Consider the following 288358-nt stretch of genomic DNA (forward strand, 5'->3'; position numbering starts at 1 on the left):
CCAATTTATTAGGGTCAGTAAAATAGTGAGTGAGCCTGGGGTGTGTGAGACACGGAAGATCCAGTTGGCACAAAAATTCAGGATGAGGGGATATCCAGAGGAAACTCTGCATACCTCTACCTCCACACGTCGGGTCAAACCAAAAAATGTTTCGCGCGTTCCATTTGTATCTACTTATAATACGTGCAGTGATGTGATAACAAGAAGTTTACGTAAACACTGGCACATTTTACGCGACGGGTTACCTCGAGTACCGGAGTTCCGTTATCCCCCTTTAATGTCATTTCGGAGAGCACCTACAGTTAGGGACAAATTACGTGTGCGACCGGCTCCCACCCCCCAGACACTTACTGGTAGAACAGGTATGTTCCCTTGCATGTCATGTCACATGTGTGGCAATGTGACAAAGGGCAATACCTTCCAGCACCCAACCTCTGGCGCGACTTATTACATCAGGGGAAGATATACATGTGACTCTACATTTGTTGTTTATTTATTAAAATGCCCCTGTAGCAGCATATATGTAGGCATGACTACACAGAGTCTAAAAAGCCGTATATCGGCTCACAAACAGCTATAAGACACTCTACTGAGGGACAGGCGGTGGCTGAACATTTTTCTGCATGTGGCCACGGTGTCTCCCAGTTGAGGGTCACAGTAATAGATGGAGTTCCCCCGGGTTGGAAGGGAGGTGACAAAACTAAGGAACTATTACGCAGGGAGGCGGGATGGATCAGGCGCCTGGATGCAATGGGTAGGGCGGGTTTGAACAGGGAATATGACTTAGGTTTTTGCATATGAAACATATTAGTTGTTATTTTTAATAGGAATTATATTCAGTGTCAGCTTGTGCTTTGTCTGGTACTTCTTATTGATTAATGCTGGTATTCTCTATTACGCTATTTCTGGCTCTGTTTTTAACTTTTATATGTCTGTTTTTATCTTACAGTAGATACCTGGCAGCATTGCAAGTTAAATGTGCAGCGATGGCCTTTGATCCAGCGGGCGGTGTTGGCGTGAGTATGTGCGGTTTATATACAGTGAAATGTTGATGGTAACTATGGTGATATTGTTATGCCGCACCTCCCACCGCTACTACGCTGGAGCGGCTCTCCGTGTCCATTGGGTGACAGATGGGCGCTGTGATTGGTGTAGCGCGGTCATGTGCCTCTTGGCACGTGACCGCGTCATGTGGCCAGGCACTTCCGGGTATCGGAGGCGGTGGCTTCGCACTATTGAGCGTCATGCCGCCATACGGATTAACGGTAGAGCGGCGGTTTCATCGCAGCACGCCTGATTGGTGAGTTTATATTTGATACTTTTCAATTCTATTGGTCTACTTTGACCTTTTTCAGTCTCCCATCAGGTCCGTTTTTCTTCTGCTGCCAGGATTGGTTAATACACATCCCCAAAGGGGGTGTGTATATTGGTATATGTTTGTGACATGTATTGTATCTTGTGTGACTGAGCAACTTGAGAAAGGCCCTGTGGCCGAAACAGCGTCTGTTGTTGCTGTCTTTATGGGAATAAAGTAATTGAGTTTACTTTGCCTTGTGTGGTGCCGGTCCGTGAGTTGGAAACTGTTGTGACCCCTTGAGTACTGGGGTGGGACCGTGGCACACCATTTTCGATTATTCACATTGGTGCTCCTGATTCTCTGTGGCTTCTATATAAATAAAAAATAATAATACAGTATTTGCATTATCTACAGTGCTGCCCATAATTATTCATACCCCTGGCAAATTTTGACTTAACGTTACTTTTATTCAACCATCAAGTAATTTTTTGATGGGAAATGACATATTGTCTCCCAAAAGATAATAAGCTGTATACAAGAGGAATTATTGTGGAAAAAAACATTTCCCAGCTTTTATTTATATTTGAGCAAAAAGTGTCCAGTCCAAAATTATTCATACTCTTCTCAATAATCAATAGAAAAGTCTTTATTGGCTATTACAGCAATCAATCACTTCCTATAATTGCAGACCAGCTTTCGCATGTCTCCATAGGTATTTTAGCCCATTCATCTTTAGCAATGAGCTCCAAATCTTTCAGGTTGGAGGGTCTTCTTGCCACCACCCTGATCTTTAACTCCCTCCACAGATTCTCAATTGAATTCAAGTCAGGACACTGGCTAGGCCACTCCAAAACTTTTATGCTGTTGTCTGCTAACCATTTCATCACCATTTTTGCTGTGTGTTTTGGGTCATTGTCATGCTGAAATGTCCACTGGTGCCCAAGGTAAAGTTCCCCTACAGACAGCCTGATGTTGTCATTGAAAATCCTCATGTATTGCTCTTTTTTCATGGTGCCATTTACTGTGATTTGGTTCCCTGGTCCATTGGCTGAAAAACACCCCCCAAAGCATTAGGTTTCCACCATCTTGTTTGACAGTGGGGACGGTGTTCTTTGGGTTGAAAGCTTCTCCTTTTTTACACCAAATCAAGGAAATATCATTGTGACCAAACAATTACATTTTTGTTTCATCTGACCATAACGTCACAGAAGACTTCTTTGTCCAGATGCGTTTGTGTGCCTTATCTGGAGAAGTGATGTCCTCCTTGCTCTGCATCTGTAGAACCCAGCAGTGTGCAGTGTCCGTTGGATTGTCTGCCTTGAGACATTGCCACCAGCAGAGCCCAGATTTATCAGGATGACCTTGGTGGTGATCCTTGGATTCTTTTTCACCTCTCTCACTATCCTCCTTTCCAGCACAGGTGTCACTTTTGGCTTCCGACCATGTCCTCTGAGAGTTGCCACGGTGCGGAACATCTTGTATTTTTATAATACTTTGCACTGCAGCCATTGGAACTTCAAAACTTTTAGAAACGTCCTTGTAGCCCTTTCCTGACTTGTGAGCAGCCACAAAGTGCAGCCGGAGGTCCTCACTAAGCTTCCTTGTCTTAGCCATGATGGTCCACAAACAAACTCCAGAGAGCTGCTGTTACATAGTTATTTGGGTTGAAAAAAGACATGTCAATACGAGTTCAACCATAAAACAAAGTACAACACCAGCCTGCTCCCTCACTATCCCTGTTGATCCAGAGGAAGGCGAAAAACCCTTACAAGGCATGGTCCAATTAGCCCCAAAAGGGAGAAAAAATCCTTCCCAACTCCAGATGGCAATCAGATAAAATCCCTGGATCAACATCACTGGGCATTACCTAGTAATTATAGCCATGGATGTCTTTTAATGCAAGGAAAGCATCTAAGCCCCCTTTAAATGCAGGTATAGAGTTTGCCATAACGACTTCCTGTGGCAATGTATTCCACATCTTAATCACTCTTACTGTAAAGAATCCTTTCCTAAATAAATGGCTGAAACATTTTTCCTCCATGCGCAGACCATGTCCTCTAGTCCTTTGTGAAGGCCTAGGGACAAAAAGCTCATCTGCCAAGCTATTATATTGCCCTCTGATGTATTTATACAGTACACATGTTAATTAGATCCCCTCTAAGGCGTCTTTTCTCTAAACTAAATAAACCCAGTTTATCTAACCTGTCTTGGTAAGTGAGACCTTCCATCCCTCATAACAATTTAGTTTCTCGTCTCTGCACCTGCTCTAAAACTGCAATATCTTTCCTGTAATGTGGTGCCCAGAACTGAATTCCATATTCCAGATGTAGCCTTACTAGAGAGTTAAACAGGTTGTCACCTGTTGAGTTGATTTAAACAGCTGTTCCCATTTAATCCGGGTAATTAGGATTCTTTAGAACAGCTTGGGCTACTTGGAATGGTATAGAACTTTGAATTTTCCCACAGAGTGTGAAAATTTGTGAAGGGTATGAATTATTTTGGACTGGACACTATTTGCTCAAATGTCAATAAAAGCTGAGAAATTTTTTTTTCCCACAATAATTCCTCTTGTACAACGTCTTATTATGTTTTGGGAGACACCTATGTCATTTCCTGTCCAAAAATTACTTGTTGGTTGAATAAAAGTCACTTTAGTAACTAAGTAAGTCAAAATGTGCCAGGGGTATGAATAATTATGGGCAGCACTGTATGTGCCATTTACTGTATACGGTATATTTTGTTGTGACTGTCTATGTATGTTTTTGTGGAGGATCAAGACCTTTATCAGAGGGGGTGAGTAGTAGTTGTTGTCCCCTTACAGCTCTGGGCTTCTCCCCAGTAGTTACGCCCCCTGCTTGTGGTACCCATTATTATTATATTATATAGCAATAATACTTCAAGATTTATTTCTTAAAAGATCTGGAGAAGGTAGAAATAAACAATGAAAAATACGTGTAAGGGGTTTAAAACAAACCTGAACTTAAAATTAAGTGAAAATAAACATACACAGCTCATACTTACCTCCTGTGTATTCTACTCCTCAATCTCTTTCTCCTCTCCCGCCTCCTGTTTGTCCACTGTGATCAATGAAATTCTCCATCCTCCTTTTTGAAAATGACCATTACCCCATAACAGCTTCCTGGTCAGCACACTGTTAAACTGTAATATCACCCACTTGAGCCATAGGGAAACATGAACATTACCTTGCTCATCAGTTGTCCTTTCAGTTATAACTGACAGCAACCAATATATAACTGAGAGCAACTGATATATTTCAGTTCTGACACAATCTTGTCAGAATTGGAAGGGGTCATTGTAAGAAGAAAATGGCGAGTTTCTGAGAGGAACTGACGGTGAGGTTAGTATGTAATATTCATTTGCAGGTGCATCATGTGTTTATTTTACATAATTTTACTCGGTTCAGGTTCAGAGACCGGATATACATTTATGTAACTTTTGGCTCCTGGTCTCTCTTCTATTCAAACAAAAACATGTGTTTTGTCTGGTTTTTGGACTTCAAAGGTGGACTCTATGTAACCACTTCACCTCGAAGGGTTTTTGCCCTTAAAAAAACAGAGCAATTTTCACCTGTCAGCTCTCCTTCCATTCATTCACCTTTAACATTATTACTACTTATCACAACAAAACAATCTATATCTTGTTTTTTTCGCCACTGATTAGGCTTGCTTTGGGGGGTACTTTTTGCTAAGAATTATTTTATTCTAACTCGTTTTTAACAGGAATAATAAGAAAAAAATTGAAAAAAATCATTATTTCTCAGTTTTCAGCCATTATAGTTTTAAAATATAACATGCTACCGTAATTAAAACCCACACATTTTATTTGCACATTGGTCCCGGTTATTGCAACATTAAATTTTTTTCCCTAGTACAATGTATGGCGCCAATATTTTATTTGGAAATAAAGGTGCATTTTTTCAGTTTTGAGTCTATTCCTAATTACAAGCCCATAATTTATAAAGTAATTGTAGTTGCTCCATCAATATATGCTTTAAATAGCAAGCCTTTTGTGTGCCGCCTCTTCACTGTTTGCATGATTCTACCCTCAGGTGGGTGACCTGAGTGAGGCGTAGCACCGGCAGTTCAAGGATTAATTTTCCTGAAGGGGTTCCAGGACCGTGGCCAAGTTCACAGTGAATTGTAGTAAACAGTCTGTATATACATATTAAAAAAGTTCAGTCCCTAAGGTAACTATTTATGTATTTTTTTTTTATTTGTAATTTTTTTTTAATTTAAAAAAATGTTTTAAATAAAAATTTGGTAACTTTAGGGGAGTGTGGGAGATCAGGGGTTAATTTAGAATGTTAAAACATGTAACTAGGGATCACTAACTGAAAAAGAAAAAGGTATGTAATATTACAATTTGGCAACAAGATGTCCTCAGTGGTGACTTCAGCTCTGTACTATTAGTACAGAAACGGAAGCACTACGTGGATGGGATTCATGGATGGCAGAGCCGTCTGAATAGACGGCTGCGCCATTCACAGGGGAACTTAGATCAATGAATGGGATTTGTTTTCCCATTCATTGATCTAGCGGCGGGCAATCGGCGGTAATGAACGGTGCTACCGAGCGCGGGGGGGGGGGGGGCGCAGCAGGGAGGGATGTAGTAGCTACGCCCCTGCACAGAGTTATGGCATTTAGTAGGGACGTAGTTACTCGTCCCGGGGAGGGGAAATGGTTAAAGGGACTCCGAGCACCTCTCATGGGCATGCCTTTAAGCCAGACGACTTCCCTCAAAGTCGTGCTATGACCCCTCTGGAGGAGCCTCTTGCAATGGCCATACATGCCACTTCCTCTTCCTGCTACATTCAGTGATGCACTTCTCTAACAGAGAAGACAGGGGTGACCCAGAAGTTATAACATAGCCAAGATGGCAGCCATGGTTTTTAAATTGAAATTGAACAAAAACTAATTTGTGTAGAATGGCGATTCAGGCATTAAATGAAAGAGGTGAGCACAATCTACAGAAAGGTATGCAACTTTATGTACTTTGCAGTACTGCTCGGAGTCTCTTTAAAGACATACCCATGAGAGGTGCTCGGAGTTCCTTTAAAACAATAAAGTCACCCCTAGGTGTGTTCTGTATAAGAGAAGGGCTGCGCGGTTCCAGATGGCGGGTTTGAGGTGCTGTTTTGCATTTGCTCTCCTGAGCATCCTATGAGTGACATTTGCAGTGTGCACACCCCGGTGATCACAGGAAACTGTTTTCTTAGCCTTTTCCATTCCTCGCAATGCTTCACCAAATCACATGGCTTTGTTTGCACATGTAACCTACAAAACAGAAATCACAGAGCCAGAACCCATCTGTTGTTAGGTGGGAGAGCAGGGTCGAGGTTACAGGAGTCATTCGCTGCTTTTTCAATAACAAAGCAAAACAAAACAAAGAAAATCCCATACTGGGTTATGTACTCCTTTTTATAGGATAGTAAAGGTACTCTTACTTTTGTATCCACAGAGAAGATAAGACGTGAGTGCCTCTGTAGTGTTATTAACCATAACCTGTAATCTGAGTGCTGTATCTGTGTATATACATTTCTGGTAGCCGCCTGTCACAGCTGGAAAAAGTCATTTAAAAACCTCAGGCTTTTGCGTACCTAAAGCAGGAAAAAAAAAAGAAGAAAACAGATCCTTGCCTCGGTAAAGCCTCTGGATCAGAAAAGGATTAAAGGACCACTGTCGCGAAAAACTGTAAAATTTTAAATACCAAACACGTACAAATAAGAAGTACGTTTCTTGCAGAGTAAAATGAGCTATAAATTACTTTTCTCCTATGTTGTAGTCACTTACTGTACATTCGTTTGTAGAAATTTGACAAATCTGTCAAGTTTTTTACGAGTCCATCTCCTCAAGGGGGATTCTCAGCATTCAATTTATTCTTTACAAAAGCACTCACTGGAAAGGATCTATACAAAGATGCAGGCCACCCTCCTGTACTATTTTGACAGTTGGACTGAGCAACTGCCATTCACTAAGTGCTTTGTGGCTGAACGATTTAATAGTGGCTGGATGATGTAATGGTTAAGGGCTCTGCCTCTGACACAGGAGACCAGGATTCCAATCTCGGCTCTGCCTGTTCAGTAAGCCACCACCTATTCAGTAGGAGACCTTAGGCAAGTCTCCCCAACACTGCTACTGCCTATAGAGCGCGCCCTAGTGGCTGCAGCTCTGGTGCTTTGAGTCCGCCAGGAGAAAAGCGCAATATAAATGTTATTTGTCTTGCTTTAGAAACTTAAGGAAACCATGAGAACCCCCTTTAAAGAGATGGACTAGTCCCAAAGCTGAGTTCTGTCAGATTTATACTACCTACTGTAAGTGACAGCAACATAGGAGAAAAACTATTTATAGCCCTCAGGGAGAAATTTACTTTTTATTTATTTGCTTTCATGTATTTAAAATTTTAATATTTTTATTGATAGTTGTCCTTGAAATGAAATGAAATGAAATGGGCCCTAGGAAAGACAGCAGTTTCTGCCCACTGCTGAGGATCTAAGCAGCAGTCAAGTGTGCTGGAGTAGCCATAACCGGGCTTCACACCCCTCGTCCCCCGCTGCACGATCCCTCTGTTGGTCACCAATCTACGTAAAAAGCACAATGTAGGTACAAAGGAGGCACTTAAAGAGAATCTGTACTCTAAAATTCTTACAATAAAAAGCATACCATTCTCTTCATGATGTTCTCCTGGGCCCCTCTGTGCTGTTTCTGCCACTCCCTGCTGCAATCCTGGCTTGTAATTGCCATTTTTATGCACTGTTTACAAACAAAATACATAGCAAGTGATAGGCTGAGAGTAGCAAAGTGTGTGAGTCATACAGAGTGTGCAGGGGGCCTGGAGAGGGTGTGTATAGCTTCTATCCAATCACAAGCAGCACAGCACATTCCAGCCTGAATGCCTCAGCCAGACAAAGGAGAGGAGATTAGATCATATAACAGAGATAACACAGCCACTGTGCAAGTAGGAAAGGCTGCAGTTAGACAGAGCACATTAGAACAGGTATAGGAATTTATAGGATAGAAGAAATAAGGATGACAATTTTGTTACAGAGTCTCTTTAAAAGGCATCAATAAACTTCATTTATAACAATTGCAAACACATGTTTTTGGGAAAGAGGGAGACCCCAAAACATGTTGTGTTTGCAGCCGGAAAAATAAACGCAAGTTTATTGACGCCTTTTGAGTGTTGCTGCTGATGATCACCTGGCTTTTATTTTTTTTCATAAAATTTGGTGGGGGCTAGCATCCACTAGTGATGGTCAAGTAGATGCAAATAACTTTCGAGTTGATGCAAATGTGTATGCAAATGTATGCATCTTGAAAATGAACCAATCAAATTTTACCTCAGCAGGATTTGATTGGTCAATTTTTCTAGCTGCATACATTTGCATCAACTTGAAGTTATTTGCATCTACTTGACCATCACATGCATCCACCAGACCCCTACACTCTCTACAAGCCCTAGGCAACTGCCGTGGTTTGCCTAGTGGATGATCCAGCTCTGAGAGACTTTCCCGATTGTCCTTTTGCCCACTGTTCCAGTGCAGGGTTCATATTTGACAAGGGCTTATAGAATATATAGTGGAGAACGAGAAAGACCGGCGCTCGTATGTATACTGGAAAGTTGCACCTTGTATTCTGAGGTTCAAGTTTAGAGAAGAAAAGAAGGCCGGGCACAAGTTAATGCTTCAGTGCAATTATAATCCAAGAAGGTACAATAAATCACATCAAAGGGGGTGAACAGGATGGTCTGACAGCCGTTTCGCAGGTCTCCCTGCTTCGTCAGAGGCCTTTACTGGCCTCTGACGAAGCAGGGAGACCTGCGAAACGGCTGTCAGGCCGTTCTGTTCACTCCTTTTGATGTGATTTATTGTACCTTCTAGGAATATAATTGCACTGAAGCATTAACTGGTGCCCGGCCTGCTTTTGTTCTCTAAACGGCTTGTAGAATATGCTTTCATGGCCGCGCACCGGTTTGTGTCCGGGCATGGTTTTGCCGAGCATGCACCAGTATGGACTGCACCTGCTTAGTAGCATGCAGCTGCTTGTGCATAGGGATGCCCATTCGAATTCCGCAGAGATTACATTTCTGAATTTCTGATCGGAAATAGGCGCAATCACAGAACTCGGAAGCATTGGACCAGTCAGAGACTGCAGAGTGAACTCGGAAGTATTGAGAGAATGCAAAAAATGGAAAAAAGAAATCCGCAGAATCGGTAATCTGTATTGGCAGAAATTGAAATTTCATTTTTCCAAAACTTCTGTGTAATGATCGCTGCTGCAGCAGGTGTTGCTGGAAGTAGTAGTGCTGCAGCTCAGGCAGTTCTGATCTCTTTCCATGCAAGCTGCATAGCTTTGTCTGCCTTTCCCTGCTGTCAGCTTGTGACTGATTATTATTCACCTGTGTGGGAATCTGCATGTCTGCTCCCACTGGATGACCTCAGTATAAAGATCTGCTTCCTGCAGGACTCCTCGGGTTTTCATAGCTTCAGTTTTAGCCTGTCTTGCTGTCGCTTCAGCCCCCGATCGTGTTTCTTGTTCTAAAAGATACTTTGCTGGTTTTGCATCATATATTGGTTCATTGCCCATATATATGCATACCAGCACGTTTATTATTTTCCTTGTATTCGTGTTACGTTGATACATCAGTGTCGCTGATGTATACGTACACGAACTGTTTATATCCTGTGTGCAGTTAGTCAGCTTTCCAGCACGTTTTGGTAGTTTGCGCGTATCGTGAGCACCCGTGCTGAGCTAGTATCCTGCTCCTGGTCCTGTTCGTGGATTGCGTTCATCTCTGCGAGGAGATAACGAATCCTTCTGAATCCTGTCCTGTTACCGTTTGTGGATTGCGTTCATCTCTGCGAAGAGATAACGAATCCTTCTGAATCCTGTTCTGTTACTGTTTGTGGATTGCGTTCATCTCTGCGAAGAGATAACGAATCCTTCTGAATCCTGTTCTGTTACCGTTTGTGGATTGCGTTCATCTCTGCGAAGAGATAGCGAATCCTTCTGAGTCCTGTTCCCTGTATTACTCCAGTCCTAGTCAGCGTTCCTGCTTATGTCATATATCGGTTCATTGCCGATATATACATATGTTAGTCAGACGTTACAAATAGTTTCATTGATAGCTGTAATTGTAATACGCTAGGAATACATACTTATTGTATATTTGTCTGTGTTACGTTCATCTATCTTGATCCTGCTATTTCCTGACTATCCTGTCCTGTCTTTGTGAGGCACGCCATCGCTGCAATCGCATTGGCTGTCTCATTCCAGTCTGTCTTGTTTTGGACGCTTGCTGTCGCTAAGTAGCCACTAGCTAGCAAGCGTTCATTCTGTCTACCTGTCCTGATCTCCTCAGTTCTGGTTTATGCGCTCAGCGCTACTTTGCGCTGAGACGTTATTACGAAAGTATTGTTTGTGGCTGTCAGATCTGCACCGGCTCTGTGCGCCACAATCTCCTATTGGAGTCAGTCCTCCCCTCCACTATACTAGGGATAGCCTGTTTCCTTGTGCTGGTGTGTGTACCTCCTCCACGCCAGCTCATGTGTTGCATGCTGACTGTGGAGAATACACCACCAAGCCTTACATTATGAAAACCCCATTACCAATCCCCATTGTGGGGGGGATTCCCAGAAAGTATGACACTGTTAATTATGGTTCCTGTTCCTTTAAGAAATTTGAAGAACTTAGCTCTGAAACAGAAAATGAGTTTTTCTCTGAATGTGCCAGGTTCCTGGCCAATCCTGATCTCCAAGCGACTCCTGTTTCAACCTGGGCACTCCAACTAAGTTATATTTTGTTTAAAGGGGAATTATTCCAGTGGGCATTTGATGTTCTCAATCATTCCGATTTGAAAGAGAGACCGCTGGAATTTCTAGCGTTTGTGATCCATAACTGGTTGCGCATAGATCCATTGCCTTTTCCTCTTAATGAACTCCTGGCAGCAGGCCAATCAGCTACTCCTTCAATTGCTTGCAAAAATGTTCAGCAAGCAGAAAGTGTTACTGATAATTTTCCTGCAGCCTTGAATAAATCACCAAAAACAGCAGGGTCTAAGGCAAAACGCAAACGTTCTAAGAAACGTGTCCGATCTGCAGAGTCGTTATCCTTAGCGACTGAGACCTATAATGAGATTCTGCCATTAACAGATAATGAAATGCAATTGTCTTTCAGGGGAGTTAAATGGACTTATGAAACTACTAATGAACTTTCCTCCCTGGCTAGGGAAAATAAAGATTTTTGTTTAAAAGAATTATCTGAGTATGATTATGAGGAGATATTACAGAGTATTGAACAAATCAACTTATTTGTGAAGCAAGGAAAGTTTGCATACACTACAGTTCAGCACTTGCTACAGGTATTGGAGATTCTTAGGAATAAGGAATCTGCCAATCACCTGCTAATTAACCCAATATATGTCCCTGCTACAATCATATCTGCAAACCATGATCTGCCTGTTAAGTATGCTTGGAATCCTCCATTTGAGAAAGGAGAGATGGAAGCTCTGGTCAATGAATGGAAGAATGATTCAAGTTCATTTTGTCAATTTTACAGTGCAAAAAGTGAATTAGTATTGAATGCATGCATTAAGTCTGCCTATAACCTAATAAAAACTGGTGTGTGTGGGTATGACTTTGTGGCTCCATTGATTGATGTGTGGGAACTGATTTTGGATGATTTTTATGTGACTCCGAATTCGCAAATTTGGCGTTCTGACCCGCCTGCTTCAGCACCTTTGGCTGATTCAGCAGGTGATTCGGAGCTCTTTTTGTGTGAAATTGAAGTTCCTGCAATTCCACCCTGTACCATGGATAACTCAGTGTTACTTACCAGTAAAACAGAAGCCACTGATACATTCTTAACCTTGTCCTGCGCAAATTTCTCAGCAGAGAATCCAGAGGTCCTGCTGACTTCCGAGTCCAGCCTAGCCAGTACTCATGACTCTTTGTTCAGTGAAACAGACACCAGAAAAATCTTGCCTGCCTCTGCAAACACTTCTGCAGAAATTACCTGTGTTAATAAAGTTCAACTCCTGTCTGATCCAGCAGATGCCAATAGATGCACTACATCAGTTTCCGTGTCCCAGCAATCCTGTCTAGAAACCTCAGAACCCCAGCATCTGAATTTTCCAATTTTACAAATGAATGGTGATTCAGATGCGCAAACATTGTGTCTTGATCTTCCTGTTTCTACACCTCGCTCTAGTTTCTTGAATAGCTCAGAGCATCTGCTATGTGAACCTGAAATCGCAGAATTATTACCTTGTTCAGAAAATATTCCAGTAAATTTGCCCTGTATCGTGAATAGCTCAGAGCATCTGCTATGTGAACCTGAAATCGCAGAATTATTACCTTGTTCAGAAAATGTTCCAGTAAATTTGCCCTGTACCATGAATTGTGCAGTAGATCTCTCCAATGAAACTCAGGTCACAGAATCATTATGCTGTCCAGCAGGTGCTTCCATGGTTTTGCCCTGCAATATGGACTGTTCAGTGATCCTGTCCAGTGAAGCTGTGGTCGCAGAGTCTTATGCTTCACCCAGTACTTTGGATACTTCAAACAATCTAGCAGAAGACTCTGAGGCACTGCTTACCTCAGTTGGTGTTGCAGTAATATTCACTTGTCTAGCAGCTGTTTTGGAATTACAGTCTGCTCTAATAAAACTTGATGAATTTCTGCCCAGCAAAGCAGAAGCCATTGAAATATTGTCCTCGTCAGCAAGTGTGTTAGATACCTTGCCCTGTACACAGTCTGATTTAACCAATGTTGTTGAGTCCCTCTCCAGTGTTGTAACAGCCGAGGAACTCCAGCCCTGTCCTCTGAATGTTTCAGAAGTCTTGCCCTGTAACATGGATAATTCTGATTCTCTGGTCAAAATAATAGAAATCTCAGAATTTCAGTCCGGTCTGATGAGTGTTCCTGAAACCCAGCCCTGTATCCTGAAAGATTCTGGTTCTCTGGCCGCTGTGGCAGAGGTTCCAGAGTCCCCTTCCTGTCCAGGGAATTCCTCAGTTTTGCCTAGTCCAGTGGGGGCTGCTGCAATACTGACTTGTTCTGCAGCGCCTCATGAGCTCCAATCCAGTGTATTAGATGAGTCTCTGTCCAGTCCAGAGGTAGTTGTGGAGTCCCTATCTGGTTCAGTGCATACATCAGAAGATTTGTCCTGTCTTGTTAGTGCCCCTGAATCTGATTTGTTACTGACTTTGCTGGAATCAGCGACATCTAAGTCTGATCCTGCATTCTCGTGTAAAAGTCCAGTAGTTGCGAAGTCTAGTCATGATGATTTTTTTTTGGCCAGTCCTGGTTTTGGTCCTGTCTTGGCTGACCCTGAGGCTCACAGTTCCTTGACATGCCCAGAGATTTCTCTTGTGCCAGTGTGCCCAGATGTTCTTTGTGTGCCAGAATGCCCAAGTGTGTCTAAGGTGTTAGCGTGCTCTGATGCTTCCTTAGTGGGAACACGTTCTGATGTTGCCAGTCTGCCTGCATGCCCAGAGATGGTTCTGGTCCCTGAAAGCCCTGATCTTGATGTTTGTCCTTGTGGCCCTGACGGGCCAGCTCACAGTCAGCTCATGCGTTGCATGCTGACTGTGGAGAATACACCACCAAGCCTTACATTCTGTAGGCATAATTCATTTTACATAAATGAATATGAAACAAAATTTTACTGAACTGAGGTTTTAAAGCTAATGTAACCCCGTTTTTTTTTTTTAAAAAGGCAGATACTCACCTAAGGAGAGGGAAGGCTCGGTCCTAATGAGCATTCCCTCTCCTCTCCTCATGCCCCCAGGGCTGCGCTGGCTCCCCCGTTCTCATCCCCCGCCGAGGGGACTTCAGCCCCTGATGAGTCATTCTCATGACGAAATGCATAGGGCGGAGCTACGTCACGTGACCAGGAGTATCAGGAAGTCCAGGACGAGGATCTGAGGCAGCGTGTGTGTGAGCGGCTACCCGGGACTGCTATCACTCATGTGATTACATGCCTTTTGACTACCTTCGCTTGTGAGTTTGATACTTTTTTACCTTTACTATATTAAATGATTTTACACTATATGGCGCTTCCTTGAGTTATAGAAACTGATCGTGGTGGATTGAATTGATCCCTATCCCCTTGACTACGCTGTATATCCATACCTCCGGATTTGTTGGAGGCTGTTCGGGTGAGTGCGGGCACATAGGGGGGAGTGTGTCCCGGCACAAGGTGGTCCTTTCACTCTGGATGTGGTGACGGGCATTTTCTGTACAATACAGGATTACGCTATGTGCTTTTTTTGTCTCCTCTCTTTTTGACATGTCGGCTGAGCACTGAGGAAACTTATTGAGACTCTGGGACAGTCTACTTGACGCTTGCCAGACTACTGGATGGTGATTTTAAGTGCCTCTGTTTGTTTCAAGCCACTGAGCGCTGCTAATTTCTTTAAGTGATGTTCTGATGTTGCCAGTCTGCCTGCATGCCCAGAGATGGTTCTGGTCCCTGAAAGCCCTGATCTTGATGTTTGTCCTTGTGGCCCTGACGGGCCAGCTCACAGTCAGCTCATGCGTTGCATGCTGACTGTGGAGAATACACCACCAAGCCTTACATTCTGTAGGCATAATTCATTTTACATAAATGAATATGAAACAAAATTTTACTGAACTGAGGTTTTAAAGCTAATGTAACCCCGTTTTTTTTTTTAAAAAAAGGCAGATACTCACCTAAGGAGAGGGAAGGCTCAGTCCTAATGAGCATTCCCTCTCCTCTCCTCATGCCCCCAGGGCTGCGCTGGCTCCCCCGTTCTCTTCCCCCGCCGAGGGGACTTCAGAAGTCTTCGGGAGCCGAGTCCTCCCGAAGACAGGCGGCGCACACGCGAGTACGTCACAGAGGGCGCGTGCGCAGTGTAGAGTGGCCCTTCTTCGGGAGCACTCGGGCTCCTGAAGCATTCCCGAAGCCTCCCTTCGGCCGGGAGACAGCGGTATTTGACCGAAACGGTCGAATACCTCTACGGGGGAGCCAGGACAACAGCGGGCACCGGGAGAGGAGAGGGAGTGCTCTATGGGATCCAGAGCCTCCCTCTCCTTAGGTGAGTATCTGACTTTTTTTTAAAAAACAACGTGTTCCCATTAGCTTTAAAGAAAACTTGTAACAAAAAAAAACAAAAAACCCTTCTGTGGGATACTTACCTCGGGAGGGGGAAGCCTCTGGATCCTAGCGAGGCTTCCCCCCTCCTCCTCCGTCCCGGCAATCCAGCGCGTTCGACCCCCCCCCCCGAAAACGGGCGAGGTAAATATTTACCTACCGCCATCCTGCGCAGTAGCGGCTCTTCGTTGGGGCTAAGGTCGAAAAATAGCCGAGCCCGATCGATCTGCTCTATTGCGCAGGCGCAAAGGACTCGCGCCTGCGCATTAGAGCGAATTCATCGGGCTCGGCTATATCCTCCTTAGCTCGAGTGAAAAGCCCCTAATGCGCCTGCGCAGGATCGCGGTAGGTAATTGTCAGGCTTTGTGGAGGAACTTTTGGGAGAGCCAGCGCTGCATTCCTCCAGGCTACAGAGGACGGGGAAGCCTGACCGGGACCCTGAGGCTTCCCCCTCCGGAGTTCAAGGGAACCAGAGAGGAATACAATTTAAAAATAGAAAAAGGCTTTTATACATACCTGGGGCTTCTTCCAGCTCCATAAGCCTGGATCGCTCCCACGTCGCCATCCTCCGCTTCCTGGAACCGCCGGTACCGGGCCCGTCACTTCCGGCGGACGCGGCCAATTGTCCGCATCACAGGGGCTCCCTCCATACCCGTACGCATGCGGCTGCGCAGTAGGCAGCATCATGCGTACTTGTATAGAGGGAGCGCCGTGTGATGCGGAGAATCGGCCGCGTCCGCCGGCCGACTGGCAGCAATGACGGGACCCGGTACCGGCGGATCCAGGCAGCAGAGGGCGGCGGCGTGGGAGCGATCCGTGCGTATGGGGCTGGAGTAAGCCCCAGGTATGTATAAAAGCTTTTTTTTAATCATCTCTGGTTCTCTTTAAGTATCTTCCAGAGGGAGATTTTTTTTGTTACAGGTTCTCTTTAAGATACAATGGAAAATTACATATTATAATAATAATAATAATATTAATAATCAACACATGACATTGTTTTTTTTTTTTTTACATAACTTTATTGTTTTTTTTTTAGAAAAATAAAAATTTGAAAAACAGACATACAAAAGCAATTTGTCTGTACAACAAGAAAACATTATGGCAATTGTCAGTGGCAGCTTTCACTGAAAGCAAATACATCAGATACCAAATGTACCTTTCTTTTTAAATATTACTATTTTCAGCACCATCGAGGATCAAGTAGTTATTGTGGAAGAAGAACCATCATCAAAACCCAGATAACTGTTTTATAAAATTAAATATAATCGGCCAGAGATCATGGGGCCCCATAGCAAAACTTCTAGGGGGCCCTCAGATGCAGGAACTCTTAAGCAATACTCCATCTGCCCCTACCCTTTAGAAATGAGTTACTTGGGCAATTTACATTCTCATGCAATCAACGCTGCACATAGTTCAAGGGCACCACTGGCGTAACAATAGGGCCTGCAGCCCCTGCACCCGCGGGTGGGGTGGGGGGGGGGGGGGGGGGGTTGGCGCTTGGGCCGTTTTGTAGGGGCTGGAGGGGTGGCAGCATGAGGGGAAAGCGTTGGCCACAGTAAGCGGGGAGAGGGGAAGTTCCCCCCCTCTCCCTCACCTCGGGGCTCTCCCCTCCAGCTGGTTACAGTGTGGGCAGCGGTGGGCAGATACATACCTTCCATGCGTTCCACCGCATACTCCTCGCTCTAGCGTCTGTTGTCACTTCCGGAAGTGACGTCAGCCGCAGTGGAACGCACGGAAGAAGGTATGTATCTGCCCGCCACTGCCCACACTGTAACTTAAGCTGGAGGGGAGCGCAGAGGGGAGGGCCCCAAGGTGAGGGAGAGGGGGGGGGGGGAACTTCCCCTCTCCCCGCCGACTGTGGCCAAGGCTTTCCACTCATGCTGCCACCCCTCCAGCCCCCACAGAACGGCCCCGAGCGGGCCCCAGGGAGGGAGGGGGGCCGCTCTGAAATTCTGCAGGGGGGCCCAGTGGGGCCTAGTTACACCCCTGATGGGCACTGAGACAAAGTCAGAGGATGAAGGAACACAAGAAAGTTCATGGTGAGTACATCAAGTACCACCTGAGCCCCCTCTCCTCCAGGGCCCCATAGCAGCTGCTATGGCTATTGCTATGCTCCTCAAATCGGCCATGGCAGCACCATTTTATCTATCTTACCTTTTACTTTAAAGCTGGGAGCACACTAGGCAGTGTAGTGTGGTTTAACATTTTTCAGCCCATTTTTGCTTTCTTCGTATGTTTTTGGTGCGTTTGCATTTTTTCAATATTTTGCCATCGTCATTGGAGTAAAATACAGCATCATATTTTAAGAACCACTATCATGAAACTTTAAAAATGTAAAATACATGTAAACACAATTCTTTCTGAGTAAAATGAGCTAAAAATCACTTTTCTCCTATGTTGCTGTCACTTTCAGTAGGTAGTAAAACATTGACAGCAATGGCAGATTTTGGGCTAGCCCATCTCCTCAAAGGGGAATCTCAGGGTTTTCTTTATTTTCAAAAGTACTTAGTGAATGGCAGTTGCTCCGTTCAACTGCCAAAAAAGTGTGCAGCGAGAGCTTTGTATAAATCCTTTTCAGGGAGTGTCTTTATGAAGAATAAAGGCCATGTTGAGAATGCCTCATGAAGAGATGGACTACTCTTGTTGGTTCTGTTTTCTATTATTTACTGTAAGTGACAGCAACATAGGAGAAAGGTAATTTATAGCTAATTTTACTCTGGAGGAATCGTACGTCTTATTTCTATGTGTTTGCAGGTATGTTACAATTTTTCAAGATAGTAGTCCTCTATAAAAAATAAAAAACGCAGTCCTCTGTGTTTCCATCGAGTTACGTGCGTTCTACATGCATTTTTGGAAACTATGCAGCAAATTGTGCGTTTCCAAAAACACACACTGTAAAATGCGTTTTTACATGCGGCCCATAGACTTTCATTGTTGGCAAAAATGCTAGCGTTTCTGCCTAGTGTGTTCCTAGCCTCCATGAGATGCAAATAATGATATAACATGATGAAAAACAACAACATATCTTTTTTTGAATTTAAAAATGTACAGACTTCAATTATGCTTAATTTTATACAACAAAATAAGTATTTTGATGGCAGTTTTAACGTCAGGCGAGAGATACACTTATGAAGGGATGCTTTCACCATATGGAGTATCCACTGAGAACAGACGCCTTGGGGGAGGAGCTATCAGCGGCATCTGACTCGCATAATATTGGCACGAACTCGAAACTGGCATTACTTTAGGAGATTTGCATGGTAGGCAAATTCTCTGTTGCAGAATATAGGAATTCCCTGTAATTTACGAATAGCATATTTAGTTCTTTTCCACATGGAAAGCGCAACACTCCATAAGTGTAAACATACTCATAACCACTCGATCGTCACTTTTACATTTTCACATCAAGTAGGTAGCACAGAAACAGGCATAAGATAGGCAGGGCCGGATTTAAAACTCAGAGGTCCATGGGCATTGGCGTTCTGGTTCCCTAAACTCCGCCCCTGAACAAAGGCCACACCCCAAAGTAAAAACAGTCTTAATTCTAATCCCTTCCTTAGGTTACTAACTGTCCTTAGAATCTTACACTCTGATCACCATCTCACATTATCCTTCGTGACATGAGACAAGGCTTAGGGTGTAAGTGCCTGAGGTCAGTGATCTGAGGAGAGGGCCGCCTCTCCCACATAAGGCGCCTCTAGGCATGTGCCTACAGTGTCTTATGCAAAATCCGGCCCTGACTATAGGCTAGCCAAATACACGCAGGCCAAATACAACCGCTTACTTTTACTAAAAACTTAGCGGGTGCCCATGTAGACTCCCATCTTCCATATGAAATTATTATTATTATCTAACATTCCTCAGACTCTTGTAGGAAAACTTGTGTGTGGAGCCATTGGATTTAGTCACTGAATAGGAAAACCATTTGTAAAGTTTATACCTTTTTATAAATACTTTTGAGCATCAGGGTAAGTGATGAGCTGTCGGGGCTCCACTAAAGGCCTGCAAATCTTTTATTTTATATGTATAGGTACATGTAATATATTTGGTTTAACGGTTAAATAATCTAATTTGTGTGTTTTTTTGGTACATTACAACTTTTTTGATTTTTTTTTATAGCATGAGGTGCCACCAGACAAACTGACCAGACAGCCGAAGACCGATACTGGTGCAGCTATCAACAATGAAAACTTTGGTAGGAGAAGTAAAGTTATCCTGAAAACCCGATAGAAATCTTTGCGCAGTCAGCCATGTTTGCACCACAAATCTTTAAAGTAAACTTAAATTAAAAATGTACTTAGTAATATAAAGCATGTACAGATATGAGTGATAAAGATTTTCTTTTCTTTCTTTCTTTTTATGGAGAGAATATTGGGGTGATCTGTAAAATATGAATTTATGTTTAAAATTTCTGACTTCTGTGGTCTGGTCACAGGAAGTGTTGTCTCTGCATTTGCCTCCAGGGTATCTGAGAATAACTGTTGGTTCCTTTGAATTTTGGTTCCTGGGAAATTCTGTGTATTTTTTGCTGTTACAAAATTTTAATGGCGCAGTAAATGGACCAGAGGGGTAAGAGAAGGAACGACAACCTTGGTTGGCATTCTGGAACTCTGAGCATTGCATCCAGGAAGGTTGAAGGTGATTGTACACACATTCTTGGACAAAACGGACCTCGTTGGCCACATCTAGCTTGTGTACAAGATTTTACAACCTTCGTTTCTGCATGTAAACCACAATATAACAGGTTATAATAGTTTTCCAAGTAACCCAGTAGAACTGTTCTCAGAAGCAAAGATAACTGTTGCCTCTAACCAGGAACTTGTCTGTGTAAACTAATTGTGCTTGCTACCAAGTCTGTGGAGTCGGAGTCAGAGCAATTTTTGTATACCTGGAGTTGGGAGTTGCATAAACTGAGGAGTCAGAGTCAGATGATTTTTGTACCGATTCCATAGGAGTTGGAGTCAAGGATCCATATACAATTCACTTTTTCACCTAAGTTTTCTCATAGGAGATAATTTTTCATCTCTGATTTAAAATAACTTTCCAACACCTTTCAACTAAAAAAGTACCAAAAAGTAGGTGAAAACTGATATCAAAATTATTTTGAGGATTTTCTTGCTTTCTGGTGGCTTAAAAGGCATTTTATTAACAAGTTTAAAAATATCACCTAGGAGACAACTCAGGAGAAAAAGGGAATTGCATATGGCCCAATGAGTCTGAGTAATTTTTGGGTACCTGGAGTCAGAGTCTGTGGTTTGATAAACTGAGGAGTTGGAGTCCGAGGATCTTTGTACCGATTCCACAGCCCTGCCTGTTACCCCAAGTAACCAAACAGTCCTTGCTTTAATTTTTAAGTAGGAAAAACATTCAATGGGAACCAACAATCATTCTCTCTTACACTGAGTAAGGCAAATACAGAGGCCAACCTTATTTCCATCTTCTATGAGCTTCAGAATTTCGTTATTGCAAACATGAATCCGAAAGTTTACGGATCCCAAACCAAGAAAACAAAACATGGTAAGGCTTATTATAGATCTGTTTGTGCATTCGCCTCACTAGGCACACATTTTGACACAGAGTCACTTTAAGGCCCATTTTCACTATTGCAAAATATCAGGCCACCCCCACCCTATTGGTATGTATTGATTTGGCACTGATTATAATGGCGTTGCAGCTGCTAATTTGGCTGCACTGTTCAATATCTGTTAATTTCTCAGAATTTCTAGACTGTTTCTTGCCATAAATCCTTCTCCTGAGGTCCAACCTCAACCTCCCTCTTCACGATGAAACCCCCTTCTGCCAAAAACTCCCTTCCTGTTGCCTAATCTTATTCTCCCTACAAAAACCCTTTCTGAACACCTAATCTTAATCTCCTCCTCCAAAATAAACCCTAATTAGTAATGCTAACTCCCCAACTCTATCACCAGACCAAGACCCACCTAATGTACTCCTAACTCTAATTAAACTGAAAGAGGCACACCACAAGCTTGAACGTTCGTTTAGTTCAATGCGCACACACTACATGTTTCGGGTCCTGCCCTTCATCAGGTGTGTGATCTGATGAAGGGCGGGGCCAAAAACATGTCGTGTGTGCTGACATTGCATTGAACTGAAGTGTGGTGCAGGAGTGGTGAACCTGCTGGGAGGATTGCACTGGCATCACCTCTACTGTGAGGAATAGAGCAAGCAGGAGCTTACAACCATCGTACTCCTAATGCTAACCTTTATGCTAGTCACCACCTCCAAACCCTGTGTGATACTTCTATTTAATCATCTTCATCCGTGGCATTTGCTGCCTTCCCTAGCAACAGGAAACTACTGTATAAATGAAAACTGCCTGACATTTTTCTGTCACTGAGGTTTTTCTCTTCAGCCCAGACCATGGGGTATTACTCCGCACCCCCTAAGAAACTAATGATTTCCCACAGTCCCTCCCACAGTCTTCTATTGGAGGGGAGGGTGACTGGCTGTCTAGGCCATGCCCCCTCCCATGTGTCATCAATTTGAGATGTAGCAATTTTCCACTGTTATAGGGGAAAGAACCGTAAACAAGATCTGGCAAACATGTTATTTTTCTATAAAAATAGCATCCTCCCTGTTTTTAAGGGGTGTAGGAAGGGTGGGCCAATTTTAACAATAGTGGACAATGGCTTTAAAAATGGCTGCAAAGCTTTCTATAAATAAATAAATCTAAAATTGTAGAAGCTATAATAATTTGGTAAGATTCACTTCAACAAGCACAACACTGAAATTTCCTTCATATGGTTTTCTATGAAGAACAATATCAATATAACGACTTGACAATTAAATACTTCCTTATCCCTGTAGACAATATACCGGTACCTCTTCTGACCAGTCCAGTGATTGTACTGCCGCTGACTGTCCACTGACATTGGTATAACGTCCAAGCACTGCACAATTCAAAGACACCATTTCTTCATTACATCCATCTCTAACAGTGTATCACAATCTTTTTTGTTTTTCTTTTAAGTCACTTTAAGAAATGGCTGAATTATTGCACATCCACCCTGGCAATTTCGCACTCTAGAAATTAGAATGATTATTAGTGCATTTTTTTTTCACGCAAATCCACTTCGTACGTTGCCAGCCCCGTCCATCTGATAAATAGATAAACTGACGTCAATGTGAGGTCTTCAGGTATGTGATTTTGTTTTGGTCTGGGAACAAATTTCCTGAGCCGGTCTTGAAGTAGACAAGCTGTCGACCTAAGGATGCACAAAAATAGAGATGAGATAAATGAATGAGATGGTATAAGTGGAAATACAATTGTGAATAGACAAAGAACCAGCAAGAGTGCTGATGGTTAATCAATTCCGGACCTTGATTGACTGAATCACTTCCGGACCTTGATTGACTGAATCACTTCCGGACCTTGATTTATTTAAGTATTTATATGCCGCCGACCTATTACTCAGTGCTGTACAGAGTATATTGTCTTGTCACTAACTGTCCCTCAGAGGGGCTCACAATCTAGTCCCTACCATAGTCATATGTATGTACCGTATAGTGCATGTATGGTCTAGGGCCAATTTTTTGGGGGGAATCCAATTAAATTATCTGTATGTTTTTGGGATGTGGGAGGAAACCGGAGTGCCCAGAGGAAACCCACGCAGACACGGGGAGAACATACAAACTCCTTGCAGATGTTGACCTGGCTGGGATTCGAACCGGGGACCCAGCGCTTGCAAGGCGAGAGCGCTAAAATCTATGCCCTGTTTTCATCCTGTTATATGTGCGGCAATTTGTCGTGAGGTGACGTTCTTTGCTACCGGTAGTCTCTAGTCCTTAAGGGGGCAGAGACTGCTGGTACGGAAGTGGTTAAAGTGGACCTGAACTCTTGCACAGAACACAAAGAAAACCGCGAGAAATGCACCCTGTGTATTTTTAGAGAGAAGAGCCTGTCTAATTCACCCTCCTCTGTAAGCAACCACAAGTGTAATTTGATCTCTCAGCTGTGTCAGAACAGAAATTTGTCAGACTCTGCAGACACAGCTAATATGTAAAGACAGAATGTTAACTTTTTATCTGCTTCCATGAAAGCGGGAAGGATACACACTGCAGATTTATTGCAGGAGTTCAATAAGCTGTAACAAAGAAATATTTTTCTTTAAATGTTATGATGCTGTTGATTATCTTTTAGAGCAGAGAGGAAGTTCTGAGTACAGGTCCACTTTAAAAGGACACTGTAGTGCGTCTGGGTTAATGAATTCACTTAACTGTACAAGTTTTTATCTTCCTAATCCAACCAGCTGAAAATTGTTTTAAAAAACTGCTGCAGAATGGTGGCATCTGCAGCTCTGCCCAATCTCTCTGCTGGCCCCCTCCTCCACTCCTCCCTTCTGATGAGTCATGCTGTCTGCTCTGGTGTGTGTGTAGACATGTAGCTGCTGTGTGTGTTCAATTGCTAGAGTTGTTACACAAAAGTAACCCTGAACTGAAAATATGAGATAAATAATCATTGAAGCAAGTTTCATATTTTAATTTTAAATTCTTAATTTTTAAGATTGAATTCTAAAGAGCACCCATGACAGTCTGATCTAAAAATCTGCTTCATTCAGCTGCAAAGCAAACAGAATGAATGACCCTTTGAACTTTTCAGCACTAAAACATCATCAGTGTTGTTTGCTCAGCCAGATAAAAGTGTTCCGCCTTCTATTTACTTTTCAGGAAATTCACCTTGTACATTGTGTGAATGCTTCCCATGCATATAGAACAACATTTCATTTTTAACATCGGAAAACAGAATGGTACTCCAGACACTTTCTAAGGGCTATTTCACATCTGGGATGGCATTGGTGAAAGGTCAAAGCATACGTTTTGATGTATGCGTTTTAATGCGTTTGCAATCCGTAACGCAGGTGATGTTATCATTTTTTTGATTTTCAACTGTAACTGTGAATGTTGAAACATTTTAAAAATGCATGCTCTGCTTCGAGCTTGCGTTTTACATTGATTTACATTGTAACACATAACGCAAGCGTCAGACAATTAGAAGCTCCAGGGAGCGTTGAAACGCAATGCACAAAAGCGCAGCATTAGATGTGAAAGGTAAAATGAAAGTCTATGGACTTTTATTTTACCCTGGAAAACGCACACAATGGCCGTTGCGTCAAAACGCACAAAATCAGCTCAGATGTGAAAGAGCGCTTAGCAGGACTAGTACTATATGTACCTAGGTTTACCTCATCATGTCACATGTCACATCAGGTATGCTTTAAGTGAAGTTAAAATGTTGCAAAGAAACATATTTTGAATTGTTTGCCATATCAGGAAAATCATAGCTGGCTGCAGATTGGAATGTACAGGTCTTTTTTAATAACACTTAAAATGTCTTGTGTCAAAGATGGCTCGCCCCATCCACAAGCCCACCGTTCCTGCATGGGGTCCCTGACAATATATATCAAGAGCGTTATTGGATGTGGTCTTGTGGCCGTGCTCCCCTTCGTATACGAGCGTGACTGTACTGCGCATGCGCAAGTATGTGCACAGCTTTTTCCTCTGTACATGAGTAACTTCATGCTGCTGAGCAGGCTTGGACTGTACTCACGATTGTACAAGTATGTGTACGGTTATTTTTCCCATACATGAGCAGCTCTGTGTTGCTGGGCAGGCTTGGACCATACTCGTACATGCGCCATACGGGTGTGTAGCCATGGAGCTTGGACCATACTCGTACATGCGCCATACGGGTGTGTAGCCATGGAGCTTGGACCATACTCGTACATGCGCCATACGGGTGTGTAGCCATGGAGCTTGGACCATACTCGTACATGCGCCATACGAGTGTGTAGCCATGGAGCTTGGACCATACTCGTACATGCGCCATACGGGTGTGTAGCCATGGAGCTTGGACCATACTCGTACATGCGCCATACAAGTGTAAAGCCATGGAGCTTGGACCATACTCGTACATGCGCCATACGGGTGTAAAGCCATGGAGCTTGGACCATACTCGTACATGCGCCATACGGGTGTGTAGCCATGGAGCTTGGACCATACTCGTACATGCGCCATACGGGTGTGTAGCCATGGAGCTTGGACCATACTCGTACATGCGCCATACGGGTGTGTAGCCATGGAGAAGAAGAGGGTCCCAGCCAGCAGCGGGGAGGGTGAGAAGGACATGAAGGCTTACCACTACTTAAGTAAGTAGCTAACTTTTACTTTGTTTCTCCCCACAGATTTGCTTTAAAGAGGAACTGTAACCCAGGATTGAACTTCATCCCAATCAGTGGCTGATACCCCCTTTCCCATGAGAAATCTTTACCTTTTCTCAAATAGATTATCAGGGGGGTCTGTATGGCTGTTATTGTGGTGAAACCCCTCCCACAGTGTGATGTCAGGACCTGGGTCCTAACAGTTTCCTGTCTGTGAGCCTTGTTGCATTGTGGGGAATAACCTTTGCTTCCAACAGCCAAGCAACCAATATCTCTCTCTGTGCATATGTATAGCTATAAGAAACAGGCCCGGATTTACATCACAGGATCCTATAGGCACAGATGTCCTGGCACCCTAGACTCCGCCCTCCATGAATCTAGAAACACCCACCAAACTGCACCGCAAGTGGGCTGGCTGGCCCAGCTGTCACTTCTCCCTTACTTCCCTTGCCTGTCATAGGTAACTACAGGTACCCCTTAGTATGAGGTAGCCAGAGGTAGCCTCAGTATTAAGTTGTTAGTGGTAACCCCAACTGAAGGGAGATCTTGTCAGTGGAATCCTGAGTGCTGGATGAGTAACTCATTTACGCTCTGCTTGGGACTCTGCGTAGGGAAGGAGAGAGGCACTCGGGGAGGGGAGAGAGACGCCTTTCCATCAACAGACGCCTGCAGGCATGTGCCTACAGTGCCTTATGAGAAATCCAGCACTGATAAGAAAACAACCTTTTAGCCTATGGCAATGTTAGTGGGTGGGGTTATAAATAATGGCATTTGGTGCTGTCTAGTTTTTTTTCTTGTCTGCCAGTAGTAAAGATGATGACCTGCAGACTGATTGTGGATCAAACAATATGAACAAATTACATGGCAGATATCAATCATTTCTTGATCTCTCTTCTATTTTCTAACTTCTCTCTTTGCAATGTATTCATTTGTTTTTCCCCCTTTTTTCGCTTGAGTACCTCTTTAACCCTCCTGGCGGTTCGTTTATTATGCCAAATAGGCATTTTTTTTACATTTTTTTTTTGTTTCATGTAAAGCTACCAGAGTGGTAGCTACATGAAACACCACTAGAGGGCACATGTGTCCCTCTAGTGCGATCATCGCCGGCATCAATAGCAAACAGGGGAACGCGTATATAACGCGTTCCCCTGTTTGGCTTCTCCTGTCGCCATGGCGACAATCGGAATGACGTCATGAACGTCAGCTGACGTCCTGACGTCAGACGCCTCCAATCCAGCCCAAAGTGCTGCCTGGAACTCATTGGTCCGGGCAGCGCAGGGCTCTGGCGGGGGGGGCCTCTTCCGCCGCTGCGTGCGGGCGATCGCCGCAGAGCGGCGGCGATCAAGCTGTACGTGCGGCTAGCAAAGTGCTAGCTGTGCGTACAGCACTTCAAATGGGGCGATTCGCCCCACCAGGGGCAGAGATATCCTCCTTCGCGGCATAGCCCGAGCTCAGCTCGGGCTTACCGCCAGGAAGGTTAAAGGGCAGGGCCTTTTTTTTCCAAGCAGAGGTCTGATCTTTTCAATATCTGAATAAGATCAAAATCTTATGAATAACCCCCATTCAATTTCCATTTTCCCTCGCATGTTTAGTATTATTGGCGTTTGCCAGGCGGGTTTGCACAGAGCCCAGCAGCAGAGATAATCACTCTCTTGTAGGGAGTAGCTGAGAACCGCTGGCTGTCTGCTAAGCCTCAATTACACCATCCATCCTTCTTCACATCCACATTCATTTCAGGGATCTCTCACTGGACAGCTGTGCGTTTCTCTTCCCCAGATCCTTGTGTCCGATCTAATGACTGCTGGTGAACTGGGCACGTCTGCAGTGCTGCCTCCACGACTCTTGTGCTGCGAAAGGAATTCTGGCCTTTCTTTTTTTTTCCTTCTCTGTCGGCAGATATTTTCCATCTGCTCTCTCTTTTGTATGTTAGGAATATGGGGTACCTAACTAAGTTACAGAGACGCAGAACCAGCAGGATTTTCCGTATGAAGGAACCTACAAATCCTGTGTGAAAAAAAAACACTGAAAAGTGCAAAATTGCCTCCTGAATGGCGTACGTTAAAAAGGGGCGCTGGGAAAAAAGGGCGCGGGGTTTTAAACGATAAACATGGATAACGGTTAAAAATATAATGTACTATATTTCGTTTAAAAATAATGTTTTATAAAGTTATAAATCATTAAATAATGTGCATGAAATTGGCAATTGTGAAAACGTTAATCTTCCGTTTAAAAAGTGAAACGTATAATAACGTTTTAAAAAAAATAGTAAGTAACCCTCCCTGTACCTACCCCTAACCCCTACACCCCCGTGTTGGTGCCTAAACCTAAGACCCCCCTGTTGGTGCCTAAACCTAAGACCCCCCTGTTGGTGCCTAAACCTAAGACCCCCCTGGTGGTGCCTAAACCTAAGACTCCCCTGATGGTGCCTAAACCTAAGAATCCCCTGGTGGTGCCTAAACCTAAGACCCCCTGGTGGTGCCTAAACCTAAGACCCCCCTGGTGGTGCCTAAACCTAAGACCCCCCTGTTGGTGCCTAAACCTAAGACCCCCCTGTTGGTGCCTAAACCTAAGACCCCCCTGTGATAAGCATTAATAACGTGTGAAAAAAATATTGTACTGTTTTTCGTTTAAAAATAATGTTTAAAAAATTATAAATCATAAAATAATGTGTAATCATGAGAAGCAGTTATAAAACAGTAAAAGTCTCCGGGCGCCGCTTATAAAACGTTATTTTTCTCCGGCGCCCTTTTTTCCTGTCGGGCGCCCATTAAACGATATATATTATGGGAGTGAATGGCGGCGCCCGATTTGTCCACTTGCCTCAGGCGCCCGAATTTACTGTTACCCCTGAAAGTGTATCCAAGGGGAACCTCGGGTACAAAAAAACATGCTTATCTAAGAAGAGGGAAGACTCTGGATCTTACAGGAGCATCCCACACCATCCTCCAATCCCCCTTTACTGAGCACAGACCCCCCCCCCCCCCGCAATCGTGCACACTCCCTCCCAGCATGCCCCTCCCAGGGGCAAACCCAGGTTTTTAAAGGTAGGGATTCCTGAAAGGTCTCCCTCAGCTACGCACAATACAGTATAATAATACGGTAGGACATCATGCTGGCTGCACATAATGCAATTTCCAGTCCAACTGACAGGATTTGAAAATTATTTCCTAAATGTCTGATCTGCTCCCGATCGACAACGAGAGCGATCAGGAGCAGTTTGGATACAGATAATAATGAGGACAGGGGCACAGGGCTGTGCTCATACCTGACTCTGTTATGTGCCCCAGAGCTGCTCCATGCTCTGTACACACGCTGCTGCTCCATCCAAGGTCATCTGTAGCAGGGAAAGAAAGGGAGCGGTGCTGTGAGCTGTAGGATGCCTGCAGATATTCCGGTGTCTCCGCTTGTGCCTGTCCACAGACACTGCACAGGCCCTGGTCTGAGGGGGATTCTGGGCATCTGTAATCCCCCCCTGCGTTTGCCTATGCCTCTCCCCAGCACCCACAATCGTGTGCTTGCTCCCTCAGCCCCCTCCCCCCTCCAGCTAGGGCTGGTTCTAGCTACAATGAGGCCCAGGCGAAAAAGTAACTTGGGGGGGGGGCCCTTAGCAATGCCCCCCCCCCCCCTGCAGCCTCAGAGACAACTCCTAGGACCCATCCAACCTCACTTCAACTCACACACAATCATGAGTTGTCCATCATGTGTCCCCAAAAGCATTGTTGGGGACCCCATGATTCCCCTCCTCCTTCCTCTTACAAATCCAAAGTGTACACACAGCGGGGTCTTACTTAATCCAGGCAGGACATAGAAGGCAGCACCATGCTCTACACTCCGGACTTCTCCCCATGGCGCCTCTCTTCCTCATTCCCTGCAGGCATGTATGGAGTCACCATAGCTGGAGGGGCGGGGACACAGGAGGCAGCATCATGCTCTACACTCTGGACTTCTTCCTACGCCGCCACTCTTCCTCATTCCCTGCAGGCATGTATGGGGTCACCATAGCTGGAGGGGCGGGGACACAGGAGGCAGCATCATGCTCTACACTCTGGACTTCTCCCCATGGCGCCTCTCTTCCTCATTCCCTGCAGGCATGTATGGAGTCACCATAGCTGGAGGGGCGGGGACACAGGAGGCAGCACCATGCTCTACACTCCGGACTTCTCCCCATGGCGCCTGTCTTCCTCATTCCCTGCAGGCATGTATGGAGTCACCATAGCTGGAGGGGCGGGGACACAGGAGGCAGCATCATGCTCTACACTCCGGACTTCTCCCACAGCGCCTCTCTTCCTCATTCCCTGCAGGCATGTATGGGGTCACCATAGCTGGAGGGGCGGGGACACAGGAGGCAGCACCATGCTCTACACTCCGGACTTCTCCCCATGGCGCCTCTCTTCCTCATTCCCTGCAGGCATGTATGGAGTCACCATAGCTGGAGGGGCGGGGACACAGGAGGCAGCATCATGCTCTACACTCTGGACTTCTCCCCATGGCGCCTCTCTTCCTCATTCCCTGCAGGCATGTATGGAGTCACCATAGCTGGAGGGGCAGGGGCACAGGAGGCAGCATCATGCTCTACACTCTGGACTTCTCCCCATGGCGCCTCTCTTCCTCATTCCCTACAGGCATGTATGGGGTCACCATAGCTGGAGGGACGGGGACACAGGAGGCAGCATCATGCTCTACACTCTGGACTTCTCCCCATGGTGCCTCTCTTCCTCATTCCCTGCAGGCATGTATGGGGTCACCATTGCTGGAGGGGCAGGGACACAGAAGGCAGCACCATGCTCTACACTCCGGACTTCTCCCCATGGCGCCTCTCTTCCTCATTCCCTGCAGGCATGTATGGGGTCACCATTGCTGGAGGGGCAGGGACACAGAAGGCAGCACCATGCTCTACACTCCGGACTTCTCCCCATGGCGCCTCTCTTCCTCATTCCCTGCAGGCATGTATGGAGTCACCATAGCTGGAGGGGCGGGGACACAGGAGGCAGCATCATGCTCTACACTCTGGACTTCTTCCTACGCCGCCACTCTTCCTCATTCCCTGCAGGCATGTATGGGGTCACCATAGCTGGAGGGGCGGGGACACAGGAGGCAGCATCATGCTCTACACTCTGGACTTCTCCCCATGGCGCCTCTCTTCCTCATTCCCTGCAGGCATGTATGGAGTCACCATAGCTGGAGGGGCGGGGACACAGGAGGCAGCACCATGCTCTACACTCCGGACTTCTCCCCATGGCGCCTGTCTTCCTCATTCCCTGCAGGCATGTATGGAGTCACCATAGCTGGAGGGGCGGGGACACAGGAGGCAGCATCATGCTCTACACTCCGGACTTCTCCCACAGCGCCTCTCTTCCTCATTCCCTGCAGGCATGTATGGGGTCACCATAGCTGGAGGGGCGGGGACACAGGAGGCAGCACCATGCTCTACACTCCGGACTTCTCCCCATGGCGCCTCTCTTCCTCATTCCCTGCAGGCATGTATGGAGTCACCATAGCAGGAGGGGCGGGGACACAGGAGGCAGCATCATGCTCTACACTCTGGACTTCTCCCCATGGCGCCTCTCTTCCTCATTCCCTGCAGGCATGTATGGAGTCACCATAGCTGGAGGGGCAGGGGCACAGGAGGCAGCATCATGCTCTACACTCTGGACTTCTCCCCATGGCGCCTCTCTTCCTCATTCCCTACAGGCATGTATGGGGTCACCATAGCTGGAGGGACGGGGACACAGGAGGCAGCATCATGCTCTACACTCTGGACTTCTCCCCATGGCGCCTCTCTTCCTCATTCCCTGCAGGCATGTATGGGGTCACCATAGCTGGAGGGGCGGGGACACAGGAGGCAGCACCATGCTCTACACTCCGGACTTCTCCCCATGGCGCCTCTCTTCCTCATTCCCTGCAGGCATGTATGGAGTCACCATAGCTGGAGGGGCGGGGACACAGGGGGCAGCATCATGCTCTACACTCTGGACTTCTCCCCATGGCGCCTCTCTTCCTCATTCCCTGCAGGCATGTATGGAGTCACCATAGCTGGAGGGGCGGGGACACAGGTGGCAGCATCATGCTCTACACTCTGGACTCCTCCCCATGGCGCCTCTCTTCCTCATTCCCTGCAGGCATGTATGGAGTCACCATAGCTGGAGGGGCGGGGACACAGGAGGCAGCACCATGCTCTGCACCCCGGACTCCTCCCCATGGCGCCTCTCTTCCTCATTCCCTGCAGGCATGTATGGGGTCACCATAGCTGGAGGGGCGGGGACACAGGAGGCAGCACCATGCTCTACACTCCGGACTTCTCCCTATGGCGCCTCTCTTCCTCATTCCCTGCAGGAAGGTATGGGGTCACCATAGCTGGAGGGGCGGGTACACAGGAGGCAGCATCATGCTCTACACTCTGGACTTCTCCCCATGGCGCCTCTCTTGCTCATTCCCTGCAGGCATGTATGGGGTCTCCATAGCTGGAGGGGCGGGGACACAGGAGGCAGCACCATGCTCTACACTCCAGACTTCTCCCCATGGCGCCCTTTCTTCCTCATTCCCTGCAGGCATGTATGGGGTCACCATAGCTGGAGGGGCGGGGACACAGGAGGCAGCATCATGCTCTACACTCTGGACTTCTCCCCACTGCGCCTCTCTTCCTCATTCCCTACAGGCATGTATGGGGTCACCATAGCTGGAGGGGCGGGGACACAGGAGGCAGCACCATGCTCTACACTCCGAACTTCTCCCACAGCGCCTCTCTTACTCATTCCCTGCAGGCATGTATGGGGTCACCATAGCTGGAGGGGCGGGGACACAGGAGGCAGCACCATGCTCTACAATCTGGACTTCTCCCCATGGCGCCTCTCTTCCTCATTCCCTGCAGGCATGTATGGGGTCACTATTGCTGGAGGGGCGGGGACACAGGAGGCAGCATCATGCTCTACACTCCAGACTTCTCCCCATGGCGCCTCTCTTCCTCATTCCCTGCAGGAAGGTATGGGGTCACCATACCTGGAGGGGTGGGGACACAGGAGGCAGCACCATGCTCTACACTGTGGACTTCTCCCCATGGCGCCTCTCTTCCTCATTCCCTGCAGTCATGTATGGAGTCACCATAGCTGGAGGGGCGGGGACACAGGAGGCAGCACCATGCTCTACACTCCGGACTTCTCCCCATGGTGCCTCTCTTCCTCATTCCCTGCAGGCATGTATGGGGTCACCATTGCTGGAGGGGCAGGGACACAGAAGGCAGCACCATGCTCTACACTCCGGACTTCTCCCCATGGCGCCTCTCTTCCTCATTCCCTGCAGGCATGTATGGAGTCACCACAGCTGGAGGGGCGGGGACACAGCAGGCAGCACCATGCTCTACACTCCGGACTTCTCCCCATGGCGCCTCTCTTCCTCATTCCCTGCAGGCATGTATGGGGGTCACCATAGCTGGAGGGGCGGGGACACAGGAGGCAGCACTGTGCTCTACACTCTGGACTTATCCCCATGGCGCCTCTCTTCCTCGTTTCCTGCAGGCATGTATGGGGTCACCATAGCTGGAGGGGCGGGGACACAAGAGAATGCACCATGCTCTACACTCCGGACTTCTCCCCATGGCGCCTCTCTTCCTCATTACCTGCAGGCATGTATGGAGTCACCATAGCTGGAGGGGCGGGGACACAGGAGGCAGCACCATGCTCTACACTCCGGACTTCTCCCCATGGCGCCTCTCTTCCTCATTCCCTGCAGGCATGTATGGGGTCACCATAGCTGGAGGGGCGGGGACACAGGAGAAAGCACCATGCTCTACACTCCGGACTTCTCCCCATGGCGCCTCTCTTCCTCATTCCCTGCAGGCATGTATGGGGTCCCGATCTCCATAGCTGGAGGGGAGGGTACACACCTTGGGGGCTCCCACAGGCTCCAAGCCCCCCCTCCCCCCTCGCCTCTATGGAATCGCCGGCCCTGCCCCCAGCACCACCAATCATGTGCACACTCCCTCCCAGCACCCCCATTTATGTGCCCTCTCCCTCCCAGCACCCACAATCATGTGCTTACTCCCTCCGCAGCCCCCTAACACTCCCAATCATGTATTCAATTGCTCCCCAGGTACCTCTAGCTATCTCATACTGGGTGTCTCTCAGGCTACCAAATGGGAGGGGGACACTACCCCATACTGGTTGAAACATCTGGCTACCACACCGTCATGGTATGGGTTGGGGGAGCAAAAATGGTCCTGAGAGCTATTTTTCCTAGAAACTGCACTGGTTGACGGCTCCCCCCTGCTGCCACTCAAATTCCCATTCTCGGTGGCGCAGGGCTGAGCGGATCAAGTAGCCGCAAAAAACGCCGCTCCCGTGGGCCACAACTTTCTTGACCTCTGGGTCACAATGCTGCACTGGGAGACTGTGTGTCTCTCATAGCGTGTAGGGAGGCGGGGGAATGGCAGGAGGCGTGGCCAGAGAGAGCTGCCCAATGGTAGCTCAGGAAACCCTGCAGGAACACCCCTGGCGGGTGTTTTGAACAAGGAATTCCTCTCCCTTGTGTTTGCCTCTGACTTAGTGACAAATCTTGTCCATAATGTCGGGGGGCTATAGCGTGGTAGTGGTGGGGGGCAGAGAGTGGTGGTTGGGGGACACAGAGCCATGTCATTACGGAGACAACATGCCTCTGTGTACCATCTGCCCCCCGAAGATCCACCTCGGGATCTCTTTAAGGGACTTGGAGTCAATCCCTCAAATGGTAGTTCGGGACTAAGTGCTCTGCAAACAACTAGCTAGCCTACAGGTTAGCAATGCTTTCTATTGCTTTGGAGGTGGAAGAAGGGAAGTGGATGATGCACAATGATCCTTACAGGCCACATTTAGTGAAGGTGTGAATCTAGACTGAATTCAAGAGTATTACGATAAACACCAAGTGAAAATGGGCATTACCTGTCCACGTTGTCTGATTTGTCCATACAAAGGCCTTGCACTGGGAATGACCTTCACAAATGTCTATTGCTTCGTTTAGGTCAAACACAGACAGGAGGCATCCATCGTGATGGTAGGATGGCCAGCACCTGTAATCTTCATCTAGTACAGAAGCATCTTCTACGGGGGTGTACTCTGCAAGAGATAAAGTCACAGAGCTGAAACATTTCCTTAAAGAGAATCTGTATTGTTAAAATCGCATAAAAGTAAACATACCAGTGCGTTAGGGGACATCTCCTATTACCCTCAGTCACAATTTTGCCGCTCCCCGCCGCATTAAAAGTGGTTAAAAACAGTTTTAAAAAGTTTGTTTATAAACAAACAAAATGGCCACCAAAACAGGAAGTAGGTTGATGTACAGTATGTCCACACATAGAAAATACATCCATACACAAGCAGGCTGTATACACCCTTCCTTTTTAATCTCAAGAGATCATTTGAGTGAAGCTGCCATAATCTAAATAATACACAGGCAGTGTGCAGAGAGGGGCCTGCATCACAGAACCACAACACTGAAGAACTTGGCAGCCTTCCAGACACAGCCTGACAAGTCTGACAAGAGAGAGATAAGTTGATTTATTACAGAGATGGTGATAGTAGAACGTGCTGCAGTAAGCCAGAACACATTAGAATAGCTTTTGGAACTTGTAGGATGATAAAAAACAGGGTGCAATTTTTGTTACGGAGTCTCTTTAACCGAAACTGAATATGGAGGCTGCAGGGGATGACTTCCGTGTTTATAAATACCACAGTCAAGGCAGAGGTGGTGATGTTAGAACTACTTCAGCTGTGCAGACCAACCTCAGAATATTTTTAGGAGAGCCCCCTTCAGCCTGATCGTACCCTCGGCGCCTCATGGGTCCTCCGTAAAAGGTCCTAGTAACTTCGGGAGTCAGGCTTGCTGCGCATGCATTGCCCACCATGCGCACGTCCCACCTTGTTGCCGTCCCTGGGAGCGTTCTGAGCAGAACTCTCCTGGCCATGGGAGCATGGTGGGGGAGCATGCACGGCCGCACTGTGGATGCGCCGACTGGCCCCGACTGTCTGAAGTTACCGGGAGCCCTTACGGAGGACCCAGGAGGTGGAGGATGGCGCTTCAAGCCAAAGGGGGTTGGAGGAAGCCCCAAGTATGTATGATTTTTTTTTCATTTAATCTCAGGTACACTTTAAAGAGGAACATAAGCCTGAACAAACATACCATCATTAAGTTACATTAGTTATGTTAATTAAAATAGATAGGTAATATAATCTCTTACCCACCCTGTTTTAAAAGAACAGGCAAATGTTTGTGATTTCATGAGGGCAGCAATCTTTTGGGGTGACAGGAAGCATGAGACACAGTCCCAACTGTCCTGTGTCCTGATCACCCCTCCCAGCTGGGCAACGAGAACAACATCGGAAATCCCATCATGCTTTGCGCAACATCAGGGGAAAAATGCCCGGGCAGATTTCTTTGATGGGGCGGAGCTTAGCTTCTGTGCAGCTAAAAATGAGGCTTGGGTAAGAAAAACAAAGTTCTGATGCTGTGAAACTCCTAAAGAAACACCAAGCCTTTTCAGTGCTGCTGAGTAGATTTTTAGTCTGGAGGTTCACTTTAAGGTTAGGCATCAAGAAAAGGGGTATTTGGCGGGAAGGGTTTCTTGTTTTTTGTGGAGCTAACAGAATCCGTCGACACGCCCGGCTTGTCTCTATTCTGGAAAACAGTCTGCTTTTAGGGGTAGTGCGAGCCTAGCCTTCAGATGAACTGAATCAATCCTGCCTTACCTCTGCGCCATAGCTAAGGGATCGATTTGGAATGGATCCAGTATATTTAACGGTAAACGTTACGCGATTGCTTCAAATCCTACCTATCCTCTACCTTACGGCTGATGCAAAATGACAGCTGAGCATTAGGGGTGCTTCCAGATAATCTGTTCATTATGCGAAGTGTGGTTAATTTGCAATCGCTTAATAAATTTGTACAGGAACTGAACACGCGATAAAACAATTGCTTTACATTAAACAGGGTCTCCCCTGAGTAATCCCTGAGCAACTGTGAGAGAAAGCAGGCAGGAAGTTATGCAATGATCTGTGCTGAGGTTGAGATGGGGTTTACAGTACGAATCGGTCAGACACGAGCCAAAGACTCAGCGTGAGCAGAGAAAGCTGAGACACTTTCCAAAGAATGCATCTTTTTTTTTTTTTTTTTTTTTAAAGGTGTAGAAATAAGATTCCATAACTTGCATAGTTCTGAAGGAACACAAAAAAAAAAATAGGTTAAAGTTTGCAAACATTTTCTGAAGTTTTTCTCCCTCTGCTTCTCTCATGTTGTGATTAAAGCGGAACGTTCTCTCTGCTTTAAAAGAACAGCATAATAACCTTTAAAAAAAAGAAACCCTGCAATATGCCGATGATACCCAAATCTATCTCCACACCCCCAATCTCTCCCCCTCCACTATGGACAAGGTCTCCTCCTGCCTATCATCCATCTCCTCCTGGATGTCAGCTAGGTTCCTGAAGCTTAACCTGGATAAAACTGAACTCATAATTTTCCCGCCCCGCTCTGCACCACCCCTCCCAGATATTCACATCACTATCAACAGCACTACCATCCGCCCTACCTCCCAGGCCCGCTGCCTGGGAGTCACCCTACACTCTGCCCTCTCCTTCAGCCAACACATCCAAAATGTTACCAGAACCTGCAACTTCCACCTTCGAAACATCCGCCCTTTTCTGACCCCAGACACTACCAAGCTTCTCATCCATGCCCTCATCATCTCCCGCCTTGACTACTGCAATGCCGTACTATCTGGCCTCCCCTTAAAACGCATTGCACCCCTTTAATCAGTCATGAATGCAGCAGCTAGACTCATCAGACTTTCCCACTACTATGCTTCCACGTCTCCCCTCTGCGAAGCCCTACACTGGCTTACTATCAGCTTCAGGATCAGTTTTAAGGTTTTGTGCCTTACCTACAAATCTGTGCACAAGACCAGCCCAACCTACATTTCTGAGCTCGTCAACAGATATATACCTGCCCGTCCCCTCCGGTCCTCCAATGATCTCCGCCTGACCTCCCCACGCATTTCTCATTCCCATGCATGCTTACAAGACTTCTCAAGAGCTGCCCCCACCCTATGGAACTCTCTTCCACTCCCCCTCAGACTCGCTCCTTCCTTCAACACCTTCAAGCAAGCCCTCAAAACACACTTCTTTAAAATAGCCTACCCCACATCTACCACACTCTAACTCTCTGTCAATCACCCTTTCCACAGTCACACCCATTCCTTATGAAAAGATATCACACCGTATGAAAAGATATTACACCTGATCAAAGATATCACACCTGAGGAAGGGGATTTCCCCGAAACATGTCGTGTTTGCTACTAATTTGATAAACGCAAGATTATACGCCATTTGAGTGCCTCCTTCATCCAATATAGTATATTTCCATTTGTGAAGTGGTGACTCACAGAGGGATTGTGCACCGGCAAACCAGGTGTCATACCTGGTGTAGGAGCTCAGCTCAGCAACCCCCTTGCTGTCGTCTATCACACCTTATCAAAGTTAACACACTTTATCAGAGTAGCATAGCGAGTGCAACGAACCCGCATCGGCTCAGGGCAGGACGAGTGCCATTGCCAATTAGCAGGCATAAGTTTGTAGCGCTCGCTATGCTACTTTGATAAGGCGTGTTAACTTTGATAAGGTGTGATATCTTTTCATAAGATGTGATATTTGATAAGGTGTGATATTTGATAAGGTGTGATATTTTTGATAAGGTGTGATATCTTTTCATAAGATGTGATATTTGATAAGGTGTGATATTTGATAAGGTGTGATATTTTTGATAAGGTGTGATATCTTTTCATAAGATGTGATATTTGATAAGGCGTGATATTTGAGTTATCACGGTTTAGTGAATCCAGCCCATATTGTTAACATCCTGTGTTGACCTATGAGCTCTCTGCCGTGGCAGTCAGCTGACACAGCTAAGGGATCAAATTACAACTTGTGCTTAGTCACAGATAAGGGAGAATTAGACAGGCTAAACCCCCCAAATACATACAGGGTGATTTTTGTTCTGCTTTTCTTCTGTCCTGTGCAAGAGTTCAGGTCCACTTTAAAGTGGAAATGTCATCAAAATAACATAATGAATAGAACTGCTTATTTTTTTATACAATATTCATGTAGTACGAGTTATTTAATCAGTGTTTGCACATTTTAAAATCTTTCCTCTACTTGATTTACATTCTGACATTTATGACATGGTGGTGACATCTTTAGTTCTGTCAGGTGATCTGTACGGAATGTTCATTACTGTGTTACCTCTATGCACAGAGGGAGATATTGCTTTCTTGGCAGCTGGAAAAAAGCCGCTATTTCCCACAATGCAACGAGGTTCACAGACGGAGCAACAGTTAAGTTTGGGGGGCCACATCTTGGGGCCCCCTACAGGCTCTGGGGCATTTGCCCCCTTTGCCTCTATGGTAGCGCCGGCCCTGCTCAGTGGTGAACTAGTTAAGCTATCAGACGGGACATTTCCATCTGTGCTTGCAGTTAAACTGTAAAAGTAGTTATCTATAGAAAAAGCAACATATTTCTCTGCACAGGGATTGATTTTCTTTTTTTCTTTCCTGAAGGTTTCCATGTTTGCGGATCAGTCCTGTCTGTGCCTTTGTAACCCGCAGGCAGAAAGTCGCCGGCCAATGACCGCATCTTTGCTGGGAGGCCTACTAATTCCTCAGACACGCATAATAAGTTAACACATGCTGTAAATTAGGCAAACTGCTGACATTTGCACAAGATATCGCAGTGCCTGATAAAAGCAGCCCCTGGGCAACAAAACGCTGTACTTTGTTTTAACTAGTCGATAAGCGTGTTCCTTATAACACGTGATGAGAAGGATGAAAAGATGAAGGCATCAGACAGTGTCCAAGTGGAGCTATCAAAGTCCTCTGAGCCCTGTTCTTATTGTAGAAACCTACTTAAAGAGGAACTCCAGCCTAAACAAACATACTGTCATTAGTTATGTTAATTAAAATAGATAGGTAATATAATCTATTACCCATCCTGTTTTAAAAGAACAGGCAAATGTTTGATTTCCTGATGGCAGACATCTTTTTGGTTGAAAGGAGGTGACAGGGAGCATGAGACACAGTTCCAACTGTCCTGTGTCCTGAGCACCTCTCCCAGTTGCTAGGCAACGTGAATAACAACATAGCAAATCCCATCATGCTCTGCACAGCATCAGGGAAAAAAAGCCCGGGCTTTTTTTTCTTTGATGGGTGGAACTTAGCTAAAAATGCAGCTAAAAATGATGCTTTGGTAAGAAAAACAAAGTTCTGATGCTGTGAAACTGTTAAAGAAACACCAAGCCTTTTCAGTGCTGCTGAGTAGATTTTTAGTCCGGAGGTTCACTTTAAAGTGGACCTGAACTCTTGCACAGGACAGAAGAAAAACAGAGAAATGCACCCTGTATGTATTTAGAGAGTTTAGCCTGACTAATTCCCCCTCATCTTTGACTAAGCACAAGTTGTAATTTGACCCCTCATCTGTGTCAGCTGCCAGCCATGGCCGAGAGCTAATTGAATAACACAGGATGTTAATAATAGGCCTGCTTCCATGAAAGCAGGAAGTAGACACACTGCAGATGTATTGCAGGATTTGTATCAGCTGTAACAAAGAAATGTTTTTTCTTTAAAGGTTATTATGCTGCTGCTTATCGTTTAGAGCAGAGAGGAAGTTCTGAGTTCAGGTCTGCTTTAACTTCTGACTTAATGGGACCCAGAACAGCAGAACTGCAGCATTTTAAGTAGACAAATATGAAAGGAATAGATTTAGAGAGAAGCTGTAGTGAAAATGACATAATGAATACAATTTTTTATTGTTCACAATATTTATTTATAGATTATGTAGTCGGTGTTTCCCCATTGTAAAATCTTTCCTCTCCCTGATTTACATTCTGACATTTATCACTGGTGGTGACATCTTTAGTGCTGCCAGGTGATCTGTACAGAATGTGCGTTACTGAGAGCTCTATGCACAGAGGGAGATACTGCTTGCTTGGCAGTTGGAAGAAGCTGTTATTTCCCACAATGCAAGGACCATGGTCATGACATCACGTTGTGGGAGGGGTTTCACCACAATATCAGCCATACAGACCCCCTGATGATCTATTAGAGAAAAGGTAAAGATTTCTGGTGGGAAAAGTGGGTATCTGCTACTGATTGGGAAGAAGTTCAATCCTTGGTTGAAGTTGCTCTTTAACTGCTTGCTGACCGTGTCACTCCGATGGGCGTGGCCACAGCGGCAGCCACAGGACCGCCTGACGCCGATCGGCGTAAAGTCCTAGGGCAGCAGTTTGCAGGAGATCACACGCATCTCCTGCTTGGTGGGCGGAGCGGAGCTCCGCCTTCAGTCTCCGAGCGGCGACTGTTACACGGCGAAATCGCAGTGTATTTACATGTACAGCGCTACGAACAGCAGCAGAGCTGCACTGGGGACAGCGGTGTGACACGGCTGTCCGCCTGGGGGACAAGAGAGCGATCGGCTCTCATAGGCAGAAGCCGTGATTGGCTGGCTGAGGGGAGGGAGTGGTTGTAAAAAAAATAAAAATAATAATAAATATTAAAAACAAAACAAATAAATATTTATTAAAAAATAAAATAAACACAGAGGGGGGCGATCAGACCCCACCAACAGAGAGCTCTGTTGGTGGGGGGAAAAGGGGGTGGGGAAATCACTTGTGTGCTGTGTTGTGCGGCCCTGCAGCTTGGCCTTAAAGCTGCAGTGGCCAATTACTGTAAGTAGAAAATAGCCTAGTCACTAGGGGGGTTTAACACCGCGGTCCTCAAGAGGTTATCTCCTGACTTAGGCCAGAAACCCACTAGGAGCGATTTCTAAGAGCTAGTTATTTGAAAAAGCTCTTGCTAATGCAATGCTATGGGGGATTTTGATAAAATCACATCGCTCAAGTGGGATCACACCCATAGCATTACATTAGCAAGAGTTTTCAAATCACAAAGCGCTCAGAAAATCGCTCCTAGTGGGTTTCTGGCCTTAATAGGACCCAGAATGCATAGCAGAACTGTAGTATTTAAATAGAAAAATATGAAAGAGATAGATTTATTGTAGTTAATACAACCAATGTGTGCTGTAAACTCTCAGGTAGATTAGAAGGATGATTTTAGTAGATATGAGTTAAGTTTCATAAACTGCTAGAACTTGGCGTTTTCTAAAATTATTTTAAAAAAAATGGGTCAGCTAATGTGATTTTTGTCGTATCTTTATTACTTACAGTACATGTACAAAGGAGAATCCTTCATCTGTACTACAATTTACCAATCAACCAATTACTGGTCTGAGCCATGCTTATACTAGAGGGGGAAAGCGCTTTATTTATTGTATTTATAAAGCGCCAACATATTACGCAGCGCTGGACATTAGTTTAGGTTACAGACAATATTTAGGGGTGACATACAGCAATATGACAACACAGGAATACAAGAAAACCAGATCACGCAGCACAGTACAAGGTAATGCTTAGTCACTGGATGGAGCATGGAGATTAGCAAAGTCGAGTTTACTCAAATGCATAGCATGGGTGTATGGTAATGGAGGTGCATGAACAGGTAGGACACAAAAGGAGGAGGACCCTGCCCAAAGGCTTACACTCTAGAGGGACAGGTAAGGACATGAAAGGTAGGGGACCAGAGTTCAGCTGTGAGTTTAGAGCACTTGTGAGGGGTAATAGGCCAGAGTGAAAAGGTGAGTTTTGAGGGCCTTCTTGAAGATGTTGAAGGAGGGGGCTGCCCTTATAGGTGGAGGTAGGGAGTTCCATAGTGTTGGAGCAGCTCTTGAGAAGCCCTGGAGGCGTGCATGGGACTGGGTGATGCGGGGGGCAGTCAGGCGAAGTTCATTGGAAGAGCGGAGTGAGCGGCTAGGTGTGTACCTCTGAGTAAGATCGGAAATGTGGGTTGGACAGGTTTTGTGGACAGATTTGTAGGTCAGACACAGTATCTTGAATCTGATTCTGGACTGGATAGGAAGCCAGTGGAGGGATTCACAGAGGGGAGCCGCCCTGGTGGAGTGATGGGAGCAGTGGATAATTCTGGCTGACGCATTCATGATGGACTGCAGTGGGGCAATTCGGGTCAAAGGCAGGGCCAGATTAGTACTCTTTACCGCCCAAGGCCACTGTCACCAGCCGCCCCCCTTCAGTATAGGTAGCAAGTTGACCCTATCCCCCCCCCCCCCAGTATAGGTAGCCAGATGACTCCTTTAATCCTTCCCCAACCCCCCCCCCCCCTTTCAGTATAGGTAGCCAGCTCGCCTTCACACCGCAGCAGCCATCAGTGTCACTCATTTCTCCGCTCGTCTCCAGTGCAGAAGCTTCCTCTTCCTTTCCGTCTCTAATGCTGCCCAAGTCCATAGCCACCGGCCATAATGTAAACGTGCACAGAGGGCAAGATGGCTGCTGCACAGGCGGCTAGCAGCAGAGTACCGCGGTCAGGCACTAGCCTGATCTCCCTGCATGGTAGCATTTTCAAGCTTTCAAATGCTGCATCAGTTTAGTCTGCTGCTTTGGTGCCCTTGTTGCTGTGGTGCCCTAGGCCTAAATCCGGCCCTGGTCATAGGGAGATCAGACAGAAGGGCATTGCAGTAGTCAAATGTTTACAAATGTTATTCGTTGTTGGTGTTGTTGTACTGTAAGTGACAGCAGGCCAGCAGCATAGGAGAAAAGTAATTTATAGCTTATTATACTAGGAATAAACATACTTCTTATTTGTATGTGTTTACATCTATTTAAATTTTTCCACAATAGTGGTCCTTTAAAGTGTACTTGAGGTGACAAGTAACACATGAGATAAACATGTGTATGTACAGTGCAAAACATATCAATAACCAGGCTGCTTTGCTCTTTTTATTACTTCCTGAAAGAGTTAATTTTCAGGCATGCAAGTGTCAGCTTCTGCCTTGCTGTACCTTGTCGGGAATATAGTACACCTCACTGATAAGCAAATTACAGCCATAAGAGTTTCGGAGGGCAGGGGAGAGATAGAAAAAGAAAAGGCCACTAGTTCATGTATTTAATGCTGGGAATACACAATGAGATTGTTCAGCAGATTTACTGTCTGATCGATTTTCCGATCGTTTTTTCGGATAGATTTCCATTCACTTCTATGAGAAATCGATCAGAAAAACAAGCGAAAATTATCGGAAAAAGTGTCGGAAATTATCTATCGAACCATCTATCTGCCAAAAAATCTAATGGGGTATTCCCAGCATTACTCTGGGACTCTGAATAGGCTGGCATTGAGCAGAGACAATAAAACATTCAATCTACTTTATAAATGTTTAAATATAAAATAAAGCCATGGGATATCCTAAAAAGTCATTTTTAGGAGTAGGAGGACAGATCCAATTGTTTATCTCATCGGTTTATTTTCACATCGGGTTCACTTTAAAGCACCACTCCAGCAAAAAAATTAAGCAGTTAAAATCTGACAGAACTGACATTTATTGGACCAGTTCATCTCCTCATGGGGCATTCACAGGGTTTTCTTTGTTTTCAACAGCATTTCCTGAACAGCAGTTGCAAAATCTAGCGGACAAAATAGTGTGCAAGCAAGAAGGGAGGCTGGCTGGTATCTTACGATTTTGGAAATTAAACTGCTGTTCAGGAAATGCTGATGAAAACAAAGGAAACCCTGAGAATCCCTCATCAGGAGATGGATTACTCCTAAATCTGTCGGTTCTGTTAGATTTTATTTGCCTACTTTTTTTGCAATAGTGGTCCTTTAAAGAGACTCTATAACAAAATGTTCAGCCTTATAAGTTCCTATACCTGTTCTAATGTGCTCTGGATTACTGCAGCCTTTTCGATTTGCACTGTCTCTGTAATATATCTAATCTTATTTTCTTTGTCATCCTTTGTCGACCCAGAGAGGAAGTGGCTGCCTCTGCTGTGATAGGGACAAGTTATGCATACTGTGTGTGTGCTTTGTTTATCCCTGCTCTCAGTTTGTGAGTTTGTGAGGCTGAGGGGGGAGGGAGCTGCCTGTCATATGCTGCTGAGAAACTGTGAGAATCCCAGACTGGAGTGCAGATAATTCATTATGTAATAAAAACTTGTAGTACTGTAGTAACATGATAGATAGACAGACAGACAGACAGATATATATATATATATATATATATATATATATATATATATATATATACACACACACACACACACATACATCACTTCCTGGTTAGCCACCATGTTTTTTGTTTGTAATCACTGCCTAAAACTGGCAATTAAAAGCCAGGACCGCGATGAGGAGCGGCAGAAACGGCAAAGAGGGACCCAGGAGATCACAGTGACTCGACTGGTATGTTTTTTTATTGTACAAATCGGACAGTACAGATTCTCTTTAAAGCCAATGGGAATCCGTACTTAAATAAAAAAACTCAGATACTCACCTAAGGAGAGGGAAGGCTCGGTCCTAATGAGCCGTCCCTCTCCTCTCCCGGTGCCCTCGGTTCTGCACTGGCTCCCCCGTACAAATCCCCCGCTGCGGGGACTTCGTAAGTCTTCGGGAGGCGAGTCCTTCCGAAGACAGGCAGCTCCATACTGCGCACGTGCGAGTGCGTCATAGAGGGCGCTTGCGCGTGTGCGCAGTGTAGAGCGGCCAATCTTCGGGAGCACTCGGGCTCCCGAAGCATTTCCGAGGCCTCCCTTTGGCGGGGAAACAGCGGTATTTAAACAAAACGGTCAAATATCGCTACAGGAGAGCCAGTGCAACAGCGGGGACCGGGAGAGGAGAGGGAATGATCTATGGGACCCAGAGCCTCCCTCTCCTTAGGTGAGTATCTGACTTTTTTTTTATTTCAGTATGGGTTCCAGTGATGAGCGAATATGCAAATATTCTTTTCCCTGAATTGTCGCCAAAAAAAGCACTAATTTCTTTTCGATATGCGAATTTTCAATCAAATTTTTTCACGTTAATTTTCGCCTAATGCCCGTTATTTTCGTGTTAAATACATAGTTTATCGCATACGTATTTCTGCGTAGTCGTAGTACCGCTATGCGAAGCTTCACCCGCTACGTGTAGTTGACGTATGTATTGCGTAGTCAACTACGTGTGCGGTAACTGCGTCTATACGGATCATGCGCAGAAATATTATTGCCCTTCTATACGTATACAATTCAGCATTGTAAGGTGGAATGTACGCATGTATTAGTTCACCCATGCGCATATTTAACGGGTTATTGCGGACATTTTTCCGCATAAGGGCATAAGCGTCCGCATACAGCGAAGTTCCTTTAATTTTCGCTGCTGGTCGAAAACGCGAATATTTCTGAAGATTTTCGCGAAAATTCGCAAGCAACACTGATGGGTTCCCATTTACTTTAAGAAAAAAAAAGCAGGACTCACAAGCTCTCCCCACCTCTAAATTAACCTAAATTTCCTGCCGCTCCCTCTAATAGAGGATGAGAAGAAGGACATGGAAAGTGTCACTTACTTCTTCAGCCCTCTCTAATATATTAGCAGGCTGCCTTGGCTGCCGTTCAGTCTCTAGTGGCTTTGAAAGCCCCGCTCTTGTTCTCTGTTCGCAGCTCCTCCGAGTTCCACCAGCCATCACTGAGCTCCTTTTACAGCTGAAGCCATCGCTGAATTAATCACTTTTAAATATTACAACTTAGCTGATTTATAAACATGCCTTTAGCTGTAATAAGTCAGCAGATTCCTATTTTGCACTTGTATGTAGTATGCGATATGTAATCCACGCAGCCATGCTTATGCGAGGCTTAAAGAGAAACGCCAACCAAGAATTAAACTTTATCCCAATCAGTAGCTCATCCCCCTTTTACATGAGAAATGTATTCCTTTTCACAAACAGACCATCAGGGGGCGCTGTGTGACTGATATTGTGGTGAAACTCTGAGGACCGTGGTACTCCTGGCAATTTCCTGTCTGTGAACCATGTTGCATTGTGGGAAATAGCTGTTTACAAAAAAGCATGCAGCAGCTACATCACCTGCCAGCAGTAAAAATGTCGCCATGTGATAAATGTCAGAATGTAAATCAGGGATTTAAAAGATTTTACAATGGGCAAACACTGACCAAATAACGATTGCTGGCAGTTATATAGGGCATGTGTTTGTGATGAGCCGGATCACTCCTGTTCCCTCCTCTCTTTATGGCTTCCATCCTCTTTAATTTCTCTCTTTTTCTTCATTCTATACCCCTTCTCTCCTTCTCGATAGATATCCCTCCAGAAACCCTCAGCTACACCCTCATCTTCTGTGCCACCCTCCCTCTTCTCTCCTTCTTTCCCGCTTTTAATTTATTCTGGAGCAAAAGTACAAATCTTGCCTTTCCCCCCCACGCAAAACTATGTTAGCAACCCTCCCTTGTCCTATCTTATTTGGTGTCTCCTCTTTTCTTCTCTATTCACTCTCCTCTCCCACTCTACCTGCTTCCCTACCTTCTCTCCTCTTTTCCACCATCCTCTATTCTATCTCATCTCCCCTTCCATGCTGCATTCTCTCTCCCCCCCTCTGGTCCTCTATTCTCTCACCTCTACCTACTCTAGTTTATCCTCTCCATCTCCCTTCTCCGCTCTTTCCCAATTCCATCCTCTATTCTCTCCTCTACTCTTCTCTCCTCTATTCTCTCTCCCCTTTCTCCTCTATTCTCTCTCCCCTCTCTCCTCTATTCTCTCTCCTCTATTCTCTCTTCCCCTCCCTCCTCTATTCTCTCTCCCTTCTCTCATATATTCTCTCTAGTCTCTACCCCTCTATCCTCTTCTCTTCCAACCCCCCTCCTCTACTCTCCCAACCCCCCCCCCCCTCCTCTCTTTGCTCTATTATTGCTCCCCACTCCCTCCCCTATTCTCTCTCCTGTACCCCTCTCTCCTCTACTCCCCCCCCTCCTCTATTCTCTCTGCTCTATTATTGCTCCCCACTCCCTTCCCTATTCTCTCTCCTGTACCCCTCTCTACTCTATTCTCTCTCCTTACCCCTCCATCCTGTATACTCTCTCTCCCTCCTCTGTTCTCTCTCCACGTCCCTCCTCTATTCTCTCCCCCCTCCCTCCTCTATTCCCCCCCCCCCCCCTCTATTCTCTCCCCTCCCTTGTTCTCTATTTCCCTCCCTCTGTATCTCTTCCTCCCCCACCTCCTCTGCCTTTCTTCTCTCTGTCCCCCAGCTCCCTTTCTCTCATTCTCCCCCTCTTGCTCTTTTCCTCCCTCCCTCCTCTCTCTCTTTCCCTCTGTCTCTCATCTCTCCCCCTCCTCTCTCTTTCTCCTTTAAAGCCCTCCTGACACCGAGCAAATTCTGCGCATTTTTCAGGGGTCACCATGAACTCGAAAAGCCTCTTATGGAGCAACGTGACAAAATAGTTAAAGACCGCCATTTGCGAATGTTATTATTTTGATGCCAAAAGCGCCTCCTCCCTACTGCCGATTACTATCGGGGATTAGCTGACTAATAAGTGTTTACTAATGAGTATTCTGTTACCTGATGAATTATTCCAAAACAATCATACGGAAAAACTTTGTATACTTTATCTTCTTGTTTACTTCTCTAAGTACTTTTGGAATCTTTTTTTGAGACTTGATGCCGACTATCTACACAAGCTAAGGAAAGCACGAGAGATCACTCCATGACATCGGCACGAGACCGTGGCTCCGGATCAAGGCGGAGAGCGGTCTAATTCCTCCTGAGCCTGGTTTGGGACGTCTGTTTCTGCTTGTTGTTTTCTGCTGGAGGAGAAGCATCTAGGAAATGGCTGGAGATTAGAACAATATTTACCTTATAATTTGGCCCTCAAGGCGTTCCAAATACCATGTAATTGACTGATGCCAATTGAAGACTAATTGAAAACAAAAGTTCTGGTAGGCCAAGTCCCTGAGAGTCTAGGCACTGCTTTCGAGTAAGCTTAACCAAAACTCGCCACACACGCTTCCTCTTCGTTTTTAACGTGTAAATAATCATAACAAAATATCGGTATACATTAACGATATTTTACTACAACTTAACCCTACTCTCACACAGAACCCTCCCTCTCTGATGCCTAACCCTAAAACCCCCCTTCCTGACGCCTAACCCTAAAATCGGTAGCAGGAAAAAGGGTGCCGTCTGAGGATTGACGAAAAAGGGTGCTGCCATAGACTCTAATGCAATTATCATTAATACGGCGAAGAAAGCAGAAAAAAGGGCGCCGCGATAAATGTCATTAACAACATTAGAACATTACAGTTTTTGAAGTATGTTATCATTTTAGAAGCTTGCAACGTTATAGTTTTTGTCATATTATTTCGTCTGTATGTACAGATTTTATGTTATCAAAGATATTATTGTTTCTATGTGTAAAAAGGTGTTTCTGCAGAGGGAGTGGTTAGGGTTAGGCACCACCACGGGGAGTGGTTAGGGTTAGGCACCATCCGGGGTGTAGTTAGGGTTAGCCACCATCCGGGGGAGTGGTTAGTTTTAGGCACCACCAGGGGGAGTGGTTAGGGTTAGGCACCATCCGGGGTGTAGTTAGGGTTAGGCTCCACCAGGGGGTGGTTAGTTTTAGGCACCACCAGGAGAGGGTTCTGTGTGAGAGTAGGGTTGGGTTAAGCTGTATTGTTGAATTACTTTTTTAATGTTAATATCTTTTCGTTATTATTTCCCGTCTGTTTTTACAACGGTATTTATCGTTAACCAAGTTTGACAACGATGTTTATCATTATCAGATTTCGTTATCCACTGGTGCCATTTCGTTATCCAGCTGGGTTCTTTTTTCACGGCGCCCTTTTTCATGCACGCCTAAAATCACCCTTTTTGACGCCTAACCCTAAAACCCGCCTTCTTGAAGAGAACCAGAGCACCCTCATGTATTTTACTACATTTATCAGTGGGAACATGACAGTAAACACCTACTCTGCTTTTAGTTTCATTCTTATCTGCTTAATTAGTCTGTTATCAGCTGTGATAAGAATCCCCGACTGGCTCAGTCTAGGTTTGACCTGGAATCATTATAGCTGAGTCACTCTTCTGTGGAGTCTTTTCAAGCCCAAACCTGCCACCTCCTGGCTCAGATTTCCTGCTTTGCATACTGAGAGCTGTGATGACATGGGAGGGGCTGCTCCTGCTGAGAGAGAAGCTCTGAAACAGACAAGTGTGGCTGCAAAAGCCTGCAATATGATCTGTGTGCACTCTGTCTGCATAGATACTGATGATGACTGCAGTTTCATTCCTATGAGAGACACTTCCTACAGGCAGCTGCACATCATACCAAAATGAAAGCACACAGATTAAAGGCAGCAGCAGCCTTTCTCATATAGCCTAGACAGCAGCCTAGTCTCATATAGCCTATACAGCACATCCAGAACAACTCATAACCCGGAAGCAGAAGGGATATGAGCTTGCGGCTGCGCGGCCGTGGCATTGGATCAGATGACAGTTGGATCAAGAAAACTTCGTACTGCGCCTGCGTAGTAAGCTCCCAATGACGCGCACGGGAGCGAGCACTATTCGTCTTGCTAGACGAATATCAGAACGGGACCGGCGGCGGGGAAGTGAGGATTGTAGGAGGATGGAGCGGGACATTACAGCTGCAGGGGGCCGGTAGAAGCTGCAGGTAAGTGTCCGTTTTTATTTTCAAACCCCCCACAGAACCCCTTTAAGAAAGCAAAACACACTTGCGTTGCTTTTTAGTAGGAGAGGTTTTCAGTCTCTTTTAATCCCCTATACTTTTCTAGTGGTTTTGGGTCACCCCGAGCTGCTTGGTTACTCTTTTGTAAAATCAGAGTTCTAACACAAATGAAAAACAAACAAAAAAACACAATAAAAGACAACAGTACATAAACGTTCAAAATGAATGAATAAAGTTGATTGAAAAGCAGCGTTGTTTCCCGGTAAGTAAACGCCACCACGGTTTGGCTCAGGACAAGTCTCTCACACTATCTCCGGACTAATGATCTGGGGGGGCTTTTGTCTCCCTCCGAGGGGGAAACCTATTCAAATGAAGTCAATGGAATTTGAAGTCTCCCAGCAGTAAATCACATCATCAGAAAGGTCAAAGTTCTGGTCAATTTCCAGACTAATGAGGTTTAAAACAAATAAATACTTGCCTAATACAAGAAAGGTAGTCATAAATTTGGAAGCTGCATGTATCATACTGGGAGAGGCGGTCTAGCAAAGAATAACACCGGGATCATGGAAAGAAACAGTGTAACACTAACAAGAGTTCTGTGAGCAATGCAAACTCATGCTTAGTTCACTCTAGAAGTGCAGGAGTGATATTGAAAAGGAAAGTGCAGGATAATATCGTCCCCCCTAGCTGTTTATTTACCGACAGAGTGGAACTCCTGGAATAATGAAACATGTCATATTCCTCCGACTGCTTGAATTTCATAATCGTTATTACCTTAAAGGGACTCCGAGCAGTGCAGAAACTATGGAAAGATGCACATCATTTTAAAGCTCTCTTTCTCCTCTTTCCAATGATATATAAACCGCCACCCTGCGCCTTTTAGTTTTCGCTATTTTCGCGATTGAAATTGCCGCGGCCGCGATTTCGATCGCAAAAAATAGAGAAAACTAAAAGGCGTAGGGCAACGATTTAGGTGTCACCAGAAAGAGGAGAAAGAGAGCTTTAAAATGATATCCATCTTTCCATAGTTATATTGTATTACACAGGGCGACTTTTTGTCAAAGTCAGCAGCTGCATTCAGCAGAATGGAGCTGCTGACACTGGGGAAAGTGTCGTCCTGTGTAATACAATATAACTATGGCTTGATGGATATCATTTTAAAGCTCTCTTTCTCCTCTTTCTGACGACACCTAAATCGTTGCCCTACTCCTTTTCGTTTTCTCTATTTTCGCGATCGAAATCGCGGCCGCGGCAATTTCAATCGCGAAAATAGCGAAAACTAAAAGCCGTAGGGTGGTGGTTTATATATCATTGGAAAGAGGAGAAAGAGAGCTTTAAAATGATATGCATCTTTCCATAGTTTCTGCACTGCTCGGAGTCCCTTTAAGGCTGCTTTCACAGTGGGACGTTACAGGCACACGTTAGTGCAGCCTGTAACGCAGCCCAACTCACATTAATGAAAAATCAATGGACTGTTCACAGTGCCCATGTTGCGTTACATTGTAACGCAAGACGTCAAGACAACGTACTGCATGCAGTACTTTATACGCGGCTAAGCCGCATTAGACTGCTTGCACATGCTCAGTAATGTTGGGGAGGAGGGGAGAGCGGCCAGGCACATGGCTAATTAATATTCATTGAATTTTGTGACATGTGCAGTGTTTACTTCCTGGAGCGGCCGCTCTGTGCGGCGATTGGCTGGCGGGACCACGTACTGCCGCGAGTACGCATCACGGCATCACGGACGCCAGAGTGAGCTGCACAACGCGGCTCGCTCTGACGTCCACATCCAACACCACCAGGCGTTGCGTTAGGGGCACGTTATGCGACCATAACCTCCCCTAAAACGCAACGTCCTGGTGGGAAAGTAGCCTAAAGCGAACCCGAGGTGGTTTTTTGGGGGGGGCAGATGGAACACAGAGGCTTGATCTCTGTCTCATGACATGCTCTGTGTCCCCACACCACTGCTCTCTGCCCCCCCCCCCCCTCTCACGCTATAGTTCCCCGAGTTTAGCGACAATATTTGTCTCTAGCTCCGAGGTAAACATAGGGAGGAGGGATATCCCGTTTAAAACGCCCACCAGGGGTGTTCATGCAGGCTTTCCAGAGATGCTATTGGACAGCTCTCTCTCCCTGGCCGCACCTCCTGGCTCTTCCCCGCCTCCCTGCACGCTATGAATGAGAGAATGAATCTCTCATTCCAGCGTCATGACCCAACTTGTCCAAAAAGGAAATAAATATGGCAGCCTCCATATTCTTCTCACTTCAGTTGTTCTTTAAACTGTAGCAGTAGGGTATTGTACCGTGTTAGCCATCAGTAAAAGCAAGAAGTTTTAAATCAGGATGATACCATTTATTGGCTAACTACAAATGAATAAGAATAAACAAGCTTTCGGCCTTGCAGCCTTCGTCAGGTTTATATCCTGTTAGTTTGCAAGCTGGTGGTACAGACAGCTTATATACATGCAACATCAAAAGGAAAAACAGATATTTTTTTCAAGCATAAATACATCATTAAGATGCCTTAATACAAACAGACCATCTAAATGGGGTAAGATAAGGATCCTTGTTTACTTTATTGCTCACAGACCTGGTATTAGGATTGACCCAGAGGTTAAACTGTGCATGAGCAGAGCACGCCTGACCATAGGAGTGTGAACAAGGAGATGCATGGTCGAGGCTGCGCATGTGCAGTTGCCGATTTTTAACAGGTGGACAAGGACACAACAAAGCAAATGGCGAGGAAAAGGAGGGACCTGTACGGCTATGGGGAGCTGGGAGAAAACCCCAAGTAAGTAAAATAGAACTTGTTCCCCCATCTCAATAAATTGGCCTGGAGCACGTGCAAGCCTCTAAATAAATTGGCTGCTAAAGGGTTAAACAGAGGTATATATAAATGTATGAAATGTTTGACTCTGACCCCATGAACACCATCAAGAAGCACATTTCCTTTCTGAAAAGCACAAGCTTCGTACAGACCTGTAGTCTAATAAGGATTTGTCTCCGGCCCAAGAAAGCCTTGTGACTAGATTTTCATTGTTTGAAATGGCTGGAATTACCTTCAGTCTGATTTTAATCACTCTTAATGACCAGTTATTTCAGGCTGACCTGCATTTACTACCAACTTCAGCTACCAGTTGGAGCTGTGCCGAGAACTCGTCAGCAACTGTCACCTGCCGTTGCCCTCTGGGTCAGCGACCTCAAAGCTGCACTGCACGTCTCTATGGGGCCGCTCACACCACTCCCTGCTAGGATATGTGCCGGTCTGGAGAAACGCCTGAACCTGATTAATCATATACTTTTACTGTAAATTCAAGATTGCACACTGATAGTGCTCTCACGCCTCAGTTCATCAGCCTTATAGCTCACCTGAACTGAGACGGATGTAGAGGCTGACATATTTATTTTCTTTAAAGAAAACCTGTAACTAAAAAAAGTTCCCCTGGGGGGTACTCACCTCGGGTGGGGGAAGCCTCCGTCTCCGATCGAGGCTTCCCCCGTCCTCCTGTGTCCCATGGCGGTCTCGCTGTGCCCCTCCGAACAGCGGGGATGTAAATATTTACCTTCCCAGCTCCAGCGCAGGCGCAGTATCGGCTTTCCGCTCGGAGATAGGCGGAAATAGCAGATCGCTGTCGGTCCACTCTACTGCGCAGGCGCAAGTCTCCTGCACCTACGTTATAGAGCCTCCCCGACAGAGATCGGCTATTTTCTTGCTGAGAGCCGCAACAGCGCCCCCGCTGGATCCAGGGAAGGTAAATAAATCAGCGCTTGTCAGGCTTGTCTGGGGAGGATTCCGGGACACTTCGGGGGAGCCAGCGCTGGACTGTCTGCAGCTACAGGGGAGAGGGAAGCCTCATTGGGATCCTGAGGCTTCCCCTTCTCGAGATTGCCTGGCTGTCCTGCTGATCCTCTGCCTCTAATACTTTTAATCATAGACCCTGAACAAGCATGCAGCAGATCAGGTGTTTCTGACTAAAGGGTGACTGGATAAGCCACATGCTTATTTCAGGTGTGTAAATTAAATCAGGCACTAATGCCAAAAAGGAGAGGAAGCCAGACAATTTGAATTGTTTATCCTCTTGCGTGCACGAGAGCGGGCGTGCTGCACCAGCGCAAGCAGCGTGACGGCTCTGGCTTACCGCGCAGACAGGCCAGACTCTCAAAATCTACGTCTTTTTGAAAAATTCTGGGTCGGCTCCATGACCGTGCTCCCCTCTCGTCAGGGTCAATGAGCAAACCCTGATGTGCCCCTGTGATTGTGATGAGAGGGGAGCGTGGTCACAGAGCCGACCCAGCATGCAGCGCATGCGTGGCGACTGCGTCAAAGGGCACCGCCCATGTTAGGATACCGGAGCCATTTACAGGTGAACGGAGGGGGGCGCAATAGGAGACTGCACACATTCCCATATACTAACAGTGTCGGATTTCATACTTCTCAAAAATATAAGCCCTCCCGGAAAGTAAGCCCTACCACATTTTTTGGGAGTTAAAATTAATATAAGACGGTGTCTTATTTTCAGGGAAACACGGTACCAGTTGGAGAATTTACATCTGGGTGTTTTTCACAGCCACAACAAAAATGTGTTCATTTTTACCAACTGTCCATAATTCACGGCAAGTTGGCAATACTCTTTCGAACAGGTTCCTTTTAAATTTTTAAATGGTCATTTCCCCTTTATCTGGCTAGTTCCAGTGTTTGTGGAGGGTGGGTCGTTCCACTCGCTGGCTGCAAGGGGGGGGGGGGGGGGAAGAGAACTGTGCAGGCCTTTCTGTACATTGCTCTGGGGCTACCCAGACAAAGCACGGAGTACATTACAATTTAAAGCGCAATAAATGTTTTACAACTCAAACATTTTTAAAGCTTAAGACCTACAGTTTTTTGTAACCCGATCAGGGTTCACCTTGTTAAACCTGGTTTTATGTGAACGCTGGGTTTCACGTCGCGTTTCACTGGATTTGCAGAGCAATTGTTAATATCACTTTTCACACTTGGTGCTGTTCAAAGGAGACCCTTTTTTCCTCTCCTGTATCGAAAACGGTGGGGCGATACGTGAAGGGCAAACGCTCCATATGTTAGCATGGCTGGCCCCTCTCCCTCCCCCTCGGGGGAACAAGCATAGCATTAAGGCTTTGAAACGCTGCAGAAGGGATAAATCAGAGGTTTAAACAGGTCTGAGTTCTGCTTTGCTGCAAACACGTCTATTTCCTACTCACGCAATTACTGCGCTGCACTGATGCATTCTGGTTTATACACAATAAACATACAACAGAGGAAGTTCTCTTCCTGGTTTGGGAAAAAAAAACATTATTTTGGTAAAGAGAAACCGCAAGCCGCCCCAAACATAAAGACACAAACCAAGGGATACACTGTGTAAAAAAGAAAATGTGTGTTTCTAAATTCTATTTGTTCTCCCTGCCAATCTCGTAGCACTCTATAAACTAAATGGGACACAGCTGGGTACATCAGACTTGCGAATGCTGGAGGGTAATAAGTGAAGCGACCGTATTCAATGCCAAGCAGCAGCAGCTAAAGCATAGCAAATTCTGGGATGAGTAAAAAAGGAAATAAAAACATGACACTTGTATACTAGTATACTACTGTTATTGTGTAAATCACTTGTGAAGCCGCATATGGGTCATGGATGGAATACAATCTGGGCACCACATTGCAAGAAAGACATTGAAGATTTTGAATGGGTATAAAAATGGGGCTACTAAAGGGAGGGTCCACTGAGTTAGTTAAAACATAAAATGCTAATCCCCACTTACCTGGGGCTTCCTCCAGCCCGTGGCAGGCAGGACGTGCCCTCGACACCGCTCCGGAGGCTCCCGGTCTTCTCTGGTGGCTCACCCGACCTGGCCAGGCCGGCTTTCAGGTCGGGCTCTTGTGCGCTCCAACGTGTATCTCACGCAGTCGCGCTGAAGTCATCGGACGTCCTCCAGGCTGTACTGCGCAGGCGCTGTAGTTCTGCACCTGCGCAGTACAGTCCGTAGGACGTCCGATGACGTCAGCGCGACCGCGTGAGACGCACGTTGGAGCGCAAGGAGAAGCCCGACCAGGAGGCCGGCCTGGCCAGTTCGGTTGATCCCCCGGAGAAGACCGGGTGCCTCCGGAGCAGGGTCGAGGGCACGTCCTGCCTGCCACGGGCTGGAGGAAGCCCCAGGTAAGTGGATTAAGCAACTCCATGGACCCTCCCTTTAATTGTATGGCTGGATGGTCTCTCCCACCCAATAAAGCAGAATACCCAAGTAAACCACTAAGTATAGGGGACTAAAAGAGACTGAAAAGCCGCCTACTAAAAAGCAATGCTAAGTGTGCCTTGCCTTCTTAAAACAGAAGGTATAGCAAGCGTATAGCTTGTTTTGGATCTTTTAGTCCCCCACACTTTCCTTGTGGTTTTGGGTCCCCCCGAGCTGCTCGGTTACTCTGTTGTACTGGTCCAAGCCCCTATCCCATAAAGCCATATCAATAGTGATGTCGCGAACCTCCGATTTTCGGTTTGCGAACCCCGCTCGTGAACTTCCGCGGAAGGTTCGGTTCGCGTAAAAGTTCGCGAACCGCAATGGACTTCAATGGGGAGGCGAACTTTGAAAAATAGAAAAAATTATGCTGGCCAGAAAAGTGATGGAAAACAGGTTTCAAGGGGTCTAACACCTGGACCCCCAGGTGGCGGAGTGGTATAGACACCAAAAGCCCCGGGGAAAAATCTGGATTTGACGCAAAGCAGCGTTTTAAGGGCAGAAATCACATTGAATGCTAAATTGCAGGCCTAAAGTGCTTTTAAACATCTTGCATGTGTATACATCAATCAGGGAGTGTAATTAGAGTTCTGCTTTACATTGACAGACCAAACTCACTGTGTAACGCACCGCAAACAGCTGTTTGCGTAGTGACGGCCGTGCTGGACTGGTGCGCACCGTGGCGAGAGTATAGGCCGTGGCGGTTTTCCAGCCCATATGGTCGCCGGGCTGTGGTAGCTCAATGATAGAACAGTGACTGTCCAGCTGATCAAATTTGGTCTGTCCACAATGAAGCAACGACCTTATTATCTTCTTGTATGTAGGTAGGCATAGGTAGGAGTCCCAGTATAGGTAGGTAGGCATAGGTAGGAGTCCCAGTATAGGTAGGTAGGCCCCTCAGTAGTTAGCTAGGCATAGGTAGGAGACCCAGTATAGGTAGGTAGGCATAGGTAGGTGCCTCAGTAGTTAGCTAGGCATAGGTAGGAGTCCCAGTATAGGTAGGTAGGCATAAGTAGGTGTCCTAGTATAGGTAGGTAGGTGTCCCCGTATAGGTAAGTAGGTGCCCCAGTAGTTAGGTAGGCATAGGTAGGAGTCCCAGTATAGGTAGGTAGGCGCCTCAGTAGTTAGCTAGGCATAGGTAGGAGACCCAGTATAGGTAGGTAGGCATAGGTAGGTGCCTCAGTAGTTAGCGAGGCATAGGTAGGAGACCCAGTATAGGTAGGTAGGTAGGCATAGGTAGGAGTCCCAGTATAGGTAGGTGGGCATAGGTAGGTCCCCTAGTATAGGTATGTAGGTAGGTGTCCCCGTATAGGTAAGTAGGTGCCCTAGTAGTTAGGTAGGCATAGGTAGGTGTCCCAGTATAGGTAGTTAGGCAGGGCCTGGCTGGCACAGTAATAACAATTACCAAGGTCCAGCTGCAACAGATAGGGCTGTATAATGTCAGTGTCAGTGAGCAAGACACAAAAAACAACAACACATCAGGGGAACATTAGCTCTCAAAAGAGCTGTTGAGGGGTGCTATTTTAGCAATAACAATCAGCCAGGAGCAAGCCATGAGCCTAACTCATCTTTCCCTAGGAGAAAAAATCTGCAGCAGCTTTCCCTAGTCTGTCTATTTGCAGCAGGCAGATGAGTGAGTTTCATGGCCAGCGAGCCTGCCTTATATAAGGGGGGTGGGGCTCCAGGGCTTAGTGTAGCCTGAATGGCTACAATCTGCCTGCTGACTGTGATGCAGAGGGTCAAAGTTGACCCTCATAGTGCATTATGGGGCGAATCGAACTTCCGCAAAAGTTTGCCTGGTCCAGGCGAACGCGAACCACCAAAGTTCGCCTGGAACCGTTCGCGACATCTCTACATATCAATCCCTGCCATGCACTGAGGAAGACCAACAGTCCGAAACAGGCTGTCTGCATCTGGGGTTGGTGTGGTTCTGTAACATGTATAAACTATAGGCTTGCTATACACCAGCAGTTCTGGATGCAAGCCTGGCTTCAGGGGAATGAAGACATCATTTGCATATTCAGTAGTGATGCATTGTGGGTTAAAGCGGACCTGAACTCTAACACAGTAGAGAAAACACAGAGAAATTCACCCTGTACGTGTTTATAGAGAACAGCCTTCTCAGCAAATAATTAGCTAGTATACGTTGATCTCTCAGCCGAGTTGAGAGCTAATATGTAAACGCTGGAGGTTAACCCTTTCTGTGCCCCCAGCAAACTAGGAAGTAACTACACTGCAGCATCTCTGAAGGAGCTCGATAAGCTGTAACAAGGAAATGTTTTTCTTTTGTTGTATTTATCTCAAGTTTTCTTTAAAGGAACAGAGGTTTCACTCGCACCTGATTCTCGACAAAGACTAGACTTAGTCAATGGACCTCTTAGAATGTAGAGAGCCACGTCCTGCCGTTGCGTATTCCTGTAGTGAACAGGCCGGTGTAAGCAGAGGTATCAGCACTGGCAGAGGTCACTGTTCCTCTGCACAATGGACTGTTTGTATTATGTATTGCTCCATGAGACATAATTACTCAGTGATTACATCTATCACTCACCGGACAGTTAAATGAACATCAGCTAAAGTGAATACTTACCAGCTTTGGGTACCTTTGTAGCGTTGGAAAGATACAAGCCGCTCTTGTATAAGTAAAGCACCTTTTCAAACTGTGTCGCAGTCTCGTCTATTCCCCATCGCAGCTCACCTAAACATCAATAGTAAGAGTGTTAGACTGAGTACCCAAAGACGGGCACAGAATAGCAATAACAACTTATTCAAGGTTCTAACCCCTCATCATGCTACCATTCCTAGAATAGAACTTAAAAGGTGCTAAATTTTCATACCAAAATGATTACTTAAAGTGGCCATACATCATTCATACATGGATGTTACACAGAGAAAAAAGGGCTGCACATGGAATGGGGCTGCAGTACATGTATGTCACACATAGAAGAGGGGCTGTACATAGATGTTACACGTGGAAGAGGGGGCTGCACATGGAATGGGAGAGGCTGCTGTACTTGGATCTTACGCATGGAAGAGGGAGGGGGTTGCAGTACATGGATGCTACACAGGAAAGAGGGGGCTGCACATGGAATGGGAGAAGGATGCAGTACATGGATGATACAAATGGAAAAGGGGGCTGCACATGGAATGGGAGAGGGCTGAAGTACATGAATGATACAAATGGAAGAGGGGGCTGCACATGGAATGGGAGGGGACTGCTGTACATGGATGTTACACATGGAAGAGGGGGCTGCACATGGAATGGGAGGGGTTGCTGTACATGGATGTTACACATGGAAGAGGGAGCTGCACATGGAATGGGAGGGGACTGCTGTACATGGATGATACACCTGGAAGAGGGGGCTGCACATGGAATGGGAGGGGACTGCGGTACATGGATGATACACCTGGAAGAGGGGGCTGCACATGGAATGGGAGGGGACTGCTGTACATGGATGATACACATGGAAGAGGGGGCTGCACATGGAATGGGAGGGGACTGCTGTACATGGATGATACACATGGAAGAGGGGGCTGCACATGGAATGGGAGGGGCTGCTGTACATGGATGCTACACATGGACGAGGGGGCTACACATGGAATGGGAGGGGGTTGTTGCACATGGATGCTACACATAGAAGAGGGGGCAGCACATGGAATGGGAGGGGGCTGCTGTACATGGATGGCACACATGGAAGAGGGGGCTGCACATGGAATGGGAGGGGCTGCTGTACATGGATGCTACACATGGACGAGGGGGCTACACATGGAATGGGAGGGGGTTGTTGTACATGGATGCTACACATAGAAGAGGGGGCTGCACATGGAATGGGAGGGGGCTGCTGTACATGGATGGCACACATGGAAGAGGGGGCTGCACATGGAATGGGAGGGGGCTGCTGTACATGCCTGTTACACATGGAAGAGGGGGCTGCTGTACATGGATGATACACATGGAAGAGGGGGCTGCACATGGAATGGGAGGGGCTGCTGTACATGGATGTTATACATGGAAGAGGGGGCTGCACATGGAATGGGAGGGGACTGCTGTACATGGATGTTACACATGGAAGAGGGGGCTGCACATGGAATGGGAGGGGTTGCTGTACATGGATGTTACACATGGAAGAGGGAGCTGCACATGGAATGGGAGGGGACTGCTGTACATGGATGATACACCTGGAAGAGGGGGCTGCACATGGAATGGGAGGGGACTGCGGTACATGGATGATACACCTGGAAGAGGGAGCTGCACATGGAATGGGAGGGGACTGCTGTACATGGATGATACACATGGAAGAGGGGGCTGCACATGGAATGGGAGGGGACTGCTGTACATGGATGATACACATGGAAGAGGGGGCTGCACATGGAATGGGAGCGGCTGCTGTACATGGATGCTACACATGGACGAGGGGGCTACACATGGAATGGGAGGGGGTTGTTGTACATGGATGCTACACATAGAAGAGGGGGCAGCACATGGAATGGGAGGGGGCTGCTGTACATGGATGGCACACATGGAAGAGGGGGCTGCACATGGAATGGGAGGGGCTGCTGTACATGGATGCTACACATGGACGAGGGGGCTACACATGGAATGGGAGCGGGTTGTTGTACATGGATGCTACACATAGAAGAGGGGGCTGCACATGGAATGGGAGGGGGCTGCTGTACATGGATGGCACACATGGAAGAGGGGGCTGCACATGGAATGGGAGGGGGCTGCTGTACATGCCTGTTACACATGGAAGAGGGGGCTGCTGTACATGGATGATACACATGGAAGAGGGGGCTGCACATGGAATGGGAGGGGCTGCTGTACATGGATGTTATACATGGAAGAGGGGGCTGCACACGGAGTGGGAGGGGGCTGTTGTACATGGATGCTACACATAGAAGAGGGGGCTGCACACGGAATGGGAGGGTACTACTACTGCACATTTCAGGGGAGCCACAAGAAAGTTGGCCTAGGCGTGGAAAACGTACAAATCCGGCCTTGTGTACCTGTAGCATTGACTATAGCATCCAGCAGGGATCTCAGAGAAGTCGGCGCGCTGTGCGGCAGGAGATACGTGAAAAAAAATCTGCAGAAAGAAAAAAAACAGAGAAATCCACAACATTAAACAAACTGCGCGTTCTTCAAATCTCCAGTCCTATAATTACGCTCTTTAAAAATACATTTCCAGAGAGCACCCTGTTCAGGAAGCACAACCATATATCATAATAAAAAATACATAAGTGACCCCCAAGCCGAGGGTCTGGCGGAGCAGAGACAAGGGCCCCCGCTAGACACAGGGCTGCCTTGTAATCACCAGTAAATGCCCCATTAACATGGCCCCATCGCGGCTATGTGCGGGGACGTCTGGCACTCGCGATTTATGGCACTTATGTAGCCAATGGAAGAAATGTTCAATTCCGGGTGTGTTCCGCCACTAGCGGCCCAGGACTTGGAAGGGAACGCTGAAATAATAATATAGAAAACAAGGCCAGGAAAGTGGAAACTCAAAGTGATACATTCAAGTGATGAATTCAAGTTGCCAGCATTGGAGACAGTTCATGTGGCTTCAGCTACAGACCCTCTCTGTCCATAGCAGTAACTGCACTTGTCATATTTTATTTATTTTTTTAAATACGGAAATCAGAGGATTATTCCTACAGAGCTCACAATCTAGTGCTACCATAGGCATAGTCTAATGTCCTACCATATTATTATTATGTTTTTATATAGCACTGACATCTTCTGCAGCACTGTACAGAGTACATAGTCATGTCACTGACTGTCCTCAGAGGAGCTCACAATCTAATCCCTACCATAGGCATAGTCTAATGTCCTACCATATTATTATTATGTTTTTATATAGCACTGACATCTTCTACAGCACTGTACAGAGTACATAGTCATGTCACTGACTGTCCTCAGAGGAGCTCACAATCTAATCCTGCCATAGTCATAGTCTAACTTCCTACTATATTATTATTATGTAGTATTTCTATAGCTCTGACAACTTCCACAGCACATTACAGAGTACAGAGTCATGTCACTGACTGTCCTCAGAGAAGCTCACACTCGAATCCTCCCATAGTCATAGACTAATGTCCTACCATACTATCAGTATGTATTTATATAGCACTGACATCTTCTGCAGCACTGTACAGAGTATATAGTCATGTCACTGAGTGTCCTCAGAGGAGCTCACACTCTAATCCCTACCATAGTCATAGTCTAATGTCCTACCATATTATTATTATGTATTTATATATCAGTGACATCTTCTGCAGCACTGTACAGAGTATATAGTCATGTCACTGACTGTCCTCAGAGGGGCTCACAATCTAATCCTACCATAGTCATAGTCTAATGTCCCACCATATTATTATTATGTAGTATTTCTATAGCTCTGACAACTTCCACAGCACATTACACAGTACAGAGTCATGTCACTGACTGTCCTCAGAGGAGCTCACAATGCAATTCCCACCATAGTCATAGTCCTACCATATTATTATAAACTAGCCGACCTGGGGCGTAGCATAAGGGGGTAGCGGGCAGGAGGGGGTATTGGGCCCAGTGGCGGGGAGGGGGGTCAGAACCCTCCTCCCTCACCTGGGTCCCCCATCAGCGGGGAGGTGGGTCGGACCCCCCCCCCCCCCTCCCTCACCTGGGTCCCCCATGTGCGCTCCCCCTCCAGCTTAGAGGCAGTGGGCGGGGATGATTCACCTCTTCAGCAGGGAGGGGGGGTCAGACCCCCCCCCCCTCGCCTCCCTTCTTCTACTTGCCGGTCTGTGCCCAGGGTAGTCGCCCTGCCCGGCCCGCAGTGCCCAAGAAACGGCCCTGCTCCTGACACACTAGACTTGCCCGCCATGAGCCTACAAACCTCTACCGAACCACAGTGCAAGTGTGCTGGTGGGCCCAGCTGTCACTTCTCCCTTACTTCCCTTTCCTGGCATAGGTAGCTACAGGTACCCCTTAGTATTAGGTAGCCAGAGGTTCTCTCAGCATTAAGTAGCTAAAGGTGACCCAAAGTATTAGGTAGCTAGAGGTTCCCCCGATTGCAGGTAGATCTCATCAGTGAAATGCTGAGAGTCAGGTGAGTAGCCTCTCATTTAAACTCGACTTGGACCCACTGCACAGGGAAGGAGAGAGGGGAATGAGCCACCTTTCCATCATCAGGCGCCTGTAGGCACATGCCTACGGTGCCTTGTGGTAAATCTGGCCCTGGTGTGTGCGCTCACGCATGTGCAGTATCTTCAGACGCACTCAGGGACACGAGTGCTTTCCGAAGCCTCCCAAGGGCTCACAGACATGTATTCAACCAGTTGGTCGAGCACACACAGCGGGGGTGACAACGCTGGAACGAGGGGAACAAGAGACGACAGGGATAGCAGCATAGATGGCACTATTGTGGCCAGGAACGCGAAGAATCACTCGCGTCCCCAGCCTGTCAGCTCCTGTCACCGAAACAGGAAGTGGCTGCCGGCGGGGCAAGGAGGATCGGAGGGAGACGGCGAGGGCACCGGACAGCTGCAGTGGGCTATTGGAAGCCCCGGGTGAGTAAAACTCATTTTTTTTTTACTTAAGTGTCCCTTTAAATGCAAAAATAATAAAAAAATGGGGGAGCAGCGTGCGTCCTTTGATTGTGCGCTCATGGCCGGGAGCACTCTGGGCATTCACTCTATGTCACAGCTTCGTAGAGCGGATGCGCAGAGCACTCCCAGCTGCATGCATGCAATCAAAGGATGAGCACCGCTCGGCAGCGCCTGGCAGTCAGCCGGTGACCACCCCCGACCAGGAAGTAAGTTCCGGGGTCGGTAGGCAGTAACGGAAGGGGATGTAGGAGAATGGGGGAGCGATGGGCATGAGGAGAGCCCACCAAGCATGCCTGCTCCCCCCTGTTATGAAATTCTTTTTGCGCTAAGGTATTCTTTAACTGTGTGCCCCTTTCTACTTTTTACTAAAGACCTTATTATTTTATGAAAATCCATTTGTACTTTCAACCCTCATTGTCTTTGTACCAACTTTATCTGTCGGCCTGAAGTTTTGACACGTCATGGTTTGCCAAGTACCCCTATAATCTATTTACGAGCGGTCGGCTTGAGATGAATGCAGAGTTTCCGCCAGAAGTCAGTTTAACGCGGTTCATTCTCATCACGGCCTTTCGGTTTAGCTGGAATCATCGGCCGCAGATTAATGCGACGTGTCATGAATCAGCCCACGCTGTCTGCGCCCTGAAAGGAAGAGAGGCCCGGCCTGGGCTGGGACGGGACGCTGAGCTCTTAGGCCTTTGTGGACACACAGATTTAGGGCAACAAGGAAAGCTTCTGTTAGTTCAAAGGGGATTGTGAAAACAAGGCAGATTAAGAGAAGGAGAAAAGAAAAGTTCACAAGGTCGAACTTAAATCATGAGGACTTGAGTTCTACGCTGGTCACAGCTTTAAAGGGCCATTAGACCTATCATAAAAAGCCAATATGCACTCAAATCAAATCAAATAATCAAGCCAATGCATAAATGCTGGGGCCCTGTTTTCTGCCTGAAGCCCCTGAAGGGCCCAAGGTTCTATTTAACAGCATACAGTTTTATGAGATCATAAAAACAAGGAACACCAAGAGGCCCAATAGTGTAATATGTACTGGTAAATGGTTACTAGATAGAGTAAATATTAATACTCACAAACCAGGGTTACCATTAGGCAACCACTGTAAAGGCAGGTGGGGAGATTTTCCTGACCCCACTCAGGAATAAGAAGTCGCTCTCTGTAGATGAGAAAAAAGGGGGTTCAACCCTCCACCCAGGGTGGACTCAATATTATGCAGGAGAACAGAGGCGCCAAGAGGATAAAAGGAAGCTAAATGAGCTTAAAGACCAAATTCTTGGTAAATAGAGGAGGTAGTGGTGGACTTACCTCCTCCAAGTAGACACACAATGACTGTAGTAAAGACAGTCAATATATTTTATTTATGAACTCCAAATAGGCAACGCGTTTCGCAGGTTTGATCCCGATTCATCAGGCAATAACAACGGAGCAATAGCATATGTGGTCAGTAGAAGAGCCAGGCACCTCTGTCCATCTTAGGAAGCCTGGCTCTTCTACTGACCACATATGCTATTGCTCCGTTGTTATTGCCTGATGAAGCGGGATCAAACCTGCAAAACGTGTTGCATATTTGGAGTTCATAAATAAAATATATTGACTGTCTTTACTATTGAGATCATGGATGCTAATAATTCCCGAATTGATACACATGTTCTTTTTTGGCCATTTTCAGCCATGGGCCCCTATTCAAATTTTACACTGGGGACCCCATTACTGTCTGTCTAATAATCTCATGTTACAGACTAACAGAACCAGGTTTGTAAAGAACAGCTACTGTGTGACAGACGTGTAAGCAGAGGAAAAGGATAAAGATTACCCCTATTCAAGGCCGGAGATGGATTGAGATGTAATAGGGCCCTAGGCAAAGTAGAAGATTTGGGCCCCCACTTGTGGTCCTTTTGGTAAATTGAAGTGGATAGAGGTCAAAGAAGGTGGCAGGCGGGCCCCATTGATACCCACTAAGCCCCAAGCACCTGCTTAGGCTAACTGGTGGATGATTTTTCTCTGTTCATGGCACATACACAGCAGCACGTAGTGGGCAGCAGGGTGGTGTAGCGGTTAGCACTCTTGCCTTGCTGCGCTGGGGCGCTGGTTTGAATCCCAGCCAGGGCACTATCTGTATGGAGTTTGTTTGTTCCCCCTGTGTTTGTGTGGGTTTCCTCCAGACACTCCAGTGTTCTCCCCAGGCTCTTTTAGCCGGGTGCTCCACCCGGCTAGTTTTGGTGAGCACCCGGCTGTCATCGGCTCAACTCCACCTTTGCTGTAAGCAGAAATGTGCAGAAAAGCATTGGCCCTGCATTCTTTCTTCACGCCCCACCCAGCTACATTTTCATGCCACCCGGCTGGAAAAAAATTCTGGGGAGAACACTGCACTCCATTTTCCTCCCACATCCCAAAAACATACAGATAAGTTAATTGTCTTCCCCCAAAATTGGCCTTAGACTACGATACATACACTACACGATACATACATAGACATAGTGGCTATGGTAGGGATTATATTGTGAGCTCCTTTGAGGGACAGTTAAGTGACACTCTGTACTTTGTACAGCGCTGCGGAAGATGTCCGCGCTATATAAATACTAAATAATATTAATACAGACGTACCCCATTCACCCTATACTTGAGAAAAGGCCTCAATGTGAAACAATCATTACCTTAAATCAGGGCTGTGGAGTCGGAGTTGGAGTCGAGGCAATTTTGGGCACTCGAAGTTCGGAGTTGGAGTCGGACATTTCATAAACTGAGGAGTCGGAGTCGGATGATTTTTGTGCAAAGTCCACATCCCTGTTAAGTATTAGACTAAGGAGTCGGAGTCGAGGAGTCGGAGTCAGAGCCATTTTGGGCACCTGGAGTCGGAGTTGGAGTCGGAAGATTTTTGTACCGACTCCACAGCCCTGCCCTAAAGGGTACGTATACTAAAAGGAATATGGAGGCTGCAATCTTTAATTCCTTCTATAAAAATACCAGTTGCCTGGCTGTCAGGATGATCTTTCGGCTTCAGTGGTACTGGAGTCACACACCTGGAACAAGCATGCAGCAGGTGGACTTCGCTTGAGTGGGAATACGCTACCTGCATACTTGTTTTAAGTTGGAAATTAAAAAAAAAATGAGGCGCACAGTCAGCAAAATGGCTAGGCAAGTGGCTTTTTTGAAAAAAATAAATCACTTAACCTGCCTGGCGTTCTGATTCCCGCGGCCCTGCGGCCGCGGGAACAATTTTTTTGCAATTTGTTTTTTAAATATATCATGTAGCTAGCCTAGCGTTAGCTACATGATTCCCCCCTCCCTGCGGCGTCCCTCCTACCCCTCCGATCCCCGCCGACGCAATCTCCCATCCGGAAATCCCGTTCTGAACGGGATTTCCAGGAGGGCTTCCCCCGTCACCATGACGACGCACGTCGTGACGTCATCGACGTCGTGACGTCACAGGGAGACCCGATCCGCCCCTCAGCGCTGCCTGGCACTGATTGGCCAGGCAGCGCACGGGGTCTCGCCTGGGGGGGCCCTGCATCGCGGCGGATAGCGGCGGATCTGCGGCGGGCGGCGGCGATCGGACACAACCCGCAGCAAGCAAAGTGTTTGCTGCGTGTTTTAAAAAAAAATTATTCAAATCGGCCCAGCGGGGCCTGAGCGGTGACCTCCGGCGTCTCTGGACGAGCCTAGCTCGTCGAAAACGCTAGGGAGGTTAAGCCCAAAGTGAAAATAAACTGGTGAGATCCACAACTGTATATATCCTCCTACTTAAAAAAATGCCCTTTTTTTTTAGATATTGCATTTTTTATTATTTTATGTTTAAACATTTACAAAGTAGATGTATATGCTTGGAGTGCACTGCCCCATATGCATATGAGACCTGGGCCCTTATGCAATTAACTTTTTCTGCTAGGTGATATTTTTACATATTATCAATGTAGTGCCTTTTAAGCCACCAGCAAGCAAGAAAATACTTGGCAAAACTTTTTTTTTTTTTACCAACTTTTTGTATTTTTGGGGAAAACCCAGAAGGAGGATGTAGTGGAGTTATGTAGACCGCGAGTGGAGCACATTGGATATAGGCGGCAGCATAGGTAAGTTAGATATCTAATTTAAATTTCGATTACAAGTATCTACATACTCGTAGCTAACATCATTAGTGGTGGGCATTTTGAGTGTGAGTAGTTTGAAATTAGGGTTTTCAGGGATAATTTCACTATTTTACGGCTCTATTGTGAAGAGCAATTTTTCCTGGCTGCTGGACTCTTATGCTGTTGCATTGATTTTTCTATTAAAGCAGACTTAGAGTGTAAATTTCAAAGCGAAAAATGGTCAGAGTGACACTTTTTTTAAGACATTTCTGCCTCGTTTTACCCTTTGCAGTAACAGGTGATTTCTGTATTAAGCAGGGACGTCGCTAGTCCCAAAGATCAGTGGCATGTGCCCCGGATCAATTCTGGGGTGTCTTGGATGTCCCCCAGGCAGAATCAACTGCGGTGCCTTAGTGGCCAGGTAACTCTGCCTAGTTATGTGTAAGTAACACTGACTATTTATGTGATATGCTGCATTTTTTTATTTAGTTATTTTTGTATTACTAGAGAGTGGGCTTCATCCAACTTTTTGCAGGGCAGGCCTACTTGGACTGCTGTTAAATTCATGTAAATCTGGCTCCACCCATGACCACACCCACATTATGGTGCATGGCCACACCCATTCTCCGACTGCAGAGCTCAAAAGTGCCCCGGATTGCTGAGGATCCTGGTATTAAGCAGGAGAGAAACACTGTGGTAGTTCTGGTAGATGCCATAGTGTGTCACTGTGAGCTACCTCCCTCCCTCCTATGGTGAGATCTCTTAGAAGCCTTTGCAATGGTAGGAAACTGCCATGGCAGCTTTTCAGGAGGGGGCATGGCTAAACAACAACCTGTATTTTCTGGGACAAAAGGCCAGTTTTTAAACATTGATACATGCTACGCTAGTATACCTTCTACGGACTATGCTGACTGCATGGAATTTATTTTTACCCTTTAGGTCCACTCTAGGTTTAGCAAACCTGCAGTTTGCTTTTAGATGACTCTAGAGTGCGCTGTCTTGGAGAGATTTCTCATATCGTCCCACAGTAGGTATGGCCAGCCCCACGAAGGTCTCTCTTTCACATTTTGTAACTTTTTCGGTCTAGGTTTAATAGCCCTTTAAGGCATACCTGTAGGCATTGTAGAGGTTCCTCTTCTCGTTCATGTTTTGACATCTGCCTTCCACAGAGCACGGCAGCGTGAAGTTTCTGGCCGGGAACTCCATGAAGCAGTTATCATTGCCGCTGCACGGTGTTTCATCCATGCTGGCATCGTCCAAGTCCGTTACTTTCAGTTCACCGTCAATGATTACGAACTGGCGAGGGCGAAAATCCAAAAGGGTGATGGAGCCAAGAGGGGAGTGTGCCAAGTAATGTAACAGCCGCACTAAGCTCAGGCAGATCTGCAAAGTACAAGGGAGGAACGATCAGTTCTCTCGTTATGTTCATAAGTACTAAATTATGTTGCCTTACAGCAAAACCGAGAGCAGTAGGGTCGGCAAAACCATCCTCCGGGGCGTCCTTAGGACAAGAGATCTGCAAAGTCCACATAGTCTAGGACATTGAGGTCAGTTATAGGAGTGGAGGTTGAGGGACAGGCACCAGGGTGAGATTAGGGTTACGCACAAAGGGGAGATTAGAGATAAGCACAGGAAGTGGTTAGAATTATGCAGTAGGGGGGACAAAATCATCCTTTAGGGCGTCCTTAGGACAAGAGATCTAAGTCCACATAATCTGTGGTCAAAGGGGTGGTGCACATAGAAACATAGAAGCCATAGATCCACCACCTGTTCTTGGTAAGGAGGCTACTCCATTAGAATGAATAGAGCACCTGACCCCCATGCTGAAAAGTTTCTGTTTTAGATTATGCAGTGAGAGGTTGGTCAAGGCTGAGCACAAGGGAAATGTTAAGGTTAGGCACCAAGGGGAGGTTAGAATTGAACACTGGAATTGGTTAGGGTAAGATGACAGCAGGAAGGCAGTTAGGTAGTTAGGGTTAGGCATTGCAGAGTGCATTAGGGTCATTTACAGGAGTAGAGGTTGGGGTCAGGCACCAGGGAGAGGTTAAGGTGTGAGATTAAGGTTACACATCAAGGGGCAGTCAGGGTAAGGCCCTGGAGAGGACATTAGGCTCAGTCTCTGGAGTGAATCTTGGGGTCAGGGACGAGGAAGAGGTTAAGGTGTAAGAGTATGGGTATGCACCAAGGGGAGATTAGAGATAAGCACTGGAGTTGGTTAGAATTATGCAACAGGGTGGAAATAAGGGACAGGCACAGGAGGGGTTTATTAAAGGACACCTGAAGCGAAAACAAACTAATGAAATAAATGATTTTATCTATCTTCCTTCACATAAAAGGGACTTAAGATATTCCACAGTTTTATTTTATGTTTAAATCTACTTTTTAAGTTTTAACTGATTTATTGTTTTTGCTCAATGACACATTCATTTAAGTATGCCAGAGCTAAAATTTATGAACTACTGTCCCTTTGTATCTCTTTCCTGCTCTCAGAATCTATTTTCTGCTAGGAAAGAGTTTTTTATTTGGAATTTCTTATCAGTGAGGCTCACATTGTAATCACTTCCTGTCTGAGTCAGGACTGACTCAGCCACTTACATACCTGATAATTAACTCTTTCAAGCAGAGAAAAAAAAAAAGGAACACAGCATAGTTATTAGTGTGCTGGGCACTGTACATACCCATGTCTATCTCATCATGTCACATGTCACTTCGGGTATCCTTTAAGGTTACGCAGTAGAGGGGATGTTGGGTTAGGGTCCAGGTACAAATTAAGTTTAGGCACTTGATGGTAGGTTTAGGGTTAGACACCAGATGCAAGGTTAGGGGTGGGCATCAGGAAAAAGTTAGAAATTTTAATTTCATCTATGTGGAGGTTACAAGTGTGACTGTTGGCTTTTGCTGCCAGTTGCATTACGTAGAAAGCAGCTGACAGTTCTGATAAGACACAGAGGGTCAGAGACTCTGTACACATGGAGGAAAGTCAATACTGCAAATGGAACAGAAAGTCTACATATCAGGGGCTGCTGTGTGTGGAAGAGACAGCAGAATAAGTAAAATGTACTAATGACAAGTACTATGTTCGTAATCTATGTTTGTAATCTATGCGATTATGCAAAATTTCACATACATTTTCGCAAATATGGCTATACAAAACTGATTTTGTGTAATCCGTTCATAATTTCACGTAATTTTTGTGTCATTTGCTCCATACATGTATGTTAAAGCAGACCCAAACCAAACATTGTATTCATTCAAAATATTTAGTTGCACGACTCTGACATATACATAGATAAATAAACACTCCTTCAAGCCTATGAGCATTTCAGTGCATGCTTTTCACCCTTCTCTTTTCATAACTAGGGTTATACAGGTGGCAGCCATTAGCAATTCCTCCTTTGCCAGACACCACCTACTCCACCAGTCTGCCGGATTCTGTCCCGGCAATATGAAAGGAAGGGAGGGGTTCCTCCAATAAATGTCAAATATTTTAGATTTGTCATCATGCAGCTGAAAAAAGGCTGCTATTTATTATTACAATTTAGAAAATAGATTTTATTTCTGAAATCTTGTATTTTTAATATGGGTCCACTTTAAGTTGAAGGGTGGGAACAAGGCAAAATGTTTTCAAAAATACCTTGTAGTTTTTGAGAAAATTTATTTTAAAAACTCAAAGGAAACATGTTTTTTAAGCTCAGAAGAAAGACATTTTAAAAACCATTCTCTTTTGCATTTCTTAAAATCGATTTTCTCAAAAGGTCTTCAGTGTTCTCCCCAGGATCTTTTAGCCGGGTGCTCCACCCGGCTAGTTTTAATGAGCACCCGGCTGTCATCCGCTCACCTCCTCCTCTGCTGTAAGCAGAGTTGCGCACAGAAGCACCTTGTCTGCATTCTCTAATCACGTCCCACCCGGGTAATTTTTCATGCCACCCAGCTGGAAAAAAATTCTGGGGAAAACACTGTACTTCCTAATTCCTAATTTTGATGCACAATTACGATTATACGAAATTTGCGCTCATCACTGCTAAAAACTATTACTTACTCGGAATCTGTCTTCCCAGGAAGACTGCAGCAGTTGTATCATCTCCAGAGGGGAGCCCAGCTCCGTGATGGTGGTCAGGGTGTCAGCTATGTCATTGCTGTCCTGATAGCAGTAGCCATGGAGCTGAAACAAGACAAACATGGTGATAAGAACATATAAATACGCAGAACTAAAACTTAAAGAGAACCTATAGTTAAAATTATGCAATGAATTAAATTATTTTTTTACATAATTATTTAGTCAGTGTTTGCCCATTGTAAAATCTTTCCTCACCCTGATTTACATTCTGACATTTGTCACAACAACTTTAGTCCCGTCAGGTGATCTCTGTGGAATGTTTGGTTACTGAGAGTTCTGAAGCCAGTACAAATAATACAAGTTCTATTACCTACTGTGGTACTTGTATCAACATAGTAATGTAGCAACATAGGAAAAACATGGGGAAAAAAACAGAAAATTGTATACTTACCTATCGGTAATTTTCCTTTCCTTTCAAGATCCATGGCAGCATTACTACGGGGGTTAGTCCCTCCTTCTAATCCCTACAGGACCTGTCAGTATAAATCTTTAGGCCTGCAAGGTGCTTTTTTTGATAGTCCCACCAATTAACTGAACTATGTAGGGTGGGAGCTCTGTATGCTGCCGGGATTGAAAAGGAAAGGAAAATTACTGATAGGTAAGTATATAATTTTCTGTTTTCCTTTCCGTTTCCATGGCAGCATTACTATGGGGATCTAACTATATCATACACAAAGAGGGAGGGACACAATTTCTTCCAGGCGAGTGTGTTAGGGAAGCTGTCCGGCATCCTCTGTGTAAACTGCGCCACTGCGCCGTTCCCCGGAAGTTTATATCCCGTGGTATCCTCCTCCGGAAGTTCCGTGCGTGCCAACGTGGAGCGCACTCCGGCTTCACTGCTGCCCACTCAATTCCGCGCTGATTTACAGCGGGCTCCGCTCCGAGCACACTAAACGAAAAGGACCCCCAGAAAGACCAACGAGAAAGAGGGGGAAACCTTCTGCTTAGATCTAGTTAAAATCAAACAGAGGGGCTTCGCGCAGTGAGGAAAATGTGTGATGGCTGCAAAATACAGCAGGTAGGCAAAAAAAAAAGAAAACGCAAAAAGAAAAAAATGAAGTCTGTAAACCAAAAAGAAAAAAAATGATATTAAACTTAATCTAAAATTAAAAAAAGTGTCAGTTCTGTAGGACTGGGAAAAAAAAGGGGGGGGGGGCGGGCCTAAAGATTTATACTGACAGGCCCTGTAGGGGTTAGGAGGCAGGACTAACACCCCTAGTAATGCTGCTATGGAAATGGAAAGGAAAGTAATTTATAGTTCATTTTACTCTGGAAGAAACATACGTCTTATTTGTATGTGTTTACACGTATTTTACATTTTACAGGTTTTCAAGACAGAGGTCCCATTGGGAGTGCGGCCACAGTGTTTTGCGATATGTGATAATGTCCGCTGTTCTGACCAAGAGTGAATCCTGCCTTACAGACCACAATAAACCTCTTACCATCAGAGCTCGTCTCTCACTCTCACCTGCTTCCACATAAAACTTTATTCAGGAATTTAAATGGTACTTCTGCTCCATTATCACCATGGTGGTGCGATGCATTGCAAGTCATGCGTTTAATGATAGTTACACTAATAACAGTCACACGGCGATGCAAATGGTGTTGACAGAAAGTAATAGCATTGCATTTGCACTTCACACTTTTGGATAGAGTAAATAGAAAGTACATTAGCCAGAGGACAGCGCCATTAAGCCTCAGTTTACTAAGTAACGAGTAAATCAACTCAGATGCCAGCTCTTAACCACTTGCCGACCGCACACTCATAACGTGCGTCGGCAAAGTGGCAGCTGCAGGACCAGCGACGCAGTACTGCGTCGCCAGCTGCAGCCTAATTAATCAGGAAGCAGCCGCTCGTACGAGCGGCTGCTTCCTGTCACATCACGGCGGGGGGCTCCGTGAATAGCCTGCGGGCCGCCGATGGCGGCTCGCAGGCTAGATGTAAACACAAGCGGAAATAATCCGCTTTGTTTACATTTGTACGGCACTGCTACGCAGCAGCGCCGTAAGGCAGATCGGCGATCCCCGGCCAATCAGCGGCCGGGGATCGCCGCCATGTGACAGGAGACAGCCTGTCACTGGCTGCACAGGACGGATAGCGTCCTGTGCAGCCGGATCTCCAGGAGGGGGCCAGGTAGGAGAGGGAGGGGGAGGATTTCGCCGCGGAGGGGGGCTTTGAGGTGCCCCCCCCCCCGCCACCCACAGCAGGCAGGAGAGATCAGACCCCCCCAGCACATCATCCCCATAGGGGGGAAAAAAGGGGGGCAATCTGATCTCCCTGCCTGCACCCTGATCTGTGCTGGGGGCTGCAGAGCCCACCCAGCACAGATCACTCAAACCAGCGCTGGTCCTTAAGGGGGGGTAAAGGGTGGGTCCTCAAGTGGTTAAAAGAGGAACGGTCGCAAAAATCTTAAAATGTAAAACACATACAAATAAGAAGTACATTTCTTTCAGAGTAAAATGAGCCATAAATTACTTTTCTCCTATGTTGCTGTCACTTACAGCAGGTAGTAGAAATCTGACATAAAAGACAGATTTTGGGTAAGTCCATCTCTCCATAGGGGATTCTCAGCATGGCCTTTATTCTTTATAAAGACATTCCCTGAAAAAGATTTAAACAAAGATGCTGGCCAGCCTCCCTGCTCACCGTACACTATTTTGGCAGTTGGACGGAGAAACTGCCATTCACTAAGTGCTTTTAAAAATAAAGAAAACCCTGAGACCCCCCCCCATTAAAAGATGGGCTAGACCAAAATCTGTTGGTAATGTCAGATTTCCACTACTTACTGTAAAGGGGCCCATACACTGAGATGATTAGTGGCCGATCGATCGAAATCGATCTATCGCAAATCGATTGATCGATCGATTTGCAACCGATTTTGATCGATCTGACATACTGAAAAATCTAGGTCGATCTGTAGAGATTGCTTATCGTTTTGCATTAGACCTAATGGAAATCTGATGGCAAAAAAGTACCATCAGATCGATTTTCAATAGATTTCATACTGAAATCTAGTGGAAATCTGTTTGTAAAAAATGTTCCTAAAACCCATACACTTATACTATTTCCCGCCGATATACAGCAGATTCGATCACTGTGATCCAATCTGCTGTGAAATCGTTGTGCAAACGCCGACCGAACGATCGATTTCCATCCGAAATTGATCGTTTCCGTCGATCCGTCCGCGCGCAAGATTTTACTCGAACGCCTGCAGGTTGTGAGTGCGTCAATAGTGGCGTTCCAATGTCTGACGACCGACCCTAGCGGCAATACATTACCTGATCCGGCCGGCGCGTATTGCCTCTGTCACCGCTACTCCTTCTCCGCTGGGCTCCGGCAGGCTTCACTTCTTCCTGTCCCGACAGGAAGTTTAAACAGTAGAGCGCCCTCTACTGTTTAAACTTCCTCGGACAGGAAGTAAAGTAAAGCTAGAGCCCTGGAGCCGAGAAGAAGACAGTGGAGACCGGGGGACACGTGCCGGCCGGATCAGGTAATGTATGCAGGGGGGCGGGGGCAGCGGCAGCACCACCACCACAGATTGTGATCGGTTTCAGGCTGATATCGGTTCACAATCTGTTTGCAGTAAAGGTGGCCATACGATCCCTCTCTGATCAGATTCGATCAGAGAGGGATCTATCTGTTGGTCGAATCTGATGGCAAATCGACCAGTGTATGGCCACCTTAAACACATCAGATAGATCAGAAATCTATCTGATGATCTATCTGCTGATAATCTAATGAGTGTATGGCCACCTTTAGTGACACCTACATAGGAGAAAAGTAATTTATGGCTCATTTTACTCTGGTATTTGTATATGTTTACATGTATTTTAAATTTTAAGATTTTCGCAACAGAGGTCCTTTAAAGAGAGTCTGAAGCGAGAATAAATCTCGCTTCAGACCTCATAGATAGCAGGGGCTTAACGGGGGTCCCTGATCCCCCAAATCCCCTCCGTAATGCGGGGGAGCGCTTCCTGGTTGGGGCAGGGCTAACCGCCGCAGCCCTGCCCCACGCGCGTACGTCAGCACGTATCTCCGCCTCTCCCCCACCCTTCTCAGTCTTCCTTCACTGAGAGGGGTGGGGGAAAGGCGGCGATGCGCCGCTGATAGACGCGACTGGAGGCAGGGCTGCAGCCGTTAGCCCTGCCTCCAGGAGTGACCAAGTCTGCGACCAAGTGTCGCAGCGGGGGGTTTGGGGTCAAGGGACCCCCGTTTAGCGGCGCTATTGCGGCGGTTTAGCAGGGGCACACATGCCCCTGCTAACTATGAGCTCTGAAGCGAGATTTATTCTCGCTTCAGAGTCTCTTCAAAGAGACTCCGTAACAAAAATTGCATCCTGTTTTTTATCATCCTACAAGTTCCAAAAGCTATTCTAATGTGTTCTGGCTTACTGCAGCACTTTGTACTATCACAGTCTCTGTAATAAATCAATGTATCTTTCCCTTGTCAGACTTGTCAGCCTGTGTCTGGAAGGCTGCCAAGTTCTTCAGTGTTGTGGTTCTGCTATGAACTCCCCCCTCAGGGGGGAAAGAAACACACAAATGATCTCTTGAGATTCAAAAGGAAGGGTGTATACAGCCTGCTTGTGTATGAATGTATTTTCTATGTGTGGACATGCTGTACATCAACCTACTTCCTGTTTTGGTGGCCATTTTGTTTGTTTATAAACAAACTTTTTAAAACAGTTTTTAACCACTTTTAATGCGGCGGGGAGCGGTGAAATTGTGATAGAGGGGAATAGGTAGAGTGACCATACGTCCCAGATTACCTGGGACGGGTCCCAGATTCGGGGTCCCCTGTCCCAGGCTGGCTTGGGTCCCAGGAAAAGTCCCACTTTTAGATGCAGGACGTCCCAGCTGCGGGAGTATGTGACATCAGTGTTCCGTCCTCGGCCCCCCGCCGCCCTGCTCTGCCCTGCTGCTACTGCTCCCCTCCCTCCCTGTCTTCTGCCTGCATTGAATTGGCTAACAACTGGATTCCCGCCGCAGTCTGCCCCGCCCCCCGCTGTTTAAAGGGAACCTAAACTGTTTAAAGTAGAGTGACCAGACGTCCCGGATTGCCCGGGACACGTCCCGGATTCGGGGTCCGCTGTCCCAGGCTTAATGAGGTCCCGGGAAACGTCCCGCTTTGAGCAGCGGGACGTCCCGGCCTCGGGACTCTGGCCACTCTCTCCTCAATGAACTGGCAGTGGCGTCTATAGACGCCGTGCCAGTTCATTGCCCGCAGCCCCGCTCCAGCCTCCTCTTCCGGTGTCTGTTTCCGACACCAGCAGGCGAGCAGGGCTACGGCAAGATGGCTGCCGGAGCCCTGTACTGGAGACTTATTTGTGTCACTAGTACAGGGCTTCGGGCGCCATCTTGCCGTAGCCCTGTCAGCGCGGGAGACCAGAGCAGGAGGAACAAGACGGTCCCGGGACGGAGCAGCGCGCCAGAGGCCGGACACTTCTGCCAGGTGAGTAAATGCTTTCTTTTCCAGGTGAAATGTTTGCCCGCATTGTTTCTTTTCTGGTGAAATGTTTGCCCGCATTGTTTCTTTTCCAGGTGAAATGTTTGCCCGCATTGTTTCTTTTCCAGGTGAAATGTTTGCCCGCATTGTTTCTTTTCCAGGTGAAATGTTTGCCCGCATTGTTTCTTTTCTGGTGAAATGTTTGCCCGCATTGTTTCTTTTCCAGGTGAAATGTTTGCCCGCATTGTTTCTTTTCCAGGTGAAATGTTTGCCCGCATTGTTTCTTTTCCGGTGAAATGTTTGCCCGCATTGTTTCTTTTCTGGCGAAATGTTTGCCCGCAGTGCGTTTCTTTTCTGGCGAAATGTTTGCCCGCATTGCGTTTCTTTTCTGGTGAAATGTTTGGCCGCAGTGCGTTTCTTTTCTGGTGAAATGTTTGCCCGCAGTGCGTTTCTTTTCTGGCGAAATGTTTACCCGCATTGCGTTTCTTTTCTGGCGAAATGTTTGCCCGCAGTGCGTTTCTTTTCTGGCGAAATGTTTGCCCGCATTGCGTTTCTTTTCTGGTGAAATGTTTGGCCGCAGTGCGTTTCTTTTCTGGTGAAATGTTTGCCCGCATTGCGTTTATTTTGTACTGACATGTTGCCCGCATTGCGTTTATTTTATACTGACATGTTTGCCCGCATTGCATTTATTTTATACTGACATGTTGCCTATTGCGTTTATTTTCTGGTGTCCGGGGTAACTGTTACTGCATTTATTATTTAATGGTCATAGATGGCTATGTTTGCTGCTTTGTGGTTACGGTATACTATTAGCATCACACAGTTTCTGCACACCCATGATACAAAGTCTCATTTGTCCACATCATGGCGTAAACACTGCTTTCTTATGCCTCGCTGTTACATCATTACGTTAGCTCCGCCCATACAATGTCATGGCCACGCCCATTTTTCGGCGCGCCGCGCTGCGCGCGCCGCAGCCCCCCTCCCCCAGTCTTCGCCACTGCACGCTCCTCACTCCTTCCCACTTTTCGCCGCGGCGCGCTGCGCGCGCCGCTCCCCCTCCCCGTCCCAGGTTGGACCCACAAAAATATGGTCACTCTAGAATAGGAGATGTCCCCTAACACACTGGTATGTTTACTTTTGTGCGATTTTAACAATACAGATTCTCTTTAAAGAGGAACTGAAACCAAGGATTGAATCCCAATCAGTAGCCAATACCCCCTTTCCCATGAGAAATCTTTACCTTTTCTCACATAGATCATCAGGGACATCTGTATGGCTGATATTATGAGGTAACCCCTTCCACAGTGTGATGTCAAGACCAAGGTCCTGACAGTTTCCTGTCTCTAAGCCTTTGTTGCATTGTGGGAAATAACAGCTGTTTCCAACTGCCAAGCACCCAGAATCTCCCTTTTAGCCTATCACATTATTAGTGGTATGTTAGTAGTATGTTGGCCTAGTGGTGGAAAAAGTATAAATCTGGCCTTGCTGGTGTGTGGTAACTCAGTAAAAAGACAGATTGCATTTAGCAGAATGAAGAAAAAAACAATATGACAACTTTACAGGGATATGCATGTGAGCACAAGTATGCTTTTATATGATTTGCCTTAAGTTCTATACATTTTATATTATTTCTCTCACAGTTAAAAGAAGATAGGAAAGTTCAACGTCCTGCCAGATATTCTCCACACAGGAAGTGGATGGTGTGAGAACTCCGCTTATCAGCGGGCCCTGTGCCCATAAAACCGCACACAGCAACGTATAAAGGGTGTAAACACAGAGGAAGATAAATATCCTGTGAGACAGTATAAATATAAGGACAATAACCGCACTGAGATAATGAGCAGAGCACCCTGACAGACACACACTACAGTATTTACTTCATCATTCTCTGGCATCGCTGCTGTAAACTCCACATTCACATGGAATGACAGCAATAAAGAAAAGCGGCCTTCTTATCACAGTTATTAAGTTTGCTTAATCTCAGGGTGTCCGGGAGCTTGTGATCATCAATAAAATGTTACCATATAAACATTTACACAGGACTGGGCCTGTTGTGGAGAGACTGTGCTCTGCTCTGCGACCAATAACAATAATTGTATGCTGGGCTGATTGTTCTCTGTGTATTGAGAAACCCATACCATACCTCCCAACTTTTTGAGATGAGAAAGAGGGACACTTAAGCCACGCCCCTGACCACGCCACACCACACGCCACACCCCTGTTCACGCATACCATAATGATTTTATAAGAAAAATATGGTGTTTTATAATTCAAACCACACTGGTCCTTTCTATCCTGGTTCATTTTCTTTCATATTAACATTTTAAAATTAGTTGTATATCAATTTAAAGGATGGGAATAAAGTTAAGAGTCAATCAAACACATTTTTTAGTAGAGAAATATATATATATTTACATAAAAAGAGGGACAAATGAGGAGAAAAGAGGGACAGAGGGACAGGGCTCCAAAAGAGGGACTGTCCCTCCGAAAGAGGGACAGTTGGGAGCTATGGAAACCTAGCCCTGCCTATAGTTCAAATCCCCCCCTTACATTTTCATACTGTATGGACAGTAAACTTGTAACCTAAACAGTCCCTGACTTGTGGGGCCTCTAGGAGCTTGATGCCCTGGGCAATTGCCAATTTTGACCCTATGCAAGCATCAGCCCTGCTGACTCAACTCAGTAATTGGGTCCAGTCAAGCATGCGAACAAGTGTGGCATGACGCAAAATGGCTGTTGTGCCGTACTGGACTCGCACCTACCCAAAGACCCACCAGCCACCCTTGTATAATTCTTTTATTATTATTATTTATATAGCGCCAACATCTGCCGAAGCACTGTACAGAATATATAGTCTTGTCACTTAAAGGGAATCTGAAGTAAAAATAAACTTATGATATGATGATTTGTATGTGTAGTACAACTAAGAAATAAAACATTAGCAGCAAAGATACAAGTCTAATATTGTTTCCAGTACAGGAAGAGTTAAGAAACTCCAGTTGTTACGTATGCAAAAGAGCCATTGAGCTCCATGACTTTCAAAGGTGCAGAGAGCTCTGTCTTCTGAAGTTTATTATCTCAACTGTCTGTCACTGTGTTTTTTTTTTTCTTCTGCAGAATAAAGTTCAAATGTTCATAAGCCTGCTCTGTGAAATCATTTAGAATGCTGAGTGTAGTGTTTAAATTGCAAATATTAGAGAGCAATGTAATGTTATAAAAAATATATATATAACTGAAAATAAAAATGAGACTATTTTCTTTTCACTACTAATGTTCTACTAATTATCCGTACTACACATACAGTTCATTATATCGTAACTTTTTTTTCACTTTTTTCACTTCAGTGTCACTTTAACTGTCCCTCAGAGGAGCTCACAATCTTATAACTACCATAGTCACATGTTTTATGTATGTATAGAGTATGTATTGTAGTCTAGGGACAATTTAGGGGGAAGCCAATTAACTTATCTGTATGTTTTTGGATGTGGGTGGAAACCAGGGTGCCCGGAGGAAACCCACACAGACACACAGGAAACATACAAACTCTGTGCTGATAGTGTCTCAGCTGGGATTTGAACCGGGGACACAGTGCTGCAAGGTGAGAGAGCTAACCACTACGCCGCTTGTTTCTGGTGTGTGATTCAGACACTACTGTAGCCAAATACATCAGCAGGGCTGCCAGGCAAGTGGTATAGCTTAAAAGGAAATAAATATGGCAGCCTCCATATTCTTTTCACTACAGTTGTCCTTTAAACTAACCCAGAACTTACTCTCTGCGCTAAAAGATAAGCAACAGCATAATAACCTTTAAAGAAAAACCAGCGCGCAGGTAATCGCTGGGAATCGGATATTAAAAAGCCACAAAAAACGCCCAACGTGGACGGAAAAGCGAACGGAACGCAATGTGAACAAGACCCAAATGCATACAGGGTGCGGTTTTCCTTCTGTCCTGCGCAAGAGTTCAGCTCCACTGGAAACTTGCTCCACAGAGGCACAGCGAGTGTCAGCCGGCTGCCTGTGGCTCTTGTGTCGTCTATCCTGCTTGTCTCAGTGTTTGCCGTGCGTTTGGCCTTCCCTCCATTGTGCGCGAGGTTGCTTCAGACATTGTGCGTTCCTCTATAGTCTAAAGGTTGAGTCTATTTTCCCGGTGACAGATAATACAAATTAGCGATCTGCTTTGATTTTCCAGGCAGTGAGATATTGTTGCACGAGTCTCTCAGCCCCCACGGCTTGTCATTTCGGCATTCCACATCACCGCAAATTAAAGTGACATAGCTGCCCTTTCCTGACAACGCAATGCAGAGGTCAGCCTCAACACAAAGGCCGACAAGCCTCCCGAACAAAACACAAAATAGACTCTATTATTAGGCTGTCATCGCTGTCTAAGTATATGTAAACTACAGAATCCCTGACTAAAGCACGGCCGCTAAAAAGAGACCGGCGGGCTTCATCAGTCTTATTGACTTAGCCGTGCGCATCGCCAAAATGGAAGGAGTGGCGGTAACACCGCTGGTATCGGGACTAGGCAAAAAAATGAATAAATAATAAACCAACAGCAATCCTTATTTAGTCAGAAAACGCAGCGATGTTAATGTAAAAATGTGTCCACGGTAGTCTATAAATGTCCGTTTGCCTTGGACCACTCATAGGCCGAGGATGACTCACATATTTATGTATCGTCAGAATAAATGGACAAGCTATAGCAACAAATGCCTTATGAAAACAAAGAAAGGAACTGAAGATATTATCGTCATCACATCACGGCTGGACTACTGCAATGTTCTCTATGCAGGCCTCCCGAACAAGGACCTGTACTGCCTGCAATTAGTACAGAATGCTGCTGCCAGATTACTAACAAACAACCTCGCCACTGTCACATGATACCGAGTCTTCGCTCACTGCACTGGCTGCCTGTAAAATGGAGAATACTCTTCAAGACTGGACTGTTGACATTCAAATCCCTAGACAATTTAGGCCCTGGATATGTGAAGGACGTGCTAAAACTGCACCACACCTCTCATAACCTCACATCAGCAGGATCCATAAACTTGGTCACTCCTAGAGTGCACCTCAAAACCTTTCTGTCATGCTGCCCCTACCCTTTGGAATTCCCTACCACACCCAGTAAAGACAGCTGGAGTTATTCAAATCCAGACTGAAAAGCCACCTGTTTATACTGATATTTGTGGACTTGTAGAATTCTTCCTCTGTACCACAATTTACCAATCAACCATTTACTGGACCAAGCCAGGCTTATACACTATGGCCCATATGCAATTCTCTTTTTCACCTGAGTTTTCTCCTAGGAGATAATTTTTCATTTTCAATTTAAAATAACTTTCCAGCACTTTTCAACTTAAAAAGTACCAAAAAGTAGGTGAGAAAGTACTATTAAAATTATTTTGAGTATTTTCTTGCTTGCTGGTGGCTTAAAAGAAATTTTATTGGCAAGTTTAAAATTATCACCTAGGAGAAAACTGAAAAAGTGAATTGCATATGGGCCTATGAGTCCTACAGGAGAAAAGCACTTTACAAACGTTATTTGTTGATATGTCAAGATAATCTCTTCCCAGTGAAAAGTACCGTAATTCACATGTCATTTAGGGCCCTTTTCCACTGACAAACATAGTAGAAAGACAAGATACTGGTCTTCAGTGGCATAGCTAAGGAGCTGTGGGCCCCGATGCAAGTTTTACATTGGGCCCCCCATGCACTCTATACATAACAATTGATATGACGCACCAACACCTGCCAATGGCAACTACAGTGTCAGAGGTGCAAGAAGGGGATGGGGAACAGTTTGTTAATGATTACCACTATTCAAAGTATCTAAAGAAGTGATTATTATGAGCACAGGACCAATAGAAAGCTAATACTGCAGTTGAGGGCCCCGATGCGGTCGCAACCTCTGCACCTCCTATTGCTACGCCCCTGCTGGTCTTGTCTTACTGCAATGTACAGTCACTGTGTTGTGACCAGCAATATATGGGATATAACCAGGGCCACATTCAAAAAATAGTGCCGCAAAAAAAAATGGCGCAGGTTGATGCCGAAAATGGTATCTTGCTACTAAGGCGATGTACCGTTTCAGAATTGTCCTAGAACGTTAAAGAAACGTATTAACAAGATGTCATTACCAGCATCTGTGATACATTACCTGGTCCCAGTGATCGCCTCTCCTCCACTTCCATGTATAGTGTGCAGGAGTCCTGCAGCCAGCCAATCACCATGCGGGAACTGAAGCCGCATAGTGATTGGCTGGCTGCAGAACAGCTGCAAAATAACAAGGAAGTGAAGGAGACATGATTGCCCGGGACCAAGTAATGTACACTAAAGCCCCTGTCTACTCTCCCACTGAACCCTCCCTCTGCCTACGCCAAAACCTTACCACTCCACCCACTGCCTTAACCTAATCATTCTACCCCCTGCTGAGCTGCCTAACACTAACCCCCCCTGCCTGTACCTCACTCCATGCCGCCATAGGCCGCAATAGTACAAGCCGTGATTAGCAGTAAGAAGGTTAAATGATGGTGCCTGATAAAAAGTGGGCGTTAGGCGCCTGCTATTTATCAGGTGCCATAATTTACAGGGACCCTGAACAATGCCAGCAAAAGAACATTTGGACTTACCTGGGGCCTATTTCAGTCCCCCGTAGCCCACGAGGTCTCCCGGCATCCTCTTGGTCCCTTCCATGGTCCCGTTGGTGGGACCATGGAAGGGAAGAGGAGGAAGCTGGGGGACCTCGGGTGCTACGGGGGACTGGAGGAGGCCCCAGGTAAGTCCAAATTTTCTTTTGCTGGCACTGCTCACTGCCCTTTAACCTTCTTGCCCCTAATCGCAGCTGGTACTATTGCTATCTACGGCGGTGCCATTTTTATAGGCACTCGCCCTGTGCCAGTTTTATTTGCTCCCATAACCAGGGGTGTTGGGTCGGAGTCCTGGAGTCAGAAGTGATTTTTGCTTACTGGAATCAGTAAAAATATCCATAATAAATTTAAACTGTAAATAATGCATTTTTGAAAATAAGCCGATTTGGGTATAAACCAAGCCAACTCCCCCATTTTTGTGCTTTATTTAAAGGACACCTGAATAAGCGGGATATGGAGGCTGCCAAATTTCTTTCCTTTTAAACAATGCAGATTGCCTGGCTCTAATACTCTTTGCCATAGACCCTGAGCAAGCATATGCAGATCATATGTTTGTGACTGAAGTCTGGCAAGATTAGCTGCATGCTAGTTTCAAGGGCGTGTTCTGTGACATCACACAGTATTTTCCAGCCTGGTACCCGGGTTTTGCGGAGGAGGTTAATAAAACTGCCTTAAATATAGATGGAAGCCACGCACGTCTGCTTGTAATTTAACATTAATATAATTTACTTTTCCATTTCAATTTGTAGCCATCTCAGTGCCAAGAAAACTTTATTAAAACATGTGCAAGTTGCAAACAAAAAATATAGAGAGAATAACTGTTGCAGCAGTTCATTCATACTGATTTCCTGTTCACTTGCTCTCCCCTCCCCTTCCTGTGTCGGGACTCTGACGAGGACATGAAGAGCAGGAGAAAGGTGGAGACGGCTCTTACCACTGATGCCACACCTTCGTACTGGCTGAAAACCACGGCACAGGCTGTCAGTCAGTAGAGGTGTGGCTTCAGTGGGAACAACAGTCACCCCTTTACCTCTATTAACCTCTTTAGGACCGCGGTCTTAACCCATAGTGACCAGGCCATTTTTTTTCAAAATAGGCCACTGCAGCTTTAAGACTACTTTCCCACCAGGACGTTGCGTTTTAGGGGACGTTATGGTCGCATAACCTGCCCCTAACGCAACGCCTGGTGGTGTTGGATGTGGACGTCAGAGCGAGCCGCGTTGTGCAGCTCACTCTGGCGTCCGTGATGCCGTGATGCGTACTCTTGGACGCATGCGGCATCACGTGGTCCCGCCAGCCGCACAGAGCGGCCGCTCCAAGAAGTAAACACTGCACACGTCACAAAGTGCAGTGAATATTAATTAGCCATGTGCTTGGCCGCTCTCCCCTCCTCCCCAACATTACTGAGCATGTGCAAGCAGTCTAACGTGGCTTAGCCGTGTATAAAGTACAGCATGCAGTACGTTGTCTTGACGTCTTGCGTTACACTGTAACGCAACGTGGGCACTGTGAACAGCCCATTGATTTTTCATTACTGGTAGAGTTGGGCTGCGTTACAGGCTGCTCTAACGTGCGCCTGTAACGTCCCACTGTGAAAGCAGCCTTAAGGCTCGCTGCAGGGCCGTATAACTCAGCACACAAGTGCCCCCCCCCCTTGTCTGCCCACCAACAGAGCTTTCTGTTGGTGGGCAAGGATCGCTCCCCCAATGTTTATTTTTTATTTAAATATTTGTTTATTTATTTTTTTTATAAATGTTGGTGTTTTTTATTTTTTGTAATCCTCCCTCCCTCCCCCCGCCAGTCAATCATAGGCTGTCATAGGCTTCAGCTGCCTTAGATCGCAACGCTGTACAGTGTTATTTCGCCGCCTACCAGTACCTCGCGGCGATTGCCACTAGGAGGCTGATGACGGAGCGGGGATGCGCTTGCATCGGCGTGTGATCCCCTGCAATTTCCCCCTGGTCCTGGGGCTGCCGCGTTTCTCATGCCAACTGGCGTTGAGCAGTCGTTAGGCAGTTAATCACATTACTGCAGGGGGGGCTGGGCTCCAACTACTGCAGGAAGAAGTGAGCGGTAAACTACACTTCTGCATTGAGGAGACCAACACCAATGAACTGCTGCACCAGGTACTGTACATTTTTCCTGTATAAACTAAAAGGTTTATAACATTTATATACATTCAAAATATAAAATACATTGCCAATAAACGAATTCTAAAATATGCTCCCTCAATTGAGGCTTTAATGTTGATGGATATTATAAACGCACAGATGTGAATCGAGCCTACGCAAGCCTGGAAAAAAAGCAAAGTTTTATCCGCCCGCGGACCGAAAGTAAGATGACATGAACTGTGAAAGCTGTTAAATATTTTATAGCTGTTACCGTTCCGTCTCTATTTTCAGGAGTATTTACACAGAACACAGAAAATATATAGAAATGTAAAGAAAGTGCAAGACCAACATGGAACCCATAAAAATTTACTAGATAGCTAATGGATTTCCATGTCTATAGGTTAAACCCGCCAGCGTCATAAAAGAACAAAAAACACATGCGCAATAAAAATATGTCCAAACACGCGAAAATCTGACGAAATAGGAAAAGAAACACACACTGCAGATTAGGAGCCGACACCAGAATCTGACATTTAATGCCAGGTAAGATGTGATTTTTACCAGAGATGTTACAGGTTGAAAACCGATGGTTTGCGTTAGGAATCAGCAATAGGAACAAACTAAAAGTTTTGTCAAAGTGATTTTTTTTTTTTTGCGCTGGAATTTGCAGTTTCAACAGGCTAGAAATGTTCACAACATTTTGAAATAATTTTTGCAAGACACACTTTTTGGCGTAAATAAAAAAACTTTCTTGAAAATCTGTTTATCAATGAAATTGAGGAAATTATTCTCATCTCCAAAGACAAAGTGGACGGGTTCTTCCTTATTTAGATGGGCTGGTACGAGTTTTAAGTGGAGTTGTCAGCCACAAAATCTAATTCCATTTACCCACTGCTCTGTGTTTATTATGCAGTCTACAGCCTGACCCTGCATTGCAAGCATTCCGATATAATCATAAATGTTTCTGCTGTAACTAATATTATCTCGGTCAGCCTGCCTCTATTCTGGTACATTGCCGAGGAGAGGGAAGCTTGTTATCTCCCCTCCCACATTTCTGCTTCTCACTGATTGGCTGAGGGCAGTTCAGTGTGACACGAGGCTGACCTCAATCCACTGCAGAAGCTGCTGAAATATGATCTATGCAGCGCCCACTTGTTTATAAAGCAATGTAGACATGACAGTGCAGTTTCTAGGCGAAGAAAAAAAGAGTAAGGGGGGAAATGACAACAAGAAAGGCTTCAGTCAGAGGCAGTCAAGATGGAAAGTGCCTGGAACAGTTTTCTCTTCTATTACTATATAAAATTCACTGAAAACAAAACATGGACAGTACAATACGTATGATATGTAAGTAGAACAATTATTTATCTACTTATATACAATATGTTTTTTTTCCTGGTATAGTATGGTTGTCCCTGCTGCTTTAAAAATACTGACCTTTATAAGCATTACAAACCTTGAGATTCTGAGCGGCCTACTGTCCTGTACCTGATCGTCTTTAAAGAGACTCTGTATAAAAAAAACCCTCCCTTGGGGGGTGCTTACCTCGGGAGGGGGAAGCCTCAGGGTCCCAATAAGACTTCTCCCATCCCTGTAGCTGCAGGAAATCCAGCGCTGGCTCCCTCGAATCCTCCCCGACAAGCCTGACAAGGGATGATTTATTTACCTATCCAGCGCAGGCGCAGTAGCAGTTCTTCATTCGGGCTAGGCGGAAATATCGAGTGGATCGATCGGGTTTGGCTATTTGCACCTTAACCTCAAGAAAGAGCAGCTAGTGCGCCTGGGTAGGGTCGTGGAAGGTAAATATTTAGAGGAGATTGCCAACACACCGGAGGATGGGGTAAACCTCATTAGGATCCATAGGCTCCCCCCTCCTGAGGTAAGTACCCCCCAGGGGACGTTTTTCTTAATACAGGTTTTCTTTAATACTTTATTTCTTTTTCTGACCTTTTTTTTTAACACGTTCCCCTTTTTATTAGCTTTTTGGGTGATATTTTAATATTATGGTTGCAGCAATTCTGCTTTGTTGTTTGTCTCTCTTCTCTAGGTATTTATATAAATAATCTTACCTAATAGTCTATTTGTAGTCTAGGGCATGCCACAATCCTTGACCATTAAAGAGAATCTGTACTCTAAAATTCTTACAATAAAAAGCATACCATTCTATTCATGATGTTCCCCTGGGCCCCTCTGTGCTGTTTCTGTCACTCCCTGCTGCAATCTTGGCTTGTAATTGCCAGTTTTAGGCAGTGTTTACAAACAAAAGACATGGCACGTGATAGGCTGAGAGGAGCTCAGTCTGTGACTCACACAGAGCCTGCAGGGGGAGTGGGGCCTGAGAGGGTGTGTATAGCTTCTATCCTATCACAAGCAGAACAGCACATTCCTGCCTGAGTGCCTGAGCATAACAAAGCCGTCAGAGGAAAGATCATTAGATGATATAACAGAGATAACACAGCCACTGTGCAACTAGGAAAGGCTGCAGTAAGCCAGAGCACATTAGAACAGGTATAGGAAATTATAGGATAGAAGAAATAAGGATGAAAAAATTGTTACAGAGTCTCTGTAAGGTAGCCATACATCTAGCAATTCTGATTCAATTGACTAAGCAATCAACTTTATTAGGGAATCGACTTCAGTATGGTTCATCGAAATTAGATCGAGCCCACACACTACAAGCGATATGCTATGCGATTCACCTTCACCAATCAATCTGACCGACGTTGTGTCTCCATGCCCTGAATGCAAAAATCAATTCAGAGTCGATCGAATGGTACATAAACAGTAGCCGATTCCTGTGCGATTGACCGATATCTTGCATCCTGCTCGATGGACTAAGCTGGTTGATTTGACATCGGCCACTTTTCATACATTGGGCAAACTAGAACACACTTGGTTCTCTATTGAATGGTCGATTGCACCGCAAAATCTCTAGATCTATGGTCACCTTTAGCCAGTGGCGGACAAAGCCAATGATGGGCCCCTGTGCAGAATAAATGAAGCGGGCCCCATGTGATGGAAAGTGCCTGGAACAGTTTTCTCTTCTATTACTATATAAAATTCACTGAAAACAAAACATGGACAGTACAATACGTATGATATGTAAGTAGAACAATTATTTATCTACTTATATACAATATGTTTTTTTTCCTGGTATAGTATGGTTGTCCCTGCTGCTTTAAAAATACTGACCTTTATAAGCATTACAAACCTTGAGATTCTGAGCGGCCTACTGTCCTGTACCTGATCGTCTTTAAAGAGACTCTGTATAAAAAAAACCCTCCCTTGGGGGGTGCTTACCTCGGGATGGGGAAGCCTCAGGGTCCCAATAAGACTTCTCCCATCCCTGTAGCTGCAGGAAATCCAGCGCTGGCTCCCTCGAATCCTCCCCGACAAGCCTGACAAGGGATGATTTATTTACCTATCCAGCGCAGGCGCAGTAGCAGTTCTTCATTCGGGCTAGGCGGAAATATCGAGTGGATCGATCGGGTTTGGCTATTTGCACCTTAACCTCAAGAAAGAGCAGCTAGTGCGCCTGGGTAGGGTCGTGGAAGGTAAATATTTAGAGGAGATTGCCAACACACCGGAGGATGGGGTAAACCTCATTAGGATCCATAGGCTCCCCCCTCCTGAGGTAAGTACCCCCCAGGGGACGTTTTTCTTAATACAGGTTTTCTTTAATACTTTATTTCTTTTTCTGACCTTTTTTTTTAACACGTTCCCCTTTTTATTAGCTTTTTGGGTGATATTTTAATATTATGGTTGCAGCAATTCTGCTTTGTTGTTTGTCTCTCTTCTCTAGGTATTTATATAAATAATCTTACCTAATAGTCTATTTGTAGTCTAGGGCATGCCACAATCCTTGACCATTAAAGAGAATCTGTACTCTAAAATTCTTACAATAAAAAGCATACCATTCTATTCATGATGTTCCCCTGGGCCCCTCTGTGCTGTTTCTGTCACTCCCTGCTGCAATCTTGGCTTGTAATTGCCAGTTTTAGGCAGTGTTTACAAACAAAAGACATGGCACGTGATAGGCTGAGAGGAGCTCAGTCTGTGACTCACACAGAGCCTGCAGGGGGAGTGGGGCCTGAGAGGGTGTGTATAGCTTCTATCCTATCACAAGCAGAACAGCACATTCCTGCCTGAGTGCCTGAGCATAACAAAGCCGTCAGAGGAAAGATCATTAGATGATATAACAGAGATAACACAGCCACTGTGCAACTAGGAAAGGCTGCAGTAAGCCAGAGCACATTAGAACAGGTATAGGAAATTATAGGATAGAAGAAATAAGGATGAAAAAATTGTTACAGAGTCTCTGTAAGGTAGCCATACATCTAGCAATTCTGATTCAATTGACTAAGCAATCAACTTTATTAGGGAATCGACTTCAGTATGGTTCATCGAAATTAGATCGAGCCCACACACTACAAGCGATATGCTATGCGATTCACCTTCACCAATCAATCTGACCGACGTTGTGTCTCCATGCCCTGAATGCAAAAATCAATTCAGAGTCGATCGAATGGTACATAAACAGTAGCCGATTCCTGTGCGATTGACCGATATCTTGCATCCTGCTCGATGGACTAAGCTGGTTGATTTGACATCGGCCACTTCATACATTGGGCAAACTAGAACACACTTGGTTCTCTATTGAATGGTCGATTGCACCGCAAAATCTCTAGATCTATGGTCACCTTTAGCCAGTGGCGGACAAAGCCAATGATGGGCCCCTGTGCAGAATAAATGAAGCGGGCCCCATGTGATGGAAAGTGCCTGGAACAGTTTTCTCTTCTATTACTATATAAAATTCACTGAAAACAAAACATGGACAGTACAATACGTATGATATGTAAGTAGAACAATTATTGATCTACTTATATACAATATGTTTTTTTTCCTGGTATAGTATGGTTGTCCCTGCTGCTTTAAAAATACTGACCTTTATAAGCATTACAAACCTTGAGATTCTGAGCGGCCTACTGTCCTGTACCTGATCGTCTTTAAAGAGACTCTGTATAAAAAAAACCCTCCCTTGGGGGGTGCTTACCTCGGGATGGGGAAGCCTCAGGGTCCCAATAAGACTTCTCCCATCCCTGTAGCTGCAGGAAATCCAGCGCTGGCTCCCTCGAATCCTCCCCGACAAGCCTGACAAGGGATGATTTATTTACCTATCCAGCGCAGGCGCAGTAGCAGTTCTTCATTCGGGCTAGGCGGAAATATCGAGTGGATCGATCGGGTTTGGCTATTTGCACCTTAACCTCAAGAAAGAGCAGCTAGTGCGCCTGGGTAGGGTCGTGGAAGGTAAATATTTAGAGGAGATTGCCAACACACCGGAGGATGGGGTAAACCTCATTAGGATCCATAGGCTCCCCCCTCCTGAGGTAAGTACCCCCCAGGGGACGTTTTTCTTAATACAGGTTTTCTTTAATACTTTATTTCTTTTTCTGACCTTTTTTTTTAACACGTTCCCCTTTTTATTAGCTTTTTGGGTGATATTTTAATATTATGGTTGCAGCAATTCTGCTTTGTTGTTTGTCTCTCTTCTCTAGGTATTTATATAAATAATCTTACCTAATAGTCTATTTGTAGTCTAGGGCATGCCACAATCCTTGACCATTAAAGAGAATCTGTACTCTAAAATTCTTACAATAAAAAGCATACCATTCTATTCATGATGTTCCCCTGGGCCCCTCTGTGCTGTTTCTGTCACTCCCTGCTGCAATCTTGGCTTGTAATTGCCAGTTTTAGGCAGTGTTTACAAACAAAAGACATGGCACGTGATAGGCTGAGAGGAGCTCAGTCTGTGACTCACACAGAGCCTGCAGGGGGAGTGGGGCCTGAGAGGGTGTGTATAGCTTCTATCCTATCACAAGCAGAACAGCACATTCCTGCCTGAGTGCCTGAGCATAACAAAGCCGTCAGAGGAAAGATCATTAGATGATATAACAGAGATAACACAGCCACTGTGCAACTAGGAAAGGCTGCAGTAAGCCAGAGCACATTAGAACAGGTATAGGAAATTATAGGATAGAAGAAATAAGGATGAAAAAATTGTTACAGAGTCTCTGTAAGGTAGCCATACATCTAGCAATTCTGATTCAATTGACTAAGCAATCAACTTTATTAGGGAATCGACTTCAGTATGGTTCATCGAAATTAGATCGAGCCCACACACTACAAGCGATATGCTATGCGATTCACCTTCACCAATCAATCTGACCGACGTTGTGTCTCCATGCCCTGAATGCAAAAATCAATTCAGAGTCGATCGAATGGTACATAAACAGTAGCCGATTCCTGTGCGATTGACCGATATCTTGCATCCTGCTCGATGGACTAAGCTGGTTGATTTGACATCGGCCACTTCATACATTGGGCAAACTAGAACACACTTGGTTCTCTATTGAATGGTCGATTGCACCGCAAAATCTCTAGATCTATGGTCACCTTTAGCCAGTGGCGGACAAAGCCAATGATGGGCCCCTGTGCAGAATAAATGAAGCGGGCCCCATGTGATGGAAAGTGCCTGGAACAGTTTTCTCTTCTATTACTATATAAAATTCACTGAAAACAAAACATGGACAGTACAATACGTATGATATGTAAGTAGAACAATTATTGATCTACTTATATACAATATGTTTTTTTTCCTGGTATAGTATGGTTGTCCCTGCTGCTTTAAAAATACTGACCTTTATAAGCATTACAAACCTTGAGATTCTGAGCGGCCTACTGTCCTGTACCTGATCGTCTTTAAAGAGACTCTGTATAAAAAAAACCCTCCCTTGGGGGGTGCTTACCTCGGGATGGGGAAGCCTCAGGGTCCCAATAAGACTTCTCCCATCCCTGTAGCTGCAGGAAATCCAGCGCTGGCTCCCTCGAATCCTCCCCGACAAGCCTGACAAGGGATGATTTATTTACCTATCCAGCGCAGGCGCAGTAGCAGTTCTTCATTCGGGCTAGGCGGAAATATCGAGTGGATCGATCGGGTTTGGCTATTTGCACCTTAACCTCAAGAAAGAGCAGCTAGTGCGCCTGGGTAGGGTCGTGGAAGGTAAATATTTAGAGGAGATTGCCAACACACCGGAGGATGGGGTAAACCTCATTAGGATCCATAGGCTCCCCCCTCCTGAGGTAAGTACCCCCCAGGGGACGTTTTTCTTAATACAGGTTTTCTTTAATACTTTATTTCTTTTTCTGACCTTTTTTTTTAACACGTTCCCCTTTTTATTAGCTTTTTGGGTGATATTTTAATATTATGGTTGCAGCAATTCTGCTTTGTTGTTTGTCTCTCTTCTCTAGGTATTTATATAAATAATCTTACCTAATAGTCTATTTGTAGTCTAGGGCATGCCACAATCCTTGACCATTAAAGAGAATCTGTACTCTAAAATTCTTACAATAAAAAGCATACCATTCTATTCATGATGTTCCCCTGGGCCCCTCTGTGCTGTTTCTGTCACTCCCTGCTGCAATCTTGGCTTGTAATTGCCAGTTTTAGGCAGTGTTTACAAACAAAAGACATGGCACGTGATAGGCTGAGAGGAGCTCAGTCTGTGACTCACACAGAGCCTGCAGGGGGAGTGGGGCCTGAGAGGGTGTGTATAGCTTCTATCCTATCACAAGCAGAACAGCACATTCCTGCCTGAGTGCCTGAGCATGACAAAGCCGTCAGAGGAAAGATCATTAGATGATATAACAGAGATAACACAGCCACTGTGCAACTAGGAAAGGCTGCAGTAAGCCAGAGCACATTAGAACAGGTATAGGAAATTATAGGATAGAAGAAATAAGGATGAAAAAATTGTTACAGAGTCTCTGTAAGGTAGCCATACATCTAGCAATTCTGATTCAATTGACTAAGCAATCAACTTTATTAGGGAATCGACTTCAGTATGGTTCATCGAAATTAGATCGAGCCCACACACTACAAGCGATATGCTATGCGATTCACCTTCACCAATCAATCTGACCGACGTTGTGTCTCCATGCCCTGAATGCAAAAATCAATTCAGAGTCGATCGAATGGTACATAAACAGTAGCCGATTCCTGTGCGATTGACCGATATCTTGCATCCTGCTCGATGGACTAAGCTGGTTGATTTGACATCGGCCACTTCATACATTGGGCAAACTAGAACACACTTGGTTCTCTATTGAATGGTCGATTGCACCGCAAAATCTCTAGATCTATGGTCACCTTTAGCCAGTGGCGGACAAAGCCAATGATGGGCCCCTGTGCAGAATAAATGAAGCGGGCCCCATGTGAGTGGGCGTGGTCATGACAGATCATGGTTGGATCCAAACAATGCCGATAAGATAAAAGTACATGAACCTAGGTCACATCCTGTAGGCACTGTGTTAATGTAGCACACATTTGAAGCTTGTATATGGCTGGGGCACAAGTTATTATCACTGTTTCTCTTGAGGTTCAGAGAGAAATATGTGGAGAAAAGCCTAGAGAATAATCAGGCTGTAGCTGGTGCAATTGCATGGGCCCTTGTGCAGCTGCACGGGCGCATGTCCGCCTCTGCCTTTAGCGTGTGTGACACCTATTGACTATTGTTCTTTGCCTTTTATTTTAGTGTTATTTGGCTTAAAGAACAAGCGACACCCATGCTAACCTAGAAATAAAAAACACATATAAGTAGATAAATACTTCCTCTACTTACATAACAGATGTATTGCGCTATCCACGTAATGATTCCTGTGAATTTTATAAAGGAAAAGCAGAAAATCCTATTCTAGGCAGTGGCCATCTTGCCAAGCTAATGCTGACATCATATTCTCCCTGACTCTTGTTTCCCCCCCTCCCTTCTCTTGCTCATTGTGTATTCATTAGCTGCCCTCCTCACACAGAGTCTTTTTTTTTATTTACACATCCAATCACTGAGTCACTTCAGCCTTACTGGCAAACACAAGTAATTAGAGGGTGTTTCAGATAAGCAACTAGGCAGGGAAATAAATGGAAGAGGAGGAATGTATTATAGATAAAAAGAACTCCCAGCATTCATCTCTTTGGCACGGTTTGCCACTAGGGCCAGTGCTCCTAAAGTATGTGATAACTCCAAAGCATAACAGCAGAAAAAGTTTTGCAAGTTTTGAATGCAGGATTAGCATCTTTATCACTTAATACACTCAGACCAGTGGCTGGTGAAATTAGATTTTTATGGTGACAATACCGCTTTAAGTTGCCAATACTTCACTCAGCTTGGCGGCCGACTGACCATCCGATGTAATATTTATTATCACATCAGATGCCAAGAGCATACCCGCTAATAAAAGACCCAGGCCCAGAGCCAGATTTACCATAAGGCACTGTAGGCACGATGCTACCTCCCCTCCCCTAGTGCCTCCCTCCCTCCTTCCCTTTGCAGAGTCCTGAGCAGAGTGTAAATGAGAGGTTACTCACCCTGCTCTCTGCATTCCATTGATGAGATCTCCCTTCAGTAATGGGCACGTAATACTGAGGGTACCTCTGGCTACCTAATACTAAGGGGCACCTGTAGCTACCTACACCTGGCAGGGTAAGTAGGGGGAGAGGTGACAGCCGGGGCAGTCAACACACTTGTGGCATAGTACGGCCAGGGTTTGTAGGTCCATGGAGGACAAAGTCTAGGGTGCCAGAACATCTGTGCCTATAGGCTCCTGTGATGTAAATCCAGGCCTGCACAGACCACTGTGCCCTTTCCAGATATGTAACTCACACACAGTTCCATATTGCCACAAGCAGTATGATGCTAGCCGGGCAGTAGTAGGACAGATTTTTGAACAGATTGGAGTGAGACAACGCGGTACAAATTTTCGATCAATCACTTGCTAGTTCTGACCATTACTGATCCATGTGCAGCAAGCTAATGTCCAGAACGTTCTAACAGCGGTAGTGGTAGCGTTCCTCCTTCTTGCTAACGTCCAGAACATTAGTATTCCCTGGCTGGATGTCTGGAGTCCCTCACAGGAGGTCACCCATCCACCCAATCTGTCCCTTCAGTCAGCTGGCTCTATATTTGTTCAGAAGATAAACAGTTGGCTTATCTCTGTGTCCATTTTCTGTTATCTCTGGACAATACTTCTCAGTGTTGGCTCCATCCTTGTTGAGCCCCATCTCCTTGATGTCCCCTTCCTGTCACATCCTCCTTCCTGGCTCTCAGCTCAATAACTTGGCCTGCTCCTTCCGGGACCTGTGTATCTGTCAGTGTTTTTATCAGTAATCACAGACACCACTGGCATCCTATGCTCTCCTCCCACCTCCGGATAGTTCCCAGAGCTGCCAATAGCCAGAGACCCGGTCCGTGGTGCCAGCTCCTTACACATGCCACACATTGCCGGCCTCGCTAGTCTATTTATAGGCCCGCTGCATGTGACAGGAGATCGCTGTGATGGCTACGATATAAAGAGTGACCTTTTCCTATCTCTGCTAAAGAAACACCTTTACTCCCAGCCACATTGGCTTTCCAGGAATACTGCTTAGTAAGTAAACAAATAAACACTTTTACCCAGGTTACAATGGATTTCCGGAAATATTCTACTGTACTAATTGCATAAATGTATTTAACATATAAGTTTCCTTTAAAGGGAACCTAAACTGAGAGGGATATGGATGTTTCCTTTTTAAACAATACCAGTTGCCTGGCTGTCCTGCTGATCTCTTTGGCTGCAGTAGTGGCTGAATCACACACCTGAAACAAGCATGCAGCTAATCCAGTCGGACTTCAGTCAGAGCATCTGATCTGCATGCTAATTCAGGGGCTGTGGCTAAAAGTATTAGAGACACAGGATCAGCAGGAGAGTCAGGCAACTGGTATTATTTTAAAGGGAAAATCCATATCCTTCTCAGTTTAGGTTCCCTTTAAAGAAAAACATTTCTTTGTTACAGCTGATACATATCCTGCAATAAATCTGCAGTGTGTCTACTTCCTGCTTTCATGAAAGCAGACATAGGGTTAACATCCTGTGCTTACCTATCAGCTGCTCTGCTGTGGCAGCCAGCTGACATAGATGAGAGATCAAACTAGAACTTGTGATTACAATAATCACAGATGAGGGGGATTATAGAGGCTAAACTCTCTAAATACACACAGGGTGCATTTCTCTACGTTTTCCTTCAGTCCTGTGCAAGAGTTCAGGTCCAGTTTAAGAGTCACACAAAAGTTAACATCATAAAGCGAAACAGAAAAATCGCAAACTCAAATTTGTGCGCATGAGATAAAATTGCATGCAGAATTCCCAATGGCGAGCGTGAATGCCCCTAATATAACTCTATGACTGAGCACGAAGGTTGTATATATTGGATTAATATAGTTAAAGGGGCACTATTGCGAAAAATTGTAAAATTTAAAATATGTGCATAGACAAAAAAGAAGTACATTTTTTTCCAGTGTAAAACGAGCCATAAATTACTTTTCTCCTATGTTGCTGTCACTTACAGTAGGTAGTAGAAATCTGACAGAACCGACAGGTTTTGAACTAGTCCATCTCTTCATAGGAGATTCTCAGCAAGGCTTTCATTCTTTATAAAGATATTCTCTAAGAAGGATGTAAGCAATGATGCTGGCCAGCTTCCCTGCTCGCTACACAGTTTTTTGCCAATTGGACAGAGCAACTGCCATTCAATAAGTGCTTTTGAAAATAAATACGGTAAATCCCTGAGAATTCCCCCATGAAGAGATGGACTAGTCCAAAACCTGTCGCTTCTGTACTGATTTGTATACCTACTGTAAGTGACAGCAACAGAGGAGAAAAGTAATTTATGGCTCAATTTACTCTGGAAAAAAACATTTCTTATTTGTCTGTTTGCACATATTTTAAATTTTACAATTTTTTTCCCCATAGTGCCCCTTTAATAAAAGTAGGAATTGCTTAAAGAGAACCTGTACTGAGTACAAATATTTAAAATAAACACATGAGGTAACTTCAAATGAACATTACATAGTTACCTTGCCATCAGTTCCTCTCAGAAGCTCCCCATTTTCTTCCGACAATAATCCCTTCCAGTTCTGACAATATTTTGTCAGATCTGAAATATATCAGTTGCTGGCAGTAAAATATCAATTGCTGTCAGTTACAGCTGAGAGGAAAGCTGATGTACCAGGTAATGTCCATGTTTCCCTATGGCTCAAGTGGGCGATGTTACAGTTTAACTGTGTGCTGACCAGAAAGCTGTTATGGGTAATGGCCATTTTCAAAAGGAAAATTCCCTTGATCACAGTGAACAAACAGGACGCGGGACAGGAGGAAGACACTGAGGAGTAGACTACATGGAAGGTAAGTATGACTTGTTTATGCTTATTTTGACTTTTAATTTTCAGTTCAGGTTTTCTTTAACAGATGCCCAAAGGAGTTTAGTAGAATTGTACACTATCCAACTGTAAATCATACGTTTTCTAGAACACTCAAATTCTGTTGACCAAAACCCCACCTAACTTCCCTGCCTGGCCAGTAACCGGCTCTCCTGAAAGCTCAGAGAGGCAGCCAGTTTCCAAGCTGTAAACTGAATGGCTGAAGGACTTTTGCTAACAAACACTTTGCAGATCTGAATGTGGGAATGTTTAGCTTTATAAGCGTGTCATAACATTTGATGGGCAATTACTGCAAAACACAGACATCATTTTATGAGGATAATCATTCTGCTGGCTTGTATACAGATGCAGTGAGTGCAACAAGACAAGTGCAGGTTGTGTGTGTGTGTAAATGCACGCGTATGCCTGCAGGTGCTGTAACACCCAGCGTGTGAGCAAGTCTCTGTCCCGCATAATAAGCCTGTTACTTCCATATGTCCAACAACAGCTCACAGGTGGAGCTGGCTGAAAAGAAGGAGTTAGGCCTGGAACCCACTGAAATCAGCAAACGCAAAACGCAACCGCTAGCGTTTTGTATGAGCGGTTTGCAAGCGGATTCATGCGCGTTTTTGGTCGTGTTTTGCAACATTGTATTTTTTTGCCCAGCGGGTGCGTAGCGTTTTGCGTTTTTATCCTGATTGGTCCTGTGAATTATTTTTAATTTTGTTACAGTGTGCTGAACCGCAAAACGCTAGCAAAACCGCTCAGTTTAGGTTTTGCTGAGCGTTTCCGCTAGCGGTTCAATACTTTACATTGAAGCGCTAACGCTCCCAAAATGCTGCAGGTCCTGCGTTTGCGTTTCTGGGAAACGCAAACGCTCCTGTGGAAGTTGCCCCATCCATTAACATTAGCCCAGCGTTTTGGCAAACTGCTAGCGTATCGCAGTGCTGCCAAAACGCTGCCAAAAGCGCTCCTGTGGGTTCCAGCCCTTTGAGTTAAAGTGAACCGAGTACCGAGTATTAGGGCATCTCAATAGCACATTCAAAATGTACGCCAACAATGTGGCTCATCATAAAAAAACCTTACATTTGTCCTCTTCTTTTTACATTTAGAAGTTTAGCAGAGGCTTTTTATTATCCTGCTTCCGAAGCCTGCACGACCGCAGAAATTTCAGGCAGATGAGGAATGATGTAATTATTTTATTGCATTCATTAGCAGTGAGCAAACAAAAGCTTTCAGTTTAGAGAAGCCACATATGCTATATTCACACCTTCCCCTGGATAAATGGGGGCTAAAAAGGGAGGGGGAACATGGCAGCTCCTATAGCTATTTGAAAGCAGGACAAACTGCCGAGAAAAAAGTGGCACTTTGCTCCCTTCAAAAAAGAACCAAAAATAACACAAATGAATAAAACTGCTTTTTTTTTTATTTTTATTTTTTTTTTATTACAATATTACTTTATAAATGATTTAGTCAGTGTTTGCCGACTGTGAATTATTTCCTCACCCTGATTTACATTCTCAAATTTATTATGGGTGGCAACACGTTTACTGCTGGCAGGTGCAGCACAGTGGAACGCTTGTTTACTCTGCGTTCCATAGACAGTAGAAATAACACCTATGCCCTTATTCAATTCACTTTTTTCTAATGAGTTTTCTCCTGGAAGATCATTTTTCGTCATCTGTTTAAAATTACTTTTCAGCACTCTGCAATTGAAAAAGTACCAAAAAACTGGATGAAAAAAATACTGTCAAAATTATTGACAGTATTTGCTTGGAGGTGGTATAAAGGCATTTTATAGATTAGGTTTGAGAATATCACCTAGAAGAAAACATGAATTGAATAAGGGCCCTGGGCTCGTATGCAACAAAGTTTTTCTCCTGAGTGTTGTCCTACGAGGTACTTTTTTAACTTTTAAAAAAAAAATAACTTCAGCACTTTGCTATTAAAAAAGTGCCAAAAATAGATGAAAATGTACTCATAAAATTATATTGAGTATTTTTTTTTGCCTGTTGTAGTTTAAAAAGTGTGAACATATCACCTAGGGGAAAAAAGTGAAGAAAAAGTCAATTGCATATGGGCCCTGGTCTCCCAAAATGCACTGGGAAGAGAATTCCACATAGCTAAACAGCCTAGGCTAAGCATCCCGGCAGGGCGGGGCTTCACATCAATAGAAAGCAATATACAGATATAGGAAGTGTTTCTGATAGAAGAGGTCAAGCAGAGACCTCCATTAGACTTCATGATAATGAAATACCCCCACATTTTGTGAACTGGTAAGGGGCATGTGTAGAGCAGGGCATTTAGTAGCTATAGTACCCTCTAGCTTGCTGTCCGTAGGGAAAGGCAGATCGGATTCAGAAAAGCAGAGATCAGAGACCTGTAGCGATCATTCTCCTGGATAGGGTGTCTGTCATTCCATATCTAGGGGTACTTTCACCTGCAGATAAAGCATGCCAGGTAGCGATATTAGCAGGGATGAACAGACCGGCTTACTCAACCAAAGCGGAGTCAAACCCAACCACCCGGAGCGAATTTATGTTTTCTGATACAGAAAAGCCCCCAGCCTCTCATACAATAGTCTTTTAGTATATACGAAACGCTACAGAGCACTCATGAATAAGGAAAATTGTTGAATCGGTCAAAGGAGTCTCCCGTCATGCCAAAAAAAATAGATTTATTAAAATGTGTTGAAAAGCCTCCATGCCGGAGCAGCGGCCTGACGAACCTCTCCCCTACCCAAATGAAAGATGTCAATTACTCGCACAAAGCCGACATTTATCCCCAAAATAGGAGGGGTCCTTTATAGATGGGCTAGACAGATGCCTGATCTAATCCGGGACACCCACACAAGATGGAGACCACAGTTCAATATGGCTGCCTGGCTGGGTTATGGAAATATAACCAGACAATAGAAGCCAATCAAAAAATACGATTTAGGCTCTGTTCACATCTAAAATCGAAATTGCTGGCGCCAGCGATTTTTGAGTTTTTGCACTTTTTTTTCCCCTCCCAGCGCTCCACTGCACGCTACGATTTTGTACAAATTGCTTTTGTGCTCGCTTTTGCAGAGCGATTCTGTTTTTTCACTTCCTGACATCAGTCCTGACTGTCCCATAAGGAATCATTGCACAAACGCTTTTAAGGCGATTTTAGAAATTGCCTGCGCTCAAAAAAAACAAAACGCAAAACGTCCTAGGTGTGAACAAGTCCTTAGGCCCTTATTAATAATGTTCACTTTTTCTCTTCAGTTTTCTCTTGGTGAAATTTTCACACTTTATCAATAAAATGCCTTTTAAAGGCCATCCGAGGTGAGAAAAACATTTGTATCTGTCCTCCCATTCCTAAAAATGGCTTTTTTTTTTTAGATATTCCACAGTTTTATATTTAAATCTAGTTTTTACTGTTTCATTGTCTTTGCTCAATAACACCTTCATTGAAGTATGCCAGAGCTGAAATCTATAAATTATTGACCCTTCTATCCCTTTCCTGCTTACAAAAGCCATTTACTGACAGGAAAGCGTTTTATGGCTGTAACAACAACAATAACAATAATATTTATATAGCGCTTTTCTCCCTGGGGACTCAAAGCGCTGTGACTCTGCATTATGCAGTCTCAAAGGCTCGGGAAAAGAGGTGAGTTTTTAGCCTTTTTTTAAAGCCTCTCGTACTGATTGTGGAAGTGAGTTCCATAGAGTAGGGGCTGCATAGGAAAAGGCCTGATCCCCAAATGTTAGGTGTATCCTGGGAATAACCAGCTTCATCTTGTTGGCAGAGCGGAGGGTGCGTGGCGGGCATAAAGTTCCAATAGATCCGCTATGTATTTGGGTCCCATGTGGTTTAGAGACTTGAATGTCAGCAGGCAGATCTTAAAATTGATTCTCCATTTTACTGGCAACCAGTGAAGAGTTTGCAGTACTAGGGTGATGTGTGAGCTGCGGGGGTGGTTGTGCAGTCTGACCCAGTTTAGACCCGGTCCCGACCCGGACAGAAACTGTCACTTGCATACCTGATATTTAACTCTTTCAGGAAGAGAAAGAAAAAAAGGAACACAGCATAGTTATTTGTGTGCTTGGCACTGTACATACACATGTCTATCTCATCATGTCACATGTCACACCGGATGTCCTTTAAGCCACCTGCAAGCAATACAATACTCTGACAGTACTTTTTCACCTACTATTGGTACTTTTTAAATAGCACAGTGCAGAAAAGTTATTTTAAACAGAAGATGAAAAATTATCTCCTAGGAGAAAACGTAGTGGAAAAAGTGAATTTAATAAGGCCCTTAGGCCCGAGTCATATATGACTATAGTAATGCCTGCTGAAAGGTTGGTGATTAAGGAGGATGCGTTCACAATATGTGCATTGCAGTGTTCGAACTAGACCCATTCACATTGAGGTACCTGCTCCGCGGTGTGTCGGGTTCCATCATAATAACGTGAGCCGAACTGTGTGCTACCGGACAAAATGCGAGTTTCACCTGCATTTTATTTATTTTTATTTTTTTTAACAGATACTACCGTATATTCCAGCGTATAAGATGACTGGGCGTATAAGACGACCCCCCAACTATTCCAGTTAAAATATGGAGTTTGGGATATACTCGCCGTATAAGACTACCCCTCTTCCAACGCACACCAAATAAAAATTCAAAAACATCATATACTAGTGCTGTACTGTATGTGGTACACAGTATATAACAGTATATAGACGATTGACTGGTTGGATTGGTCAACTCTCCCTAAAGCTGGCCACTAATGGTCCAATTTCTAGCCAAAAATCGTTAGAGCGATCAGAAATTCTGATCGGATTGGTTGTAAATAATCTCAGTTGATGGGCACAATCGATAATGAACGATTATAAAAACAATCGTTCAATTGAATTTTCGTCGAACCAAATTTTGGATTTTCTTGTTGGTCGTGATAGAAGCAATGATTGGTTATTTGATGGTGTAGTGAACGATTTTTCATCCGATCAGAAGTTCTGATCGCTCAAACGATTTTTCGCTAGAAATTGGATCGTTAGTGGCCACCTTAAGTGGATTGGTCAGCTCTCCTTGTCTCCCTGTTTATCAGAGTGGTATGGAAGATCACACTGTGTCCATAAAACACGCCTCTTTCACCCTTCTGGCCCCACCCTTGTATCCTATTTACCTCCTCCTCTGCCTCTCAGATCCCGCACATGTGCACCTGCGCCGCTTCACTGCAGTCCTCAGCAGCGAGATCTGAAAGGCGGTAACAGGACAGGGCGGGCCAGACGGGTGGAAGAGGCGTGTTTTATGGGCACAGCGAGATCTCTTTCTTCCATGCCCTGGGCGTCCCAGACCTAGCAGTGTATGTGATGAGCTCCGCCCCAGCATATGCGACCACTGAATCTCCATCGCTCGGTAATTAATCGTCAGCATGTTGCGAATGCGCATCACGTATCAGCATCACTTAAACATCAGCATGTCCCATATGCGCATCGCGTATCAGCATCATCTATCACCCGGCATGAGACACCCAGCGTATAAGACGACCCCCGACTTTTCAGAAGATTTTCAAGGGTTAAAAAGTAGTCTTATACGCTAGAATATACAGTATTTATTAAAATTCAAAAAAGTATTTAGGATACAAATACCAGTCGCAGACCGGGAACAACATCAAAACACCAAAATGAATGGCAATGTTCGTTGCAACGCGCCCATTACTGGAAGACACCAACTCTGACATCAGTTGCGATGTGCCACACGTGCAATGCAACAGATTCAATGTGAACTTAGCCGTAGTATCTGATAGGTTAGAGAGGGCACCTCAGGGTGTATATGGCTCTTGTAGGCTATTTGAAACAATAAGTGGTCTAACCTCAGGCGAGGAATGGAATTTTAAAAAGATATTTATTGGCCACAAATGAGGATGTATTTCATGGGCCTTACCCACTACTTTAGACCAATATGACAGTGTTGTTTCAGAAAAACACAGTGGACTATGAGTGCCCCGAATACAGGCGCTCTCTGTCCACGGGCCTGTGCAGCTAATATCTGTTTTTTATTACGGTAATTGTAAGGAAATTATTTTGCAGGATGGGTGCAAGTTTGAATTTTTTTTTTTATTGTAAACAATTTCAAAGTGGGCCTAAACTCTTGCATAGGACAGAAGAAAACAGAGAAATGCACCCTGTATGTATTTAGAGAGTTTTAGCCTGTCTATTTCCCCCTCATCTTTGACTAATCACCACTGTAATTTGATCTCTCAGCTGTGTCAGCTGGCGGCCTCAGCAGAGCAGCTAAGTGGTAAACACAGGATGTTAACCATAAGTCTGCCTTAATGAAAGCAGGAAGTAGACACACTGCAGATTTATTGGATTTGTATCAGCTGTAACAAAGATGTTTTTTTCTTTAGAGGTTCTTATGCTGTTGCTTATCTTTTAGAGCAGGGGGGAAGTTCTGAGTTCTGGTCTGCTTTAAATGTGCACAATTCTGTTCTGTCTTCTGGTGCCATACTGAGTAGATCACTGACACATCAACTTGAATGTTTAACCACTTAAAGAGAGTCTGAAGCGAGAATAAATCTTGCTTCAGACCTCATAGATAGCAGGGGCATGTGTGCCCATGCTAAACCGCCGCTATCCCGCTGCTTACCGGGGGTCCCCCAAACCCACCCCGTACAGAGCGGAATCTCTTCCGCATTGAGGCAGGGCTAACCGCCACAGCCCTGCCTCATGCGCGTCTATCAGACGCGTACCTCCGCCTCTCCCCCGCCCCTTTCAGTCTTCCTTCACTGAGAGGGGCAGGGGAGAGGCGGCTGGAGGCAGGGCTGCAGCCGTTAGCCCTGCCTCATTTCACGACCAACTTTGCGACCAAGTCTTGCGGGGGTGGGTTTGCGGGTGAAGGGACCCCCGTTTAGCGGCGCGATAGCGGCACACGTGCCCCTGCTAACTATGAGCTCTGAAGCGAGAATTATTCTCGCTTCAGAGTCCCTTTAACGACCGCCTAACGCCGATAGGCGGTGGCAGGTCGTAAGTGGTTTTACATGGAAACGGCCGCTCGTTCGAGCGGCCTTTCCATGTCAGTTCATGGAGGGAGTCTCCGTGAACAGCCTGCGAGCCTCCGGTCGTGGCTAGCAGGCTAAATGTAAACACGTGGGGAAGAAATCCCCAGTTTACATCATACGGCGATGCTGCGCAGCAGCGCTTTAAAGGGGATCGGCGATCCCCGGCCTCTGATTGGCCGGGGATCGCCGGCATCTGATAGGCTAAAGCCTATCAGAGGCGGCGCAGGACGAATCGCTGTTCTGTGCCGCCCACAGCAAGGAGGGGAGTGAGGGAAGGAGAGGGAGGCGGAAAATCGCTGCGGAGGGGGGCCTTGAGGAGCCTCCCCCGCTTGGCTACACAGAGCGGGGGGGCTCTGTGTGGCCGAGCTGATCTGTGCTGTGGGCTGGAAAGCCCGCGCAGCACAGTTAAACAAAAAATAGCCCGGTCCTTAAGTGGTTAATACTCTCCGAAACAAGAAGTCCCAAACCTTTTTGTCCCTTTCGATCTCTGTAGAGATGACCTGGCATGTTTGGCCACGCCCAGGTTCTTGTTCAGTTCACAATGTTGGATTGTTGTGCCAGTCACTGCCTGGAGCCTGCACTGGGCTTTCACTGTTCCAATATTTCAAATCTTTATATTACAAGGGGAAGCTATGCACTTATAAAAACAATGTCTGCTTCTGATTGTCTTTGCTACTGTTTAAGTGAGCTATTAGCATGATTTTAGCAGGGCTTAAATATTTAGACAAGCTGTTTTTTTTTTCTTTCTCTCTTTTTAAACGTCTGCAGTTATTTACTGTTTACTTGTGGAAAAGTACTGAGGATTTCCTTGCAAATTTAGCCCATCAGTTGGTAGCAGATTTATGGGTTCATCTCATACTTGTCTCCTACTAACAATAATAAAGGTCATAAATCAACAGGCCTATGATTAAATAGTGCAAACAGCAATGATGTGCGGGAACCAACCAGTAAGCATCTTTCAGTGAAAGGTAATTTGTGGTTGGCTGTTATGCTTCTGCTCATAACTGCTTTGTAAAGTTGATTTATGGGTTAATAATCTGCAGACACACTAGTAAAACTTGCAGTAATCTAGAATACATATTATAACAGTGTGGGAAGCAAACTGCTCACTGCTCTTTTTCTCCCCCAGAAGCATTTGGTTAAACAAAATGTAGTTACTTGTTATTTTTTAACTTTAAAAGGTTTTTTTTATGATACTTTTGGTATATTTTTTTCACCAGAAAAATATTAAATATTAACAATAAATATTTTATTTTTAAGGAGCTAAACCTATTGATTTGATCGCCATTCTTGTTCACTGCTAAGTAGTGAGAATATTCCCATATGGTCCTAATTCAATTCAATTTTTCTCCTAGGAGAAACATTTTTCATCGTCTGTTTAAAATCTATTTTCAGCACTCTGCAATTGAAAAAAGTACCAAAAACTAGGTGAAAATTACTGTCAAGAGTATTCTGAGTATTTCTTGCTTGTTGGAGGCTTCAAAGGCATTTTATTGATAAGGGCCCATATGCAGTTAACCTTTTCCCCTGAGTTTTCTCCTAGGTGATATTTTTAAACTTGTTGTCAATAAAAGGGATTTTTTAATAATACTTTTGATATATTTTTTCACCAGAAAAATATTAAATATTAACAATAAATGTTTTCTTTTTAAGGAGCTAAACCTATTGATTTCATTGTCATTCTGGTTCACTGCTGAGTAGTGAGAATATACTCATGGTCCTAATTCAATTCAATTTTTCTCATCTCAGAAGAACATTTTTCATCGTCTGTTTAACATATATTTTTAGCTCTCTGCAATTTTTAAAAAGTACCAAAAAAGTAGGTGAGAAATCACTGTCACAATTATTTTGATTATTTTCTTGATTGCTGGGGGCTTAAAAAAGCACTTTATTGATAAGGGCCCATATGCCATTAGCTTTTTCGCCTGTGTTTTCTCCTTGGTGATATTTTTAAACTTGTCAATAAAATGCCTTTTAAACAACCAGAAATCAAGAAAATACTAAAAACAAAAATTGATAGCTACCTTCGTTTACTTTTCAGTACTTTTTAAGTTGATAGGTGCCAAAATGTTATTTTAAATAGAAAATTACAAAAAAATTATACTAGGAGGAAACTCAGGATAAAAAGTTAATTGCATATGGGCCAAGGTATATAAATAAATATCACCTAGCAGAAAAAGTGGAAAAATAAAATAAGATTGTAAGCTCCTATGGGCAGAGTCCACGTCTCGTGGCATAGATCCGACTTATGTATGCAGGTTTACATCTGCACCACGTTTATTGTTTATTGCTGCTTTACATTTTGCTATTTTAAAAATAAAAAAACTGTAAAAAATGTATTATATGTACCTGAATAGAAAGTAAAAATCAAATCTATTTTTCATACTAAGCATAGTAGAAAAAAGAAGTCCATTAAATACATATATTTGCGACAAAGACAAAAGTATTGCAGTCAAGTAAATTTTAAAAACAATGAGCCAAATCCTATTAACTTTTTCTCCAAGTTTTCTCCTAGGATATAATTTTGCATCTTCTGTATAAAATAACTTTTCAACACTCTGCAACTGAAAAATTATCATAAAGTAGGTGAATGTCAATTGAATAAGGGTCAATATTGGGTATACCCGCAGGGTTGCAGGGACGGACCTAGACCAAGTTGCGCCTGGGGCAAGGTCAGGTTTTGGCGCCTAAAGGTCAGGTTTCGGCGCCTAAACTGCCATTCATTTTGCCGCCTTTTTAAGAATTCAACAAACTGCGCCTGGGGCAAGATACCCGCCTCCCCCCCCCCCCCCCCCTAGATCAGTCCCTGCAGGGTTGTTCACTTCTACATTTTATTTCAGTTAAGGGTCCAATAATTTAAAAATAAGTACAATTTTTAACATGTTGCACTACCAAGGCTTATTCCACATAGACAAGATGATTTAATATATAAGGATCATGCTAATACCTACTACTACAACAAACAGTCTTTATGCTAGTCTTTCAAGTTTTCTGTATACCGGTAAATATATTTTTTCAATGTCACAAAGACATAATCAGAATTACATACACATTTCTTGCTAGACCTGTGAACGTTACATTTCTCTTTTGTTACACCACATAACCTTTCTACACGAGTTTTCTCATAGGAGAGACATTTTTCTTCTACTCTAAAAAACTAAAAGAAAAAACGAAACAATTATTATATATATATATTTTATTTGTATTTGTTTTGCTTAAAAGTTTGACTTGAGTTATCACTGCATGTTACAGAGCTATTTGTATCTTCAAACTTTTATTTTACTGCTTTGTAGGAATAGATAATATCATTTGGGTACTTTTAGAGCTTGTAGAACTTAAATTGTAATTTTATTTCAAATAGAGATTACATTTTTAGATGATAAATAGACCTACTACGATATATTGTAATGATAACAAATACTTAGTTTCTAACCTGAAATTGATTATTTTTGTGTCCCATAGTTTTAGGTCAACCAAGTACTAAAAAACTAAAGATTTTTTTTTACCCCAGACATGAGATTGAAAATGACCGTTTAACTCTCAAGTGGAGAGACAAAAGTCCTGCCTGACAGAGGAGGCCATCAAGACTATTTGATACAGAGCAACTGGGAGGCAATTAGTGAACGGCTCAGCCTTGTGTTAAAATAAATCAGTGACCCAAATCCCCCTTTTTCCAAATGCCCCTTCATTATTAAATCTGCTTTAATGAACAACCCTCCAGACCAAATACATTTCCATGTTAATGGGAGCGCACCTGCCCATCTCAAAAGCTTTTCACATAAGGAATGTAAGTAACTTGAGCAGCGGCAAAAAGTTGCACCCAAAAATGCATGAAAAAAAAGCACAGAAAAAAATAGGAGGTTTTCAATCTTCTGAAAATTAATTAGGTACAAATTCAGAGACCTTTTTCCTTTTATTTTCAAGAGTGTAAAAGTAATTGAAATGTTTCACATCTCCAGGAAGTCTAGTTTCTCTAATTCATTTTACAGTACAGAACTTAAGTAGATGACATGATAATACACTCTAATCCATCCTATTGTGCCAGAGGAACGTACAGGACATGCTGTGTTAGCTAAAATATTGAGGCCAGAATTTTCCTTTGTCCAAATGCAGCACTCTGTATTTTGTAATTAGTGTCTAGTGAATTTTTTATTTTTATTTTTTTTCTGTGTGACTTTATTTTTTTGTAAAGATCACATAAACACAATCTTGAAGTATCTCCCGAGTAAGGTGTTTAGAACTTTTAAATACTTCAACAAATGCTCCCAACTCATAGATGTTATTATTTTTTAGTATTTACCGTATATTCCGGCGTATAAGACGACTGGGTGTATAAGACGACCCCCAACTTTTTCAGTTAAAATTATAGAGTTTGTGATATACTCACCATATAAGACTACCCCTCTTCCAACGTACACCAAATTACAAAAAAAAAAATCATATACTGGTGCTGTACTGTATGTGGTACCCAGTATATAACAGTATATAGTCAATTGACTGGTTGGATTGGTCAGCTCTCCCTCTCCCTAGGTGGATTGGTCAGCTCTCCTTGTCTACCTGTTTATCAGAGCGGTATGGAAGAATAGATCGCGCTGTGCCCATAAAATACGCCTCTTTCACCCGTCCGGCCCACCCTTATATCCTATTTACCTCTCTCTCTGATCTCAAACATATGCGCCTGCGCCGCTTCACTACAGTCCTCAGCAGCGAGATCTGAGAGGCGGTAACAGGATAGGGGGTATCACCCAGCATTAATGATACCCGGCGTATAAGACGACCACCAACTTTTCAGAAGAATTTCAAGGGTTAAAAAGTAGTCTTATACGCAGGAATATACAGTATATAGCTATTTATATAGCACCAACATTTTCTGCAGTGCTGTACAGAGCACAATGTTTTAACTTAACTGTTCTTCAGAGGAGCTCACAATCTAATCTCTATCATAGTCTTATGCTAGGTAAACACGATACATTTTTTCCGCTCGATTTTCCGCTAGATCGATTCTCCACGCGATTCTCCGTTCGACCCGCCTGTTGCTTCCGCTTGTTTTTATCTTTTTTTTCCATTCACTTCTATACGGAATCGAGCGGTAAAACGATTGAGTGGAAAATCGAACATGACGGAATTTATCAATCAAACGCATCTATCGAGCGGGATAACAAAACGTGTGTTCCCAGCATTACGTACATTGTAGTCTAGTGCCAATTTATGGAGAAGCCAATTAACTTATCTGTCTGTTTTGGGATGCGGGAGGAAACTAGAGTGCCCGGGGGAAACCCACGCAGATGCAGGGAGTACATACAAACTCTGTACAGATAGTGCTCTGGCCGGGATTTGATCCAGGGACCCAGAGCTTCAGGGCACTATTGAGGGCATATATAATTTTTTAGCTAGCTACTGTCCAACATAAGGCATAGATGTATACAAACCAACAAGTTTGTGCAAAGAAATTTCACCAATTTCTAAAAAAAAAAAAGTGCAGCTGCTAAAAACATGAAGATGCCAGCATGTTGATACACTGGCCTTTACCATACTAGTGAGCCTGAGTGAACTTTTGACCTTGATAAAAACATGAATATCTCAAAAACTATAAAAGATAGAAAGATGATTTTTGCAGCACAAATGAGCACATGCACAGCACTACCCACCCATACCAGCTTCATGTCTGTTGGTTGTTGGGTGATGGTTTTGGAAATAATAAGTGCTTTTATCTTCAAAATGAAAGCAACACAAATCTTAATTTTAGCAGCACAAATGGGCACAAACGCAGCACTAACCAAGCATGATGGAATTTTTATTTGTGCTGATTGTAGAAGGGCCAGCTTCATGGAGCTACAATACCATAGTGAGATCCATTAGCTTCTGCACCATCAAGCGATTTTGGCGATCTGATCGGAGAGAGATCTGTTGGTTACCATAAACCGTAGGCCAGTGATGGCTAACCTTGGCACTCCAGCCGTGACAAAACTACAAATCCCACCATGACTCTGCCTCCCCGAGTTATGCTTAGAGCTGTCAGAGTATTGCAATGCCTCATGGGACTTGTAGCTCCACCACAGCTGGAGTGCCAAGGTTGGCTATCACTGCCGTAGGCCGATTCATGATTGATTTCAGCATGAAATCTTGCGAGAATCGGCCTTGATGCCCCCCCCCCCCCTCTGGCCGCTGTCCCTCCTGGTGCCCCATGCAGTTATAATGTATACCTGTCACATCACTAGCTAGTGTCCACAGCTGTGTCTGCTGCACTTCTGCATTTGCCCCCGAACCCCCCCCCCCCCCCCCCCGCAGACAAGTGTCCCACGTGCTATATGCCGGTAGTCACATGGGGCTAGCATGCGGAAATATGGTGAAGCCAACGGCGCACACCAACAGGCGGCACATTTATTGTAATTTTCCTGGTTTCAGTTTCAGAGACACTTTCTATATCTATATATTGCTGTATATGTATATATATATATATTACCCCTCCCCCCATTCTTTCAGATTGTAAGCTCACAAGGGCAGGGTTCTCTCACCCTTTTGTGTCTTGGAATGTGTTATACATTTATTCATATTAATTTTCTCACTCTAATTACCAATTCTGTATCTTGTATTCTGTGTTTTGCAACATTTCTGTAGTTTGTACCAACTCTGTATTTTGTACATTGGTGTACACCATTGTCTGTATTATGATGTAACCTATGCTTGTTTTTGTACTTAGTACAGTGCCACGGAATATGTTGGAGATTTATAAATCAATAATAATAGTATATTGGTATGTAGCCCTGTCCTCCCAGTGATGTTAAGCCTAAATTCTCTCCCCCAGAGCATCCTGGGAGACCAGGTATATTTTGTACTGGCTTAAAAACTCTCACTAAACAAACACCACGCAGAACTGCACCTGACAATTTTAAAGATGTCGCCACCTATGATAAATGTCAGAATGTAAATCAGGGAGAGGAAAGATTTTACAATGAGCAAACACTGACTAAATCATTTATAACTGAATAGTTTTAAAAATAAAGTGATTTTATCCATTATGTTTTTTTTCATTACAGTTCCTCTTTAGGTGATTAAAGAAAACGGCTATGGATGAATGTAGGGTATATGACAATTGTACACAATTTATTTAGAGACTTGCAAGTGCTCCAGGCCAATTTATTTTGGATTTTTTTTTTTATTTGTTACATTTCTATGCTTCTAATTAGTACTGCTGTAATGTGTATTTATGGCTACTTGCCACTAGATGGCAGTGAGAGACGTTAACAGGGGACTTCTGCTTTCAGCTTCTATATTTTCTGCTAGCAGAGGGAGATCAAAGCATTCCAAGAATTTACAGCACAACGAGTTCTGCCAACTGAGGCCAAAAGCAGTGCACTTATCTCAAACGAGATAACTCTATCAAAGCTGCTAAAGGGTTAAATACATCTCTTATCCAGGCCACATATGAACAATAACTATTTTTACAGCGACCTCAGGAGAACCTTATTAACTACTTAATGACAACCAGATTTATAAAAACGTCCTGCTAGAGCCTCTTAACGGCTCTAGGACGTTTTTTCTAAGTCAAACAGCGCTGCTGCCGCACGCCTGAATGTGAGATTAGTGAAAACCCTTTATTTCCAAATACCATATTGTCACCATACTTTATACTAGGGACACAATCAAAATATTGTAATAACCAGGACAAATAGGCAGATACAATGTGGGGGTTTTATGTACAGTAGCAGGGTTTATATTAAAACTATAGGGGATGAAATTGGAGAAATAGTGTGTTTTCTCATTTTTTCTTTGTTTTTCCCTTTAAAATGCATAGAAACTAAAGTAATTGCTGAAAACAAATATCAACACCAAAAAGCCCAATTGGTGTTGAAAAAAAACAAGATATAGATCATTTCATTGTGATTAGTAGTGATTAAGCTATTGGCTAAAGAAAGGGATATGCACTGAAAGGTAAAAATCGCTCTTGTCCGTTAAGGCCCATACACACGTCGGATTTTTGCGAACGACCCGTCGTTTGAACGTTCCGTCGTCCGCACGTCAAATCTGGCGTGTGTGGATTTGACGTGCGAACGACGGAACGACAGAACGTTCAAACGACAGGTCGTTCGCAAAAATCCGACGTGTGTATGGGCCTTAAAGGGACTCCGAGCTCTGAAAAAAAAGTAAAGTTGTACTCACCAGGGGCTTTTTCCAGCCCAGTGCTGGTCGGGAGGTCCCACGCCGGCGTCCTGGCTCCTCTCCTTCTCCCCGCTCCGGAATGGCTGGCAGGCCGCAGCCCGGGCGACACTCTCCCGAGTGTCGGGCTGCTCTTCCGCATATGACGCGGATTACGTCACACGCCGGCCGCCTCGCGTCAGCACGGCGGCCTGCGTGAAAGTACTGCGCATGCGTGAACAAAGCGCGCATGCGCAGTACTTTCACGCCAGCCGCCGTGATGACGCGAGGCGGCCGGCGTGTGACGTAATCCGCGTCATATGCGGAAGAAGCAGCCCGACACTCGGGAGAGTGTCGCCCGGGCTGCGGCCTGCCAGCCATTCCGGAGCGGGGAGAAGGAGAGGAGCTAGGACGCCGGCGTGGGACCTCCCGACCAGCACTGGGCTGGAAAAAGCCCCTGGTGAGTACAACTTTACTTTTTTTTCAGAGCTCGGAGTCCCTTTAAGGGTAAAAACCGCTTTGGGGTGAAGTGGTTAAATCAGAAGTATGGCATATAATGAGGACTTGGTCATCCCAAAAGACAAGAGATAGCAAGAAATAAATTGTTTTGCTCCTTAGCATTATAACATAAAAAAACGACATAAACGTTATCAATAAGCAACTATTTATTTTATTTATTTATTTTGGGAGGATAAGGGGAGAGTTTTCCATGAATACATCATAATCGGCAGTGCATTCTCCTGAAAAGCAAATTTTCACTGACCCGGGAAGGTAAATAAATTGAGCCAGGCTAAGCCAGTAGCTGCTGATGAATTAGCTGGCAGCTGGTTAAGTAACTGGCAGCCAGAGGCTTTGATTGGCTCAGTTTAATTCCCTCTTTGGGTCAGCTGGTATTTGCCTGTTCAGAGTATTTTTTGTTCCTCATTATTCACAGTGCCTGGCAGTCATTCTATCACACGCTTTCTGATGATGAAAAACAGACAGAAACGTGAACAAGGCTGATTGCTTTTATCTGCATTAGAAACAGCTGATTGGCAGGCGCTTCACATGACAACTGGTCTGGATTGTAACAAATGGAAAACCCCTTTAATAGCAGATTTCTCACCAGCAATGGGAACCTGTGGTCACGTCAAACATCCAGTCGTGCTCTGAGAATTCTCATTTTGTAGGTCTTATGTTGTATCCTCATTAAAGTGAACCCGATGTGAGAGTGATGGAGGCTGCCATATTTATTTCCTTTTAAAGCAATACCAGTTGCCGGGCAGCCATGCTGATCCTTTGCCTCTAATACGTTCAGCCATAGACCCTGAACCAGCATGCAGCAGATCAGGCGTTTCTGACATTGTCAGATACAATACAATATACAATAACATTTCTATAGCGCTTTTCTCCCATAGGACTCAAAGCGCTTAGGCTCTCTCAGATTCAGTAATTAGTAGGATGAAGTATTCACACAACAAAAGTTATATTTCTGCAAATGCCAAACTGAACAGGTAGGTTTTCAGTCTGGATTTAAACACGTCCAGGGATGGAGCTGTCCTGATCTGTTGAGGTAAGGAGTTCCAAAACGTAGGGGCAGCATGACAGAAGGCTCTGGGACCAAACGTTTCCAAGTGGACTCTGGGTATGACTAGATCTGACCAGATTAGCTGCATGCTTGTTTCTGGTGTTATTCAGACACTGCTGCAGCCAAATAGATCAGCTGGAATGCCAGGCAACTGGTATTGTTTAAATGGAAATTAATATGGCAGCCTCCATATACCTCTCACTTTGGGTTCCGTTTAAAACAACTCTTTTAACAATGCAAATCCTGTAGATCTGTTTGGCCTGAGAATCATAACGTGGCTACACCCTCTGTTGGGTGTTCCAGACAATGATAAATTTAAACATAAACTGTTTATACGACACAATACACAAACCATATATCAACATTGTTACTCAGTGCTCACTGTACTATAATTAGAAGTGGCAGAAGATGTTAATAAAAAAATAAAACAAAATGTACTGTATACCCCCGCAGCCAAAGCTGTTTAATACGGCGCATAGGTTTAGTTGCAGACTCAGGTGTTCAGTAAGCCAGCACCTATTCAGTAAAGAGTCCTTGGGCTAGACTCCCTAACACTGCCATTGCCTACTGAGCGCACCCTAGTGGCTTCAGCTCTGCCGCTTTGAGTCCGCCAGGAGAAAAGCGCAATGTAAACTTTATGGCAAGTTCGACCCGCCCCTATACTACATCATTGGGCTAAATTTTCACCCTCTACATCACAGTCAGCAGACACATGACAGCCAATCAGGCAGCACTCCCTCCTGGAACACCCCCCCCACCCCTTATATAAGGCAGCTGCGTCGGCCATTATCTCACTCTGTGTTGTTGCTGCAGTAGTGAGAGAAGTGAGAGGAACCTGCTGCAGAGATAGGGAAAGCTTAGTTAGGCTCTTGTAGCTTGCTCCTAGCTGATATTTGTTGTTGAAAAGCACCACAAAAAGAGCTCTTTTGAGAGCTAATGTTCTTGTGAAGTCTTTTTTTTTTGTGTGTGTGTGCCACTGACACTGCATATACAGCCCTGTCTGTCGCAGCTGGCCCTTGCTAATTGCTATGCTGTGCAAGGCCCAGCACATTCAGTGCCTACCTTTTCACTGCACCTGTGTGTGACAGCTGCACATTTGTAATACCAGTCCGACCGTGCATACCTGTTCATGTTCACTGCACCTGCGTGACAGCACACAGTGTTATATACCAGCAGTCACTGCTTAAAGGGAACCAGAGATGAACGATTCACACAAAATAAACTTATCGGTCGATAGCTTGTAAAGAATAAATGCTCTACCTGATAATTTTGCCGCTCTGGGGTCCCTTTTTGAATGTTTTTTATCCATTATTGCTCCAGGAAATATCCAATATGGCCGTCAGGTAATAAGCTGTTCTGGATGTGCTGTCTAGCCTCTATGAGACTATAGACAAGCAGGGCTGCAGCAGGCTTTCATCTGTCTGCTTTCAACTTTATTATTCTGGCCTGCTGTGTGGCTGCCTGTAGGTAGAGTCTCTCATAGAAATGAAACTACATACAGTAGATAATGACTGGCTGCACACTGCACACAGATACACTTGTCTGTTCCAGAGCTTCTTTCTCGGCAGCAGCAGCCCCTCCCATGTCAACAGCTCTGAGTAGGAAATCTTAGCCAGGAGGGGGCAGGCTTGAGCTTGAAAAGAATCCACAGAAGAGTGACTCAGCTATAATGATTCCAGGTCAAACCTAGACTGAGCCAGTCTGTGGATTCTTATCACAGTTGATAACAGATAGATTAGACTGAGAAGAATAAAACTAAAAGCATGGTAGGTGTTTACTGTCATGTTCCCACTGATAAATGTAATAATATACATGAGGGTGCTTCGTCTCTGGTTCTCTTTAACTGTTCACTGCACCTGTGTGTGTGACAGCTGCACATTTGTAATACCAGTCCGACCGTGCATACCTGTTTATGTTCACTGCACCTGCGTGACAGCACTCAGTGTTTTATACCAGCAGTCACTGCATAACTGTTCACAGCACCTGTGTGTGTGACAGCTGCACATTGTATTGATACCAGTCACTGCATACCTGTTCACTGCCCCTACGTGACAACACGCAGTGTTATATACCAGTCCCTGCATACCTGTTCACTGTACCTGTGTGTGTGACAGCTGCACATTTGTAATACCAGTCCATGCATACCTTTCACTGCACCTGTTTAACAGCACGCAGTTTTATATACCAGTCACTGCATACCTGTTCACTGCACCTGTGTAACCGCACATTGTTGTACCAGCATTCACTGCAACCTTTTCACTGCACCTGTGTAACCACACATTGTTGTACCAGCAGTTACCTTTTCACTGCACCTGTGTAACCGCACATTGTTGTACCAGCAGTCACTGCAACCTTTTCTCTGCACCTGTGTAACCGCACATTGTTGTACCAGCAGTCACCTTTGCACTGCACCTGTGTAACCCCACATTGTTGTACCAGCAGTCACTGCAATCTTTTCACTGCACCTGTGTAACCGCACATCGTATTAGTCAAGTCAGTGTATACCTTTCACTTCATCTCCCCCAATATGGACAAAACAAGAGGCAGAGCCAGAGGCAGGCCACCCAGCAGGTCTGTTCGAGGTCGCGCTGTCGTGATTTCGTGTGGCCCTCGACCAAAGTACAGTATTCAGAAGAAGGCATGTGCCATCAACCCCCAATATTGTCAGGACATAGTGGACTATTTAACAAAGAACACCTCATCTTCCTCAGCTTCTGCACAGAAGCGTGACATATCTCCCTCCTCCTGCTCTGATTCTGGCACCCCACTTAACACTCCGTCGGCAGCCATCACCAAAGTGCCATCATCCCTGGGCTCAGCGGTGTAGAAATTTTTTTACTGTGTCTGCCTCAGATGAGAGCAATACCATCTGTACTCTCTGCCACCAAAAATTGAGCCGTGGAAAGACCAAGACCCGTGTAGGGACAACTTCCTTACGAAGGCACATAATGAAGAAGCACAAACTGCAATGGGATGACCACCTGAGGAAAAGCAGCACACAAAAAGCAAAGCCACACACTGCAGTGTAAGATACCATCACGCAAGTATTTCTCAAAAAAGGCGATACCTAAACTGTACCGTGATGTTGAGAGGAAGTGTTGTCATCTCTGGCACACAGCGTTGGATCAAGGGTCCATCTGACCACGGATGCCTGGTCTGGATGCACGATCAGGCCTGCCCGAACACAGTCACTTGACAAAGGCCTAGTGCCGAAACGTTGTGTGCTTTTTGCTGCTATGGAATAAAATGTTCTGCTATAACTGCACTAATCCAGGTTGAGACCCAGTCTTCCTTTTTTTGCTGCCCGAACACAGTCCCCATACACAGCATCTCTGCTTGCACACTGTGTGACTGCCTGCCCCAAGACTAAGTGGGTCCACCAACACAGCATCTCTGCCTACAGGCCGCTTGACTGTCTTCTTTGCCACCACCAACAGGATCCAGGACTCCAGGTGTATTCCTGAATTTTTAAGGCCGCTACTAGCAGCGGCCGCTATACTAATTTTTCTGGTGCATGTACATGCCTGCCTCATTTTTCTGGCTGCACTGTGGCTGCAACAACAAAACAAAAGGCATGTACATGTGTCAATTCCCCTTCGTGATCGTTAACTTCCCACGGTGAAGGGGCTTGCGTATCACAATGAAGCAGTGACCGCCGGCTATATGAGGGTGTTGGGGGGCACACCTGACCCAAGAAGATAGATAATAAGGTTGTTGCTTCATTGTGGACAGACCAAATTCGATCAGCTGGACAGTCACTGTTGTTCTATCATTCAGCTACCTCAGCCCGACCATATGGGCTTGAAAATCGCCATCGCCTGCACTATCGCCATGGTGCGCACCAGTCCAGCACGGCCGTCACTACTCAAACAGCTGTTTGTGGCGCGTTACACAGCATGTTCGCAAACTTTTTTCGCATGTTCGAGTTCGAGAACCAAAATCGGAGGTTCGCGACAACTCTACTGTCTCGTAGAAATGCTGTGCGACTGTTTTATGAACAAAAATTGAAGATTGTGAGTCTGGGAAAATTTAAAGTAAGTGTCTAGTAATATGAATACATTGTTACAACCTTAAAGGACCACTATCATGAACATTTGTAAAATACCTGAAAATACATAAATAAAAAGTAAACTTCTCCCTGCGTAAAATGTGCTATAAATTACTTTTCTCCTATGTTGCCGTCAGTTACAGTAGGTGGTAGAAATCTGACAGAACTGACAGGTTTTGAACTAGCCCATCTCCTTATGAAGTTTGCAGATGACACAACAGTAGTTGGTCTCTTACATAATGGGGAGGAGTCTGCATACAGGCATGTAGTGGGACAGCTTTCTTCCGGGTGCAGCAGCAACAACTTGAAACTTAATGCTCTTAAGACCATGGAGATGATAATAGACTTTAGGAGAAACTCCCCCCTCCAGCACCTCCCCCTAACTATAAATGAACCTACAGTGACCCATGTAGAGTCATCCAAATTTCTTGGGTCCATAATCTCCAACAGTCTAAAATGAGACAACAATACCATCACCATCATCAGGAAAGTGCAACAGGGGATGTAACACCTACGGCAGGTAAAAAGGTTTGGCCAACTTCAAAATATAAATGGTGCATAAATGTTATGATTGTAAACAAGGGCTTGAAATTAGTGATATAGTTTAACCAGCCGGGCGGTATGGACGAGCTCAGCTCGTCCATCACCGCCGATGGCTGCCGCTCAGGCCCTGCTGGGCCGATTTTCATCAAAGAAAGAGCAGCACACGCAGCCGGCACTTTGCCAGCCGCGTGTGCTGCCCGATCGCCGCCGCTCTGCGGCGATCCGCCGCGAGCAGCGGCGAAAGAGGGTCCCCCCAGCCGCCTGAGCCCAGCGTAGCCGGAACAAAAAGTTCCGGCCAGTGCTAAGGGCTGGATCGGAGGCGGCTGACGTCAGGACGTCGGCTGACGTCCATGACGTCACTCCGCTCGTCGCTATGGCGACGATGTAAGCAAAACAAGGAAGGCCGCTCATTGCGGCCTTCCTTGTTTATTCTGGGCGCCAGAGGCAATCGGAAGAACGCCTCCGGAGCGCCCTCTAGTGGGCTTTCATGCAGCCAACTTTCAGTTGGCTGCATGAAATAGTTTTTTTTTTAATTTAAAAAAAACCCTCCGGCAGCCGCCCTGGCGATCTTAATAGAACGCCAGGGTGGTTAAATGAACCCAGAACTGAAAAAATACACCTTTATTTCTAAATAAAATATTGTCGCCATTAGGGATATAATTTAAACCTAGTAATAACTGGGACAAATAGGCAAATAAAATATGTTGGTTTTATCCACAGTAGCATGTTTCATTTTAAAACTATAATGGCTGAAAACTGAGAAATAATGAATTTTATCCATTAATTGTTTTTCCAGTTAAAATGCATTTAGAATAAAAAAAATTCTTATCAAAAAGTACCCCCCAAAGAAAGCCTAATTTAAGGAGAAAACAAGCTATACATATTTTTGGTTTGATAAGTAGTGATAAAGTTATTAGCAAATGAATACGAGGAGCACTGAAAGGTGAAAATTGCTCTGGCCGTAAGGGGAATAGAACCTGTAGTGGTCAAGTGGTTTAATGACAAAAAGTTTAGTTATTTTTTTCTATTACTTTTTGTCTTTAATATGCTGTATTTACCTAACACTGGGGGAAGACAGAAAAAGGTACCCTTCAACGTTTATACAGAACTATAGACTGAACTGTGCTTAAAAAAAAATCAAACTAACACATCTCACTTGTGTTTGGAGTTAGAGAAAGGAAAAGCTTTGTTTGATGAATGTCACCAGCGCCTGCGCTCCCCTCACCTATTGCACCGAGACAGCTTGTGATTTGCGGCTGCTAATTTATGACATAATTGCTGTGTACTGAGCCCATGAACTGTAATCTGTTTCTAATGAAGCTCTCCATCTTCCATTGGCTGGAAGCAGAGGCTGCAGGCCGGCGGGAGGATGCAACGTGTGACTGCTGCTGCTGCAGACCTGATTTTCAGGGCAGGCTTGGAGATTCCTATCAGGAAAGCCTGGCTGTCTGTCTGCTTTCTGTTAGGCAGATGGTGCCTCTCAACAGTGACATATTAACAAGGCAGACTGAGGAGCTGAGAGGCTGGTAATACGTTCTGTTATAAAGTTATGCTTTCCTGGCCTGCATGCCCCCCCCCCCCCCCCATACACCAAACATGCATCTGTATCATCTTCAATGAGCTCTGAGCTGTTACCGGCTGGCAAAACAACATCAAATCACACTGGAACGATCTACACCGGCCTTAAGGTGCCCATACACTCGTCAGATTGGCAGCAGATAGATAAGAAATGCATCTGATGATCTATCTGATGCGTTTTTAGAACATTTTTTACCAGGATAGAATTCCAATAGATTTCAGTTTGAAATCTATTGAAATTCGATCTGATGGCATTTTTTTTGCCATCAGATTTCCATTAAGGCCAATGCAAACTGATAAGCAATCTCATCAGATCGACCTAAATTTTCCACCCTGCCAGTTCGACGGAAATCCATCGAAGTCCATCGAAATCGGCCATCGATCGGTCGATTGGCAAACCGATTTGCAAACGAACAATCGATCGAATCGGCCAGAAAATCGACTGATTGTATGGGCCTCTTTACTGTACAAGATGTGATAACGGAGGCAGGAAAGCGTGCAAGGAAGCAGGCGCCCCGCTTCTGCAGCCACAGTTTGCATAGCAGGTGGCCTCAGCGCCCGCTATTTCTTCGGGGCACCTACCGGCTCCCAAATTTTTCCCTATAGCCAAACCTTCCAACTTTTTGAGATAAGAAAGAGGGGCACTTCAAGACACGCCCCAGTCACACCTCTAACCACACCCCTTGTCATGCATATCGCAAAGAATTCAGAACCAAAAGAGGTTGTTCAAACCACACTGATCCTTTCTATCATCAGTAGTTTTTCTTCATTTTAACATTTGAAAACAAGAAATATATCTCTTTAAAGGGAACCAGAGACAAAGCACCCTCATGTATTTTACCATATATATCAGTGGGAACATTAGAGAAAACACCTACCTTGCTTTCTGTTTCATTCTGCACTGCTCAGCTTGTTTCTTATCAGACCTGATAAAATCCCTGACTGAGCATTCAGTCTGGCTTTGCTACAATGACTCCGCTATAATGATTCCTGAGCAGAGCCAGCAGGGGGCAGGCTTGGAAAGACATGAGCTATAAATATTCACAGACTGAGCTATAAATATTCCTGAGCAAAGCCAGACTGAATGCTCAGTCGGGGATTTTATCAGGGCTGATTAGAAGCAAGCTGTGCAGTGCAGAATGAAACAGAAAGCAAGGTAGGTATTTTCTCTAATGTTACGACTGATATATATGGTAAAATACATGAGTGTGCTTCATCTCTGGTTCCCTTTAATTCACACATGTCAAACTCTGGCCTGGGGGGCCAAATCTGGCCCTCAGAGCCATTAAATTTGGCCCCAAGTGATTTCCCCATTTTGCATTATGTGTGGCCCACTCTAGACCATCAGGGAAGCTATAGTGGAGTTGAAGCCCTAGAACCTAGGTTCTCAACGTGTGGTACACGTACCCCAGGGGGTACTTATGATGGTTCCAGGGGGTACTCGGGCTTGAAAAACTTAACCAAGAATAACAAATTTAGAGGTTTAGAAGATGATAAAATTTATTTAAACAATGCCAAATTAGTATTTTAGCTAATTAAAAGCAATAGTAATGCTTGGAAATTGTTTAGAACCAATTATCATGTACTACGGATAAATATAGATTTTTCAAGGGGTACTTGTGATAATGTTTACTATGCTAGGGGGTACTTGTGATAATGTTTACTATGCTAGGGGGTACTTGGTGAGTACAGGGCTTTAAAAGGGGTACATAACAATAAAATGTTGAGAAACCCTGCCCTAGAACACCCGGAAAGCCATATGGGGAGGTAGGGAGAAAGCACTAAACACTAGGTAACTGTATTTGGGAGGGGTGGGGGCACTAGACACCAGGGAAATGTATAGGGGAGGGAGGGAAGACCACACCGGGTAACTGTATAGGGGAGCGAGAAGAACCACTAGACACCGGGGAAGTGTCTAGGCATTGGAGGGGAGCCACTAGACACCGGGGAACTTTATAAAGGAAGGAAGGTGGAAACTAGTCATTGAAATAATGAGGAAGACAGATTATTTGTGTAACAGCTTCAAGCAAAACAGAATCATCTTTAAAGAGAATCCGAGGTGAGAGGTATATGGAGGCTGCTATATTTATTTCCATGTAAACAGTGCCAGTTGCCTGGCAGCCCTGTTGATATTGTGGCATAAGTAGTGTCTGAATTAAATCCTGGAACAAGCATATGGCTCATCTAGTAAAACCTGAGTCAGATGAGCACCTGATCTGCTGCATGCTTGTTCAGGGTCTATGGCTAAAAGTATTAGAGACACAGGATCAGGAGGACTGCCAGGCAATATGTATTGCTTTAGGCCTCATTCACACCTGAAAACTAAAACGCATATGCAAGCGTTTTGCGTTTTTTTAAGCACCTCCCGGGCGCTTGGTTGGGCACTGCGTTTTTGTTAAAAACGCCCTTCTAAGCGCTTTTCCAGAGCGGTTTTGTAATTCACTCCCTGATGCAAGTCAGGAAGTGAACTCTTTGACCCGGAAAATAATAAATGCAATGTATTTATTAAAAAACGCAAACGCGATCGATGCACAAAGCGATTTTGTGAGCGTTTTGCGATTTCCCTATGCCTTCCATTGAAGCGGAATCGCCTCAAAAATGGTCCAGGCAGCGCTTTGCTGAGCGGATCGGAAACGAACCGCTCAGATGTGAACTCTCTCATAGGGAATCATTGCACAAGCGTTTTCAGGGCGATTTTGAAAATCGTCTGCGCTTGAAAAAAGGGCAAAAACGCCCTTAGTGTGAACGAGCCCTCAAAGAAAATAAATATGGCAGCCTCCATATACCTCTCACCTCGGGTGAGAGATATACAACAGAATGTGTGGGAGCTGCCTGGGTGCAGGAGATGTGAAAACACCTTCTGAGAGTCTATCTACACTCATTCTGACACATAATGACTCCAACAACTATAGTACATGGTGTTTTCACGGTGTTTAAAATCATATTATTTACATGGCAAAAAGTCTTCAAATACTAATTGCCACAAATTCTCTACCCACTGGTATAGTTTTTATTTAACCCGGGGTCCTCTTTTAAGCCAATGTTCCTTACCTCTCAGTAATTAATTGCACAAAAAAGCTGCAAATACAGGTTGATACTGTTCGTTCTTGTTCTGTTACGGTCTTGTTTTATTTAATAATAGTTATTATCTTTATTACTGTGCTCTAGCAACGAAAATGAAACCTGCATTTTTGTGAAGATACTGATAACTGACGGTAATATTTTCCGTCTTCGTTCGCTTAAGTTATTTGTTGGCTTGATGTTCAAATGGTAACTGCAGGTTTTCTTAATAAAAATGTGAAGTTTACCAGACATTATAAACAAGCGGTGAGAGATTTCCAATCATTTTATCATCTTAGAAACACCCTTAAAGTGGACCTGAACTCTTGCACAGGACAGAAGGAAAACAGAGAAATGCACCCTGTGTGTATTTAGAGAGTTTAGCCTGTCTAATTCCCCCTCATTGTGTGACTAATCACAACTGTAATTTGATCTCTCAGCTGTGTCAGCTGGCTGCCTCAGCAGAGCAGCTAATTGGTAAATACAGGATGTTAACCCTATGTCTCCTTCCTTGAAAGCAGAAAAGCAGAAAGTAGACACACTGCAGATTTATTGCAGGTGAGATTTACAATGCACCGGCATGGGGGGGTGGAAGCGTTATTACACTTGGGGGGGGGGCGGCTAGATTGGTAGCGTCACAAGGCAGATTCCATTTCCTAGTTGATTTCATGGTGAAATCTATTGGGAGTTTATCTGCGGTGTATTGGCAGGCAACAAATAAATCCTATTCAATATGCTAGACGTATGGGTACCTTAAGTGGCCAGAGGTTGGATTCATGAAAGTGCGCTGCTCCAGCAGCAAGAGCTAAAAAACAATGGGCTTGATTCACTAAGACGAATATCATGCCTTATCAGAGTTAACACACCTTACCAGAGTAGCATAGCAGAGCTCCACTCATCCTGTCTGAGCCCCTGCAGGTCCAATCTCTTTAATGGACATTATCCCTGCACTTTGATTGGCCCAATAGGCTGCCTGTCACTTGACAGGAAACTTGACAGGCAGCCTATTGGGCCAATCAAAGTGCCAATCAAAGTGCAGGAATAATGTCCTTTAAAGTGATTGGACCCGCAGGACCTCTGGGCAGGACGAGTGGAGCTCTCGTCATTGCCAATTAGCAGGCATAAGTTTGTAGCGCTCGCTATGCTACTCTGATAAGGCGTGTTAACTTTGATAAAGTGTGTTATCTCTGATAAGGAGTGTTAATTCAGATAAGGCATGCTATTTGTCTTAGTGAATCAAGCCCATCGTGTGCTATGCGCAGTTTGGCTAAATTACACGTGATCCTTGCCACATGCTGTGAAGTAGCGCGACCGTGATACTTCCATCAGTGTAGCTGCTACTACGTTAATTAATGTGCTGTACTTCACAGTGCGCGGCAGTTAAAGGAGCATGCGTAACTTAGCCAAGAGCATGCTTAAAGTCAACCTCCGGACTAAAAATCTGCTCAGCAGAACTGAAAAGGCTTGGTGTTTCTTTAACAGTTTCACAGCATCAGAACTTTGTTTTTCTTACCAAAGCATCATTTTTAGCCGCATTTTTAGCTAAGCTCCACCCATAAAAGAAAACTGCCCGGGCTTTTTTTCCCTGATGCTGTGCAAAGCATGATGGGATTTCTTATGTTGTTATTCACGTTGCCTAGCAACTGGGAGGGGTGATCAGGACACAGGACGGTTGGAACTGTGTCTCGTGCTCCCTGTCACCTCCTTTCATCCAAAAAGATGGCTGCCCTCATGAAATCAAACATTTGCCTGTTCTTTTAAAACAGGGTGGGTGAGAGCTTATATTACCTGTCTATTTTAATTAACATAACTAATGTAACTTAATGACAGTATGTTTGTTTAGGCTGGAGTTCCTCTTTGCGTTAGGAGCTCACGCTATGCAGCACAACTGCGCGTAGCATGCATAGTTCTATAACTCGCACTGCATGAATGGATCCCCCAGTGCTGTGTCCCTAGCCTAGTGTCGGTAGCTATGGAAAGGGGAGGAGGGGCAACGCATGCCGGAGCGGGCCAGGCGAGGAGGAGAAGAAACGCTTCGTGGTTCTTACCGCTCTGCCGAGCATTGCTATCACTAAAGATCCATCATGCCAGGACATCAGTGCATTCACCGGATTCTCAGCCAAGATGGTCCTCATCAGTCACCTCAGCCAAGTGTCATCTGGCGAGTGTAGCTAGATTAAAAAGTATCCGGGGGTTGGAGGTTATCTGGGGAATTGTTGTGATCACGTAGCAGCAAATAAGGGTGTTTGGAATGTTTATTTTCATCCAATTAACTACATTTACTTTTAGCAATAATGCTAAGCACACCCGATACTTTTTTGCGTTCGAAAGATAATTTCCGTCATGTCCGATATCACTTTCAATTGTTTTACTGCTCGATTTCTCATAGAAGTGAATGGAAATTGATAAGAAAAGATTACAGAATTGAGCGGAAAAACGAACTGAAAATCGATCGGACAGACAATTGACCGAAAAACGCATCGCGTGTACCTGGCATAAGAGGGAATCAGAGATGGGAAACTTTATACACATTTGAAAGTGTCAGGGCCGGTTTCCACTTAGCCGTCACGTGTCTTGCAGGACGCATGCTGGCACTTGTAGTGATGAGAGTACGCATCTGAATCGCTTAAGGTGGCCACTAATGGTCCAATTTCTAGCGAAAAATCGTTCGAGCGATCAGAAATCCTTCACTACACCATTAACGAACCAATCTTTGCTTCCCATCTATCACAACCAATCAAGAAAATGCATATTTTGGTTTGACAAAAATCCAATCGGACGACTATTTTTATAATCGTTCATAATTGATTGAGCCCATCAACTACGATTATTTTCATCCAATCCGATCACAATTTCTGATTGCTCAAACGATTTTTTGTTAGAAATTGGATCACTAGTGGCCAGTTTTAAGGTGGCCACTAACGATCCAATTTGTAGCGAAAAATCGTTTGAGCGATTAGAAATTCTGATCGGAAGGGAAATCGTTCACTACCATCAACGAACCAATCTTTGCTTCCTATCTATCACAACCAACTATAAAATACACATTTTGTTTCGACAAAAATCCGATCAGACGACTGATTTTATAATCGTTTGTCATCGATTGTGCCCATCAACAGAGATTATTTACAACCAATCTGATCAGAATTTCTGAACGCTCAAATGATTTTTTTACTAGAAATTGGACCGTTAATGGCCCCTTTTAGCCGTACCACGCACAGCTATAGGGATTTGGCAGCTTACCGGTGCGGACAGCAAGCCATAGAAGAGATAGGCAGCATTTGGTGGTTGGCGAGGCGGCGGATGCAGCGTCACAGGAAACTGCCTAATTTCAATTTTACCGGTCCAGATATATTATCCTCACTGACATTTTCACAGACAGTACAACACTCTTTATAAATAGGTCTTTGTAAAAACTCCTGCCAGCGAATCAGAACAAATAATTAACTCAAATGACCAATAACAGATACCAGGGGGCTGATTTATCAAGATAGGCGCAGAGAAAGCTGGAGTAGTTGCCCAAAAGCAACCAATCAGGCAGGGGCGCCTCTAGCCATTTTGTCACTCCAGGCAAGAAAACCTGTGGCGCCCCATATCCCCCCCCCCCCCCGCCCCCCGTGAAAATAATCGTAATGCGGCAATGTTTCACCAGAAAATAATCATAATGCGGCAGCATTTCACCAGAAATTACACTTATTGCGGCAGCGTTTCACCAGATAATACATGTAAATGTGGCAGCGTTTCATCAGAAAATACTCGTAATGTGGGCAGCGTTTCACCAGAAAATATACATAATGTGGGCAGCGTTTCACCAGAAAATACACATAGGCAGGACTCCTCTCCCCCCCTTCCCAATAGTTCCCCCTAATAGCCCTGACACCTGCCTGCACCGCCACCTATAAGAAGAAAACATTTATTCACCTGCAGAAGACTCATCTCCTGGCCTCCCTCTGGCGTGCAGCAGCTCGCTCGATGATCTTCGTGCAACTCCAGCTGCAAAACTCCTGCACTGACAGGCAGAGCAGGGCTATGGGAAAATTGTGCCTGAAGCCTTGCATTGGAAACACAAATAGTCTCCAGAGCAGGGCTTCGGACGCCATTTTCCCATAGCCCTGCTCTGCCTGCCGAAACCAACAGACTCCGCAGGCTGCAGAAGTGAGCTTACGGGCTGTGGCCAGCGTACTGGCGCGGCGTCTGTCAGACGCCGCAAGCCATTTCACCACCTGGGGGGACACCATCTGGCGTAGGTCCATGTCCCCACCCCACACAGCACTCGTGACCGCCTCATCATGGCAGAGGGGGATGGAAGGAGGCAGAAGGGGACAGAAAGAGCCACAGGGAGACAGAAGAAGGCACAAAGAGGCACAGAAGGAGGCACAGGGGGCAGAGGAAGGTGCAGGGGGAAGAGGTAGCACATGGGAACTGACGAGGCACATGGAGACAGAAGGAGGCACAAAGGGAGGACAGAAGGAGGCAGAGTGGGACTGAAGGAGGAACAGGGGGCAGAGGTAGTACAAGGGGACAAATAAAGGCAAAGGGGACATAAGGAGGCACAGGGGGACAGAAGCAGGCACAAAGGGGCACAGAAGGAGGCAGAGGTGGCACAGGGGGACAGAAAGAGGCACAAAGGGAGACATAAGGACAAACAAGGGGTCAGACATGGCACAAGGAGACAGGAGGCACAAAAGGGACATAAGGAGGCACAAACGGGGAAAGAAGGATGCACAAGGCACAGAGGTGGCAGCTGCCTGCAACTTACGCTAAGGAGATGCAGCAGAAGCAAGTAATAGAACACCCATGGGGTGGGGCTTAGTCTGGGCTTAATTTGGGGGTGGGGCTTAATCCAGCAGTATGGCGCCCCCCAGGACCAGTGGCACTCCAGGCAATGGCCTATACTGCCTATGCCTAGAGGCGCCCCTGCAATCAGGTTTCAGAAGTAAATGAAAGAAAGATGCTTATTAGCTGCTCTGGGCAATGGCCACACTTTGGCCCAGACTGCCATAGCACTAGTCTTGATGAATTCGCCCCACAGAATTTAGCACAGAAATGTTAAAGTGCTGTGGAAAAAAATAAAATAAAACTCACAAAACATTTGTTAAAGTGTAAAATCAAAAATCAATTCTTTACTTTTCTCTGGAAAACAAGTAATAAGGATGCTAAGCAGGCAATCCAAAAGTTAAAAATCACTCTTACTTTTCTTCTCCACAAAACATCATTCCCCAGTTTCCGTGGCTCTCATTTGGTATATCTGCCGCACAAAGGAAGTTGCAGGGCATGCTGGGTATTCTTTTTATCTTCTTTACTTTCCCCTCAGACATAACTAATGCAGCCTGATTGGCTGAAGCCTCTTTCCCTCCCGTTTTCCCCTCCCACACCTCTGTTCCTCTCTGATTGGCCAATATTTCTCAATGCACTTTCTACTGCAGAGCTGGGTGGGAGTGTCTGAAGACTGGGAGGAGGGTGGGCAATGATATACGGACAGAGTATGGGCCAGTGCACGCCAAAAAGCGCTAGTGTAATCGCAATGCTCAACGCTTTTTGTAGTGATTTTACGAGCGAGTCTAGGCATGTCCCTAGCGATTTTCTAATCATGCCTATCGATTTTTGGAGCGTTTTGGTGTAGCGGTTTTTTTTTGTATGTTTTGTTACAGTACAGCTGTAACTGAACAGCTTCTGTAACAAAAACGCTTGGGAAATCACTCTAATCTAGCGCTTTTCAGAGCAATTTTCCACTTTCCTATATTTAACATTGAGGCTGAATCGCCTCAGAAATCAGCAGAAATGCTGCAGGACCCGAGTTTGCGTTTGGGAGAAAATCACATCGCTCTGGTGTGCACCATCCCATTCAAATATATTAGCCAAGTGCTTTTTAAAGCGCTGGCGTTTTTAAAAGCGCTCAGAAGCGCTCTTGGTGTGCACCAGGCCTCAGTGAGGAAATGTCAGGATTGGCCTTTTTTTAGTATAGAAAAATCACTAAAATCAAAACGTGGACAGTGCAATACATGTGTTATGTAAGTAAAACAAGTATTTATCTACTTATATAGGCGTTTGTTTGTTTTCTGAGATAGTATGGCTGACAGCTTCTCTTTAAAGGGGAACTGAAGTAAGAGGTATACGGAGGCTGCCATATTTATTTCCTTTTAATCAATACCAGTTGCCTGGCAGCCCTGCTGGTCTTTTTCTCTGCAGTAGTATCTGAATAACACCAGAAACAAGCATGCAGCTAGTCTTGTCAGATCTGACTTTAAAGTCTGAAACACCTGATCTGCTGCATGCCTGTTCAGGGGCTATGGCTAATAGTATTAGAGGCAGAGGATTAGTAGGGCTGCCAGGCAACTGGTATTGCTTAAAAGGAAATAAACATGGCAGCCTCCATACACCTCTCTCTTCAGTTCCCCTTTAAGCTAAATACCCACCAGCAGAAATGGAAGAACGATCGTTTCCCTGATCTATCTGGCCATATCTGCAATTGTCATTGGGTCATTCACACAAAAGCAGCAAAACCTGCGCATGTCAATGAGGATCGGAACAATCCTCAACGACTTAATCAGACATACTGGTCGTTCAAAAATGAACGATCTCCACTGGTGTCGTGCGTTGCTAAACATTGTTTAATGGATTCTCGTTATACAATATTACATGATATCGTGAAAAAAATTATTTGTCGCGCAAAACCATTTGTGAAAAATCGTTTAGTGAGTATAAGCCTTAATGGCCCATTCACACTGGTGGTGATTAGCGTCCGTTTACCGCCATTCACCGAATCACCGGCGATTGTAAAATCCTTAGTGTGATAATAAGTATAGGACAGTGATCTCACTGCCGCGATCGCCGGCGATTTGCGGTAAACGCAAACACGATGCATGCAGCAGGGTTTTATTTTTTGCAATTTTAAAGCAACCGCAATTGTAATGAATCAAGATCGCTCAAAAATTGTGAAAATACACAGTGTAAAATACGCGTTTATCGCAAGAAAAATCCCAGCACAAAACGGTACCAATTTTGCGATCTCCAGTGTTAAAGGGAACCTGAGGTGGGTTTGAAGAATATTATCTGTATACAGAGGCTGGATCTGCCTATACAGCCCAGCCTCTGTTGCTATCCCAAACCCCCCTAAGGTCCCCCTGCACTCTGCAATCCCTCATAAATCACAGCCACGCTGCTGACAAACAGCTTGTCAGAGCTGGCTGTGTTTATCTCTATAGTGTCAGTCTGCTGCTCTCCCCGCCTCCTGCAGAACTCCAGTCCCCGCCTGCATCCCTTCCCTCCCTGCTGATTGGAGGGAAGGGACGGGGGCAGGTACCGGAGCTATGCAGGAGGCGGGGGAGCAGCTGAGACTGACACTACAGATGTAAACACAGCCTCACAGCACGGCTGTGATTTATGAGGGATTGCAGAGTGCAGGGGGACCTTAGGGGGGTTTGGGATAGCAACAGAGGCTGGGCTGTATAGGCAGATCCAGCCTCTGTATGCAGATAACATTCTTTAAACACACCTCGGGTTCTCTTTAAAGTGCCCTAAAAGAGTGCAGGTTTCTAAAGGACAGACCGTTAAGCTTCTGTCCCTGTAAAAAAAAAGAGCCAGCACGCTAATAACGTTATAGCAATAACGAGGCAGGGAAAAGCACGCTCTGACAACCTCTGAAAGGTCTAACGCTACTAATGCTGTAATGAATCAAAATTAAAATCGTATAAGGGATCACATGTCGAGCTTTGATCTCTACAAGGTCAGAAATGCGTCTGATCTCTCCCTGTGACAACTGAATTACGTTTGTTGTGGTTAATGCTAAATTAAGAAAACCACAAAATATATAGCCCAACTAAACTACTGTACTGCAGTGAGGCCTTGTGTACAGATGAGGTGAAGGCAAGCGTACTGCCACAATGCTTTCATAACAGATCCAAACAGTGTACAGATCACAGGATGCCAATTTAAGAACAAATTCCTTATGTAGCTGGCAAATTCACAGAGGAACAGAGAGACTGGATTCATACCTCCCAACTTTTTGAGATGAGAAAGAGGGACACTTAAGCCATGCCCCTGCCACACCCGAGACACCCCCCAACACCCCTAGTCATGAATACCGTAAAGATTTTATAAGAAAAATATGTTGTTTTATAATTCAAACCACACTGGTCCTTTCTATCCTGGTTCATTTTCCTTCATATTAACATTAGAAACATATTAATTTAGGCTGCTTTCACAGTGAGACGTTACAGGCGCACGTTAGAGAGCAGCCTGTAACGCAGCCCACCGCACAGTAAAGAAAAATCAATGGGTTGTTCACAGTGCCCACGTTGCGTTACATTGTAACGCAAGACATCAAGACAACGTACTGCATGCAGTACTTTACACGCGGCTAAGCCGCGTTAGACTGCTTGCACATGCTCAGTAATGTTGGGGAGGAGGGGAGAGCGGCCAGGCACATGGATAATTAATATTCACTGCACTTTGTGACGTGTGCAGTGTTTACTTCCTGGAGCGGCCGCTCTGTGCGGCGATTGGCTGGCGGGACCACGTGATGCCGCATGCGTCCAAGAGTACGCATCACGGCATCACGGACGCCAGAGTGAGCTGCACAACGCGGCTCGCTCTGACGTCCACATCCAACACCACCAGGCGTTGCGTTAGGGGCACGTTATGCGACCATAACGTCCCCTAAAAGGCAACGTCCTGGTGGGAAAGTAGCCTTAAAGGATGGGAATAAAGTTTAGAGTTGATCAAACACATTTTTAGGAGAGAAATATATATATTTACATAGAAAGAGGGACAAAGTCCTGAAAGAGGGACAAATAAGGAGGAAATAGGGACAGAGGGACAGGACTCTCAAAGAGGGACTGTCCCTCCAAAAAGGGACAGTTGGGAGCTATGTGGATTGGCCAGTCATCAGTATTTCTCGGGGGTTTTAGGCTGAGACACTACATATCAAAGTGTACCCTGCTATCATGGTGGGAAATTTAAACTGCACCCGAGGTGAAAATAAAATTGATGAGAGAAACAATTATATTTATCCTCCTGCTCCTAAAAATGACTTTTTTAACCATTTAAAGAACCAATTGGCGTGGACACAGCAGCAGCCCCAGGACCGCCTGACACCGATCGGCATGCCTGGGGGCGGAGTTTGCAGGGGATCGCGCATCCCTGCTTGAACGACAGAGCTCTGCTCCGGCTTTAATCTCCCAGCGGCGATCACCACTAGGAGACTGTTAGACAGCGAAACCGCCGTCTATTAGGTACAGCGCTACGGTCTAAGGCAGCGCTGTACAGGGGACGGCCAGAGGCACAAAAGCGATCCGCTGTGATAGGCTAAAGCCTTTCACAGCCGATCCCGCTGATAGGCTGACGGAAAGGGGATAAAAATAAATAAGTAAATGTATTTAAAAATAAATAAAATAAAATATTTGTAAAAAAAATAAATAAACATTGGGGGAGAGATCAAACCCCACCAACAGAAAGCTCTGTTGGTGGGCAGAAAGGGGGGGTTGTGCGGCCCTGCAGCGAGGCCTTAAAGCTGTAGAGGCCATTTTAGTGAAAAATGGCCTGGTCTTTAGGGGGATTTAACACTGCGGCTCTCAAGTGGTTAAAGGGGAACTGAAGAGAGAGGTATATGGAGGCTGTCATGTTTATTTCCTTTTAGACAATACCAGTTGCCTGGCAGCCCTGCTGATCCTCTGCCTCTAATACTATTCGCCATAGCCCCTGAACAAGCATGCAGCAGATCAGGTGTTTCAGTGGTTCAGACTTATAAGTCTGATCTGACAAGACTAGCTGCATGCTTGTTTCTGGTTTTAATCAGATACTACTGCAGAGAAATAGACCAGCAGGGCTGCCAGGCAACTGGTATTGATTAAAAGGAAACAAACAGGACAGCCTCCATATACCTCTCTCTTCAGTTCCCCTTTAAAGGAGTTATCAGGCATTATTAGTCAAAATAAGTGCTTCTTACCTGGGGCTTCGTCCAGCCCCAAGCTCCCAGCATGTCCCTTGCCGCAGCTCTGCCCGCAGCCATTCGCCTCCTCTCCCTCCCAGGACCTGGAGGTCGGCCTGTACTGCGCACACGCGAGCTGCGCTGTTAATCACCGCCACGTGGACTGGAGCGTACTGCGCAGGCGCAGAACTACGCAGTACGCTCCGGTTCACGAGGCGGTGATTGACAGCGCCGCTCCGATCAGAGGCGGAGATCCGCGGTGGTTTGCTGCAAATGGAGGCAGAGCTACAGCAGTAAGCTCTGCCTCCCTGGGCAGCAAAATCCACAACCAAGAAAGTCGTGGAGTTTTGCCCTAGGATTTGAGGATTTTAGGTCTGGCATAGATTCTTAAAGAGAACCCGAGGTGGGTTTGAAGAATATTATCTGCATACAGAGGCTGGATCTGCCTATACAGCCCAGCCTCTGTTGCTATCCCAAACCCCCCTAAGGTCCCCCTGCACTCTGCAATCCCTCATAAATCACAGTCACGCTGCTGACAAACAGCTTGTCAGAGCTGGCTGTGTTTATCTCTATAGTGTCAGTCTGCTGCTCTCCCCGCCTCCTGCAGAACTCCAGTCCCCGCCTGCATCCCTTCCCTCCCTGCTGATTGGAGGGAAGGGACGGGGGCAGGTACCGGAGCTATGCAGGAGGCGGGGGAGCAGCTGAGACTGACACTACAGATGTAAACACAGCCTCACAGCATGGCTGTGATTTATGAGGGCTTGCAGAGTGCAGGGGGACGTTAGTGGGGTTTGGGATAGCAACAGAGGCTGGGCTGTATAGGCAGATCCAGCCTCTGTATGCAGATAACATTCTTTAAACACACCTCGGGTTCTCTTTAACATCATAAAAGGTAAGAACTGATTTTTAAAGAGGCTCTTCAGAGTCTCTTTAAAACAGCCAAGAAACAGTGAGAGACAGCTTGAGATAAGCTGGAAAGCAGGAAAGCAGGATAAGCAGGAAAGTTCAAAGGGTCATTATTTCTGCTATTTTTGTTTTATAGCTTAAAAGACAGAGTGTGGTTTTAAAACTGCAACTGTAATATATTCAATGATATAAAGAAAAAGCTATATAAGTGAAAATAAAAATATGAGAGTCTTTTCTTTGCTACTGATGTTCTATTCATTATCCGTACTACACATACAATTCATTATAGCATACTTTTTTCGCTTCAGGTTTGTTTTAGGCCTGGGGCACACCAAAAACCGCTAGCAGATCCGCAAAATGCTAGCAGATTTTGAAACGCTTTTTCTTCTTTTTCTGTAGCGTTTCAGCTAGCGTTTTGCGGTTTTGTGTAGCGGTTTTGGTGTAGTAGATTTCATGTATTGTTACAGTAAAGCTGTTACTGAACAGCTACTGTAACAAAAAACGCCTGGCAAACCGCTCTGAAGTGCCATTTTTCAGAGCGGTTTGCAGTTTTCCTATACTTAACATTGAGGCAGAAACGCATCCGCAATCCAAAATCTGCAGCAGCCCGGGAGTATGCGTTTCTGCAAAACGCCTCCCGCTCTGGTGTGCACCAGCCCATTGAAATACATTACCCTAGCGGATCCGCACCCGCAAGCAGATCGCAAACCGCAGCGGAAACGCTCCGGTGTGCACTAGGCCTCAGAGCTAGAGGTGGAGGTGCTTTGAACAATTTTTAACACTTCTGCTGACACTGAGTGGTATAAATGATCAATACTCCCCAATCAGAGAGACATCGGTCGCTTTCCAGATCCAGTGAGGCCTGGTGCACACCAAAAACCGCTAGCAGATCTGCAAAATGCTAGCAGATTTTGAAACGCTTTTTGTTATTTTTCTGTAGCGTTTCAGCTAGCATTTTGCGGTTTTGGGAAGCGTTTTTGGTGTAGTAGATTTCATGTATTGTTACAGTAAAGCTGTTACTGAACAGCTTCTGTAACAAAAACGCCTGCAAAACCGCTCTGAACTGCCGTTTTTCAGAGCGGTTTGCGTTTTTCCTATACTTAACATTGAGGCAGAAATGCACCCGCAATCCAAAAAATGCCTCACCCCGGGAGTATGCGTTTCAGCAAAACGCCTCCCGCTCTGGTGTGAACACCCCCATTGAGATACATTAACCAAGCGTATCCGCAGCCGCAAGCAGCTGCAGAAACGCTGAAAAAGCCGCTCGGTGTGCACCAGCCCTGAAAGAGCATTATTGACCTAACTGCACGCTTATCATGGTTTTTTAGGGACACAGACAGGTCAACCATTATTTCAATGTAGCACGGCCCTAGCAGAGGCCTGCCCTGTGCTACCAGCCTTGCACAGCACACAGCTCACCTAACCCGTGGCATATTATCACATATTTACATAGCGCTGACACATATTGTTGTTGAAGAAGCTCAGACAAATACTGCTTGTATCACAGCCTCCCCTCTGGGAGAACCAACTGTGTATTTAGGAGGAAGCCCATACAAATAGAGAGAGCATACAAACTCCATGCTGATACAGAACTAAACTTTAGTACTACAAGGCAAACACACTAAAAGGGCCCATACACTCAGCCGATTTTCTGGCAGATTGATCGATCAAAATCGATCAAGCGGTCGACTGCAAATTGGTTGACCGATGGCCAATTTCGATCGATTTCGATTGATTTCCATCGAACTGGCAGGGTGGAAAATCTAGGTCGATCTGTTGAGAATGCTTATCATTTTGCATTGGCCCTAATGGAAATCTGATGACAAAAAAATGCCATCAGATCGATTTTCAATAGATTTCAAAATGAAATCTATTGGAATTCTATCCTAGTAAAAAATGTTCCCAAAACACATCAGATAGATAAGAAATCTATCTGATGATCTATCTGCTGCTAATCTGACGAGTGTATGGCCACCTTAACTGTTTAAAGAGACTCTGTAAATAACAACATTTTCAGCTTTATTTCTTCTATCCTATACGTTCCTATACCTGTCCTAATGTGGTCTGGATTACTGCAGCCTTTTCTAGTTGCACTGTCTCAGTAATATATCTAATCTTCTTTTCTTTGTCAAGCTTTGTCAACCCAGAGGGGAATGCGGACACAGACAGCTCTCTGCTCTCAATTTCAGCTTGTCTGAGGGGGGAGGGAGCTGCCCATGCTGAGAAACTGTGAGAATCCCTGACTGGAGTGCAAAAAATGTACTATGTAATAAAAACTTGTAGTATACATGATATATATATATATATATATATATACATACATACATACATACATCACTTCCTGGTTAGCGGCCATGTTTTTTTGTTTGTAAACACTGCCTAAAACTGGCGATTGAAAGCCAGGATCACGGCGGGGAGTGGTGGAACCGGCAAAGAGGGATCCAGGAGATCAAAGTTTCTCGATTGGTATGTTTTTTATTGTACAAATCGGACAGTACAGATTCTCTTTAACCATCAAACCTATATCATATCCTAGGCAACCTTAACTTTCAATTATGAGACTCCCACAGCTTGCACAAGTCAGGCCCGTATTTACCTCTCAGGGGCCTATAGGCACAGATGTCCTGGCAGCCTAGACTTCCCCCTCCACAAACCCCCACTAAACTGCACCGCAAATGTGCTGGCTGTCCCAGCTGTCACTACTCCTTTACCACTCATAGGTAGCTACAGGTGCCCCTTAGTATTAGGTAGCCAGAAGAACTCTCAATATTAAGTAGCTAGAGGTGCCCCCAAATGTTAGGTAGCTAGAGGTAGCTCAGTATTAAGTGGCTATTGGTGTCCTGATGGTAGATCTTGTCAGTGGAATGCAGAAAGCAGGCTGAGTAACCTCTCATTTACACTCTCATCAGCACTCTGCATAGGGAAGGAGGGAGGGAGGCGCTCTGGGAGGGGCGTGAGCCACCTTTCCATCATCAGGCGCCTGTAGGCTCATGCCTACAGTGCCTTATGGTCAATTCGGCCCTGGTATAAGTACTAGAGTGTAAGCCTGACTAACCATATTTATTATGGTTTTGTATTTATATGGAGTTGGCTTCTTCTGCAGCACTTTACAGAGTACATAGTCAAGTCACTGACTGTCTTCAGAGGAGCTCACAATCTGATCCTACCATTGTCACAGTCTAATGTCCTACCATATTATTATTATGTATTTACAGTATATAGCACTGACATCTTCTGCAGCACTTTACAGAGTACATAGTCATGTCACTGACTGTCCTCAGGAGAGCTCACAATCTAACCCCTATCATAGTCATAGTCTAACGTCCTACCATATTATTATGATGTCATCTTTTGCAGCACTTTACAGAGTACATAGTCATGTCACTGCATACGTATTAGTAGTTACAATTATTGTTAATTTATTGTAAAATGTGGGCACTTTAAAATTAAAACATAATAATAATGTATAATCATAAAATGATAATTGTTGTATTAATTAATAAACTGGCAACGGTTTTTACTAATCCTAGCCAGTGGCAGTACATTACTCGATTTTCATGAATGATTGACCTTTAGATGCCATCATGTTAAAATCGAGAGTCCATTATGCTTGAAAAATGCAATTTAGTCGATATCTGCCCGAATCCACATCATTTTTCGATCGAGCAGGACGGACAATATCGGTCGACCGTAAAGGAAATCGGTTGAGGTTCACAGGATTTCGATTGACACAGAATTGATTTTTGGTTTCACCGCCAGGATCTTGCCTGCAATATTTCGGTCACTGGTCAATTTACTATCGATCGATCACACTGTCATCGATCGCCAAATAGTGTTGATCGCTCAATGTAAAAACATGTAATTTATGGGCACGATGAGATTTCTCAGTCGATTTACTGTCTGATTTTATTTTCAATCGATTTTCCAACCGATTTTCTTATCAATTTCCATTCACTTCTATGAGAAATGGATCAGAAAAACAATCAAAATAAGATGGGACATGTCGGAAATGATCTATCGAACCATCTATCTGCTGAAAAAATGTATGGTGTATTCCCGGCATTAACTGGGTTTCTCAACATCTGGAACTTGTAGTTCGGTGCAGTTCAACCCAAAGTAAGCTAAAAAAAAAAGATAGGAATCTTAGCAAATAAAAACAACATAAAAGGCAATTTATCGGTGTGTTGATTGAGAACATAAGGATGTCATTTTCTGTGTCTACTTCTTTACGCTGGTTTGTCTGAAGTTTCTATTTTGCGTCCCCCTGGGCTGTAATATGTTGGCATGTTATAAAAACAGATAATAATAACAACAATTATATAATCATTTGCATAGTGCTGGGTCCCGGGTTTTAATTCCAGCCAGGGCAGTATCTGCACAGAGTTTGTAAGCTCTCCGTGTCTGTGTGGGTTTCCTCTGGGCACTCCAATTTTTTCCCACGTCCAAAAAACATACGTATACGTTAATTGGCTTCCCCTAAATTGGCCCAATACATACACTACACGATACATAGACATAGGACTATGGTAGGGATTAGATTGTGAGCCCCACTGAGGGATGGTTAAGTGACATTATACTCTGTACAGCGCAGCGGAAGATGTGGGCGCTATATAAACACTAAATAATAATAAATAGTTTGGAGATGGTTGCTGATCGTCTTATGTTCTACAAGAGGCACTTGAGATAAGCTGGCACACCAGGGGGTACCTGGCCAACGTTCAGTTACTAAGGCTATGCTTCCACTATACGTAGGTGAATCTGCAGAGAAAAAAAGCTTGCGGATTTATATGCGAATTTGCATGCATTTGCAGGCATTTTTTTCTTGTGAATACGCATGCGTATGCAAATTTTTATTTTCATTTTATTTTCCCATCGCCATTCATTACTATTGACTTCCGCGCACGAAAACGCGTACGCATGAACGCGAAAATGCATAAATTGCTGCAGAGGCGTCCATGAATTTTGCGTATAATGGAAACTGGCTCATTGACTTGTATTGTCATGCGCATCTGCATGCAGAAAACGCATGCAAATTTGCGTTAGTGGAAATGGGCCCTAAGGGGTACATAACTGATTAAGAGTAATAGGCCCTATGCAGTAGCAGCTACTCAAACGAGAAAGTAATTAACACAAGGAAGGTGTAAGTAGTAAATAGTTTGATGCCATTAAACCACTGTCGTCTTCCTCTTCTGAGCGCCCTGAATTGACAGAGCGGCGCTTGTTCTCGACGCCGCAGAGTGTTCCGCACAATATTTTTATAATTATCAATAGTGGTAAAGATTCTTCGCCTTGTCCCGCCTGCACACAGATAGCCTTGTTTTCCCCCTTGAAAGGCTACGTTTGATTTGCACACTTCTGCTGTAAGTAAATGACTTCTGGCTGCCCGGGCTCAGCGTCTGCCATTGGCTTCTGGCTGCAGCTTCACTTGTAAATATCCCCCCTTTCTTTTTAAAGAGAACCCGAGGTGTGTTTAAAGAATGTTATCTGCATACAGAGGCTGGATCTGCCTATACAGCCCAGCCTCTGTTGCTATCCCAAACCCCACTAAGGTCCACCTGCACTCTGCAATCCCTCATAAATCACAGCCGTGCTGTGAGGCTGTGTTTACATCTGTAGTGTCAGTCTCAGCTGCTCCCCCGCCTCCTGCATAGCTCCGGTCCCTGCCCCCGTCCCTTCCCTCCAATCAGCAGGGAGGGAAGGGATGCAGGCGGGGACCGGAGTTCTGCAGGAGGCGGGGAGAGCAGCAGACTGACACTATAGAGATAAACACAGCCAGCTCTGACAAGCTGTGTGTCAGCAGCGTGGCTGTGATTTATGAGGGATTGCAGAGTGCAGGGGAACCTTAGGGGGGTTTGGGATAGCAACAGAGGCTGGGCTGTATAGGCAGATCCAGCCTCTGTATGCAGAGAATATTCTTCAAACCCACCTCGGGTTCTCTTTAAAGCCCCGGGATTGTCTTTTTTTTTCCAGAGGGAGTTTTAAAAAATAATTCATTCATAAAGAAATGTGCAACCATTTACAATGAAGGTAAATAAACATGGCAGCAGCGGGCCGTGCGAATGTCACAGAGCGTTCCCTGCGTTGGCATCGGTGCGACGTGATATTACTTCCCCCTAATCAACTCTGAAGGTGATATTTTAGCCAGAGTGGGGGGGGGGGGGGGGGAGGTGTGCTATGGTTGCGTATATATTTATATCTTCAGGAGGGGGGGCTGTACACAAGCAACGATAGGTATTGGGCAGCACGGTGGCGTCGTGGTTAGTACCCTTGCTTTGCAGCGCTGGGTCCCCAGTTTGTATCCCGGCCAGAGTACTATCTGCATGGAGTTTGTATGTTCTCTCTGTGTCTGCATGGGTTTCCTCCGGACACTCCGGTTTCCTCCCACGTCCCGAATACATACAGGTAAGTTAATTGGCTTCCACATAAATTGGCCCTAGACTACAATAAATACACTACACGATATAGACATAGGACTATGGTAAAGATTAGATTGTGAGCCCTTTTGAGGGACACAAGACAATGTATACTCAGTACAGCGCTGCGGAAGATGTTGGCGCTATATAAATACTAAGTAATAAATAAAATAATAATATAGTCCTGGATTGTACCGCAGTGGTACGACCACCGGGCTATTTTGATAAGGCAAAAGCGATGACAATTGAGAGAAACGAATTGAGAAAACGGTTGGATACACTTTATGTGATAACAAACATTTCCGATTCTTAAAGAAATACTCAATTCCTTCTTTAAGCCCTACACAGCGAGATAATCCTGCATAGAGCTCCAATGTACAATCGCATACAAAAAATCTACACTCAGGCCCTCCAAAACTGATAAGCGATGGTCTGATTGTATTAAAAACACTGCTATCAGGTGACAAAAAGTTTTCAATCTTCACTTGGGTCATATCAGGCCATGGGGATGGTTTCTGAAACTTTTGAGAGAATTAGCTGATGTGCGAATGGATTAGCGTGCGAACAGCAATGGTGAACTTTTTTTTCTTTTTAATAAATCCATGAAAGGCGCTCTGGCCACAACAGCCCTTAGCAATTAACCTTTCGGCAACCCTTGCTATGGGCTGATATGACTCAAGGGGGGGGGGGTTGCAGACTTCTGCCACCTGATAACATCACATCCAGGCCAGATAGGATGGATGGCTCACTGTTCTCCAATCATCTCCAGCCCAGGAGAACCTCAGTAAAATCAGAACGCAGGTGTCAAAGGAATTATTCAAGATGAGTTGATCTACTGAAGATGTAAAAGTAGATTTTCTTTTCTAAAGCTATACGCCCCAGCATGCTGGAAAATGTCTGCCATTGCAGTTAACTTGAATTAAAAATTGGCTTATTTAATTATTTTAAGTATTTATATAGCACCGACATATTATGCAGCGCTGCATCGTCTTGTCACTAACGGTCCCTCAGAGGGGCTCACAATCTAGTCCCTCCCTACCATAGTCATATGTCAGTGTATGTATCATGTAGTGCATATATCATAGTCTAGGGCCAATTTAGGGGGAAGCCATCTTAAATTGTATGTTTTTGGGATGTGGGAGGAAACCGGAGTGCCCGGAGGAAACCCACACCGACACGGGGAGAACATACAAACGTCATGCAGATGTTGACCTGGCTGGGATTCGAACCAGCCCTTGTGGCTTTAGTGATTAGTTGAAAGTGAAAAATGTCTAGTTGGTACTCTGTGTATTCATCATCATTTGTTTTTGCGAGTTAAGGTGCCCATACACTCGTCAGATTGGCAGCAGATAGATAAGAAATGCATCTGATGATCTATCTGATGCGTTTTTAGAACATTTTTTACCAAGATAGAATTCCAATAGATTTCAGTTTGAAATCTATTGAAATTCGATCTGATGGCATTTTTTTGCCATCAGATTTCCATTAAGGCCAATGCAAACTGATAAGCAATCTCATCAGATCGACCTAAATTTTCCACCCTGCAAGTTCGATGGAAATCCATCGAAATCGATCGAAATCGGCCGTCGATCGGTCGATTGGCCAACCGATTTGCAATCGATTGATCGATCGATCGGGATCGATCGGTCGGCCAGAAAATCGGCTGAGTGTATGGGCTGCTTTAGGGTCTATTTTTGAAATAATGTACATATATATATATATATATATATATATATATATATATATATATATATATATATCAGCGCTGGATCCCCAGTTAAAATCCCCTTGCCTGTGTGGGTTTCTTCCTGGCACTCCAGTTTCCTCCCACATCCCAAAAACATACAGATAAGTTAATTGACCTTGCCTTAAAAATTGACCATAGACTACGCTACATACATAAACATATGACTGTGGTAGGGATTATAGTGTGCGTCCCTCTGAGGGACACTTACGGTAAGTGATAAGACAATATACTATGTACAGCGCCAAGTAAGATGTCGGTGCTATATAAATACTAAAATAAATATATAATGTATTTTGTGGTTCATTAATGTGCCTTAAATTTTACATTGTATATAAGGTGACTTCTAAAATCTAGTCAATATCTTAAAGTACAAAAATAATCTGCACAATGTATATTGCTGTAAGATATCAGTGCCTTTGCCATCCAGCAATTTATAGAGTGCTTAGATCTGTTCGCAGTGGCTTTGCGTTATTAATAATAATTATACTAATGTACAAAGAAAGAAACGTGTTATGAAAAAGGGGCACTGTAATCATCTGAGCATCTCAGCAGCTTGCATGACAAAAGGACATCTCCAAGACCTTCTGCAGCTAATAAGAAATGCTATCAATGATGTGCTGATGCGTTTCATAGCCAGACTATTTCAATTATTGTAAGGATTTGCTAAAGCAGACACTTCCTTGCGCTCGCTAAGTGTTTTCACGCCGTGTTTTTACAATAAAGTTGGAATGCTAAGAATCTACACCAGCCTGGACCCCTCACAAATTAAAAAAAAATAAAGTTTTTAAGGTGATGCAAGATGTTTTCGTAACATGCAAATGTTCCCAAGATCCATAAGGCACAAAAATGGACTTTCAGCTATAACTTCGAACTTTTGCTGGTTTTGAGAAAGGAAGGGATCTTAAGGTGTGTGGACTATGCCAGACTTACCTGCAGGATGTTGGGATGCTGAAGCCTTTGCAGTAGGATCATTTCTTTGACAATTTTGAAGGAAGCCAGTCTGTAGCAGTCCTCGAGAGCGCTGTATCGCTTTACGCAATTCTGGATGTCGTGACCTCCGAAATCCACCGATTTCAGTGCCACCGACAAGGTGTCATTGAGGACTAATTTATACACAGCCTTGGTGTAACCAGAACCCAAATAATGCACGTTGGTCCCCTTGCTGATGTCCTGGCAACCTAACAAAGGTGGCTGCAGGGACAGATCTATTTTTGAACCGGGATGGGATGGTGATAGAATGTCCCGGTCGAACATGGACCCCTTAGGACTTTCCCATTTCTGGTGATGTTCAGAAGAGGACTTTTGGGCCAAGTCCATCAGCCTCCTCTCCAGTGGCCTCAACAACCTTTCCGTGGCCGAAATTGGCGCCTGGTGCTCTCGGTAGCGGATGACCTCCTGGTACCTGTCTTGGAGCTGCTTCAGTAGATCCAGAGAGCCCCCCTGGACTTGCCAGGATGCATCTAGAGGAGCAGTGGTCCCCCTATCCTGCATCTGCTGAGTGTGGTCAAATCCAGGCACGCAAAGTAGATTCAACACAGTCCCAAGGAAAAAGGACATGCAGAAGCCCGCGAACACTGCGATTTTCCGGCGTCTCATTCTCTGGCTGTGTCCGGGGATCCAGCCTGAGGATTTAGCATGGAACGACGAGATCTGCAGCAGATTTTCACATTGTATTCCTAATTCCTGGAGCTTCTGGGCATCCCCCATATAAGGAAGCCTGCGCAGACACTTGCCTCTGTCGTCTTGCCTCTTTCGTCTTACGTAGAGTGGCTGTCCTGAAAAGCCACCACAGCCTCGATCCTCAGCATCCACTCAACTCCCAATCCAGAAGACTCTTGTTTCCTCTCACCTCTCCCTTTTGTAGATGTTAGCTGCAGGACTGTCAGAGCAGGAATGAGCAGAGGGGGGAGGCGGATTTAGAAACAGTTCTCTTGAAGCCCAGCCTCTTGGTGAGTGACAGCATCAGTCATTCATAGAGAGATACAACAGTTCCCCTCCTGCAGGAGCAGTGCCCACACTGGGGACATGTGGCTCATTGCATTTTTTTTCCGCTCCTGTGTCTCCTGATCTGCAGAGTTCAGGAGGATGAGCTGGGGCTACTGCCTTTCGCCTTCCACACAAGCTGGAGAGAGAAAGAGAGAGGAAAGGAACACAGGCTGTAAACACAACAGAGGATTCAGAGATCGACGGGTGCCCCCAGCAGTTTAACTCCTAGTAAAGCAGCCAGAGAGACAAGAAGAGGTCCTCTCCAATCCAAACCAAACAAAAAGCTATTGGCAAAAGCAAAAACATTTAGCATTGCCAAAGCAAAGCATTAGCATGGGAGGGGGTGGTTGTGGGGTTATAGGCGTGGGGAGGGTATAGGGGACAGTATAAGGTACAGAGAGACACATATGGAGAAGTAAGGTGCCTGGGTGCTGCAGTATTACCATGCAACCACTACTCTGCAGAAAAGCAAGGATCAGGTTACCCCGGACAGTCCGCTCCTCCATGTGTATTCTCCACAGCTCAGCAGTCCTATGTTATTTCACCCACCGCATGGGGCACGTCAAATTAACAGTTACAGTCCCAGGGCGGCCGTAAATATTAACTCTGCATTTTGCTGATGTGCATTGTCTTTGTGCGTTTTTAGGCATTTGTTTTATTTCATTATTATTATTTAGTATTTTTGTAGCGCCAACATCTTCCGCAGCGCTGTACAGAGCCAATAAATGGTATCATCCTGATTTAAAACTTCTTGCTCCTCCTCTTTGACATTAAAGGAAATCTGAGGGCTTGTTCACACTTAGGCCCTATTCACACTTGCAGAACGCTAGCGCTCTTGCTAGCGTTTTGCTCTGAAGATTTTTGGCGATTAACGCGAAAAAAATCTCCATTCACACTTGCCAATTTTTTTCACGATTAGCGCTTCTATAGCACTAAACGCGATCGACGGGAAATCGCCTGAAAATGGTGCAGGATACAAATTAGCATTTGCCGATTTGCATTAATCCCGGCGATTAACGCAAATCGCCCAAGTGAGAACGTGCCCACAGGGTATTACGGCGCTAGCGCTTCAAAAAGCGCTGATGCTTGAGCGTTGTGCCGAAATTGCCGGCAAAACGCTCAGATGTGAATGGGGGCCTAAGGGAGTTTTTGCCCTTTTTTCAAGTGCAGGCGATTTTCAAAATCGCCCTAAAAACGCTTGTGCAATGATTCCCTATGAGAGAGTTCACAGCCGAGCGGTTCGTTTCTGATCTGCTCAGCAAAGCGCTGCCTGTACAATTTTTCAGGCGTTTTTGCTAGAATGGAAGGTATAGGAAAAACCGCAGAACGCTCACAAAATCGCTTTGTGCAGCAATTGCATTCGTGGTTTTTCCGGGTCAGGGAGTGAATTGCGAAACCGCTCGGGAAAAAGCGCTTAAAAAAGTGTTTTTACCAGAAACGCAGTGTGCAGTGGAGTGCCGAGAGGGGGGGGGGGGGAGCGCACAAAAATGCTCGTGTTTTTGATTTTAGGTGTGAATGAGGCCTAAAGGCAGAAAAAAAGAAACTCAGTTTAACTTACTTGGGGCTGCAGCCCCCTGGAGTAGTCCTGTGCCCACTGCATCCTTCCAAGACCCTCTAGCCAGCAGCAGCAACCCCCTGCAAAGCTGGCTGGTCAAGTGCCTCCTCCCTGCGTCCCCGCTGCCGGGAGCGTTCTGTGAATGCGCAGTATGTGAAAATAGCTACTGCGCATGTGCAGAGCACTCCCGGCAGCAAGAGCACGATCGGGGTGTCCACAGCTCGGATGCGCATGCACAGTAGCCTCTGACTGGCAACGACCGGCCAGCTTAAAGGGAGTCGTCGCTGCTCGCTAGAGAATCGTGGAAGGACGGTGCGGGCACAAGCTGACTCCACAGGGCTGCAAGAAGCCTCAGTTAAGTTAAACTTTTTTTTTTCTTTTAGTATCCCTTTAAGGGCTGGTTTACACGGACGATTCTGTCTCGACACTCGTTAACGCTGTCCATTTACATGCATGGACATCCATTGGTATGATCCCTAACCAGCATTTGCACAATCGGCGCATTTTGATTCCGATTTCTGACATTGTCTGGGCGGGGGCTTATCCGACGTTGCTTCTAGGATCGGTTACTGCCACGCTTCCGCGCCCCCCTGTGGGGATGAAAAACGATGCCCGCCAAGAAGAGGTGCCAAAAGCCGGCAAATGCTTATATGCATGCTTGCAGGAAAGCATTTGAAACAAGTGCTGCCACGGGCGTCTGTCTGAACCAGCCCTAATGCCTGGCACACACGATTAAAATTCCGGTGACATTTACGGTCAAATTGATAATTTCCGATAGATCCGCTATGATTTTCAAAAGATTTTCTGATTGATTTTGTATAGAATTGATCAGAAAATCGATCGGAAATTAGAAAGGACCTGCCGAAAATTATCGATTCAACCGTCAATCTGACAGGAAATTGCATCGTGTGCACCAGGCATAAGGGCTGGAACCCACTTGCGATTGTGAAACATTAACTTTTTTTAAGCAATTTTGACACTTATAAGCGGAGCAATTTCCAGAGTGATTTTAAGGAAAAACTATTTTGGGCCCTGCTTTCTCTTATGAGATTGCTCGGAAAAATCTACATGCACAATGTTTAAAATTACGAAATCACAATCGCTCCTGTGGGATCTCGGCCATTTCACTTTCAACAGCGAATCCTAGAAACCATAAAAAAGGCTGCTGAAGGCCCCGGGGAGGGGATGGTGTTGGCACTACAGTCGAGCAACTGGTAATTTTTGGAGGATAAAAGTCGCATCCTCCTTAATTTACTTAATTCGCTCTAATGAACAATTAACGTAATGATTGTGACAAAACATTTATAATTCACTTTTCTCCTGGTAGGCTCAAAGCGCTTGAGCTGCAGCCACTAGGGCGCGCTCAGTAGGCAGTAGTAGTCTTGCCCAAGGTCCTCTTACTGAATAGGTGCTGGGAACCTTCTGTGCATGCGCAGTAGAGATTTTTTTGGACTGCGCATGCGCACAGCTCTCCTGTCCATGCGATCAGGAGGCGTGTGGACCAGGACAGCGCATCCAAGTGACAGAGGGTCGCTGCGGGGGACCGGAGGGATCAGTTTATCACGGTGCGGGCACAGGGTGGATGCAGGGGGCTGGTAGCTTAAAGAGGATCTGTAACATGAAAAGATCCCCTGGGGGGTACTCACCTCGGGTGGGGGAAGCCTCCGGATCCTAATGAGGCTTCCCACGCCGTCCTCCATCCGTCAGGGGTCTCGCTGCAGCCCTCCGTGGAGTCCGGGCAGCGGTGACATCAATATTTACCTTCCTGGCTCCTGCGCAGGCGCTCTGACGGCTGTCGGCTCCGAACTACACGGAAATACCCGATCGCCGTCGGATCTGCTCTACTGCGCAGGCGCAAGTTTCCTGCGCCTGCGCAGTAGAGCGGACCCGAATGAGATCGGGTATTTCCGTGTAGTTCGGAACGGAAAGCCGCCACAGCGCCCCCGCTGGAGCCAGCAAAGGTAAATATTGAACTGACAGTCGGCACAGTCGCCGGCTGTTCGGAGGGCTGCAGCGAGACCCCCGTGGGAGAGAGGACGGCGTGGGAAGCCTCATTAGGATCCGGAGGCTTCCCCCACCCGAGGTGAGTACCCCCCAGGGGATCTTTTTGATGTTACAGAGTCTCTTTAAACTTTTTTTCTTTTCGTGCAGTGTAGGTTCCAGTACACTATGGCCTCGTTCACATCAGGGCCGTTTCTGTGCGCTTTCCACAGCGCACTGCCCTGTGCGATCAGTAAGGTATTCATTTTTCCATGTAACTAAATGTAGCTGGTTCACATCTATGCGCTGCGCTGAGCAGCGTTACAGAAACGTAGTGTTGCATGCATTTCTGTGCGCTGAGCTGTAAAGCGCACAGCAATGCAAGTGAATGGGTCCGCTTTTTTAGCGCATAGAAGCGCGTACAAGCACATAGAAGCGCATGCGTTTTTTACCCCTAATTGGAGAAAAACAAAAGTTTGCTTTCCTAAAACAGAAAGAATTTGCGATAATTCAGGTTGGAGTGAGCTTGAGATGTCTCCCAGGGCATCACTGCTGAATATATGCAAATTAACCATTATACCCTTAGAAGCTAAACACACCTCCAGAACCGCTGGAATGCAATGATGTGTCAGCTAATTGGAGAAAAAAATACATTTACATACAAAAACAAAGTTTTATTGACAACTGCTGCTGCTACAGTAAGCAAAACGTGCTTTAAAGAAGCGCAGCGCAACGCATAGAGACGCGGACTAAAGCGCGCACAAGCGCATGCGTTTTTTACCATGCGCTTTAACACGTTTTTCAGCGCAGCAGATGTAAACGAGGCCTATCTGGCGATCTAGCCTATGTGGTTACAGGCTTGACTATGGAAACTTTGTAGCAAATGGAAGTGACAAAACGTTTCAGTGAGAATTCTTGATTCAATTTTGCTTTTCCCCTCCAAACTCAATCACACACTAGTAACAAAAGAAGAAATCCTACACCATAAAATAGAATAAACTGATAATTACACCTCATTGCAGCACACAATAACTAATCAGTCTGATAAACAATGCTGATGGGATTTTTCAGCCACTCTGCAGGATATAAATGCCGTTGATGTGTATCATTAGGCCCGAACTGTGTTTTCTGTTTGTCTAGCTGTAGAATAAACACAGCGGGCAATGATGAGTGTTTGCACAAGATTATCTGACCTCTGGGGTGAAGGGGGGGGGGGGGGGGGGGTATTTTTTGATGCTATTTAGAAGCATTGGAACTTTTATCTCGGCTGATAAAGAGATCAGGACTTACCCGGCAGAGGGCAGAAGGATGAAGAAATAGGTGGATGAGCCGGAAGACGTCCTGATTGCTGCCAATGCTGCCCCAAATGAGTCACTGCACAGCTTTGGCCAAGGGGTGGCGCTGTTGCAGAACTGCAGATTCTGCTGCACTTGGGGAGCTGGATTGCTGAGAATTGTAGTTCCTTCCGCTGAAATACTGATGCTGGAATTTAAAACTTGGTTGGAGAGTAATTTGATATACAATTTCAAAATACACCAAGTACACCAAGCTAGAGAGTATTTTGAAACTGTAAATCAAATTATTAACCTAATTATTACAAAAAAAAAAACACATGTAAACGGGGGATTCTCAGTATCTGCCAGGGTTCTGTTCCAAGAAAGACATTTGTTAGGGTGAATCAAATTTTGCATATATTTAAGAATGTCAATCAGGACTGGAACCCACCAGTAATCTCTGTAGCACTTTAAAATCGCGACGGAGCTGTGTGCAGTGATTCCTAGGGCCAGTGGCGTAGCTAAGGAGCTGTGGGCCCCGCTGCAAGTTTTACAATGCCCCCCCCCCAAGTACTCTACACATAACAATTGATACGGCGCACCAAAACCTGCCAATGGCAACGACAGTGTCAGAGGTGCAAGAAGGGGATGGGGGACAGTTTGTTAGTGATTACCACTATTCAAAGTATGTATAGAAGTGATTATTATGAGCACAGGACCAATAGAGAGCTTATACTGTAGTTGAGGGAGGGCCCTTCGGGGCCCCTCTGGCCCAAGGACCCCGATGCGGTCGCTACCTCTGCACCCCCTATTGCTACGCCCCTGCCTAGGGCCGATTGTGCTTGTGTTTCCCGTCAATAAGAAGCACTGTACAGTTAAAGGGGCCCATACACCTACCTGCTCCGCCGGCATGTATCCCCGCTGTCCCCTTCTCCGCTGGGTTCCGGCAGGCTTCACTTCTTCCTGTCCGGACAGGAAGTTTGAACAGTAGCGCGCCCTCTACTGTTTAAACTTCCCCGGACAGTGAAGCTGGAGCTGTGCGCGGAGAAGAAGACAGCGGAGACCGGGTATACGCGCCGGCCTAATCAGGTAATGTATGCGGGGGGGGCTTCATGCTGAAATCAATTCACAATCTGGCAGCCATATGATCCCTCTCTGATCAGATTCGATCAGAGAGGGATCTATCTGTTGGCCGATCTGATGGCAAATTGACCAGTGTATGGCTACCTTAACTGTACAGCGCTTTCCATTAAAGATTCACGGGTTCTTGTTTTTTTTTAACCACTTGAGGACCGCAATGTTAAACCCCCCTAGTGACCAGGACATTTTTTGTTAAAATGGCCACTGCAGCTTTAAGGCCTCACAACACAGCACACAAATGATTCCACCCCCCTTTTCCCCCCACCAACAGAGCTTCGGATCACCGCTGACACTCTGGAGGGCGCTGCTGCAGATCGCAGCGCTGTACAAAGTAATTAGACGGCAGTTATCCCGTCACAGTCTACCGAGCGGCGATCGCTGCTGGGAGACTGAAGGCGGAGCGTGCGTGCGATCTCCTGCTAGCCCCATAGACAGGCGTTCACGCCAATCGGCGTGGAGCGGTCCTGGGGCTGCCGCACTGCTCACGCCAATTGGCGTGGCGGAGTCGGCAACTGGTTAAATTAACTCTCATACTTACCCATTCTTACATACTTATCCTCATACTTAAAGAAAACCTGAACTGAAAATTAAAAGTCAAAATAAACATGCACAAGTCATACTTACCTCCTGTGTAGTCCACTCATCAATCTCTTTCTCCTGTCCCGCGTCCTGTTTGTCCACTGTGATCAATGGAATTCTCCGTCCTCCATTTTGAAAATGGCCATTACCCATAACAGCTTTCTGGTCAACACACAGTTAAACTGTAATATCTCCCACTTGAGCCATAGGGAAACATGGCACATCAGTTGTCCTCTCAGCTAAAACTGACAGCAACTGATATATTTCAGTTCTGACAAAATGTTGTCAGAATTGGAAGGGATCATCGTCAGAAGAAAATTGTGAGCTTCTGAGTGGAACTGATGGCAAGATAACTATGAAATGTTCATTTGAAGTTACCTCATGTGTTTATTTTAAATAATTTTACTCAGTATAAGTTCCCTTTAAAGGATCCCTGAGGTGACATATGACATGATGAGATAGACATGTGTATGTGCAGTGCCTAGCACACAAATAACTATGCTGTGTTCCTTTTTTACTTTCTCTGCCTGAAAGAGTTAAATATCAGGTATGCAAGTGGATGACTCAGTCCTGACTCAGACAGGAAGTGACTACAGTGTGACCCTCACTGATAAGAAATTCCAACTATAAAACACTCTTCTAGCAAAAAATGGCGTCTGAGAGCAGGAAAGAGATAAAAAGGGTCAGTAGTTCATAGATTTTAGCTCTGGGATACTTCAATGAATGTGTCATTGAGGAAAATAATAAAACAGTTACAACTTAAAAAGTAGATTTATACATAAAATAAAACCGTGGAAAATCTTAAAAAGTCATTTTTAGGAGAAGGAAGATAGATACAATCGTTTATTTCATTAGTTTATTTTCACCTCAAGTGTCCTTTAACAGGTGTCTGGATGTCCTGCTTCTTTCCATAGTCCCACCCCTTGCTTCACTAAGACCTATCAGAGAATCACCTGTGACCTCTTCTGTTAGGGGGTGGGGCTACGGACGGAAGACGGACATCTAGACCCCCGGTAAGTATAAATAACTTTATTTAAATTTACAATTGCTCGCAAATGCGCTCAAAATGCTGCATGTCCTGTGATTGCGATTAACCCTAATCGCAACCACACTAGTGGGTTCAGGTCCATTTAGATACATCGGCAAAACTTTTTTGACAATCGCCGGCAATCCCAAAACACTGGTGGGTCCCAGCCCTCATGGTACTTTCAATTGTTTGCCATCCAAATTGCATTACGGTGGCATGCTGCCGTACTTGAGCAAATCTGCAGCGTTTTGCAGCGGACAAGACAAGCAGGCGGAATCACATACAATGATAGTCTATAGTGTTGCTGCAGAGGCATATGCAGTTCCGCAATAAAACATACTACTTTCCGGCACAACGCATGCGATTATCAATGGAAATCAATGGCTGCGATGCACATAGCTCCAACTTCACTCAAATGTTAAAATTAAAGGAGTACTGTAGGGGGTCAGGGGAAAATGAGTTGAACTTACCCGGGGCTTCTAACGGTCCCCCGCAGACATCCCGTGCCCGCGCAGCCACTCCCCAATGCTCCGGCCCCGCCTCCGGTACACTTCTGGAATGTCAGACTTTAAAGTCTGAAAACCACTGCGCCTGCGTTGCTGTGTCCTCGATCCCGCTGATGTCACCAGGAGTGTACTGCGCAGACACAGACCATACTGGGCCTGCGCTGTGCGCTCTTGATGACATCAGCGGGATTGAGGACACAGCAACGTAGGCGCAGTGGTTTTCAGACTCCCCCCCCCCCCCCCCCTTCCCCCATTACTCTAGATTTTAAGCTCACAAGGGCGGGGCTTTCTCCCCATTTTGTGTCCTGGAAATCATTATACATTTTATTCATCGTGTTACTTTTATCACTGTCATTACCAATTCTGTATCTTGTATTCTGTATTTTGTATCATTTTTGTATTTTGTCACCAATGATGTCTTTTGTACTGTATATACCAGTGTCTGTAGTTTATGTACCCCATGTTCATTTCTTACTTTGTACAGTGCCACGGAATATTTTGGCGCTTTATAAATCAATAATAATAATCCTTTGCTTCTGAATTCTTTGCAATATGCATGACGAGGGGTTTAGTGGGGGAGTGGTTAGAGGAGTGACAGGGGTGTGTCTTAAAGGGAACATTAAAGTGGATCCGAGATGAACTTTTACTCATTGCATAATTGTGTTCCTTACATATAGGTTATAGGGCATTCCTCAAGCCAAATACTTTTTTTTTTTTGTTTTAATACTCTAATTCCCTATAAACTAAACAAGCCTCGCCGACAGCTTCTCCAAAACGCCAAGGCACTCGCTCATGGAGCAAGGGCTTATGGGAGCTCAGTCTGGGCAGGAGGAAGTTACTAGCCAGAGATTTCAGAGGCAAAGGGGAGGAGGAGGAGGAGAGGGGAGTGAGCTGAGGGAGCTGAGGGCTGGAGATGCAGTTGCAGATTACCTGTGTAATGATGACAAACAGAACATGGCTGCTCTCATATCACAGGAATAAATCATCTTAAAATGTTGAAGCTGCTTTCAGTTAGATTTGCTGTGTAAACTATCTAAACTTTAGATAAGATATATAGACAAGTTACTTGTTATTGTTAGTTTTTCATCTCGGATCCGCTATGTTTGTTTCCTTTTAAACAATATCAGTTGCTTGGCAGCCCTGCTGCTCTCTTTGGCTGCAGTAGTGGCTGAATCACACACCTGAAACAAGCATGCAGCTAATCCAGTCTGACTTCAGTCAGAGCACCTGATCTTCATGCTTGTTCAGGGGCTGTGGCTAAAATTATTAGAGACACAGGATCAGCAGGAGAGTCGGGCAACTGGCATTATTTTAAAAGGAAAAATCCATATCCTTCTCAGTTTAGGTTCCCTTTAGCGTGCCCCTATTCCTATCTCAAAATGTTGGGACGTATGATGCACAGATATTGGCAAATGAAGTCCAGCATCTGGTTCTCTTCCTAATTAGGGTGTCACATGATCCCCCACATGACTGAGCCAGAGGGGACAGGAAGAAAGCTGTGTTGGTGTTTGTGATGCACATTTGGCTGGTGAACACAGATACGCTGCCCGGCACATTACTTCTATTTACTGTTTATATTCCCTGTGATTGCTATGAGAATTGCTCAGCCCCGGCTTTAGTTGGGCTTAAAATGTAGTGTCCTGCTTAACATACGGACAGTGCTAGGCTTAGCGAGTCAACAGCAACTGCTCTTTTTCACATTTCCGTTGGCGCCGGTGTCTACGCTGTCAGCAGCGCTAGCCCCGGGACACTGGAAACGATACACGGCGCACAACCCTGGAACAACACTAAGTGCCAAACGCAAACAAAAAAAGAAACTCAAATAATTCTGCATAAATATTTATCCTTCCTTATTACAAAATCAGTAAAAAGTAAAAGCACATAAAACGGGCGGAAAGAAAGCAAAGGAAACCCAGAGTGCAGCACGCAGCCAAAACGTAGTCAGTTTAATCAGGCGTGTTATGTTAGAGACGTGAATTATTATGACACTTTATTATTGCAGCCATACAGATGTTTTACATGTGTGCAGCATTTGCAGATCAATGTAAACAGGGCTTCCTGCAGGGGCATTTATCTAATAGACGGGGGAATGCCACACGATTTGCTCGCAGACACTCAGCATTGGTCACAAAGCCAGACTAATAATCCCACAGTGAGTGAATGCTGCAAATCAGGCAATTGGGCGCCTGCTAGAGGCCAAAGTTTGGGCGCCGTCATAGGCGCCTATTGCCATTGAGGGACTCAACTTACCCCACAACGCTGATATTTCAATAGGTGCCTATGGTGGTGCCCGAGAAATTTCATTTTTCTTTTTCTTGCAGCGGTAGAGGGCGGCGATTGGGGGGCTAAGGTTAGGTGGGGGGGCTTGGGGGCAGTTGGGGTTAGGCATCAGGTAGGACATTTTTGTGGGGGGGCGGGGGGGGGGCATTAGTGTTAGGAGTCAGGTAGGAATTTTGTATGGGGGAGACATGACATGTACTCTGTAAAGTGCTGCAGAAGATGTCAGCAGGAGATACAGGTAATTGCATAATGACAATAACATGACAGGACATTATACTATGTCTATGGTAGGATTAGATTGTGAGCTCCTGTCCTGACTATGTACTCTATAAAGCACTACAGAACATGTCAGTGCTATATAAATACATAATAATATGGTAGGACATTAGACTATATATGGCCTCAATTCACTAAGCAGTTCAGACTAGTCTACAGATTTTTTTTTAGTCTACTGATGGTTTGGTCAGTTGCATCTAGGGCTGTTTCTTGGGCAGTGCGAGCAGGGCGACCGCCCTGGGCACAGACTGGCAAGTAGAAGAAGGGGGGCACAGGCAGAAGCACATAACCGCTAGGGAGCTGGTGTCGCATGGTGCAGCCAAATGGAAGAAGAAAGAAGATTACCATCGCGATCACCTTCCTTGACTCCTCCCCGGGATGTCTACATCAGATGTCAAGTCATCATCACGTCACCACCGCGTGATGACACCTGATGTCCTGTAGCGGTATTGCAGGTTGTCACCACCGGGTGATGACACCTGATGTCCTGTAGCGGTACTGCAGGCTGTCACCACCGCATGATGACACCTGATGTCCTGTAGCGGTACTGCAGGCTGTCACCACCGTGTGATGACACCTGATGTCCTGTAGCGGTACTGCAGGCTGTCAGTGCACGGCACCCATGGAGGAGTCGGCTTTCCGGGCTCTCTTCGCCCGTGTGTTTTCCTGGTCCCTGCTTCCTCCTGGATGAGCGGCTGGTCACTAGTAAGTAGGCAGATCTACATGTGACATGTGGCTGTGTGACTGTCCGTAAGGGTTCACGAGTCCACAGGGGTGGGGGTGCAATTTTTACACCCTCGCCCTGGGTGAAATTTAGCGTAGAAACTGCCCTGGTTGCATCAATGGGGAATTCACTATTATCAAATGTTTTAGACTTGTTTTTAGACCTGGTCTAAACCATTTGGTAATTGGGTGGGTAAAGCAGGGGAAATGATCAAAAGATGCAATTCACAAACGAGTAGCTATGACTGACATCCTACTCCTCTGATGAGCTCTCCTCTGCATACAATTAAACTCCTGCCTAAATCATTCAAAAGGTTCCATCCTCAAATCTAAAATAACTCACAGAATTACTTTACCTACAGAAATCAGCTAGTCTAATCTCTGTCAGAAAAAGTGGGCGTGGTTACTCCTTGTTTGACTTTGTGAATTGCGTAATTACTGAATATTAGATCAGGTCTAAAAACAGGTCTAAAACATTACACCAAACCATCAGTAGACTAAAAACCATCTGTACACTAGTCTAAACTGCTTAGTGAATTGAGGCCATATGACTATGGTAGGATTAGATTGTGAACTCCTCAGAGGACAGTCAGTGACATGACTATGTAGTCTGTAAAGTGCTGTAGAAGATGTCAGCGCTATATAAATACCAAATGATAATAATATGACTGAACTGAATTAATCTACAATAAACCAACAAAAAAACAGACAACCTTATTACATTAACCTAAAGCCTAAAAGTTTATTCTCTGAATGTTCTGATCTTCTGCTGGATGCAAAGGCAAAAGAAACATTTGGCGGACATAATAACGAGACTTAACCGCCTGGAAGGATAAATCCCTGGCTGTCTTTGGGCTAAATCCACAAATCATGGTCCCACCATGGGGCAGCAGCACTTGCCCTGCTGGGGGCATAGATGGCAGGGGTGAGTGCTAATGACATCGTTATCCATCAAGGCCCCATTATGCTGCTGTTAGCAACTAATTAAGAAGCACAATGGCAGCTGAGAGTTCACAAAGAAAAGAGCATCAACACTGGAAAGCTATAAAAAGTTTTAAGGGAATTCCAAGAAGAAAGGGAAAGAAAAAAAAAGTTCATTGTGATGAATAGAAGGTGACGGAGTGCACTGGCCTTTCTGGTACACATGACACACATCGGCCTTTATGGGAGAGCAGTGGACAGTCACCTCCAGTACCCCAGACAGTCATTACATCAGGCGCTATAATAGACTGGCATTATTCATCCACAGATAAAGCCTTTCTGGGCTCCCTTTTAGGACCAGCAGGAGATAGAAAAAAAGCCTTGTCAGCACATGGAATCCCGAAGGTCATAGCACAGCCAGTGACTGCCAATAAAGAGGACCTGTTGCATAGCGTTCAGTGGAATGAGTAAACCAGCAAAATATTGGTAGTTGATAATGATCATAGGAGGAGCTCGCAAGGCTAGGCAAATACACAGAGCAAAGTTTAAAGTGGACCTGTGCTCAAAAACTCACAGATAGCCAGCGGCTAACACAACATCCCAAAATAAACGAGATTGTTGGTGCCACATGTCCAACAGGCATGTATGTTAAAGAGAACCCGAGGTGGGTATTTAAAATCCTAAGCAGGGGCATAACAATAGACCCTGCAAAGGATGCAGCCGCAGGGGAGCCCAGAAGCCCCCGTGTGGGAAGAAGTTTTTTTCCTCGCCCTGAGAGACTGACAACTAAGGGCACAGAGAGAAAAAGCTTCCTGCTCTCTGCACAATTGTTCTAATGACTGCCTCTGCTCAGCCACTGATACGGAATCATACAAAGGTTTGCAGACAAAGATTTGTAGACAGTCCCTATTCAGTGCTCAGCAGGGTCTTGTGTATAGCGCTGTTCTACCCCCATCCAAAGTTTTGCAGGGGGGCCCAGTGTTTTCCTGTTACGCCCCTGATCTTAAGAGAACAAAGAGGCATGTCTTGTGCTTTATGACATGCCTCTGTGTCTCGCTATTGCCGCCTCTAGTCCCCCCCGGGTCAGCTGTGTCCCCCTGTAAGTAGCGCTAGGCTAGCAACAATCTCTTTGTCGCTAGCCTTGTAATTACCTCCAGCCTGTCATTCTATCTTGGCTGCCCCGCCTCTGTCAATGCTGCTGCCCGCCTCTGTGAGCTTCCTCCAATCGGAAGCTAAGCCACGACCTGAGAGGTACTTCCCAGATAGAATGATGGACTGGAGGTAAATACAAGGCTAGCGACAAGGTGTCTCTGAGTGAGACACAGAGGCATGGGAACGCACTGGGAACATGCCTCTGTGTTCTCTTAAGATTTTAAAGGATACCCGAAGTGACATGTGACATCATGAGATAGACATGTGTATGTACAGTGCCTAGCACACAAATAACTATGCTGCATTCCTTTTTTTCTTTCTCTGCCTGAAAGAGTTAAATATCAGGTATGTAAGTGGCTGACTCAGTCCTGACTCGTACAGGAAGTGACTACAGTGTACCTACTGAAATTGTGCTTTATCCTACTTTCCAAAAACATACAGATAAATTATGTTATTTTTTTACCCAATCTTTAATTGTGGAGGGGAGGGAAATGGTGAACACTGCACCCACTTGATATGAAAACAAAAATCTTTGAGGGGGATGCCCAGAGAGAAGGAAAAATAAAAGAGGTCAGTTAAAAGTAAACTAGTAAGTAAAGTACTTACTTAGTAGAGTAAACTTTATCGACATACACCAAAAAGTTCCAAACTCCAATTTTCAAGGCAGCCAAATATCCTGTATTATAGCTGCCTTGAAAATGGGAGATTGGAACTTTTTGGGTGTTTGTTAATAAAGTTTACTTAATTTGAAATAGTCCTTTATTCTTTCTGTCTGGGTATCCCCCACAAATATTTTTTATTTATTTATTTATTTTTTTCTAAAAATTGGCCTCAGAATATGACAGGGACCTTAGGCTGTAGCTACCGTATGGTAGAGACTAGATTGTGGGTTTCTCTAATAGTGCCCATACACATTACAATAAAAACGTTCGATTTATCCCGTTTATTCGATCTAAATGATCGAATCGAATGAAAGTTGAATATATTTTTTTTTTATCAAGAAATTTGAACGATTATCCCATTTTTTCGAGAAAAATCTGATCGGACATGCTGGAAAAATCTTTATATTCGATCTAACAGAATAATCGAACTAAATGATCTAATCAAAAAAAAGTGAAAAATTGTACCATGTATGGGCACCTTAAAGGGGAACTTCAGCCTAAACAAATATACTGTCATCAAGTTACATTAGTTATGTTAATTAGAATAGATAGGTAATATAATCTCTTACCCACCCTGTTTTAAAAGAACAGGCAAATGTTTGTGATTCATGGGGGCTGCCATCTTTGTCATGGGGGCAGCCATCTTTTTGGTTGAAAGGAGGTGACAAGGAGCAGGAGACACAGTTCCAACTGTCCTGTGTCCTGATTACCCCTCCCAGCTGCACACGCTAGGCTTCAAATATCAAATTCAAAATGTAAAAAAAAAAAAAAATTGCACCAAAACAGCAGAACGAGAACAACAACAACAGAAATCCCATCATGCTTTGCACAGCATCAGGGGAAAAAAGCCCGGGCAGTTTTCTTCTGTGCAGCTAAAAATGAGGCTTGTATAAGAGAAACAAAGTTCTGATGCTGTGAAACTGTTAAAGAAACACCAGGCCTTTCCAGTGCTGCTGAGTCGATTTTTAGTCCGGAGGTTCACTTTAAGGATAGTCAGTAACATGAGTATGGATTCTCCAAGCGCTGCAGAAGATCGGAAGATGTCCCTGCTCCATTATAAAGGTTTTTACACTCCCTGCTTATAGCCAGATTTTTTAAATTTTCAGTAAAAAAAAATAATAATAACTTTGCTCCCAGAAGTGTTATTCAACATTCCAGTCATGTAGGGTGGGGGTCAATAAGAAAATGTTACTGTAGCTGAAAGTCACATTTTGTGGTGATCAGTGGTGCTCGGATAATTTCTGTGATCGCGGAATAGCCGTGACTCACAAGCATTTTTTCACTATTCGACTTCCGAATCCGAATCTGTAAATAATTATGGACCACGGAAATCGGCCACAGAAATTTCCGTGATTCAGAGCCGGGACAAGGTCCTCCAGCACCCAAGGCTGAGACACCAAAGTGCGCCCCTCCATCCCTGCCACCCCAGCCGTCACACACTGATTGCTATTAGACTAAGAGGCGCCACAGGGCCCACAACCTACCCAACACCTTAATATCGCTTGCAGTCACTTCCATGTATCCCCTTTTCTTATTTCTTTCTGCTTCAAACACAATTAGGAATGACAGCTGAATGAATTCTGCGCCCCCTCCTACACTGCGCCCTGAGGCTGGAGCCTCTCCAGCCTATGCCTCGGCCCGGCCCTGCCGTGATTGCAAATATTCGGAAAGCGATCACAGTCGGTCATGATTGTGCTGGAAATTCGTGATTAGCTCGTGATTAGGTCATGATTGGGCAGAAATTACATCCCTGGGCCAATCAGAGGCCCCCAGCCAGGCCCTAGCAACCAATCATAGGAGGAGAGACTCTGCCCTCCCCTCCTGTATATAAAGTGGGGGTTATTTCCAGAGCTCCGTCCTTGCTAGACTCTGTGGCACTGAGAGGATCATCTCCAGGCCATATCTGCATAAGCAAGAGCGTTTTCAGTCCTTACATTGCCCTCAATTCCTTTTCACAAACAGACCATCAAGGGGCGCTGTATGGCTGATATTGTGGTGAAACCCCTCCCACAAAGAAATTCTGAGTACATACTCTTGGCAGTTTCCTGTCTGTAAACCTTACTGCATTGTGGGAAATAGCTGTTTACAGCTGTTTCCAACTGCCAAAACAGCAAGCAGCAGCTACATCACCTGCCAACAGTAAAAATGTCACCATGTGATAAATGTCAGAATGTAAATCAGGGATTTAAAAGATTTTACAATGGGCAAACACTGACTAAATCATTTATAAATAATTATTGTAAAAATGAAGCACTTTTTTATAACATTATTTTCACTGAAGTTCCTCTTTAAGTTAGTTGTAGTCAGTCAGTGTAGTTATTAGTGACAGAGTGTATTGATTGCTGTGCTTACTGCAGGCATATTCACTGATTCTACTGCTCTATTACTGACTGTATACTTGTATTTAGCTAGCCAGTGAGTGATTACTTAAGTTAGTTGTAGTCAGTGTAGTAGTCCGTGACAGTGTACGGATTTGCTGTGCTTAGTGCAGGCAGGTTCAACTTCACACCGATTCTACTGCTCTATTACTGTATACTTGTTATGCTACGTACACACATGCGACAATGATCGTTCGTTGAGAACGACGAACAAACTTTTAATTGATGAAAGAACGACCTAAGTAAAGTTAGTTTTAAAAGGTGTGTAACGATCTGATCGTTAGAACGAACGTTACATCACGTAAAGCAACTATTGCGCCTGCGCATAAATATGAGAAGTTTCATGGAGAAATTGTGAAATGCGCATGTCAAGCCTAGTACGAACGACCGTTTCCAACGATGTACTCTTTTTGCAAACGATCGTCGTTGGTTAAAATCCGCCGAGACAGAACTTTCTTTTGTAGCGATTTGGCTCGTTCGTCGTTTGCCTTAATAGTCGGTGGTTCGTTTTTTGTAACGATCATCGTTGGTAAAGATCGGGGAACGATCGTTACAAAAGACTATAGTCGCATGTGTGTACGCACCTCTAGTTAGCTAAGCCAGCCAGCCATTGATCAACTTCAGTTAGTTGCAGTCACTGCCACTGGTCCGTCACTAAGTTTAGTCAGTGACGTTTTACTTTGCTACTAGCATGCAGCCGATTAGTTTGCTGTGCGCATAGTGCAGGCAGACCGCGGCGCTGTCCACTGATTTTCGTATTCTATTACTGTATTCAGTGTTTTTTTTTTTCTGAAAAATCAATAAAAGCCCCCTGGTATATTCCATCTGTCCCCAGGCCCAAACACTGACCGTTTTAGTCCTCATCCTGCTGCCGCTGAATTCTTACCGCCAGGGGCCACGGATGCGTGTCATTTTTTGGGGCAGCATTATGATGCTGTGGTACCACCAGTAAGGTGCCATGGTCATTCTGTGCTGCCGCACTGACTGCTTAGTCCTCCTCCTGCTGCCACTGATGTTCTACTTAAGTCTGCATTCCCACCGCCAGCGGCCACAGACAACTCTGCTGCCATGTCATTGCTATCGCTGCAAGGAGAAAAAAACCCCAGAAAAATATGGAGGCTGCCATATTAATTTCCTTTTATACAATACCAGTTTCTTGGCAGCCCTGTTGATCTATTTGGTTGCAGTAGTCAGAGCCGGGACAAGGTCCTCCAGCACCCAAGGCTAAGACACCAAAGTGCGCCCCTCCATCCCTCCCACCCCAACCGTCACACACTGATTGCTATTAGAGTAAAGGGCGCCTCAGCCCCCCCCCCCTCCCCCCCCCAAAAAAATCTTAATCTCTAGTTATCTGACTTGCAGTCACTGCCATGTAGCCCCCCTTTTCTTATTTCCCTCTGCTTCAAACACAATAGGGGAATGATTGCTGAGTGAGTTGTGCGCCCCCTCCTACACTGCGCCCTGAGGCTGGAGCCTCTCTCGCCTCGGCCTCGGCCTGGCCCTGGCAGTAGTATATGAATAACACCAAAAAACAAGCATGCAGCTAATTTTGTGAGATCTGACAATAATGTCAGAAACACCTGATCTGCTGCGTGCTTGTTCAGGGGTTATCGCTAAAGTATTAAGCTGCCCATACACCTAACGATTTTGCCGCCGATATACAGCAGATTCGATCACTGTGATCGAATCTGCTGTGAAATTGTTGCGCAAACACTGACAGAACGATTGATTTCCGTCCGAAATCAATCGTTCCCATTGATTCCCGTCGATCCGTCCGTGCGGAAGATTTCCCTCGATCGCCGGTGGGTCAGGAGTGCGTCGATAGCGGCGTTCCAATGCCCGACGACCGACGCTAGCGGCAATACATTACCTGCTCCGGCCGGTGCAACTCCCCCTCTGTCCCTGCAGCTTCTTCTCCGTGGTGGGTTCCGGACCGGCTGCTGCTTCATTGAACTTCCTGTCCCAGGAGGAAGTTTAAACAGTAGAGCGCCCTCTACTGTTTAAACTTACCCAGCAGGAAGTTCAATGAAGCAGCAGCTGGTCCGGAACCCAGCACGGAGAAGAAGCTGCAGGGACAGAGGGGGAGTTGCACCGGTCGGAGCAGGTAATGTATGCGGGCGGGCGGGGGCAGCACCACCACCACCACAGATGGTGAATCGGTTTCATGCTGAAAACGGTTCACAATCTGTTTGCAGTAAAGGCAGCCATACGATCCCTCTCTGATCAGATTCGATCAGAGAGGGATCTATCTGTTGGTCAAATCTGATGGCAAATCGACCAGTGTATGGCCACCTTTAGAGGCAGAGGATAAGCAGGACTGCCAGGCAACTGGTACTGTTTAAAAGGAAATAAATATTGCAGCCTCCATATCCCTCTCATCATTACAGTTGTCCTTCAAGCAGACATGTTTGGGAGCAGCCTGTGCAGTGGCTGATGGCTGTAGGTAGCTGTACTCAGGCTAAAGTTGCACTGTGGAGATAAACACATTTGAGGTGGGTTTATTGCTTTAAATTAATCCCATTTTATGACTGGGCAGGCTTAATGAATAGCTGCTATTTACTTTTCAGTTGTAAACTGTGGAGTAAAACAAGTGGGGGATTGGTAACTAGGTGTGAAAGTCAGCAAGATTCCATTAGCTGTGGAAAAGCACAAAGGACTCTGGGTATGCTGCACTGAGAACTGCTTGTGCTCTCTGTACAAACAGCACAAGCAGCGGTCATATTTGCTAAGACATCTCCAGGAATCTCTACTAAGTTCACACTGTACATGCAGTACATGGCAACGGATTGTGCAAGGCTATATACCTCTGCACCAGTCATTTGAAACATAGCGCACAGGTTAGCCTTTCCTTTTAAAGGGAACCTGAGGTTAGAGGAATATGGAGGCTGCCATATTTATTTCCTTCTAAACAATGCCAGTTGCCTGGCAGCCCTGTTAAGGTGGCCATACACTGGTCGATTTGCCATCAGATTCGACCAACAGATAGATCCCTCTCTGATCGAATCTGACCTGAGAGGGATAAGGCTGCCTTTACTGCAAACAGATTGTGAATCGACTTCAGCATGAAATCGATTCACCATCTGTGGAGCTGCCGCTGTCAATTAACATTAGACCTCGGTTCTAGACAGTGGTCGTGCAGCCCACATTGTGTCCAAAGTCGAACCGCACAACTGGGACATGACAGTTTTCAGCCAAGACACCTCCAAGAAATTACCCAGCAATTGTGTTTTGGATTAAATATAGGTAGTATTAGTGGACTGTGGCACCCTGGCCTGGCGGTGGGAGCTGCACAGGCAGCAGGAGCAGGGCAATGCAGCAGCAACAGGTGTAACGTGTGCCAGGAGCATGCCGGACATGGCACGCAGGGCCGGGCCGAGGCATGGGCTGGAGAGGCTCCAGCCTCAGGGCGCAGTGTAGGAGGGGGCGCACAATTCATTCAGCTGTCATTCCTAATTGTGTTTGAAGCAGAGAGAAATAAGAAAAGGGGATACATGGCAGTGACTGCAAGCCAGATAACTAGATATTAAGATGTTGGGGAGGTTGTGGGCCCTGTGGCACTTCTTAGTCTAATAGCAATCAGTGTGTGACAGCTGGGGTGGGAGGGAGGGAGGGGCGCACTTTGGTGTCTCAGCCTTAGGTGCTGGAGGACCTTGTCCCAGCTCTGATGGCACGTGGCAATTGGCACTTAGCACCTGTCACATGGCACTTGCCAAGTGCTGAGTGACAGTCAGACAGCAGAGAAGAAGACACTAGTGCACACTAACTTTCACCAGGGGCCCCAACCACCCCGATTTCGGCGGGACGGTCCCGATTTTGGGGGGCCGTCCCGCTGTCCCACGCTGCCCCCCCCTGGTCCCGGCCGCTGGGGAGTGAGTGGGAAAAAAAAACGATCGAGGCACCAGCCCGGTATGCGGCATGGATAGCCGCCGCCCGCCGCCATTACACTTCTCCCTCCCTCCCTCCTAATATGCCCCCAGTGTCCCCTCCTCCCCCGCAGAGTAAAATGGGCAGCGGAGCGGGCAGTATTAAGTCTTATCACTGCCTCTCCGCTGCGTACCGGGATCTCCTCTGCTCTTCCTGCTTCCTGTGACGTCACAGGAAGCAGGAAGATCAGAGGAGATCCCCGTACGCAGCGGAGAGGCAGTGATAAGACTTTTACTGCCCGCTCCGCTGCCCATTTTACTCTGCGGGGGAGAAGGGGACACTGGGGGCATATTAGGAGGGAGGGAGGGAGAAGTGTAATGGTGGCGGGCGGCGGCTATCCATGCCGCATACTGGGCTGGTGCCTCGATCTCTCTCTGCCCGCCCACAACCACCCTCCCCCCTCCTCCCCCCACCCACTGGCACCCTCACAGCGCCTCCCCTTTGGGAGTAATTAATAATTGGGAAAAACTTTTTTGTGGGGTGGGCGTGACTAGGGGGTTGGGGGTGTGGCCAGGGGCGTGGCCTAAATGTCCCGTTTTTCACAATCAAAATGTTGGGAGGTATGTTTCACACTGGCACTACTCACAGCACAGCAGTTCTGTAGTAAGCTAACACAGTAGTACTACTACTCTAACTACTACTAGCACACTGACTGTAGTACTACAGTACTAACTACACAATAACACAGTAATCCTCTTATCCCCTAATGCCTAACCTAACCTATACCTTAAAGAGAAACTCCAACCTAGAATTGAACTTTATCCCAATCCGTAGCTGATACCCCCTTTTACATGAGAAATATAATGATTTTCACAAACAGACCATCAGGGGGCGCTGTATGACTGATTTTGTGCTGAAACCCCTCCCACAAGAAGCTCTGAGTACCGCGGTACTCTGGGCAAACTGCCACAATGTAACAATGTTCACAGACAGGAATTAGCTGTTTACAGCTGTCTCTAACAGCTAAAACAGCTAGGAGCAGCTACATAACCTGCCCACAGTAAAAATGTCACCATGTAATAAATGTCACAATGTAAATCGGGGAGAGGAAAGATTTTACAATGGGCAAACACTGACTAAATCATTTATACATAATTATGGTAAAAAATGAAGCACTTTTTTTACTACATTATTTTCACTGGAGTTCCTCTTTAAGGCCCGTACACACGTCGGATTTCCGCGAACGACGGGTCGTTTGAACGTCCCGTCGTCCACCCGCTAAATCGGGCGTGTGTACAGACTGTCGTTCGCTTGATAAGAGTGAGTTTGAGCGATCCGCCGGGATCACTCAAACTCACTCTTATCAAGCGAACGACAGTCTGTACACACGCCCGATTAAGCGGGCGAACGACAGAACGACGGGACGTTCAAACGACCCGTCGTTCGCGGAAATCCGACGTGTGTATGGGCCTTAAAGAGGAACTCCAGTGAAAATAATGTAATAAAAAAAGTGCTTCATTTTTACAATAATTATGTATACATGATTTAGTCAGTGTTTGCTCATTGTAAAATCTTTCCTCTCCCAGATTCACATTCTGACTTGTATTACATGGTGACATTGTTACTGTGGGCAGATTATGGAGCTGTTTCTAGCTGGTCTGGCTTTAACAGACAGCTATTTCCTGTCTGAACATTGTTACATTGTGACAGTTTGCCCAGAGTACCGTACGGTACCAGAGCCTCTTGTGGGAGGGGTTTCAGCACAAAATCAGTCATACAGCGCCCCCTGATGGTCTGTTTGTGAAAATCATTATTTTTCTCATGTAAAAGTGGGTATCAGCTACTGATTGGGATAAAGTTCAATTCTTGGTCGGAGTTTCTCTTTAAGGCTAATAGTTGGCCAGCAGGCAACAGCTGGCCTGGTCTGTGCACAGCACACACACAGACACATAGCAGCTGCCTGCAGCACACACTGACTGTCATACAATGACATCAATCAAGCTAATTAATGATTTAACAATAGTGTAGTGATAGTTAAGGGGTTAATCACTGAACAGCTTATCACTGTGTACAGCCCTTGCTACTAGGCCCAGCAGCACTGGAGCACACACTCTGTCATCAATCAAACCAATTAACGATTTAACAATAGAGTAGTGATAGTAGTGAAGGGGTTAATCACTGAACATCTTTAGGTTTACAACTGTGTACAGCCCCCTTGCTAGGCCACCAGCACTGGAGCATGTCTCTCAGTGAGCATTCAGCAAGCTAAGACGATGTCTCTAGGGTTGCCACCTCATCCCTTTAAATGCTGGCACATATGAATTATACATGCCTTGTGGCTAGTTAGATGCAGTTTAGGCACTGATTATGTGTGAGTAGCTCCAGAACCTGTATAGGTTAGATGTGCCTGTATTTAAATGGATGAGGTGGCAACCCTGTATGTCTCATCATGGCAGCCCTCCTTATTATACAGGGGGGCTGGCCAGTGTTCCTTTCTGTGATTGGGTGCCAGGGATTAGGCTGGGAGCCCTCTGATTGGCTCAATGAGGTCAGGTGGGGCTGGCCAGGGTTCCCCTCTGTGATTGGTTGCTAGGGCTTCTGCTGGGAGCCCTCTGATTGGCTCCAGAACGTCATCTCCTTAGTTACAGTATTTCGGATCGGGAATATCCGCGGTATGCGGCCAAATATTTCTAAAGAAATCCGGAATCCAGAATCAGATCCGGATAGCGTAAAAATGTTCGGATATCCGGGTTACCCGGATATCCGGAATCCGGATGAGAACAACTCGTAGCAGTATTAAGTAGCTAGAGGTGCCCCTGACTGAGGGGAGATCTCGTCAGTTGAATGCCAAAAGCAGGGTGAGTAACCTCTCTTTTGAACTCTCATCAGGACTCTACATACAGTGGGTTGCAAAAGTATTCGGCCCCCTTGAAGTTTTCCACATTTTGTCATATTAATGCCACAAACATGAATCAATTTTATTGGAATTCCACATGAAAGACCAACACAAAGTGGTGTACACGTGAGAAGTGAAACGAGAATCATACATGATTCCAAACATTTTTTACAAATAAATAACTGCAAAGTGGTGTCTGCGTAATTATTCGGCCCCCTTTGATCTGAGTGCAGTCAGTTGCCTATAGACATTGCCTGATGAGTGCTAATGACTAAATAGAGTGCACCTGTGTGTAATCTAATGTCAGTACAAATACAGATGCTCTGTGAGGGCCTCAGAGGTTGTCTAAGAGAATATTGGGAGCAACAACACCGTGAAGTCCAAAGAACACACAAGACAGGTCAGGGATCAAGTTATTGAGAAATTTAAAGCAGGCTTAGGCTACAAAAAGGTTTCCAAAGCCTTGAACATCCCACGGAGCACTGTTCAAGCTATCATTCAGGAATGGGAGGAGTATGGCAGAAAACTAACACTGCACATCACTCTGAACACACCATCCCCACTGTCACATATGGTGGTGGCAGCATCATGCTAGGGGGGTGCTTCTCTTCAGCAGGGACAGGGAAGCTGGTCAGAGTTGATGGGAAGATGGATGGAGCCAAATACAGGGCAATCTTGGAAGAAAACCTCTTGGAGACTGCAAAAGACTTGAGACTGGGGCAGAGGTTCACCTTCCAGCAGGGCAATGACCCTAAACATAAAGCCAGGGCAACAATGGAATGGTTTAAAACAAAACATATCTATGTCTTTGAATGGCCCAGTCAAAGTCCAGATCTAAATCCAATCGAGAATCTGTGGCAAGATCTGAAAACTGCTGTTCACAAACGCTGTCCATCTAATCTGACTGAGCTGGATCTGTTTTGCAAAGAAAAATGGGCAAGGATTTCAGTCTCTAGATGTGCAAAGCTGGTAGAGACATACCCTAAAAAGACTGGCAGCTGTAATTGCAGCAAAAGGTGGTTCTACAAAGTATTGACTCAGGGGGGTGAATAATTACGCACAACCCACTTTGCAGTTATTTATTTGTAAAAAATGTTTGGAATCATGTATGATTTTCGATTCACTTCTCACATGTACACCACTTTGTATTAGTCTTTCATGTGGAATTCCAATAAAATTGATTCATGTTTGTGGCAGTAATGTGACAAAATGTGGAAAACTTCAATGCTATGTACACACATGCGAAAACGATCGTTCGTTGAGAATGACGAACGCACTTTTAATTGATGAAAGAAAGACCTAAGTAAAGTTAGCTTTAAAATGTGTGTAACGATCTGATCGTTAGAACGAACGTTACATCACGTAAAGCAACTATTGCGCTTGCGCATAAAAATGAGAAGTTTCATGGAGAAATAGTGAAATGCGCATGTCAAGCCTAGTACGAACGACCGTTTCCAACGATGTACTACTTTTGCAAACGATCGTCGTTGGTAAAAATCCGCCAAGCTAGATCGTTCGTTTTTAACGGTCTAGCTCGTCCGTCGTTAGACTTAATGATCGTTGGTTGCTTTTTTTTAAACGATCGTCGTTTGAAACGATCAGGGGAACGATCGTTTCAAACGACTATAGTCGCATGTGTGTACGCACCTCAAGGGGGGCGAATACTTTTGCAACCCACTGTAGGTAAGGAGGGAGAGCGGCAGTCGGGGATGGGAGTGAGCCGCTTTTCCATCATCAGGCGCCTGTAGGCACTTGCCTGTAGTGCCTTAGGCCTCTTTTCCATGGACTGCTGAGCTGTGTGCTCAGCAAGCAGTTACCAGGCAGCAGTGAGCAGATACCTGCCAGAAGTGAGCAGATACCAGGCAGCAGCAAGCAGTTGTGAGAGTTTGAGAGGTATTTTACTGCCTATCAACAGTCTGTGGAAAAGAGGCCTTATGGTAAATCCGTCCCTGCTAGTATATATTTCTTTTTTTGCAGCTGCAGAATTGAAACCTAGTTACAGCAGGAAACATGCCCAAGTGTGCGCGATGCTGCCTGCCTAATTACAAGGGTTTGTGCTTAGCCACCGCAAAAGTAATAATTTAAGGATTTGCATACAGAGTAATATCAGTCTTTGTTTCTCAAGCCAGTGCTGTTTACACTCTCCCAATTTCATCTCAGAAATCATTAGCTGGGGATTATTAGCTGCAAGCAAAAGGCAAACACAGCTTAAGCCCCCCCATTCAGTGCAGCCTTCTGGAAGATCTCATTAAAGAATAGCTTAGGGACACTGTTTAGAGAATGGGATAGTCCATTGACACAGGTACTTTACATAACAATCTCACCTGTGGGTGGTTTGGAATTAGGGCCTTCGGAATGTCAGACTGATGCTGGTTCTTTGGGGGGGATTTCCCTAGATGCCCCCCTCCCCCTTTGCATGCTGTGAGCAGAGATTGGAAACTTCTTTTCATTATAAATGCTAATAGCTAGACTTCACACCGAGCTATCCTAAAACAAAACAACTGTTTTTCTATCTGTTTATTCCTTGCTTCCAGCCTCCTGGCAGATTCTCAGGCTGACCTCTAAAGGGGCCCATACACCTAACGCTTTTCCCGCCAATATACAGCAGATTCGATCACTGTGAAATCGTTGCGCAAACGTTGACTGAACTATCGATTTCTGACCGAAATCGATCGTTCACTTCGTTTCTGTCCGTGCGGAAGATTTCGCTCGATCGCCGGCGGGTCGGGGGTGCGTCGATAGCGGCGTTCGAATGTCCGACAACCGACGCAATACAGCGGCAATACATTACCTATTCCGCCGGCGCGTACCATGCTGTCACCGCTGCTCCTTCTCCGCTGGACTCCGAGTCCGGCAGGCTTCACTTCTTCCTGTCCCAACAGGAAGTTTATAACATTATTAAAAGAATTGGGGTTCCCATCTAGCAGCGTCCATTTATCGCAGTTGGGAAGGTCATTTTGTGCGTCTGGTGAGTTCAGACGCCTCCCGCTATTTGGTTCTTAGTCCTAATTGGTCTCTTCCTGGTTGAGCCACACAGAGCTGGGTATCACGGCCTGATGAAGGGCGCATACAAATTTACATAAAAGCCCGAAACGAACATGTGTCGTTGCCTTGAAATAAAATACCCATAAAGGCTACAACCATTTATTAAGCCAAATCAGATTATGCTCTTGTTTCTCTGATCATATGAAGATCTACTATTTGAAATTGAAGAACCTTGATTTTATACCATTTTTGATATATCTTTTTTCTACGTGTCAATAAAGTTTTTTCATAAAGTACCTTTTTTTTGCATTTTTAAGATTGCATTAGTTATATAAGTCCTTTTCTAAAGTAACAAATAATCCAACAGGAAGTTTAAACAGTAGAGCGCCCTCTACTGTTTAAACTTCTCCAGACAGGTAGTAAAGCTGAAGCCCTGGAGACCAGCGCGGAGAAGAAGACAGCGGGGACCAGGGGACTCGCGCCGGCCGGATCAGGTAATGTATCCAGGGGGAGCGGCGGCAGCGGCAGCTTTACAGATTGTGATCGGTTTCATGCTGAAATCGATTCACAATCTGTTTGCAGTAAAGGCAGCCATACGATCCCTCTCTGATCAGATTCGATCAGAGAGGGATCTATCTGTTGGTCGATCTGATGGCAAATCGACCAGTGTATGGCTACCTTTATGCTGGGAATACACGGTTCATTTTTTAGGTGATTAGATGGTTCTTCCGACATGTCCAACATGTCGAATCTTCCTTTTGATTCTTTCTCCGCTTGATTTCTGATAGAAGTGAATGAAAAAAGATAAGAAAAACGAGAGGAAGATAAGAGCATCGACTGCAGAATCGAGCAGCAAAAACGATCGAAAGAAAAAACGCACAACAGAGACGAGCCGTATTCCCAGCGTAAGGTAGCCATACATTAGGTGATGATGGGCAGATTTCACCAAGAGACAAATCTCTCTCTGATCAAATCAAATTAGAGAGAAATCTGTCAGCTGCCCATACAACGCAGGCTGATTCCCGATCAAACTCATGCTGACATTGATCAGGGATCGGCTTTGTGACGCCACCTCACCGAGTCGACCCAACGCTGTCCCCCCTAATGTTTACTGTGCCCCCCCCCCCCAGTGTACTATATATTACTTGTCTGCGGCCGCTGCTGGCTCCAGGCTTCCTCTGCTGTCCATACACGCACGCCGCATGGTTGCCTAGTAAGGGTACGTGTGTGATGTCACACAAGCGCCCACATTACTAGGCAACCACGCGGCGCGCATGTGTGGACAGCGGAGGGAGCCTGGAGCCACCGGGCACTGGGGGGCACAGTAAACAATAGGACACACAGCGTCGCATTTTGTTGCGTCCGTCACTCGTCCCAATATCGCTTGCCGTTACTGCAGCGCGTCAAGCAAGTCGGCCCTGCATCTTGCAGCATGTCTGAAATTGGTCGCACAGTTGATCAGGCATGCGCTTGGCGGACCCAATTTTCATCCGATTCTGATCATAATAATCTAATCGAATGGTCGATCGGGCCACCAAGTCACCGGATGTATGGCCACCTTAAGGGCTCGTTCACACTAAGGGCGTTTTTGCCTTTTTTTTTTTAAAGCGCAGGCGATTTTCAAAATCGCCCATAAAACGCTTATGCAATGGATCTCTATGAGAAGGTTCATATCAGCGCGTTGCGGTCGGCAAAGCGCTGCCTGTACCATTTTTGGGGCGTTTTTGCTATAATGGAAGGTATAGGAAAAACGCAAAACGCTCACAAAATCGCTTTGTGAGCGTTTTTAAAAATAAATACATTGTATTTATTCTTTTCCGGGTCAAAGAGTTCACTTCCCGACTTGTGTCAGGAAGTGAATTACAAAACCGCTCTGGAAAAGTGCTTGGAAAATCGCTTTTACCAGAAACGCAGCGCGCAGTGAAGTGCCGGGAGCACTGGCGCATGCAGGGGGATTACCGTTGCCCAGAATCCCCCCGGCCCTGCACTGGGGAAGGAGCACTCCGCATCTCAGCGTGCAGGGCCCCCTGCAGCTTCAGCAGCGGCTGTAGAGCAGCCGCTTTAACTGCTCAGGCCCCCCCCAGTCTGCTCCCAGCCCCCTCCTCTCTAAAGTCTGGATGACAATCTCCTTGTGCTGGATTGCCTGGCCGGATTCAAACCTCAGATCTGCGGCAATGAATAAGCAACAAGCTTTGCTTAGTAACTCCACCCGCATACAGGAAGTAGACAGGGTCATCTGGCTATATACTATAAATGGGGATCACCTATCCTAAATGGGCAATCATTAATTATTATTATTATTATTGATTTATAAAGCGCCAACATATTCCGTGACGCTGTACAAAGTAAGAAACAAACATGGGGTACATAATAATACAGACAATGGTGTACGACAAAATACAAGATACATAATCAGGAATGCTCATCCGGATCCGGGTACCCGGGTAAACCCGGGTATGCGACCATTTTTCCGCTATCCGGGTCGGATCTGGATACCTGGGCCACTATCTGGATAGCACTATCCGGATTCTATCCGGATAGCTAGCTGCATAATCCGGATACCCGCGGGTATCCGTCCAGATATCCGGATCCGGATAGTGTAACTAGTAAGGAGATGATTTCATTCTGCCAATCAGAGGGCTCCCAGCAGAAGCCCTAGCAACCAATCACAGAGGGGAACCCTGGCCAGCCCCACCTGACCTCATTGAGCCAATCAGAGGCCTCCCAGCCCAAGTCCTGGCACCCAATCACAGAAGGGAACCCTGGCCAGCCCTCCTGTATAGCAAGGAGGGCTGGCATGATGAGACAGATTGTCCTTGCTTGTGTGGCTGGCTGGTCACTGACAGACTTGCTCCAGTGCTGGCTTAGCAAGTGCTGTATACAGTAGTGATGGGAATTCCGGCTCTTCTCAGAGAATCGGCTCTTCTGAATCGGCTCCCATTAAAGAGCCGGCTCTTACGGCTCTCAATCGGCTCTTCATTAAATATCCACCACTCAGAATCGGTGTAAAAGCCCCGCCCCGTCTCCATGACAACTCCAGACTGCTTCTCTGACTGGTGCAATCCCTCCTGCTACTGCTCTGCTCCGCCCCATACACTCCTACAAGCTGCAAGAGGAGGACTACATCTCCCAGCATGCCTCAGCTCCCTTTATTACAGACCAAAGCAGGGCTGTGTGGGGCGGCTGAGGCATCGGCTCTTTTGAAACTGAGAACCGGCTCTTGTCGTTCGCAGCAAAGAGCCGGCTCTTAGAGCCGGCTCGTTCGCGAACGACCCATCACTAGTATACAGTGATAAACCTAAAGCTTTGAGTGCTAAACACCTTCACTACACAATTGTTCTATTGTGTTTTTAGCTAGCTAGCTTGTAATTGTTTGCTTTCATTCACTCAGTTAGGTCCTGTCTGTGTCTGTGTCTGTGTCTGTGTAGGCCAGCAGGACAGTATATGGAATAGGAGGATTACTGTGTTATTGTATTGTAGTTAGTACTGCAGTTAGTTGTTATGGCGGCGACCTGGCGGGTACACACGGTGCGTTCCCGCACTCGATTTCCTGCTCGATTCCCGTCGACTTAATTATTTCCGACATGTCCGATTTGCGTTTCGATGGATCGTTAGGTTGATTCGCATGTAAAGTATGCCAAATCGACCTAACGATCCATCGAAACGCAAATCGGAAGTGTCGGAAATAATCGAGTCGACGGGAATCGAGCGGGAAATCGAGTGCAGGAATGCACCGCGTGTACCCGTTAGGCCGCCACCATAACACAGTGTGCACTGTCTGTCCTCTAATCTGCGGTCTGTCACTCTGCGCTGATTTGATGTAAAGTCCAACCCCGATTTTATTAAAGTAAGAGTACCCCACATCATCTGGTGACATCATCACGTATAAGTTGTACTATGTCTGCTGGCACCGGCAGCTGGGGGAGGGGCAGCAAGGGAAAGAGGACAGGGAGCAACATTACAGCCACCCTCAGAAGGTCTGCCGTGTCAGTGTCGATCCCAGCAGGCAGCCTACCCTCAGTCAGCGAGCTTTTCGCTTCAGGCGCCGCGATTGAACTCAGGGCTGTTAGCCGCAAGGAGTTTGAGGAGGATGTTCTGGGTTTTGAGGAGGGGGGGTATGATGTTGATGATGGGATGAAGGACCATGACTACCATCCACAGGATGGGGATGTCAGCTCTGACTCTGAGGAGGAGGATGAGTCGTGGGTTTGGCACGGAGGATCAGCATTGCAGACAGTGGCCGTGGAATGCAGGACCCACCACATCCTTCTGCCGCTACCACCAGCCGCACCACTCAAACCCCAACCGCCACAGGGAGAAAACCCGCAGCATCCCATTCAGGCTGCAGGAGAATCTTCACCTCCCCAATCTGGCGGCCATGGTGCCACAGGCCACTGCTGCTGATACCACCACCTATATTCAACCCAAAACACAATTGCGGTGTCATTTTTTTGGAGGTGTCTGGGCTGAAAACTGTCATGTCCCAGTTGTGCGATTGGACTTTGGACACAATGTGGGCTGCACGACCGCTGTCTGGAACCTAGTCCTGATGTTAATTGACAGCTTTTTTTTTTTTTTTTTTTCATTTTATGTCCACCAAATAATTAATTAGTATTTCCCTTTAAAAAAACATGATGCTACATGCATCATTTACCCTAAAAAACATTTTAAAGCTATTTAAAGGGCACTTCCGGGTTTTCTATCCAGATACCCGAATAGGTCGGGTACCCGCGGGTAATTTGATCGGATATCCGGATCGGATCCGGATATCCGCAAGGTCGGATTCGGATACCCGGATCCGGATATCTGGGTACCCGGATCCGGCCGGTAATAAAAAGCACTACCCGAGCATCCCTGTACATAATTAGTGACAAAATACAAATTATAGAATTGGTAATGACAGTGATAAAATTAACATGACGAATAAAATGTATAATGGCTACCAAGACACAAAAGGGGGAGAGAGCCCTGCCCTTGCGAGCTTACAATCTAAATCATCTAGCTACCTATACTATAAATAGGGGGTCATCTGGCTACCTGTACTATAAACGGGGGTCACCTGGCTACCTACACTAAGGGAGGGATATCTGGCTACCCAATGTGTGTCTATTTTGTGGGCAAATGCTGCGCTTGTGCCAGGGACGGATCTAGGGGGGGGGCAAGCGGGTCTCTTGCCCCAGGCGCAGTTTGTACAATTCTTAAAAAGGCGGCAAAATGTGGATGGGAATTGTCAGTTTAGGCGCCAAAACCTGGCCTTGCCCCAGGCGCAACTTGGGGCAACTTGGTCTAGATCCGTCCCTGGCTTGTGCATGCGCAGTAGTGAGCGACTTTCTGAAAAAGACTTTTTGTGGATCCCCCCCCCTTGAAAATCCTGAGTTTGCCCCTGGGGAGGGGAAAAAAAGCGCACAAAAATGCTTGCGTTTTTGATTTTAGGTGGGAATGAGGCCCAAGACAAGACAATTGTTTTTCTATGTGTTTATTCCTTGTTCCCAACCCCCTGGCACTGGCAGATTCCCAGGATGACCTTTCATTAGATAAGGAGTGAGCTGCAGGGCAGAGCTTCCCTTACAATATATTTTAGCTTCAGTCCACTGTTCACGCTGACCGATACAATAGCTGCAGATGATGGCTGTCCAGTAATGGGCCCATTTGTCATCAGGAGTGACAGCGGATGAGTCTGTCTGTCATCGCTGGACTATTGAGGCTGACCTGGGCTGACACTAAAGACTTTCACCAGAAAAGTGAAAGGGGAAAATGAGTCAATGGCTAATAGGGATGCTACTTCAGATACCGCGGAATTCAAATTTCTGCTTTTCCGATTGGAAATCAACATTTCCGATCAGAAATCTATTTGACTGGAAATTGCATGGTGTGTGCCAGGCGTAATTCCTAGAGACAGAGGATCAGCAGGACAGCCAGGCAATCTGTATAGTTTAAAAGGAAATAAACATGTCAGCCTTTATATCCCTCTCAGGCCTGGAACCCACTACAAGTCGCAAATTGCTAGCGCTATTGCTAGCGTTTTTAATTAGCGTTTTGTAAGCGATTTCATGAACGTTTTCTGGTGGTTTTGGTAGAGATTTTAAAAAGTGTAAGCTTTTTGCCAGCGATTATGATAGCGATTTACGATTATCGATTTTAATTCTGATTGGTCCTTTCAAATTATTATTATTATTTTTACAGTTAGCAGTCATTTAAAATCGCACACAAATCGCTGTGTAGCGATTCATGAGTGATTTGCCAGCGCTTCCATACTTTACATTGAAGCGCAAAATGCTGCATGTTCTGCGATTGCGATTTTGCTAGTCGCAATCGCTTCTGTGGAATTTGTTACATTTATTTACATAGGCAGAACATTTAGGGAATTCGCTAGCGATTTAAATTTTTTATCATTGTAACTTTTTATAGTATTTTGAAATTCATTTTGAGAGGTATAATTTCGGTAAATATAATTTTTTGGTAATAACTTTATTTGCAGTGGAGAAAGGGGGTTTTAGGGTCAGGCGTCAGGAGGGGGATTTTAGGGTTAGGCACTAGGTTTAGGGTCTCAGGGTTAGGTACCACCAAGGGGGGGGGTCTTATGCTGGGAATACACGGTGCGTTTTTGCGGCTCAATTCTCCCGCCCGCTCGATTCCCCGCTTGATTTCGCGCACGATTCTCCTATCTTCCATTCGTTTTTCTTATCTTTTCCCATAGTTCCCTATGCGAAATCGAGCGCGGAATCGATCGGGCGAGAGATCGGACATGTCGGAAATCATCAATCGAGCCATCTAAATGGCTCAAAAACGTACTGTGTATTCCCAGCATAATACTACGTACACACCATACAATTTTCTGTTATATTTCCTGTTAGATTTACCTGCCAGATAGATTTTTTTCCAACATGTTGGAAAAAATCTATCTGGCATTTAAATTGTTAACGGAAAATCTCACAGAAAATTGTATGGTGTGTACCTAGCATTAGAATTAGGCACCACCAGGGGGGGGGGGGTCTTAGGGTTAGGCACCACCAGGGGAGTCTTAGGGTTAGGCACCACCAGGGAGGTCTTAGGTTTAGGCACCAACAGGGGGGTCTTAGGGTTAGGCACCAACAGGGGGGTCTTAGGTTTAGGCACCAACAGGGGGGTCTTAGGGTCAGGCACCACCAGAGGGTCTTAGGGTTAGGCACCACCAGGGGAGTCTTAGGGTTAGGCACCACCAGGGGAGTCTTAGGGTTAGGCACCACCAGGGGGGTCTTAGGTTTAGGCACCAACAGGGGGGTCTTAGGGTTAGGCACCAACAGGGGGGTCTTAGGTTTAGGCACCAACAGGGGGGTCTTAGGGTCAGGCACCACCAGAGGGTCTTAGGGTTAGGCACCACCAGGGGAGTCTTAGGGTTAGGCACCACCAGGGGGTCTTAGGGTTAGGCACCACCAGAGGGTCTTAGGGTTAGGCACCACCAGGGGAGTCTTAGGGTTAGGCACCACCAGGGGGTCTTAGGGTTAGGCACCACCAGGGGAGTCTTAGGGTTAGGCACCACCAGAGGGTCTTAGGGTTAGGCACCACCAGGGAGGGTCTAAGGGTTAGGGATAGTTAGAGGGAGGGTTCTGTGTGAGAGTAGGGTCAGGATTAGTGGTAGTAAAATATCCAAAATATTTACTAATGTTTGACTATAGTTATTACAATTGTACATATATTTTCGTTTTCATTGTTATAGACAATATTTGCACGTTATTACAGGAAGAAACGATAAAATATGGTTATAGACACTATTATAAAATTTTGGCTAAACCCCGTGCCCTTTTTTCCATCCGCCCTTATCCGATGTATGCATTTGGAGAGTTTATTCTGTCGGATTCCCCCTCATTTGGGACTAATCACAAGTTGTAATTTGATCTCTCAGCTGTGTCAACTGGCTGCCTTGGCAGAGCAGCTAATTTGTAAACACAGGATGTTAACCCTATGTCTGTTTCCATGAAAGCAGCAAGTAGACACACTGCAGAGTTATTGCAGGATTTGTATCAGCTGTAACAAAGAAGTGTATTTCTCTTAGGCTACTTTCACAGTCGGACATTGCGTTTTGATGTTTTGATGTTTCGCAATGCACACTGACAATGCAACGTCGAAAACTGTCACGACGCAACTCTATGCCCTGTTATCGTCGCATACAGTAGGGCATACAGGCAATAAAAAGTATGCTTCCAGGTCATTACTGAGCATGTGCAAACAGTCCAACGCAGCTAATAACATGTATAACGCACAGCATACAGCACTTTCTAAATATTGCTACACGTTACACACAAAGCAACGTGTGCACTGTGAATGTTGCACAGACTTAATATTGCTGTGCGTTAGTCTGCGTTTTATTTATTTATTGTATTTATTAAGCGCCAACATATTACGCAGCGCAGCGGTAAAACTTTTTCTAACGTGCAACTTTAACGTCGCATTGTGAAAGAGGCCTAAAGGTTATTATGCTTCTGCTCATCTTTTAGAGCAGAGAGGAAGTTCTGAGTTCAGGTCCGCTTTACCATCCGTACACCTGTTTTTGCTTTTTACAGTGGTAAATTCTAATTTACCGCCACGCATGTGTGTAAGTGACACCATTTGTCATGTATTGTTTATTCCAAGACATCTTCTTTACGATCGGAATCGATTGGAGACACTTTGATCTTAAAGCACCTTGATCCACAAAATCCGATCACTGGATTTGATTAGACCGTACCGTCCATCTGTTCCTGATTACTGCGCTGGCCGGAGGGGGCTGCGGGGTTTTCCAGAAAATCAGGCGGTGTGTGAATCTTATTGGCTGTTCCAGATGTTCTATCAGAACATTTGCTATTGCTAACAATAGTTTGATTTTTTTCTTGGATTTTTTCCCCTCGTAATCTACAGTAATATACCTTGCAGTATGATGAAAGAACATGTAGCAAGTACTGTACATCAATCATACAATTTATGAATACTAGACACTTTGTATTTCAATTCCAGGACTCTCCTCACTCCTGTTCATTTAAAGAGGCCCTGTAGTGACATACAGTAGAATGCAGTAAATTATTTGTTTATGGTAATTTTCCTGGTTTTGCCATCAGAAGCACTTCCTATATCTATATATTACTGTATATTGGTATTTAGCCCCACCCTCCCAGTGATGTCACAGCCTAGGCTGTTTAGCAATGCAGAATGCTCACCACTTCTTGATTAACAGAAGTATGGTTCGATTCACAAAAGGGTGCTAACTCAGTTAGCACGCCCAAAGCTTTTATTGATCGCGTGCAAAGTTTAGCGCTGCGCGGTGCACGCAAAATGTTGCACCAGGTGCAACTATAATGTGGCACCGGGTGCCCCTAAAACATCACACTGGGTGCGACCTAAACTTCCCATAGTGTGACGTTTTGGGCGCGCCCAGGCCCGGCCCTAGACTTTTTGCCGCCTGAGGCAATCTTTAAAGAAATCGCCGCAGGAAGTGACGTCAGTGGAGCGCACGCTGGCCTGGAACGAGGAAGAGGTGAGTAATCCCCGCCCGTTGCCTCTTACGAATAGCTGCAGCCACAGCACGGACCTTTTTAAAGCTGGAGGGGAGCGGAGGACGGGGGACCCAGGCGAGGGAGGGGGGGGTCCGACCCCCCTCCCCGCCGCTAGGCCCAATACCCCCTTCCTGCCCGCTATCCCCTCCAGCTCGGCGGCCCCCCACACACATGGACGGGCGGGTGCCGCCCCCCCAGAAGTGCCGCCTGAGGCAAAAGTTTCACCCCGCCTCATGGGCGGGCCGGCCCTGGGCGCGCCCGATGCAACGTTTTAGGGGCACCCGGCGCGACATTATAGTCGGTGCGACTATAACTATAACTGTGATGTTTTGCAGAGCTAAACTTTGAGTGCGCAAACTTTTTGTGTGCATATTAGCGCGCGCAAAGTCTCTTTAGGCATGCTAAGGGCCTTTTCACAGGCGTGCTAACACTTAGCACCGTTTTGTGAATCAAGCCCGTAGTGAGCGGCGCTGGATACAGAGGGGCCCAGCATCATGTGAACCTTGCTTAGAGCCTGGAAGGAGGTGAGTTTTTTTTCTACCAGGCTTCCCGCTGCATTATAACGCTGCAATGGAGGGGGAAGCATGGAGGGTGGAGTCGGGCCCCCCTCCCTGTGACTGAGCCCCAATGTGCCCACTGCTTACCCCCTCTATCACTGTAATCCCCCGGCCTGCAAAGCTCTGTGGGGATGGAAGAGGGCACCTATACCTGGCTAACCTATGCTGGAGCACCTACACCTGGCTACCTATACTGGGGCACCTATACCTGGCTAACCTATACAGGGGCACCTATACCTGGCTAACCTATACTGGGGCACCTATACCTGGCTACCTACACTGGGACAGCTATACCTGGTTAACCTATACCTGGAGCACCTATACACGGATAACCTATACTGGGGCACCTATACCTGGCTACCTACACTGGGACAGCTATACCTGGTTAACCTATACCTGGAGCACCTATACCTGGATAACCTATACTGGAGCACCTACACCTGGCTAGCTATACTGGGGCACCTATACCTGGTTAACCTATACCTGGAGCACCTATACATGGATAACCTATACTGGAGCACCTACACCTGGCTAGCTATACTGGGGCACCTATACCTGGTTAACCTATACTGGGGCACCTATACCTGGCTAACCTATACTGGGGCACCTATACCTGACTACCTATACTGGGGGCACCTATACCTGGCTCACCTATACGGGGACACCTACACCTGGCTACCTATACTGGGGCACCTATACCTGGCTCACCTATATGGGGACACCTACACCTGGCTACCTATACTGGGGCACCTACACTTGGCTACCTATACTGGGGCACCTTTACCTGGCTACCTATACTGGTGCACTTATACCTGGCTAACCTATACTGGGGCACCTATACCTGGCTATCTATACTGGAGGCACTTATACCTGGCTCACCTATACGGGGACACCTACACCTGGCTACCTATACTGGGGCACCTATACCTGGCTCACCTATACTTGGGCACCTATACCTGGCTACCTATACTGGGGCACCTATACCTGGCTAACCTATACCGGGGCACATACACTTGGCTACCTATACTGGGGCACCTATACCTGGCTACCTATACTGGTGCACCTATACCTGGCTAATCTATACTGGGGCACCTATACCTGGCTATCTATACTGGGGGCACTTATACCTGGCTCACATATACTGGAGCACCAACACCTGGCTAGCTATACTGGAGCACCTATACCTGGCTAACTTATGCTGGAGCACCTATACATGGCTAACCTATACTGGGGCACCTATACCTGACTACCTATACTGGGGCACCTGTGCCTGGCTACCTATACCTGGCTAACCTATACTGGGGCACCTACACCTGGCTACCTATACTGGGGCACCTATACCTGGTTAACCTATACTGTGCCTGGCTACCTATACCTGGCTAACCTATACTGGGGCACCTATACCTGGCTAACCTATACTGGGGCACCTACCTCTGGCTACCTACACTGGGGCACCTATAACTGGCTAACCTATACTGGGGCACCTATACCTGGCTAACCTATACTGGGGCACCTATACCTGACTACCTATACTAGGGCACCTATACCTGCTATCTATACTGGGGCACCTATACCTGGCTCACCTATACGGGGACACCTACACCTGGCTACCTATACTGGGGCACCTATACCTGGCTCACCTATATGGGGACATCTACACCTGGCTACCTATACTGGTGCACTTACACTTGGCTACCTATACTGGGGCACCTATACCTGGCTACCTATACTGGTGCACCTATACCTGGCTAACCTATACTGGGGCACCTATACCTGGCTATCTATACTGGGGGCACTTATACCTGGCTCACCTATACGGGGACACCTATACCTGGCTACCTATACTGGGGCACCTATACCTGGCTAACCTATACTGGGGCACCTACACCTGCCTAACCTATACTGGAGCACCTATACCTGGCTAACTTATGCTGAAGCACCTATACATGGATAACCTATACTGTACCACCTACACCTGGCTAGCTATACTGGGGCACCTATACCTAGTTAACCTATACTGGGGCACCTATACCTGGCTAACCTATACTGGGGCACCTATACCTGACTACCTATACTGGGGGGCATCTGTGCGTGGCTACCTATACTGGTAGGTATACCTGGCTAACCTATACTGGGGCACCTATACCTGGCTAACCTATACTGGGGCACCTACACCTGGCTACCTACACTGGGACACCTATAACTGGCTAACCTATACTGGGGCACCTATACCTGGCTAACCTATACTGGGGCACCTATACCTGACAACATATACTAGGGCACCTATACCTGCTATCTATACTGGGGCACCTATACCTGGCTCACCTATATGGGGACACCTACACCTGGCTACCTATACTGGGGCACCTATACCTGGCTCACCTATATGGGGACACCTACACCTGGCTACCTATACTGGGGCACCTACACTTGGCTACCTATACTGGTGCACCTATACTTGGCTAACCTATACTGGGGCACCTATACCTGGCTATCTATACTGGGGGCACTTATACCTGGCTCACCTATACGAGGACACCTATACCTAGCTACCTATACTGGGGCACCTATACCTGGCTAACCTATACTGGGGCACCTACACCTGCCTAACCTATACTGGGGCAACTACACCTGGCTACCTATACTGGGGCACCGATACCTAGCTAACCTATACAGGGACACCTATACCTGGCCACCTATACTGGGGCACCTATACCTGGCTAACCTATACTGGGGCACCTACACCTGCCTAACCTATACTGGTGCACCTACACCTGGCTACCTATACTGGGGCACCGATACCTAGCTAACCTATGCTGGGGCACCGATACCTGGCTAACCTATGCTGGGGCACCTATACCTGGCTACCTAAACTGAGGCACCTATACCTGACTACCTATGCTGGGGCACCTATACCAAGATGCCTCCTGCACAGTATAGAACTCATAGCAGGGCACCTCAGAAAAGGTCAATGTTTGCATTTCAATGCTCATTTACCTGTAAGTGGGTAAACTAACAAATTTAAAAAGGGCTCATATAATTATTATATATATATATATATATATATATATATATATATATATATATATATATATATATATATATATATATATATATATATATATATATTGTATCTCTTGCACATCTTTTGAGCTGAAGTTGCTTGTAAGTTGTACTGGGAATTATAGAATTGTCTTCTGGGACTCAAGATGAAGAAGATCTCCAGATGACAAGGCTTGATCTCCTGTTTCTTTTGGGTCTTTATTTTTTACTTCTATTTTTTACAGGGCTTTGTGGTTTTCTTCAATTTGCACCTGATGTTGAACCCTGTCGTGACTGTGACATCACCATATTTTCCAGTAACCATGTAGGTGGCTAGAGACAAATATCTGACCTATGCTTCCCCTGTCATGCTTCCCCAGAAGAGAGAGTGAATAATGATCATACGAAGATATATTGAAACCATCTTTCCTCCCCAAACAGGATAAAAGCTGCGCAGTGTCCCGATGGCCCCGTGGGAGGCACCTATTTACCTCAGGAATCAAAGCCTTCCTTGCTAGGCTGGCAGAGCAGGATAAACTTGTGTTTCAGTGGTTGCAAATGGGAAATCCAATTTAAGAGCCGGCTATGCTCAAGTTCTCAGAGCTGCAGTGACTTTTTCCTGTCCAATACTCCTCTGACATCTGATCTGTGACTGAAGTCCTCAGTGTTTACAATTCACATCTGAGTGGCCGTGAAAGGCCTTCAGGAGGAGAGACGGAGGAGGATATAGTCAGTGAGCAGCTTGTTTGTTTGGCTTGATATTGTTTTTTTTAAAGGGATTTTCCACTTGTATCAAATCCAATCTTAAAGGCTCTTCATAGCTAAAGTGGATCTCTGAGGAAATTCTGTAAAACACACATTTCTGAATACAGCAAAGTCCCCGTCTAAACTATCCAGCATGCCTGAGGGGCTAACAGGGACTGCTTTTTGTGAGGTTTTGGGATGGGGGGGGTTTGCCGCAACTTGCCGGCCACAAAATACTTACCGAGCCTCCAGCGATGTCCTGGAGCACACAGCACCTAATCGAGCATGTTGGTTATAGAGCAGGAGATTTGGGCGCAGTCGGCGCCACCATAGACCGTAATAGGAAATATGGCTAAAGCGGTGCACAGAGAATAACTTCGGCGCCATCAGAAGAAGGAGATGAAGTTACTTTTATAACACTGTAATTCGTCCGCCAGCAATAGCTGAAAGCCGAATTATATCATTCCCCACCATCCACGTGGACCTGGAGGGGGAATAGTAATTAACACCGCCAGGACTTGTGCAGGAGCAGGATTAGCCATATACCGGCTGTATCCTTACTGAGACCAACTCTCCTGGCGGATATTTCTCTCATATGCCACCTAATGGTTTCCTCACGTCTATGCATGGCTCCCAGCGTGTCACATGACTTGACATGGGGGTGGAAGCCGGAAAGCTGCTAGGAGTATTTTGTCCTGCACTAGAGGGGAGGTTTGTGTTTTTTAGGCTGGTTGCTCAAGCAACAGCTGACTTTTGCACATGATGCAGAGGGACACATTCATTCAACTAATGTGCAGGGAAAGGGTATTCCACTCCACCTCCAAATTATGCAGACCCTTTATATGCATGTATAGAGGTCTGTAATGCCCATGGTAAGCAAAGAAAAATAAAATAATCGGAGAGCAAAATCGGAGGGTCTGCACCCCCTTATTCTAGAGTGAGGAGTTGACCCGGCATCAGTGGGAGGGGCCAGTGCCAGCTCCACCCCCTTACATAAACGCGATGAAACCCCCAGCACTGTACCTGCTAGTGTAAAACGTGCCCAAATCCCCCCCCCCCCCCCCCCCCCCCCCACGTGCCTGTGCGTGAATACTTTACCTGTTAGTGTCCGTCAATAGCTGTCTCTGCTCTCTTGCTCACACACATGTGCCACACATGGTTGCCGGCGTAACGTGGGTAAATCCAGTCTTATCGGCTCACCATTACCATCTCAATGGACATTGCTACAGAATACCCAAAGCACCTCAGGGTGACCCAGAACCACCAGGAATGTATAGGGGACTAAAAGAGACTGAAATGCCCTCCTACTGAAAAGCAACAGTATAATTTGGCTCCTTAAAACAGAAGTGAACATCTGTGGTTACCCAAAATGCACTGCTACTGAACACGCAAATTTCCCCTTTATGCCACTGAAACCAGGCTTAGGGCTGGTGCACACCAGAGGAGCTTTTCTGAGCACTTTGTGATTTTAAAAGCTCCTGCTAATGTTATCCTATTGTGTGTGTTCTCACTGGAGCGTTGTGTAATTTTGTAAAAAAAAACTCCCCATAGCATTGCATTAGCAAGAGCTTTACAACAATCACTACCTTTTAAAAAAGCTCTTCTGGTGTGCACCAGCCCTTACATTATGGGTCATTTTTCTGAAGTCTCTGATGCAAAAATTACAAATAAGATAGCGGTATTCCTCGGGCAGTAGTGCTCAGCAAGATTTCGGATATCCGAACTACCCAGATAATCCAAACTTTTTCCACTATCCGAACTTTGAATAGCAATTCGGTTATTTTTAAAAATCTGAATAGACTATCCGAGTTTTTGCCATTTAAAGAGACTTTTGGAAGCATTTTCAGGTCACTTCCGGTTTTTATCCAGATATCCGAATCTGGCCGGATACTGAGGTCGGATATACGATTCAGATCCAGATTGAAAAATTTTAAACTCGGATATCCGACCTGGATCGGATATCTGGGTATCTGGATCCGAATTAGATCCAGATAGTGAAAAGTGGCATCCAAGCAGCACTGTCCTTGGGAAAATGGAAAATCCGAAATCGGAAAATTGGAAATTGGCATTGATGAAAATTTGAAATTCCACGGAATTGAAAATGGGCATGCCTGGCCATCCCTACTGGATCTGGTTCCACTCTTGGTAAAACAACAATGGACCTATCAGTGGCAGAGCCAGTGGGTACCAGAATACACTCCGGGGGCGGGGAATGAATAAAATGGTAGATAAACCTGTGTTAAAAAAATCTAAAGTAATAAAGGGGTTGGTGGCTTACCTCAATAACGACACATTCATACACATATGAAGTTTAATTATGCACAGGCATTGTGTTTCGTGGGTGTAACACCCACTTCCTCAGGCCAAATACAGTGCCATAGACGCCACCGCTCCCTTTATTATTTCAGGTGTTTTTAACAGTGTTATCTACCATTGGACGTCTCTTCTCCCCTTTGTGCCTAGGAGGTATGTATTCCAGATCCAGGCAACCTTATCAAGAACACTGGTGTACCTCTATGCAAGTTGGATCTGTATGCAGGGCCGGATTTAGGCCAAGGCCGCCTAGGCCATGGCTTAGGGCACCACAAGAGCAAGGGCACCAAAGCAGCAGCAGATTAAACTGGTGCATAATTTGCAAGCTTGCAAATGCTGCAATGCAGGAAGGTCAGGAGAGCGCCTGACCGCGGTACTCTGCTGCTAGCTGCCTATGCAGCAGCCACCTTGCTCTCTGTGCACGTTTGCATTGTGGCCCGCAGCTATGGACTTGGGCAGCATTGGAGACGGAAAGGAAGAGGAGGCTTCTGCACTGGAGACGAGCGGAGAAATGAGTGACACTCATGGCTGCTGCAGTGTGAAGGTGAGCTGGCTACCTATACTGAAAGGATGGGGGGAGGGTGAGGAGGGTTTAAGAGAGTCATCTGGCTACCTATACTGGAGGGAAAGGGGGAGGAGTCATCTTGCTACATATACTAGAGGAAAGGTGGGAGGGGTCATCGGGCTACCTATACTGGAGGGAAGGGGGAGGAGTCATCTGGCTACCTATACTGGAGGGAAAGGGGGAGGAGTCATCTTGCTACATATACTAGAGGAAAGGTGGGAGGCGTCATCCGGCTACCTATACTAGAGGGAAGGGGGAGCGGTCATCTTGCTACCTATACTGAAGGGGGGCGGCTGGTGACAGTGGCTTAGGGCGGTAAAGAGTACAAATCCGGCCCTGTATGGCGGATAAAGTTCCCCAATTTAAGAAATATGACGTAAAATACAAAAATAATAAGGAAAAGGATGGGAACCTGACAATGCAGACAGAATGAATTTTAAAAGCTTGTAAACTATAATAAAATGACAGTGTGTGAGATTGCGCCTCCGTCAGACCAGAGGAGGTCATTGTTGATGACATCATTGTGGAGGTCGGTGTGTGGTCATCATAGGCAGGGACTGGTCCCCACGTGGCTTCATGTTGTGTGGCCCACTGACATCCATCTGGTTATTCTGTGACCAGGCCAAACAGCTGGAGAGAAATATGTGCCACCACAGCTACAGAAAATGATAGAAAGAGAACTAGGAAAAAGCACAAAGAGGGAAATACTCACTTCCAAACAGTCCTCTGCTGCTTTATAAAGCCTGCAGGCTGCTTATAAGCCAATGAGAAGTGCACACATATAATACACCTAGTCTGCAGTGATTAATCAAGCAAAAGCTGAGCAGGTCAGCCAATCGTTGGAGAGGGCTTCAGTTGCATATAGACAATGGCTATATGACCAGCAGGGGGCACCAGCGTGCAGGATATTCCCTCTCATCTGCCCCCCTCCTAACTAAACTGCATGGGAATCTACAATAAAATTAAAAACAATGGTGCACAAGCCAGCCTGGGGCCCCGGGAACTCTTACTGCCCGGGGCCCCAGAACCAGCATGTAACACCATATGTGAGCGCAGTCAAGTCCTGGAGCTGCCACCCCCAAGAGCCTGTCCCCAACTGCTCTGAAACTTACCAAACACACAAAGAGGGAAATACTCACTCCCAAACAGTCCTCTGCTGTTTTATAAAGCCTGCAGGCTGCTTATAAGCCAATAAGAAGTGCACACACACGTTACACCTAGTCTGCAGTGATTAATCAAGCAGAAGCTGAGCAGGTCAGCCAATCGTTGGAGAGGGCTTCAGTTGCATATAGACAATGGCTATATGGCCAGCAGGGGGCACCAGCGTGCAGGATATTCCCTCTCAGAAAGAGAACTAGGAAGATTCCTTTTGTAGTAGATAAATACTAGTTCTACTTACATAACAGATGTATTGCACTGTCCACATTATGATTCCTGTGGATTTTATAAAGGAAAAGCAAAAAATCCTATTCTAGACAGTTTCCATCTTGGTTACCTTTGAATGAAGCTAATCCTGACATCATTTCCTCCCTCACTCTTTTTTATCCTCTTGCCAATTGTGTATTTGTTACCCACCCTCCTCCCAGAGTCTTCAGACACTCCCACTGAGGCCTACACTAGGAAGCGCACTGTCTTATGTCATTAGAAGGAGGGGAAAATAAAGGAAAGAGGAGGGAGATTTTATAGATAAAAAGACCCCTCAGCATGCAACTGTTTTGCCAGCCAATGGCAATGGCAATTAAAGGGTCAGTGCTCCTAAGGTATGTGATAACTCCAAACCATAACAGCAGAAAAAGTTTAAAGTTTAAATACAGGATTAGCATCTTTATCACTTAATACACTCATGCTACTACTCATACTTAGTACACACCATACGTTTTTCCACTTGATAGATGGGTTCAATAGATAATTTCTGACATGTCTGATATTCCTTCTGATCGTTTTTTGGGTCGATTTTTCATACAAGTGAATGGAAAAAGAGAAGAAAAAACGAGCGGAAGATAAGAGAAGCAAGTGGAGAATTAAGCGGAAAAAACAATCAGATGGAAAATCGAGGGGAAAAACGTATCTTGTGTACCCAGCATCAGACCAGTTGCTGTTGAAATTTGATTTTTATGGTGACAATCATGCTTTAAAGGAAGCCGTTAAAGTGGAAGTACCTTTAACATTAAGGCTAATTTCCCACCAAGACATTGCGTTTTAGGGGACATTATGGTGGCATAACGTGCCCCTAACGCAACGCATGGTGGTGTTGAAGTTGGACGTCAGATTGAGCCGCATTATGCGGCTCTCAAAGCAGCCGCTCCAGGTTAGTGATAGGAAGTCCGGATCTTTTTAAGGATTCGGATCATTTGAATCGGATCATTGAGAAGTTCCGGATCTTTAAACTGCATCATTTGAATCATTTTACTAGGGAAGCAGACTGGGTGAAATGACTAGCAGGACGGGACTTTCCCTGCACTGTACATTCTGTATGTTCCTGTTTCTTCCAGACAGACATCCACTGTGAACCGAATCTTTCATTGTGATGATCCGGATGATTCGACTCACAAAAAAGATCCGGATCAAATGAACAATTCGTTCATGATCCAGACAACGCTACAGTCCCACCGAGTCTCCACAGTGCAGTGAATATTAATTAGCCATGTGGCTGGCCCCAGAGGAGGAGGGGAGACCTCCTCCTCCAACATTACTGAGCATGTGCAAACAGTCTAACGCTGCTTAGCCCAGTATAACATACAGCATGCAGCACTTTGTTTAAACGTGCTGCGTTACTATGTAACCCAACGTGTGCACTGTGAACAAGCACATTGATTTTACAGTGCTGTGAGTTAGGCTGCGTTACTGGCTGCTGTAACGTGGGACTTTAACGTCCCACTGTGAAACCAGCCTTACTCCTATTTCTCCAGTGCTCCCCTACTGGTATATTTATAATTAAGGGTGTATTTAAAGAAGAACTGTAACCAAGGATTGAACTTCATCCAAATCAGTAGCTGATTCCCCCTTTACCACAAGAAATATTTACCTTTTCTCATATAGATCATTAGTGAGGTCCGTATGGCTGAAATTGTGGTGAAACCCCTCCCACAGTGTGATGTCAGCACCTAGGTCCTGACAGTTTCCTGTCTGTGAGCCCTGTTGCATTCTGGGAAATAACAGGTGTTTACAACTGCCAAGCAACCAATATCTCCCACTGTGCATATGTATCGCGTTGTTAGGGGGTGTGGTTATAGATAATGGCATTTTGTGCTGTCTGTTTTTTTTCATGTCTGCCAGCAGTAAAGATGATGATGTGGAGACTGAATGTGGATCAAACAATATGAACAAATTACATGGCAAATATCAATCATTTCTTTATCTCTTCTATTTTTTAACTTCTCACTTTGTAATGAATTGATGTATTTTTTTCCTCCTTAAATTCTTTAAAACATTCTTTAATAATAAGGCATCTTTTCCTTTATTTACGTATTTAGTCCCTCCCCCTTGCCATGCTGCCGTGGCAAGATACCAGGTGCAGTACTAGTCATGCTGGGAGGGAGGGGATGGAGGAGGGAGCTGGCTGGCAATTGGCTCATGCCAACCAAAATATGGAGGTACAAGCCACCACCAGACAGCAAACACGAAAATAACGACATTTGAAAAGTAAAATAATACTTTTATGCCTTTATTTTCATTACAGTACTGATATTTATCACAAATTTTGTGATGAGCACAAATTTCAAATTTAGACATCATTTCGCATTGAAATTCAAAATTACAATGCAAAATCGTAATGCAAAATATCAGGCAAAATTGTAATTAACCGCCTCAGCAGTAAGCCCGAGCTGATCTCGGGCTAAGCCGCCGTGGAGGATTTCTCAGCCCCTGGTGGGCCGATTTCCACGCAGTTTGCTTTGTTACATGCAGCTAGCACTTTGCTAGCTGAGTGAACAAGCCGATCGCCGCTGCTCTGCGCCGTTTTGCCGCTACCCGCCGTGTTAGATGCCCCCCCCCCCCCCCCCGAGACCCCGCTAAGGGGTGGATCGGGACTCCCGCAGACGTCATGATGTGGATGACGTTTTTAGAAGATATACGGGCGCTGATCGGAACTGGAGATTGGGCAATCTTTATGAGATCGTATATGTGTATTGGAATACACTACATGCTTATAACTACTAAGGGTCCCTGTCAAAAGGACCCCAGAAGTAAGTCTGTGTATATGTGATGTATTTGAACCTTTTTTAATAAATGCTTTTACTTTTGGATGGAAAAGTGACCTGTTGGATTTGTTTCTGGTGATGGTCACTGTACAATATTCCTTTTGAGCACTGTGGTGAGACTGCAGATGCCGAATTAAAGCACCAAGCGCTGTGGAATCATATGTGTATAATGATGTAGATGACGTTGATGACGTCATCCCGATCGTCGCCATGGCTCTGAACGGGATTTCCTGTTTGCTCTGATCGGCGGAGGCGAACAGAAGGGGTGGGGGGATGCCGCTGCACAGCGGCTATCATGTAGGCTAGCTACATGGATTTAAAAAAAAATAAAATAAAAAATGCTGCGCCGCCATCCTGGCGGTTTTAATAGACCTCCAGGGAGGTTAATTTCGTCGGTAATTGTAATCATTCATAATTTTACGTAATTTCTGTGTAATTTTGTACCGACTTACCGTATGTTTTTTCCAGAGTAAAACCAACCATGAATTAATTTTCTCCTATGTTGCTGTCACTTACAGTAGTTAGTAGAAATCTGACAGAAGCGACAGGTTTTGGACTAGTCCATCTTTTCATAGGGGAAGCAAGGCTTTTATTCTTTATAAAGATATTCACTAAAAAGGATTTAAACAATGATGCTGGCCGGCTTCCCCGCTTGCTACACAGTTTTCGGCAGTTGGAAAGAGCAACTGCCATTCACTAAGTGTTTTTGAAAATAAATTAATCCCTCAGAATCCCCCCATGAAGAGATGGACTAGTCCAAAACCTTTTACTTCTGTCAGATTTCTACTACCTACTGTAAGTGACAGCAACACAGGAGAAAAGTAATTTATGGCTCATTTTACTCTGGAAAAAATGTACTTCTTATTTATATATGTTTGCACATATTTTAAATTTTACAATTTTTCTGAATAGTGCCCCTTTAAAGAGAACCCGAGGCGGATTTTACTAAAGATACAGAGAAGACACAGAGGCATATTCTCTGCACAATTACATGCCTCAGTGTCCTTCTATTGCCCTGCCAGTCCCTCTGGACTCTGCTGTCCCCCCTGAAAAGTACCGACAGACTAGCGACAATCTGATAGCCTGCTGTTTACCTGTCATGTGTCAATCTGTTTGCTCCTCCGCCTCTTCCCACATTGCCTCCTCCGCCCCCTCCACCGCATGGTTCCCCGCCTCTGTCAGCTTCCTCCAATCGCAAGCTAAGCCGCGACCCCGGAAGTACTTCCGTGTCATTATGCAGAGAACATACCTCTGTGTGCTGTTATCTTTAGTAAAAACAGCCTCGGGTTCTCTTTAAAGTGAACTTGTGGTCGAAAGATGATCATTTATTTTGATTTTCTTCTTGTTTTTATTTCGGCGTGTTCTTAGACCGCTAACTTTGGATGGTGAAACTCGGCCGAATCTGCGCTCCAGATGACAAACCTGGAATCCTGAGGTCCACCTTATGTCTCTTACCTGTATGTAGTTGTTGGCTTCTTTAGAATGTATTTATACTTAAAGGATATCACCCGTACATTTATATTCCACTTTTCTGGCAGACTCAAAGCACTTGCGCTGCAGCCGCTGACAGTGTTAGGGAATCTTGCCCAAGGACTCCTTACTGAATAGGTGCTGGCTTACTGAACAGGAAGAGCCGAGATTTGAATTCTGGTCACCTGTGTCAGAGGCAGAGCCCTTAAAGGACACCCAGAGCGAAAATAAACGAATGAAATAAATGATTGTATTTATCTTCCTTCTCCTAAAAATGACTTTTAAAGATATTCCACAGTTTAATTTTATGTTTATATAATATAAAAATCGACTTTTTAAGTTTTAACTGTTTGTTTTATTGTTTTTGCTTAATGACAGATTCATTGAAGTATGCCAGAGCTACATATCTATGAACTATTGATCCTTTTTATCTCTTTCCTGCTCTCAGAAGCCATTTTCTGCTAGGAAAGTGTTTTATAGTTGGAATTTCTTATCAATGAGGGTCACACTGTAGTCACTTCCTGTCTGAGTCAGGACTGAGTCAGCCACTTACATACCTGATATTTAACTCTTTCAGGCAGAGAAGGAAAAAAAAGCAACACTGTATAGTTATTTATGTGCTAGGCACTCTACATACCTATGTCTACCTCATCATGTCACATGTAGTGTTGGGCGAACACCTGGATGTTCGGGTTCGGGCCGAACAGGCCGAACATGGGCCAGATGTTCGGCATGTTCGGCCCGAACCCCGAACTCAATAGAAGTCAATGGGACCCCCGAACATGCCCATTTTGGGGGCCCTATGGGGTCGCAGGCATAAGGGGGGAGCATGCCCCAATCGCGGGGGGGGGGGGTCGGAAATTCCCCCCACCCCCTCCGCTAGCGCTCCCCCCTCTGCCCGCTTCCCCATAAAAAAAGTTTAATGCAAGTTAAATAGTACCGGTGGCTGGCAGTGGAGTGAGGAGGAGGAGTCCGAGTAGGAGAGTGACGCGTTGAGGCCGGGCAGCGGGCGGTTCAGCGGTAGTACCCTTGTGGTACTTCCGCCCTTTCTCTGACCTCACATCCTCTGCATACGAGGGTACGCGTCACGCGTACCCTCGTATGCGTCATCACGTAGAGGACGTGAGGTCAGAGAAAGGGCGGAAGTACCACAAGGGTACTACCGCTGAACCGCCCGCTGCCCGGCCTCAACGCGTCACTCTCCTACTCGGACTCCTCCTCCTCACTCCACTGCCAGCCACCGGTACTATTTAACTTGTATTAAAAAAATTTTATGGGGAAGCGGGCAGAGGGGGGAGCGCTAGCGGAGGGGGTGGGGGGAATTTCCGCCCCCCCCCCCCCCCCCCCCCCGCGATCGGGGCATGCTCCCCCCTTATGCCTGCGACCCCATAGGGGGGCCGTATTCGGCCAAACAGGGGCCGTATTCGGCCGAACAGGGGCCCTGTTCGGCCGGCCATTGAGCAGTTCGGGCGAACCCGAACAGTTTGGCCGAACACCATTAGGTGTTCGGCCGAACTCGAACATCACCCGAACAGGGTGATGTTCTGCAGAACCCGAACAGTGGCGAACACTGTTCGCCCAACACTAGTCACATGTCACTTCGGGTATCCTTTAACCAGTACACTATCCAGCCACTAAATAATAATATTAATAATAATTGTGAAGTTGATTGGGTCAATCCCGTTGCCAGTCGGTGGTGCTATTTTATAGGGTATGGCCAGCTTATAGGAGGTCATACATCTGGTGATTTTGCCGCCGATCGACTATCTGATCGATATTTATTATCAAATCGGATGAAAATCAGTGGCGCCAACAGCATGCTCGATCAACAATTCAACCGATTGCGGCCCGTAATTGGTCGCACGTATCGATCAGACACGCTAAATCAGGTCCGACATGCTAAAACAGGTGCGCAGCGGTAATGGCGTGCTATAATGTGACAGAAACTCCTGACCACTGTTGTTAATACTTTACCTGTTCGGTGTCAGCCGCTGTGTCAGTCCCCTTTATCTGCATTCGAGTCCCACATCACTACCGGCATATTACACGTGTGTGACGTGACAAAAATGCGGACGTACGAGGACACTCAGCGCACACAGCAGCAAGTAATGTATATTTTCACAGGTATGTAGGGGGGTAAACATAAAACTCTGCAACCGCCAGGGGTGAGGTATTGTCAACAGTTACGCCTATACGTAATTACAAATTGTTAATTCACCTGATTTTGTATAATTATTCGTAATTTCGCATGAATTTTTGCATTATTTTCATGTAATTTTGTGCCAAGTTTGGCGGTGAATAGCAAAGTCTCCATACATTTTGTCACCAAAATTGCAACATCTCTTAAAGTGCACCTCCGGACTAAAAATCTACTCAGCAGCACTGGAAAGGCTTGGGCCTCGATTCATCATTCTCTTTGCGATAACTTTTTCCAGTTTGTTAAATTACCGAATTCGAAGTGTAGCGATTTCTAGTTGTATTCATCAGGGTTTTTCCACATTCGGTGTGAATTCGATAACAACTCGGTAACCATTCGGTAACGTGTCGATATTTCCATTTTACAGCGGTAATTTAACACAAGGCCATAAGATTCCCATGGAATTGTGGGTAAAAGGCAGTCCTTTGAACAAATGGTAGCAACATTCCGAATAGGGTTAACACCTGAACCAGGATTCTGGAAGTGGCTTGGGACAATCCCACAATTTGATCGGAGCCTTTTCTAAAAAAAATATAGTGCAGCTAGCAAATTAGTTAACCCTGGCACTGCCTGTGTTCTCTTACAAGATGATTCAAGAGAAATACTGATGTCCTGGTATAGCAAATAAATCTATTCTCTTGCAAATTGATATGGTTCTACACCTTATTCTTGCCCTTCTGCGCCTTTGAATCACTCTCAGCTGATACAGAACCGCTTCCAATGACTCCATCTTTTCTGTCAGCAATGATCTGACAGGAATAATGACAGAGCAGTGAAGGAGATAACTAATCCTAAATGTAACACTAATCCACGCCCACTTTCATTTTCATGAATTGCACTTTCTTCCGTTTTAACGCATCACTAACAAATTATTACCGAATGCTCGCTAACAGCTGTAGATAAATTTGATGAATCCTGAAATCAACTTAACGAATTCAGGTATTTTACCGAACTGTCGTTAACCAATTCGATAAGTCTTGATGAATCGAGGCCTTGGTGTTTCTTTAACAGTTTCACAGCATCAGAACTTTGTTTTTCTTACCAAAGCATTATTTTTAGCTGCATTTTTTGCTAAGCTCCGCCCCATCAAAGAAAAAAAGGCCGGGCTTTTTTCCCCTGATGCTGTGCAGAGCATGATGGGATTTCCTATGTTGTTATTCACGTTGCCTAGCAACTGGGAGAGGTGCTCAGGACACAGGACAGTTGGAACTGTGTCTCATGCTCCCTGTCACCTCCTTTCAACCAAAAAGATGGCTGCCCTCATGAAATCACAAACATTTGCCTGTTCTTTTAAAACAGTGTGGGTAAGAGATTATATTACGTCAGCAAAGTGGTAGCTGCAGGACCAGCGACGCATCTGCGTCGCCGGCTGCAGGCTAATTAATCAGGAAACAGCCGCTCGCGCGAGCGGCTGCTTCCTGTCAATTCACGGCGGGGGGCTCCGTGAATAGCCTGCAGGCCGCCGATCCTGGCTCGCAGGCTAAATGCAAACACAAGCGGAAATAATCCGCTTTGTTTACATTTGTACAACGCTGCTAACAGTAGCAGCGTTGTACTAGATCAGCGATCCCCGGCCAATCAGCGGCCGGGGATCACTGTCACATGACAGGCAGGGGCCTGTTAGAGGCTGCACAGGACAGATCCGTTCCTGTGCAGCCTCTGATCTCCGGGGCAGGGAGGGAGGAGAGGGAGAGGGGGAATCCTGCGGTGGAGGGGGCTTTGAGGTGCCCCCCCCCCCCCCGCCACCCACAGCATGCAGGAGCGATCAGACCCCCCCAGCACATCATCCCCCTAGTGGGGAAAAAAGGGGGCGATCTGGTCGCTCTGCCTGGTGTTTGATCTGTGCTGGGGGCTGCAGAGCCCACCCAGCACAGATCAGCGAAATCAGCGCTGGTCCTTAAGGGGGGGTAAAGGCTGAGTCCTGAAGTGGTTAAGAAGAATAGTGGGTACAAGTTAAAACTATAATTTTTCAAAAAGACCTGGTAGTTTTTGAGAAAATAGATCGATTTTAAAAATGCAAATAAAATTAGTTTTCAAACTCAGAAAAATGACAGTTTAAAAAACCTTTTTCTTTGCATATTTAAAATCAATTTTCTCAAAAAGTACAAGCACTTTTTCTTTTTTTTTTTAAAACGTTTTTTGACTTGTAGCCACTATTCTCCTTAACATAGGTAGCAATAGAATGTAGGGGGGCTTTGCTATTGACCGCAAAATTGGCACAAAATTACATTAAAAATTACGCAAAATTACGAATGCTTAAAGTTACATGTGAAATAATTCCGATTTCCCCCAAAATTTCATATTACAATTAGGATGCGTCATTACACATAGGCGTAAGTTCTGCTCATTACTAATTGTCAACAATCCTCCAATGAACTTCACCTGACCGTCCCCCGCATCACCCAGTCCCATGCACGCCTCCAGGACTTTTCAAGAGCTGCTCCAACACTATGGAACTCCCTACTTCCACCCATTAGGGCAGCCCCCTCCTTCAACATCTTCAAGAAGGCCCTCAAAACTCACCTTTTCACTCTGGCCTACTACCCCTTACTGGTGTTCTAAACCCGCAGCTGAACTCTGGTCCCCTTCCTCTCGTGTCCTTACCTCTCCCTCTAGATTGTAAGCCTTTGGGCAGGGTCCTCCTCCTTGTGTGTCCTACCTGATCATGCACCTCCATTACTGTGCACCCATGCTATGCATCTGAGTGAACCTAACTTGCCTAATCTCCATGCTGCCCTCCAGTGACTGACTAAGCATTACCGTGTACTCATACTGTGCTGCATGATCTGGTTTTCCTTGTATTCCTGTATTGTCATATTGCTGTATGTCACCCCTAAATATTGTCTGTAACCTAAACTAATGTCCAGCGCTGCGTAATATGTTGGCGCTTTATGAATGCAATAAATAATAATAATAATAATAGGTAAAATACTTGTCAATCAATGCAGCAGTTAGACCTACAAAATCGAAATACCTATGAATCATTATATATTTAAAAAAAAACGTAACTTTAGTACAAAAGTACTAAAAGCTAACATAAAAAACAAGAAAAGAACTAAAGTTAAAATAAAAGAAACATTTTAAAATAGACTTTACATTCCTATAAAGTAAATTGAGTGGTTGATTTTATTTCCTCTTATTATGACTGAGGAATGCAGTTGGAAACAGGAGTTAATAGATACTGCTAACACCCCGTGTTGACTCTTGTTCTTAGCAGTTAGAACCAACAGACCAATTCAAGCCAGGTTTAATCATTACATATGTGCTTGAAATGGCAATTTCAAGCAACGCAGTCAAACAATCACCTCCCACCGTATCCAAGGCTCACTTGGGACAACTTAAAATAACCTCTCTAAAGTTTGCACACAATGGATTAAAATATTTACAATGGCCTCTTGCTGATGGGATCACTCAGTAAAAGTTATTCCTTTCTTCCCCTATTCTGGTAACTCAGCAAAGTTGGGGATAAGAAGATTAACCTCACCAAATGTATTTAATGCAAATTACAAGACAGGAACAAAAGTCATAGGACGGTCCGGTCTACACAGCAAGTATCGGCCAGTCGTTCTTAGTTTTATTTGATGCCTGTAACTCTGAGGATGTAGTATAATGTTCTTGATCTGGTCAGGGTAGGATTAGAGCTGTTATTCATGAGTAAACAAAATACATAGAACAACAAAACATCAGGTAATGTGAGGACATCGGCCAGAGCATAAGAAGCAAATAGGAAACATGAGAAATCTCTGGCGTTTTATAAATAGGACAGAATCTTCCTGCTGCTGTCCACACAAATATAACTGTTACATTTGTTTTTATTAAGAAACTTCTTTAAAGTGGACCCAAGATAAACTTTTACTCATTGCATAATTGAGTTCCTTTCATATAGTTTATAGGGCATTCCTCAAGCCAAATACTTTTTTTGTTTTGTTTTAATACTCTAATTCCCTATAAACTAAACAAGCCTCGCCCACAGCTTTTCAGAGAGCCTTGGCACTCAGTCCCAGGCAGCAGGGGCTTATGGGAGCTCAGTCTGGGCAGGAGGTTGTTACTAGCCATTGATTTCAGAGGCAGAGGGGAGGAGGAGGAAGAGAGGGGGGTGAAATTACACACAGGCAAGCTGATAGCATCTCCAGCCCTCAGGCCTGTGACAATGTGACAAACAGAACATGGCTGCCCTCATTGTATCACAGCAATAAATAATCATAAACTTTTAAAGCTGTTTGCAGCTAGATTTGCAGTGTAAACTATCTAAACTTTATATAAGATATATAGACAAATTATTTGTTATAGTTACTTTTTCATCTCGGATCCGCTTTAATTTAACCTGGTCCTGGCATAACCACTTCAGCCCACGGGTTGTTTTCACCTTAAAGTGTACCTGTGACGAAAAGCGTCTCCGGTTCCATACTTACCTGAGGCGTTCTTAACCCTGTTAAGGTTGCTCGTCCCTTGCCATCTCCCTGGGTCACTCCTGTCACCTACAATTGTCCCCAAAAGCCTGGCTGAGTTGTGGTTGTTCGCACATGCACGGCCCAACCAGGTTTGCTCCCCCGCCGTGCTCCTGTCCCTGGGAGCATTCTGCATCTGCTCAGTACTAATGCACAGGCGCAGATTGCTCCCAGGGATGGCCAGGCCGCGCAAGCGTGATGAAGCGCGACTCGGCCAGGCTTTCGGGCTGAATTGCGGGTGACCGGAGTCCCCCAGGGAGATGGCAAGGAATAAGCAGCCTTAACAGGGCTTGGAAGCCCCAAGTAAGTATGGTACCGCTTCTCATCACAGGTACACTTTAAAGAGACACTGAAGCGAGACTAAATCTCGCTTCAGGTCTTATATATAGCAGGGGCACGTGTGCCCCTGCTAAAACGCCGCTATCCCGCGGCTTAACGGGGGTCCCTTCACCCCCAACCCACCCCCCCGCAAACCTGGGTCGGAAAAAGGTCGCTGGAGCTGATCTTCCTGGAGGCAGGGCTAACGGCTGCAGCCCTGCCTCCAGTCGCGTCTATCAGACGCGCATCGCCGCCTCTCCCCCGCCCCTCTCAGTGAAGGAAGACTGAGAGGGGCGGGGGAGAGGCGGAGGTACGCGTCTGACAGACGCGCATGGGGCAGGGCTGCGGCGGTTAGCCCTGCCCCAACCAGGAAGCGCTCCCCCGCTGCTCGGAGGGGGTTTGGGGGGACAGGGACCCCCGTTAAGCCGCGCTATAGCGGCGTTTTAGCAGGGGCACGCATGCCCCTGCTAGCTATGAGGTCTGAAGCGAGATCTATTCTCGCTTCAGACTCTCTTTAAGGACCAAAGCAATTTTCACTCGTCACCACTCCTCCAATTCATCCGCCAAAAACGTTATCACTGCTTACCACACCTAAATGATTTACATCTAGTTCCCCCCCCCCCACCACCACCACCACCACACACAAATTAGGCTTTTTGGGGGTGATGCTTGTTCTAAGTAATTATTTTCCATATATTTTATAGGGAAATACAAGGAAAAAAATAGAAATAATACAACATTTCTCCAATTCCCTCACCTATAGTTTTAAAAGAAGCAATGCCACTGTAGATAAAACCCACAGGTTGTATTTGCCCATTTGTCCTGGCCATACCAACTTTTAAATGATGTTCCTGGTTATGGGGACAACACTGGAAGCATATATGAAGTGCCGCTGTTCACTGGAGGGTTGCAGAAGGATGGCGCCGACACAGGATGACTGCAGATGGCTGCAAGAAGCTCCAGGTAAGTAAAATTGTTTTTTTTATTTGTGCCTTAAAGGGGAACTGAAGAGAGAGGTATATGGAGGCTGTCATGTTTATTTCCTTTTAATCAATACCAGTTGCCTGGCAGCCCTGCTGGTCTATTTCTCTGCAGTAGTATCTGAATAAAACCAGAAACAAGCATGCAGCTAGTCTTGTCAGATCAGACTTATAAGTCTGAACCACTGAAACACCTGATCTGCTGCATGCTTGTTCAGGGGCTATGGCTAATAGTATTAGAGGCAGAGGATCAGCAGGGCTGCCAGGCAACTGGTATTGTCTAAAAGGAAATAAACATGACAGCCTCCATATACCTCTCTCTTCAGTTCCCCTTTAAAGTGGATCCGAGATAAACTTTTACTCATTGCATAATTGTGTTCCTTACATATAGTTTATAGGGCATTCCTCAAGCCAAATACCTTTTTTTTTGTTTTAATACCCTAATTCCCTAATTCCCTATAAACTAAACAAGCCTTGCCCACAGCTCCTCCAGCGCCTAGGCATTCTGAGACCCATGTAGCAAGGGCTTGTGGGAGCTCAGTCTGGGCAGGAGGAGGTGTTACTAGCCAGAGATTTCAGAGGCAAAGGGGAGGAGCTAGGAGGAGAGGGGAGTAAAGTTTTCACTGGCTGAGGGCTGGAGATGCACAGCAGCTTGCCTGTGTGTAATGATCACAAACAGAACATGGCCGCTCTCATTCTATCACAGGAATAAATAATCATATACTGTTGAAGCTGTTTGCAGCTAGATTTGCTGTGTAAACGATCTAAACTTTAGATAAGTTATATAGACAAGTTACTTGTTATAGTTAGTTTTTCATCTCGGAACCGCTTTAAGTATCCTTTTAAGTGATTAAAAGGCGGTGGTTATCAGCCTGCTCAGCCGAGTTTTAGCAGTAACCATGATGAGCTTCTCTCATCAGGTCAATGACGGCTACAACAAGGTCAGCGGAATTTCCGCTGAATCGGACAAGTTTTATCTAGCGCATGTACACAGCCTGAAATTAAAAAGGAAAGGATCTTGTTGCCTATAAATAGAATAGTAGCACCACTCTTTTGTCAAAGGGATAACAATATGTTCTAATAACATAATCAATCAGCACAATTAGTTGAAAACAATTAAAAAATACACTCCATGATCATCAGAAAGTAAATCAATACCGTAATTAATGGGAATCTTGACACGAAAATAATCGCTAGATGTATGGTATTGGGTACCTTTAGTTATGCCACTGTAGGCACACAAGCCCTTATGCTGGCAATACACCATGAGTTTTTTTGGGAGCTAGATGTAGTGTTGGGCGAACATCTAGATGTTCGGGTTCGGGCCGAACAGGCCGAACATGGCCGCGATGTTCGGGTGTTCGACCCGAACTCCGAACATAATGGAAGTCAATGGGGACCCGAACTTTTGTGCTTTATAAAGCCTCCTTACATGCTACATACCCCAAATTTACAGGGTATGTGCACCTTGGGAGTGGGTACAAGAGGAAAAATTTTTTTGCAAAAAGAGCTTATAGTTTTTGAGAAAATTGATTGTAAAATTTCAAAGGAAAAATTGTCTTTTAAATGCTGAAAATGTCATGTTTCTTTGCACAGGTAACATGGTTTTTACCGCCAGGCAGTCATAAATGTAATAAAGAGAAGAGGTTCCATAAACAGGGACCGGTAACGCTAACCCAGCAGCAGCAGCAGCACAGAGCACACGTGATGGAACAGGAGGAGGCGCAGGAGGAGAAGGCCACGCTTTTTGAGACACAACAACCCAGGCCTTGCATGAGGACAAGAAGCGTGCGGATAGCATGCTTTTTACCGCCATGCAGTCATAAATGTAATAAAGATAAGAGGTTCAATAAACAGGGACCGGTAACGCTAACCCAGCAGCAGCAGCAGCACACGTGATGGAACAGGAGGCGGCGCAGGAGGAGAAGGCCACGCTTTTTGAGACAACAACCCAGGCCTTGCATGAGGACAAGAAGCGTGCGGATATAGCAGCAATGCTTTTTGCCGCCATGCAGTCATAAATGTAATAAAGAGAAGAGGTTCCATAAACAGGGACCGGTAACGCTAACCCAGCAGCAGCAGCAGCACAGAGCACACGTGATGGAACAGGAGGAGGCGCAGGAGGAGAAGGCCACGCTTTGAGACACAACAACCCAGGCCTTGCATGAGGACAAGAAGCGTGCGGATAGCATGCTTTTTACCGCCATGCAGTCATAAATGTAATAAAGATAAGAGGTTCAATAAACAGGGACCGGTAACGCTAACCCAGCAGCAGCAGCAGCACAGAGCACACGTGATGGAACAGGAGGAGGCGCAGGAGGAGAAGGCTACGCTTTGAGACACAACAACCCAGGCCTTGCATGAGGACAAGAAGCGTGCGGATATAGCAATGCTTTTTGCCGCCATGCAGTCATAAATGTAATAAAGAGAAGAGGTTCCATAAACAGGGACCGGTAAAGCTAACCCAGCAGCAGCAGCACAGAGCACACGTGATGGAACAGGAGGAGGCACAGGAGGAGAAGGCCACGCTTTTTAAGACGCAACCCAGGCCTTGCATGAGGACAAAAAGCGTGCGGATATAGCAATGCTTTTTGCCGCCATGCAGTCATAAATGTAATACAGATGAGAGGTTCCATAAACAGGGACTGGAAACGCTAACCCAGCAGCAGCAGCACACGTGATGGAACAGGAGCAGGCGCAGGAGGAGAAGGCCATGCTTTTTGAGACACAACAACCCAGGCCTTGCATGAGGACAAAAAGCGTGCGGATATAGCAGCAATGCTTTTTGCCGCCATGCAGTCATAAATGTAATACAGATGAGAGGTTCAATAAACAGGGACCGGAAACGCTAAACCATCCCAGATGTTCATTGGTCATGTTACTTGGTTGGGGTCCTGGAGTGTTGCGTAGTCGTTTCCAATCCAGGATTGATTCATTTTAATTTGAGTCAGACGGTCTGCATTTTCTGTGGAGAGGCGGATACGCCGATCTGTGACGATGCCTCCGGCAGCATTGAAACAGCGTTCCGACATAACGCTGGCTGCCGGGCAAGCCAGCACCTCTATTGCGTACATTGCCAGTTCGTGCCAGGTGTCTAGCTTCGATACCCAATAGTTGAAGGGTGCAGATGGATTGTTAGACACAGCTACGCCATCTGACATGTAGTCCTTGACCATCTTCTCCAGGCGATCGGTGTTGGAGGTGGATCTGCACGCTTGCTGTTCTGTGGGCTGCTGCTGCATGGGTGTCAGAAAATTTTCCCACTCCAAGGACACTGCCGATACCATTCCCTTTTGGGCACTAGCTGCGGCTTGTGTTGTTTGCTGCCCTCCTGGTCGTCCTGGGTTTGCGGAAGTCAGTCTGTCGGCGTACAACTGGCTAAAGGAGGGGGAGGATGTCAATCTCCTCTCTAAAGTCTCCACAAGGGCCTGCTGGTATTCTTCCATTTTGACCTGTCTGACTCTTCAAGCAGTTTTGGAACATTGTGTTTGTACCGTGGATCCAGAAGGGTATATAAACCCAGTAATTGGTGTTGTCCCGAATGCGCACAATGCGTGGGTCGCGTTCAATGCAGTTTAGCATGAATTGAGCCATGTGTGCCAGAGTCCTACCAGAATCCTCATCATCCTCTTGTGAGCGTTGTGATAGTTGTTGTGATGCATCATAGTCGTCACCTTCTTCCTGGTCTGCTTCTGCTGACCATTCGCGCTGAATTGTGGAAGTCCAACGTGCACCGCTCTGGCCCTCGTCAGTGGTGGCAGGAAATTCCTGCTCCAACTCCAGCTGTTCCTCCTCCTCTTCTTCATCATGTGTCAGCTTAGCCAACCTTAAAGCGCGAATGAGATTACTCCCATTATCACACACAACCATGGCCGGTTTCAGGTCCAGCGGTGCCAGCCACAAATCCATCTGGTCCTTTATTCCCCTCCAAATTTCCTCCCCTGTGTGCTGCTTATCCCCAAGGCAGATCAGCTTCAGCAACGCTTGCTGACGCATGCCAACAGCTGTGCTGCACTGCTTCCACGATCCTACTGCTGCTGGGTTAGCGTTTCCGGATGAGGTACAGCTTTGAGATGCGTTGGAGGAGAAGGAGTCAGAGAGGTAGGTGCTGTTGTTATCCAGTGGGAGGGACGGCGGTGCAGGTGTTTGCGGCGTGGGCAACACCCGCGCCGTAGCAGGTGAGGATTCGCTGCCAAGCTCCACAAGGTTCACCCAGTGCGCGGTAAGGGAGATGTATCGACCCTGGCCGAACGCACTCGTCCAGGTGTCAGTGGTGAGGTGAACCTTGCAGGCAACGGCATTCTTCAAGCTTCGGGTTATTTTGCTGACCACGTGCTCATGCAACTCAGGCACTGCAGAGCGCGTAAAGTGGTAGCGGCTGGGAACCACGTAACGTGGGATGGCCACTGACATCATGCCCTTGAAGCTGTTTGTCTCCACCACTCGATATGGCAGCATTTCGCAGGCCAGAAGCTTGGCTATGCTGGCTCTTACTGCCACGGCCCGGGGGTCATTTGCTGGCAATTTCCTCTTGCGCTCAAACATCTCCGAGACAGACAACTGAACCGTAGGGCTGCACAACGAAGGGCTGTTGGTTGTTGTGTTTGATGAACACTGGGAGACCTCAAGAGCACTACTCCGGAAAGTGACAGTGTCAGCGTCATCTGATTTTTTGGAATGTTTTGAACCACGCAATGGCTGGGCTACTGCTGCTGCTGAGGCGGGTCTGGTGGTGAGTCTGGTGAACCCAAGGGAGGCAGTGTTGCTGGTGGTACCCTGTCCTGCCGCGTTTGCCCACAGAGTGGGATGTTTGGATAGCATGTGGCGGCTCATGCTGGTGGTGGAGAGGTTGTTAATACTTTTCCCCCTGCTCAGGCGGGTCTTGCACACCTTGCAAATCGCCATGGTAACATCCTCAGTGCAGTCTTCAAAGAAAGCCCAGACTTTGGAGCACCTGCCTTGCTAGCGATTTCTGTTTGCGCCTCTTTTGCCTCTCACTTGAACTTCCACGCTTGTGGTGCCTGAAATTGCGCGCCGCCTACCTTGTGGCACAAGGCGAACTCGTGCAGCAGTGGGTTCTTCAACAGACTCATCTGTGCTGCTGCTACGACGGCGATGTTCTCGTTCACAAACAAAATCTGGGTCTATGTCCACATTGTCCATACCCTCCTCTTCCATCTCCTCAAACTCGTCATATGTCATTGTGGGGGGCCGCCGCCGTGGAGTACAGCTCCCCAGCACAACCGTCAGGGGAAACACCTCTTCCCTTGCCCCTCCCTCTTTCACCGGATTTCTTCCTCATTTCACTTATCCTTACAGTACACGCTGACTGGCAGCAGTACAGTGGCAGTACAGAAATGCTATACAGTGGTGGGTGAGCGGTGTACCACTATTGCCAGCAGCGACACAGAGCACAATGCTATACAGTGGCGGGTGAGCGGTGTACTACTGTTCCCAGCAGACACAGAGTGGCAGTAAACACAATGCTATATAGTGTGGCTGAGCCGTGTACACAGAGTGGCAGTAAACACAATGCTATATAGTCTGCTATATAGTCACCCCGAACGGGGTGATGTTCTGCAGCACCCGAACAGTGGCGAACACTGTTCGCCCAACACTACTGGGAACGCAGATTTTAGTACCTAAACACACGATACAACATGTTTTCCGGGGTCGGACTCTGAGGCACATACAGATGGTCCCGATCATCATCCTCATCATACAACTCTTCTCCTGAGTCTGACCCACCCACCACCTCTGCCACCCCAACATCCCCAGACACAGTCACAGACCCCTCATCGTCCTCAACATTAACTTGGGATGCTGGCCTGAGCCCGACCTCCTCCTCCACATCAGGCCCCATCATCTCCTCAATGGCAGCCCTCATTAATCGCTCTGGCGCCGGACCGATGGACACAACGTTCTCCTCCGGGGAGGGCTGCTGCTGACCACTGGCTGCTGGGGTGGATGTTATAGCTTGCGTGGGGCGTTGGCTGTTGCTGTTGTTGGGAGTGCTGCTCACAGCGGAGGTCTCTGAGGAACTCATGGTGAGCTCATATAGTGGTTGACGGTGAGTGGAGTATTACTGATCCCAGCAATATACACACTGACTGGCAGAGTACGCAATGCTATATAGTCTGGCTGAGCCGTGTACACAGAGTGGCAGTGAACAATGCTATATAGTCTGGCTGAGCGGTGTACACAGAGTGGCAGTACACACAATGCTATATAGTCTGGCTGAGCCATGTACACAGAGTGGCAGTAAACAATAGTATATAGTCTGGCTGAGCGGTGTACACAGAGTGTCAGTAAACAATGGTATATAGTCTGGCTGAGCGGTGTACACAGAGTGTCAGTAAACAATGGTATATAGTCTGGCTGAGCGGTGTACACAGAGTGTCAGTAAACAATGGTATATAGTCTGGCTGAGCGGTGTACACAGAGTGGCAGTAAACACAATGCTATATATAGCGTGGTTGAGCGAGGTGCACAGTGGCAGTACACACAATGCTATATAGTCAGGCTAAGCCGTGTACACAGAGTGTCAGAAAACACAATGCTATATATAGCGTGGCTGAGCGAGGTGCACAGTGGCAGTACACACAATGCTATATAGCCAGGCTAAGCCGTGTACACAGAGTGTCAGAAAACACAATGCTATATATAGCGTGGCTGAGCGAGGTACACAGTGGCAGTAAACAATATATAGTGTGGCTGAACGAGCGGTGTACCACTATTCCCAGCAGACACAGAACAGTACACAGAATGCTATATAGTGTGGCTTAACGAGCGGTGTACTACTGTTCCCAGCAGACACAGAACAGTACACAGAATGCTATATAGTGTGGCTGAACGAGCGGTGTACCACTATTCCCAGCAGACACAGAACAGTACACAGAATGCTATATAGTGTGGCTGAACGAGCGGTGTACCACTATTCCCAGCAGACACAGAACAGTACACAGAATGCTATATAGTGTGGCTGAACGAGCGGTGTACTACTGTTCCCAGCAGACACAGAACAGTACACAGAATGCTATATAGTGTGGCTGAACGAGCGGTGTACCACTATTCCCAGCAGACACAGAACAGTACACAGAATGCTATATAGTGTGGCTGAACGAGCGGTGTACCACTATTCCCAGCAGACACAGAACAGTACACAGAATGCTATATAGTGTGGCTGAACGAGCGGTGTACTACTGTTCCCAGCAGACACAGAACAGTACACAGAATGCTATATAGTGTGGCTGAACGAGCGGTGTACTACTGTTCCCAGCAGACACAGAACAGTACACAGAATGCTATATAGTGTGGCTGAACGAGCGGTGTACTACTGTTCCCAGCAGACACAGAACAGTACACAGAATGCTATATAGTGTGGCTGAACGAGCGGTGTACCACTATTCCCAGCAGACACAGAACAGTACACAGAATGCTATATAGTGTGGCTGAACGAGCGGTGTACTACTGTTCCCAGCAGACACAGAACAGTACACAGAATGCTATATAGTGTGGCTGAACGAGCGGTGTACCACTATTCCCAGCAGACACAGAACAGTACACAGAATGCTATATAGTGTGGCTGAACGAGCGGTGTACTACTGTTCCCAGCAGACACAGAACAGTACACAGAATGCTATATAGTGTGGCTGAACGAGCGGTGTACTACTGTTCCCAGCAGACACAGAACAGTACACAGAATGCTATATAGTGTGGCTGAGCGAGGTACACAGTGGCAGTAAACAATGCTATATATAGTGTGGCTGAGCGAGCGGTGTACTACTGTTCCCAGCTGCGACACACAATGACTGGGGGGGACCCTGGCTAGCGTGGCTGGAGCGCGAACTACCCTGCCTGCCTACCCAAAGCTAAACCCACAGACAAATGGCGGAGATATGACGTGGTTCGGGTATTTATTTACCCGAACCACGTGACCGTTCGGCCAATCAGAGCGCGTTCGGGTCCGAACCACGTGACCCGTTCGGCCAATCACAGCGCTAGCCGAACGTTCGGGGAACGTTCGGCCATGCGCTCTTAGTTCGGCCATGTGGCCGAACGGTTTGGCCGAACTCGAACATCACCCGAACAGGGTGATGTTCTGCAGAACCCGAACAGTGGCGAACACTGTTCGCACAACACTAGCTAGATGGCTCGGTAGATAATTTCTGACAGGTCTGATCTGATTTAGATCGTTCTTCTGATCATTTTTTTAAAAATGGAAGTGAATGAAATTTGATCAGAAATATCGCTCGGAAAAATGATCGGAAAATCGATCGGAAAGTAAGTCTGCCAAAAAAACTCATTGTGTATTCCCAGAATTACAATGCTGTACAAGTGCAGGGACTTAGCCACATAGGTACAAGATATAAGCAAAAATAAAACATTTGAAGAGACAAAAAAATGTTTTTTAGCAACACAGTAAAGTAGAGCCTTCTTATATCCAAATACATAAGTGTAGCCATAAATACATTTAGTAGTCCAACAAATAAGCAGCAAAAGTGTCCACCATGGCATAGGAATAACGAGTGACCACTATGTAGTCAAAAAAGTAACACAACTTTATTCAGGACTTACCCAAAAATATATAAAAACCATTAAAAACCAGCAGCGGTATGGCAAAATATTACAATGTCATATAAGTATATACACGTGGGGTATTGTAAATAGATACCAACCATAGTACATATATAAATTCCAAACAGATCCTGGAGCCAGATAGCAGTAGACAAAGAAGCAATATGAGCGATCTGTACAGCAAGAAAAATAGCATGAAAGAAAATTAAGGAAGTATCTCATCCACTAGAATGATGATAAACATCGCCGGCCCACTGCAAAAGGGCAACGCACACAGGCAGGGTGAACCAGGAGGAGACCACTTCCACCTGGTCCACCCTGCCAGGGCCGGTTTAAGCAACAATGGGGCCCCAGGGCAAAATAAACCTGGGGGGCCCCCCCAACAGATACCCCGGAGCAAAAATTGGTATTAAGGGACCTTTTTTGCAGCTGGTATAGTCAGGGTTTGAAGCCCCAATCGGTCGGAGCTCCACATTCTGGCTACCCCAGCCTGCATGGGGGACAAGGGGTTAAAAAGTTTCAGGAGGGGGGACCCCACATAATTTAAAAAAAACAAATTCCCACACTCTAAACATAAAAAAAAAAATTGGGAAAATAGGAAAAAAATGCCAGGGATCTTCATACAGCCATATTGCGGCTGTATAGCGATCCCTGGCCAAACCGCTGCGGCTGCGTATGGACCCCCTGGAAACCCCGTCAGGAAATGTATTGCTCTTTCTTTTGATACATGTAAAATTACACTACCGTTAGGTACTAAAAGTGACATTTACCACATTTAAAAGTATACTTTTTTCCTTCGAAACTTTAAAATCGATTTTCTCAAAGACTATAAGGTCTTTTTGAAAAATTGTTTTTTCCTCTTATTCCCAATGATCTCCTTAACATATCCTGCAAATTTAGGGTTTCTAGAATTTAAGATGGATTTGCTATTAACCATTAAAGTCGGCTGGTTTTTAAATGTGTATTTTTTTTCCTTTGAAACTTTAAAATCGATTTTCTCAGGAACTATAAGGTCGATTTGAAAAATGTTTTTTTCCTCTTGTAGCCACTGGGGGCCCCTACAAGCTCTGGGGCCCTGGGGCAGCTGCCTCCTTTGCCTTAATGGTAGCGCCGGCCCTGCACCCTGCCTGTGTGCGTTGTGCTTTTTAAAGTGGTGATTTCTGGCTTGGTGTTGTCCAGATGTTAGCCCTTCTACTGTTTCTCGTATATGGCAGATATATACCAGTAGCGTTCCTACCTAAGGGCGCAGGGGGGCGGGGTGCACCGGGTACCAGTCAGCCAGGGGGGTGTCGCCACGACCCCCCTACACCTGACTAAGGAGGGGAAGAGCAGCGCTAGGAGGAGGGGTGACAGCAGGGATAGCGGCGGGGAGGGGGAAATATCCCCCCCTCCCTCACCTGGGTCCCCCTCCTTCTGCCTCTCTTCTCCCCCCAAAAATGCGGGCAGCGGGCCGGTGGCAGTGGGCAGCGAGCAGGCGAGCGCGGAGTATACTCACGTTACTTCCGCGTATCAGCCTGGAACGCTGCGTCGCCGTCACGTGCCTCTACTGCGCCTCCAATGATTGGAGGCGCAGAAGAGGCATGTGACGGCGACGCAGCGTTCCAGGCTGATACGCGGAAGTAACGTGAGTATACTCCGCGCTCGCCTGCTCGCTGCCCACTGCCACCGGCCCGCTGCCCGCATTTTTGGGGGGAGAAGAGAGGCAGAAGGAGGGGACCCAGGTGAGGGAGGGGGGGATATTTCCCCCTCCCCGCCGCTATCCCTGCTGTCACCCCTCCTTCTAGCTACACGGGGGGGGGGGGGGGGAGCACTATACTACCTAAACTGGGGCTGGGCCACTATACTAGCTGGGGGCCACTATACTGGGGGCAGCTAAACGGGGGGGGGGCACTATACTAGCTACACTGGGGGCATCTATGGGGGCCACTATATTACCTATACTGGGGGGGGGGCACCATACCAGCTACAATGGAGGCAACTATACTATCTAAACTGTGGGCCACTATACTAGCTATACTGGGGCAACTATGGGGGGCCACTATACTAGCTATACTGGAGGGCAGCTGTACGGGGGCCACTATACAAACTACACTGGGGGCAGCAACACTACCTACATTGGGGGCAGCAGCTATGCTGCCTATCCTGGGGGCAACTATACTAGCTATATTGGGGCAACTATACTACGTTCACTGGGGGCAACTAGCTACCTATACTGGGGGCAACTGCTAGCTACCTATACTGGGGGCAGTGGCGGCACCGGGGGGGGGGGGGGGGGTGAAGCACCCCTTAAAATTCTCCAAGCACCCCCCAGCGTGAACTGACTTTCGGCATCTAATAGACGCCGTATCAGTTCACCGCAGCGGCAGAGCAGGGCTATAGTAAAATGTCCGAAGCCCTGCTCTGGAGACTTTGGGAGTTGCTGGCTGCATAGGATCGTGGGAGCTTCGCACTGGACGGAGGCCGGAACAGGAGCTCTGCTGCAGGTGAGTAAATGTTTTTTTGTTTTTTTTTCTTTTTAATTTATATTAGCAGCCAGGGGTAGCATTTATGTTCTGGCCAGGTCTGCTACGCGATTGAAGTGTTTTCTGGACAGGTCTGCCACACGATTGCATGTATTTTCTGGGCAAATCTGCCGACATGATTGCATGTATTTTCTGGGCAAATCTGCCGACATGATTGCATGGATTTTCTGGGCAAATCTGCCGACATGATTGAACGTATTCTCTGGGCAAATCTGCAGACATGATTGAACGTATTCTCTGGGCAAATCTGCCGACATGATTGAGCGTATTCTCTGGGCAAATCTGCCGACATGATTGAACGTATTCTCTGGGCAAATCTGCCGACATGATTGAACGTATTCTCTGGGCAAATCTGCCGACATGATTGAACGTATTCTCTGGGCAAATCTGCCGACATGATTGCACGTATTTTCTGGGCAAATCTGCCGACATGATTGCATGTATTTTCTGGGCAAATCTGCCGACATGATTGAACATATTCTCTGGGCAAATCTGCAGACATGATTGAACGTATTCTCTGGGCAAATCTGCCGACATGATTGAGCGTATTCTCTGGGCAAATCTGCCGACATGATTGAACGTATTCTCTGGGCAAATCTGCCGACATGATTGCACGAATTTTCTGGGCAAATCTGCCGACATGATTGCATGTATTTTCTGGGCAAATCTGCCGACATGATTGAACGTATTCTCTGGGCAAATCTGCAGACATGATTGAACGTATTCTCTGGGCAAATCTGCACACATTACGTGTATTTTCACCCGGGTTCACGTCAAATTACAGTTAGCTCCGCCCTCATCCGGTCATGGCCACGCCCATTTTTCACCGCGGCGCGCTTCGCGCGCCGCATGTTGTAGCGCCACCCATTTTTTGCCCCTTTACTTTATTTGGGGGGGGGGGGGGGGGGTGTCTTATAATACCCAGCACCGGGTGTCAAATGCCCTAGGTACGCCACTGATATATACAATTGTTTTTGAATAAGGATGGCTGGAATTGCCAATATCCACATTCCGCCATTGCCGATTACCGCTGCTGATTCCGCTTTCCGCTACCGATTTCCGCATTTTTGCTGTCATTTCCGCAGATTTTAACACCGATTTTCTCAAAAACTACAAGGTCTATTTTTTTTTTTTTTATTCCTCTTGTTCCCACTCTTTTGCTTAACAAACCCTGAAAAGTTGCTTTTTCTAACACCTATGGGGGGCTTTGTCATTAACCTCTAAAGTCGGCAGCATACCGCATATAGGTAATGCGGATTTTCCGCATTTTACATTACAGTCAATGGCCGCCGACTTTAGAGGTTAATAGCAAAGCCCTCATAGGTCCTAGAAACACTACATTTTTAGGGTATGTTAAGTAGAAGAGTGGGAACCAGGAAAAAAAAATCTTTCAAAAAGACTTTGTAGTGTTTGAGAAAATCAATGTTAAAGTCAGCGGAAATTTCCACAAAAATGTCAGCGATTTCTGCAAAAATCCGCCAAACGCACTTTTATTACCGATTTCCGAATCCGAATGCAATTTTCGTTTGGAAAAGCGGAAATTGCATTTCCGCGGAATCCGAACGAGCATCCCTATTATTGAAGGCCTGAAGAAGGGTCTATCCGAAATAGGTCGACGTTGTCACCTTATTAAACAATTGCATTTCACTATATGCCTTTTTGCACTTGTTCATGGGATGTTCTGTACAAAGATGAATCCTTTTTGAAGATTTGTGAACTTCATGTTTTGCGCATTTTTTTGATACAAGTTCATCTTTAAAGGGACTCCGAGCACCTTTCAGGGGTATGCCTTTAAGCCAGACGACTTCCAACAAAGTCGCGCTATGACCCCTCTGGAGGAGCCTCTTGCAATGGCCATGCGTGTCACTTCCTCTTCCTGCTTCATTCAGTGATGCACTTCTCTAACAGAGAAGACAGGGGTGACCCAGAAATTATAACATAGCCAAGATGGCAGCCATGATTTTTACATTGAAATCAAATGAAAACTATTTGGTCTAGAGCAGCGATTCAGGCATCAAAGGAACTGGTCAGAGTCTCTTTAAAAGACTCATGAGAGGTGCTCGGAGTCCCTTTAAAAAACATTTTTTATCTCTTAAAATGTTTTATTTTTGCATATATCCTTGTACCTATGTGGCTATATTGTTGGTGTAGTGGCGCACTGTTAAAGTGATCCTTAAGCCAATGGAAAAAAATGAGATTTACTCACCTGGGGCTTCCCTCAGCCCCCAGCAGCCGATCGGTGCCCTCGCAGCTCCGCTCCGATGTCCCAGGACCCGCCGGCGAGCACTTCCGGTTTGGCCGTCACCGGCCGACAGGCATGGGAACGCGAGTGATTGTTCGCGTTCCCAGCCTGTATATCGCCCCCGAGGCCGCAATAGCAGCATAGGGGGCGATATACAGGCTGGGAACGCGAACAATCACTCGCGTTCCCATGCCTGTCGGCCGGTGACGGCCAAACCGGAAGTGCTCGCCGGCGGGTCCTGGGACATCGGAGCGGAGCTGCGAGGGCACCGATCGGCTGCTGGGGGCTGAGGGAAGCCCCAGGTGAGTAAATCTCATTTTTTTCCATTGGCTTAAGGATCACTTTAAGGATATGTTTTTTGGTCTCCCAATTTATATAAATACAAGTGCAGGGACTTAACAAACGTGAATATGATCATTGTCTCCAAATAAATCCTTCCTTAATAATAAGAAAGCTTTTTTTTTTTATAGTGGTTTAAAAGATTAAGCAAGGGGATTCCCCTTTTCATAGATAAATCTGAGATCACAGGAAGGGCAGTTGTGTTCAGTACAAAAGAAGGCTTTATTCCCTAGAAATGTGTTCACTAGGACCATTGTTACAGCGATCAGAAGACCAGGAACTTCCTTATCACTTCCTGTCTATTACTTCTGCTGGCATCTTGTGACACAACAATCTACACCTTTATCTGTTCGCTTAGGATGCTTCTCCCTTGTATAAAAGGAGATATCAAGCAAAATGTACTTCCCCATGATATACTTACCCGGGGCTTCCTCCAGCCACTTGCAGCCGACATGTCCCTCGCAGCATCTCCCCTGGCAACTGCCGGCCCGGGGTCCCCGCCGCTGCAGAGGCCGACCTCCTTTACGGGGCCTGCGCGAGCGGCACTGTCAATCAAGTCCTTGTTGTCCACAGTGTACTGCGCAGACACAGTAGTTCTGCACCTGTGCAGTACACTGCGGACAACATAGACTTGATTGACAGCGGTGCTCGCGCAGGCGCAGTAAGGACGAACTTGATGTGGACCTCTGCACGGGCGGGGACCCTTGGCCGGCGGCTGTGAGCAGAGATGCTGCGAGGGACATGTTGGTAGCAAGGGGCCGGAGGAAGCCCCAGGTAATGGGCAGCACATTTTGCTTGATAACTCCCTTAACCTCCTGAGCGTTAAGCTGCTCAGGAGGTTTTGTTAGTTTTTGCCCCCATAATTAAATAATTTGATCACATGGCTGTAAAACCTTTAGTTAGCACTAGGCTAGCTAGTAAAGGTGTCCAGTAAGCTACCCCCCCCCCCCCCCCGATCTCCTGATCCAGCCAGTTTATACTTTACCCCCCCCCCCCCTGGATCCAGCGATCGGCGCAGCCTCCCCGCACAGCTCCGGTCTTCACTATGGGGGGGATCGCACATGATGTCATGACGTCATGCGCAAACCTGATCCTCCCCATAGAGAGACCGGAGCTGTGCGGGGAGGATGCGCCGATCGCTGGATCCAGGCTGGGTAATGTATAAGCGGGGGGATCGGGGGGGGGGGGGGGGTACCGGACACCTTTACTAGCTAGCCTAGTGCTAGCTAAAGGTTTTACAGCCATGTGATCAAATTATTTAATTATGGGGGATTCCTGAGGACAGAGAGCGGTATGCAGTGTCAGGCATACCGCTAAGGAGGTAACTGCGCCCTTACATCTAGCAATGATAAGCAGATTTTACCAAGAGAAAAACCTCTCTCTGAGTTTTTGACTCACAATCGATCTCTCGGGAATCGGCCTTGTGATGACACATCTGCCTCTCGCAACCTCCGTTGTTGCCCCTCTAGTGCAAATGTTCCCCCCGTGCATTCATTCATACTTTACCTGTCCGCTATTGCCTGTTCTTCCCTCCATGCCTGATGCAGTATACTTTACTTGTCCGTTGTCCCCATAGATGCGCGCGTGGTTGTCTGCGTATACGTGGGCACATGTGTCACGGCAAACACAGTAGTGATTCCCAGCACGTGCCCAGCGAAGTTTGCATTTAGAGATTTTGTAGTTCTTGAGGCAAAACAGGAAGTACTCTTTGAGGTGGAAGCGAACAGCTTTTGGCAAAAAAAATACTCGGAAAATCACTCTATTTAGCAAATTTTAGGGCCCATTCACACTTTTTTTGACGGCGTTTTGCGGGAGTGTTTTTTTCACGATTTAACGTAGAAAAATCACTAGACAGCGCAGTGATTTTTCTCCGCGATTGCGTTTAGCGCTTCTATAGCACTGAAACGCGATCGCCGGGAAATCGCCTGAAAATGGTGAGGGCTACGCATTTGCATTTCGTGATTTTGCCCGATTTGCGGCGATTAGCGCAAATCGCCCAAGTAAGAACGGGGGCCATAGACTTTTATTACACTAGCGCTTTCAAAAGCGCTAGCGTTTGAGCGTTTTGCCGGCACTTATTGTTACAGTAAAAGCTGTTACTGAACAGCTTCTGTAACAAAAACGCCTGGAAATCCGCTCTGATCTAGCGTTTTTCAAAACGGTTTGCGTTTTTCCTATACTTTACATTGAGGCAGAAACGCTTCTGCAAACCGCAAACATGCAGCAGGAGGCACGTTTGCGGTTTGCTAAAAACCTTAAACCGCCGGTATGCACCATCCCATTGAAATACATTAGCCAAGCGGATTTACAGGCGGATGCGGCCGGCGGATGGCATCCAAAACTGCTCGGTGTGCACTGAGCCTCACTCTCTCTCTCATAAAAAAAAAATGTATGTTACTTTCCAGACACATTAGTAAGGGGAATATTTGTTATGTTATTGTTTTAAGTTTTTTTTTCTGTTCTTTTTTTTTAATCCAATATTAATAAAATATCTACTCTACAAATATGTGAATATGTTAATCATTTTGTGTCAATCCTAAATAAGGGCTGGTGCACATCTAAAAGCGCTAATGTAATCGCAAACGCTCAGTGTTTTTAGAAGTGATTTTTTAAAGCGATTCTAGGCATGTGTCTAGCGATTTTTGGAGCGTTTTGGTGTAGCAGGTTTTTAATTTTTTGTACAATAGAGCTGGAAGTGTACAGCTTTTGTAAAAAAAAAAAAAAAAAAAACACTTGGAAAATGGCTCAATTCTAGCGCTTTTTAGAGCGATTTTCCTCTTTCCAATACTTAACATTGAGGCTGAATCAGCAGAAATGCTGCAGGACCCACGTTTGCATTTGGGAAAAAAATCACATCGCTCTGGTGTTATCCATCCCATTCAAATACATTAGCCAAGCGCTTTGCAAAGCGCTAGTGTTTTAAAAAGTGCTCAGAAACGCTCTAGGTGGGCGCCAGCCCTAAGTTTGCAATGATGCCAGGTAGAATCGCACAAAGATTTACTTGTATCAGGTTTTAAAGGGGGGCAGTGTAGAATGAAAAAGTTTATCTCAATAGGAAAGTAAACTTACATTTAGCTGAGCCCAGAGGCAGCAACTAAAATGACAGCAGACAGAATAAATACAGAGAGGGGAAAAGGTCAATCTAGCCCGCTCTTGACAAGGGAACTGCACTTTTTCTGAACTTTGTGACTGGGCTGCCATTTTTTTCCTGCATGCTTCATTTTTAAAATCAACTTTATTTCCCTGTCCTTGTTCTGGGGATCATTTTTATGTGCCGAAATCCTTTCAAGTTTATTGCTGTCATTTGTTCCACAGCAAGTCTTCCCCCTCTCAAAAAAAGAAAGAAATATATCAAGCAATAAAAACTATTAGCGGAGTGCAAAGACAGATTGTGCATTTACTGCTAAAAGGATGCATGAAAGCATATTAAGGATTCTGGTCTTATGTGTGTATATATATATATATATATATTACATGCCATTAGAAAATTATACAATTGTTTTTAACCGATATATATATATATTTTTTTGAGACCAGAATCCTTAAAATGCTTTCATGCATCCTTTTAGCAGTAAATGCACAATCTGTCTTTGGACTCCTAGGGGCTCGTTTCCACCATAGCGAATCCGCATGCGGCGACGAGATGCGGATTCGCTTGTTACACTGAAGTGGCCGGGGCTGTTTCCACATATGCGGCGTGCGGGAGCGATTTGGCGGCGGGCCAAATCTGCACGACGGGACCCACAGAATTCGCCTGAGTCGGGAATCCGTGCGAATCGCCGCTAATGTATTTAATAGTAAAAACGCACGCGTTTGTTACATGCGTTTTTACCCGCGATTTCGCACCCTTTTCAATGTTATTTTGCCCTGGCAGTGTCATGGTTAATTTCGCATGGCACCCTGCCATGCGAAATCGCACGCGAAATCGCGGGTAAAAACGCATGCGGAAACGCATCCGCATGCGTTTTTACAAGCGTCGGAATGCCGGCGAAATCGCGTCGCAACAGTGGAAACGGGCCCTAGTTTTTATTGCTTGATATATTTTTTTTCTTTTTTTTATTTCAAGAAGTTTATTTATGAAATAGTCTGTAGCAAAGCAGACTATCTTGGGGATCAGCAATAATCCTAAAATATTTCCCATGATTTTATTTACAAAACAGTTCTTCCTGAGTGCATACCTATCACTATCACCATACTATATACGCATCTTGCCGATATTCTTTTCACAAAACTAATGTAAAATTCGACTTTTGAGTGAAAATGCCATCAAAAATTATTTTGTAATATGTCTTTTTTTTTTTTTTTGCATTTTTTCGCGCTAAAACAAAGATTTTCGCAGCTCCTTGCAAATTTTCGTGCTAAAATTACTGGTACCAATGTTTGTGTATTTTTCATGAATCTTTGCATCAGAAAGAAAAAAATGTTTCCTTTGACCATATTACAAAATGCATTTTCACCAATATTTTCTTGAAATCGAAAATAGCATTTTTGATGTGAAAATAACTTTGGTGAAAACTCGCAAGTAACACTGACACCAAGTATGTTTTGATTTACTAAACTCCCAAAAGTACAAGAGCTCCTTAGTGTTTTTTTTTTTTAAATAAAATGTATTGCCATATTCTTCACTGCAGCATGATAAGATACATAGCTTTACTTTGTCTCTATGAAGTCCCATTCCTCAAATATTCACACTTTCTACTTACAGGGTTGCGGCTTGGTATGGCACAGTGTAGGCCTGAGACTCACATACAATTTTTTTTTTAATATACATTTTTAAGATTTATAACTTACAGAATCAATGGGGAGAGTAGAGCTCCATAAAATACTGAACACAACTCCATATATAGTACACACAAGACAGTCCGTGCACTGCTTCCTTAAGACAAGTTTATTGTCCCATTAATTTTCATCAGCAGGTAAACTGACACATTGCAGTAACAGCTTGAAATCATATGGACATATTTAGGAACATTCTGACCTGTGCCAAGGACGGGTGCGGGAGGGTGACCAGGGGGTAATAGGACTGCTCGACAGCCGTTTCGCGCCGGTGTGGCGCTTGTTCACGTGCAAAAGTCCTGGGGCAAATGGCGGCGTGCACGGGCTTCCGTATATTACTCGGAAGCCCCGCCCACCAGGCACGCCATTGGCCCGTAGACGCTGGATAGTGATTGGTGCAGAATGCTGCGGGGGAGGAGACCAGCCTGTGACGTTACTTCTCTCTAGTGGTTGCTATGCCAACATTACACACGTGTGAATAACAAAAGATCGCCGTGCCTGGCGAATGGGAACTAAAGTGCTTATTCAAAACATAATTCATGTGGGTGCTCAATCTCATTCTCATGACATAATTAGTGCATATCTTATACATTAAAAAACTTCATTAGCCAGTATACTCATTGTGTCTTATGTGAAATCCGACATCCCACTGAATCTCGTTGACTGTCTGTGCATGTCTCAAGCTCCACCTGCTTCCTATGTAAGAAACTTTATTTAGAGACTTCTAAAAACACCTAATATTAAAATCACTAAGAGGTTGGGAGGGAGAGGTTAAGAGTGGAGAAACACGAGCTGCTGGACCAATGCCTAGTATGGTACATTGAGTTGCCCCCACCCCCTCATTTACCACCAATCTCACCCACATTGGGATGGGGCATTCCCATCAATATTTACCCATTTGTAGGGCGCCATTATAAGGAGTGGGAGAGGGGGGGGGGGGGAAATTCTCAGGTTCTAACCTGAGAACTTAAATTTACAAACACATAGGAGGAAAGAAAGGAAAAAGAGGGGATGAGAGGGCCCCGGGTGCACTTCCAGGAGTAAAAACCTGTCCACGTTCCGGGGAGGCAGCAGGTGACATGGCAGTGCAACTGTGGGGTAAATCATTCCCGGGGGGGGGGGGAATTTGGTCACCACTAGGGCGCCCCAACCACCCCCTTGCATAGTCCACCCTCCTTAAAAACAAGGCCCGGGACAGAAAGCGGGGGCATGTCCTCCTCACAATACAATAGCACCTGCCTCGCCCCACTGTGTCCCCAGAGACATGTACCCCTGGATTATAGTGCATGCCAATCGGGGCCCACCAATCCCCAAGGAAGAACTGAGAGGAAAGAAAGAAGAGGGAAAACACGAAAGGAGGGATAACAGGAGGAAAGGAGCCAAACTGGGCTTCCATTCTTAAAGGGACATGGAGATCAAAGTACCTCGATTCCCAATTTAATAGTATATCGTGGACGAGCTAGTTCAAGGACCAGGGAGTGAAAGAGGAACATGGGAGGGGGGAGAAATTTCTCCCCAAATAGAGATAGATGGAGAAACAAATAGAGGGCGGATAATTTAATGTATGGATGGGGAGGGGGACACGGAAGGAAAAAAGGGGGGGGGGGGAGAAAAAAAAAAAAAAAAAAAAGGGGTCTCATAAGAGTCGGGAGGATCGAGGGCACCCCAGTCCTACGGATCGAGGAAGCAGGATAACTCCAGCCTATCATTGAGGCCCAAGGGCCCCATTGCCTCCGTGCGTAAAATTACGCGAGACTCACGTCGGGTCAGCTCCTGATCTCTGTTGCCTCCTCTTCTGGAGTTCGCAACATGTAGGAGTCCTGCAAATTTCAAACATTTAGCCCTACCCCCATGAAATTCCCTGATGTGCTCAATGAGGCGTGGGCACCCCTTGCCTGACCTGATGGACTTACAGTGCTCTCCCACCCTTTCCTTCAGTGGCCTGGTTGTTTTGCCTACATAGAAGAAAAGGCAAGGACAGAAAATGACGTAGGAGACGAACTTGGTCTGACAGGTAATGAAGGCTCTTACCTCCCACTGTATCCCCCCTAATCTAAGATTTGTGCCTTCCAACATTTGCGGACAATATTTACATCTACCACATCTGTGGTTACCCTTTGGACGTTCATTGGTCAACCAATTGGTTGGTACAACGGAGCGATACTCGCTCCGAGTTAGGATATCTCCTAGGGTCGGGGCCCTCCTATACACCACTCGTGGGGGATCGGGGAAGATCTTTTGCAAAGTAGGATCCCTGGTTATGAGTGACCAGTTTTTCTTAATGACCTGTGAAAGTTTCCTGGACATGGGAGTATAATCAAATGTGCAGGTGATGGAGCCACCTGTAACAGGTTTTGATTGTCTAGCCAAAAGGGTGGATCTCTCTTTTCCCCTAGCCCTCTCTTTCGCCAATTCCAGGGCAGCCTCATCATACTTCCTTGCCCGCAGGCGTGCAGTGAGCTCATCCGCCTGAACCTCAAATGTCTCCGGGTTGGTGTTGTTGCGTCTGAGACGCAAGTACTGGCCGTATGGCAGGGATGCCTTAACATGTTCGGGGTGGTAGCTACTTCTGTGTAGCAAAGAGTTCACGGCTGTGGGTTTCCTAAAACCCTCACATACCAGTTTTGTCCCATCTGGTTTAATCAGGAGATCCAGAAAGCATACCCCGCCGTCACTGATCTCAGACGTGAAACGCATATTGATCCTGTTAACATTGAGGTGCTCCATGAACTCCCCAAATTCCCCGACTGTGCCCTGCCACACGACCAGCACGTCGTCCACATAACGCGACCACACCTTGATCTTTCCCCGAAACAAATTCGAGGGACCCTGTACGTAATCTTCCTCCCAGGCTCCCAAAAAGAGGCCAGCATAGGTACATGCCACAGAGGTCCCCATGGCCGTCCCGGAGGTCTGGTGGTACCACCTTCCATCGAACAAAAACGCATTGTGTGTTAAGATATACCTGAGACATTCGCACAGGTAGTCCTTATATCCCGTGTCTTTATTGGTTCTGTCGAGGTATCGACGTACCGCCTTAACACCCTCCTCATGGGGTATACGGCTGTACAGGCTCTCCACGTCAATTGTGGCGAGCCTGTACCCCGGTCGCCACTCTGCATTCTCGACAATGTTGATAGCGTCTAGCGTGTCCGCCAGGTAGCTAGGAACCCCCTCGAGTAGAGGGCGCATCAGGTGATCCAAGTAGCGGGAGAGTCGCTCCGTTAAGGACCCACAACCCGACACTATGGGCCTCCCCGGGGGGTTCGACATTGATTTGTGCAATTTGGGAAGGTGGTACCACACTGGGTGCCGGGGGGACACGGGTAATAGGTCTGTAGCCAACCTCTGCGGCATGTACCCCAACTCGACTCCCCGCCTTAACAAAGTGCGGAGAGTTGCTTGGTACTTAATGGTCGGATTACCGCCCAGGCGTTCATATTGATCACCATTCTCCAATTGCTTGTAGGCCTCCCTCGTGTAGGCCTCTCCCGACATGATGACAACGTTTCCCCCCTTGTCCGCCTGTTTCACCACCAGGTCCCGGCGTTGACGGAGCCATCTAACGGCCCTCCTCTCTGTGCCGCTCAGATTGTCTGGTACCCTCTCGTAGCATAGGGCCCTCATCTCATCTGCGACCTGGTGGAAAAATTGGTCTATCGGCGAACCAGGGGGGATCTGCACTGCCCGCGTGGACCTACACGCATGAAAGGCCCCAGGATTACCCAGGCTTAGGTTGATACCAGGGGGGCACACCTCCTCCATGGAGCAATCACCACCCTCCTCCCACAGCTCCTCCAGCATCCGGAGTGCCTCCATCTCGGCTGGGTCCCAGTCCACCATGGGACTGAACCCTAATGTGGAGTCTGGGGTTGCCATCATCGAGGGGCCTCCATCACTCTGTCCTCGGAGCCCCACATCCCCACTACTGTGTATCTGATTAAGCATCATTTTCCTGGTCGTCTTATAAAGATCTACAAAGAAGTCCACAAAGTCAAACTCCCTGGTGGGTGAAAAGCCCAGGCCCTTCTTGAGAAGGGTCAAACATGCTTCCGGGATGGCTTCCCCGGTTAAATTGACCACCTGTAATTCCCCCACATCATCCCCCTCCCTCCTCCCCTCTACTCCCTGGTTCTTCTCTTCTTCGTGCTGTTGCTCCCTTGGATGTTGCTGACAGCTACCGGGGAGTCCCAAGTCACTGTCCTTTCCAGACTTGTTCCGCCCTCTGCCTCCTCGGCGGATTCGTTTCCTAAAGGGGTCGAGGCACATGGTTTCGGGTTTACTTGCTTGGGTTTGGAATCCGGATTACCCCTTTGCTTCTTCTTCTTAAAGTGTTTGGGTTTAGGACGCTTTGTTCCTTTATCGTCCTCCGTGTCAGACCCAGAGTCCGTAGTCCAATACCCTCTCCCTTTCTTGGGGGGAACCCCTTTATTGGGGGTGCCTCCCTGACCCCAATGGAATACTTTCCCCTTCTTGAAATCGTCCTGGTCCCTGTGAAATTTTTTCAGTTTCCTTGCCTTCAGCTCGTTTTGTATAGGTAGAATCTTTTTCTCTATTTTAGTGATAATTGTGTCGAAATTCTCCTCCGTTGTGGTCTCCTGCAATAACTCTCTGGTCTCCTGTAACTCTCCCGATATCTTATTGTGTTCAATTATAGTCCGTTCCCTCACGATCTCCTGCAGGGTCCTGCAATAATTTAAATGAGCCGTTTCCCACTTCTCCATAAACTGCCTGTCCTCCCGGTATTCCGAGGGCTCCCTGTACGACCTGAAACCCCGGGCGATGTAACCAGCCTCCTTGTATTTGTTAAGCGTCGTGGCAGTCCAAAACAGCTTCGTCTCCCTCTCACAGAGACCTCCCAACCTCAATTCCAGCACCCTGGTCACTACCTCCCGATTAGCTGGTGCAGGGCTAACGCTGTGGTCAAATATGGTACTAGCTCCAGCGCGACCTTCTGAAACACCTTGACTGATGAGTGGATAGTCCAGGGAGGAATCACTGTCACTCCCTGATTCCTGTAATTCCACATCCGGTGTTCCCCCTTCAGCATGCATCAATGCAACTGGTGCTCAACTCCATATATATATTCCATATATAGATATATTCCATATTCTGGATTCTAGACCTTCAAGTGCATCTGAGACACTGTAATTAAAGTGAGGGGATTTATACCTACCTGGGGTTTCCTCTAGCCCCTGCAGTCCATGGGCTCCCTCAGTGTCCCATCCAGTCCACCACCGGCATCCCCAATAAAGTCCCTGACTGAGCCAGACAGCACTACTCCACATGTGTAGCCTGGCATTGTGCAGTTACAAGCCTTAACTAATTGGGCCGACACAGAACACTCCCGGCAACAGGAGCATGACCAAGGAGGCATGGCCAGGGCTGCACATGTCCAGTAATCCCTGAGCTAAAAGTGGGGACAGACACCAAGAGAGCCCACAGACCACAGGGAAAATTAGACACGAGTAACGTATTCGTAGTTCACTACGCAATACACATGTTAACTACACATATTGGGCGTAAGCTACGCGTAGCGGTACTTTGCTACGCTTAAATTCGTAAGCGTAGTTTTGAAACTTCGCCTACGAACTACGATGCGTAGATGCGAACTACAATGCGTAAATTCACACTGGCGTAGTTTCTGCTCATCCCTGGCTGGAGGACGCCCCAGGTGAGCATAAATCCTTTTGATTGCAATATCCCAGGTTTATTTTAAGTTCCCTGGCTGAAGGAGTGCACCATTTCTAAACTGTCCAGGCGAGGATGATAACATGGCTCTGCATGTTGATGATCAATGCAGGGCCGGTTTTATCTACAATGGGGCCCCAGGGCAAAAGTAACTTAGGGGCCTCCCCAATGCCCCCTTGCAACCAAATTACCCCTAGGGGCCCCTGAGCCATCTGCCCTGTCCAATCCAATCTCTCCACATCACACGATATAATTAGGTGTCCATCATATGACCCCCTTTTTGGGCTTCCCATTATTCACCTCCTCCTTTTCCTATACGGAGTGTACACACAGCATCCCCACTTTCATGGGTCACCATAGCTGGAAAGGCACCTTGGGGCTCCCACAGGCTCTGGGGCCCTAGGGCAATTGCCCCCTTTGCCTCTATGGAAGCGCCGGCCCTGGATCAATGATGTCGAAGGCCCCCTTCTCCCTGCTTCAAGATGGCTGTTTGACGTACATGGCCACCTTCATCCCTCTTGTGAACCCGTTTTGGACACATTGCACCATGACCTGACTAAGCCAAAAACCTTCACAAAAATGTAGACAATGGAAGTAAAGCCAACGCCTCTCCGAACTGTCAAAATAAAAAGACCCATCTTTATCTGTGAATGAATAAAACATATACAGTCCAGATCTTGCTTACTTAATAAAATACACAGATAGTACATTTAGTCGTAATGAACCTTGCTGATTACAAGCAGCTGTGCTCCCCTGGCAGGCCCATCATAACCCCTCGTCCCCCAAGACAATAAAGTTATAAGCATGTAAAATAAGATACTACGGTACTTAAAAGCCGTGTGTCAACTGTGTACAGTTTCTTCATGTTCTAGGCCTTATCTTCTATCTATCTATCTATTTATCTATCTATCTATCTATCTATCTATGAAAGGACTGTAAACTTTTTTCTACATGATCCAAACGAAACCAAATGAAACAAAACCAAAACAAACAAAAAAAAAAAAAACTTTTTTGAGTATTTGTGAACTTACCCCTGGGAGATATTACAGAGATCAAGCACTCAGGGGTTTAACTAGAAGGCCCGGGCCCCCCCTGCAAGTATTTGGATGGGCCCCCACCCTGGGTGTCACTCAGGGCTGTTTTGGGAGGGTTGTAGCACGAGAGGAGAGCTTTGCACATCGGCAGGGAGGGGAGACAATCCCCCCCCCCCCACCTCTGGCTCTCCCCTTTACACGCTCCCCACCTGCATCCATCATCAGTGGCAGCAGCAGCGGCAGGCACATACCTCCATCCACCGCCGGAGGTTCCAAACTGTAAGTGCTTCACATTACTTCCTGTTTAAACAGGAAGTAATGTGAAGCGCTTACAGATCGGAACCTCCGGTGGTGGACGGACTGCAGGTATGTGCTTCACATTACTTCCTGTTTAAACAGGAAGTAATGTGAAGCACAAGCACTTACAGACCGGAACCTCCGGTGGTGGATGGACTGGAGGTATGTGCCTGCCGCCGCTGCTGCCACTGATGATGAATGCAGGAGGGGAGCATGTAAAGGGGAGAGCCCGAGGTGAGGGGGGACTGACCGATGTGCAAAGCTCTCCCCTCATGCTGCGACCCCTCCTGCACCGCCCCCCCTGCGGGTGCAGGGGCTGCATCCTCTATTGTTATACCCCTGCAAGCCCTTACTCCTTAACCATCGGCATCCACGCCGGGATGATCCGCGATACCCCCGGACCACTCTCAAGGTGAGACCCGAGGAGGGGAGAAACACATCAGAGGCTGCCCCAATGACCAGCAAAGGCCACCCCTGGGACAACTCTCCCCAAACACATCAGAGCCAATTACTCCTGTGGGGGCCAGGCCTCCCTGGACACACCTAAGTCACCCCCATCTCCGAGTGTCCCAGCCCGTCAGTCCCTGACCCCTACCCTTCCTCACAACCAACCCTACATCCACTCAATTTACATCAGGTATATTCCAACACGGTGTCGATATCCCTCCAACACAGGCCGGCCATCCAGTCAATGGTGGGCAGCATGGTGGTGTTGTGGAACAATCAATTTAAACATATCTGGTCCATTTTCAAGCTGCATATATTTGCATAAAAATGTACATACATTTGCAAAAATTTGCATATAATTGATCGACCCCCTATAAGCACAGTGACAGAAGGAAAACACAGAGAAATGCACCCTGTATGTATTTAGAGAGTTTAGCCTGTCTAATCCCCCCTCATCTATGACTAATCACAAGTGTAATTTGATCTATCAGCTGTGTCATCTGACTACCAGCTAATTTGTAAACATGCGATGTTAAAGCGGATCCGAGATGAAAAACTAATTATAACAAGTAACTTGTCTATATATCTTATCTAAAGTTTAGATAGTTTACACAGCAAATCTAGCTGCAAACAGTTTTAATAAAATATGATTATTTCTTCCTGTGATACAATGACAGCAGCCATGTTGTTTGTAAACATTACACAGAGGCAGGCTTATCTGCATGTTGAGCAAAAAAAACGAATCTCCCCTCCTCCTCCCTCCTCCCCTCTGCCTCTGAAATATCTGTCTAGTAACACATCCCCCTCCTCCTGTCCATACTGAGCTCCCATGAGCCCTTGCTACTGTCTGAAAATGCCTTGGCTTTCTGAAAACCTGCGGGCGTGGCTTGTTTAGTTTATAGGGAAGAGTATTAAAAAAAAACACAAAGTATATGGCTTAAGGAACACCCTATAAACCAGGGGTCTCAAACTCAATTTACCTGGGGGCCGCAGGAGGCAAAGTCAGGATGAGGCTGGGCCGCATAAGGGATTTCACAAAATAACGACCCCCCCCACACACCGTCCCTTGCATTGATTTTTATTTAAAAATCAAATTTACACTGAAACAAACTATTTTGCCTATTTTACCTAATAGTTCGCTTCAGTGCTCCCATTACAAGTAATCTGCCGTGTCCCCGCTGCAAAACGAGGGCTGCAGAGCCCCCAAATCGCCCGGGGGGCAATCCGCCCGCATTTCCTGGAAGGGGCAGAGCTTTCAGCTTCAGCTCTGCCCCTCCTGACGTCAATCGCGGCGCATAGCCGGCGCCGCCTCTCCCTGCCCCTCTCTGTGAAGGAAGAGTGAGAGGGGCGGGCAGAGGCGACGATGCGCCACGATTGACGTCAGGAGGGGCAAAGCTGAAGCTGAAAGCTCTGCCCCTTCCAGGAAATGCGGGCGGATTGCCCCCCGGGCAATTTGGGGGCTCTGCAGCCCTCGTTTAGAGGTGGGGATGCGGCAGATTACTTGGGAGCACTGAAGCGAACTATAAGGAAGCTTTTGCCGGCGAGGGCCACAAAATATTGTATCGAGGGCCGCAAATGGCCCGCGGACCGCGAGTTTGAGACCCCTGCTATAAACAATAGGAAAGGAACATGATTATGTAATGAGTTCATCTCGGATCCACTTTAACAATATGTCTGACTCCATGAAAGCTGCAGATTTATTGCAGGATTTGTATCAGCTGTAACAAAGAAATGTTTTTTCTTTAAAGGTTTTTATGCTGTTACTTATCTTTTAGAGCAGAGGGGAAGTTCTGAGTTCAGGTCCGCTTTAATAGAAACTCCTGAAACTTAGTAGAAATGTATTGTGAAGCCTACCATTGTAAGTGTTCACTACGGCCCTCCTGTTTATTACAGCTTATCCAAATCAGTAGCATATGTTAAAACAGAGGAAAAAAAAGTTTTTTGGACGGGGCTCTGCGTTTCTTTCTGTCTAATTCCTCCGTATTGCGGGGAATAATCCCTGCTGGCTCATTGATTCGGGCATAAGCTTAGTGTCGCTGCTGCGTTGGAGGAAAAATTGCTACACATGTGCCAATATACTGTACATATCTGTAGCTGGAAAAGCCAATTGATTAATGATGATTGGAACATACTTTTCACTTAAAGAGAACCTGTACTGAGTAAAAATATTTAAAATAAACACATGAGGTAACTTGAAATGAACATTACATAGTTACCTTGCCATCAGTTCCTCTCAGAAGCTCACCATTTTCTTCTGACAATAATCCCTTCCAGTTCTGACAAAATTTTGTCAGATCTGAAATATATCAGTTACTGTCAGTAAAATATCAGTTGCTGTCAGTTATAGCTGAGAGGAAAACTGATGTACCAGGTAATGTCCATGTTTCCCTATGGCTCAAGTGGGCGATGTTACAGTTTAACTCTGTGCTGCCCAGAAAGCTGTTATGGGGTAATGGCCATTTTCAAAATGGAGAACAAAGAATTCCCTTGATCACAGTGGCCAAAAAGGACGTGGGACAGGAGAAAGACACTGAGGAATAGATTACATGGAAGGCAAGTATGACTTGTGCATGCTTATTTTGACTTTTAATTTTCAGTTCAGGTTTTCTTTAAAGAGGAACTTCAGATTAAACAAACATTCTGTCATTAAGTTACATTAGTTATGTTAATTAAAATAGATAGGTAATATAATCTCTTACCCATCCTGTTTTAAAAGAACAGGCAAATGTTTGATTTCATAAGGGCAGCCATCTTTTTGGTTGAAAGGAGGCGACAGGGAGCATGAGACACAGTTCCAACTGTCCTGTGTGCTGATCACCCCTCCCAGTTGCTAGGCAACGTGAATAACAACATAGGAAATCCCATCATGCTTTGCACAGCATCAGGGAAAAAAAGCAGCTAAAAGGATGCTTTGGTAAAAAAAAAAAAAAAAAAAGTTCTGATGCTGTGAAACTGTTAAAGAAACACCGAGCCTTTTCAGTTCTGCTGAGTAGATTTTTAGTCCGGAGGTTCACAGAGGAACTCCAGTGAACATTTTACTGTTGGCAGGTGATGTAGCTGCTGCCTGGTTTTTGGCAGTTGGAAACAGCTGTAAACAGCTATTTCCCACAATGCAACAAGGTTCACAGACAGGAAACTGCCAAAAGTTCGAACTTTTCTTGTGAGAGGGGGTTCTTGTAGGAGGGGTTTCACCACAATATCAGTCATACAGCACCCGCTGATGGTCTGTTTGTGAAAAGGAATAGACTTCTCATGTAAAAGGGGGTATTAGCTACTGATTAAGATAAACTTCAGTTTTTGGTCGGAGTTTCTCTTTAAATCTCACAGACGTGGGGAAAATACTGCATTGTCTACACTGAACTAACTAAGCAGTGTGCAGCTGCTCAGATTAAATACTACAGCAATATGTTCTGTTCAGATTAAATACCACAGCAATATGACAACTGTAGTGAGAAGAATATGGAGGCTGCCATAATTATTTCCTTTTAAACAATAGCAGTTTCCTGACAGCCCTGCTGAACTTTTTGGCTGCAGCAGTGTCTGAATAACACCAGAGACAAGCATGCAGCTAATCTTGTCAGATTTGACAATAGTGTCAGAAAAACCTGATATGCTTTATGCTTGTTCAGGGTCTATGGCTAAAAGTATTAAAGGCAGAGGATCAGCAGGACAGCCAGGCAACTGGTATTGCTTAAAAGGAAATAAATATGGCAGCCTCCATATGCCTCTCTCTTCACTTTTAAATGGAAATCAATATGGCAGTCTCCATTTCACTCTCATCTCAAGTTCCTTCTAAAATCCAATTTTTAAGAAAACATCTGAAAAGCTTACATCCGCAAAGATAAGTGAGAGGTTTTGCGTTTAGCTGCTAAGGGTAACAATGGTTAATTTGCATATATTCAGCAGTGTTGCTCTGGGAGACATCTCAAGCTCACTCCAACCTGAATTATCGCAAATTCTTTCTGTTTTAGGAAAGCAAACTTTTGTTTACAATCCATAAAAAGATACATTTGCTGTATACTGTACTATAGGTATTCCAGTAAATGCACATACTAAGTCTGTTGGACTGGGATAATATACTACAAGGGAAGGACACTGAAGGGAAATGGCAAACTTAAAAAAAAATATTTTCGGTACTATTCTGTTAGCTGGGCGCCACCACTAGGTGGCGTTAACTACTATTCTCCCTCCAGGCCGCCATGGATAGTAGGGAAAGATGTAACTCTGCTGCCAGCGATCGCTGGAGTTATATCGCCACCTAGTGGTTGCGCCCGGCTAACGGAAAAGAACCATATTTTCTTAATGAATATTGTAATAAATATATTCCATATGGAAACAAAACTTTTAGGAATAAAAAAAGGCCTATATGGATTAAAAGAAAGGTAAGAGATAAAATAAAGCTGAAACAGAATGCTTTTATTGCCCTAAAGCGGACCCCCGGTGTAAAATATAAAACCCACACTATTAGCACAGACAGCAGAAGTTATAACAGAGTATCAGGAAAACATGTCTAAAAACGGACCACTAGTGCCATGAAATCCATGTTTTGTTAGTTAGCCACACCCCCTTTCTGACAAACTGCCATGGCAGCTTCCTGCTTTTGCAAAGAGACTACTAAAGGTGGCCATACATCAGGCGACTTGGTGGCCGATCGACCATCCAATTCGATGTATATACTCAGATAAAAATCAGGTCAAAATTGGCTGTACATGTTGCAAGATGTAGGGCCGACTTCCTTGATCAGGTGCAGGGCGGTAACGTCGAGCGTTGTCGCGATGAAACCCCAGACGCTGTGCCCCTTAATGTGTTATATGCCCCCTGGTGCCCAGTGCACTATACATACCTGTCCGTGGCAGCTGCTTGCCCTCCGCTGGCTCCAGGAACACACCTTGCTCCATTCACACGCCCCACGTGGTTACCGGAGTAACGTCGGTGGCGCATATGTGATGTTAATGGAGCAAGGAGTTCGCTTGGAGACAGTGGCGTACAAGGACCGATACACAATATGGTGGGGGCGGTATTGCAAGGCCGATTCCGGCTCAATTTCAGCATGAAATTGATTGGAAATTGGCTTGTGGTGTTTGGGCAGCCGACAGATCTCTAATCAGATTTCATTAGAGAGAGATTTTTCTCTTGGTTGACTCTGCCCATCATTGCTAGATGTATGGATACCTTAGCGAGGAACTCCAGTAAAAATTATGTAATAAAAAAGTGCTTCATTTTTATAATAATTATTAGAGATGGGACGACGAATCCGGCGAATCCACGAATCCCTCGAATATTGGGAAATATTCGAGATTCGTGGATTCGAATCCCGACGCCATTTTCCACTTTACGAATCCGCCGAATCCCGACGCTGCATCGCCGCGCATCCGCCGCTCGCACTCGTCCTCCTCCGACCCGCGCCTCCTCCGACCGCCCCGCGCCTCCTCCGCCCGGCCGCCCGCATACTTTGTATCAACTCACCCGTCCAGTGGAGCGCAGACAGAGCGGCAGACCTCTCGCTGACTTCCTGGTTCCCTCTAGTGACGGCTTTTACAATGACGTCATCAGTAAAAGCCGGTCCGGCCACTAGAGGGAACCGAGAAGGAAGGACGAGGTCTGCCGCTCTGGCTGCGCTCCACTGGACAGGTGAGTTGATACTTATGCAGGGGTGAGCGAGGAGGCACGGGGGACGGAGGAGGCCATGGGGGTGAGCGGAGGAGGCACGGGGGGGGGGGAAGTGACACCTACCTACCTACCTACCTACCTACCTACCTACCTACCTACCTACCTACCTACCACTTTACCTACCTACCTGCCACTATACCTACCTAAAGGCCCCCTATACGTACGTACCTACCTACCGGGCACTATACCTACCTACCTACAGGCCCCTATACCTACCTAAAGGCCCCCTATACTACCTACCTACCACTATACCTACCTACCTAAAGGCCCCTATACCTACCTAAAGGCCTCTATACCTACCTACCTAAAGGCCCCCTATACGTGCCTACCTATCTAAAGGCCCCCATACCTACCTACCTAAAGGCCCCTATACCTACCTACCTACATACCTACCTATACTTAAGGCCTTATACCCTGCTACCTATACTGAAGGTCCCTTTAACTACCTACCTACCTACAGGACACTATACCTACCTACCTACCGGCCACTATACCTACCTACCTACCTACAGGCCACTATACCTACCTAAAGGCCCCCTATACGTACCTACCTACCTATCTACCTAAAGGCCCCTATACCTACCTACCTACCTAAAGGCCCCTATACTAACCTACCTACCTACCTACCTACCTACAGGCCCCTATACCTACCTACAGGCCTCTATACCTACCTACCTACTTAAAGGCCCCCTATACGTGCCTACCTACCTAAAGGCCCCTATACCTACCTACCTAAAGGCCCCTATACCTACCTACCTACATACCTACCTATACTTAAGGCCCTATACCCTGCTACATATACTGAAGGTCCCTTTAACTACCTACCTACCTACAGGACACTATACCTACCTACCTACCGGCCACTATACTTACCTACCTACCTACAGGCCACTATACCTACCTAAAGGCCCCCTATACGTACCTACCTACCTACCTAAAGGCCCCTATACCTACCTACCTAAAGGCCCCTATACCTACCTACCTACATACCTACCTATACTTAAGGCCCTATACCCTGCTACCTATACTGAAGGTCCCTTTACCTACCTAAAGGCCCCTATACCTACCTACATACCTACCTATACTTAAGGCCTCTATATACCCTGTTACCTATACTGAAGGCCCTATACCCTGCTACCTATACTGAAGGTCCCTTTACCTACCTAAAGGCCCCTATACCTACCTACATACCTACCTATACTTAAGGCCTCTATATACCCTGCTACCTATACTGAAGGCCCATATACCCTGCTACCTATACTGAAGGCCCCTATACCCTGCTACCTATACTGAAGGCCTATATACCCTGCTACCTATACTGAAGGCCCATATACCCTGCTACCTATACTGAAGGCCCATATACCCTGCTACCTATACTGAAGGCCCATATACCCTGCTACCTATACTGAAGGCCCATATACCCTGCTACCTATACTGAAGGCCCATATACCCTGCTACCTATACTGAAGGCACATATACCTTGCTACCTATACTGAAGGCCTATATACCCTGCTACCTATACTGAAGGCCTATATACCCTGCTACCTATACTGAAGGCACATATACCCTGCTATCTATACTGAAGGCCCCTATACCCTGCTACCTATACTGAAGGCCCATATACCCTGCTACCTATACTGAAGGCCCATATACCCTGCTACCTATACTGAAGGCCCATATACCCTGCTACCTATACTGAAGGCCCATATACCCTGCTACCTATACTGAAGGCCCATATACCCTGCTACCTATACTGAAGGCCCATATACCCTGCTACCTATACTGAAGGCCCATATACCCTGCTACCTATACTGAAGGCACATATACCCTGCTACCTATACTGAAGGCACATATACCCTGCTACCTATACTGAAGGCCCATATACCCTGCTACCTATACTGAAGGCCCATATACCCTGCTACCTATACTGAAGGCACATATACCCTGCTACCTATACTGAAGGCCCATATACCTTTCTACCTATACTGAAGGCCCATATACCCTGCTACCTATACTGAAGGCCCATATACCTTGCTACCTATACTGCAGGCCCCTATACCCTGCTACCTATACTGAAGGCCCATATACCCTGCTACCTATACTGCAGGCCCCTATACCTTGCTACCTATACTGAAAGCTACCAATATTGAAGGCACCCATACCTAGCTAGCTATACTGAAGGCACCTTTACCTCGCTACCTATGCCTGGGTACCTATACTGCGGGCAACTATACCACGGATCGCACAATTCTTATGTGCAGGATTCGTTAGATTCGGGATTCGAAAGGTTCGAGATATTCGAGAACCTTTTTAGATTCGGATCCGGATTCGGATTCGAAGAAATTGTGGATTCGTCCCATCCCTAATAATTATATATAAATGATTTAGTCAGTGTTTGCCCATTGTAAAATCTTTCCTCTCCTTGATTTACATTCTGACATTTATCACATGGTGACATTTTTACTGCTGGCAGGTGATGTAAGTGGAAGTACCTGCTGCTTGCTTTTTTGCCAGTTGTAAACAGCTGTAAACAGCTATTTCCCACAATGCAAGTACAGGAAACTGCTAGGAAAATGGTCCTCACAATTTCCTGTGGGAGGGGTTTCACCACAATATCAGTGTAACAAACTTATCTGGTGTTGTCTCTGGAGGCTGCTCTGATAGTGTGGAGCAGCTGGAGGAAGCTTCCTCTTCCTCTTTGGTCAGTCGCATCCCGGGCTCCCCTGTAGACGTGACTCAGCATGTTCGCATCCCTGGCTCCCTTGTAGATGTGGGTCAGCGTGTTGTTTCTGGCAGTCTCCCTAGGAGGATGCGCGCAGCTCAGAGCTTCCTTTATAGGTTAAGGAGGCGTGCCTGAGGTGTGTCAGCTGATTCCTGCGGTCAGCTGACACTTGCTGCAGGGATGTTGCTGATTGGTCTAATTTTTTCCTGGGGGCTTGATCTGTGCTCTATTCCTGCTATATAAGCCCTGCACATTCAGTTACTCGCTGTCCATTATAGCTATCAGTTCGCTGAGCGCTGGACCTTGTCTTGCTACTGTGCCTAGTCAGCTAGTTTTCAGAGCTATATATATATGCAGACACTGTCGATATATATGTACTCTAGTTAGACCAGTTAAATATATATATATATATATATATATATATATATATATATATATATATATATATATATATATATATATATATATATATATTGTAAATTGTATACTATTCTGATTGTTATTCTGTGTATGACCCGGCTAAACCCTCACTCTGATTCTGTCTCCTCCTTGTCTGTACCTCAGCCATCTGATCTAAGTGTGTGACCTCAGCATGTTTTACATTTTTGTCTCTGTCTCAGCCTTCTGTACTATAGCCATCTGACCACCTGTGTATGAACTCAGCCTGTTATTGACCTAGCCTTGCCTCAGTCCTATTGTACCGCAGTATTTCTGACTACACGTGTATGACTTTAGCTGACGATCTGACCACGATTTATCTATTCAGTGATTACATCTAATACCCAGCGTCACAATCAGCCTTACAGAGCCCCCTGGTGATCCATTTGTGAAAAGGAAAAGATTTCTCAAGTAATATGGGGTATCAGCTACTGATTGGGATGAAGTTCAATTCTTGGTCACGGTTTCTCATTAAGGGAGGTACCCCATTGTATGACCTGAGAGGTATTCTGCCTCTTCCTGTACCTCTGAGCCAGCCAATCACAGAGAAAAAAGGTGAAGAGAGTGGGTGGGAGGAGCCTTATAGTGTGGGCTTAGGGGTCCTCTGCTTCTTTCTGTACCTCCGAGCCAGCCAATCACAGAGAGGAGAGGGGAAGAGAGCAGGTGGGAGGATCCTTATAGTGTGGACTGAGGAGTACTCTGCTTCTTCCTGTACCTCTGAGCCAGCCTATCACAGGGAGGAGAGGGGAAGAGAGCAGGTGGGAAGATCATTATAGTGTGGACTGAGGAGTAATCTGCTTCTTCCTGTACCTCTGAGCTAGCCTATCACAGAGTGGAGAGGTGAAGAGAGTGGGTGAGAGGAGCCTTATAGTGTGGGCTTAGGGGTACTCTGCTTCTTTCTGCACCTCTGAGCCAGCCAATCACAGAGAGGAAAGGTGAAGAGAGTGGGTGGGAGGAGCCTTATAGTGTGGACTGAGGAGTACTCTGCTTCTTCCTGTATCTCTGAGCCAGCCAATCACAGGGAGGAGAGGGGAAGAGAGCAGGTGGGAGGATCCTTATAGTGTGGACTGAGGAGTACTCTGCTTCTTCCTGTACCTCTGATCCGGCCTATCACAGGGAGGAGAGGTGAAGAGAGAGTGTCAGAGAAACCTTATAGTGTGGTTTGAGTGGTAATCTGCTGCTCCTACAATTGCCACTACCTACCACAGAGAGGAGAGGTGAAAAGAGAAGTATTGCAGTGCTAACCACAGTATGATGCATTGCATATCTTCCATTTACTGCAGCTGACTGTGGGCCGGGAGGACGGCAAGGGAGCTTACCGGTGGGCGCAGGGCTGGCGCTACCATAGAGGCAAAGAAGGCAGCTGCCCCAGGGCCCCAGAGCTTCTAGGGGCCCCCAGTGGCTACAAGAGGAAAAAAAAATTCAAATCGACCTTATAGTTTTTGAGAAAATCGATTTTAAAGTTTCAAAGGGAAAAAAATACACATTTAAAAACCAGCCGATTTTAATGGTTAATAGCAAATCCACCTTAAATTCTAGAAACCCTACATTTGCAGGATATGTTAAGGAGATCATTGGGAATAAGAGGAAAAAACAAATTTTCAAAAAGACCTTATAGTTTTTGAGAAAATTGTTTTTAAAGTTTCGAAGGAAAAAAGTATACTTTTAAATGCGGTAAATGTCACTTTTAGTACCTAACGGTAGTGTAATTTTACATGTATCAAAAGAAAGAGCAATACATTTCCTGACAGGGTTTCCAGGGGGTCTATACGCAGCCGCAGCGCTTTGGCCAGGAATCGATATACAGCCGCAATATGGCTGTATGAAGATCCCTGGCATTTTTTTCCTATTTTCACAATTTTTTTTTTATGGTTAGAGTGTGGGAATTTAGTTTTTTAAATTATGTGGGGTCCCCCCTCCTGAAACTTTTTAACCCCTTGTCCCCCATGCAGGCTGGGATAGTCAGAATGTGGAGCTCCGACCGATTGGAGCTTCAAACCCTGACTATACCAGCTGCAAAAAAGGTCCCTTAAAGTCGATTTTTGCCCCGGGGTATCTGTTGGGGGGGCCCCCCAGGTTTATTTTGCCCTGGGGCCCCATTGTTGCTTAAACCGGCCCTGGGTGGGCGGCTAGAGGAAGCCCCAGGTAAGTATACATGCTCTTCTTTCTTTTATCTCAGGTACACTTTAATAAAGATATTGACTAGCCATATCCAGGGCCGGTTCTAGTAACAATGGGGCCTCAGGGCAAAATTAGCGCAGGGGCCCCCCAAGAGACACCCCTCAACCGCTGCGGACCCTCCCTCCCAATCACCTCCCAACTTAACTGTACTTCCTGGGGCCCCTGCAGAGTCTTTGGCAGTGTAGAGTCTCACCTGTCCGCCAGCACCCCGCTAAAGACTCTGCAGGGGCACCAGGGAGTAACAGTTAAGATGGGGGGAGACACCTTGGGGGCCCATACAGGCTTTGGGGCCCTGGGCCAATTGCCCCCTTTGCCTCTATGGTAGCGCCGGCCCTGGCCATATCACTTTTCTTCCTTTCAAAGTATAATTTTAGCAATTTCATTTTGAATGTTTTCATTTCGGTATTCGGGTTATCTGCCGGGTCTGATTTAATTCAAATTTGAAAGTCAATTTTCAATTAGAAGAAGCTTATGGAGTAAGTTGAAGGTCTGTGAAGCCATGTGGACCCAGGACTACCACAGTCAGACAATTGTACTTCTTATCTGGATCGATCTACAGAAAACACAGCCTGGGGCTGGGAGCTCTAGCTGGGGTCATTAAAAAGTTATTTCATAAAGAAGCTAAAACTTCTTTAAAAAAAAAAAAGGTTCCAAATCAGAGCTCTGAGCCGTTGAGTTCACACACTTTGGAGAGCTCTGAAGAGACCATAATTAAGCTCAGAAGCAGCTGACCAGATTCCAGAATATAAAAACCAGATGATGGAAGCTTATATTTTTCTGAAGTGAGGCAGCAGCTCAGCGGTTCCCTGATCTCATGGGAAGATCGAGCATCTTGCGGGATGTACGAGATACAAAAACACAAAAATTCACAGCCTTCTGGAAACCGACTTGGAATCCTGGTCCATCTGCCTAACTAGGAGCAGCCTGTGCACCATCTGAAATATTGCCGATATTTGGGGTTTGGACTCAGATGGAAAAGCTTAAGTGGTTCCAAGTTCTTGGTTTACATAATTGGGTGATTAGAAAAAAACTTGATTAATTAGCGCTCATCGGCTTGTTCTCAATCATAATGAATTATGTTCCCGTCAGTAAGGGTAATCGTCACAAACCACAAACTCTCTTCAGCAGCACATAAACCAGAGAGCTACAGAAAGAAACCGAGTCCTGTGGAAGGAAATTGCAAATGGTGACTATTTTTTGCTTTAATTACAAAAAGAATTAAAAAAAAAAAGTGAAAGCAAAACAAAGACGGAAATGTTCTTCTGAAAGGGACGGATTTACCATAAGGCACTAAGGCATATCCCCTCCGCGAGTGTCTCCCTCCTTCCCTATGCAGAGTCCTGGCGAGTGTAAATTAGAGGTTACTCACCCTGCTCTCTGCATTTCACTGACGAGATCGCCCTTCAGTGGGCACCTCTAGCTACTGTACTTAAAGGATACCAGAACTGCCATGTGACATGATGAGATAGAAATGGGTATGTACAGTGCCTAGCACACAAATAACTAGGCTGTGTTCCTTTTTTTCTTTCTCTGCCTGAAAGAGTTAAATATCAGGTATGTAAGTGGCTGACTCAATCCTGACTCAGACAGGAAGTGACTACAGTGTGACCCTCACTGATAAGAAATTCCCCTTTTTACCTCTTTCTTGCTCACAGAAGCCATTTTCTGCTAGGAAGGGGTTTTATAGTTGGAATTTCTTATCAGTAAGGGTTACACTGTAGTCACTTCCTGTCTGAGTCAGGACTGAGTCAGCCACTTTCATACCTGATATTTAACTCTTTCAGGCAGAGAAAGAAAAAAAGGAACACAGCATAGTTATTTGTGGGCTAGGCACTGTACATACACATGTCTATCCCATCATGTCACATGTCAGTTCGGGTATCCTTTAATACTGATGTTCCTCTAACTACCTAATACTTGGGGGCACCTCTAGCTACTTAATACTGAGGTTACATCTGGTTACCTAATACTAAGAGGCACCTGTAGCTACCTGAGCCAGCCAGCATACGTGTGGTTCAGGGGTGGGGGTTGTAGGTTCAGGGAGGGCGAAATCTAAGGTGCCAGGACACCTGTGCCTATAGGCTCCTGCAAGGTAAATCCGGACCTGTCTTCTTATATTGTGGCAGAAACATGCATTTTCACATGTTCACTAGGGATGTTTGGAAATGCTGATTTCCGATTCCACAGTTTTCCGTTTTCCGATCTCAGATTCCAATTTCCGATTAGTCTTTTTTTGGGGGAGTCATTTTGTGCATCCTTGATTGGCCAAGGTACGTGTTGACTCTGCATTCTCTGATTGGTGCAATGCTACCGAGTTCTGTGATTGGGGGGGGCTAAAATTACTGAGTTACGGTGATGTGGTATTTCTGCAGAAATACGATTTCCGATTACTGCTTTCTGATTTCCAATTTCCACAGAATACGAATGAACATCCTTACAGTTCACCATAATTTTTGCAAAAAAGTTGAAAATTTTTGCTCAAATCAGTATATTCACAAAAACATCTAAGCTTAATGAAACAAATTTTCATTACATGCAAATGAAAGTGTAAAGACTTGAGAAAACACATTTCCGCACACATCAGTATATGTGCAAAAATTGGAAGACCTAAAATGACCAAGACACAGAAGACAGGTGAGTAGAGCAGAAAAGTATGTGGCGAGTGGCGACCAGCCTAGCTCACACAGAGGTGCCAAGCGTAGATTGGACCCCTAGCTGTGTGTCACTCCTGTTGTCCATTGCCTGAGGAAGCGGGATCTTGCCTGCGAAACGCGTTGCAAATTGTTCTGGGAGTATGTGAATGAATAAATCATTTTTCTACTGAAATTGACAGCATTCTGTCTGTTTTGGGTTGGCTGGTTTACCACCGCCTCCCGAACGTTTTAGATGTTTTTAGTACATTTTATCCTCCAGGCGCCTCTGTACATCTCCGCAAATTAAGATATCCACCCTTGGTGTAAGGGTGTTACACCCTCTTTTTCCTCTATCCACAGAGAGCGACGTCTTAAGGTGGCCACACACCATACAATTTTTTAAATATCTGTTCAATTTAAGAATTGCAATACATTTTTTTGACCAATTGTAACATTTCAAAAACCTAACCAATGTACCACACACCTATGTTCAATTTTTCCCTAATCATGATAAAAATGATTGGAAACTCTGAGAAAATTGCTAGGGTGTGTATATTAATAAATTGACAATCTAACACACACCATACAATCTTTAGAGAAATTGAAGAAAAATATCTGGCATTCCAGATAGATAAAAATCGGAAAAAAAAACAGGAAATCCGATTGGAGTGTTAATCTACTGCTTATTTTACAGATTACTGTCCCTCCCACAGCAAACATCACCTAGATAACAGGCTAACATCAATGTGTAAACTTTTCAAAGGTAGAGGGATTCAATTATCTTCTGGTCATACTGTCCCTATCTTATCTGAAATGGGAAGTTTCTGTTAAAGTGGATGGAATCGTTCATCTGAGCCCCAATATCTCTGAATGCAGCTGATTGGATATGGGAGCGTGACTTTTGCATTGAGTTGGGGGTGGAGTCTGTGCTTTATTCATCTCTGAATGCAGCTGATTGGATATGGGGGCGTGACTTTGCATTGATTTGGGGGTGAAGTCTGTTCATCATTTATCTCTGAATGCAGCTGGTTGGTTACAGGGGTGTGACCTTTGCATTGAGTAGGGGTTGGAGTCTGTGCATCATTCATCTCTGAATGCAGCTGGTTGAATATGGGGGCGTGACTTTTGCATTGCCTTGGGGGTGGAGTCTGTGCATCATTCTTCTCTGAATGCAGCTGATTGGATATGGGGGGGGGGGGTTAATTTTGCATTGCCTTGGGGGTGGAGTCTGTGCATCATTCATCTCTGAATGCAGCTGATTGGATATGGGGGCGTGACTTTTGCATTGCCTTGGGGGTGGAGTCTGTGCATCATTCATCTCTGAATGTAGCTGGTTGGTTATGGGGGCGTAACTTTTGCATTGCATTGGGGTGGAGTCTGTGCATCATTCTTCTCTGAATGCAGCTGATTGGATATGGGGGCATGACTTTTGCATTGCCTTGGGGGTGGAGTTTGAGTATCATTCATCTCTGAATGCAGCTGATTGGTTATGGGAGCATGACTTTGTATTGATTTGGGGGTGGAGTCTGTTCATCACTTATCTCTGAATGCAGCTGGTTGGTTACAGGGGTGTGACCTTTGCATTGAGTTGGGGGTGGAGTCTGTGTATTATTCATCTCTGAATGCAGCTGATTGGTTACTAGGGCGTGACTTTAGCGTTGAGTTTTACACATTTTCCTTTTATCTGTTTGGACACAGTGTGTTCATGACCCGGAAAGATGCTGAGAGGCCAAAACATCCTCTGATAAATGATCCCAGCCTCCCCTGAACACAATATGGAGATGGAAGACTTTGTCAGCAGCAGCGGAGAGAGCTTGTATCGGGTTTCCAACAATTAATGCTGTTTCCCCTGATATAATTATTCATATTGTGGAGTATAATAGATGGAGCTTCTGTTCCCCCCCTCGGAGTACAGCGGTTCAGGCGAGGATACAGCGCTCGTAGGAAGAGTCTGCACAGTTACTTCTCTACATACTAAAGCGGACCTGAACTCAGAACTTCCTCTCTGCTCTAAAACATAAGCAACAGCATAATAACCTTTAAAGAAAAACATTTCTGTGTTACCGTTGATACAGATCCTGCAATAAAGCTGCACTGTTTTTTCTTCCTGCTTTCATGGAAGCAGACATATTTTTAACATCCTGTGGTTTCAAATGAGCTTATCTGCCATGGTAGTCAGCTGACAAAGGGGAGAAATCAAATTACAACTTGTGATTAGACACAGATGAGGGGGAATTAGGCCCCGTTCACACTTGCGGTTTTGTCAAAACCGCACCGGATGTCCGGACCGCACCGTATCCGGACCGGACCTGATCCGTACGGTTCCTATCCGGATCCGGTCCGGATCCGGTCCGTTTGCATCCGGTTTCCGTGCGGTGTGAACACGGTTGCGGTCCGGATCCGGTTTCTTAAGGAGATAACAACCTGTTATTACCTGGGGTCTGGGAGGTCAGCAGAAGGGTCTGGGGTCATTGTTGGAGACAGGTGGACGTGTGGAGACCATCCGTGGATACAGAGACTGCAGTTGGGACCATGGATCCAGGCATTTTTTACTCGTATACCTGGGAATTCTCTGTTGTTCGCCTCCTCGTTATCAGACTAATCAGACATGTTGCTGCCTAGAGCTCCAGCATGAAATCGCTGCTGCCCCACCTGAACGCTGGGCCCATGTGGTCCCCATCCAAAATGCATAGGAAGTGGGGTAGAACGTCCGGTTTTTGTAGCCAGTGTGTTGTGCGCTCTCCGGTTCTCATTGGTTTCCATTGGCCGGATGGTGCAGTCCGGCTCCGCCCCGGATACGGCTGCCGGAGGAGCCGGACCAAAAAATAGCGCATGTTGGAACGGACGCCGGAGTCCGGATCCGGTCCGGATCCGGTCCGGCTCCGGTCCGGCAGAACGGACGCATGTGAACGGACGCATAGGCTTTCATTGCTATTGCCGTGCGTCCGTTCCGTCCGTTCTGCAAGCGGTCCGGCTCCGGCACGGCGATTCCGGACGGCCACCGCTAATGTGAACCGGGCCTTAGAAAGGCTAAACTCTCTAAATACATACAGGGTACATTTCCCTATGTTTTCCTTCTGTCCTGTGCAACAGTTCAGGTCCACTTTAAAGATGAGTTGTAGTGAAAATGACATCATGAATTAAATTGCTAATTGTTTACTATATAAATTATTTAGTCAGTGTTTGGCCATTGTAAAATCTTTCCTCTCTCCGATTTACATTCTGAAATGTATCACTGGTAGTGACATCTATACTTCTGCCAGGTGATCTGTACGGAATGTGCATTGTTTACTGGGAGTTCTCTGTACAGAGGGAGATACTGATTGCTTGGCAGTTGGAAAAAGCCGTTATTTCCCGGGATTCTTCCTCTGCATACATGCGCGCCCTACGTGGTTTCCTAGTAAAGGCGCACATGTGACGCTCATTTCCTCATCAGCGGTGTGCCATGTTCTGCTCCGGGATGTGCGAGAAGGCCCAGGGATGGTGGCCAGGCAGCACATGTCCAGCTCTATGGCCGGATTGTAGGGTCACATGGCCCAGAAGTGAGCGTAGTGGGGTTTGGAGGGATGGAGGATCACAGCTGGGTAAGTTAGGTGGGGAGGAAGGACATAGTTAAAAGAAAATAGTGAACCTGGTCTTTAACCACTTCGGTACCAGCAGCCTCTGCCCCTTTAAAGGGACTCCGAGCTCTGGCTAAAATAAAAATGTTCACTTACCAGGGGCTTTCTGCAGCCCAGTGCTGGTCGGGACGTCCCACGCCGGCCTCCTGGCTCTTCTCCCCACAGCTGTCCATATAGGGCTGTCCGGCGGCTCCCCGGGCGACACTGGCCGAGTGTCGGGACTCCTTCTTCCGCAAACCTCATCAATGACGTCGCACGCCGGCCCCCTCGCGTCATCACGGCGGCCGGCGTGACAGCACGGCGCATGCGCCGTACTGTCACGCCGGCCGCCGTCATGATCATATTTACAGTAACTCTTGAGAAGGAAACTCCGTCCATTCTGGTTGCACCAAGGATCACCAGTAGGGATGCTCATTCGGAAATCGGAAACCGATCGGAAATCGGATTTCTGTAGAAATAATGCATCACCACAACTCAGTAAAAGTTGAGCTAAAATGCTCAATCACAGAACTCGGAAGCATTGGAGCAATCAGAGAAAGCAGAGTCAACTTGGAAGTATTTGGCCAATCAGAGAATGCAAACAATGACAAAAAAAACATTACTCGGAAATTGGAGATTGATCGGAATTCCGCAAAATCGGTATTCGGCATTGGCGGAAATCGGAATTTCTGCAGAATCGGAAATCGACATTTCTGACCATCCCCAATCACCAGGTACAAGACGCAGCACTTCACCACAGATGGAGAGGAACTTTAGCAAAAAAGGGAAAAAATCAATCAATCTGTTACAAAGTGAGAAGTTAAAAAAATAGATCAAGAAACAATTGATACTCACCATGTAACTTGTTCATATTGTTTGATCCACAATTGTTTTTTTCTTGTCTGCCAGTAGTAAAGATGATGATGACGTGCAGTCATCATCTTTACTACTGGCAGACAAGAAAAAAACTAGACAGCACCAACTGCAATTATCTTTAACCACATCCCCTAACAATGCGATAGGCTAAAATTTTGGTTTTTTATAGATATACATATGCACAGAGGGAAATACTGGTTGCTTGGCAGTTGGAAAAAGCTGTTATTTCCCACAATGCAACAAGGTTAACTAAGGCCTGGTGCACACCAGAGGAGTTTTTCTGAGAGTTTTGAGTTTTTAAATCTGCTGCTAATGTTATCCTATGTGTCTGTGCACACTGGAGCAATAAGGTTTTGTAAAAAACCCCATAGCATTACATTGGGAAGAGCTTTTAGAGGTTTCAAAAGCTCTTCCCAATGTAATGCTATGGGGTTTTTTACAAAACCTCATTGCTCCAGTGTGCACAGACACATAGGATAACATTAGCAGCAGATTTAAAAACTCAAAACGCTCAGAAAAACTCCTCTGGTGTGCACCAGGCCTTACTAACTGTCAGGACCTAGGTGCTGACATCACACTGTGGGAGGGGTTTTACCCAGAGCTGGATTTACCATAAGGGCTCTTTCACACCAGAGCCCTTATTCAACGTTTTAACGCAAAGTCTATACTTTGCGTTAACCAAGGTAAAAGGAAAGTCCATAGACTTTCCTTTTACCTTTCACACCCGACGCTGCGTTTCGATGCATTGCGGTACGACACACCCGGGAGCGTTTTATCGTCAGGAATCAGCGTTTCCCCGTCGGGTTAATTGATACTACCGCCGCTACTCAGCGTCGCACTGCAGATTCCTGACGACAGCTGCAGGCTACTCAGCGCGTGCAGGAGAATCAGTGCTGGGCCGAAATTACGCATTAGCGTAATTACGCATCGTAATTCACTACAAATGCACCGTAAGCGTTACGTGTAAGGTTACGGTATTACGCGTAATTAATTACACGTAGACCGTAGGGTTACGTTTTACGCGTAACAAATTACGCGTAAGACAGTAAACTCCCATTGAAATTACACAGTCTGCCGTAATCGCGTAATATTACGCTCCCGTATAATATAAAAAAGCCGCCGACTTTAAGGGTTAATAGCAAAGCCCCCTTAAGTGCTAAGAGCCTCAAATTTGGAGAATATATTAAGGAGATCAGAAGGAATAAGAGGAAATTTTTTTTTTCAAAAAGACCTTATAGTTTTTGAGAAAATCGATGTTAAAGTTTCAAAGGAAAAATATATACATTTAAAAACCCGCCGACTTTAACGGTTAATAGCAAAGCCTGCTTAAAATTTAGGAACACCAAATTCACAGGGTATATTAAGGGGATCAGTGGGAATAAGAGGAAAAAATTTTTTTTCAAAAAGACCTTATAGTTTTTGAGAAAATCGATTTTTAAGTTTCAAGGGCGAAAATGTCTTTTAAATGCGGAAAATGCCAGTTTTTTTTGCACAGGTAACAATAGTGTTTTATTTTCATAGATTCCCCCAAGTGGGAAGAGTTTTACTTACTTCGTTCTGAGTGTGGGAAATATAAAAAAAAAAACGACGTGGGGTCCCCCCTCCCAGACCTCTTTAACCCCTTGTCCCCCATGCAGACTGGGATAGCCAGAATGCGGAGCACCGGCCGCGTGGGGCTCCGCACCCTGACTATACCAGCCCGCATGGTCCATGGATTGGGGGGTCTCGGAAGGGGAGGGGCAGCCAAGCTTTCCCCTCCCCCTCCGAGCCCTTGTCCAATCCAAGGACAAGGGGCTCTTCTCCACCTGGGCGGTGGAGGTGGAGGCCGCGATTTCCTGGGGAGGGGTTCATGGTGGCATCTGGGAGTCCCCTTTAAAAAGGGGTCCCCCAGATGCCCACCCCCCTCCCAGGAGAAATGAGTATAGAGGTACTTGTAGTACCCCTTACCCATTTCCTTTAAGAGTTAAAAGTAAATAAACACACAAACACATAGAAAAAGTATTTTAATTGAACAAAAAACATAACCACGAAAAAAGTCCTTTAATATTCTTAATTAACCATTAATACTTACCTGTCCCTTTAAAAGCCAGTTCCCACGCAATATCCTCGGAAATATACTAATCAGTTACAATGTAACAAAGTTATTACAATGTAACAACTTTGTTACTTTGTAACACCACCGCACCCGACGTCACTCGCCGCTCACCCGCCGGCCGCCGCATACACGCTAGTCCCCGCCGGCTCCCGCCGTCCACTCCGCCCAAACCTGTCACTCATATACATGCTGGCACCCATGGGTGCCAGCATGTATATAGGTGACATGTGGGAGAGGCGGGGAGGGCAGCGGAGCCGGCGGGGACTTAGCGTCCCTTCACCCGACAGAGCTCTGAGCTATATTAGCTCAGAGCTCTCGAAAGCATCTTTGTATTTGGGCTCCAAGGAGCCCCATTGGTCCTTAGCAGACCAATGGGGTTCCTTCAAATCAGAAGGAACCCCATTGGTCTGCTAAGGACCAATGGGGCTCCTTGGAGCCCAAATACAAAGATGCTTAGAGAGCTCTGAGCTATAGCTCAGAGCTCTGTCGGGTCCTGCAGCACAGACGCGGAGGCGGCGGTGAGTGACATCGGGTGCGGCGTAGTTACAATGTAACAAAGTTGTTACATTGTAATAACTTTGTTACATTGTAACTGATTAGTGTATTTCCGATGATATTGCGTGGGAACTGGCTTTTAAAGGGACAGGTAAGTATTAATGGTTAATTAAGAATATTAAAGGACTTTTTTCGTGGTTATGTTTTTTGTTCAATTAAAATACTTTTTCTATGTGTTTGTGTGTTTATTTACTTTTAACTCTTAAAGGAAATGGGTAAGGGGTACTACAAGTACCTCTATACTCATTTCTCCTGGGAGGGGGGTGGGCATCTGGGGGACCCCTTTTTAAAGGGGACTCCCAGATGCCACCATGAACCCCTCCCCAGGAAATCGCGGCCTCCACCTCCACCGCCCAGGTGGAGAAGAGCCCCTTGTCCTTGGATTGGACAAGGGCTCGGAGGGGGAGGGGAAAGCTTGGCTGCCCCTCCCCTTCCGAGACCCCCCAATCCATGGACCATGCGGGCTGGTATAGTCAGGGTGCGGAGCCCCACGCGGCCGGTGCTCCGCATTCTGGCTATCCCAGTCTGCATGGGGGACAAGGGGTTAAAGAGGTCTGGGAGGGGGGACCCCACGTCGTTTTTTTTTTTATATTTCCCACACTCAGAACGAAGTAAGTAAAACTCTTCCCACTTGGGGGAATCTATGAAAATAAAACACTATTGTTACCTGTGCAAAAAAAACTGACATTTTCCGCATTTAAAAGACATTTTCGCCCTTGAAACTTAAAAATCGATTTTTTTTTCTCAAAAACTATAAGGTCTTTTTGAAAAAAAAAATTTTCCTCTTATTCCCACTGATCCCCTTAATATACCCTGTGAATTTGGTGTTCCTAAATTTTAAGCAGGCTTTGCTATTAACCGTTAAAGTCGGCGGGTTTTTAAATGTATATATTTTTCCTTTGAAACTTTAACATCGATTTTCTCAAAAACTATAAGGTCGTTTTGAAAAAAAAAAATTGCCTCTTATTCCTTCTGATCTCCTTAATATATTCTCCAAATTTGAGGCTCTTAGCACTTAAGGGGGCTTTGCTATTAACCCTTAAAGTCGGCGGCTACCTAACATTGATCCATGCGTCAACTTTTCCGCTTGGCAGCATGACCTTACGCATTAATTGCTAGTAGGATTTTACGCGTAAGCCTATAACGTAATAACCCGCAATTACGGTATACTTACGCGTAATTGCGTAAGTGCTATGCGTAATTATAGACATGTATCGAAATTGAATGTCTATGCCATAAGCGTAATTTCGTAATGCGTAATAGCGTAAAATTACGCGTAATGATCCGTAAGCGTAGCTTTCTCCATTACGACCAGCACTGAGGAGAACAGCTCCTGCACGCGTTGTTAGATGTGAAAGGAGCCTAAGGGATTGTAGGCATATGCCTACAGGCGCCTGATGGAGGTAAGGCAGCTTACTTCCCACCCCAAGTGCCTCCCTCCTACCTTACCTATGCAGAGTCCCGAGTGGAGTGTAAATGAAAGGTTACTCACCCGGGTCTCTGCATTCCACTCACCAGATCTCTCTTTAGTTGGAAATCTAGCGATCTCTAGCTCCCTATAAGGGCTGCTTCAGACGGACGCTTACAGAGCGTTTACAGCCAGCGTTCTGGGCTGGGTGTTAAACGCTCCCATTCAAGTGAACGGGAGTGTTTGTACCAAACTTTCAAGCGCGTTTGCACGAACGCGGCGTTCAGGTCCCAATTTTTCCCTGGCGTTCAAGGAGCCCCTGGAAGCTACATGTAGCTTCAAGGGGCGCTTAACCGCGACGGGTAATGTTCCCCTAGGGGAAGAAAAAACGCGACCACATCCAAACCCAACACAAACGCTGCTGAAAGCCCACGGACGCGACGCCAATGAACGCAACGCCTCCAAACGTCCGTCTGAACGGGCACCTCTAGATACTTAATACTGAGCATAGCTCTGGCTACCTAGTACTAAGGGGCACCTGTAGCTACATATGAGGTACAAAGGGTGTAGAGTCGGCACTGCTGAAAACTGTATATTTATTCCACAGGTGGAAAAACATTACATCACGTGCAGATAAGAAGAGGTACACATACCATGTATTGAAGACTGTGAGCTGGTGGTGGGTGCTGGGTGCAGGTTTAGCCTTAAGGCCGTTTCACGCTTACTATGCGCTTCTACGGAGGCTGACAGCCTCTACACCCTTTGTACCTCATATTCAGCAACTGACTATTTAGTCTGAGCACGCTGATCAAGACCACAGACCAGCCTTTCTGTAACCCTGCTGGTCCCACATATCCTATGTAGATCCAGCTGTAGTGCCGACCTTTCCTCACATCTCCTGTGCCTCCTACAATACTTTGCACCTGTAGCTACCTATGATGGGCAAGGGAACTAAGATTGAAGTTACAGCTGGACTAGCCAGCACCCTTGGCAGTTCGGCGGGGGTTTGTAGGTCCATGGAGGGCGGAGTCCAGGGAGCCAGCAATCTGTGTCTGTAGGCTCCTGTGATCTAAATCCGGGGCTTGGTTTTACCACAATATCAGCCATACAGACCCTCCCTCCGATGATCTATTTGAGAAAAGGTGAAGATTTCTCACGGGAAAGGGGGTATCAGCTACTGATTGGGATGAAGTCCAATCCTTGGTTACAGTTCCTCTTTTTATGTGAGATTTGACCAAACTTCCAGGCTTCTCCTCTCTGGCCTGGTTCTTGGTTTTCTATCCCGCTGTAAAGATGAATACCCGATATGTTTCATGGAAATCTGTTCCACACATGTAAACATGACAAGGAAATCACTTCCCAATAGGATTACTTTTCGGCAAAGGAAATGATGTTTTTAATTAGAAATAGAATGAAACAAAGTGGAAGTGTATCTTGAAAGGAACGAGCCTATTTTTAGCATTCTGTTTTCCATGAATAATGCCTTCATGTAGTGGTTGTGTTGTTGCGATTACTATGGGCAGGGGCCTAACTAGAAATCACTGGGCCCCCCTGCAAAACTTTGCATGGGGCCCCCTCCCACCAAGGGGGCTGGGCGTTGTACACAAGAGCCTGATGCACACTGAATAGGGACTGTTTACAAACCTTTCTCTGCAAACTTTGTATGATTCCTTATCAGTGGCTAAGCAGATGCAGTCATTAGAACAATTGTGCAGAGAGCAGAAAGCTTCTTCTCTCCTTGCCCATGGTTGTCAGTCTATCAGAATGGGGCCCCCTGTGGCTTCTGGGCCCCCCTGCAGCTGCATTTCTTGCAGGGTCTATTGTTACGCCCCTGACTATGGCTTACAATGCAAATGCGGCTGAATAAACATGTGCCACAGTTGCTAGTTAAAACGTTGTCAGTCCTCAGATGATGTTATCAAGATCTGTGACCTCATGCTGCTGGGAGAGGGGGAGGGCATATCACATACCAGTGGTAGGACATATTGTATTTCATGGTGAAGGGCTCTGCATATATTATTATATTATATTATATTATTTATATGGCAATCAGGCCCGGATTTACCATAAGGCACTGTAGGCATGAGCCCACAGGCGCCTGATGTTGAAAGGGCGGCTCACTCCCTTCCCCTAGTCCCTCCCTCCCACCTTACTTATGCAGAGTCCCGAGCAGAGCATAAATGAGAGGCTACTCACCTGGGTCTCGGCATTCAACTGAGCAGATCTCCCTTCAGTCTGGGGTATTTTCTCCTACGTTGCTGTCACAGTAGGTAGTAGAAATCTGACAGAAGCAAAAAGTTTTGGACTAGTCCATCTCTTCATGGGGATTCTCAGGGATTTATTTATTTTCAAAAGCACTTAGTGAATGGCAGTTGCTCTGTCCAACTGCCAAAAAACAGTGTAGCGAGCAGGGAAGCTGGCCAGCATCATTGTTTTAATCCTTTTTAGGGAATATCTTTATAAAGAATAAAAGCCTTGCTAAGAATCCCTTATGAACAGATGGACTAGTCCAAAGCCTTTACTTCTGTCAGATTTCTACTACCTACTGTAAGTGACGGCAACATAGTAGAAAAGTAATTTATGGCTCATTTTACTGTGGAAAAAACATACTTCTTATTTGTATATGTTTGCACATATTTTAAATTATACAATTTTTCGCCGTAGTGCCCCTTTAAATTCTGTTTTTATTTACATTTTAGACAGCATCTCAGCTGGGCAATCCAGCACACTTGTAGGGTCATGGAGGGCGGAGTCTGGAGTGCCAAGACATCTATGCCTATAGGTTCCTGTGAGATAAATCCAGGCCTGATGACAATGGTAATTAGTGCCATTCACTATCCCTGAAAGGAGCTTACAATCTAAAGTGGTGGCTCCAGCTTCAGATTTTTGGGGGGCACGGTGGCTGGCTGGTGGGGCCCATTTGAGTGGTCAAAATCAATATTTGTATGCTGAGCTTTGCCTAACTCAGGTGATAAAATTGTTTTATGTTTTGTCCTCTTGCATGAGTGCTTTCCCCAACAACACTGCAGAGCACATACAGCAGCGTGACTCTGGGGGAAAAAGAGTTTGGCTGCTGCTAAACTGGTTTCCAGGTCTTCAGATGTTGGTCTCCTCATCTCCTGAACATTTTCTGTGTGTTGTTTCAAGTGGACCTGAAATCTTGCACAGGACAGAAGGAAAACAGAGACATTGTAACAATCAGTGTGTAAGCAACAAAACGGATCTCTGATTATATGGTGATCTGCAGTATCACCAATAATACAAATGCTATACCTGATTATGTGGTGATCTGCAGAATCACCAATAATACAAGTATAGATACAAGATGGGATAGTAATGTGCAGGTAGTGCTTGGTGTAACAGTAGGTACTGATTGATCTAGCTAAACCTCACCAGAGGAGCTGGTGGGCACTATCAGTACAGCGAGCACCTCACCAGTGACGAGAGCTCACTGGTGAGAGTAGAGTGGTCAGACAAATCGAGTAGGCAACAGACAAGCAGATACAGTACAAAATCGGAAGGCAGAGAAGAAACGGTAAACAGGCAGAGTCGGCAGCAAGATCAGATGGGCAAAGGTACAGAATCAATGAGAGGAAGAATATACAAATTATTGATGACAAAGACCCCAAAGCTCACAAACTTGATCATTGAGTATTTGTGTGTTAGGGTTAGAAAAAGTGGCCGGAGCTAACACCAGCCAAATACATACACAGGCAACGCCGATTCATCAGCTATTATTCATAAAAGTGGACAAAAGCCAATCAAAATTCACCTATTGATTTTCAAGGGGAAAATTTCATTACTGCCATTCTTGCACTGTTAATGGCACAAGCCCCAAACTGGGTACAGTAATTTATTGGGTGACTGGGGTTCAAATTCAGAAAAGGGGGGAGACACAAACAGCCCATCAGATTTGTTTCATTTCAATGCAAATTATTGATGCCAAAGACTGCAAAGCTCACAAATTTGGTCATTGAGTAATTAAGTAATTAGAAAAAGTGGGCATAGCCAACAACATAAGCCAAATACATACCCAGGCAATGCTGGGTCATCAGTGGGCGGAGACAAATACAAATTTCACTGGGAAAATGTAAACTGCAGCCATTCTTACACTGTTAACGGCAGGGTTCTCAAACTTTGCACAGTTGGTTACTGGGTGACTGGGATTAATATTCAGAAAAGTGGGTGGAGCCTACAAAAGCCAATCCAAATTCATTTATTGCTTTTCTCGGGGAATATTAAATTGCTACCATTCTTGCACTGTTAAGGACACAAGCTTAAAACCTGGTACAGTTGGTTATTGGGTGACTGGGGTTCAAATTCAGAAAAGAGGGTGGAGCCACAGCCAATCAGATTTGTTTCATTTCAATGCAAATTATTGATGCCAAACAATGCAAAGCTCACAAACTAGGTCATTAAGTCATTGTGTGTTAGGGTTAGGAAAAGTGGGCAATACCAGCCAAATACATACCCGGGCAACGCCGGGCAATCAGCTATAAAGAATAAAAGCCTTGCTAAGAATCCCTTATGAAGAGATGGACTAGTCCAAAACCTGTCACTTCTGTCAGATTTCTACTGCCTACTGTAAGTGACGGCAACATAGTAGAATAGTAATTTATGGCTCATTTTACTGTGGAAAAAACATACTTCTTATTTGTATCTGTTTGCACATATTTTAAATTATACATTTTTTTGCCAATGTGCCCCTTTAAATTCTGTTTTTATTTACATTTTAGACAGCATCTCAGCTTGATTTGTCGTCGAACAGTTCACGAACCGTTCGCCGGCGAACCCCTCACGCTGTACTACTTCCGGGTCGCTATGACCCGTAGTAGTACGGCTGCACTGGGCCGGCGGTGGGCGTCCTTGATCGCGCGCCTGTTGCCGGGCACTTTCTGCGTATGTACGTGACGTCATGAGCGATGTCACGCTCATGCGCAGAGTGTGCCCGGCAATGGGCGTGCGATCAAGGACGCCCATCGCCGGCCCAGTGCAGCCGTACTACTACGAGTCATAGGGACCTGGAAGTAGTGCAGGTACATAAAGATTCGCTCGCATCTCTACTTGATTATATTCTATCTATTCGCGAATCATAAACTGTGTATAAGCTCGGGAAAACAGCACATAAAAGGGCCATATATTCAAACCATAAAGGGACTCCTCATTATCCAGCATGCACATAAAACTCTGGTAGACAATGTACAGTAAATGTGGTACAGATGCATTGGAAGCCTGTAGTCCCATCTCCTGACCTTCATCAGGCTTCTTTGATAAAGGCTGGAAGATGTTCATGAGTTGTGACTGTAAGTATGAACTACATCTGCACTGAATTTAACATGCGCTGTTATGTTTTTACATGTGAGCCCTTTTATAGCAGAGAGATAAAAAGAGAGAATAATATGTATTCACAGGACTCAGAAAAAGAATACAGTCAAAGGTGATCCACAGAGACATTATCAGTTATCTTCCATCTCTATCAAGAGTCCCTCCCTTGTATACTCCTCCCCCTCCCTTTAGATAGTATGCCTAGAGGGGTGGGGTCCTCTTCTTTCCTTCCTGTGTCATGTCTTGTGACTGATCATATTGTGTTTGTAGTCTATGCCCTTGCTATTCCTTCATGCAGCATTGTGTAACACCTTGGTTTTTAAAGAAATCCTGTAATGAAAAAATAAACCCTCTGGGGATACTTACCTTGGGAGGGGGAAGCCTCTAGATCAGGGGTCTCAAACTCAATTTACCTGGGGGCCGCAGGAGGCAAAGTCAGGATGAGGCTGGGCCGCATAAGGGATTTCACAATCAGCAGCTCCCGCACCACAATCAGCAGCTCCCGCAACGGCATTTCCTGGAAGGGGCAGAGCTTTCAGCTTCAGCTCTGCCCCTCCTGATGTCAATCGCGGCGCATCGCCGCCTCTGCCCGCCCCTCTCACGCTTCCTTCACAGAGAGGGGCGGGCAGAGGCGGCGATCCGTGCGGCGATTGACGTCAGGAGGGGCAGAGCTAAAGCTGAAAGCTCTGCCCCTTCCAGGAAATGCCGGCGGATTGCCCCCAGGCGATTTTGGGGCTCTGCAGCCCTTGTTTAGCGGCGGGGATGCGGCGGATTACTTGGGAGCACTGAAGCGAACTCTAAGGAAGCTTTTACCGGCGAGGGCCACAAAATATTGTATTGAGGGCCGCAAATGGCCCGCGGGCCGCAAGTTTGAGACCCCTGCTCTAGATCCTAACGAGGCTTCTCCTTCCTCCGGAGTCCTGGCAATCTAGCGCTGCGGCCCTCCTCCCCCCGGGGGAGTGGGGGGTTGTTACAGGTTCTCTTCAAAGACATAGTTCAACTTCAATGTTCATTAAAGCAAGCACCACTTTTTTTTCTCGCTGAGCGGATCGTTCAGAAACAGCCTTATCGGTCTGCAGACAGACTGTACACAAGCACTACTGTTGAGAGAACGACTGCCCAGCACGAGGGTCTGACGGACCTGTCGTTCTCTGTAGTAGTGCGAGTGTACGCAAAAGACTCACTGCGTGATAAGGGCCAAAAACATTATCAAGGACAACACTCACCCTGGGAACGCCTTGTTTGAGCTCCTTCCATCAGGTAGATGTTTTAGATCAATCCGCATACAAACAAACAGGCTGAAAACCAGCTTTTTCCCATCCGCCATAAACTTGATAAACTCTGAATTCTCTCTGAAATAATTAACAAATTGTTTCAATATTTGTAATACCTGCTGGAATACTTGTATAATTCTTCCATTTCTGCCTTACTATGTTCCCTATATGCACTGTGGGGATGTCATGAAAAGTCACAATGTCAATAAATCACGCCATCAGCAGAATCCGTCACTAGGGTGAGCCTGTGCGGGAGAGGTCTGCTGACTGGCGCTGGAACTGTGAGTGATTAGGTGAGCCACACTGCCGCTAATTGTATTTACACATGGGGAGTGGAGAAGACATGCAGGGGGGGGGGGGGGAGTATGACACAGGGGGACTGAACGGGACAAAGGAGGGCACGGGGGACCGAGGAGGACAGAGGGGGCACGGGAAGACAAAAGGGGACAAAGGAGGACACAAGGGGACCCAGAGAGGGACCGAGAAGGAAAGAAGGGGTCACAGGGGGAAATATGAGGGCGCAGGGGGACCCATGGGGGGCCAAGGAGGACAGAAGGGGACACTGGGGAGACACAGTTGTAAGAAGGGGGCAAAGGAGGAAATGGGGACAGAAGGGGACACATAGTGGTAGTAAAGGAGGACAAAAGGGGACACATGGGGACAGAAGAGGACACATGGGGGACACAGGAGGACACAATACTTGAGGAAGATCATGGAGCACCAGGTTTAGTATATTTATTTTTTTTCTTTGGTTTTTGCCCTCTAAACCTACAGTAGGCGCGTCTTATAGTCCGGAGCAACTTATAGTCTGAGAAATACGTTATGCCTACTTGGCCTATCCCATGAGTCAGGCAATGGAGCACTCGGCCTCCCATTTCCTTCCATGCATTCACCTTCACAGAGCTCCTGCTTTGCAACATGTGGGCGATCTTGGCAGAATATTAATGATCTCAATTTATAGCACAGCATATTACACATTCCTTGCTGAAAAAAAGGACAGATATTCCAAACCTGAACAATATGTTTGCGTTTTCAGAGTCCTGAGTACTAGGAAATATTGTTAGCAGAAAAATAAACAGTCAAGTGAGCAATTAAATCAGAGATGGAGTTTTTTCTTAGTGTGCAGCTGGAGTGATTCCTGGGCTGCTGTTGTTTCGCTGCAATATAGCAGCCCGCTGCTGTGTACAGCAAACTAGTCACAACAAGACTGGTCAAGAAAAAGTTATCACATGGCAACAAAAAGTACAAAGTGAGGGGTGATCTTCCGTGAAAGCTGCATGGTGAAATATGGAGTAGTCCAGAGATACAGGCAATTGAAATCTGGTAGAAACAAATTCAAAGAAAAATGATCCCCAGATCTTTTTACTATTATTTCATTATTTATAAAGCGCCGACATATTACGCAGCGCTGTACAGAGTGTGTTGTCTTGTGACTAACTGTCCCTTAGAGGGGCTCACAGTCTAACCTCTACCATAGTCCTATGTCTGTGTATGCATCATGTAATGTGTGTATCATAGTCTAGGGCCAATTTAGGGGACGCCAATTAACTTATCCGTATGTTTTTGGGATTTGGGAGAAAACCAGAGTGCCCGGAGGAAAACCCACACAGACACGAGGAGAACATACAAACTCTGTGCAGATAGTGAATGGGATTTGAATCTGTGTGCCAATGCTGCAATCCAGCGCTGCATAATATGTTGGCACTTTATAAACACAATAAGTAAATAAATATAACTGCTAACCACTACGCCACTGTGCTGCCCACTTATTCTCCTTACTGATCAGCTTCACTAATAATCAGTAAACCTACCCATCATACTAAGAGCTAATAGTTTGTGTATGAACACGCATGTGGCTGTGGTCAGGGGCGTAGCAATAGCCATGGAAGCCATAGCAACTGCTATGGGGCCCTGGAGAAGAGGGGGCTCAGGGGGAACATGATGTGTTCACTTTGTTTCTCCACCCTCTGACTTTCGCTCAGTGCCCATGGACTATACACAGTGTACACTGCATGGAAATGTAAATTGCCCACTCAACTCATTGCTATAGAGTAAGGGCAGGTGGCATTGCGCATGAGTGCCTAGATCTGATGGCCCCATAAAAATGTTGCTATGGGGCCCTATAGTCTCTAGCTACGCCACTGGCTGTGGTGTGTGTGTGTGTGTGTGGTGGGGGGGGGGGGGGGTTGCACATGTGTGTGTGGTGTGTATGTGCGTGGGGAGGGGCGTGTGTGTGCATGTGTTGTTGTGTGTGTGTGTGTGGGGGGGGGGGGGGGCAGGGAGCACTAGTATGCATGGTTTTTATGTGCGTGTGTGTGTGTGTGGGGGGGGGGGAATGTATGTGTACTGATAGCATGGGCGTGTGTGCGTGGTGGTGGGGATGCACATTTTTATAGTGCATATGCCAATGTGTGGTGTGTGAGGGTGAGCATGTGTGTGTTTGTGTGCATGTGTGTTGGCATGCATGCCTGTGGTGTGTGTGTAGGGGGGTGCACATGTATGTGGTGCATATGTGTGTTTGGAGAGTGTGTATGTATGTGGCAGTGTTTTTGTGTGTAAGGGGAATAGAGTGTAATTGTTCGTGGTATGTGTGTATAGTGGGATGGAATGTGCAGGGAGGGGTGTGCGCTTGTGACACGTATGTAGGGAAGGTATAGGTGGTGTGTGTGCGTTGGTGGGTGCACATGTGTGTACATACACTATGTGAGTGTGTGTGAGGGAGTGTTTTATAGAGATAGCCCAAACGGTTCGACCGCGAACCTTTTGGCGCCGACTTCGGTGGTTCGTGTTCGCAGTGAACCACGAACTATATGTGAGTTCGACCTGCCCCCTACACTACATCATTAGGCTCAACTTTGACCCTTTACATCACAGTCAGCAGACACAGGGTAGCCAATCAGGCTACACTCCCTCCTGGAGCCCCCCCCCCCCCCCCTTATAAAAGGCAGGCAACGTCGGCCATTTCCCTCACTCGTGTGGCTGAAGTAATTAGAGAAGGGAGAGGAACCTGCTGTAGACATAGGGAATGCTTAGTTAAGTTCTTGTTAGGCTTGTTAGGCTTGCTGATACTTATTGCTAAAAATCACCCCTCAACAGCTCTTTTGAGAGCTAATGTTGTTCTTGTGATCTATTTTTTGTGTGTGTTTCCCACTGACATTTGCATATACAGCCCTGTCAGTCAGTCGCAGCTGGCCCGTGGCCCCATGCTAATACCTACTGTGCCACTACCATGCCCAGCACATTCAGTCCCTACCCTTTCACTGCACGTGTGTTACAGGCAGCTGCACATTTGTAATACCAATCACTGCATACCTGTTCATGTTTACTGCACCTGCGTGACCGAAGCACGCAGTGTTATATACCAATCACTGCACCTGTTCACAGTACCTGTGTGTGTGACAGCTGCAGATTGTATTGTGATACCAGTCACTGATTACCTTTCACTGCACCTGTGTGACTGCACATTGTATTAGTCAAGTCAGTGCGTACCTTTCACTTCATCCCCCCCCCCCCCCAATATGGACAAAACAGATAGAGGCAGAGGCCGACCCAGAGGAAGGCCATCCGGCAGGTCTGTTCGAGGTTGTGCTGACGTGATTTCGTTTTGTTTTTTTTGTGTTTCACACTTACACTGCTACTATGCAAGCTACTATGGAGGATCACGGTGGCCACACTCGTAGTATGACCTCCAGCAGACAAGCTCATGACTGTGTGGGGGTCACTACAGGGGAAGGGGTAAGGGGTGTGAACATTCTGAATGGCCACATCAAAAGTTTCACTGGGTTGTCCTATAATTTGTTGTTATGTCTCTGGCTATCCCTCTAATTCCTCCAAATAGCATCAGAAATAAGTTTGAAGAGAGTTTCAGGAGTCCTAAAACTTTTGCAGTTGATAACTTTTGACAAATTTTTTTATTTAAAAGGAAAAATTACTAATTTACAACTCAGAAAACTTCCTAGAATTTTATTTTATCGATTTGGTTGTTATTCCGCACATTTGCTATCAGTGACTCCACAGCCTTTCTGTGTAACTATAACACAGTGAGACGCGGGGAACGTAAAACAGCTTGAATCTAAACATGAAGGTAGAGCATGGGGAGAGGGAGAGCGCGGGGAGAGCATGGGGAGAGAACAGAGCTCCCAGGAGAGGTGAGAGCATGGAGAGAGTGGAGAGCGCAGGGAGAGCATGGGGAGAGGAGAGAGCACGGGGAGAGCATGGGGAGAGGAGAGAGCGCGGGGAGAGTGGAGAGTGCGGGGAGAACATGGGGAGAGGAGAGAGCGCGGGGAGAGGGGAGAGCACGGGGAGAGCATGGGAAGAGGAGAGAGCACCCAGGAGAGGAGAGAGCACGGGGAGAGGGGAGAGCGCGGGGAGAGCATGGGGAGAGGGGAGAGCACGGGGAGAGCATGGGGAGAGGAGAGAGCACCCAGGAGAGGAGAGAGCACCCAGAAGAGGAGAGAGCGAGGGGAGAGCATGGGGAGAGGGGAGAGCACGGGGAGAGCATGGGGAGAGGAGAGAGCACCCAGGAGAGGAAAAAGCACCCAGGAGAGGAGAGAGCGCGGGGAGAGGAGAGAGCGTGAGTGGAGGCAAGATGGTTTGAATTTGCTTTTCAATGCACAAGTAATGAGCCAAACAGAATCCAATTGCAGCCTAATTATGAATGCGCTATCCCTCCGCAGATCTCGTCCTCCGTGTTTGTTATCATCTCCGCTAAGCGCTCTATTAATCAGGGTCATATTTGTAAAATAACCATTTGATTGGTTCTCCATGTCATAAATGAAACCCATGTGTATGTATTGTACTAGACAGGGGAATCACTGCCTGTGACAATGGCTGCTTCATAAAGGGATTGCAGAATTCTGGAGGTCAGAACATCATCTATGCAATGAACTCTACACACATTTAAAGAGGCTGTGCTCAATAAAACGGTTAAAAAGGAAACAGGGAAACAGAAATTGCTGTGTGACACAATTCATCAGTTCAAGCCAGCCTCCCCAGGTAAATATAGCCTAATGTGCTGCAGAGGGTAGGTGTGATGATAGGTATGAGAGGGGAAGCAATGGCCCCTGCAAGGGATTCAGCCACAGGTATCCCGTAGGGGAAGAACCTTGTGCGGGCTGATTTTAGGGGCAGGAGGGGGAGCAGTGCAGGAGGGGGAGCAGTGCAGGAGGGGGGAGCAGCAGCCCCTCCCTCACCTAGGGCTCCCCCTTTAGCGCTCTAATGCTGCACGCTGTACTTCTGCTTATCAGGAAGTACAGTGAGCGGCATTAGGGAGACATAGAAGACCGCCGTCATGCAGAGCTCCGTCACATAGAGCCAGGAAGAGGTGAGTTAGAGTCCCCTGCTTGCCTGCCCCGCTGCACTAATTACTTTAGGGGGGAGCGCTAAAGGGGTAGCCCTAGGTGAGGGAGTGTGCCTTCCTCCCCGCCGCTGCGTGCCCGCTGTTCCCCCTCCAGGCTGGGGCCACCTACACCTGGTTAACCTATACTGGAGGCACCTATACCTGGCCAACCTATACTAAGGGCACCTATAGACCTGACTACCCATGCTGGGGGCACCTATACCTGGTTAATCTATAGTGGGGGCACCTATGCCTGGCCAACCTATACTAAAGGCACCTATAGACCTGGCTACCTATGCTGGGGGCACCTATACCTACAGTCAGGTTCATAAATATTGGGACCTCAACACAATTCTAAAAATTTTTGGCTCTATACACAACCACGATGGATTTGAAATGAAACAAACAAGATGTACTTTAACTGCAGACTGTCAGCCTTAATTTGAGGGTATTTACATCCAAATCAGGTGAACGGTGTAGGAATTACAACAGTTTGCATATGTGCCTCCCACTTGTTAAAGGGAACCAGAGACAAAGCACCCTTGTGTATTTTACCATATATATCAGTAAGAACATTAGAGAAAACACTTACCATGCTCTCTGTTTCATCCTCACTGCTAAAAGTGTCTGTTATCAGCAGTGATAAGAATCCCGGACTGAGCATTCAGTCTGGCTTTGCAGAGAATAATTCTAGCTGAGTCATTATAGAAGAGCCACAAGGGGACAGGCTTGGGCTTGAAAAGACACCAGAGAAGTCAGACTCAGCTATAATCTTTCCGTAGCAAAGCTAGACTGAGTGCTCAGAGGTGATAACAGTCAGATTAAACAGAGAACAATGAAACAAAGAGCAGATTAGGTGTTTACTGTCATGTTCCCACTGATTTATAAGGTAAAATACAAGAGGGTGCTTCATCTCTGGTTCTCTTTTTAAATGTTAGAATTCTGTCGATATGCCAATATTTATGGACCAGACTGGCTACCTAAACTGTCAAAGACAGAGGCGCTTGACCCAGCTACAGACCTGCACTGTACCTACTCCTACCTGTTGCCTGATGAAGCAGAGTCATACCTGCGAAACATGTTGCACTTTCCTCTGGAGTATGTAAATACATTTGTTCTGCTACACTTTGTTGGCATATCTTGTGTCTGTTTGGAGGAGGTAAGTCCACAACGGCTTCCAAAAATGTTAAACTTTTTAGACATTTTAATTCTTCTGGCGCCTCTGTATCCCTGTTACATTGTTCCGCCCTAATGTAAAGCTCTTCCTGACAGGTAACCCTAATCCAAAACCAGTCCCTCCCACAGTTCAAATGAGTGGCATACCTCCCAACTTTTTAAGATAAGAAAGAGGGACACTTTAAGACAAAACCCTGCCACACCTATAACTCTCTTTGAAAGAGGGACAGTTGGGAGCTATGACAGTGGAGTTAGTCCCGTGGCTGTGAAAGCCATACCTCCCCTCCAATCAGCAGCAAAGAGAGGTGGTAAATTGGGGGGAAAGGAAGGAGGGGTGACTGATGTCCAAAATAGTGCTAGTTGGGGGTGGGGTGAAGAAAATAGCAGTGCTGTAGGTTTTGCCGCTCAAGAGCTTTTATTGGCCTCTGGTGTCTCCCTCTCTAAACCGAATAGGTTATCCGGTTGTATAAGATCATAGCGAGGACTAGGCTAGCTAGTACATGTGGTCGGCACCCCCGATTGCTTCCGATCCCCCGATCACTCCGCTTATACTTTACCCAGTCAGGCTCCCGTGATCGCCGCAGTCTCCCGGCACAGCTACGGTCTTCTCAATTGGGAAGATCGGGTCTGCGAATGAAGTCGATGACGACGTCATGTACGATGCTCCCCATAGAGAATACCGGAACTGTCTGGGGCAGATCAGTGAATAATGGCGCACAGCGCCTATGCATAAAAATGGCGCCACATTAAAAAGATACGCTTATCGCTATTTATCGTTAGTACTGCATAATAATGGAAAAAAAAAAGAAAAACGGCACACACTAACGGTTTTTTTCAATAGTGGCACACACTAACGTTATTTATCAATAGTGGCACACACTAACGTTATTTATCAATAGCCCCCTACATAAGCCAAACTGCAGACGTTATTTAACTGCAAAACGGTGAATGGATTTAATGTAACACTGTCAAGGTTAGGGTTAGGCACCACTGGGGGGTCTTAGGGTTAGGCCCCATCAGGGGGGTGGTAAGGGTTAGGCACCACCAGGGGGGTGGTTAGAGTTAGGCACCACCAGGGGGGGTTTATGGGTTAGGGGTAGGTACAGAGAGGGTTCTGTGTGTTAACGCTAAATAACGATAAGGCTTTAACGCTAAATAACAATAAGGCTTTAACGTTAAATAGCGATAAGCGGCAAACAGATTAGCGGCAACACCGTGCGCCATTATTCTCAGGCGCCATTTTCAGATGTAAGCGTAAGCGATCACTGGAACCTGGATAAGTATAAGCGGTCTGATCGGGGGGATCACAGGCAATCGGGGGGTGCCGACCACATATACTAGCTAGCCTAGTGCTAGCTATGATCTTATACGGCAGGATAACCTATTAGTTTTCGTGGGGCAGACTCAGGCTAGCAAAACCTCCTGAGCGGCGTAACGCTCAGGAGGTTAAAGTGGGCTTAATCGTCAGAAGAGAATATGTAATGTGCATAAGGGATTTTGTAAGAGTTCCTCTTTAAGAAAAGCTACTTCTCTTGTCCTGTGTAGCTGACTTTTGCTCTCCAGGCACTATTGATTTTCCGTTCACGAGATTAACTATTGACCTTCATAAAGGATTAAATCATTCTCAGAGAGTAGAGTATAACTATTAAATACAGCAACTCATGCAGGGGTGGAACAGCGTGAGTAAGCTCTAAATCTACAGCTTATGGGCAATCGCTAGGAGCATTCAGCCCCATGGAGGAGCCCCATTTCAGTCAGTAGTACTGCCTCCAAGAGCAGCTCCAAATGTCACAAGGGTGCAGGATGCCTCCAACAATCAATAAGCGCCCTAGTGTGAAATTCAACAAAAATTTAGCAACTCCTGTCACCTTCTTAATTAAGCAGCCATAAACATCGCACCTTCCCAGCACGAGGCCCAACCTCACTATGCCATTCAGAAACAAGGGTATACATAGCTATTGAAAAAGCAGCCTGCATTAGTGTATGTGCAGCATATAACAAAGAAGTTTAACCCAGGACAGATCTTCATCGCAGTCAGTAGCTGATACCCCCTTTCCCATGGTAAATATTTGCCTTTTCTCTAATAGATCATCAGGGAAGTTTGTATAGCTGATATTGTGATGAAACCCCTCCCACAGTGACAAGACAAGACAAATAACATTTATATCGCACTTTTCTCTTGGCGGACTCAAAGCGCCAGAGCTGCAGCCACTAGGACGCGCTCTATAGGCAGTAGCAGTGTTGGGGAGTCTTGCCTACTGAATAGGTGCTGGCTTACTGAACAGGCAGAGCCGAGATTCGAACCCTGGTCGCCTGTGTCAGAGGCAGCGCCCTTAACCATTACACCATCCAGCCACTCCACAGTGTGATGTCATGACCATGGCCCTGACAGTTTCCTGTCTGTGAACCTTGTAGCATTGTGGGAAATAAAAGCTGTTTCCAACTGCCAAGCAAGTAGTATCTTCCTTTCTGCATAGAACTGATGGTCGGAAATGCTGATTTTCGATTCCAGATTTTGCTGATTTTCGATTCCACGGAAATTCCAATTTCTGTCAATGCCAAGGTCTGAGTTAGGACAATCACAAGACTCAGGAATAATTGGCAGTATCTGATTGGTCTAAAATTACCATGGTAATCCAATTTACAAGGAAAAATTCTGCATTCTCTGATGGGTCCAATGCTTCTGAGTTCTATGATTGGGCTAGAATGACCAAGATGTGGGAAATCTTATTTCCACTGAAACCCAATTCCAAGTGCAGCAATTTCAATTCCACGAAATCAATCCCTACTCAGTAAGGCCTGGTGCGCACCAAAACCTGCTAGCAGAAGCGCAAAATGCTAGCAGATTTTTAAACGCTTTTTTTTATTTTTCTATTGCGTTTTGCTAGCGTTTTGCGGATTGCTGCAGCGGATTTCAGTATAGTACATTTCATATATTGTTACAGTAAAGCTGTTACTGAACAGCTTCTGTAACAAAAACGCCTGCAAAACCGCTCTGAACTGCAGTTTTTCAGAGCGGTTTGCGTTTTTCCTATCCTTAACATTGAGGCAGAAACACATCCGCAATCCAAAAAATGCCTCACCCCGGGAGGATTCTTTTCTGCAAAACGCCTCCCGCTCTGGTGTGCACCACCCCATTGAGATACATTGAACAAGCGTATCCGCAGCCGCAAGCGGCTGCAGAGACGCTGAAAAAGCCGCTCGGTGTGCACCAGCCCTCAAGGAACATTCCGCAGAAATCACCTGACAGGACAAATGATGTGGCTACGCGTGATAAATTTCAGAATGTAAACCAGGGAGAGGAAAGATTTTACAATAGGCAAACACTGACTAAATAATTTATAAATGAATATTGTAAACAATAAGCAATTTTAATCTTTATGTAATTTTCACTGCAGTTCCTCTTTAAGTTGCTAAAAAACTGCTTGTCACAGACTGATGCCTAAGAAAGATTGGTACTTGATCTCTCAGGCAACAGTGCTGGCCCAATACTGCACAGATGTGCTGCTATCCTCCAGGCTAATGAAGTGTTCTGTTGCTATTTAGAATAGAAGCAGGATGGAGCAAACAGAGCGGACAGGGGGAGTGGGGAGAACAGTGCTCAGCCAAGTTAATTCACCAGGCTCATTGCAGGCCGAAGTGCCAAGGAAGATCGAAAGCTGCTGTAGACACACTTGATTCTTGGCAGAGACGGCCCCAACCGCTACAGCCACAGTTTGTTTTGCAGATTGCCCTGGCATGCACTATATCAAATATCCAGTTATAGCCCCTAATCATAGCTATTAAAGAGACACTGAAGCGAAAAAAAAAATGATATAATGATTTGTATGTGTAGTACAGCTTAGAAATAAAACATTAGGAGCAGAGACATAAGTCTAATATTGTTTCCAGTACAGGAAGAGTTAAGAAACTCCAGTTGTTATCTATGCAAAGAGCCATTGAGCTCCACGACTTTCACAGTCGCAGAGAGCTCTGTCTTCTTATGCTTGTTATCTCAACCGTCAGTCACTGTATTTTCTTTTCCTCTGCAGAGGACAGTTCAAGAGTTCACTAGCCTTCTCTATAAAATCATTTAGAATGCGGAGTAGTGTGTAAACTGCAAATATTAGAGAATGATGCAATGTGATTAAAAAAAACACTATGTAACTGAAAATAAAAATATGAGAATATTTTCTTTGCTACTAATGTTCTAATAATTATCCGTACTACACAACCAATCCATTATATCATATATTTTTTTTTTCGCTTCAGTGTCTGTTTAACAGGGGTTTGCTAAATATTTTTCCCATCCCGGGTCAGAGGCGATCTGCGCATTACAAGGATTTTCTGCTTAGCGCTCTTCAGTATAGTTCGGAGAGCTGCAACATTTTTGAGGAATGTTTTTGCGCACATCGGCTATAGAGTATCAGTCGACTCAAATTCATCTAGAACGTAATACATTTTGTTGCTATGAATAGGACGTCTAATTAAAATGCTTCGACCTATGTTTCATTTTCTCGCTCTCGTCCGGGGATTAATAAACGATGCACAGGCTACAGCCAGGAAACATGATAGAAGACAAAGCACTTTACTGTCATTGCGTATCCGCTCGCCGCCTCCCAGCCGACTTTCATCCCGGCTTAATTTTTCAGACATCGTGAGCTGCTCTCTGACGGGTACCGAGACAACAATTTTCTGTCTCGACCAACATGTGTGCGCTCACACGGCCTCCATTTATCACGGGGAGGCAGCTGGTGAAACCTTGAAGCACTTTGCCTGCCACTCAGTCACATCTGATACTTCATTATAGCAGATCACCAGTCATCTCGTGTCGTCGATGCAGCTAAAATAAATGTGTACTCGTATAGGTATTTATGTGTGGGAATACGAGGACTAGGATTACTTGTCCGGTCCAATAAAATTACCACTTTCATTATACTTTAAGTGGTGTCACTTTTCTTGGAGTGGCTGTGAGCCAAATACTCATTCAGATCTAGAAATGGGAGTTTCTCACGCTGGAGTATATTTCTCCCAGACAAGGGGAATTTGTTAAAGGGGAAATTAGGTTTTGCCCGGAGATGACCAGTGAAGAGCGCTACCTAAATACCGGGAAGTCATCAAGCATGGACTGAGAATCACTGCTCCGCATCTTAGCGACACTTTCGCCTTCATAGCAGAACTTCCGGGGGAAGTGTTGGGAAGATGGAGAGCAGCATGCCGTACATCAGCAAGAGGCGGAGTCAACTGAATTTCGTACTTGCTGGCTCATCCCTAACTCTGTCTCCACACCACAAGATCCATGTATTCAGCAGATCGATCAAAATCACCCATGAAAGTTTAACATTATCCTCAGCCAGAAAAATATAAATGTACCCTTGTACCAAAGGTGGACATAGGCCCGTGCAGGCCGTGCACAGAGGCCCCATGTCCTCTAGGGCCCATGCAGTTGCACCAGTTAGGGCCTGATGATCCTCTAGGCTTTTCCCTACGTATTTCTCTTTGAAACTCAAGAGAAACAGTGATAATAACTTGTACCCCAGCCATATACAAGTTTATAATGTGTACTACATGAATACAGTGCCTACAGAATGTGACTAAAGGTCCGTACACACGCCGGACTGCAGGAAACAACGGGTCCGTCGTCACCTCCCGCTGGGTGGGCGTTCCAGCGACAGTCCGGCGTGTGTACAGTCTGTCGGCAGACTGATACGGCTGTTTCTTAGCGATCCACCCGGCGGATCATTCAGGAACAGCCGTATCAGTCTGCCGACAGACTGTACACACGCCGGACTGTCTGCTGAAAACACGCCCAGCGGGAGGTGACGACGGACCCGTTGTTTCATGCAGTCCGGCGTGTGTTCGGACCTTTAGCCTCATGTACTTTTATCTTATCGGCATTGTTTGGATCCAACCATGATGTTATGACCACGGCCACTCACATGGGGCCCGCTTCATTTATTCTGCACAGGGGCCCATCGTTGGCTTTGTCCGCCACTGCCCTGTACAGAGGACAAAAACAAAAAAATGAATGAATGAAGAAAAAAAAGCTCATGGTTGTCTAGATTACCTTTCCCTGAGTTTGCTGGCACTATCCTTATCACTTTAACTATTTGATGGGATCCTCCAGTCAAATATTTTTCAAGGAAGCTCTCCCTAGGGCAGGCGCTGTTCTGAACCACGTTTGTGTACAGCGAAAGCAATCGCTCGTCCATGGGCACTTTCTTTTACTGTACAGGTTCAGTTCAAAACTAGGGATGGCCGACCATGCTCACCGTTGGAGGGTCCGAAGGGCAGCCATTGAAATTTGTTTTTAAAAACCATTAAAAAAGCATTTACATAAAATGCGTATTTTTGGGCGACTATTTTGCCATTGATTCCCCTCCACCTTGCCACTGTTCGGGTTTTTGGACACCTTGTACGCCTTTTTTTTTTTTTAAGAAATTGTGGCTGCATTGGTGCCTTGAAGGTTTTAGAAGTTTGAGTGCCATTAAAGTCAGTGGTACACTGCTCACCACGAACAGGCTTCATTCAAAGGGTAGGAATACCCTAGGCAGAATCACATATGCGTTTTCCACTATATGCTATGGAAAACACCTATGCGATTCTGCCTAGTGTGCTCCTACCCAAAAGGTTTTTCCCTGATTCAGGGGGAGTTTAACTGCTTCCGGACCAACGTAGTTGGACTCTACGTCCTGCTGGTGGCTGTGCGGCTCTAACAGGATGTAGTTTATTTATTTACTTATTTATTTATTGTATTTATAAAGTGCCAACATATTTTATGCAGCACTGAATTTCCAACTATTGACCACCGCACACTCACGCCGTCCTCGCCATCCTCGCCGCTGTTCTGTCACTGCACCCGCTCGTACCAGCAGAGCTTCCGCATCTCTTTCAGGAGCCAATGACCTCATGATTACTGTGAACCAATCACAGGGCACCATAGGGAATGGAATGGCTCTGGTCCTTAACCATTTCAGCCCGCGGGGATTTTTCACCTTATGCATCAGAGCAATTTTCACCTCCCATTCATTCGCTAATAACTTTATCGCTACTTATCACAATTTATTGAACTATATCTTGTTTTTTCTGCCACTAATTAGGATTTCTTTGGGTGGTACATTTTGCTAAGGATTATTTTTTTATAAATGCATTTTAACAGGATTAATAACAAAAAAATTGAAAAAAATCATGTTTCTCAGTTTTCGGCCATTATAGCTTTAAAATAATCCACGCTACCATAATTAAAACCTATGTATTTTATTTGCCTGTTTGTCTCGGTTATGACACCATGTACATTTTGTCCCTATCACAATGTATGGCGCCAATATTTTATTTGGAAATAAAGGTGCATTTATTCCGTTTTGCGTCCTTCACTATTTACAAGCTTATAATTTAAAAAAAAAATTCATAGTATACCCCCTTCAAATGCATATTTAAAAGGTTCAGACCCTTAGGTAACTATTTATGTCTTTTTTTTTTTTTATTGTAATTTTTTTTCTCCATAAAAAAATGTATTTTGGTAATATTTTGGTGTGGGAAATAAACTGGTAATTTTTAATGTTACTATATGTGTAAAATGTAATTTAAAAAATATGTAGATGTAGTTTTACTATGTGGCCACAAGATGGCCACCTTGAATTTTTTTTTCCCTCCTTGTGTTTCTCGCTAAGCGGAAGCACAAAGGGGATGCGGAAATTTTTACGTGCAGAAAGACTGAAGCCTCTAGTAAGAGCGCTTCAGTTTTTCTGCGGGGGACACGGATCGGTGATCGGGAACCATGTTCCCGTTCACTGATCCCAGGGCTACCGGGGGACACCATGGGGGCACGGGGGCGCCCCGTGATCGAAGCACAGCACCGCAGCAGAGCAGCCGCCTGGACGTGAGCTTCACGTCCGGGCGGCAGAAATAGTTAAATAGGAACTGTCGCAAAAATCTTAAAATTTAAAACCCATACAAATAAGAAGTACATTTCTTCCTGAGTAAAATGAGCCATAAATTACTTTTCTCCTATGTTGCTGTCACTTACAGTAAGTAGTAGAAATCTGACAGAACGACAGGTTTTGGGCTAGTCCATCTCTTCATGGGGTTTCTCAGAATGGCCTTTATTCTTTATAAAGACATTCCCTGAAAATTATTAATACAAAGATGCTGGCCAGCCTCCCTGCTTGCTGCACACTATTTTGGCAGTTGGACGGAGCAACCATTCAATAAGTGCTTTTAAAAATACAGAAAACCCTGAGAGCCCCACATGCGAAGATGGGCTAGTCAAAAACCTGTCGGTAATGTCAAATTTCTACTTTTTACTGTAAGTGACAGCAAACATAGGAGAAAACTAATTTATGGCTCATTTTACTCTGGGAAAAATGTATTTCCTATTTGTATGTGTTTTAAAATTTAAGACTCTCCTCTTTAAGGGAAATTAGGCAAAATCAAGAACAACCGGTTCTCGGCCTGGATTAAAAGGCTATAAAAGTTCAAATTTTTATTGTATCACGGTATAAATGCGCAACGTTTTGGCACATAGACCTTTGTCAAGTGCTAGTCTAGCACTTGTTCCCCTGCACCTTCTCAGGGCCCGGGTGCTGACTGGTCGACTCCCTGGCGTTTTCAACTTATGCAGTGGTTGAGCAATTGGACAAATTTATTCTCTGGTCCTTAAAGGACACCCGAGGTGAAAAGACACTTTGACACTTTTTATGTTTTTCCTGCTCTCAGAAGCCATTTTCTGCTAGGAAAGTGTTTTATAGTTGGAATTTCTTATCAGTGAGAGTCACACTGGAGTCACTTCCTGTCTGAGTCTGGACTGAGTCAGCCACTTACATACCTGATATCTAACTCTTTCAGGCAGAGAAAGAAAAAAAGGAACACAGCATAGTTATTTGTGTGCTAGGCACTGTACATACCCATGTCTATCTCATCATGTCACATGTCACCTTGGGCTAGAGCCACCCGGTCCCAAAAGGGATAGTGTGAAATTGTGCCTTAAGTAAGATAATATCTTTTTCCCACCCCTGCTAGCCAAAGTTGCCTTGTGGGTGATCTTTCTCTGTTCTTACCTTATTACCTCCCATGCAATAAATTTCCCCACTGACTCATGCCTCATTCTTCAATTTAGCTGGTTGCAATACAATGTGTGTACACATTTTTTTTTAAAATACATTTCAGAGTACTAACTAGGGAGAACCAGACAGAAGACCAGACCAGCAGCTCCACTGATGGTAGCAATGATAGCAGCCCTGCGGATGGAGAACAACTTGGAACATGCAGGAATACATCGGTCTGTTGTAGGGTGGACCAAGGAAATCGAGTACCGGAAATATACAAAGGAAAAAAAACACCAGGAGCCAATAGTGCAATATGTCTATACACCAAGATAAATGTGTAAAATAATACACTTACAAATTACGGGTTGCAGGAAATGCAACCACCGATATGGTTTACGGAGCAAAACCTCAGCTCGGGTCTGCAAAATTCCACAGAGGTCGCACTACTTGTAGATTGGGAAGTTCCTAGGAAAAAGGGCTACGCAAAGCATACAACCTCCAAGTAGAGGTGTGATAAGTATAAACGTAAAACAGTGGAGGTGCCCATAAGGTATAAAACAAAACAATATAAAAAACATGAAGCAATCAAAAACGCGATTTAAATTTGTTTATTGCATAAATTGTTCACACACTGTGTTTCTCGGGTTTTTCCGCTTCATCAGGTCAATAAATACCATAAAAAAGTGCCTCTGTAACAAACGTTGGAGAGGCAGCTGCGGTGAACAGCGCTACCTCCGCGGCTGCCTCCAGCTCCCTGTCTAGCAATGTATCCGTGCCTCGGGCGTCTAGCACACCGAGGACGAGTCTGTCAGTTGCACATAGGGTTGCTTTGTCGCGTGCGCGCGCGCACAGACAGGACCTTTATGCGGGGAGGAGGCGCGTCAGCTGACCGGCCGGTCGGCTGACGTCAGAGGAGACGCTCGCCACTCCTCATTGGCTGATAGAAGGGGGCGTGCCAGAAGGGGTCTCCTCTGCTTCATAAGCCTAGCTGAATCACTCGCAACTTGTCTGCTGTTGCGAATACTCAGTGTTAGCGCTCAGACCCTTAGATAGTTCCGGTGTGCTTTGATCCGGGAGGAAACCGGGGATTTCACACAAGATAGGAATTGTTTGATGGCCTTAAAGTTTATACTTTACTGTGTTATTATCTGTGCATGACTCTGGCTCGTTCTGACTACTCTTCTGCTCAGTGATTCTGTACCTCTGCTCATCTGATCTTGCTGCCGACTCTGCCTGTTTATACCTTCCTGTCTCTGCCTTCCGATTTTGTACTGCATCTGTCTGTCTGTTGCCAACCCGATCAGTCTGACCACTCTACTCTCACCAGAGGGCCCTGGACTCTGGTGAGGGGCGCTGTACTGTTAGTACCCCCCAGCTCCTCTGGTGAGGTATTGCTAAACCTATCAGTACCACTGTTGCACCAATCACACATTGTTATTTGTTGTCACATCAGCTTCTGATATACCGGTATTATAGGTGATTCTGCAGATCACCATATAATCAGGTATATATCTGCATTATAGGTGATACTGCAGATCACCTAATAATCAGAATTCTGTTCTTTGCTGACACAAATCGTTACAGCCTCTTAGCCGAAATGTAGTAGACTTTTATGGTTTGGTTTTTAATGACCAATTAATCAGGATATTTTGTAACATTGAAGTGCGTGGAGGAAACCCACGCAAGTAAGGGAAGAATATAGAAACTCCATTAAGATAGTGTCCTGGGTGACTGAATTAGGTTAAATCAAATCACATAAGATCCAAGTATCTCAACATCTCGTAAACCTTGGAACATGCTTTATGAATGGCTGTGTTACTGACCTACATTTTAACATTATAATTGTAACTCTTGCATTCCATCCTGACAAAATATGGTAATTGCACGGGAACCGCCCAGACGCTGAAAAAAAAGTCTGGGTGGTGCCTGTACAATTAATGTATTTTGTCAGGATGGAGGACGAGTGTTGCAATTGGGATATACTTAAGCATTAAACAATAAAATTGCTGCTCATTAACTGTCCTCCAAGGTGCACAGGCTGACACTCTAACTTGGGACTCTAATACTGGAAGACAAGAGCTGCCTTGATGACTCCATGCGTCATTAACCAGGAAGAGCGGGCCCGACACCCAGCCCGGGTGTCGCCGAGTTACGCCAGTAACGGGGGCCAGCGGAGGCTAAAGGAGAGGACCCAGGGGGACGCCGCGGGACCTCGCTGCCTACGGTGAGCTGGAAGAAGTCCCAGGTAAGTGTATTCTTTTAAATTTGGGCACTCCTCAGTGTCCCTTTAATGTCACAGGTATACATAATCTTAACCAGTTCACCACTGAGGGTTTTTTCCCCTTATGGACCAGAGCAATTTTCACCTGTCAGCACTCCTCCCCTTAATTCACCAATAACTTTATCACTACTTACAGTATCACAATAAAATTATCTATAGTGTATATTATTTTTTTTCACTACCAATTAGGTTTTCTTTTGGTGGTACATTTTGCTAAGAATTATTTTTTTTCTAAATACATTTTAATGGGAATAATACAAAAAATGGGGAAAAAATATTATTTCTCAGTTTTCAGTTATTATAGTTTTAAAATAATACATGCTACCCTAATTAAAACTCATGTATTTTATTTTCCCATTTGTCCCAGTTATTACACCCTTTAAATATGTCCCTATCACGTTGTGTGGCAACAATATTTTATTTGGAAATAAAGGCTTATTCTTTCAGATTTGCGTCTATCACTAATTACAAACCCTTTTTTGCAAAACTAATATTGATATACCCACATGACATACATATTAAAAAAAAGTTGAGTCCCTAAGGTAACTATGTATATATATATATTTTAAGTGTAATTTTTTTTTTATAAAAGTGTTTTATTTTGAAAACTATGGGAGGGGATGTAAGGGGTTAATTAATGGGCATTTTATGGGTATTTTAATGTAATGGGATGTGTATGTAGGTGTAATTTAACGATTTAAAGAGTAGAGAAACCGAGAGCCCAATATAGTGTAGTATGTTAAGCATAAATGAAGTAAAGGTTATCGTGAGAAAATTATACTCACAAACATGGGTTACCACACAGGCAACCACTGTATAGGCAGGTGAGGAGATTAGACCTGTCCTCACTCAGGGATAAGAAGTCGCTCTCTGTAGATGCGAAAGGGGGTAGATCACCCCTCCACCAGGGGTGGACACGGTATAGCAGTAGGAGAACAGAGGCGCCAGCAGGATAAAAGTGGATAAAAACTTTAAAATTTGCTGGGAGGAAGTGGTGGACTTACCTCCATAAAGCAGACACGAAAGACTGTCTGAATAGTAGTCACATTTATTAATTAGTACCCCAAAACAGTGCAACGCGTTTCGCAGGCCCAGCCCGCTTCATCAGGCAATAAAAATGGGGACAAGACAGAATTTCAGCAATAGCAGGTGTAGCGCTACACCTGCTATTGCTGAAATTCTGTCTTGTCCCCATTTTTATTGCCTGATGAAGCGGGCTGGGCCTGCGAAACGCGTTGCACTGTTTTGGGGTACTAATTAATAAATGTGACTACTATTCAGACAGTCTTTCGTGTCTGCTTTATGGAGGTAAGTCCACCACTTCCTCCCAGCAAATTTTAAAGTTTTTATCCACTTTTATCCTGCTGGCGCCTCTGTTCTCCTACTGCTAATTTAACGATTTGGCCACTAGATGTCCCCCCATTTTGTTCTGATTGTGTACCTTTTAGTGCATACACGTGTTACAGGAAGTGACACATGTATGCTTTCACTTTCTGTTTAGTCAATGAACACGGCATCTCATTGATGCCGGTTTCATTGATCATGGGCACTTAGACCGGTGAATGGGAACTGTAATCCCATTCACTGATCTATGTACTAACGGGCAATGGTGTGAACTTGAGCGGGAGCGTGCGCGGAGCTGAGCAGCACCATGCGCAGGGGCGGCCATGACAAGATACGTATATTTACGCCCTTGGAGCTAAAATGAAGTCTCCAGGGGCGTAGATATACTGTCACTGGCGCATAACTGGTTAAAGAGGTACTGTAGTGACATATGGTAGAATACAGTGTATTATTCAGGATACCCACTTTTACGGTAATGTTCCTGGTTTCGGCATTAGAAACACTTCCTATATGTATAGATTGCTGTATATTAGTTTGTAGCCCCGCCTTTCCAGCGATGTTTAGCCTAGGCTGTTAAGCTATGAGGTATCCTCCTCCCAGGGCATTCTGGGAAACCAGGTATATTTTCTAATTTCTTCAGAACTCTCAATAAACAAACATTTCGCATGGATGCATCTGACAGACCTAAAGATGTGGCCAACTGTGATAAATTTCAGAATGTAAATTGGGGGTTGCGGAACAACTTTACAATGCTCCCCCACGTTTACTCTTGGTTAGTTGAGACTGCCGGTTGGTAGAGTCCGCATAACCGTGACGCTACTGTAGTATAATGCTTTTATAATAGGGTTTGGACAACTGGTTGAAGCCAGTACCTATCCAGTAAGGAATCCTTGGGCAAAATTCCACAATGCTCCAGGGTGGCTCTTCGATTGGCTACAGCTCTCAAACAGGTTGAGTCCAACAGAAACAAAATGTTAAAGCAAACTTGAAGGGTAAAAAAAAGATATAAGGAACTTTCATTGGCCCAATAAGCTGCCTGTCACTTGACAGGAAACTTGACAGGCAGCCTATTGGGCCAATCAAAGTGCGGGGATAATGTCCTTTAAAGTGATTGGACCCGCAGGGGCTCAGTGCAGGACGAGTGACGCTCTCATCATTGCCAATTAGCAGGCATAAGTTTGTAGCACTCGCTATGCTACTCTGATAAGGCACGCTAACTCTGATAAGGCACATTAACTCTGATATAGCACGCTAAGCGTGCAGTAAGGGGAGCAATAGGGATTGTGAATCAACCCCTATATGTGTAGTACAGATAAGGAATAGAACATTAGTAGCAAAGAAATGTAGCTTTTTTTTTTTTTACACAACAGTGCATCAGTCTGCCATTTGAAGTTTTGAAACCACACTCTCTGTCTTTTAAACTATAAAACAAAGCAGAGATAATGACCCTTTGAACTTTCCTGCAGTAAGACCTTATCTCAAGCTGTCTCTCACTGTTTCTTGGCTGTTTCAGTCTTTCAGAAAACAGAACTGTATGGGAACCAGCGGGTGGAAGAGCTCAGAGAAGTTCTTTTGCATAGGTAACAGCTGAAGTTTATTTATAACTCTTCCTGTTCTGTAAAACAATATGAAACTCTTTTCTTTGCTACTAATGTTCAATTTCTTAGCTGTTCTACTCACACAATTCATTATCTCATACTTTTATTTTTTCACTTCAGATATGCTTTAACAATGGTTTAATTACAGTGATCTTCGGACTTGTATTCCGACACTGTGCACAGGTTCTGACAGTGAAGAGAGCGGGGTGATGTCACATGACTGTGACTGCTGCAGTACCGAGAGAGAGGAGAGAGAGGGGGGGATGTTTTGATTGCGCAGGTCAGTGATTTTCAGAGAAGAGAGTACATTAGTGTTTCATTTCCTTTGAGTAAAAGAAAGTAAAAAGAAAACTCGTGAAAAATAGTTTACAGAAGGAAGCATTATAATTAAAATAAGCACTACATTTCCATATAAAAACAAAAAGGGAACGCACTTCCAGCAGTGCCAGAGGGGGCATGCTTCATATAGTATTCAATGATTAACGCCATCAATTGCTTGGCAATCACTAAGCTGAATTACAATGTATCTAAACTGTATTGAGGGAAAATAATTCCTTCCAGGGTAACTTTATAGACAGCAAGGATTGCAGATCTTCAGTGCAGCAAGCTTACCTGTGTCTGTGTGTATGTGTGTGTGTGTTAGTGATGGGTCGTTCACGAACGAGCCGGCTCTAAGAGCCGGCTCTTTGCTGTGAACGACAAGAGCCGGCTCTCAGTTTTGAAAGAGCCGATGCCTCAGCCGCCCCACACAGCTCTGATTTGCTGTGTAATAAAGTGTGTGTGTGTGTCTGTGTCTGTGTGTATGTGTGTGTGTGTGTGTGTGTGTGTGTGTCTGTGTGTCTGTGTGTATGTGTGCGTGTGTGTGTGTGTGTCTATGTGTGTGTGTTTGCATGTGTGTCTGTGAGTGTGTGTATGTGTGTGTGTATGTGTGTGTGTGTGTGTGTGTGTATGTGTGTGTGTGTGTGTGTGTACAGTGTGTGTGTGTGTGTGTATATGTATGTGTGTGTGTGTGTGTGTGTATGTATGTGTGTGTGTGTGTGTGTGTGTGTGTGTGTGTGTGTGTGTGTGTAGTGTGTGTGTACAGTGTGTGTGTGTGTGTGTATGTATGTGTGTGTGTGTGTATGTGTGTGTGTGTGTGTGTACAGTGTGTGTGTGTGTGTGTACAGTGTGTGTGTGTGTGTACAGTGTGTGTGTGTCTGAGTGTGTGTGGCGTGTGTGTGTGTGTATGGTGTATGTGTACAGTGTGTGTGTGTGTGTATGGTGTGTGTCCGTGTGTGTGTGTGTGTGTATGGTGTGTGTGTGTGTGTATGGTGTGTGTCTGTGTGTGTGTGTGTGTGTGTGTGTATGTATATATATATAGTGTGTGTGTGTGTATTTATATACATAGTGTGTGTGTGTGTGTGTGTGTGTGTGTGTGTGTGTGTGTGTGTGTGTGTGTGTGTGTGTGTGTGTGTGTGTGTGTGTGTGTGTGTGTATGGTGTGTGTGTGTGTGTGTGTGTGTGTGTGAAGAGGTGTTGTCAGCCATACCAACTCAAAAAACAAAAAAACGCACATATATAAGTAGATAAATACTTGCTTTACTTACATAACATTGTATTTCACTGCCCATATTTTGATTTTAGTGATTGTTCTACAGTAAAAAAAAAAAATAGAACATCCTTCTTAGCATTTCCTATTTTAACTGTGGCTATTTTAAAGCCAATCCTGATGTAATTTCCTCCCTTACTCTCCTCTGCCTGATTGTGTATGCATTGCCCGTCCTTCACTATAGAAAGAGCATTGTCTCAGCACGAGAAATATTGGCCAATCAGAGAGGAACAGAGGTGTGGGAGGGGAAAACAGGGGGGAAAGAGGCTTCAGCCAATCAGCCTGCATTAGTTAAGTCTGAGGGGAAAGTAGAAAAGCAAAAAAGGACAACCCAGCATGCCCTGCAACTTCCTTTGTGCGTACCAAATTTTGTGTGTACCAATTAAGAGTCAGGTAAACTGGGGAATGATCATTTATCAACAAGAAAAGTAATAGTGATTTTAACTTTTGGATTGCCTGGTTAGCATCCTCATTACTTGTTTACCAGATAAAAATAAAGATTTTTTATTTTCTTTAACTCGACAGTTACACTTTAACTTGGATGCACACAGGCACATAGCTATAATCCACAACCGCTGAGTAAGGCCCCGTTCAGACTGCAGAACGCGGACCGCAACGCATGCGGACCGCAACGCGTACGAACGCATGCCATCCGTGTTCGTATGCGTTGCGTGGCTGATCCCATCACTGAAAAGTGAATGGGACAGCCATGCGTTTTTACAAAAAATGCGTGCAGCATGCGTTCCCGGACCGCACAGGTCCGGAACGCATGCAGTGTGAACATCAGACATTGCACTCTATGCAATGTCTGATGTCGTGCGTGTCGGCCACCTGCACGCGTTTCCAAAACGCGGCTGGAAACGCGTGCAGTGTGAACGGGGCCTAACTGTAAAGGTGCATACACACCTTTGACAGATAATGCCTGTTGGATTCCCCCTTGGTGACATCACTCATCATTGCACACTCATGTCAGCTGTGTAGCTGACAACGTGCTGTGTTGCCATGGGGGGTGGCGGAACGACAAGCGGCGTACTGCTCTGGGCTGCTCTTCCTCCCCCTCCCTAAATGCAAAAACTTCTCTACAACACTCCTCCCTTTTTCTGTATGCAGTCACTGCCCTGTGCTGTACCACTTCCCTTTTCCATTATGCAGGCGCTGTTCTTCAAAGCTCCTCCTCCCTTTTCCAATATTACAAAGAAACTTCTTTGCACTACTCCTCCTCTTCCCCTTTAATATATGTGGCCCCAGCTCTGCACTAATGTGCACAATACTCAGTGTAATTAAAACTTACATGTGACATGATGAGATAAGCATAGGTGCATATAATACTATCCTTTGTAAAAAAATGATTCCCTGAAGTTTCCTTATGTTTTCTAGTACAGCAAGAGTTAAAAAACTAGAGTTGTTATGTATGCAAAAGAGCGTGCTCACAGCTTGTCAAATTCAGTGCAGTTTCCTGAAAAGTAAATAGAGGATAAAACAACTGAGAAACATTGAGATAAGGGTTCTAATGAGCTTTAAGTGCAGGGAAAGTTCAAAGCGTCATTACTTCTCTTTCTCTTTCAGCCTAGCAAGGCAGAGTGGGGATTACCATGACAATCTGATGCAATCGCAAAAATTAAGACAATAAACTGAAAATAAAAATATGAGACTCATTTTCTAATTCCTTCCTAACCATTAGGTTCCTTTCACACTGGGGCGTTTTCACTGTGTTGCATTACCGCAAGGTAACGCTCAGCAGTGAAAGTCTATGGGGCCTTTCCTACCTGCCTGTTGGGATGTGCTGCGGCGGAAGTGTCATTTTTGATGCTCGGCTGCCGTGAGCACATCCGTGCACTGTCTGGCATCTTCAGCGGCGACGTGCGTCGAACCACAAGTCATATAAGTTCATAGCAACGCAGATATTTTAAAGTGGCCGCCGCACATATTCACGTTGCCTATGCGCTTCCCCGCAATTTGTCTTTTTGGTCACAGGAAGTGAGCATTAGAGAGCCTCACTTATTAACGCGAAAATCCCTGAAGGCTATTTTCGCCATGCAACCCCCGCATCACACTGCGAAAAAAAAAAAAAACAGTGCCCAGTGTGAAACCCGCCTCAATGTTCTATTCATCACCCATGGAATTAATTAGCTCATACGTTTTTTAAAGTGAATGGGAACCGCATTTTTTTAAAAATGAAGCAAATATTTACCTAAGGAGAGGAAAGGCCCTGGGTCGTATAGAGCCTTCCCGCTCCTCTCTCTGTGCTCTCTATCCTGTGCTGCCCCCCCCTGTTTCAATTCCCCACCGAAAGGGTGACGGCTCCATACTGCACACACGTGAGCGTGCAAGAGAGCGTGCTTGCGCAGGCGCAGTACAGGGCCGCCCTTCTTCAGGAGCACTCGGGCTCCCTGAAGACTTCTGAAGCCTCCTTCGGCCGGGTAAAGCAGTATTTGAATAATTTAGTCACATACTGCTACCGGGCGAGCCAGCACCGGAACGAGGGGACCAGGAGAGGAGCGGGAAGGTTCTATAGGACCCAGAGACTTCCCTCTCTTTGGGTAAGTATCTATCTCATTTTTTTAAATGCGGTTCCCATTCACTTTAAAAAACTTTAGGTTCACTTTAATTGTAAAATTGCCATGCAAAGGGAAACTTTACAGGACTTTTATCCATATGCCCCAATGTGTGTAACATGGCAACGGTTATTCAGTTTTCTGTAAAATAAATCGCTATTTGTTTGCATTTGCATTTTTGAACCAGTTTTCATGAGTGAGGGAATTATGCACCAGATAATGCTTATTTCTGATTCTGAAATGCTGACAGTGATACACTTAAAGAGAAACTGTATCCCCAGGATTGAACCACTTCCCAATCAGTAGCTGATACCCCCTTTCCCATGGAAAATCTTTCACTTTTCTCAAATAGATCACAAGGGAGGTCTGTATAGCTGATATCGTGTTGAAACCCCTCCCTCAGTGTGATGTCATGACCATGGTCCTGACAGTTTCCTGTCTGTGAACCTCGTTGCATTGTGGGAAATAACAGCAACCAGTATCTCCCTCTGTGCACCTGTATACTGTATCTATAAAATAAAAAAAAAACATTTTTGCCTATCGCATTGTTGGGGGTGTGGTTACAGATAACGGCAGTTTTTGTTGCAGGCTCATTGTGATCAAACAATATGAACAAATGACATGGCTAATATCAATCATTTTTTGATTTCTCTTCTATTTTATAACTTCTCACTTTGCAATGTGTTGATTTATTTTTTCCCCTTTTCGCTAAAGTTCCTATTTAAACCCATCAAAGTTTATGCTAAGTAGAGTGGCCGCACAGACGTACTGCACACAATACCGGCCGGGTTTAAATAGACGGAAGTGCAGCCATACCAGGGATGGTCATAGTCAGCCAACTTCGCTACGCTGGAACTACTCGTAGTTTTACGCAATTACGCTTCGCCAAACTACGGCTTCTACATTTCGTAGACTACGCGTTAAAATACACAATTACACGTAGTGCGAAGCGTAGTGTATGCGGATGCTTATGCCCGTATGCAGAAAATTTTACGCATTAATTCCTCATACTGGTAACTCTTCTATGCGTACATTCCCTTTTCCATTGCGTAAATTTGTAAGCATACAATCGCACGCGGAAAATTAGCCACGAGTAACGCCTTCGTATTCACTACGCAATACACTTGTTAACTACGCATAGTGGGCAAAAGCTACGCCTAGCGGTATTTTGCTACGTGTAAATTCGTAAGTGTAGTTTTGAAACTTCACCTACGAACTACGATGCGTAGATGCGAACTAGGATGCGTAAATTCGCACTGGCGTAGTTTCTGCTCATCCCCGAGCCATACGAGCCCCACAATCTCAGAAGAAGTGCCCACTGGCACGAAACAGCTGTCAGGCTTGCTACTGTGCCCCACACCCTCCACTGACTTTCCCCACCATTCACTCCAGGTTGTCTATTCTTATGCTTCACTGTCAATATTAGAAAGAATTGTTCATGGACATGTCTTACTATTAAAGTACACACCGTTTTATAATTTCAACAGCAGTGCCAGGCTTGTGCATAATTTGAGGCGCTGTGAAAAAAGGGCCCAGGATTAAGCCAAAATCATTATTTTTCTGCAATGATAAGGAAAATATTAGTTTACAAGTAAATATAGGTTAAAATTAGCAATTATTTCTAAAGTCATTTTAATGATTTTTAAGTATTGCAAAGCCAAATATTTAGGTTATTTTTATTGTTTCTTCATCTGAAATAGAATAATGAATATATTAAAATGACTGTAATATAAAAGTGTGCCAGGTAAAACTGAAATTGCAAAATATAGTATATAACAATGAAAAAGAAAATATATTTACAGTCATAACTAGATGGTGTCGTTTCTGAAGAAACCACAGGATGTTGGCTATGTGTCTGATTGGCTGCATGTGGCTCCGCCCACCTTGCCAAAGTTTAACCCCAGTCACCCAGTGACTCTATTTACAGTCATAGCATAGTAAAACATTAGTAAATATTACCGATATTTTTCCACTACTAAACCTAACCCTACTCTCACACGGAACCCTCCCTCTACCTATCCCTAACCCTAAGACCCCCCCCCCCTGGTGGTGACTAACCCTAAACCCCCCTTTCTCCACTGCAAACAATGAAAATACAAAAAGCGATACATTTGTAAGATAATACATTTCAAATGAAAATTTATGAAATTATATCTCTCAAAACGAATTTCAAAATGTTAAAACAGTTAAAACGATCATTTACAAAAAATGATAATTGTGAAAACTAATTTGAAAATGACATTTTTTACAAACCACTGATACTCAAAATGAAAACTTTCCCACTATTTAATGGGTACCCCAATCGTCCAGTTTCGCACACAATACAATACAATAATACAATAACATTTGTAAAGCGCTTTTCTCCCATAGGACTCAAAGCGCATGGTTTTGTCTCAGATCAATACAGGGTTGCAGGCCGGGTTGTGTTACAGAGGAGATAGTCAGATGTTCATGAATGCCAGACTGAAGAAGTGAGTTTTCAGTTTAGACTTAAATGCTTCCAGGGATGGATCTGTCCTGATTGGGCCTGGCAGGGAGTTCCAAAGTGTAGGGGCAGCATGACAAAAGGCTCTGTCTCCAAAGGTTTTGAGGTGGACTCTGGGGGTGACCAAGGTGTTACGTCCTTTTGATCTAAGATTGTGGGGGGTGTGATGTAGTTGCAACAAGTCCTTCAGGTATCCAGGGCCCAGATTGTGCAAGGATTTGAATGTCAGTAAGCCAAACTTAAACAAAATTCTCCATTTTATGGGTAGCCAGTGGAGTGAGCTCAGGGTTGGTGTTATGTGGCAATGCGGGGTTGGCTCGTTAACAGCCTTGCGGCGGCATTCTGTACTAATTGCAGGTGGCAGGTTGCTTCCATGCCAGGCTACTTTTTGCTGTTTACTCATTTTTCAAAGTTTATGCGGTGGGGGATGCCAAAGATCGTCTCATGACTCTCAGTTGTACCTTGAATTTCAATTACTTCTGTGCAAAGTGAGCCTATAATGAACAGGCACGGCAAAAAGCTATTTTTCAAATATGCAGCTTAATTATCTACGAATCAAAGCCAACTTCTCAGCAAGGTTTGAAAGCAGACGATGATGATGAACTGACCCTCGCGGCCCCCAATTATCAGGATCACGCACCTGGAAACTGGCACCCTACGCAGGGAAAAACCTCCTCATCCCCTTTCCATGTAACCTAATCCACAGGAAAAACAGTAGCACTTGTTTAGTAGCCCCAACCCGTCTAATGTATTTAGTCATTAGTAGTAAAGTCGGAACAATACTTTTGTTCTTTATAATTAAAGAGAATGGTTACTTAGCTTCTCCACATCACAGAACAGAGAGAGAGAGGGAAGAGTTTTGTTTCAGCAAGGGAAGGGATGAATGGCCAGGAAATGGAGTTTGGGGGAGCAGCCAACCATTCAGAGGCTGAACTCGAGAACATCTCCCATCTTTTTTTCTTTATTTACAAGCTCAGATCTCACTGGCTGTTCTATACATTTACACCAAGATCATGTTATCGCAGCTCAGCACATGAGGAACTGGATACTTCTAGCACACAAGCCCTGCTTCTTGCTGTGTCCTTTCAAACTGGGTATTTAATTGAAAATACCATTATCTGTATCTTTGGATGTTATGGTGATTAAAAAATTCTAAACTTTAACCAGTTCACCACTGAGGGGTATTTCCCCTTATGGACCAGTGCAATTTTTACCTCCTCCAATTCATTCGCCAATAACTTTAGCACTACTTTTCACAACAAAATTATATATACCATGTTTTTTTTTTTGCCACCAATTAAGCTTTCTTTGGGTGGTACATTTTGCTGAGATTTATTCTAAATGCATTTTAATGGGAATAATAAGAAAAAAAAATGGAAAAAGTTCATTATTTCTCAGTTTTCGGCCAATATAGTTTTAAAATAATACATGCTACTGTAGATAAAAGCCCCACATTTTATTTGCCCATTTGTCCCGGTTATAACAATTATGTCCCTAGTTCTATGTATGGTGACAATATTTTATTTGGAAATAAAGTTGTATTTTTTCAGTTTTGCGTCTGTCACCAATTACAAGCCCTTACTTGCAAAAATAACAATAATATACCCTCATGACATACATATTAAAAAATTTGAGTCGAGATACGTATATCTACGCACTTGGAGCTAAGGTGAAGTCTTCCGGGGCATAGATATACTGTACGGTTTTCATTAAAAGTTAATTCAAGTGGTTAAAATGAGGGCTGCTCAAATCCGGATCCGGGAGACATCCGGATAGTTCTATCTGGATATCTCCCAGTAAACCTGTGTGGGGTGGACGGGAGGGCAATCTTACCTGTCTGACGTCTTCTTCGGTCCGTCCCTTGGCGCCTCCCACGATGTGGTCCAAGCGTCGGTCACGTGATTACAAACATTTCCTCCTTTCGTGTTGAAGGAGGAAGTGTTTGTAATCACGTGATGCGCGTGGAGCGCATGGTGGGAGGCGCCGAGGGACGGACGAAGAAGACGTCAGACAGGTAAGATTGACCCCCTGACCACCTCGCACAGGTTTACTGAGAGATTTTCGGATATCAACTATCCGGATGTCTCTCAGATCGGATTTGAGCAGCCCTAGTTAAAATACATATTTGTAAGAAGTACATTTTTCCCAGAGTAAAATCCAACAGAAATTACTTTACTCCTGTGCTGCTTTCACTTACAGTAGGCAGTAAAAATCAGACAGATCTGACATGTTTTGGACTAGTCCACCTCTTCATGGGGGATTCTCAGTATTTCCTTCATCCTTTAGAAAAGCTATTGGAAAGGATTTATATAGGGATGCCGGCCAGCCTCCCTGCTCGCTTACATGCTATTTTGGCAATTGGACCGAGCAGCTGCTATTCAGAATGTGTTTTAGGAAATAAAGAACACCCTGACCCCAGAAGAAGATGGACTAGTCCAAAACCTGTCAGATCTGTCAAACTTTATCTACCTACTGTAAGTGACAGCAACATAGGGAAAACAATAATTTGAATAGCATTTTACTCAGAAACATATTATTATAGTGGGTATTCTGAATAATGTACAGGCATTCTACTATATGTCACTACAGGGCCTCTTTAAAGAGAACCTGAGATGGGATGATACAAAAAAATATACATACCTGGTGCTTTCTCCAGCCCCCTCCAAGCTTATCGCTCCCATGCCAACCTCTTCCGCCTTCTTGTTCATCCACAATTGCCCACAGTAAGTCTTCCAGTCCAGGGCCAGCTGCGCATGAGCGGTACGGCTGCGCACATGCTCCTGTTGCCGGGAGCGCTCTGCACCTGCGCAGTAGTACTGTGCAAGTACAGAAAGCTCCCAGCCACTGAAGCGAGACTGGGGAATGCGCTCAGCTGGACTGCGCCTGTGCCAACTGGCCCCGACTGGAGTAGATTTTGGGGCCAGATGCGGGCGAAAGAGGAGACAACTGAGGACGAAGCCCCAGGTACAGTATGTATATTTTTTTATCCTATTTATCATCCTATCTCAGGTATACTTTAAAGGATACCCGAAGTGACATGTGACATGATGAGATAGACATGTGTATGTACACTGTACAGTGCCTAGCACACAAATACCTATGCTGTGTTCCTTTTTTCTTTCTCTGCCTGAAAGAGTTAAATATCAGGTATGTAAGTGGCTGACTCAGTCCTGACTCAGACAGGAAGTGACTACAATGTGACGCTCACTGATAAGAAATTCCATGTATAAAACACTTTTTTAGCAGAAAATGGCTCCTGAGAGCAAGAAAGAGATAAAAAGGGGAATTTGTTATCAGTGAGGGTCACACTATAATCACTGAGTCTGAGTCAGCACTGAGTCAGCCACTTACATACCTGATATTTAACTCTTTTAGACAGATGAAGGAAAAAAGGAACACTGCATACTGTAGTTATTTGTGTGCTAGGCACTGTACATACACATGTCTATCTCATCATGTCACATGTCAGTTTGGGTATCCTTTAAATGCTATCTATCTATGAACGTAGTTTTTTTATCTAAAGGAATACATTGATCTGAACGATCACCGAAGCAGGAGGACAGACTCCGTCCCAACATTCTGGGATGCCACGCTGGTCAATGCACACTTTGTGGAGGTCTGTGAATGGCTGACCCCCCCCCATTTAAGGACCCATGCTACCTCCAGTGTACCAGCTTTAAGAACTCTGGCCTTCTTTTTTAATTACAAGAGGATTAGATTCCTTCAGTGGAGGGGATTAAGTGTCTTACACAAAATCTTACACTCTCCAGTATGAATTGCCTTTCTTGTATGTAGGAAATCCCATTTAGTATATTTACAATTACATAGGAAAGCATTCAGCCGCTTTTTATGACATTTTTAAATAAAAGCAAACTTTACTATCTATTTTAAATGAAAGCACAGTTCCAGAAAAAATGAGATTGTTGTATAGCGTGAAAAGCTTCCGGATTTCTAAGGATATTTGTCCTCAATAGGGAGAATTTTCTTTACACTCTCTTGGACCTCCAGCATTTTGAGGCAGGTTTATTTATCAGGGAAAATCAACAACAACGAAACATTTGTAAAGCATTTTTCTCCCGGAGGTCCCAAAGCTCATAAGCGTGTCTCAGATCA

The 288358-nt window shown here is 45.5% G+C and overlaps 1 protein-coding gene across 2 annotated transcripts; it reads right to left on the reverse strand.

Annotated features, from left to right (window-relative positions):
- Positions 1-19460: 19460 nt before the first annotated feature.
- On the reverse strand, positions 19461-174803 carry PKDCC (protein kinase domain containing, cytoplasmic). 2 transcript variants are annotated; one of them, XM_068232967.1, is made up of 7 exons: positions 174778-174803; positions 72109-72231; positions 69181-69452; positions 61414-61493; positions 58997-59104; positions 34517-34690; positions 19461-22655 (listed from the first exon to the last, which is right to left on the reverse strand). In XM_068232967.1, the coding sequence occupies exons 1-7, from the start codon at positions 174796-174798 to the stop codon at positions 22570-22572; spliced, it is 864 nt and encodes a 287-aa protein (XP_068089068.1). In that variant the 5' UTR covers positions 174799-174803; the 3' UTR covers positions 19461-22569. The 2 variants fall into 2 exon arrangements, with proteins under 2 accessions (XP_068089068.1, XP_068089066.1); XM_068232965.1 differs by lacking the exon at positions 174778-174803 and adding an exon at positions 144565-145647.
- Between the last annotated feature and the right edge of the window lie 113555 nt (positions 174804-288358).

This window comes from Hyperolius riggenbachi, chromosome 4 (genome assembly GCF_040937935.1).
Source record: "Hyperolius riggenbachi isolate aHypRig1 chromosome 4, aHypRig1.pri, whole genome shotgun sequence".
In the NCBI taxonomy this organism is placed as follows: Eukaryota; Metazoa; Chordata; class Amphibia; order Anura; family Hyperoliidae; genus Hyperolius; species Hyperolius riggenbachi.

What these genes read in the sequence shown, in the direction of transcription:
- PKDCC (XM_068232965.1), bottom strand. Translation starts at nt 145,341, where the DNA reads ATGGGGGATGCCCAGAAGCTCCAGGAATTAGGAATACAATGTGAAAAT. An exon ending in AGCATCCCAACATCCTGCAG is followed by an intron (nt 72,232 to 144,564) that starts GTAAGTCTGGCA and finishes GTCTTGTTTCAG; the next exon opens with CTCCATGGCTACTGCTATCA. An exon ending in AACCTCTACAATGCCTACAG is followed by an intron (nt 61,494 to 69,180) that starts GTATGCCTTAAA and finishes TTCTTTCTGCAG; the next exon opens with ATTTTTTTTCACGTATCTCC.